General features: G+C 38.0%; 2 protein-coding genes across 8 annotated transcripts; one reads left to right on the top strand and one right to left on the bottom strand.

Annotated features, from left to right (window-relative positions):
* Positions 1-34,764: 34,764 nt before the first annotated feature.
* On the top strand, positions 34,765-161,246 carry LOC131683352 (uncharacterized). 7 transcript variants are annotated; one of them, XM_058965242.1, is made up of 7 exons: positions 34,765-34,975; positions 35,127-35,199; positions 35,257-35,381; positions 51,146-51,237; positions 118,255-118,468; positions 149,008-149,421; positions 160,427-160,955. In XM_058965242.1, exons 2-7 carry the CDS (start codon positions 35,147-35,149, stop codon positions 160,810-160,812), a joined length of 1,284 nt encoding a protein of 427 aa, XP_058821225.1. In that variant the 5' UTR covers positions 34,765-34,975; positions 35,127-35,146; the 3' UTR covers positions 160,813-160,955. The 7 variants fall into 7 exon arrangements, 6 of the variants coding, with proteins under 6 accessions (XP_058821225.1, XP_058821224.1, XP_058821223.1 ...); XM_058965241.1 differs by having other exon boundaries at positions 34,765-34,979; XR_009304513.1 differs by adding an exon at positions 160,976-161,246 and having other exon boundaries at positions 34,766-35,199; positions 160,427-160,914.
* A 31,540-nt stretch (positions 161,247-192,786) lies between these two features.
* LOC131683353 (phenoloxidase-activating factor 2-like) lies at positions 192,787-227,289 on the bottom strand. Its single transcript, XM_058965245.1, has 6 exons — positions 227,114-227,289; positions 219,372-219,518; positions 219,208-219,288; positions 219,013-219,137; positions 193,552-193,835; positions 192,787-193,492 (listed from the first exon to the last, which is right to left on the bottom strand). The coding sequence occupies exons 2-6, from the start codon at positions 219,493-219,495 to the stop codon at positions 192,898-192,900; spliced, it is 1,209 nt and encodes a 402-aa protein (XP_058821228.1). The 5' UTR covers positions 219,496-219,518; positions 227,114-227,289; the 3' UTR covers positions 192,787-192,897.
* Between the last annotated feature and the right edge of the window lie 32,580 nt (positions 227,290-259,869).

Here is a 259,869-nt window from a genome sequence, read left to right as displayed (position 1 = left end):
CTTTTTAGTTGATACATTTTAAGGTTTTAATATCGCAAAAGCTTTGAAAAATGACCAGTTTTTTGTCACACATTCTATTCTACTCTCCATATCGTTATTTGTGTGTATTGAAGATAAGTTTGAGTATTTCAATACTGTAAACTGAGCATTTAACAAAAATGTGCGCTGTTGGGGTAAGACCGACAGTTTTTGGGTGGGTAAGACCGACACGGTGTTTAGATGATTGGGTTCGTTTTTGATTCGATACAAACGACTGGGTATATTTGTTGTGTTCAATTATACTATTTGTTTATTTGTTTATTTGTGGAGCAGGGAAAAGCCCGCTGGAGTGAAGCTCATTTTCGCCTCTTCTCCAGTAGGCATAAAACCTTCTCATCTTTTCATTGTCAATAGGCAATATGCTAACCCTAATGACAAAAAAGCTAATTACTATATAATACACAGAATATAAATAATATGCAATGATAGAACATACAAGTAAGTTCAGTACTTATTAACTATGTCTAACACAAACTCGAAAAGTGAAACTTGCTTAAGTACTACTTACAACATAATACAAAAAATTTTATAAACGAAAGCAACTAAACTGTGGATATGACTTCAAAAAACTTTTTTTTTATGGTGGCTCGGGACAAATTAAAGTCGAAGGCATCAGAGAGTTGATTAAACATACGACTCATACAGGCTATGGGTTCGTTCTGACCATAATTAGTTCTAGCAACAGGAAGGCGGAAAAAAGTATGGGATCGCAAAACACGACGATGGATGTTGAAGTTCAGCTGTTGGAGTAATGCGGAGCAGTCGATATTACCTTGAATAATATCGGAGACAAACAAAGCCTTTGCGACATTGCGACGACAACTGAGCAGGTCTAGACCGATCAATTTACATCTGTCTTCGTATGCGGGCAAATTTATCGGGTCATTCCAGGGAAGATGGCGCAAGGCAAATCGTAAGAACTTGCGTTGAACGGACTCGATTCGGCTGATGCTGTTTTGATAGAATGGTGCCCAGACCACTGATGCATATTCTAATATCGAGCGTACTAGAGAGCAATAGAGTGACTTTAAACAGTGCACATTTCTGAAATTTTTGGCTGTATGAAAGATAAATCCAAGTGTTCTGGAAGCTTTTGATGTTACGTATGAAACATGGTCTCTAAATGTTAACTTTGAGTCAAGAATTACACCTAGATCTTTAACAGAAGTATCTCTCCGAAGATTATTGCCATAAAGTTCATAATTGAAAATAATCAATGAATGCTTACGAGTAAAGGATATTACGGAGCACTTAGATGCATTCAAGACCATCTGATTGTTGCTGCACCAATTAGCGAAGATTTCTAGATCGCATTGAAGAAGTCTTGCATCATCAAGACATTTTACGATGGTGAATAGCTTGAAGTCATCGGCATAGGAAAGCTTGACACATTTTAGTAAAAGGTGGACATCGTTCATGTATAACAGGAAGATTATGGGTCCCAGGTGGCTGCCCTGTGGAACTCCGGAGGTAGCAGCAAATGGTAGGGAAAGAGTATCTCCAATTTTAACGCTCATTTGACGGCCAAATAGGTATGAACGTAACCAATTAAGAAAAGGTCCATTAAAACCCAGCTGTTCGAGTTTGCCAACAGCTATACGGTGGTTAATCTTGTCGAAAGCTGCAGTAAGGTCTGTATAAATCGCGTCAACTTGATGTCTTTGTTGGAGTGCATGAGTTATGTATGATGTGTATGAAACTAAGTTGGTACTGGTAGATCGCTTAGGAATAAATCCATGTTGTTCTTCAGCTATTATGTTACGGCAGTTGTGAGTGACAAAATCCAGGACGATTGACTCGAATAGTTTGGATGTAGCGCACAAGGCTGCAATTCCGCGATAATTGCGCACGTCGCGTTTACATCCTTTTTTAAAAACCGGAAAAACGAAGGATCGCTTCCAACAGTCAGGAAAAATCCCTGATCGCAGAGAGTCGTTGAAAAGGCACGATAAGGGTGTAGCGAGACTTGCAGAACATTGTTTTAGAACAATCGCTGGGATCCCATCAGGACCGACGTTGCATGATTTTTTTAGCTTTCTACATGCAGTAATAACTGCATCAGAAGTGATACGAGGATGTTGATCGATGGGGAGCCCACATGGAACTCTTAGAACAGCAGTAGATATTTCTGAAGAGTTCAGTTTATCGTATGTAAAAACACTGCTGAATTGCTTACGAAATAAATCGCAAATATCTTTGGTAGATGAAGCTTCTTTTGCATCACGGATCATGACCGATGGTAAACCTGACTCCTTCCTTTGATTATTTATATAATCCCAAAAGGCCTTTGGATTGGACTTTAGGTGATTTTGAGTGCGTTGTTCGTGGATACGAGAGAGACGTTTGTTTAAACGTTTATATCTGTCGTTAGAAATAATGTAACGAATTTTCAATGGGCGCGTGCGAAATTTCGAGAATTTTTTCAAAGCAGATCTTTTGGCAGATTTTAAACGTTGCAGTGTTCTATTTGTCCAGGGTGGGGAGCAGGGAGTTTTTTTTAACTTTTTGGGTACGTACTGGTCTATAGCGTACAGTAGAACGTTCGATATGACGGTTGCAGATTCGTTGACATCTCTTCCATCGACAACATTGCTCCAAATGATGTTACTCAAGAATTGGTTCATGGCGAGGAAATTTGCATTTTTGTAATCATAATAGATAGACTCAGATATATCTCGAAAGACGATGGGCGAGCAATCGCGAATCGAAAGATGTAAAGGTTGATGATGGTGGCATTTCTTTACAAGCGGAGACGGTGCTTCAGAAATGGAACAGTCATTAATTAAGTCTAAACTAACAAAGCATAGGTCAAGTACACGGCCGTTACTGTTAACGATGTTGTTAATTTGTCCTAGTCCTAGTGCGGTGTTGTAACTGTCCAACAGTTCTGTTGCTAGGTGACTAACGGTGGAGAATGAGTTGTCAGGGAAGAGGTACTTAGCGGGACAGGAGACCCACTTAATACCTGGGAAGTTGAAATCGCCAAGTATTACCATATTATCACTAATTTTCATTTGTGAAGCGATCCATGTAACAGAGCTAAGATGTTCATTAAACAATATTACGTCGCTGGTACGATCCGGAGGAATATATATTACGCAAATGAATAACGTAGATTTTGAAAGCGTTAGAGCGACCCATATTTGTTCTACACATGAGCAATTAGGGGGAAAGAGTTGGCGTGATTTAAAGCGAGAACGCGTTGCAATAAGAACTCCGCCTCCATGGTTCCTGCTACTGTGAGAACTAGTTCGGTCGGACCGAAAAACGGTGTAAAGCGGGCCAAATATTTGGTGTGATAAAGTATTACCATTCAACCAGGTTTCAGTAAAGGCATAGATGTCATATGATGCATCGGAGCAGGCTAAGTAGTAATCAGTTATTCTCGTATTCATACCGCCAACATTTTGGTAATAAAATTCGAGTTGTTGGTTCAAACCAGTGATGTCTGAATTCCTCGTTCTCGTGGCAGTTGAAGTGGGTATGTTGGTGTGCGATGGGCTTGAAGGTTGTACTGATAGAGTTGATTGGGCAATGGGGTATTGAGTAGCAAAGGGGTTCTCGGCGATTGAATTGTTCGTGCTGGTAATCCATTGGTTATTTGTCGCATGGTATTGGAAAGACGTTGACTTGGTAGCAAATTCTCTTTCACCAACGGGGCGGTTTGAAAACGTTTGATCAAACTCCGATCTAAAAAAGGAGAGATAGTAATCCCGGGAGGCCAGAAATCCATTGAGGTGAGGAGTCCCTCGAGCATAGTAGGAACACTGATCTTAAAAGATACATAAGATAACGGTCGTTCCTGTTCACGATCTTGGCGTACTAGCCTAACACAGAAAATCAAGTTTGGGTCGCACCTGGATTTGCTTACTATATAGAGGATTAAATTATTAGCAGTTTCATTTGGCTGGAATCGAGTTACATAGAACCATTTTCTTGATATTGTGGGAGGTGCAACCGAGAGCGTTGGAATTGTTAATGTTTCAGAACGTTCAATTAAATTACAATTAGGAATACTTAAGCTTTGTATGGCAAACTGTGATCCGGGAACCGTGGGCTGCTGTAGAAATTGTTGACTGTGACGGTGGGGTTGATCATCGACGACAGCACGTACACTGGTGCCGGTGTTGAAACATACGGTTGCGTTAGCAGTATTTGCGTTGTGGGAAGCGGATGTGGAGCTGTTAGTGCGCATGGCAGCTGCGGCGGGAGCAAATGAACGCGCAGCATATGCTGGGGTGATCAGCGATGGAATGGTTTCGAAAACTGGAGCAATTGCAGGTGGTGCAGCGGCAGCAGATGGGCGAGGTGGTGCGGCAATAGCAGGTGCAGCAGTAGTATTTGCGATTGAAATAGGTGTAACAGTGGCATGGGAAGTGGCTATGGCGGTAGTGGGTGCAGCAAGACCAGCGACGGCAGTGGTCTTGGTATGAGAAGGCAAAACGATGATATTAGATGCATCATTTGATGCAATAGCAGCAGATGCAGTGGCAGTTGATATAGCAGCAGTTGATTTGGTAAAGCACACCGCAGTAGCAGTAGGTTCGATGGCAATGGGTGCAGCAGTAGCAATAACGTTAGTCGGCGGCGTAGTAGTAGTCGGTATGAGCTCGGAATTAGCAGCAGCAGATGCAATATCATCAATGGCGCAGGTGTCCACAGGTGCATCTATAAGAGGGACTGGTATAATATTGGAAAAATCAGACGTACCGATTGAAACATCAACTCTCCGTCGCTTATCTTCCCGTGGCCGTCGAGATGAGTTGAAACTTGAGGTACGGTCTCGTTTGTTTCCGCAGGAAGTATCGTCGCCAGGCATGAGTGAGTTGAAGATTTCGGAGAATGAGAAGTGCATCCGATTCAGCTCTTCCTCGAAGTTAACAGTAGCGTTGGGATGGGTGGGTTGGCTATGAGGCTGGTTGCAGTTACTGGGGCGTGGTGGTCCGTTGGAAAAATTGCGACACAAAGCACGAGTAGCATCGATTTGTAGGCCAACCAGTTTCATTATAGATGTTATACGGAGTAGAATGAGATCGAGTGTAGGGTTTTGTATTGGTTGATGCTGATGGATTCCAGAGCTACGGCACAACTGACAAAACCAAAAGGCTCCGGGACAATCGCGTACGGCTTTGTGCTGGTTGCTATTCAAACTAGCACACTGGAGGTGGAAGGATTTGCGACATTTTCCACACTCAACTTTGCCACTGCGAACGGTACCGGAGAAACAAGGGCTCGCATCACACTTTTTAGACATTGTTCTCCTTATGATGGCACCGGACAAACACTATTGGTTTCGTATAGTTGACGTTCACTACTGTGAATGAGCACGGGTATGCCGAATGCGAAAATAAAACAATGGTCGATAGCAGCAAACACGAGTGAATAGATTTCACCGAAATCCATATATTGACCAGAGTTGAAAAAAAACCGAAACTATGTCTAAGTTCGATACGGGATAAGCAATCGAATTTGCAAAAAAAAACAATCAGGGTTGCCAACTAGTACGCAAATTAGCACATGCTTGACACAAAAAATCCAAACAGTTTACACGACTATAATCATTCAAAATTGACGAACTCACATCAGTTTCCCGGAAATGATTGGGCCGATTTTCACAAACTTAGTCCCAACTATAGCTATAATATCCCCACAGATGTCTATAAAATTTCGCACGGATCGCTTATATAGGTCCGGAAATATAGACTAAACCGTCCGGTCACATATGAAATTCCCATATAAGCCGGAACTCAAAATTTTTTTTCAAAGGTGGGACCCCATGAAATTTCAGAAATCGAATTGGTATTTTTGATGCCAAACATCTTTAAAATGCATGAAACGTCGAGATTTTATCTCGAAAAATTTTTTTTTTATAAAAATCGACTTTTTGGGACTTAGCCGATTTCGCACCTTTTTGCCTTTCTCATGTAAAGAAAGGCTATGCAATCACTGTAAAAATCGACTTTTTAACCGAGGCCCGGAGGGCCGAATGTCAAACACCATTCGATTCAGTTCGTCGAGATCGGCAAATGTCTGTGTGTGTATGTATGTGTGTGTGTATGTGTGTGTGTATGTGTGTGTGTCATTTAAACTCACACAATTTTCTCAGAGATGGCTGAACCGATTTTCGCAAACTTAGTTTCATCTGAAAGGTATAACGCATAAGCTGCTATTGAATTTTTAGTTGATCCGACTTCCGGTTCTGGAGTTACGGGTTGAAGAGTGCGGTCACACAGCAAATTCCCATATAAACTGGTACCACCATGATGTTCAAATGATGTAAAACATATTAAAATTGATGTAACATTACTCTAGTTTGCGGGTCTGGATCACTAATGATCAATCAAAGCAGCTTTGACCACATTGGCCACCTATGACGGTTCATGACGCCCCCGGGGAACCCGCCAAGTTCCTAAGCTAATATCACACCCATTCCCCAACGAATTCTCTACCGATTTTTACAAACTTGATTTCAAATGAAAGATACAGTAATGCCATTGACTGCTGCTGAATTTCATTCGGTTCTGACTCTTGCTTCCGGAGTTACAGGGGTGTTAGTAAGGATACACTGAAATTTCCCATATAAATCGGTACAATCGTAATACCGCTAAAAACTATTGAAATGGTCACCAAATTACTTCTAATCGCAGATCTAGATCACTGATTGCCAATCAAACATTCTTTGAATATATTTTCCTCTATCGACGATTCCGGAATTCCGGGCATATTCCACAATTAAAGTCACATCGCTTCTTCAATGATGACTGAACCGATTTTCTCAAACCAAGTCTCAAATAGAAGGCAAAATATGCAGTTGAGTATTGCGTCGCCCCCCCCCCCGCCATGCCCTTACACCTCCCTCCTTCATCACTCCCCTTCCCTTGGACCACCCTCACGCCCGCATTTCCCTCATCCACCCCGTATACCGAAATAAGATGAAGGATTTCTGACGCATCCTCCACTCCCACTCTACTAACCCCCCATTCCCTACACGTTCAAACCCATCAACACCAACCTTTCCAAATTATAATCACATGAAGATAAGATTGAACTCATGCTTATTAAGCTAATTAAATATTATTCTTTTTCCTTTCTCATATAGAAGGGTTATGCAATTGCTCCAAAAACCGACTTTCTAACCGAGGCCCGGAGGGCCGAGTCTTATATAATATTCGACTCAGTTCGCCGAGATCGCAAAATATCTGAGTGTATGTATGTATGTATGTATGTATGTATGTATGTATGTATGTATGTATGTATTATGTATGTATGTATGTATGTATGTATGTATGTATGTATGTATGTATGTATGTATGTGTGTGTATGTGCGGATTTGTTAACCTAATATCCACATCGTTTTCTCGGAGATGGCTGAACCGATTTTTACAAACTAAGATTCAAATGAAAGGTATAATATTCCCATAGGTTGCTATTAAATTTCATTTTCAACCGACATCTTATTCCGGATTACGAGTTGAAGAGTATGGTTACAAAACAAAATTTGTTGATTTGTCCACATCGGTTTCTCGGAATTTTCTGAACCGATTTTGACAAACTTGATTTTAAATGAAAGGTCCATTAGCTGCTGTTCAATTTTGTGTGGATCCGAGTTCTGGTTCCTGAATTACAAGGTGATACGTACGATCACGCAGCAAATCCCGATTCTAACGAATTCTGCGATGAATGTAAAAAGGCGAATTTTTTTTCCAAAATGTAAACACAACTGTTGAATTTGTAGATCTCGGTCACCAACAGTCATTCAAAGTCTCTTTGGCCACACTGGCCACCATCGACGGATCCGGAAGCATCCAAATTCAGAATAACGGTTATATTGGTTTCTCGAAAATGACTAGACAGATTTGATCAACTTAGTCTCAAATGAAAGGTGTTACGTCCCCGGAAACTGATATTAAATTCCATCTCCATCCTACTTCCGGCTCCGGAGTTACGGGTTGTGGAGTGCGATCACATAGGAAACTCCGATTCAAACCGATACCGCGATGAATGCAAAAATGTGCTCTTATATGTACTTACCAAGTGTAATAAGAATGAAAGACATTTCCATAATGTTATATATTGTACGAACCAGCTATTAAATCATAGTTTGGAGAAATGAGAAAGGCACAATTGCACCTCTAGGTGGATTAAAACAGGTTTTTCAGTTCAATATTACCGTGGCTGTTTTTTCTTTTTCAAAATTTTAGAACTCGAATAATGATTTATTTTCCTGTATATAGTTGTCATGTGATGTATAATAATAAAATGTAATATATGCATTTAAAAGCTTTTAATGAATATAAACAACGCACACATTCTCGTGATTCATGATTGAGAAAGGCACAATTGCGCCGCTAGGTGGATTAAAATAGGTTTTTTGCATTTATTTCTCAATATTGTCTCAAGCCGACCAAAAAAATTAAGAATTAAATTGAACGTGATTCATAGTTATATTACAAAACGAAACGAAAAGTATAATCTAATATGAGATTTTGAAATGACATTCATGAAAAATTTTCATTGACCGTCGGATTGTTTATCAAAAGTGTTCCGAAAAATCACAACACGAACCGGATAGCTTACTACAAAGCGTGCGTCACTTCTAAGTGAATGAGTCCTAGTAACAGCGTATATAATCTGCTTGCAGAACAGCTCTTCCTCGTTAGAATGGCTTGTAAATGTAAATAATGGCAATAAAGCTCGAAAGAATGACTTGAGAAAACCCATACCATAACATAAACCATGCGTTAAACATTATTTATTCATAACACCAGGCATTCAATTGCTCTTCCTCTTGCTACGGGATGAAACTACAGAAAGCATGCGTTTGCATCACACATACTCATATACACATAATTGCATTTTATTACACATACACAATATATTTTTAATGGAAAAAATTAAACAAAAAGAAAGTTCAAAAGGGGGGTCGCTCTTGCCCCTTTGGGGTGTCGGTCTTACCCGCAGCGTTTTTAAAATGTCATTTTTCTCCATTTTTTGGCAACCAATAAAAAAATTATATTTTGTTAAGAACCACCTAAACAAGTATTATGCACAGAATATACAATTTTAGGAGCTTTGTGGAATTTTAGAAAAAATATTGCTAGTACTTGCCCCGCGTTCCCCTTTTTTGACAATGAATCACACAGTATATAGTGATGTGAAGAAAGACATTTAGACCATTAACATTTCTTTTGGAGAGTTCTGTCAGTTGAAAGTATTCTTGAAGAACACCACGCGGCTAGCTCACCTTTATTTTTGATCTCAGGGTCGGCTACCGTTCTCGGGAGGACTCTGTACTTACCGCTTTTAAACAATTTTTCAACTCAGGCGAATCAATATAGAAACCATCCAACAAAGAAAAAGGCTCTCGTAGGAACAAAAAGAAAAGGTTTACAATTTATTTTTGAACGGAGTTTTAGGCGCCTAATTATTAACGTTGGGGCCCTTCGCTGATCCGACACGTGGGTGGGAGAGAGGAGGAATTGAACGTACCTGAGCCCGTTTGGCGGGCCGTCGTTGCTGTCGATGCTGCTTGGCGAACGAGGCAGTGGTTTTGGCGTCAATACTAGCGTAGCGCCGGTACTTCCAGCGTGGGGAGAACTGATGCGCGTGGCCTTTTAGCAAACTGCGCACGCGTCCGAGATGTTACCGTCACTTGGTGCTTTCGTTGCTCCACAATGGAGTGGCGTACCGTTGTCTAACCCAGGAGTGATTCTCGTCGGCCGTGCTAGGGTGTGGCGGCGGACTTCGGCGGGCGTACCGTGGGTTGATAATTTCACGATGTAGTGGCGGGTTGCCGTCTTAATGGAAACGGACTTCCGAAAAATCGTAGCGGCCAACGGTGGGACACAAGCCGAATTTTGACCGGAAAATCACTTCGAGCGGACTCGTGATATCAGGTCTGTACTGATCTAGGTTGGAAACTTCTCGCAGGATTTTATACTTTGCGAACTATACCGTTTTATAATTTCACTGAACTTACTCGCCTTAAGCCTGCATCCAAACTGACCTACCTCACTCATTATCATTTCCCAAGAACCCTACGATATCCAATTCCTCTTATTCTCTCTCTCTCTCTCTCTCGTCCTTCTTATCTCTCTCTCCCTTAGCTTTTCCGGAAACAGTGGTTCTGCGGCTAAATTACTGGCACCTAACTCAACTCCACTGCGGTGCCAATCAGTCATGCAGCAACAGATTCGGCGTTAGTAAATTTTGCATTATATAGTTTGCCTATGATTAGTGCGGACTATTTTGCCGTCTTTTGCCGTTGCGGTTTTTCCGGTACAGTCAATAGCTTCAGATTGGTAACGGTTGCGGGATTATAGGTGCCTTGAGGAGTTATGACTGGTCCAGAGGGGAACACGTCTTAGGCCCAAACGCCTGGTCTGGACGTTCCGGGGTGGGTACGAAAGACCTCTTTTCAGCCCTCGAGCAATACAGGCAGAATTCCCAAATTTCCCCCAACCGCTATCATTTACAATGTTTTTTTTTCGCAAATTATCGACGCGTAATTATTGGTTTGAATTTTAATGAGGTTAGTGGTTAGTACGAAACAGCTAAAACTTAGATCGGTAACACAGTCGAACCAAATAGTGAAACAAATTCGTTAGTTAAACAGAGGGTGTGGTCCAACCAGTGAATCACGACTGTAGATATACTTGTTTGAATTTTTTAAACAGGTACTGGTGCCCATTTATTGAAATAATCCTGTAAATTTTCTTCCGTTGCTTTCGGGGTAGCTTTGAACAGCAAAATCTTTGTATCGGAAAAAGAAATAATGTTCATTAAATTTGAAGCAAATATCCACGTACCCTTCCATTTACGTTCGGTTTCTATGCGCCCATTTGCTGAGTACTATTAGAAATATCCTGTCATGCTCGGCCATTTATCCAGCCCTAGCTTGCAAGACAGAGGCAGTTTAGCCCATTTACCACACCCTTCTGAAATCCGTTACTTCCCAAGTAAACCAATAAGCACTAATATCTGCTTTTCATCTACATATAGGGCAGTCTTAAAAGGCCATATATTCTAATATAATGCTAGTATTATGCCAGTAAAAGTGAAATATAGTGAGTGCTATTACTGTGCATAGATTACCAGCCCAGTTTTGCAGTACCAACGCTAGTACATAGCACCAGTGTACAAATTTTTCGCAATGTGGTTTTGCAACGATTTTTTATGTTTCCTTTTCGGTATAATGAACAAAAAGGAAATATATAAAAATACTGTTTGGAATTGTCATTGAACCCCCTTTAATGAATTGTAAAGAATATCCTTATCGCATCAAAAATGAACTGAGTGGCTCGCGTGGACGTGTTTTGCTGATCCATTCTAATGGTGAAATTGTAACGGTGATTGAAGGGTTGAATCCCAGAAAAGTGATTGAGACGCCGGTTTAGTGTTCAGGGATTGCAGAAGTTGTGAAGTTCTGTGAATACTATCTGTTAATTTGGGCTGAGAATGATTTTCAAGTTGAATGAATTCATAAGAAAGCCAGAACAGACATATTTTACTCGGTAAATGTGCGTGTAAATTTGAAAAATTGTATACTGTGAGAGCCATAGTAGTGTAAGTTTATCGAGCCGGAAGGAGGAAATGGACGGTGCCAGTAGGCGAGTGCCGCGAGAGATATAAAGACCGTGCCGTGAGAGAAAAAAATAAGAATCTCTGGCGGCCAGCTGAAATCTTTGGTCAAACAAATGACAGAACTACAACGAAGAGTATAAAGATGAAATAAAATGCCATGAGATGGTAAGTATGTTCCAAGGCATTCTATTAATGGGCCGGAAATTTAATGTTAAAAAATGTATGAGTCGTCAATTTAATTGTATTTTGGTGTACAAGAGCTCTGATTCAGCCCTAATAAGCGTGCCTCAATGGGACCTTGAGAGATAGATGAGAGTGTGCTGGTTGCTAGTGATGGTGAAAAGGGGAAGCATCGAGGAAGTTAGTGTGTGTTATCAAACTTGCTAGCTGCGGCAGACAGATTGGGAAAATCGACCAAGTGGATTGCATCTATAAGGTATGTTCGATGAATGTGACAGTTGCAGGTTGTGGAAGAGTAGATGTTTTGTATTTGTTAGTTTGAAATGGACATCTTTGGATCTGAGAATGACCTTGTACTGGCCTGACCTTGTAAACACACGGGACCTTCAAGTGTCTCACTGATTGAAGCGCACACTGCGGACCAGTGTTGCCGTGTCTAGCCCTATATTGAAGCAAATTACAATAATGAGAGGGAAAAAACTGGAAACATAAACTAAGTTTCTTTTGTGTTTTTGGGCACGTTTGTTTTCTCAGCATTCGGGAATGTTGAGCTAAGGATAGATGCACTGATGCACGTTGACGGAGGTCCTGGCTTTGCTGTGGTTTTGCGATGGATTCTGAGGGCAATGGTACCGGTCTGTGCTTTCCCTCGGTGATCGGCGGTGTGAGCCGGAGGGAGTCTATCGAGATTGTTGTGAAAGTGGGTGCCTCTCTGAGAGTCTGTGCATGTAGAGGTGCTAGTCAGGACTAATTGCTGCATTCTTTGACATATTCGGTTGCTTGTTGCAGGAGTGAACGTGAGGAGCGTTTGAGCGGGGGCTTCCGTGTTAGAGAGCCGAGTGGCTCTATGCAGAGTGGAGGTTGAGGGTCGTACATCCTAAAGCACGATTCGGGCGATGCATTGGCTTCCATCGACGGCAACGTAGCGTCACCGTTTCGTCAGGATGGGTTGAATGCGTTTCTTGTGTGCCCGTTCACACGTGCCGTGCGTCGGGACGTGACTAGTCTTGACGTTCCGTACCGGTCACGGAAGCATGATGTGTCGTGTGAGTAGTGCTTGATAATGAGATACAGAGAGTTCTTGTGGAAGGTGTATGTGTTGGTTCTCGGGAGCGATTGCTTGCCCACGGAGTGGGGGACTGGTAGAGAGTGATTTGCGTGGTTTTGCATCGTTTGCTGTTTGGTGACTCGTGGGTGGGCGTCCGTAAGGGAGCGCTCGGTGTGTGGGGCCCTGACGAGAGGTGGTTTGGTGTGTATGTGTATTGAATCGGTGCGTCTTGTGTTCGCTAAATGATTCTGTGCAAGGGTTGCAAGGGTGACGGAATGAGTGTGTGTATCTGTTCTTGTTCTCTGTAGGGTGGGGTTATACTGAGCGTGAATGCTGTCTGTGAGCTGTGGCCCCTTGTTGCTTCCCATTCACAATTGTTCAATTCTTGAGCGTTTTTTCAAGGCGTCATGTCTGCGGTGAGTTGCTCTCTTTGTTTGCTTTCTCTTTCGATTTTTACGGCGTCACTATAACACTTTTCACTTATTTTACAGTACAGATCGAAAGACGGTGGTTTTAACTAGCATATTATGCAAAGAGCTGAGGGATAAATGTTAAAGTGACCGAATTATTAACAGAAGAGAGAGTGGACGGGGAGAGTGACTCATTGCGGATGTGACGTTTTGGAAGAACGCTGAAGAATTCTCGACAAACGACGAGTTCTCTTTGAGGGAGAATTTCGGACAGACCGTTGCTCATCAATCACAGATGTTTGTAGTGAAAAAAAGAGAAATGTTTTCTCTTTCATTAACTGCTGTATACTGTGTTTGGCCATTAGCGGTTTGTTCGGAATTTCCTTTCGGAAGGGTTTTGGCAGTTGGCTTTTGGGCCGTAGTCGTGTGTTTGTCGAGAATTGTTACGTGGCGAGAGAGTCGAGAGGTACGGTATTGGTTTGATAACTCGGTGATATGAGTAGTGGCTTATTTGACGACATGAACACCATCGCGGTTGCATGTGTATAAGAAGTGGGACCCGCACACAGCGATATTCCACCTGATTCAAATCATTGTCGGGGATTCCACCTAATGTAATATCATCCTTGTACAAAATGAATGCACATGGATTCGTCTATAGGATGCTTTTTCGTATCAAGTGAGTTCTTGTCGGTCGGTTTCGCGAACATTGATGCGGTTTCTTGGTTGAGAACGGACCCATTTGCTTTTGCCATCTTGTTGTTTTCCACCAGCTGGTGATGTGGTTGTTGTGTCATGCGATGTGTACGTGTATGAGCCGTAAAAGGGTATATGGCCATTGAGTATCATACAGATGCTGTAATGAGCTTCGAGCGGGTTGAGTGTGCAGCGCAAGCGTTCAGGCGCCAATCGTGGTACATGCTGGCTTGTCAACAGACGATGGAGAGATGGAGTGGGGGAGCATGTCCGTGACGTGTATGCATGGTTATTGTAAACAAGCATAGCATCCGTGTTCTGAAGATATATTGGTCAAAAATTTCTTTAATAATTTATTGTGTATGCCGTACATGGAATCTGTAACAATTATGAGAAGTTGAGTTTTGTTTAGTAATGTGGAACTCGTGAAAGTGTCAAATCGGTTATACATAAACGCCAAACATGCACTTTGGCCTCGCGGGCGGTCTATCGTAAGATGCAGTTCCAGCACATCATTGATATGTCCGGGTCCTTGCCTCTGCCAAATATCCAAAGACCAGGCACCTGAACTGGTTCTCCGCTTGTTTATTCACTCGAGAGGTGGCTCTCAGTGGGCGCCCAGCCGTAGGTTGGCCTACCTCCAGCGCCATGTCAGCAGCAGATAGCAAGGGAAGGAGAAAGAATCATCGCTGTCTGAGCCCCTCCGTACTCCTTAGTTAACCGGATCGTCATGTGCAATTCGCCCAGGTTAAAATGCAGCTTCAGTGCACCTTTCAGCTCGTTCACAGTTCTGATATCATCCTGGTCTCTACACATAATCACTGTCTACGGACTTAAGGCTTCAACTTCTGCCCTTTCACCCAGTGATGTGGTAATAATCTCTTGTATAGTTGGGGTCCTCCTTCAACTCGAGTATATGTATGTTATTGTGTATATGTGTGTATATATGTATACATGTATTACAATGCGTATATGTATGTAGGTATTTGTATATGTATGTGTGTATGTATATTTTTTATGTATACACGTGTGTATCTATGTATGTATATATGTGTATGTATACATGTGTGTATATGAACATATAAATGTTCAAAAAATGTTATACGCGGGATTGTTTTGTAGTGCACACATATAATGTATTAATGTGAAGAACTGATACTTCTGGATAGAAGTCAGATCTTCCTCCAATTACAGCCCCTTTGAGATCTCCAATTGAACAACTTACACGAGTCCAACAGGCAGTGACACTAGACTAAGAGAAACGAAAGCGCTGAGGAAAACACGGAGTCTGTCAGTTCTTTTTTATTATTTCCCCTTTTCTTTCTTAAATAAGCAGGAATTCAAGAAATGTGGATGGGATTCAAAGGAGACATAAATGGGAGATAGGAATGCAGGTAGAAAACTGCAGAAATGGTAAGTTTTCTAGTACACATGCATTATGTTATATATACAAATTGAACCAATATACTAAACAGAGGTACCTTGCCTCGTCCCTCACGCAAGTGAACAGTTTTTGCTGTCTAGGCTATATTGCATATGTTGGAATGAAATGAAATATGCATCATATAATCTTCAAGAGGTGCATAACGAATAAACCCACATCATTATAACAGCATTATATCGGTTTAATATTTGCAATATAGTGACACTAACTGCACATATAAAGCATTCATGCTTTAAAGATCCTTGTAGCATGTACGACTAATATCAGCTTTGTATACGTGTACAAAGCAAGCGAGAAATGCTATATTTCATCTGCACATGTATGCAATTATGATGCTAATATAGGGCTTGATTGAATTGTTAATGCTATAATTGAGTTTCAATGCAATATTAGTGCAAATGTATAGCCAATATTGTGCAATGGCTTAATGCTTATGATTACTTGGGTTGGGTAGATGCTTTAGGAAAATCATTATCATAAAAGAATTTATGCCTACAATATAAGCTATCATCATCGGGGGCTACTATACGTCAAAAATAGAATATTTTGTACATTACGCTCAAGAACTACGATCACGCAACTTCAAATTTGAAACTGTATTATGTTTCACATATGGCAGTAGTACCTCCAAAGACAGTGAAAAGAAATTTTGGAACATTGAACATGATATATAATTAACTAAAAATTGGTGCAAGAAGCCTCCAAAGGGAGGCTACTTTATGCCAAATAATTTTTTTTTCCAAAAATCATGTAAACTTCTTAATAATTATGGATTATGCTCGTTATTTATATGTAAATGTAAATGAACGTCGTGCTGTAACGTTTATATTTTTTGTTTGCCTTTTTCATTTGTGCCCGGAAATCCGAAACTCTTGTAAATACACCTAGGCCGACCTGACAAATTGGGTCCGCTGGGCAAATAAGAACCCAAGTGTTGGAGTAATCCCTTCTTACATTTTCCAACTTTATCTATCTTTGTTTGACATGTTATTTTTACTATTCTTTCTTACAATAAAAGAAAATCAAATTAACACTCAATAACAAAATTAACTCATAATTTTTTTATCGGTCTTATGCATCAATACGTCTAGTGGCGGATCCAGGGGAATAGTCTTGGGAGTCCGGACCCCTCCCGAAAAATCCGAAAAATTTCAACTTGTTGAGAAATTATAAATTAGTTTGCATTTTATAATAGTTTTAAACAGGAGCGGATCTAGAAATATTTTTCGGCAGGGGTCAGAAATTTCGGTTTTAAAAAGAACGTAGTACAATTTGTTCTATAAAATAACCTTATTTAATGAATATAAGTTTTGTTAGTGAAATTTGGTTTGGGATGATCTTGAGTTTTTTAATATGCCAATTTACGATGTTGACAATTAACGCTCAGTGAAATAGCGAGGAAAATCTTCCTCCTAAAAACGCTTTTCTCAAACTTCTGCAACTTTGTCAAATCTCAATGTTTCGTGATGAAAATTTGACAGCTTCATATGATATATTGACATTTTATACCACAAACCCAATTGATAGCTTGCTTCAAAGCAATGCAATTAAACGTCGTGCAAAAAAGTATTTTTTGAACATACAAAAATTTGGCATATTGTTGTTAAAATTTCTTCAGGCGCATATTTTTTTTCAATGCAGAAATATGATGTTACGTTTGAACTAACCACTTGGTACTACAATATAACTTGACGAGTATGCGTGCACTATTCTGCGTTTGCTCGAGAAAAATTATTTGTCGCAGATGAACGGTAGATGTGTTTTACACTATATAGTATATAAAATTGTCAAAACTTCGGAAATATCTTTAAATATAGAAATGTATTCGTCAAAACTGATTTTTGCATGAAAATATGAGTTCTAAGATAAGTATTTGCGTCACAGTACACACGGTTGCTGTTGAAATGCTCATTGGTCTTTTTGTGTTTCTAACCCAATTATACGAAGCTGTGAAACACCCCACACGTGACATTTCCATAATATCCTAATTTTTCCGTGTGTTTTAATGTCAGTTAAAAAAAATTCCCTACAGAAGCCCTTATTGTATACACAGCTATTTCTAACTAAAAACTGGTTAGCCGCCGAACCTCGGATACCCGCTTGCCTTTTTGAGGGTTAAAATCAGTATCCCTGTATATATTGTCAATGACTCTACAGAAATTCGCTTACATCAGCTATCCTTGTCGCTACTAAAGAATTCATGTCAAGGTTCGGAGAAGTGGATTCCGTCACAGCTGATGCTTGGAGAAGGTGGGCCCATATTATTGGCTCGAATCAAAACTCGTCGAAATGTCAATTGACGATAGGTTCATCCGGAATGTTCATTTGTGTTTACATTTTGCTAGCGTTGTCAAGTTTATTTTGTGTCCACCACTCAATGTGGCTACGCCACATCGCTTTTGCGTGTGCTGTCCGTGCGTGCTAGTAAACTAGGAATAGCCCCTATGTCTGAGTAAGCCGGGCAAACGAGTGGATCACAGCTTCGCTTGCTTCCGACGGCGGGTCGGTAGCCAACTCGCCTGGCGGATCCTCAGCGGCTTTGCGCCGCTTCGGTCCCTAGGCCTCGGCTAAGCCGCATCGAAATAGTACCCCTTAAACATTCAAACTAGAATCGGTTGTGTCACCGGAGCCGGAATACGAATTAGAACCAGCCAGCATTCCGGCTGAGCTTAACTGGGAAGTTTAGTAAAATTTAATCTGGAAATAAAAAATTTCTGGCAACGCTCCAGCACCCCGTTGAATTCTAACGATTTCACCACCTGGGCGCCAGGTTGACGATATGAAATGAACTTTGTTTACTCTCGACAAGTTTTGATTACTTTCGACAAGTTTTGATTCGAGCCAACAACATCCAGCCGGAGAAGGTTCTTCCCAGATGTTTCAAACGGTATTAGTGTGGTTAGAATGTGTCCGACCAAACCAATCTCTTCATACGTGATTATTTTATGCAGAATAACCGTAAATGGGACTTTTAATCAGAAAACGCTGGCCGCGCATCCAGAGCAGATTCTTACGTGCCAATTCTGCAAAAAGACACTACACCACTTAAAATCTTGTGCAGAAGTAGCAACACATAATCAACTTATGGTAAACCCCAAATAACTGCAAAACCTAATCTAATATCTAGGAATCTGATAGGAACAAGCATTCTCTAACAACTGTGCACGATGTCTCCTAGTCCACTACCAACACCACCAACAAAGAAGCGAACGCCGAAGAAGACGGATTCATAATAGCAACTCATAAGAACAATAAACAATCAAGAACATACGACAGTGAACAGGAAGAAATCAGTACCATTGATGAAATGGATGTGGACGTTACCGCTAGAGAAGGCGAACAACGTAGCTTCACCGCCGAGAAAGAAGATTTGGACACACAGCAGTATACTGCGTAATGATATTGGACTACGGTAGTGAGATGTTTTGCTTTCGTTTGGTTTTGTTTTCATTTTGTGAAAACATCCACGGCTCAGCTATGCTGACGCGTTGAGAAGTGTCAAATAAACACAAAACAAGAACATTTCCTCTTACACCTTACCTCTTCAATACACTAATCAGTTCACGGCGAATGCACATTTTAGGTCAACAATAACTGCCAGACCAACTGTTCCATTCTCATTGGTCTGCTTCTTTTTTAACAATAATAGATCAAGCGCAGCTTCACAAGAAAATTTTTTTCCGGAACCCTGATTGTTTATACAATAGTATACCAGCACAATCACTATCCCGTCTGGTCGTGATAAGTAAAAGTTAAAGTGGTCGTATAAGGCGGGACAGTCCCGGATTTTATGGTATTGTCCAGCATAGAAGGACATCCCCGAAAGCGTTCCGCATTGTCCAATACGCTAAATATTACAAAATATCACCACGCAAATGCAGCTTAACTGAAAATTTGTTTTGTAATTTTGCATAAAAATTCTTGATTTGTCGATACTATTATAATGAAAAATGTTTTCATTCATGTCATAGAAGTGCAAGCTATTTAATTTTATTAAACTTCACGAAAATAAGCATAGCTTTACAACAAATGTGAAAAATATCTAGCAAAAAGTATATTATCTTTGGTCTTCATTAGATTTTTAGAGCATGTTCCGCATTCGTCTCGAAAATATCTGGTTACTTTAGTAAAAGTAAAAGGCGATTTTTCATTGAAATTTACAGTAAAAACTTCAAGTTTTATTGTTTTTGCACTGCAATTTTATAAAAAATTCCAATCAAGTCGAATGTTTTGAACTTTGCAGCACATTGTTGCAAAATCATTGTACTGTCTGTAAAAATTATGGGTTAGTTATTGTACATTGCTGTTCAGGTGTCCCCTTAGAATTGTTAGCGGGGACAAGATCATTAACATGGACTTACTTCCCGGATCATGCAGCGTACGCCGAAAGACCGAATACCGACGGATAGTGCAGACGCTCGTGATCGCGAAAGATGAACGTATTATGAAATATACAAAACACTCTTTATTTTTTGTAAATTCTTCTTCACTTATATCTACAGTGCTGACAACAGTTGGCTGTCATTGTAATTCAGTGGCACAGGAAAAATATCGCTCATACCTACAACACCAACACTCCTCGTCGATAACTTCCTTGCGAATCTGCTGCTTCACCATTTTTTCTGTTTAGCTCCACGCAGTTTAAAAAATTATCCGGTGTTTGACATCCGGTCGGTGATTTCACTATTCCAGTCGGTGTCGCTAAAACCGGTAGTACCATAGAACTCTTCCTGTCTGACTGCAACACTAACTTGTAGTCATTCGTCTTCAACAGGTACGGACTACTCTATTGAGCTCCAAATTGACACACTTGCAGCCACGACAGGACGCGTGTTCACTGCCACGAACAAAAGTGCACCAACCAGGCTGTGGTAATCTTGATTATCCGTCAACTTCTTGGTGCTTATACGATTGTTGTAGTATGTATTCTGTTTGCGGTGACAAATAAACCCTAAAAAGATTGTTGTAGTAACCAGGATCTAGAGGTATCTTCGATCCCTTCGCGTCTGCAAGACCGAATCGGCTGGCAATGTTCCGAATAAACGTTTCTTGATCCAGTGCGAAATACCCTTTGTTGTCCTTCGTTATCCGAATACCTAGCAAGTGATTCACCGCTCCAAGAGACGACAACTTGATCTTCTTCAGTAACTCTTGTTCTACATTGATGATTTCCAATTCGTTAGTGCTCGCAACAATCATATCGTCTACGTATATCAACAGAATGATCACCTCTCCCTGCGACAAAGTCTTTGTATACAAGCAAGGGTCAGACTGTGCTTGGGCGAACCCGATATCAAACAAAATTCTGACAATTGTGTCGGCTTTGGCTGCTTGTTTCAGACCGTACAAACTACAATGTAATTTGCAGACTAGCTTCTCGCTTTCTCGAACCACAAATCCTTTTGGCTGTTTCATAAATATCACCTCTTGTAATTTCCCGTGTAAGTATGCACACTTCACGTCGACATGACGCACAATCATCCGCTTCTGTCCCGCTATTGTTAGAAGGGTCCTTAATGTCAACTGCGTAGCCACCGGTGCGAATAACACATCGTAATCGACGCCATACCGTTGCGAAAAGCCTTGAGAAACTTCGGGTTGTGAACTGTGCTACGTTACCTTCAACGTCCTCCTTTCTTTTGTATACCCATTTACATCCGATGGGCGAACGCCCCGCAGGCAACTCTACCAACGACCACGTTCTATTCTGCATTAAAGACTCGTACTTATCTTTCATGGCCGCTTGCCACAACGATTGCTTAGGACTGCCGTCACCGTCGGGACAACTGGATTCTTCACTAATCTCTCTACAGCCGACGTACTCTTCTCCCGAGTCACTTAACTCCTCCTCGCAGTTATGATTTCCTCGCCCCAATACCTTTTTGGAAGTCCCGCGTCCAGCAACATACAGGTGGTTATCTCCTGCAGTATACGGTTTTTTCCGTTAGGCCCCGCCATTTTTCTAGGGCGAGTACGCTGACGTAAACTGAGCTTCGATCCCTTTTAACTCATAAAACTCCTTCAGCTGTTCAGAATCTATTCTGCACGTGAGCCACGTACCGAATTTCTGTTTCAATAGGCAGACTACCGTGTACCGACTGAAGTCGTCAATAAGAGTCATAAGGTAACGGCAACACCCCAGAATTACGTTCACAACCAGTCCACAATTTCTAGGCAGTTTACCTTGAAGGCAGTGTTCACATACTAGCATTAATCAGCAATCCTGTACTACTAGTCCATCGCCAAGGTTTTTAGCGACAATCCGATCCAGCACCGCCGAGTCACGATGCCCAAAACGTTGGTGCCACGTATGCTGGCAGTTCTGCAAATGCTTCTTCTCACTGATGATTTTGGCCGTACCTGTCGCAAGACATACAGGTTGCCACACAAATCCGCAACTGCTGCCACCTTTTCTTCACGATCAACGATTTCACATTTCGACGCACCAAAATGCACAGTTAATCCCTTTTGTGTCAGCTTCCGAACGGAGAGTAGACCGCTGTAAAGATCGGGAATATACAAGACTTCTTTGACCAAAATCTGCTGTGCTGTACCGTCGACGCTAAGGCAATTTACATAACCTTCACCGATACCGACGAATTTTGTAGTAGATCCATCCGCCAGCACAACATTGATCTTCACATTTTTGTTGAGCTTCTCGAAGAACCTGTGGCTAGAGCATTCACTATCAACATACCAACGATCTTTTTGCTGGATGCCGCCAACAACGAAACACATCGGATTGTCTGTCTCAGCAATCTGCTTTGCTTTTGCTTACCGCCGCTTGCTTCTCCGTTCTTCCTCTGCTGCTGTAGCAGCCTGCAATCCCGACGGAAATGTCCGGATTTTCGACAATGGAAACAAACCTTTTCCTTCTTCTCAGGCCTCTGTTGCTTACCTCGCAATTGCATAGCCTTCTTCCCTGTGTGACACGACGCTGGTGCTCATCCAGCAGTTTTTGTTTCACCAATTCTATCGTTTGGTCAGCGTCCGAGCGGCTCTCCATCGCACTTTCAGTGAGTACTCAAGCACATGACAATCGGTCGAAAAGTTATTCTAAATCGAATAAGTGCTTTTCCATGTCAGCGCCATCAGCTATTTTCAGGCTACAAATTCTTCTTAAGAGAGACACTTGCGGCGTCATAGTCGTCTGATTCCACGCATCACGAGTCGTTTCGGCGTTTTTCACTAGGTTCAATTGTCGATCTTCTACAAACAGTACAATCGTTACCAACGCTTTCTCATCGGAATTATGCCAGGCTACACAGAAAAAAATATTTTCTGATTTTAAGTTTATTTTCATGCACATATTTGGAGCATTAACATAAATGTAAAATTAAGTTCCACCACAAATACACACGACTTGTCGTGCTTTCTTCAACAAATTTTATTATAATTTTACATGTGGATTGAAAATTACAGTTAGTTTAAACGGAAAACCAATGCACTTCAATGTATTTTTACTCGAATACTGCTGTGAAATGAAAGGCATGTAATATTACACGAATGAAAGTGTAAAATTGTATGCTGTTTGATTCTCCAATAGATTTTAACGTAATTTTCAATCAAATTTTGGATTCAATCGTTGTATATTTACATTGAGTGTCAAAAGTGCTCTCCCCGCAATACGGGCCGTCTATTCCCGATGCGGGGAAGAAAAAAGTGTTTTAACAACGTAAATAATAATAGTGGAGATCAAAAACTCAAAAAAAGTGTTTTTTCCCAGTGATAAATCTTTCTCAAAAAGTAAAAAAAATTTCGGCATCACTTGGTGAAAAAAGTGGCGATTCCAAATTATCAGCGCGTAACCCGTAGCTATCGCCCGATAGGTGTCGCACCAATTTCTTAGTTCCACATTCGGAAACCTGCAGGTCAGTTTTTCTTTTTCTTCCGACATTTTCCAAACCTCAGGACCACGTGCGTGGCCAGTGGAGTCTTCTGTATCTGCTGCATGCATACTGTTGTTGATAAATTGCGCTGTACTTGCAAACGTGAGAAAGAGAAAGGATTGCTCGGGCTGTTTGATGCGTGAGAAAGAAGCTGGAGATTTTGAGGATATCTGGAGGTTTGGAATGGGACGAAAAATGGATAAGCAAGTATCAGTCACTCGCGTAAGTAGGAGATGAGGAAGGAAATAGAAAAACTGGTATATTTTTCTACAGACATTCTAATTTATATATACAAAAATCAAATAAATACACTAAATACGCGTCGATTTCTTACCTCATGTAAGGAATCGAAAGTCTTATTGTACACTCAAGTTTTTTTTACGCGGTTTTTTTTGCGCGGTATTTTTTTACGCGGTTTTTTTTTACGCGGATTTTGAAATTTACGCGGTTTTCATTTACGCGGATTTTGAAATTTACGCGGTTTTCATTTACGCGGATTTTGAAATTTACGCGGTTTTCATTTACGCGGTTTTTGAAATTTACGCGGTTTTCATTTACGCGGATTTTGGAATTTACGCGGTATCCATCAATGAGGTTCCCTTTATCGCGGATTCTTAAATTTAAGTGGTCTTCATTTACGCGGATTTTGAAATTTACGCGGTTTTCATTTACGCGGATTTTGAAATTTACGCGGTTTTCATTTACGCGGATTTTGAAATTTACGCGGTTTTCATTTACGCGGATTTTGAAATTTACGCGGTTTTCATTTACGCGGATTTTGAAATTTACGCGGTTTTCATTTACGCGGTTTTCATTTACGCGGCTCGTATCCCCCGCGTAAAAAAAAACCTGAGTGTAATGTTATAATCCATTTGATACAAACATTACAGTAAGGCGGGGCTGGTTGATGGAACGATGACCTCGGAACATGTCTGGCACTGTACACGAAATGGGTCATCGGAAAGTCAATTGAGCTAACACCTACCTAAATCCTTGAACCAAGTTATTTGCATGGATATGTTAAAATACATGCAAACATCTTTTTTCTTACTATGTTGCGTTTCGGCTTCGCCTCTTCAGAAACCGACACTAACGTATTGTCGGAATAGATTAGCGCCGGCTTCACGCAAATCCCTTAAAACTAAAACACACTATGTGTTTCAATCAAACGACTGATCAAACGTGATGTCCCGTTCGAGCAGAAGTTCTGTTTATGCCGATGAGACACAAGTGAAGCCGAAACTTGTCTTGGCTTAGCAGGCCTGTGCGAAAGCACTATGCTATATTTCACCCTAAGGAGGAAAATTTGGTAAAAACCAAAATTTCTCACTAGGGTGAAAATTTGTTGGTAAAAACCAGTCTTTGTACAGGAGGGCACAAATCCTTATTTCATACTATGTTGCGTTTCGGCTTCGCCTCTTCAGAAACCGACACTAACGTATTGTCGGAATAGATTAGCGCCGGCTTGACGCAAATCCCTTAAAACTAAAACACACTATGTGTTTCAATCAAACGACTGATCAAACGTGATGTCCCGTTCGAGCAGAAGTTCTGTTTATGCCGACGAGACACAAGTGAAGCCGAAACTTGTCTTGGCTTAGCAGGCCTATGCGAAAGCACTATGCTATATTTCACCCTAAGGAGGAAAATTTGGTAAAAACCAAAATTTCTCACTAGGGTGAAAATTTGTTGGTAAAAACCAGTCTTTGTACAGGAGGGCACAAATCCTTATTTCATACTATGTTGCGTTTCGGCTTCGCCTCTTCAGAAACCGACACTAACGTATTGTCGGAATAGATTAGCGCCGCCGGCGTTAGTTACGTTAGTGTCGGTTTCTGAAGAGGCGAAGCCGAAACGCAACATAGTATGAAATAAGGATTTGTGCCCTCCTGTACAAAGACTGGTTTTTACCAACAAATTTTCACCCTAGTGAGAAATTTTGGTTTTTACCAAATTTTCCTCCTTAGGGTGAAATATAGCGTAGTGCTTTCGCATAGGCCTGCTAAGCCAAGACAAGTTTCGGCTTCACTTGTGTCTCATCGGCATAAACAGAACTTCTGCTCGAACGGGACATCACGTTTGATCAGTCGTTTGATTGAAACACATAGTGTGTTTTAGTTTTAAGGGATTTGCGTCAAGCCGGCGCTAATCTATTCCGACAATACGTTAGTGTCGGTTTCTGAAGAGGCGAAGCCGAAACGCAACATAGTATGAAATAAGGATTTGTGCCCTCCTGTACAAAGACTGGTTTTTACCAACAAATTTTCACCCTAGTGAGAAATTTTGGTTTTTACCAAATTTTCCTCCTTAGGGTGAAATATAGCATAGTGCTTTCGCATAGGCCTGCTAAGCCAAGACAAGTTTCGGCTTCACTTGTGTCTCATCGGCATAAACAGAACTTCTGCTCGAACGGGACATCACGTTTGATCAGTCGTTTGATTGAAACACATAGTGTGTTTTAGTTTTAAGGGATTTGCGTCAAGCCGGCGCTAATCTATTCCGACAATACGTTAGTGTCGGTTTCTGAAGAGGCGAAGCCGAAACGCAACATAGTATGAAATAAGGATTTGTGCCCTCCTGTACAAAGACTGGTTTTTACCAACAAATTTTCACCCTAGTGAGAAATTTTGGTTTTTACCAAATTTTCCTCCTTAGGGTGAAATATAGCATAGATCTTTTTTCTGTAAATCACTACCAGCTAGTGGGAGTTAGGATGGTTAACACACACACACAATCGTTGTATATTTACATTCGTATTGATTTACATGTCGTTTAAATTTCATTATTTTTTGGTGTGTACTTTTTGCGCTTCTGTTGCTTCTGCTGTCTACGGATCACTTGACACACTCTTCGCAATTTAAGTAACATCTCCATACGACACTTTCTTTCGTGACGTTGTGTGACCTGTGATTTCTTAGGTCACAATATCGTCGCTTTGGTCACTGAGCTCAGCTTGTATATATTTGTAAATATTGTTATTTTTTGTCGTATAAATAAATAACAGTGTACAGTTAATCTCGTGTATTTGACGACGCCTGTTCTTTGTTTATACTTTGAAAATATTGTTCGTAAATGTCTAAGTAGAATTTAAATGTCAAACCATTACTACTCCGTGCTTGCATGTTTGAGTCGCGTTTAAGTTCTGCTTAATAGCCCAGGTTGGTGTCAAATGTAGATTTTGTTATTTATTTGTTCAGAGATTTATTTATTTTTTGTCTATTTATTTATTTATTTATTTTTATATCTATTTATTTATATACTTATTTATTCATATATTTATTGATTTATATTTATTATTTATTTTGCTTGTTTATTTGTTATTCATTTTGTTATTATATTTTTTTGTCGTTATTATTGTTCAATATTTAAACAAAATCAAGGAAACAAGTACCGCACATTAAATATTCTTGATAGCTTTTGTACTAAAAATATTTCGTGACATCAATCAAAACGATAAATTTTTTGTAAATGTCAACCGTCATCGCTCTGTCATCTCATCATCACCGTCATCAAATGCGGGGTGGGATGCGAGGAGGTGCGGTGGGTATATTTTGGAAAACGGACAGGGCAAGGTAAAATCTACCGCGAAAAGGTAATGCGGTCTCTAATAGTTAATTGACCCGGAGGAGTGACGACCAACAGCAGCGAGTCATACGCCCATTGTGACCGTGCGTTTCTTCCGTAGTAAAGTTTGTGTCGATCCGTAGGATCTTGTTGACCGTTCAGAACATTCACACGATCGTTTGGTTCTGTTCGGTTGCTCGAGCGGGATAACTGTAGCTACCGGTTTTTTGTGAATTAACGACGTCCGACGCGAGTGCAGAAAAACGGTCAGTGATTGGCAAGCCAAAAACGCCATTGTGGACGCCTTTACCCAAGTACCGGTAGGGTAGGGTCCACTCGACCGAAAAACGTTAAAAATCCCGCTCGATTGATAGTTAGACACTCGTGTGTGAAAAGTGCGCGCAGTACCACTCCCCGGGTCCCGTAGTGAAACGCAGGCCTCCGCTACAAATAGGCCGAGTTGCTGCTTCTTCAGGAGTCCCCTGTCGCTATCGTCCGTACGTTACTGCACCACCGTCGAAGCCCGCGCCTCATCGAGCCAGCTGCAAGTCGACCAAAGTCATCACGATCGCAACGGTATCGACAGAAGAAAGTTTTCGTCGAATAAAAAGCAAGTAATAAATTTCTGGCGTAGCGAAATCAAAAAAATAGTAGTTGTAAATAAAAAGTGTATGGTCTGTATATACAAGTTGTGTCGTCCATTTTGTTTACAGTGCATTCCTTTAGGTACTTGTTTCCGCCGAAAATTAATTACGATTCGCTCAGTGACCATAGTGTGGAAGAAACGTCCGCCCAGTGTGAATTTCTCCAGGAGACCGTAGTGAAACGACCCTAATAGCTGGTGAGTACAGTGTGGCCCCACCACCACAACTAAACGTTACGAAACCGATACGTAACAGTTGCAATCAAGGAGTTTTTATTCTCAGGTGATACAATCCTCAAAAACACCGATCAGCCATGTTGGTTTTAGAAACGACAGCTAACAACATTGTTTACTATTTCTCTCCATATGTTTGCTTAGATTTCAGGCGGTAAACAAAGTTGTTCGTTGTCATTTTTCTTCCCCGCAGTGTGCTGCACGCTTACCTCACTCCTCACCTAGTTACTGCCAAAGACGCATCACCTTATAACTCTAAGCACCTTGGTTGCAATGATTTGACGAATCTTCATTCGACAAATATGTTATAACTTTATCAAATGAAAGTAGAAAAAGTTTCACGAAAGATTCAATCAACATTAACTGAATATACTGGAAGAGGATTGTTTTATGACCGATAATGTAACGTGACGTTACAACGCGTGAAAAATTAGAACTTTCAACGTATTTCAATAAAAGTCAAATCATCAAATTCTAAATATCTAAATATACAAAGCACGTCTTTATTGTATCGATAGCGTTACATGAAAGGGAAGGAAAGGTTTCACACTACTCTTCTCATTCTTTCTGTACAAATCCTGTCCTGAACCTGGTAATGGTATGGTTTTATGCTTTTGCAAGTACATACAGCCATAAATATAGACTTCCACAAACAATCATTATGGTATGATAGATGCTTCCCAATATATCGCTTAAATGATACAAACCAGTTTAAAAAGGTAAATAACATTACCAACATCTGTCAAATAAAATGCCTGACGTCACAGTGCAGTACACGGTTAAGCACTATTTACATCTATCCGATCCGATTCAGTGACGGTTCAGTACCGTGCATGGACGCCAATACAGAGATGCCAGATTTGCAGACAAGTCTGCAAATTCGCAGACTTTTAATTTAAGCTGCAGATTTTTCGATGACGCAGATATTTGCAGATTTTCTAGTTTGGTTGCAGATATTTGCAGATTTTTTAGTTTTATTGCAGATATTTGCAGATTTTTGAATATAGAGGCTTTTGGTTACACTAGCTTTCCTGACATTTTTTGTTCTTCCCAGACTTTTAAAATTATTATTGCAGACATTCGAAAAAAGTACCTGGCATCTCTGCGCCAATATTCTTTCATACAATCAAATGCGGACGTTCACACTTTTCCGGCACGGCACCGTCCCGGACAAGTGTGAATGCTCGCATTTGATGATATGAAAGAATATTGGCGTCCGTGCACGGTATTGAACCGTCGCTGAATCGGATCGGAAAGGTGTAAATTTGGCTTTAGAGCTACCAGAGTGTTCGGAATAGGGCGCTTGCATAGCGCATATGTATTGGAGAGTCGTTGGGCAGGCAAAAATGACAGTTGCATATAATGTATATGGAGCGGATAGATTGATTTATTTTAAATAATTAATTCACAATATTAAGAGCAAATATTAGAAAATGTAATGTATTATAGGAATCACAATTAAACATTCATTGCGTAACATAATGTTTTCTATCGTTTGAACCGGATACGCGGACAAAATAAGTAAAGTATTGCCTACGCTATGCTTCATACCCATTGATTTTTGCAGAAAAAAATGGTTTTTATTTCAAATTTGTGAAATATCTTGTGCATCGAGATTTTATGCATACAAAAAAGCTTCTAGACTTGAAAGGTTTTAAGGCCTATACGACTCAAGGGGGGGGGGGGGCTTAAGGGTTTCAGTATAAAGAAAACACTTTTTGCGATTTTTTTAGATATTTGAGTAAAGCGAATTAATCAAAACTTGTGCATTATAATATTTTATTTCATTAAAATGCTGTAATTTTTCTATGCAACAATATCAACAAGCGAGTCGGAGATGAAGCTTTTTGTAGAACGTCTTTAAAAAAACACGACTTGCAGTGTTAATTTCCATTCAAAGACTACTGAACCGATTTATTTCAATCTTTGCATATACATTCCCTTACGTTGAGTCTTCGAGATAATTTTTCAAAAGTTTTGTTCGATTCGCTTCAGTTAAATTTCTACAAAAAAATCGAAAAAAAGTGTTTTTTTCATACTGAAACCCTTTACCTGTACTCCCACCCCCTGATACAACTTTTAAACATGTTGAATTTGGCTTTCTTATCATAAATAGTAGGGTGAAATTTTATGCTATTTCAATGCATATTTGAAAAATGTAATTTGTAAAAAATATAAGTTTTATTTTTATAGGTGAAGAAATATGATATCTGAAGTGAGTGTCAGTAGATTCCACAGGAGCAAACCAAATGTTTCTTACGTTTACATGCTTGGGTTTGGAAAATTTGGTTTGATACCAAGTCGGTCTACTTCAGTGCATTTAGTATTGTACATTTCCCTACGATTGAACCGAGCAGTTCTGGACAATTATCCGCCAGCGAAAAGCGAAACCATACTTCCTCATCACTATTGTCCTTTTTGCAACCATCAACTACACACGTTCTAAACGCGAGTTTATATGTAAAAATCTTCAAATAATCCTTTGTGTTTATTGCCATATAATCACAGATTATTATTATGGAACTGGGTGGATTTTTGTTGAGAAGAATATCATTTTGCTTGAACTTTTAACTTGCTGCATGGAACGTAAACATGCAATGTGTGCCCAACAGATGCTTTGACTGTGTGTAGCAAGAGCCCTATAGGGCTATTTCTCGAGTACTTTTTCAAATGGACGTAAGTAACAATGAGAGATTCTCCTTGAGGTCTTTCTCTTCTGTTCATTACTCGGCCATTTCAACATTTACTACTCTACTCTTTGCATAATATTGTAGTAAAAACCGTCGGCTTTCGATATGTACTGGAAAATTAGTACAAAGTTTTGTAATGACGTCATAATAAACGAAAGAGAAAGTAAACAAAGAGAGGCTCTCAATGTTACTTACGTCCATTTGAAAAAGTACTCGAGATTTGAAGATTTTTACATATAAACTCGCGTTTAGAACGTGTGTAGTTGATGGTTGCAAAAAGGACAATCGTGATGAGGACGCATGGTTTCGCTTTTCGCTGGCGGATAATTGTCCAGAACTGCTCGGTTCAATCCAGGTATCTGCTACGCCGCCATGTTTTGCAAGCCAAGATCTAAAACGTCGTTTTAAGGTCGATCCACAATCAACGGAATCTATTCCATACGACACGGCTTATTGATGCTCGAATTCGTTTTATTATCGATGTATCATGGTGTAAAGTGTTTGTTTTACATCAACATAACGAAAACATCACTTTTCTTCCATTTATTGTCCAATATTTTAGCTCGATGACAAACATCTAAAGATCGAGTCATGCCGTATCGTTTTTATCTAGAGTGGATCGAGCTTGCAGCAAAACGAGCAGAGCAATCAGAACTGTCAGTGGGGCCCATAATTTGTGTGCCCGCAGAGATGTTGGCTCATGTCAGTTCAATATAAACGGGATAGGGATGCCATATACGTGGTTCAATCGTAGGGAAATGTACAATACTAAATGCACTGAAGTAGACCGACTTGGTATCAAACCAAATTTTCCAAACCCAAGCATGTAAACGTAAGAACGTTGCTCCTGTGGAATCTGCTGACACTTACATCAGATATTATATTTCTTCACCTATAAAAATAAAACTTATATTTTTTACAAATTACATTTTTCAAATATGCATTGAAATAGCATAAAATTTCACCCTACTATTTATGATAAGAAAGCCAAATTCAACATGTTTAAAAGTTGTATCAGGGGGTGGGAGTACAGGTAAAGGGTTTCAGTATGAAAAAACACTTTTTTGCGATTTTTTTAGAAATTTAACTGAAGCGAATCGAACAAAACTTTTGAAAAATTATCTCGAAGACTCAACGTAGGGGTTAGGTATTTTTTACATAGAATGTATATGCAAAGATTGAAATAAATCGGTTCAGTAGTCTTTGAATGGCAGTTAACACTGCAGGTCGTGTTTTTTCAAAGACGTTCTACAAAAAGCTCCACCTCCGACTAGCTTGTTGATATTTTTGCATAGAAAAATTACAGATTGTTAATGAAATGAAATATTATAATGTACAAGTTTTGATTAATTCGGTTCAAACGATAGAAAACATTATGATACGCAATGAATGTTTAATTGTGATTCCTATAATACATTACATTTTCTAATATTTGCTCTTAATATTGTGAATTAATTATTTAAAATAAATCAATCTATCCGCTCCATATACATTATATGCAACTGTCATTTTTGCCTGCCCAACGGCTCACCAATACATATGCGCTATGAAAGCGCCCTAATGGACTTCACCCAGCTGTTAATGTATTACCTCTAAGAGATGCCAGATTTGTTAACATATCTGCCAATATGCAGATTTATTTTTAATTACACAGAGTTTTGTCAGATTTTTATTTTGGTTTTTTTTTAAATAATGGCGCTCACTTGTATTGGTTTTAAACCACAAATTTATCTACTTCAGATTTTTCCGTGTAGAAATTGTTTATCGATTTTTATTCTGAGCACTTCAAATTAGAGCACTCTACACGGAAACGAAAAACTACCTAAAATTGAGTTCCTTTGACTCAATCTCGTGGTATCGTGGGGGAACTTAAAATTAGGTAAACCGTGTTGAAGGTAGTTTCCATTTAACCACGGCAAAAATTACAACTCATTGATAGGTTTTTTATACTCAAATTTAAGTTGAATTTACCTAATTTTGAGTTCACCCCAAACAACTCAAAAGTACCTTCCTCCACGGAAGACCTCGACTGAGTCGAATCTCTCTTTTTGTTTTTAACAACACTAATAAGTGCGAAAGCGACGCCCAACTCAAAAGTAAGTTAAAAGAACTTATTCTGCAGGTTGTTTTATTTAACCGTGTAGTTAGAGTGTAGCCAAGAGGCCATGACGTATCCAAACGAACATGAAATTTGACGTATTTCTATTGTGTATACGTCAAATTCCATGTTCGTTTGGATACGTCATGGTCTCTTGGCCACACTCTAACTAGAGTGCTCTACTTCAAATGCACTTTTTTTCTTTTCACAGCACACATCAATTGAGTTCTACAAGATGACGACACGAATGAACTCATAATGAATGAAGTTCATGTTTGACAATTCTCGGTGGTTTATTTACTTTGTCAGATGCGTGAGTGCGAGCGCAACGGGTGTTCATCTGTTACATTCGAACTCACGTAACTTCCATGTAAACAAACCACCGAGAATTGTCAAAAGAAGTTCATCCGGTTCGTTTTGTGGGGTTATATCAGTTGGTGTAAAACCTAATAACAGGCAGGGTGGCCAGATAGAATTCCTTAATATCGGTAGGGTCACTAAAAGTTTATCGGTAGTTATCGGTAGGCCGGGTTGCTGTGCCAAAACCGTAGTGTTGACATAGTGTAAAATACTGAAAACACAGATCTCAGACCAAATCCAACCCAAAAAATGAATGTTGAGTAGGATGTGTCCAAAATCAATAAAAATCGGTAGTTTTCGGTAGGGATAACAAAATATCGGTAATTTTGCCTTGGTCGTCTGTGAATCGGTAGGGAAGACCAAAATCGGTAGGACTACCGATAAATCGGTAGGTCTGGCCACCGATTTATCGGTAGGTTCGAAAATAGGTTTTCTGACATTTTTGGCATTTACCACCCGTATAAATAAATACCATTCCAGAAATCTTTAAACCCATTTCCAAACTATTCATACAATACTCTCCATATTGGGAATACTATAGATATATTCCACCATTATAATTGAACTATTATACACAGACAAACAAAATATTGGTAAAAATAAGAGTGTTCCGCTCTTAGCAAAAAACAACCAACGCCAACTATTAGGTTGAAAGTAAAACTTTTAAATTAATAAAGAATAATAATCAAAGTAAAAGTTTCAATTTTAAGCAAATGAAGAATAGTACTCAAAACAAAAGTTTTATTTTTAAACTAAGAGTATGTGTTGGTTGTTTTTTGCTCAGAGTGAAAAACTCTTATTTTTACCAACATTTTTTTTTCTGTGTGTACTACCACACTCCCAGTGAGCAAATTTTCTGGCACAGACCGCTCTGCTAGATTTCTATAAGTCTTGGTTTGGCAGCCCTGTCAGATTTCTACGCGTATCCTGTCGGGTTAGTTGAGCTAGGGCGAACTCGGTTTCGCTCGCGTTTTCTGGCAAATTTTGACAGGAACCGAGCAAAACCCTGGCATAACTCAGACATAAACTGTGCAAAAATCCTGGCAATTCCTACCTGGTAGAATTTAGCACCAATCGAGCAAAACCTCTGGCAAAGATGTGGCAGGAAGCGTACAGAGATCGTGGCCGTACATTCCCGGCTGGATTCTGGATAAAAGTGAGCAGCTTCGGTTGATTTAACCGCTTCTGTCAGAAACGGTTGTTGCATTTGAGCGAATTCGTTGCCAGAATTCTCGCACAAATCGCGCAAAATGCTCGCAGAAACTCTGCCAGCGTCAATTTCGCTTTGCTCAACTTTTGCTAACTTTCTGCTTGCCACGCTGACCGGGCTCATTTCAGTTACCATTTCCAATACCTTCCGTGTATCCTATATTGGAGATTTGCATACTGCATTGTACTTTTGCGCCGGAGGTTAATATTGGTCTGGTGGTCTTTTTTATACGTCTGTTTACGCTGCTTCAAAAACATGTAGCTTACAAATCCTCAAATCCTCGTCTAAAAATATTGCGGCTTAATCGGATATAGCGACAGTCCACTTAGTGTCAACGAAGCTCTCTTCAGAAAATAGCGTGTAACAATATGTTATGCATCGCTAGATATAAATTATGCATGCTATCATAATCTGTATAGTTCTTGAATGATGTGTTGTCAAAATGTATATGGAAAAAAGTATATTTTGGTATGTTGACAGTTCTTAACGACCTGGTTATGTTAGATAATATAACAGGCAATGGTTAATCTATTGTTGAACGGACCATATTGAAAATGGTTTTTCAACGTTTGATTCAATGGTTGGCATATGGTACACATTTATGCGGGCAGACAATTAAAATTTACACTGCAATTATTTGAAAAAAATGTATATCTGGCATCTCTGTCTATACAGTTGACAAGTTTGATTGACTTCCGCCATTGTTCCCATCTGTTAATATATCAACACTGCAATTTTCATTCGGTCTGAGCTTTAAAAACAAACCAGAAAATCGGTCATGGCTTTGTGTTGACGATTGTTGTGAATAATGTAATCTGTCTAAACTCAACAACAATGAAATCGTGCTACATCTACTGATTTGGTGCTGTGATACGTATTGTGCGGTCGTAGGTATATGCACTACAAATTGATTCAATGAGTTAGTGTGATACAACAGTCTCTTATCGTTTTGGTTCTTTTTATTTTGCAAAAGTTAAATGATCTGTGTTAAACGAGCTTGTTTATTTTCTCGCCATAAACATAAAACTATTCCGATAGTAAATCTGTCTAGCAGAGTGATGAGCGAAAAACCAGACACTATATTGAGTTCTTCCGACAACTGGTTCAATAAGTACATTGATATTAAAAACATAGACGACTTGATCACTTATGACATCCTATTTTAAAGATATGCTGCTGTCGAAGATGCTCCTGAGGGCGTGTTCAAAGGAGTTTCGGACCGGTTCAGTGGTATAACGGTTGACTCGAATCTAGAGACATGTCGGCCAGAAGAATTCTCATCTGTTCTACAAAGTAAGTGAACCGTCCAGATCTATAATAGCAAGTGATTCTGTACGTTAATTGATTGAATAACAAAATATCTTATTCTATAAGATTACTTCCACTACATTATGATGAAATGGTATAGATCGATTCGGATGCTACGTAAGCCTAGTTTACTGCTTCTCAAGCAGTTCTGGGTGAATAGATGGTCGAATTATGCAGTATTTGTATTATTAATATTGTTATATTTAATAGTAATAAAATATTGCTCCATTCCGGTAGGAATTACTAGAGAGCATTCTATCATACTGTATAATAAAAACTCCGTCGTCATAGTTTCCAATATCCACAATTTTCGGTAAACCACAAACAAGTATTATTTTTGTAATCTTTCCGCACATTAGAGAATTTGATAAGATTCGAAAACGTGTCGATGTGAAGCCTAATACCAAACTTTTAGAACAAATACTAAGACCTTTATCGGATGATAGAAAGATCAACTAGTTTTCCATAGGCTTTAAATTAATTTGAATCAAACATAGCATTACTGTCGTGAAATGAAGATTTTTATTTTATCATTTATGAGTGCATTAAAGAACAACTAATTTAATTCTTGCCCCCCCCCCCTTGTTCCATCGAGCAAAAGGCAAAGGTTGGAGGGTCTAAAATATGTATAATGAGCCAGTGTCATACAGTGTAAGGCGAATTGGACAGCTGAAGTTTATTTATCAGAAAACTGGAATGCAGCAAAGTATGGTGTGTGGCTATAGATCTATTCAACCTTCCAGGGTTAGTTACAGGCTATTAAGGTCCAACATGTTTAGTATCTAGTAGTTGTTGTACAGTAAGTGTTTAAATTGAAAATTATACTGCTTCAATCGACAGTGGCTAGAGTAGCACAAAAAATATTCAGCATAAACCTACAACAATTAGAAACCTATCCCGCCTTCTGAAGAAATATTTGATAACTTTGGTTCAAGAACCTTATTTCCAAAACGGAAACATCTATGTTGTAATGTTACTAAACCATGTCTTCGTTCGTTCCAACAAAAATGGCATGATTGCAATCCTCGTGAAATGCATCTTGCATCCATACTTACATATAGTGCCGTTGATTTATGTCTTATATCTGAGCTTACCACTCGCGAAATTTGTGCTGTCATAGTCAATCCGAGTAAAGGAAATGCTTTTAATCTCTTACTCACGGTTTAAATTCACTCCCATTGCATAGTGATGTTGAAATGGATTCAACCCATGAAAACACCATCACCATGGTCCGGAATAGGGTTGTGGTACCGGTAATACCGGTACCGAAAATCCCGGGAATACCAACCCATTTCTGGTACCGTAATACTATACAATTTTTTATGACAAATATGTTAACTCTGCAGGGGGATCTGTTTCAAAATATCGGTCTGCAAGATAACGTTTAATTATATTAATTTGCCTTCTAGATAAATCGTTGAGATAACACCTTTGTATGGGAATGAGGTGGGGCCATCATCATAATAATTCTAGAAGTTAAAGTTTTATTAGCGACATTCTGATTGGTTTCCATCATTCACTGGGTGCCGCTTAATAAGACTATCGTCTAAGTCATGTCTGTATTTGGTTTGCTCTTAAACTTTTATCTATAAAATAACGAACAGCGATTTAGTAGCCAACAGTTTTAGACTTGGTGAACTGCTTCAAATGGGACGATTTGCAATTATTGGTGATCGAAAAATTCAGCAAAACTCCATAGTTTACAGGAACGCAAGGAGCCTTGATATGCATTAGAGAATAGTACGCAAACGACATAAAGGTCGAAACCAATTTTCAGAAAAGCAAGAGAGGAAATGCGATTAACCTGCTCGGCTTTACTGCCATTCTCGCTTTGATTTACTGTTGTTAATAGGGTTTCATACATTTACCATCTGTTCAAGTCGACGAAAGTCTCACCACTTAGCAGTTATTGATTTCAAAGTGGCCTAGATTTCGAAAAAAGAAGGTGCCCTATACGAAAAATATCTTCTATGAAATGTGTCTTGCCATTCCGAAGCAATTAAAAACAATAAACATGTTTTGACATTAAAAATGTCTTACTCCATTATCTGGGGCTAGGTGTCATTCTAAAATCCAAACTATCTTCCATGTAACGAAACTATGTAAGGTTTGCACGCTTATAACTCCAATATTACTAGATGGATTTTAATCATTCATACACCAACCGATTCAGAAACACCTAACTTAAATATTGGTAATAATTTAATATCTCCCCAATAAAAGTAGACTTTTGGAAATTGGTAAAATTAAAAAGTTCACGAAAAACGGGAAAATTAGCATTCGTGAGGCAGATTTCAGCCGTCATTAGAGGGCACCTTAGTCGCTTAATCAAACACGAAAAGTCATAAATAGAAGCGACACATGTCCGTTTAAATCAGTTGTTGCTAATATCCCAACGTTGGCATTTGCACAAACTCGCACCTAAGTGACTAAACCAGTCAGATCTACGGAAATCTCCGTAGATCTACGGATTTGGAGGTTTTCTACGGATCTACGGATAATGATAGATAAAATCTACGGAAATGCATTTTTTTCTATGGAAATCTACGCATTTATCTCAATGTACTTTTGAAGAAGGTTGCCAATGATCGACAGTTTTTTTTCTATTGGAAAATTATCTTAACAAAATGGAGAATCCGCAAAAGCACGTTGTGCGATAATAAATACTAACGATCGACAATTCAACTCGAGAATATAGACCCTGCTTTATAAAACGCCTTCCAAAAGTTATACCGCATTTCGCTAATTAGTCGGGGAAATTATATGTAGTTCAAATCAATAAATCCAGTAAAGTCGCATTGAATAGAATTTAATTTATTGTCTCATCTGCAAATGATAAATTGTTTATTTTATAGAATTCAAGCAACGTTTTCTCCGCTCTGTTGATGAATCGATATCTTGGATCCAGATAACTGTTTTAATTCGTATATTTGGTTCGTGCACGCAGGCTGACAGCTGATTTGTCGATCGATTCGCGCTGGTTCAGGCAAAAGCAAAAAGGACACTGAGTATCGTGACAGTTGTCTTTGATAATTGGAAATATTGGTTGACCAACCTCGGCGCGGCCCGATGTAAATGTGAATATCTGTAGCACTTTTTAAGACGAAATGCTATTGAGAAGCACAACTGGAAATCCCGAATGGCAAAACGCGATCCAAAATCAGCTGGGTATTTCTCCAATGTCATTGATGTCAGGACCTTCTGAGAAACGAACGTCGCTTCTGACCATGTTCTGGTAGTGTGTTGAATTTGTACTTGACCAAACTAGAAGGCGAATGCTTACAGCGGTTATACGTAAAAAAGGTCGATATGGTCGTCCACATCGTACGAATGAGGGTACAACATAAATGAGGAAAGCTTTGCCATGAATGACGCGTGAAAGCGATCAACAACACGATAAGGAAAAACTTTTATTACTAAAGAAATTAGAGTTAGCTAAATCTTCCAGCAACCAACGTCACGTTAAAAGGGAATATGTGTATTGCCAGATATAACGTTAATCAACTTCAACATGTTCGAAATTTGGCTCTGGTGTGCATAGTTCGTGCCTCACTAGATCAATTTATCTACAGTAACAGCATGACACATCTTTATAAACAGGATTAAGTTAAGATTAAGGTCCCCGTCTACAAGGAGGGCGGTGCAATCGACGGAAGACTACATGATTTGTCTCCTGGTATACCTGACGGCGTTATCCGTAGATTCATGTCGAAAGACGATGAAGTTGTCTCCGATAAAGACGTGTTCAGGAATTCGTTCCCCATTTCCTACGCTGACCGGGTTGTGAGAATGCGGATAGAACACCCCATTCCTTTTTTCGTGACCCTGGAAAATGGAACCATCTGGCACATATAACCAACAAACTGTTAGGTTTCAATTCTACGAACAACTACGAAAAACAGTGGTATAAAATCTTTTGTTGCCCATTTCTGCTGCATTAACCGCAACCAGGATTCAGTTTCAACGCCTTATTCATTCTTTAATTTGCATCTTGACTGAAGTTTAAAGCAGAGTCTAAAGCCTTCAGCTCGGAGGGAATATTAATGCATTCACCTACCAAAACATTCACATGTTATATATGAGCTCTGTGGAATTAAAAGCAGAAGGTGGCATTTGTTACATTTTCGAGAAAAAGTGAATTGTGTAATCTATGAAGTGGAATTTGAATCGAAAATAACTGAATGAACGCGCTGCTTCAAACGAACTAAGGACGAGGCAAACAACTGCAATATTCCCTCCAGCGCGGCGGGCATACATTGAATTTTGCCATAACCAAAAAAAATCTCGACTTCAACTCCGAAAGCTAAAACGTAAGCAGTGGTCCAACTCGCAAAGACAGCTAAACCAGAATCTTATATTGAATCATCAACGATTACATCCAGTACTTTTATAGCAACAAATAGCACCGCCCAACAAGATGCAAATGGTAGATAAATATTCATGAAATTGCATCATGAAAAAAAAACGCTGCACAAAACAACACATCGGGATGTTTTCTCTTGAAAATGTGGGAAGAAGTAGTTTAGAAAGTATTTATTACACTGTATTTTTATCGCTGTCAGAACGACGCTGAATCCCTCTGGATAAAGACTCGTCACGTCAATCATTTGTTTACCATTTCATTCCAATCGAGCACGAAACCTGTCAGTGTCATTCTAATCGAGCAGAAGACTTTTTTTTTCAATTTGTTTATTTGATAAGGCACGTATGCGTTAGCTTAAAGGTGCGATTTTTTCATTGTTTTACATTTTGAATTTCTTAAAACTAGGGGGATACACATTTCAATATTATTTTGTTTTATATAATAAAACTAAAAAAAAAAAACTACAGCTAACTTATACATATAAAAGAGGGTATAATATAATATTCGTAAGATTTGGGGGACGGGTCATTTGTGTGTTCTTTGTATAGTAATTCACTTTATGATTTTTAGAAGGGAGATTGTAGAAAAAATAATTATTAACTAAGCGGAACATTTTACAAGCTTATTAACTAGAGATAACTAGAAAGAGTGGTTCAAGATTAAGGGGAATTAATTAGGACTATTTTAAAGTAGTGGTACTGTTGCGCATTTCTTAACGAGATTAAATATTGTTCAACTAAAACTAGAAGATAGGGGGGCACATAAATTTTGGGAAGATATTCAAGGGGAGAAGGGGGTGAAGTCATACATCTGTGTATCAGAGACATCGGAGGGTGGGTGGACAAGGCTGAAGGGGGGGGGGGGGGTGAGATATAAACTTTCAGTTTCCGGCATCACGAATTAACGGCCAGGATTACAGATTCGAATGGATTGATCAACTAACACTAGAAGATAGGGGGGCACATAAGTTTTGGGAAGATATTCAAGGGGAGAAGGGGGTGAAGACATACATCTGTGTATCAGAGACATGGAAGAGAGGGTGGACAAGACTGAACGGGGGGGGGGGATATAAACTTCAGTTTCCGGCATCAGGAATCAACGGCCAGGATTACAGATTCGAACGGATGTATCAAGTATTGGGACGCCGGGTGGTTTTCCCCGAGCCGGCAGGGGTTCCTCCAGACGATTTCGTAGTACGGCTCAGATACGGATCGGGAACACACCGCGCTGCGCGTGTGATGTTGTACTGTAGATCTCGTGTTGTTGGTTCATTCGACAGATGTTTTGTCTCGTCTTGGAGTCGTATCAAACCATCGTTGGGGTACGGTAGGCGGAAGAGGGCACTTCTGGGAATGATAAGAGAAAAGATAGGGGCATTTAAATTTGGATATTGATGGTTTTGAGGAACGTGTATATAAGGGACATGTAGAGAATATCGCGGCTTGCTAGTACATCTCGAACCGGGACATTGGGTGATCTTCCTCGGGCCCGAAGGGAATCGAATAGTTGAGATCTGGCAGAACAGTACTCGGCACATGCCCAGACAACATGTTCGATTTCGTGATAACCGTTGCCACAAGCGCAGATACCGCTATCCACGAGCCCAATACGCCGGAGATGTGCGTCCAGCGTGTAGTGATTGGACATGAGCCGAGACATCACGCGAATGAAATCCCGACCCACATCCATCCCTCTGAACCAAGGTTTCGTCGATACCTTAGGGATTATCGAATGTAGCCACCTTCCCAGTTCACCATTGCTCCATGATGTTTGCCAACTTTCGAGGGTTCTCTGATGAGTAACACTGAAAAATTCGCTGAAGCTAATTGGTCTTTCATATATGTCACCTTGCAAAGCGCCCGCCTTAGCTAAAGAGTCCGCTTCTTCATTACCTGGAATGGAGCAATGCGAGGGAACCCAAACTAAGGTAATCTTGTACGATCTTGCAGACAAAGCACGCAGGCGCTCCCAGATTTTCCCCAGAAAATATGGAATGTGCTTTCTAGGTTTCATTAAACGGAGAGCCTCGATTGAGCTGAGGCTATCCGAGACAATAAAGTAATGATCGGTGGGCAAAGTATCAATGATCCCAAGGGTATACTGAATAGCAGCAAGTTCTGCGACGTAAACTGAAGCAGGATCATTGAGTTTGAATGAGGCGGTGAGGTTTTGGTTGAATATACCGAAGCCAGTGGAGCCGTCGAGGCTTGACCCGTCGGTGTAAAACATCTTGTTGCAGTCGACTTCTCGAAATTTACTATGAAAGATGCTTGGGATCACTTGCGGGCGTATGTGATCCGGGATTCCACGAATCTCGTCTTTCATGGATGTGTCAAAGAAAACAGTTGAATCAGAAGCATGAAAGAGATTGACACGGTTGGGATAGTATGAAGAAGGATTGATATTTTGTGCCATGTAATCGAAGTACAAGGACATAAATCGGGTTTGAGAATTGAGCTCGATAAGCCTTTCGAAATTTGCAATTACTAACGGGTTCAAGATATCGCATCGGATGAGCAATCGATAGGAGAGTTCCCAAAATCGATTTTTCAGCGGAAGGACGCCCGCCAGCACTTCTAAACTCATCGTATGTGTCGAGTGCATACAACCCAAAGCAATACGCAAACAACAATATTGGATTCGCTCTAGTTTGATGAAATGTATGTTCGCAGCGGAGCGGAAACAGAAACTCCCGTACTCCATCACCGACAATATTGTTGTTTGGTACAGCCTGATCAGGTCTCCTGGGTGGGCACCCCACCATGTTCCGGCTATTGTACGGAGAAAGTTGATCCTTTGCTGGCACTTCTGTTTCAGATACCTAATGTGACATCCTCAGGTTCCTTTAGAGTCGAACCAGACCCCGAGATATTTGAAAGTTGAAACCTGAGCAATAGTTTGACCCATTAATTGAAGCTGTAGTTGCGCTGGTTCACGCTTCCTTGAAAATACGACTAGCTCAGTTTTCTCCGTGGAGAACTCGATACCTAGCTGGAGGGCCCAAGCAGACAACTTGTCCAAGGTATCTTGCAATGGTCCTTGCAGATCGACGGCTTTGGGACCTGTAATAGAGACCACACCGTCATCTGCAAGCTGCCTTAGCGTGCAGGAATTGACAAGACATTCGTCAATGTCATTCACGTAAAAGTTATAGAGAAGGGGGCTTAGACATGAGCCCTGGAGAAGACCCATGTAGCTAATTCGTGATGTCGATAAATCACCATGCGAAAAATTCATATGTTTTTCAGACAGCAAGTTTAGCAAAAAGTTGTTTAGAGTCGGTGAAAGACCATGCTGGTGCAGCTTCTCAGAAAGAATTTTGATAGAAACTGAGTCAAAAGCCCCCTTTATATCTAGGAAAACTGATGCCATCTGCTCTTTGCTAGCATAAGCCATTTGAATTTCTGTTGAGAGCAACGCAAGACAATCGTTCGTCCCTTTGCCTTTGCGGAAACCAAATTGTGTATCTGACAGTAAGCCATTTGCTTCAACCCAATTATCGAGGCGAAACAAGATCATTTTCTCGAACAACTTTCGGATACAGGACAGCATCGCAATCGGTCGATACGAGTTGTGGTCGGAGGCTGGTTTTCCTGGTTTTTGAATGGCAATGACCTTCACTTGCCTCCAGTCATGAGGGACAATATTACCCTCAAGAAACTTATTAAATAAATTCAACAAGCGTCTCTTGGCAGAGTCTGGCAGATTCTTTAACAAGTTAAATTTGATTCTGTCTGGCCCTGGGGCTTTATTGTTACATGATAAGAGAGCAAGTGAGAACTCCACCATCGAAAACGGTGTTTCGTTCGCGTTATTGTGAGGGGACGCGGCGCGGTAGATCTTCTGTGCCGGGGCGGAATCCGGACAAACCTTCTTGGCAAAATCGAATATCCAACGGTTTGAATATTCCACGCTCTCATTGGTACTGTTTCGGTTTCGTAAGCGCCGGGCCGTACTCCAAAGAGTGCTCATCGATGTTTCTCTCGTTAGTCCGTCGACGAACCGGCGCCAGTAGCTACGTTTTTTGGCTTTTATCAAACTCTTCATGCGCGTTTCCGCCATCGCGTACTGTCGGTAGCTAGCTGGCAGCCCGTCGTCCCGGAAGGTCTTATACGCAGCGGCCTTCTCCGCGTACACGTCTGAGCACTCTTTGTCCCACCATGGATTGGGAGGACGCCCGCGTGAATTCGCGTCTGGTACGCGTTTAGTCTGAGCTTGAATCGCGGTATCGAGAATCAAGCCAGCCAGGAACCCGTACTCTTCCTCCGGAGGAAGTTCTTGTGTCGATTCTACTTTTTCGGATATCGCGGACGCGTAGCTCTTCCAATCAATATTTCGTGTGAGGTCATACGAAACATTGATTGTATTCGGTGGCCCTGAACCGTTAGCAATATTAATTACGATTGGCAGATGGTCGCTGCCGTGGGGATCAGAGACTACCTTCCACATGCAATCTAACCGCAGCGATGTCGAGCAGAGGGACAGATCTAAGGCGCTCGGTCACGCTGGAGGGACAGGAATCCGTGTCATTTCACCCGTATTCAAAATAGTCATATTGAAGTTGTCGCAAAGCTCATGGAGTAGGGTAGATCGATTATCGTCATGAAGGCAACCCCATGCCGTGCCGTGGGAGTTAAAGTCACCTAAAACTAGCCTCGGTGCGGGGAGGAGTTCCGCAATATCGCAAAGCCGTCGGTGGCTAACTGAGGCTCTAGGGGGGATGTAGGTGGAAGCAATGCAAAGTTCTTTGCCTTTAATTCTGGTTTGGCAAGCGACAACTTCAATGCCTGGTGTCGAGGGGAGGTCGATCCGATTGAAAGAATAGCACTTTTTGATCCCCAAAAGTACTCCTCCGTAAGAGTCTTCTCGATCCAAGCGAATAATATTAAAATCGTGGAAGTGTAGGGTTATTTCTGAAGTGAGCCATGTCTCGCATAGGGCAAATGCATCGCATTTCAAATTATTTAGTAAGATTTTAAACGAATCGATTTTCGGGATAATGCTTCTGCAATTCCACTGTAGAACAGTGATTAAATCCTTGACCTCGTTCGATGAATTAGCCATCGAAGGATACAATCGCTGAAAGGAGGGGCCATTTCTCAGTGAACTGCATCAAGAATGTTTTTACTGCGGGGAGAAAGCTTATCAAGATACTTTTAAGGGGGTCAGAAATGTTTAACGCTGTAAGAATACGGTCCACAATGTCAGAGAAATTTATTAAGCCAGCACTGTTTTCTTTCTCTGGCTGAGATATGGGAACACTTGGGGTTTTTGATGTTCCTGGAAGTGCTGGGAACTCCTTTTCTGAGCTCAGGTTACTGAGACCGGGAGCGACTTGCTTCGGTTTTGCACCAGTACTTCCTTGAGTAGTTATTTTAGGGGGACCATGAAGAGACACCTTCTGGCCTTTACGACGAAGCTTGGAAGAGGAAATGTTCTTCCTTTTTCTACTACTTCTAGGCACAGCAGAAGATGTTCCCTCCTGGGGTTCATCACAGTCGCCTTCGTCAGTAGACAAGTTGGTAAAGATGTTCGTAGAGACAGGTGGCGTAGCTATCTTAAGCATTTCTGCAAAAGATCGCTTAGAGCGTCCCTGAAGGGAACGCTTAAGATTTTCCTCGCGCTGTTTGTACGCGGGACATGAAAGGAGATCATGTGGGTTTCCCCCACAGTAGAGGCACTTTTCGACACTCTACCACAGGAATCATCCGCATGATTCCCACCGCATTTCCCACAGCGGGCTTTATTGCTACAATGGGAGGCTGTGTGTCCCAATTGTTTGCAATTAGTACAGTTCATGACCCGCGGCACAAAGAAGCGAACAGGTAGACGAACCTTGTCAAAAAGGAGGTAATTGGGCAGGGCAGAGCCGGCGAAGGTCACCCGATAAGAGTCTGAGTTGACGTATGTTTTCTTCCCGTCAGCTGCGACTGATGCTGAATGCAAACGTTTGCATTCCAGTATCTTCACTGGCTTAAGCATGGGGTCTTTGAAACAGCCAGTCCCATATTTTAGCAGGTCCTCGCAATTCAGACTCGAATCGGAAACGACCCCACTGACTTCAACCCTGCTAGCTGGAATATACACCCTGTACTCCCTCGTAAAGGGCTCGTATCCAGCAATATCGTTTGCCTGAGTTGAACTGTTAACCACCACCCGAAGCTTATCAGGCCGAATTTTCGATATTTCTGTCACGGCCGAATACCGATCCGTCAGAACTCGAGAAATCTGCAACAGATTCAAACACTTTTTTTCTTTGGTCCGAAAGAAGATCACAAATGGCCCGGTGGCCGAGCTCGGATATACCTTGAGCCGGGGAGCCGATTTTATTTCGACGTCCATCTCACCTTGAGATGAACCGCCGTCAGGGGAAGTCATTTTTGCACGGGCCTATTGCCCAGTGCACGTTATTAAGACAACCAAGAAGGGGAAAAGGAAACTAATACTTAGCTTGTGTATGTAACGGTATCCAGACGGCTTACTAGAAGAACACTGTTTCACTTCACTGACCGGCTAACGGTACTCAGAAACAGAAACACAAAAGAAGGGAAAAAATACTGAAACCTCAACTAGGCGCAGAGTGTGTAAATAACCTTGAACGCGGATTAACACTATTTGTCGCTATAGAGTGTACGGACCGATGACAAAAGACTTCTATCTCGACTGAATGCTCGATAACGAATGAGCAGAAGACTTGTCAAATGTTGCAATCTGATTAATGAATTTTGGAAACTATTGTGACAGTGAGTTAAAATATTTGGAATAAATTTCTGAATCGAATCTCTAAGGCAAGATAAAACATATAACTTTTATCATTACGGTGCCTACTAAAAGCTGGTTTAACCATTGCAGCTATCCGTTATGATGTAATTTTCTGGTAAACCACAGAACCGAACCCATTCCGCATGAAGGTTGTAGTTTACCGGGAAGCGAAAAAAAACCAATATTTTTAAAACCGGCGGTAGTTTTATAGGTACAAAACTTCACACAGCACTTCATGATGAAAAAATTATCGACGTTGCAACTCTTCGGTAGCTGTAGTATACGAGTCAACAAAAGTTAACGCTGTGACAGTGGTGCTAGTTTGCAGAAAACCATTTTATTTAGTTGGGATAAGATAAGTACTTTTATACCCAAGGAAATGAACCAGAACTAAGACCCATCGAAAAATACAACAGGCACTACGGAAGCATCCCAAGGAGGTCAAAACTGAGGAAGACATGAAGAAAAAATGGGTTTCCGTACAGGAGAAGCTGCAGCTAGATGTTGTACAGAAACTAATGAGGGGAGTTAAGCATAATATGCGAGCGTAAGGTTGTGGTGTTGTAGTTGAATAAAATAAACATGCCAAAAACTTACTAATGGGTTATATTGCATTGTCTGAAAATTTGAAAAGAATCGGACAAACTAGGTAATTTTTTACAGCGTTTTTCCGTGGTGCAATTTGATGTGGGACATTTCGGAAGGTTTCACGACCGTAGTCAGCAAATCGAAGAAGCATACAAAGCCAACCGACCGTTTAATTCAAGGCAACTGCTGCGTTGTTAGCATGGACGAAGTGACGACCAAAGAAGCAGACTGAATGACCGTCAGGCATTGCTACAAATGCCCCCCACAATGTAAAAAAGCTCCGCGCGCAATAGTTAATTGCGCGCGAGGGAATTAATACTAGCCTATTGAAAAAATCTTTAACTTTATTTGTTGTAAATATATAAAAGGCAATGGCTCCGCATTGAATAGCGTTATATAAACGAACAATATAACAAAAATTAGGGATAGCACAATCACCAATAACTATTAAGAATAAGTGGCCAGATGGCAATAACAAAATCCTGTTCTAACATCTAAAAGTCGGGAGTGACAAGAAGTACGAAGCAATCCACTGCATGATCCTTAATATCGCATAACAATCCTCAATATCGCCTATGAATAACCTGTTCTGATTAAAAGACTGCGCCCGTTGGCTGAATCGGGTGACGGTGAATACCAAAACAGACGATTTACGACGGACCAGACGTTTACTCTGCGATATATCTTGGACAAATTTCGAAAATACGACAAGCGGACTCACCATCCGATTGTGAATTTCCAGGCAGCGTACGATTAAGTGAAACGAAACGAAAAGGGCAGATAACGATGGTTAAAAAAGAATAACCAGAGAGATATCTCACGTTAACCCATTATATCCTAGTGTATGAAATTTCATACGCAGAACTATCCATTGTTTAACGCGTATTTACTGCAGAATTTTGGCATCTAACTGCTTTATTATTGCACTAATAAGATCATTACACCTCATATTTCATTATGAAACAAGACAACTGCCATTTTCCATAATTTTGTTTACATTTTTGAAATTTGGCCCTACAGCATTTCGGCGTACCTCAAATTAGTATAAATATCAATATTTTCAAATCGCTTGGAATTTGTAGATCGGACAAGATCGGAAGAGATTTAATATTTTTTAGATAACCAGAATCTTGTTTTGTAATGTTGTTTCAGCAACATTGCCGGATCGTGCCGTATCATGTAACTTTTTTCACATTCAAATTGGGAATAAAATGTTAAAAAAAGGTTTTTTTTAAAGCTGGTCCAATATACAGCAACACTGTTTTATCAGTTATTTTTAAGCTGAGGTTATACAAATAGTTATGTTCAACTACGTTTGTTATAATATTGTCTTATTTAACACAGTCATCATCATATGAAAGCGATTTTGCTGGATACATAACAAAAAATTATTAAAAACCCCTTAAAATATCACTATTTTGCATCCATGCAAAAATTCTTTAGCAATTTTTGACATACTCTTTATTTTGCCACATTATGCAGTATGCTTTTAGGTATGTAAAAAAAATATAACTAATTTAAAAATCGAAAAAAAAATTATTTTGGTTATTGGCCAAGAATTTGTTCTAGTTACTCCTCTGTGCGGCGCTAATCTATTCCGACAATAAGTTAGCGTTGGTTTCTGATGAGGCGAAGCCGAAACGCAACACAGTATGAAATAAGGATTTGTGCCCTCCTGTACAAAGACTGGTTTTTACCAACAAATTTTCACCCTAGCGAGAAATTTTGGTTTTTACCAACTTTTTCTCCTTAGGGTGAAATATAGCATAGTGCTTTCGCATAGGCCTGCTAAGCCAAGACAAGTTTCGGTTTCACTGTGTCTCATCGGCATAAACAGAACTTCTGCTCGAACGGGACATCACGTTTGATCAGTCGTTCAATTGAAACACAAAGTGTGTTTTAGTTTTAAGGGATTTGCGTCAAGCCGGCGCTAATCTATTCCGACAATAAGTTAGTGTTGGTTTCTGATGAGGCGAAGCCGAAACGCAACACAGTATGAACTAAAAAAATACTTTTCATCCATTGTGAAATTTTTCAGCATTGCTAATTTTTAGGTTACAAATAGGCCTAAACAGTGCGTCTTAACTAAGTCGGTTGGATTGCTATTTTAAAAATGCTTTTTACTGCTGTTGTGTATTGAAAATGCTGCCTATTAGTAAGAAGCATTTGTAGAGTACTAAATATCAATTCATTAATGAATATAACTTTAAGTTGGAATTGAGTTTTGGCACACAATCGCTAAATGGGGTGAAAAACACTATTGAATACTTTACACTGACGTCACAAATGAATTCAAGTATTCATTTTTGACGGTTCGCTTGTTCTGTTTACATGGACTTAGAAAAAATCTTTGCGAATTGCTTCGAGCGAATCTAGTCGTCCACAAAAAATTTCTAAGTCCATGTAAACAGTACAAGTGAACTGTCAAGAAAAATGAGGTTAACTGTGTCCGTAAAGAACCTAATTGAGTTCTGCAAGATGACGACACGAATGAACTCTTGCTGAATGAAGTGAAGCTCATCTGTCACATTCGAACTCACGTAACTCCTATGTAAACAAACCACCGAGAATTGTCAAACGAAGTTCATTTTGTGGGGTTATGTCGGTTGGTAGGAGTCTTCGTATTATCTGCAGTTGACTGCAACGAAGCTTGAATATTTTCAATGATTACCTGAAAAAATGGAACATTCCCACTAATGCGTCAAAAACACAATTGATTGTGTTTCCGCCTAGAGCTTCTTCTCTTAAACCAAATCATAATCATATTAATAAATTTAATGGCTTGAATTTAACGTGGGCGGATCAAGCTAAATACTTGGGTTTGATTTATGATAAAAACTCACTTTTAAGGATCACATTGAAGAAATCCAAACAAAATGCAACAAATATATAAAATTTTTATACCCTCTTATAAACAGGAATTCTAGGCTCTGCCTAAAGAACAAACTATTAATTTGTAAACAAATATTTAGACCGGCAATGCTATATACAGTGCCAATCTGGGCAAGTTGTTGTGCTACTAGGAAGAAAACGCTTCGAAGGATTCAGAATAAAATTCTGAAAATGATTTTGAAGCATCCTCCCTGGTTTAGCACAAACGAGACCGGACACGCAAACATAGAAACATTAGAAATTATGACGAACAGTATTATAAGCAATTTCTGGCAAAAATGGTTGCAATCATCAATTGCAACGATTAGCTTAGAAGTTATATATATATATATATATATATATATATATATATATATATATATATATATATATATATATATATATATATATATATGTTTATATATATATATATATATATATATATATATATATATATATATATATATATATATATATATATATATATATATATATATATATATATATATATATATATATATATATATATATATATATATATATATATATATATATATATATATATATATATATATATATATATATATATATATATATATATATATATATATATATATATATATATATATATATATATATATTGGCATTGGTGAAATTGCAGATTTATTATTTTCACTTAGGGATTACAAAAAAAATAACAAATTTAAATATCAAAATGTAGATGTTTCACTGTTAGAATTCAATATTAATTCGTCAAAAGGGCGAAAGTGTTTTTTGTATACAAACTTGTTTCGCTCATTAGTCTGCTGCAGAGTGGAATTTCACGAAAAATATGCGTTAATGTAAACTTTTACCCTTCGTAGAAGTAATTTCAATTGTTTCTGCTGTATTGAAATTATAGTAAATTAAGAGAAACCATCGAAATAAAAGTTTGTTTACAAATCTTATTCGCCATTTTGCAAATTTAATATTGAATTTATAAAATAATTGAGATTATAACTTACAAAATTATTATACATACCTCTAAAAAATCTTATTGGTCATTTTTAACAAAATTTCACGTTCCTACGTTACCCCGAAATTCATGTTGTCATGTGTACCTTATTTATTTAATTTGTATTTAGTAAATAAAATTTAGACAAGCTACGTTCTTATTTGGTTTCAGGATCTCTTTCGCACTGGGTCTCAAGCAATAGACGAGGTGTTTGGTTCAAAATCAACTTAAACTGTAGTCACTGGGTGCCGGAATTAGCGAAGGTTTGTATTACACACGACGAAAACAACTTGATTGCAATGAGTTCATATTTGGCATATCGTAAAGTAGAGAGGACGAGCGAACTTTATGCAGGTCAGGATAAGACAAGAAAATAAGATTTGTTATTCCCAAGTACTATGATCAGATGAGACCTGTAAAACCTTAGGATAGCCGAAAGGCCCTTCCAACAAGGCAAACTTCTAGACGTTACCTAGGCCCTATTAGTGACAAAGTTATAGCGGCCTCTATTATGTTGCACTGAAATTCAATTTTAGTGCCATTTTCTTCAAATTCGTAAATTTATCACTTACTACTTGACGCTTGTTGGGAGCGCAAAAATTGTATTAAAAATTATTACCTTCAAAATAAAAAAATATTCTTGGAAAGGGAGTCGTAAAGATACGAGAAAACCTCATTATGAAGAATGGAGGAAAAATGAAGAGGATCGGTCGAATAGTTTTTTTTGGTGGTCGTGATCACCGAAAAACTCTTCAGAAAAACGATATCGGTTTCTATTTACCACTACTCTTGGTAGTCGATGCGCGTCCCAAAGCACTGTAACTTTCGATCTATGGCTCGGATCTTTACGAAGGGGGTAAGCTTTTTGAAAATAACAATTATTCGGCCGATATTTTGTTTATTCAGATATTTTATTTGACACGACAAGTGCGTTGAGCTTTGAGGTACCGGGGTATTTTCTTTTCAATTTCTTTAAAACTATGAATGTTACGATTTCGTATTTTCGTAAAACTAAGTTCAACAATATGAGAATTTCTTGACACTAGTGATACAAATGAAAATTTCTTTTGGCTAAGATGAATGGATTAAATTTATTTTAAACTAGAAAGACAATTTATTTTCTCTTTAATCTCAGGGAGACAGTCATTTGTAGCTAAATAATATAATAGGTGGACAGCGGAATAGTATATCAAGTGGGTTATCTGAGGGTGGATAACGCCAACAAGGAATGTAAAGCAGTCCAACTTGTATATTTACGGCATTCAAAAAATGGTAGGTCGACAACATGCAGGAGATGTCTTTGCTTGTCAATGTGTCACGAATGGAGTGTTGGATGGGCTTTCTCGGGCCAGTAGGGAATCTTCTGAATGGGACCTAGCACCACGATATTCACACGACCAAACAACGTACTTGATGTGTTGATAACCCTCGTCACAACGCAAACATTATTTTTAGTAAGCCCAAAACGAAAGAGATTAGCGTCGAATGTATAGTAATTGAACATGCATTTTGATCCCACTATAGATATGTGTAATGAAATATTCAATAATCAGGGCCGGTGAGCAACGTGAGTAGTAAAGGTAGTACTATCAACATGAAAATAATCGAGTTGGTAATTACCCACTCGAAACTATGGAACAAACCCAACATTTGAATTTTGCCATGTATGTGTCTCGGATGCACGTTTGAAATTTTCGAGGTATGACCAAGATTCCATTTGCACAAACGCGTCGCGAGTGATTTTTGTGAATGTAATGCAAGCGTATGTATAGGTAGATGGGGTAAAATACACCCCTAAGAAAATATAATCATAACTTAGATATATACCATCAATTGGGAGAATTTAATTAATGATATCATTTAGCCAACATTTTACTCTGAAATCACAATCGCTTTGCAAAATATTCAGGGACATGAAAAATATTCAATTTTTCAAAATCATTATAAATTGCTCTTTGAAAAATGGGCTGGGCAAAACGTACCTGTGCAGGGGTAAAATGCACCACAACAGCGGGGCACAATACATCAAAACAAATATCGAAATAGCTGGCTTTTAATGCAGAAGATGGCAAAAATTGCAGAATTCGAATTAACAGCCTAAGTGTACTCTACTTCACTTTGGTTATGTCTCTGACATTACCTACCCATTTTTTTCACCTCAGAAAAATCTCAACGACCTCGGCAGGAATTGAACCCAGACCAACTGGAATGAGTGGCGGTCACACTTACCACTCAACCACCGGTGCCGTCAATGAAACATTTCTCACTTTCCAATAACAAAATTCACTGTATGGAGGTATTCAATAATGTATTGATTTGGTAGTTGCAAAAATACAGGAATACGTAAATAATACTAAAATAAATTATAATTCCTCATTGAAGTATTAAGCAGGTATTGAAAAATGTCTCTTAAATACCGGCTTAATACCTCCATGAGGTATAATAATCAATTAATACCATGTTTTGGTATGAATACCAAAAAATAGTATACTCGGGCGGCTATTTTTCCTAGTTGTGTATGGGTATCAAATTTCCTGCGCTAATAAGCCCGCGTTCAAAAATAGTATCTTTGGTCATATCGACCATTTTAATCAATGCAGAATGTCCCCGAGGAAGTGGTTGAAAAATAATACACAACCAAACAAATGAAAAAGAGGGTATCACACTTCTTGATTCTACAGTTATTGTTTACTATGTAGTGGTTAAGAAAACTATCTTGCTATCATTGATACGATCCATGCAAAAATTCCTTCATTTGTGGCCAAAATCAAACATAATTCACGGTGTGTTTGGTAGAACGATTTTATTCGAAAAAAATCGGCATCGCTAAAACTTCAGCATGTGATAGAATGGGCTTTTCCCTTTCATTTGAAAGTAAAATTAAAATATTCTGTCGGGGGCTCCAGAACAACTTTTTATTTTAAAGTTTTTTTGTTTGAAAACTTAGGTTTTTCAATAAAACTGGTTCACATTTTTACCCCTAGGTAGTACTTTAGACATTTAAATATTACCAAAAGTGAGAATCTGATGGACAATTTCATTGTGTACAACTTTGTGAAAAACTACATCGCGATCTAAAATCGCCAGAGAAAGATATTAAATTTTTATTAAAGTTTCTAGATTCGTACGGGGCCTATTGGTTTGTAAAAAATGGACTGCCTTATTTTAACAGTGTGCTCATAAGAACCTGAATGCTAGCAAAGTCCCACCTTTAAGCGTAAAAACATAATTCCAGATTCCACCGTTTTATGCGCTCCAATGATATTTTAGGAGCTTGGAGATATATAGAAGAGTAGATAAAATTTGAACGAAATTAAGACTCTTTTGAAAGAGGCTGGGCAATGCAGCAAAATGAAACAGTTTTTTTTTCTCTCACAGATATATTTGTTTCTTCTTTTTTTCTTCACTCATTCTGGAGTATGCTTGATATAATCTTGAATCAACCTTTTTGCTCGTTAGCATCTTGTGGAATATATTTGGCCTAATTTTTAACTTTATATTTCATCAAACTCGATTAGATATTCAGTCATTTGATTTGATTTCGATTGAGAATCCTGATTGACAGTTTCATGAAGGATAGAAAAATAATTCGATGAGATTTATGTTCAAGTTTGTTAACTTTTGGGAATCGTTGTATATTGAACAGAAATCGCAATAGTAAATGAGAAATAAAGGTTTTGTCTATTGTACGAAGATAGCGATCTCAATATAATAGTAGATGTAGAAAGTATCACCTTTACCCGAAAGACGTGTTGCTTTTAACCCTTAAAGGCGCAAAGCAATATTTTTCAAATTTTCAGAAAATTGTCTAACAGTTTTAGTACGTTACTATGATAATTTTGAGATGGTTTTCGCAATGTTGTTTTAAAACAACATTGCGCATTTAAGGGTTAATGTCTTCAGATTCTGAACTGAACTGGCAGCTCTGTCTTCTTGATATGTTGTCTTTGCTCTTGCATAACCTTATCCTCTTCCTCTTATCCCATATTATGAGAGAAATCTTCAATAAACAGACTTGTATTATTACTTTGAGAATTTACTGAATGTATGGTCCAGCCTCAAATTGAACGCTGTAGGGGAATGTGTTCGGTTGTCGGCATACTTTTGTTTTTGGCTCACAACATTATGTACTCCAATTGAACAATATATATGAATAAGCATACCAATGGAAAGCTAGAGGCCTTAGCTAATAACTTATGAAAGAAATTAATTCATTCTGCCAACTTGATTTTTTTTTAAAATTTAGTAAAATGATAATTTTTCACCATTTTGAAAAATGTGGTCGGTTGTCGGCACTCTAAAAAAATTTACTAAAAATAAAAAAATATGAATGATAATCATCAAGATTCAAAGGAAAAAGGAAATTTATTCATTTAAACAACCAAAAAGGCATTATGAACATCATTCTTCATCATAACCACAATATGTGTATGTGAAAAACTAGTGCGAATATTACGCACTGTTAAGGCACTGACGGATCGCATTCACTGCAATTGAGTTAGTTTCAGGCAGTCCATTTTTTACCAAAGCTTCAGACAGATCAAATAGAGGTCAGCCAAATGAGGGGGGCTACAGGGTTAAAATCCTACCCCCCCCCCCCCCCCCCACACACACGCCAAATTGTCTGGTCGTGACAATCTGGTATATACAGTACTACCTAGCGGTGAAAACACGACCAGGTGGGCTTTCTTCATGTAAGTGTAAAACACTGAACCGGAAGTCGCCTTTCTGATTTTCAGAATGGTGCCAAAGATCGATCTCTGATATCTATTCGCAAAGCCCGTTCCAAAATACCCATATTGATTAGGTTATTGAGAGTATTTGCCATGGGGTGCCGACAACTTAATTTAGTAACCTTTTTGCAAACCGATCAAAAAAAATTGTGGCGAACATTTCGGTGCCATTCAATGCTGAATCACAAAATAGAATAAACTCACGTCGTAAATATTTAATGCGTACACTTTTTCGATCGATTTACTTCTTTCTATAACACTAAGCAAATCATCAAAAAAAACTTTTAAGTAGAGTTTCACTTGTTCAAAAAATATATTGGTTGTAGAACAGAACATTCGAGTCTGTTTGCTTCAGCAATCGGCACATAAAGATCGTGCTAATATATAACACACAAATAATATTTATCAGAATGTCCATGTCTGGTTTCTATCAAAAGCTACATAGGGTTGCCGACAACCGACCAGTGCCGGCAACCGAACACTTTCCCCTACAAAAACTAATATATTGATGGATTTTTTTGTTTTAGTGTTTCGGATTCTCCTCGTCAGTAACTAGCACCATCTGGGTGTATCTGAACTAGTACCCAAATTAGCACTAGCTAGACACTAAATTCCAAAAAGTCACACGTCTTGCGTGAACACTAAACCACTGGCTTATACTTGGGAGTTTTGCATAATTCCAGGCGTTTGGTACTTATACCAAAAGACAGTTTCCGTTCATATTCCTCGTCGGCAAACAGAACCTCTGTGCTTACTATCGAGACATCACTGGGTACTAGTTCAGATACATAGTCTAACTGGACACCCAGATGGTGCTAGTTACTGACGAGGAGAATCCGAAACACTAAAACAAAAAAAACCATCGATACATTAGTTTTTGTAGGGGAAAGTGTTCGGTTGCCGGCACTGGTCGGTTGTCGGCACCCCTATGTAGCTTTTGATAGAAACCAGACATGGACATTCTGATAAATATTATTTGTGTGTTATATATTAGCACGATCTTTATGTGCCGATTGCTGAAGCAAACAGACTCGAATATTCTGTTCTACAACCAATATATTTTTTGAACAAGTGAAACTCTACTTAAAAGTTTTTTTTTGATGATTTGCTTAGTGTTATAGAAAGAAGTAAATCGATCGAAAAAGTGTACGCATTAAATATTTACGACGTGAGTTTATTCTATTTTGTGATTCAGCATTGAATGGCACCGAAATGTTCGCCACAATTTTTTTTGATCGGTTTGCAAAAAGGTTACTAAATTAAGTTGTCGGCACCCCATGGCAAATACTCTCAATAACCTAATCAATATGCGTATTTTGGAACGGGCTTTGCGAATAGATATCAGAGATCGATCTTTGGCACCATTCTGAAAATCAGAAAGGCGACTTCCGGTTCAGTGTTTTACACTTACATGAAGAAAGCCCACCTGGTCGTGTTTTCACCGCTAGGTAGTACTGTATATACCAGATTGTCACGACCAGACAATTTGGCGTGTGTGTGGGGGGGGGGGGGGTAGGATTTTAACCCTGTAGCCCCCCTCATTTGGCTGACCTCTATTTGATCTGTCTGAAGCTTTGGTAAAAAATGGACTGCCTGAAACTAACTCAATTGCAGTGAATGCGATCCGTCAGTGCCTTAACAGTGCGTAATATTCGCACTAGTTTTTCACATACACATATTGTGGTTATGATGAAGAATGATGTTCATAATGCCTTTTTGGTTGTTTAAATGAATAAATTTCCTTTTTCCTTTGAATCTTGATGATTATCATTCATATTTTTTTATTTTTAGTAAATTTTTTTAGGGTGCCGACAACCGACCACATTTTTCAAAATGGTGAAAAATTATCATTTTACTAAATTTAAAAAAAAATTCAAGTTGGCAGAATGAATTAATTTCTTTCATAAGTTATTAGCTAAGGCCTCTAGCTTTCCATTGGTATGCTTATTCATATATATTGTTCAATTGGAGTACATAATGTTGTGAGCCAAAAACAAAAGTATGCCGACAACCGAACACATTCCCCTACAGCGTTCAATTTGAGGCTGGACCATACATTCAGTAAATTCTCAAAGTAATAATACAAGTCTGTTTATTGAAGATTTCTCTCATAATATGGGATAAGAGGAAGAGGATAAGGTTATGCAAGAGCAAAGACAACATATCAAGAAGACAGAGCTGCCAGTTCAGTTCAGAATCTGAAGACATTAACCCTTAAATGCGCAATGTTGTTTTAAAACAACATTGCGAAAACCATCTCAAAATTATCATAGTAACGTACTAAAACTGTTAGACAATTTTCTGAAAATTTGAAAAATATTGCTTTGCGCCTTTAAGGGTTAAAAGCAACACGTCTTTCGGGTAAAGGTGATACTTTCTACATCTACTATTATATTGAGATCGCTATCTTCGTACAATAGACAAAACCTTTATTTCTCATTTACTATTGCGATTTCTGTTCAATATACAACGATTCCCAAAAGTTAACAAACTTGAACATAAATCTCATCGAATTATTTTTCTATCCTTCATGAAACTGTCAATCAGGATTCTCAATCGAAATCAAATCAAATGACTGAATATCTAATCGAGTTTGATGAAATATAAAGTTAAAAATTAGGCCAAATATATTCCACAAGATGCTAACGAGCAAAAAGGTTGATTCAAGATTATATCAAGCATACTCCAGAATGAGTGAAGAAAAAAAGAAGAAACAAATATATCTGTGAGAGAAAAAAAAAACTGTTTCATTTTGCTGCATTGCCCAGCCTCTTTCAAAAGAGTCTTAATTTCGTTCAAATTTTATCTACTCTTCTATATATCTCCAAGCTCCTAAAATATCATTGGAGCGCATAAAACGGTGGAATCTGGAATTATGTTTTTACGCTTAAAGGTGGGACTTTGCTAGCATTCAGGTTCTTATGAGCACACTGTTAAAATAAGGCAGTCCATTTTTTACAAACCAATAGGCCCCGTACGAATCTAGAAACTTTAATAAAAATTTAATATCTTTCTCTGGCGATTTTAGATCGCGATGTAGTTTTTCACAAAGTTGTACACAATGAAATTGTCCATCAGATTCTCACTTTTGGTAATATTTAAATGTCTAAAGTACTACCTAGGGGTAAAAATGTGAACCAGTTTTATTGAAAAACCTAAGTTTTCAAACAAAAAAACTTTAAAATAAAAAGTTGTTCTGGAGCCCCCGACAGAATATTTTAATTTTACTTTCAAATGAAAGGGAAAAGCCCATTCTATCACATGCTGAAGTTTTAGCGATGCCGATTTTTTTCGAATAAAATCGTTCTACCAAACACACCGTGAATTATGTTTGATTTTGGCCACAAATGAAGGAATTTTTGCATGGATCGTATCAATGATAGCAAGATAGTTTTCTTAACCACTACATAGTAAACAATAACTGTAGAATCAAGAAGTGTGATACCCTCTTTTTCATTTGTTTGGTTGTGTATTATTTTTCAACCACTTCCTCGGGGACATTCTGCATTGATTAAAATGGTCGATATGACCAAAGATACTATTTTTGAACGCGGGCTTATTAGCGCAGGAAATTTGATACCCATACACAACTAGGAAAAATAGCCGCCCGAGTATACTATTTTTTGGTATTCATACCAAAACATGGTATTAATTGATTATTATACCTCATGGAGGTATTAAGCCGGTATTTAAGAGACATTTTTCAATACCTGCTTAATACTTCAATGAGGAATTATAATTTATTTTAGTATTATTTACGTATTCCTGTATTTTTGCAACTACCAAATCAATACATTATTGAATACCTCCATACAGTGAATTTTGTTATTGGAAAGTGAGAAATGTTTCATTGACGGCACCGGTGGTTGAGTGGTAAGTGTGACCGCCACTCATTCCAGTTGGTCTGGGTTCAATTCCTGCCGAGGTCGTTGAGATTTTTCTGAGGTGAAAAAAATGGGTAGGTAATGTCAGAGACATAACCAAAGTGAAGTAGAGTACACTTAGGCTGTTAATTCGAATTCTGCAATTTTTGCCATCTTCTGCATTAAAAGCCAGCTATTTCGATATTTGTTTTGATGTATTGTGCCCCGCTGTTGTGGTGCATTTTACCCCTGCACAGGTGCGTTTTGCCCTGCCCATTTTTCAAAGAGCAATTTATAATGATTTTGAAAAATTGAATATTTTTCATGTCCCTGAATATTTTGCAAAGCGATTGTGATTTCAGAGTAAAATGTTGGCTAAATGAAATCATTAATTAAATTCTCCCAATTGATGGTATATATCCAAGTTATGATTATATTTTCTTAGGGGTGTATTTTACCCCATCTATCTCCACATACGCTTGCATTACAGTCACATAAATCACTCGTGACGCGTTTGTGCAAATGGAATCTTGGTCATACCTCGAAAATTTCAAACGTGCATCCGAGACACATACATGGCAAAATTCAAATGTTGGGTTTGTTCTATAGTTTCGAGTGGATAATTACCAACTCGATTATTTTCAAGTTGATAGTACTACCTTTACTACTCACATTACTCACCGGCCCTGATTATTGAATATTTCATTACACATATGTATAGTGGGATCAAAATGCATTCGTCTTGCTGAATATTTTTAGAAATAGGCCACTTTAAAGTATGGCATGTACAAATAAAGTAAATTAAGGGCCAAATCGGATAACAAATAGTTTTTGGACTTACTGTAAATTGAACTTACTCTACAGTTAAGAGCCAGCGCTTCATCTGCGTGTGAAATGTCAGCATTAGAGAGTTAAGGCGAATGCCCTATAAATAATATGTTCAAACTTTCACCAAGCAGGTTTCTTAGCATGAAGTTTTCGCAATAACCCTGTAATTGCCACGTATGTTTATAACCAACAACGAATGTAGTGCCAGGCAGCGATGCCACATGTTTTTATGAAATTTCTGTAGAAGAATAATTAAAATGTCTGTAAATGTCTCTAGATGGTTGTATAAATCCTAGTTACTCTAGAATATTAATTTAAAAATAGTTTGAAATTAGAATGAAGGAATCACTCGTAGTCGAATACAGTTATTCTAGTACAATTTTTCTAAACACTATTACTCTTTAAAAAGTCTGTAGATTTCTAACTACGTCTGTAGGAGGCTATCAAAAGTCTGTAAAATTCCGACATGTCTATAAATCTGGTATCGCTGGTGCCAGGACATTACTTTTATGTTCATTTATATGAACATAAAATAAACCGGTCTTAATGTGGATGTACAAATCCCGTCATACATGCAGCAATTATACAATTGAACTGTGTTTATAGCAGCATATACATATTGATATGTAAAAAGTTGTCCCAGAGTGCCCCGAGTATCAAATCAACGGCAGAAACATATTATATCAGTATCCAATAAGCCACCATCATCTCCTTCACACAACACAACAAACAATGCTATTAAAATCGTCAATCGTACTATCGCTTACCAAAAAAAAAAATTAACCAAAATTTGGTTAATTTTTTTTTTTTTCATCATTTAATGATGAATTTATCTGAGCCCGCCACGCATAATTTAAAGAGCAAGAGAGCGGGGTCTTTCGCACTCAACTAGGGTGATGAGCCTATTTTGGCACCATTATGGAGAGGGTCGCACTATTTTTTGAACAACTTAAAAAGAAGCCATATTACCTATAACCTTTTTCAGAATAAAGTATCAATGTACTGTTTCTTAAACATCTGTATAATGCTTATTTGGCAGAATTGTCTCAATTTTCAGCATAAATGAAAATAAATGTTCTATTCTGTGCATCTATTCCCACCTGAACGTTCCAATTATCGCCTCATGGGTGTGCCGATTTCCACCTCATCGAAAAACAATCTAGTTGAAACGCAATGCCTCATATTTCATTTGCGTCGATTCTAACTAGGTGTCCAGATCATGGACGCCAACGCGTGATGTGTAAAACGAATTATTCTGCTTTTTTCAGCCGATCAAAACAAACGTAAACATTACGCACACGAAAGAAACTCATCAGCTGTTAGTAGAAGAGCGCCCAGAACTGCGCATGCAGGAAATAACCATGCGAAAGTTAACAACTGGAATATAAAGTTCACATCACACATTACTTCCTCCCGATCCAAATTGTATGTGCAGATGAAAATAAAATATCTGCGATCAACAATTAGTTGAATAACTTGAAATAATTGATTACTTATACCTGAAATTGCATAACATTATGTTTTCAAGTTCATGTTTTGGTTTGGCCGCACTGGTGATTCTTTTCTGTATGATGGATGCAAAAAGTTGGTTTTGATTGTGGTAGTGTATCAGCAAAACATGCCAATAATAGGAACCCCCGTATTTAGTTTTATCCTATTATAACACTAGGCCTATTCTAGTGTTTGACGAGTGCTTTTAAAGTGAAATAATCGTAAAAAGGTTCTCCAGCTAAAATAAAGGTATGTATCAGTGCAATATTTAATATATTTGTGCCGGAATAACGAGATATGAGGCGGTAAATGCTGGCTCGAAAGTGTTTATTTTGCTAAGCGCCGTTGCGTCCTGTTTCGGTTCACTACGCGAGTGAGGCGGATCAGCAAATATTTCAATAAGGTGATTTTGTTTTAATTAAAAGTTGGATTTAGTGGATAGTTCTGAATACGTATGTGCACAACAAATAAAGAAATTAACTTGAGCTTTTTTTGCACACCTGTTTTAGCCAAATCGATATTGTCATTATCTCATATGCTTGGTTCGAAACCAAGGGGTACGAAATAGGGTCACAATAGGCTCTACTGCCATAATAGGCACATCACCCTACTCCTTCGCACGCGCACACTTGCAATCCACGTATTGAACTCCTAAAAAAGAGCGTTCTGCTTTTTCTGCGATGTGTTCTGATCATTTTATGCACGCCACGCCTGTGCATCATTGGATGGAATGATGGCTGGTGACAGTCATTGAATATATTCCCACCGGAGTTTGAGCTGCAAACTGGCGAATTTTCGCTTATGTGCCGTTTTTATACCTGGCGAAGTTCAATGGATAAAAAAGAGGTAGTCCTAGCAACGCTCGCTGCTTGGTTGAATTGTACGGACCAATCAGCGCAGATAATTACCACCTTTACAAAATACATTATTTTCGTTATCTATAATAGACGTACATTTTACGGGATCAAATACAATATACGTGCACATATTTCCGATCAGATAGAGCAAAAATATAGCGATTTCGATCAGTACAACGGAAGTTAGTCGCGTTTGAATACTGGGAAAATATCTCAGCAGAAATTTTTGAAAAGGAACCCCCATATTGAAACGTTAGAAGTATTCTACTTCAAAATCTGTGGCCACGTCTTCCTTCGGAAGGGAAGGTTTATTCCCGGTCCATGAGTTGATGCATCGATATCTAGTCCAGATAGTGGAGTCACCTCTCTGGCGTCGGTAATAAAGGAGTAGAATCCAACTTATATACTTACTAACAAATATCCTCCTCCCGTGATACTTGTGGAGTGCGGTTCAGGAACATTTTACGTATACGATACAATCCAATGGTAACATGCAGTCGGACGGAATGGAAGACGACTCTAGGCGAGACGATCTAGTAGAGGCTTTAACGACGGAACTCAGTACACATTTCAATATCATTCGATGTGCTGCTCTCATGTTACAGCTAGCGTTAAATGATGTTGTTTGAAACACAGACCCTAACGTGAAATGCATCACTAACTTCGTAAAAAGTGTAAAAAAGATCAAATACAAAAGTTCCTTCGACGTCAACAAAGCATCGTATCCTCCGTTATGGTCACCCACCAGATGGAGTGGTAAATACGTTATGATAAGGAGCATCATTCAGCAGGAATCATTCTTCACTAGTCTAATCAAGCAATTTCCTGAACTTTGTAAGTGCCACTGTCTTTTGCATATCTAGATTAAAACATTTTTGCATCGTACACTTATACATACTTGTTATGCAAATTTCAGCCATGGACGAAGAAGATTGGGAGTACATGAAAGAGTATGAAGCTGCCTTTAAACCGTTGTACGTTACTACTAAACTTATGCAGCTCAACGATCAAACATTTTCGGATTTTACTTGCAATGGCTATTAGCTATCAAGGACATCAAAATACTCGCGAATAACAGATTTTCTGAACCGTTGCTGGAATCCCTGAATCGACGTATTGCCGTTTTGAAAGAAAATATGGCCTTCAAATCAGCTCTCTACTTAGACCCCCGGTTTAATTTTCTAAACTCAACAGTCTTTATACCAGAAGAAAAAAATAACGTGCAGGTAAATAGTAATCGTTCCAAAAGAAACAACGTGTTCAAATATATACAATTTTCATTTTTAGAATTATATAGTTGGTATCTGGGACCGGATACAATCTTTAAAACCATCAGAATCCTCACCAGTCGCTACAAGCAGTGATTCTAAGTGTACGGACTTCGACGATACAACCAATTTTTTAACCGAAATGTTCGGCGGATTGTTGGGTGCGTCTTCCTCAAAAGTTTCGTCGCCTTTACTACAGCAACTAAAAATGCTAGAAATAGAACCACGCCAGCCGCATGATTACAATGTTTGGAATCATTGGACCGCTCGCAAATCTTCTCATCCTCAACTTTATGCTGTAGCAATAGTGGTACTTGCTGCTCCCGCGAGCCAATTATCGGTAGAACGAGCTTTTAGTGCTTTTGTCTGATCTACGAACAGGAATCTCTGATGAGGTATTAGAAGACGTATTACTCATCACACTCAACAAATATTTTTTGAAAAGGTACTACCAACACTGTACGACTGGAAAAGTTGCAATGCAAAATAAAAATTTTAAGACATATCCATAGTTCAACCAAAGTTATCGCAGACTGACTACGCTATTTTTGAATGTATAATATGTATATAGTTATCCTAGTTATAAGCTTCAAAATCTTTTTTTTTTATTTTGAATTATCATTGCGCTTTAATTTATATGTACAAAATAAACAAAATGGATTCAAAACCAGCACGCTATTCATTGAACTAAAAAAGATTTAGCAGTCAAACTATCAGCAGCCAACATACCGGCGGGCTTTTTTCATTATTTCCGTGAGCTTTACTACAACTGATAGCACTGATAGACAGAAATAAACAAAAATGTACATTTTCCATTGGTTTCTTGCTTACTTCTTCATTCGTCTGGACAACAGCACGAGTTATTTGGCCGGAATGCTGAATAGCTGATAATATACTCAGATGAAGAATAATAATCCACGAACACTGCCTACACACCTAGAAAAAATAGTGTAAATTTACGTCTCCTGACCCTGACATATACGAGCATCAAAAATGACTTAGTTTTACGTTTGATTTTAATTTTACATGACGTTTAATTTCGTAAATCATGTAATTTTACTCTACATACAGCGTTTGTTCTGAATGGTAGGAAGTGTAATTTTATGTCATTGTGCATGTAAAGTATATGTTTCATGTAAAATTAAACGGAACACGGTAATGTTCCGTCATTTCGTAAATTACGGTTTGTTGAATTGTGTCATGTTTGCAATTACGTCAACGATAAAATTCAGATTTTTTTGGTGTGTAGAAACGGTAGAGATAGTTATGCGAACTATGTTTAAAATATATTTACTCAGCGAAGCTAATACTAGGGTTCGTCGCGGTGGGGATGTGGTCGGTAATTGGATTGTCCGCACCGCAACCGCAAAAAATAATAAAATCGCACCGCTTACCGCAACCGCACTTTATTTACCGCACCGCACCGCGCGGTAATGCGGTAAATTTTTTATATTTTTAAAAATAGTGTTGAAAAATTGTACATTTGTGTAGCCATTTCGTGTGAATAAAAATAACATTATATTATATATAAAATGTTATTCTTATTCATTTTAACTTTAAGAGACTCTTCAGAATGTAATGTTTATGAAAAAATCAACTTTTACATTTTCTATTAATAAAATTCCGTACATTTTAAGGCAAACATTATACATTCAAAAACGTTCTACTGCAGTAATAGGAAAACTTTATAGTTAATTTAAAAATGTGGTATAAAAATGTAATAAGAAATGAAGTTGCATATTTTTTCTTTAAATTTTCATATTTTCAATGTTTTTGACATATGAAAATGAAATGGATGATTTTCGCATTTACGTAGTAAACCACCTTTCATTCTTAAAGGAATTTCACCAAAAAAATATTAAAGTCGAAATACCAGTATTTCTATATAGTAGCGCATATATTCCAATACAGTGAAATAAAAACATTGTATTTCATCAATAAGAACGACGCCATATTTGACAAAAAAATTGTTCTATACATTACATCTAATCAGGAGTTCAGTCTCAACCGGTACAGAATTATTGAACATTAGAAAAACTGCAAAAATGTTTGATTTGTAGCATACAGCAGAAATGATTTTTAAAAATAGGGGGTTTTACGGACAAAATATCCCAAAACTCTAACTTCCGCATTCTTCAAGAAACAAATGTATTCTCATTCAAAAACTAAGATTGTTCCCTTTAAAAATGCATGAAGTGTACTTTTCTAAAGGCTAGTTCGAAAGTTCTAGCATTTAATGTATTTTCCACTAATATTTTCCCAAAGAGCCAATGGCAAAAAACTTCAATTGAAGTGAACGGGAGTCAAACTATGTGGTATATGGCAAAAAAGCTCCAAAAAGCTACAAATTTTGAATGAAAGTACGCGAAAAAAAGTTATGTAGCATACTTCTTGAGAAAGAGTCCAATAAAATGGACTGCAGAAAAATTCACATTGAATTTACACAGCAATCAAAGATAGAAATACAATCACTGATAACTGACATACAAGTCAAGTTTTCAATGTGTGTAAGAAAAATAACTGTCGTTTTCAAATGACAGCAGCAAGTAGATACTTGCCGCTAGTTTGCGCTACGATCGGTCAGCAGACTTCCAGCAATCGGTATAGGGACCTTGCGTGCAAGCTTGGATACGATGGTTATTCACGTATGCGAAATTGTGTACAATGGTGATTTGTAACATATTTTTATTCGAATGTTTTCACAGGTTTTCCAAAAAAATTGTTCTAGCTTATATGTCTGTTCTCTGTGATACAATGTTGATAAACGAATGATAGAATAATCATCCTAATTTGGACCCCTCCTTATTTTGGACGCTTTCATACATTTGTATCCTTTACTGACAATTACTCCAAATTCGTTTGGTTTGATGAAGATAATTATATTCTTTGGGTTGTGTTTAAGTCCCAGCATAATTAGTTCATCTCTAATTCCTTTAAATTAGTCAAAATTCACAGTTGAAAAATTGATATCGAAAACGGTTCATAATTCCACGATTTCCAACAGAAATCGAGAGAAGTGATGCACTTTTAAATTGGATGTAAGAGTAAAAATTTATTGTTTTTAAATGATCTAATAATTTTGTCTCTATTTGGATCATGCATTTTATGTATTTGAAATGGTTAGTTTGTGAAGTTTTACTTAGAAGTATAAAATAACTAGTCCAAAATATGTCGTAAAAATAATAGCGCCAAAATATTTCGGACACAGCTAGATTTTCTTTTATTATAGCAGTCTGTTTATCAATTTAGAATAACCAAAATTATCACTTTATCAATTATTTTTTGCGGCGCGGTTGCGGTAAAACCGCGCGGTAAAAGCTCTTTCCCGCACCGCATCTGCGGGAAAAGGTGTCTCACCGCACCGCAGATTTTGCGGTGCGGGTGCGGTAAATACCGCGCTGTTGCGGTAAATACCGCAACCGCGACGAACCCTATCTAACACATCCACACAGGACTGAATGCTGAATCAATTTGTTGTTTTGCATTTCGTCACTTTTTCTTGCACTGCCTGTGCCAACTGCGATTCAAAATTTTCTAGAACCGTTGACATGCTTGCGCGGAGAACAATGCAGCAGCGAAACGAATCGTCGGCGAACGCAGCAAAACACCATGCAGACGCTTTGCTTTCCGCGTCAGCATGTCAGCAGTTTAGATGTAGAAACGTGAGCTCTGTTCCAGTACACAAGCTTGGAGAGATTTGATTATACTCTTCTGCTATGTGTTTCATCAATCAGTAAGCAGTAGTATATATTAGGAACAATTTGTTTTGTGGGAAGTATTACATCGGTACAGTCGGTGTTACACTCATACCTTTGGTGTAACCAGTCTAGCTTTTTGCACTATATCGGTGTAGCACCAGGATTGCACTAACAGTTCTATAGCAGCTGGAACTCACGGTGTTACAGCATTCACATTTACTTTCTTTCTAGCACACTGCATAGTAAATTGGCGAAAGGAGGTTTCTTATGATTTAGAAATTCGATGGAGTCGATCTAGTTCCAAACACAATGTACAAATTGAATTTTTTATTTGGAACCGTTGTATATGCTGTACCTTCTATTATTTTTCATTCATACGGAATGATTTACAATATGATATATATCTACTTAGTGGAGAAAAAGTTGGGTAAAAATTACGTTCCTCTGCTGAGGAAAAACTTGTTTTAAACCACATTTACTAGCAAGGGGCACACAATCTAAAACTAAAGTTATGGAGATGCGATTCGAGGTCCTTACATAAGAATCCGACATTAACTTAGTGACAGGACTAAGCTAGCGCCGGATTCCGTCGCTAGCTTATTCCTATCATTAATTTGGTGTCGGATTCTGATGAGAGGAGCTCAAAATGTATTTCTATAACTAGTTTATGATTTGCAAGACTATGAGCAGTAGTATTTTATTATCATTTAATTTGGAAAGAAAAAATCAATAAATGGCAATCACGCTGAGAAAATAAACTGTAAACAGATAATATCAAAAAGGTGGTCAGGTAACGTAACATAATTAGATGAACTTGTGAATTGTCCATAAGACTTTTTTGCAATATCTACATTTTATTACACTTAAGTTTCATAGTTGGTAATAAATAGTGTAAATATATAATGAATTTGATGAATTAGTATTTAGAAAAACCTAATATTGTTTGATATTATCTCTTGATAAAAAAGCCAACCTTGATTAGCAAACATGCTTTTGAATGAAAAATTGACGATAACGACGATCATTTTTGTAATTGACTGTCTCAGTGAGATTTTGATCGAATTGAACCGAAGAAATATGAGAAAAAGTGTGAAATGAGAGAACAAATTTCGCAGTGGCACTCACATTATTTCAATAACAGTGTGTGTTGTCGTCACAGTGAGGGAACATGCATCGAAAGGGAGTCGATGATGAGTGCTTGCGTCCGTCTATGAGTGTTTTCTGTTTACAGTTACAGAAAGCAACCCTGGTCGGTGAAGCCAAGAAGCTGGACGGACTTCCTGAAGATCTCGTGTCTATTCACGTTCTCTTTATAACACCTTCTAACGCAACGTTGAACAGCAGGCACGATAGACCAGGACCTTGCCGTAACCCTATTCGAGATTCAAAGGGACTCGAGAGGGTCCCTGATACTCGAACAACGCCCCGCACATGGATCCATCGTCGCTTTGACTAATCGTGTTAGCTTATCCGGAAAACCGTACTCGTGCATTATCTGCCATAGCTGATCTCGATCGATTGTGTCATATTTACGCCGATTTGAAATCGATGAACAAATGATGTGCGGGCACATTATATTCGCGGCACTTCTGCAGAACCTGCCGAATCGCTAATATTTGGTCCGTAGTGGAGCGGGAACCCATGAATCCCGCTTGGTAGTGCCCCACGAACTCCCTTGCAAATGGTGACAATCGGCGGTAAAGAATTTGGGAGAGGATCTTGTAGGCGGCGCTAAGTAGTGTGATACCTGAATTTAGTATTCTGCAATTATTTTCTACTGCTCGGGTATCGCCAATATTTGGTTCATATGAGCACTTCGCTAAAAACTTCAGAAACTGATAGGAGTAAACAATTAAAACATCTGCATAGGGTAACGAGTGTATTTTGGACCACTTGACAAATATTGCTAAATTAACACTGAAATTATCATCCTAGAAAGCAACTCCCGTTATATTCTGAGTGAAAGCAGTGAGTTAAAAAATTTTAAATGTGTTTTCATATTTCAGTTAAATTGTTCCAAAATCACTAGGGGTGGCTTGGTTGTAACCAACTTCGAAGAGTTATTATTTCTAAAGTGTATGCATTTCAAACATGCAAATATCTTTATTATGCTTTAGGTTAAAAAAAACGGTCACATAGGGTAAAGTGCCTATTTTCACCATACTAAGCAGAGTGCCTCACTAATTCATTAATTTCTCGGTCTACAATCAATGGAATGCGTACAAATTGACATCAACAGCTTTGCTTCGTTGTTAAGAACCAATATAATTACACAAATGCGCTGAAAACAGTGAAATTCTCGTGTTTGAGCGCAACGAAAACTCGAATCGAGTGCGCCTATTGCTGCGCTACCATTTGACTCAATACGTTGAACAAAGATGGCAGACACTGCTCTAACCAACGGCTTCAAATGAGTAGGGTGATAATAGAAACATGGCGAAAATGGGCTCATCACCCTATAATAAAATTATTATTTTGGGTATGTCCAAAATCTTTTAGTCATGTCCAAAAGAAAACATATTATCACCATACTCTTAATTAGCTCTGGCACGTCTTTGCATATCTACTCTGCATGAAAAAAAAATTACTTTTTGTTCCCAGAAAAGCACTTCCTAGTCAATCATGTACAAATTCATCATACAAAGAAAGATATTTGAACATTTATGTTTTCAGATCGGTCCAAAATATGTTTGCAACAATGACCCAAAGGAAAAACGGTGGTCCAAAATATGCTTTGTTTACGGTCCAAATTAAGTTCGGGTGGCCCAAAATAATAAAATGCGCCTTAGCGATGTTTCATTTTTCTCAAGTATTTTGGTTTATTTACCTATTTAGAACACTACATGCCCAAATAAATGATAAGGCCGTACATATCAGCCAATAAAATGATCCAGATTACGTAGCAAAACAGAATTGTTTCAGATGTTTCTCTTATGACTTCCTAAAGCGGTCCAAAATGCCCTTGTTACTCTATTCCATGGCTACCGATGATCTAGAACTGATAAAATAAGATTGTTGATCCCAGTTATTATTTCAGGATAGAAGAATGTTGATCATTATGATTAGTTCAGGAAAGCTTATTTGATTATAACATTATCACAAGACCAGAATATTATCAACGAAGGGAGTTGAAACAAGGTGTTTCAACTCCCCTAGGTTGAGAAACAAAACTTTATTAACAATTGTCAATATATACAATGTATATTATACATTGCAAACGTGAAAAAGAACACATACAATCCATGAATGTCAACTATAAAACTTAATGATTATGATACTGTTATACTGTAATACCACTTAATAAACTGGCTATACTAACATGAAAACATTACTAAACCATACTTTAGTTTCTTTTTTGTAGTATGGCTACCATAAAAACTAGGGATGGGTAATGTCCGGAACAAAACCGCGGTGTTGGCATAGGACTATGGGCTGACGTATCATACCCACACTACTTTTACAGTAAACGGCAAGTTACGGCGGATAGCCTAGAACAAAGTTTCAATAGCCTACCGATCGCCAGCATCTAATTTAACCCGCCTAGCCGTCTTAACGTTTACTGGGTATTATTAAAATTCTGCTTGTATCTGCTTGTAATGGCGAATTCGCTTGAACCCGAAACTGAGCCAGGTTCTAACCCCAACCGCTGTCAGTTCATACATTTTGACAGTAGTTGGGGTTAGAAACTGACTCAGTTTCGCTTCAAACAAGAACCACATAAATTTGCTCATTAAGTTTAATTCACTGGGCTCTTGTACACTTCGCTGATGCCAAATTGCATGCAGCCAAGAACGATAAATCAGTGATAGTGATATATACCGAAACAAATCAAATACACCAGTAAAATATGCCACTAAGTTTTAGCAAAGCAATCGCGAATGAACTCTGAAAGTATTTACGATAAATTTACAACTATGATCAAAATAGAGCAAAAAGTCAACTTTTAGAAAGGGTGCTGCACTATTTTTTACGCGGCGAATTGGCATCAGACTCTTTAATTCCTTTCTAAGAATCAATATAATAATGAAAATCCATTCGTTTTCGAGCTCTCCATCGAGACAGAGGTTGTTTTTTCTAGTCCGTAGTGCTGTGTGAGGCGATAAAGAATAGTTTTAATCCGCATTCAAGGTTATTTTGCCAGTTCGGTTCGGTCCTCAGTCTTTTGTTCGCGTGTGAGGATTAAACAATAGCCAGCTGTATAAGCTGGATCGGTTCGTCGTTGGACACCAGTTTAAAGCTAAGTGGTTTTTGTCTTTTGTAACACATTTATTGCTTTCTTCCGTCTGCGCGGGCGCTGACCCCGTGCGTTGACGTTTTCTATGGTTCCCTCTCCGGATGGTCAAATGGAAGTTGAATCGGGTTCAACTTCTAAGGCTCCCCCCCGGCCCAAATGCTATCCAGAACTCTCAACTGGTCCATTTGTGGTCTTCTTTCGGCCCAAGACTAAATCACTGAATCTTCTTCAGATTTCTAGAGACCTGACGGAACGGTTCTCGGCTGTGACCGAAATTTCAAAGGTCCGCTCGGACAAGATAAGGGTGTTGCTAGCCAACTCAAAGCAGGCAAACGATATTGCTTGCTGTGAGCACTTTACGCGGGATTATAACGTGTATATTCCGGCTGTAAGAGTACAATCCGAAGGCGTCGTAACCGATGAGAGTTTGACGTGCGAGGATCTGCTGAAGTACGGGGTTGGCCGATTCAGAGACCGCTTACTTCAGCCAGTTAAAATACTTGAGTGCAAACGTTTGCACTCAGTAGTAGTTGCGGGGGATGGTTCAAAAACGTACCCCCAATCAAACTCTTATCGGGTGACCTTCGCTGGTACCGCTTTGCCAAATTTCGTCCTCTTGCACAAGGTTCGTCTGCCTGTGCGTCTGTTTGTGCCGCGGGTCATGAATTGCACAAAGTGTAAACAACAGGGTCACACAGCCACCCATTGTAGCAATTAGGCCCGCTGTGGAAAATGCGGGGAGAATCATCTAGATGATTCGTGCAGTAGGCAAGCCGAAAAGTGTCCTTACTGTGCGGAGAGTCTGCATGATATCTCGGCATGTCCCGCGTACAAACTACGTGGGGATAAACTGAAACGTTCCCTTGCGGGACGATCCAAACATTCTTTCGCAGAAATGTTAAAGAATGCTACGCCACCATGCCTCCTGACGAGGGCGAGGATGGTAACCCACAAGAGGGAACATCTACTAGGGTGCCTAGAATTTATAGGAAGAGGAGGAACACTTCCTCTCGTAAAGTTCCTTGTAAAGGCCAGAAGGTGTCCCTTGAGGGGGCTCCGAAAGTCACATCTATTGGAAGTGTTGCAACCAAACCGAAGCAATTAGCTCCTGGTCTCGGAGGATTAAGCTCAGAGAAGGAGTTCCCAGCACTTCCAGGAACATCAAAAATCCCAAGTGTTCCTTTGTTTCAGTTCGAGAGTAATCACAGCACTGGAATTATAAAACTCTCGGACATAGTGGACTGGATAATAAAAACTTTCAATATTACTGATCCTATTAAAAGTCTTATGTTAGCTTTTCTCCCTACAGTGAGAACATTTTTGAAGCAGTTGACTGCTAAATGGCCCCTCCTCTCAGCGATTGTATCCTTCGATGGCTAACTCATCGAACGAGGTCACGGATTTGATCACTGTTCTACAGTGGAATTGCAGAAGTATCATCCCGAAAATCGATTCCTTCAAAATTTTAATAAATAATTTGAGTTGCGATGCATTTGCATTATGTGAAACTTGGTTAACTTCCGACATAGAACTCAACTTCCACGACTTTAATATTATTCGCCTGGATCGAGACACCCCCTATGGAGGAGTGCTTTTGGGGATCAAAAAGTGCTATTCCTTCTACAGAATTAACCTTCCCTCGATAACAGGTATTGAAGTTGTCGCTTGTCAAGTAACAACCAAAGGCAAAAGCCTTTGCATAGCTTCCATATATATTCCCCCCAACACCGCGGTTGGGCACCGACGGCTACAAGACATCTTAGAATCCCTGCCAGCACCGCGACTAGTTTTAGGAGACTTTAACTCTCACGGTACAGCATGGGGTTGCCTCTATGATGATAACCGGTCTTCCTTAATTCAGGATCTTTGCGATAACTTCAATTTGACAATTTTAAACACGGGTGAAATGACACGGTTTCCTGCTCCTCCAGCGCGCCCGAGCGCCTTAGACTTGTCCCTTTGCTCAACATCGCTGCGGTTAAATTGCACGTGGAAGGTAATTCCTGATCCCCACGGCAGCGACCATCTGCCGATTGTAGTCTCAATCAATAACGGTTCAAGGCCATTGAAATCAATCAATATTTCGTATGACCTCACACGAAATATCGATTGGAAGAGCTATGCTGCCGCGATATCCGACAACATCGAATCTACCCAAGAACTTCCTCCGGAGGAAGAGTACAGCTTTTTGGCTGGCTTGATTCTCGACAGCGCGAATCAAGCTCAGACTAGGCCAGTACCCGGCGCGAACATACAGAAACGTTCTCCCAATCCCTGGTGGGATAAAGAGTGCTCAGACGTGTACGCAGAGAAGGCCGCCGCGTTTAAGACCTTCCGGAACGACGGGTTACCCGCCAGTTTTCGACAGTACGCGACGTTAGACAAGCGAATGAAGAGTTTGATGAAAGCCAAAAAACGCGATTATTGGCGCCGGTTCGTCGACGGATTAACGAGAGAAACATCGATGAGCACTCTTTGGGGAACAGCCCGACGTATGCGAAATCGAAACAGTACTAATGAGCGCGTGGAATATTCAAACCGTTGGATATTCGATTTCGCCAAGAAGGTTTGTCCGGATTCCGCCCCGGCACAGAAGATTTACCGCGCCGCGTCTCCTCACGATAGCGCGAACGAAACACCTTTTTCGATGGTGGAGTTCTCACTTGCTCTCTTGTCGTGTAACAATAAAGCTCCGGGGCCAGACAGAATCAAATTCAACTTGTTGAAGAATCTGCCTGACTCTGCCAAGAGACGCTTGTTGAACTTATTTAATAAGTTTCTCGAGGCTAACATTGTCCCACTCGATTGGAGACAAGTGAAGGTCATCGCCATCCAAAAACCAGGAAAACCAGCCTCCGACCACAATTCGTACCGTCCGATCGCAATGCTATCCTGTATCCGGAAGTTGTTCGAGAAAATGATCCTATCCCGCCTCGACAATTGGGTCGAAGCAAATGGCTTACTGTCAGATACACAATTTGGCTTTCGCAAAGGCAATGGGACGAACGATTGTCTTGCGTTGCTCTCAACTGAAATTCAAATGGTCTATGCTAGCAAAGAGCAGATGGCATCAGTGTTCCTAGATATTAAGGGGGCTTTTGATTCAGTTTCGATCAACATTCTTTCAGAGAAGCTGCACCAGCATGGTCTTTCAGCGACTTTAAACAACTTTTTACTAAACTTGTTGTCGGAAAAGCACATGCATTTTTCGCATGGTGACTTATCGACATCACGATTTAGCTACATGGGCCTTCCCCAGGGCTCATGTCTAAGCCCCCTTTTATACAATTTCTATGTCAACGACATTGATGAATGTCTTGACAATTCCTGCACGTTAAGGCAACTTGCAGACGATGGCGTGGTGTCTGTTACGGGACCCAAAGCTGTCGATCTACAAGGACCATTACAGAATACCCTGGACAATTTGTCTGCTTGGGCTATTAAGCTGGGTATCGAATTCTCCACGGAGAAAACTGAGCTAGTTGTATTTTCAAGGAAGCGTGAACCAGCACAACTACAGCTTCTATTAATGGGTCAAACTATCGCTCAGGTCTTCACAGTAAAATATCTAGGGGTCTGGTTCGACTCGAAAGGTACTTGGGGATGCCATATTCGGTATCTGAAACAGAAATGTCAACAAAGGATCAACTTTCTTCGTACAATAACCGGAACATGGTGGGGTGCCCACCCAGGAGACCTAATTAGGTTGTATCAAACAACGATACTGTCGGTAATGGAATACGGATGCTTCTGCTTTCGCTCCGCCGCGAACATACATTTCATCAAACTCGAAAGAATTCAGTATCGTTGTTTGCGTATCGCCTTAGGGTGCATGCAGTCGACCCATACGATGAGTCTCGAAGTGCTGTCGGGCGTTCTCCCGTTGAAAAATCGATTTTGGGAACTCTCATATCGATTGCTCATTCGATGCGATATCTTGAACCCGGTCGTGATTGAAAATTTCGAAAGGCTTGTTGAGCTCAATTCTCAGACCCGTTTCATGTCCCTGTACTTTGACTACATGGCGCAGAATATTAACCCTTCTTCTTACAATCCCAACCGTGTGCATTTCATAAATACTTCTGAATCTACTGTTTTCTTCGACACATCCATGAAAGACGAGATTAGTGGAATTCCGGACCACATACGCCCACAAGTGGTTCCAAACATTTTTTATAATAAATTCCAAGAAGTCGACTGTTCTAAGATGTTTTATACTGACGGATCAAACCTCGAAGGATCCACTGGCTTCGGTATTTTCAATCAAAAGTTCACCGCCTCCTACAAACTCAGTGACCCTGCTTCAGTTTACGCCGCAGAACTAGCTGCCATTCAGTATACCCTTGGAGTCATTGAAACATTACCCGCAGACCATTACTTCATCGTTTCGGATAGCCTCAGTTCCATTGACGCTATTCGCTCGATGAAACAAGGCAAGCACTCCTCGTATTTTTTGGGGAAAATACGGGAGCTACTGAGTGCTTTATCTGACAACTCTTTCCAGATTACCTTGGTATGGGTCCCTTCTCATTGCTCCATTCCGGGCAATGAGAAGGCAGACTCCTTAGCTAAGGTGGGTGCCTTAGAAGGAGACGTTTACGAAAGACCAATTTGCTTCAGCGAATTTTTCAGTATTACTCATCAGAGAACCCTCGAAAGTTGGCAAACTTCGTGGAGCAGTGGAGAGCTGGGAAGGTGGCTACATTCGATAATCCCTAAGGTATCGACGAAACCTTGGTTCAAGGGGATGGATGTGGGTCGTGACTTCATTCGTGTGATGTCCCGACTCATGGCAAACCATTACACGCTGGATGCACATCTCCGGCGTATTGGGCTCGTGGATAGTGGTATCTGCGCTTGTGGCGACGGCTATCACGACATCGAGCACATTGTCTGGGCGTGCACCGAGTACAGTTCCGCTAGGTCTCGGCTAATGGATACCCTGCGGGCCCGAGGAAGACCAACCAACGTCCCGGTTCGAGATGTGCTGGCAAGCCGCGACGTTCTCTATATGTCCCTTATATACACCTTTGTGAAAACCATCAATATACAAGTCTAACTGCCCCTTGTTATCTCCTTATCATTCTCAGAACGCTCTTCCACCTGTATCAAACCATCTGTATCGAATGAGCCAACAAACACGGGACCTACGGCACGAACATAACACGCTTAACTCGAAATGTAGCCGATCCACATCTGAGCCGTACTACGAAATCGTCTGGAAAAACCCCTGCCATCTTGAGGAGGACCACCCGGCGTCCCAGTACATGATTCCCCTGATGAAGGCCACCCGAGTTTGTAATCCATCCGTTGATCTCACGATGCCTGAAACTGAAATAATTTTCTCTCCCTGCCATCTTTGTCTACTCTCCCTCCCCTGACTCTTATACCCAGAAGTAACACCCCTACCCCCCCCCCCCCCCCCAATATCATCACGAAGCATTTAGCTCTTCTTGTCTCTTCTAGTTTTTACTATTATATTATATAATCTCGTTGAAATTGCCCAACTCTACTACCCACAAAAATAACTATAATTACGAATCTTTACAAAATTCAATCATGCCCTCTAGTTATGCCTAGTTTTAAGTTAGTCGTAAAAAATTGTCCCCCTTAATTAAACATTATTTGCTCCAATAATCTCACTGATAAAAATGTCAAACCATATTGCCACAAAAACTAAATGACCCCCCTAATCTTACGAAAACAATATTATCCCCTTGTGTAGATATATAAGATAGCTATAAAATCGCATTAGTTTCATTTTAAAAAAGATGGGTGGGTAATGTCGGAGACATAACCGGAGTGAAGTAGAATACACTTTAGGATGTTAATGCGAATGCTACAATTTTGACTATATTCTGATAGGTTATATTAAAACCAGCCATTTCGTTATTTCTAATGGAAATACCGAAATATCGGTACACCTACATCAAAACCTAAAATATTCCAACATATTTATCCTCATATGGTAACCCTGCAAAGAGCATTAAATGAGAGTGAATCAATTCATTTGGCAACAGTAGAGAATCGTATATACTTGTACCGTTATTTCGCTAATTCCATTAGAAATACCTTATTTTAATAAAACCTTTCAGAAATTAGTAAAAACTGCAGCAATCGTATTAACAACTTAAAACGTACGCTACTTCATTTCGGTAATGTCGTTGACATTACCTACCCATCTTTCTAATCTATAACAGAACAATTGTTTTGAAAACCTAATAATTGCATAACCTAAGACGATTTAAAGCTACACTTTTGCGAAATCTCAACAGAAAACAAAATTACGTGTTAGTCCAATGAGCTTTCTGTCCCGTTGTTGTTGTGAATCTTTAAAATTTTGAACATTTTTCAAAGCGTTATGATTGCGATTACAGGGGGAAATGTTGGTTGAATTATATTTATTAAATTCTCCCAATTAATGTTCTATAGACTATGATCATATTTCCTTAGGAGGCGCGTTTTACCCCATATTTTCATAAATAATAATATGCTCGAACCTTAACCAAGCAGGTATCTTAGAGTGGAGTTTTCACAATAATGGAGCTTTTCATTTGTGTAGCCGCGATATTCGCAAACAAAATAAGTAAAAAGCACATTGCGTCATTTAGCCACACACAAAATAAGCCGGCCTAATGTGGATACAATTATCTGTTTTCCGGACCGTTATTTAGCTGAGTTTAAAACATGATGATACGTAAAACTGTTTCTCAGTTTGCTCCGAGGACCAAGTACTATAAATTTCCCCTGGTAGTGCAAAAATAACTATAAACTCGTAAATAAACTTTCCGAAGTAACTCGTATCAAATCATGAACAGAAAATCATATTATCAGTATCCAATAAGCCAACACCATCTCCTTTACACAACGAAACAACCAGTACGCATTACGGCTTGCCGGAGGAAACAAACACACAGATAAATTCACCACGGTGCACACTGGAACGCGCGTCGGGGTGAATTTATCTGTACAAGCACCTGACGCCACATATAATTTAAGGAACAAGAGAGCGCGGTTCTCGCACCAAATCACCCCATCGTCAATCCATTTATTCAGCTCCTTAAAAAATCTAAGTGTTGTGTGCAAGACACGACCACGATGACATTAAAAATGCAGCCAGTTTTATGAGCAAGCAATATTATCCGTGGCCAAATTAAAACCCGTTAATTCCATCGATTGTTTCAGAACCACACACAGGCATGCTATTCTTCACTAGAGATAATAGTTGAATTTTTAAATTAAAATCGATAACCTATAGTGTGATAAATTCAAGTTCTAAAAAAGTTTTATTCAAATCCATGAAATGGGAACATAAATTAATGATGCTCACAAACAAAATCTTACATCTATCTTTAAATACCTGCTATCAAATCGTATGTTTGCAAGCACGAAAGAAAAATAACTGGTCATAAATCAAATTATTCGTAAACGAAGAAAGTATAACATATGCATCTTTACATATTCGGTGGTTTAATTAACACTAACTCTGAAATGTTTTATATTTGGGGTCCTAAAAAGAACGATGTTAAGGGAATCATTCAAATTAACTGTTTTGTATGTGGGGTCCTGAAAAGGACCAATGGTGGAATCCTGAAAAGGACTATTTGTGTGATACACAAACACGCGTGCTATGGAATGAAAAATACTAAACTAACTCAGGGCTTTTGGTTTAACAAAAATAACATGCAGAATGGAATAATTAGTCAGCTGCAAAAAAGGTTTGCCATCTCTTCCAGCCGCACGTTACTTACATCAGATAAATATTTCGAAATGAAAAGAAACAACCTTTCTCTTCAGCATCTAATATGAAATACTGATAACTTGAAACGTGACATCGGCTTTTATCACTTTCCCACTGATGATGGAAGGACTGCCTTCATGCAGAATAACGAAAAAATATTTTGCGGATTCTTTTTGGTACGGCTTTCGCTAGCTGGCTGTGTTGCCACATCCTCCAATTTTCTGAAACATTGCAGAATTTTGGATTATGTTTCCGAAAAACTATTTTTAATAAATCACAGGATCAACCTGGAAATGTACTTTAAGTAGCTGCACACTTTGGTATTGTTTCGGAAGGATAAATTTAAACAAATAACATATTGTTGCAAATTTCAGATTGTTAATATACGCGCAAGCAACAAATAACGAATTTAAACTGCGCAATTGGATTATCACTATCAATGATTGGAAAAATTCCAATTTGTTCTTTATTGTTTGTTATTGTTATAGCCCTTAAAAGGGCTTTTAATTTAACAATAATAACATGCAGAATGGAACAATTAGTCAGCTTCAACTGAGGTTTGCCAACTCTTCCAGCCGCGCGCTAGTTACACGGATCACCCCCAGCAGTGATCAAATGCAGCACTCATCGCAGCTAGGGACGTTTCTATATTTTCAATACTAGTACGGAATCGATACTTCTGTTTTCGATACTCGATGTTTTGGTGTCGATACTTCAAGCACGATACTTTACTGATATCGATACACTCTTTACGATATCGAAAAGAATCGAAGGAACCAGTAGTTGGAAGTATTCGATTCGGAATTCTGAACGATTTTGAAATGATTTCCGAGTGAAATGTAATTACCTATTCAGGCTGAACCGTTGCGGAATCGGTTGTTGTATTTGAGTTGCTAAATAACTGGAGCACCGATCGCATTTGTTAAAAAAAATCGATTCCGAACATTGCCCATTATTTGACAGTATTGTCTATCTTTTCTGACATTCAACGTCTGACAGAATCGTCGACGGATCAGACCAATAAAAGATATGTGTCGAAAGAATTTTTCTATTTGCAGGAGCAGAGCAAAACGTTGACTGGCAAAACCCACTGCTGAATTGCCAAACAACGGTTTGTAGATTACCTAATTCAGGAAAAGCTACTGTAAAAATTTGGAATCGAATGACGATACTTTCAAGTATCGATACTACGACTACGATTATACCGAAAGTATCAGTACCTGTATTCGATACCAGTATCGATTCTAAGTATCGATGTATTTTAATATCGAAACGTCCCTAATCGCAGCGCACTGTCAACATGCATGATTGCTACTACTGTTCTTTACGGCCCGATGTCTGAGGGGAGAATGAAGCCGCTCGCTCGAGCCGAGGAATGATATTCTTTAAATAGTCGATGATGACGCCATTCATAGAAGAGTAGCGTGCTGGGTGCTCAAATCTGTCGTACGAGACGCTACAGGCACGATGTTACTTGTCTGGCAAAAGAGCAACAACTGATTCAAACAGGCACGCACGCGGCACATTTATTTATAACTTTCGTGTTCGTTTGAATTACCAACCTGCTCCCTATGGACGGCTCTGCCGGGGATAGATTGACTGATGTATGGGAGTTTTCACGTTTTCGAGATCTGTTCATTTTTGCTTGTCGATAGTGTGATATTGAAATACAAAAATTGTCACGTCATTTCATGATTAGAATCATCAGCGTCTGGCGGCAATCATGGTATCTATTACCTACCATAGAAGAATGTGCTGACATGAAACGCAGCAGCTGCTACGCTTACAACGTCAGAACACAAACTAACGAATTTTTCTTGTGTTCTCTTTTTATACCCGTCACAGTTCTTTCGATGAAAAAGAGGCAGTCCCAGCAACGCTTGCTTTTTGAGCGAATTGTACCAACCAATCATGAATCAGATAATTACTACTTTCATAAAATCCATTATTTCCGCTATTTTTAGTAATTGTACATACTACCGAATTGGATACAAAATTGTTGTACATATTTCCAATCAGATAGCGTAATAATATTATTTTTTCATTCAGTACAAAGGCAGATATTCACGTTTAAAAAATCGGGTAAAATTCTGGCAGAAATTTTTGAAACGGGACCCCTATATTGAAACGTTAGAAGTATTCTACTTCAAAAATCAATATGTAATCACCTAGTTTTAAGCAATTTAAAATGTAAAACAAAACAAAATTGGCACCTTTAAGCTAACGCAACGTGCCTTATCAAATAAACGATTTGAATAAAAAAAAAATAATAATGAAAATGGCCTGAAAAGTTTTTTTTTAGATCAATAATGTTTTCTGAAGGTTTTATCAGTATTTCAAGACCTTTCCTCTGGTTTAGTACATTCAGTGATTAATCTTCCTAAAAGTGACATATAACTCTTATTTTTTTTAAATGTATAGATAATGAAATCATATGTTCTGCAATGTTGTAGGGCTACTTTTTGCATACAATTTTGCTTAAGAGTTCAAACCTGTATCTTCAATACTTTTAATGTTATAGTGCCTTGTTTGTGGATGATGTTAAGTGTTTTACTACCACCTATTGTAGCAGGACCACCGCCCATAGCACTGAGCAGTCCTAACACAACAATTTGATCAAGCATTACTCACTGACCCTAATCAGTATGTTACTGTATGAAGGGCCAAAAGGGAGTTGGGTGGTCGGTAAGCAACTATTCGCTTAGGGACCGTTCATAAACCACGTAGACCGAAATTTGAGAATTTTTAACCCCCCCCCCCCCTCCCCCCTAGTAGACCTTAGTAGACTTTTACCAAACCCCCCCCCCCCCCCCACGCCAAAAGTTTACGAAGACTTTTTATTTTTTTTTATTCGCGGGAAATGTGAAATTAGCAAGAAGCACATTATAATGTTCAATTAAAAATTAGCGTTCAAATTTATTTCAAGCTTTTTAAATATTAAAGAAAGGTTTTTACATTGGTTTTTTGTCTATAATTGATCAAATCAATTAATACCAATTCAAGGTGCTTTCCAACGTTTGTGTAGCGGAATACTTCTTTTCAAGGTTAGTAACTCAAGTATATGTAAAAAGATATATTGCTAGAACTAGTTCAAATTTTGGCCGAAGTGCTACACCAACAATGTAGAATTGCTAAACACTTTTTGAGCCTTATTGGTGCATTCAAAATTGTTAAATTATAAGAAACAATTACAAAATAATGCTGTAGGTGTGTACTATCATCCAGACTAAAATGATAAACCAAACATGCACACAAATTTCAATTTTCGTGAACAAATTTCAATATTTCTAAGATAATAAGACAATATAAATTGCCTTATTTGATTAAGGGAACGAAGCTATTTAAATCTTCCCAAAAATATATTTATTTTTGTTATGTAATAAATAGCCATCATCTGAGAATATTATCGTAAAGTATCAAAGTTTAACTCCGCATATTTTCGAAGATAAATATAGTAGAACCGGTTTGCACGGAGTTGCGTAGGGTCAAGACGTAAAATGTAACGGGTTTTTAATTATTTTGAAATCAGTGTAAATGACTGCAAGAGAAACTGATTAACTCGAGTAAACTCTTTGTTGTAGAATTTTAATTACACTACTGCTTTAACCACCGATATCAATAAACAAAAAAAAATAAAAAAAATTAATCCACTTATTCCTAGCTGAATAGACCAATACTTTGAATACAATTCTCCTTAGACACATTCCACGCACATGTATCGCTTACCTCATGAAAATAAATCTGCTAATATAAGTGAAAGTTGTTCTGAAATATGTTGGTATAGGTTTAAGGCTCCCAAATCGTAGATATGTAGAATTTTTTTTAAAAGAATTTTATGACGCTCGTCAATAAAAACCAGTAATACATTTAGGACTGGTTTTTAATAATTGAATAGATTTTCCCGTACCACACCGGTATGTTCGCAATAAAATTAATTTGGGGTAATCTTAAATTCCATTTTATTGTATACATGTTGTACAAAGATTTCATCTTTGGACGCAGATTTTCTGAGTGAATGGATTGCCGGATAAAAGGGGGCAAAATTGACCATTTTTGCGTTGTCCCCTAACGCAAAAATCATGTTTTTTTCAATTTTTCACGAAAACAATGCATGATATCTATGAAATATTTTCAGAAACTAAAAAAACTAAAACTCCTCAATACCTTTCTAAAAATGTGCTATTTGTATATAACAAACTTTAAAATCGTTCTTTCACAGGGGTGCACTGAAGTGTTGTCCCCTAACGCTTTCCGTTACAGTACGGTAAATCCTTCTGCAGAGATACTTTGGGAGCCTACAGAACAGGATATAGACATAAAAGATATAAGCAACCTATTGCAGAAATAGCGCAGCCATGCAGTGGTATGAATGGCCTAAGGGGTGGAAAGAGAGTTGGGGGGGGGGGGTTTGTGCCATTAAGGGGAAGGCCTACCTTATAATATCACAAAATAATCGAGTTTTTATTACATCTATCAATGGATAAACTATCTAAGGATAAATCAACAATTTCAGAACAGGGTTCAAAGATATGGAATGGAACGCAATATGCTAAACAAGTATGAGAGCGCACGGAAGAATTTGGTCATAGGGAATAACACTCACTTGTCCTCCTTAAATATTCTTTCAAATTGACAGGATAATTCTGTTCAACACTCGATCGGGGAGCAGAACGAAGAAAAAATGGCAAAAGTTTTGGGTCCCAGGAAACCCCTGGTGAAGAAATTTTTGAAAAAAAAACTGGAACCGGGCTTCACAGTTAAAAACCAAAGTTTGTATGGAGAACTAGGGCTGTTCAAGAGGCAAGATATCAATGAAAATGGTCATCATAAATTATCGCATAAAGTTTTACATAAAATGCTTATTACATCGAAAAAAGTAATCTATGCAAGTTTTTAGCTCAATCGGACATCATTAAGGGGGTGCGGCGTTTGAATATTGTTCTCATAATATAAGAAAAAAACCAAAAAAAAAATGGAACGGGACTTCACAGTTTATAATTATTGACCACTTGGAACAAACCACGGTTTGTCTTTTCGGAATTGATTTTCTTCTACATGAACCAAACATCGTAGTTTAACATAGCTTTTTAATGTTTTTATAGCACGTTAAAGTCAAAATTTTGTCGAGGATACTCCAGTTTTCCATCATTTAGATAATTCAATGACAAGCCGGCCAGCTGACACATAAGACCGCAATTGTGTGCAGATTTTTAACATTTTTTTGTACTGTAATATATCTAAATTTTCAAAAATCTGCGTCTTTCCCTTCTTTTCCAAAAATCGCAAAAATCGGCTGCATTTTGATTAATTTCCGCAATCGTAACTATTAAGTGTCTTCTTGCAGATCTATGAGTAGAAACGGTTGAACAAACGCCAGAGGTTGAACTGGAAGGGCGATATTCTATTTCGAAATCTTTACTTCAACCGTATTACTGGTTTTTCGCGACATTATATACAATATGTAATTATCATAACTGCTTGACTGAGTATAATTTTTTGACAGTCTTACCTTTGCTGAGTTGCTTCAGTGTCACATTTTTAACGCAACAAGAAAATAAATATTGAATCACCCTAATGACGTTTTTTGATCTACAGTTAATTTTATTTTTAATATTTTATAATGTCAAAAATAGTCAGCGCATTAAAATTGCTTGAAAAAACTTATTTGGTCAAATTGCTTGAAAAAACTTATTTGAGCGGGCCTCTATACGCTTGAGAGCGGGACCCTCTGGCACGCAAGTAGCCTACCTCAGGCTACTGAAAGCGGAAGCAAAACACGTTACCGTGAAAGGAAAACTGAAGATCGGCTGGTCAGTATGTCCAGTTAGCATACCCCAGCCGCCTTCAGTGGATAGGTGCTATCGGTGCCTTGAGTCTGGCCATAAGTCGTACGAATGCAAGGGAACAGACAGGAGCAAACTATGTCGTCGCTGCGGCGAGGAGGGGCATAAAGAGCGGGGCTGCACTAAGGCGCATAAATGCCTTATCTGCACCGCTAAGAAGCGTAACCATGCTATGGGTGGACCTTCGTGTCCCTTCGGCGAGGCCAGTAAGAAGAAGCCGTGAACGTCACACAGCTAAATCTTAACCATTGTGCAGCTGCCCAACAGCTGTTGTGGCAGTCGGTCTCGGAGTCGAGGACAGATGTCGCCCTCCTATCCGACCCGTGGTGTTGCGATTGCCAAGATCAATGGTGTGTTCTATTGTAGTTGCTACGCCTCACCAAGGTTGCCCATAGAACAGTTCAACCAGATGATCGACAGGCTCTCGTCGGATCTAGTGGGCCGGAAACCGGTAGTCATAGCGGGAGACTTTATCGCTTGGGCAGTAGAGTGGGGCAGCCGCTGTACAAATAGCAGGGGCCAAGCGCTACTGGAGGCGCTTGCGAAACTCGACGGTGTGTTAGCCAATCATTGCTCCGCTAGCACATTCCGTAGAAACGGAGTGGAGGCATGGATTGACGTAACGTTTGCCAGCCCGGGTCTGGTTCCAGGCATGAAATGGAGGGTAGACGAGGGCTACACCCATAACGATCTTTATTGGAATTTATTTCTAATTTGATCTATTTCTGTTGGTTCTGGCTCTAATTCTTGATCTGAAATATTTTGGTGTCTGAAAATCAGTTCGATTTATTGCCTCAACTTACCAAAACTACTTGAAACCACTTTTTTCAAACCATTAGAAAGTGGCGATGGTGGTCTACAATCACTTCTATACCGGGCCACACTGCGGTATGCGGTGTGGCCTGTTCTCAATCCATATTAATTTGATTTCTAAATATCATTTGTCAAATACACATGAAGATGAAACTAGAAATACATCTAGTTTGGCATTTCAAATCTTTGTTTTGAGTTATTCACATGTCTAGAGGTAATATACTTCGCTTTGTATTAGCTTCAACAAACACTTCGGTCGCGTTAGGGGACAACACTTAATATGCGACCGTTTGTGTTCATTTTGGTGTTGTCCCCTAACGCAGCGTTTGCAACGGTCGTGAAAATTTTTTCATGAAAGCTCGAAAATCTAAGTGTACAGTATTGTTCTGTGACTACCGATGATCAAATTCCTAGAACAAATGGATGCTCTAAAGTTTGAGATAGAGCAGGTTTTTTGATAAATACAAGTGTAGGTTGGAAAATCAATATTTTGATCTGTTGTCCCCTTACGCGACATTTTCACCTCTCAGAATGAAATGACAACCTGAAAAACATCGAACCCATAACATTAACGTTGTGTTAGAACTTTTAAAGTATTCAATTAAGTGTTTTGAGCGTACATCGAAGGATTTTTCAAACGGCGAGCTGTTAACAGTTGCATAATGCGTTCAAACGTTGTCCCCTAACGCTGGAATGTGTCTTTAAATCCCATTTATAATTAGTAATACGAGAATAACAAAAAATAAAAGTCTACGTAGACTTTTTAAAAGCCCCCCCCCTCCCCCCTCGTAGACAAACGTAGACTTTAGCCAGACCCCCCCGTCCCCCCTATGAGTCTACGTGGTTTATGAACGGCCCCTTACGCGTTCCACGGCACGGTGTTCCTAAAATCGTTATTAACAAAAAATGACCATAAATTTGTCATACGGCATTCGAAAGATACAGTATCGAAGCATCTTCTCAGTGAATTTCAAAATGATCCATCGAGGGATGCGGGAGAAATTGCAATTTGAAGTTTTATGACACGTTTCATAAGGCTACCAGCAAACACCCACGGGTTTGGTCCTATCTCTACAAACAATATTTTTTTTTGTCTACTTATTTAGTACATGGCATTCGAAAGATATAGTAATCAAATATATCCCCTGCAAGTTTGAAAATATTTCATTGACGGAATCGAAATTTATAACGGTTTGGATGTGGTATGCGGCCATAGATGGGTTTTCTACCAGACTTCAAGCGTGAATCCATGTTTGTCCATTGACTATTTAGATCGTTTATACGTGTCGCGGTTTTTTAAAGGAAAACCTGACCATTTAATTACATAAGTATAATGTACAAAAGGTGTTATTTATATGGTGCACTGAAAAAATATGAAAATAGGGTTGTCTACCAAACGTTAAATATAATGTGAAAACTAAAAAAATGAATAAAAGTTGGAATGTTTACTTCAAAAGGCCATATCTCAATGGTTTGTTGACCGAATCTAATTATTTTTTCATTATTGAACAGGTAGACGTTTCATTGTTAATTTACATTAAGAAGAATATAAAACAGAGTCATCTACATCAATAAATAGGCGATATAGTTGATCTCAACTATATGTATTATCATTATTTAGTAAATATTTTTGTTTTAAAAATAGCAACCTATTCATTTTTATATACTAGTTGATTGCAATTGCTGTATAAACATCTGAATGTCAAATTCTCATGATAAGTTCAATTCGACAATAAAACTGACAATAGTTAGAGATATGAGCAGATGAACTTGTACTAATAACATCCCCTTTCACCAGTTTTAACATCTGTCAACCCAACCAGGGATTGTACAAAATTTTCAACAAAAACCGTATCATAACATAAATTGATCTGAATCAGCAAATACCTTCATATTTTTTAAATTTATGGTTTTATTTTCCATCATTTGTAGTTAGCGTTCGTTGCATTCAACTAATGTATAGGTCATCGTTTTGAATACAAAGATATTCACTAAATAGTGATAATACATATAATTGAGGATAATAATGTTGTCCATTGTTTGAAGTAGGCAACTCTATTTTATATTCTTCTTATTGAAAATTAACGATGAAACGTCTACTTGTTCAATAATGAAAAAATAATTAGAATCGATCAACAAACCATTGAAATATGGCCTTTTGAAGTAAACATTGCGACTTTTATCCATTTTTTTAATTTACACATTATATTTAACGTTTGGTAGACAACCCTATTTTCATATTTTTTCAGTGTACCATATAAATAACACCTTTTGTACATTATATTTATGTAATTAAATGGTCAGGTTTTCCTTTAAAAACCGCGGCACGTATAAACGATCTAAATAGTCAATGGACAAACATGGATTCACGCTTGAAGTCTGGTAGAAAACCCATCTATGACCGCATACCACATGCAAACCGTTATAAATTTCGATTCCGTCAATGAAATATTTTCAAACTTGCAGGAGATATACTTGATTACTATATCTTTCGAATGCCATGTATTAAATAAGTAGACAAAAAAAATTTGTTTGTAGAGATAGGACCAAACCCGTGGGTGTTTACTGGTAGCCTTATGAAACGTGTCATAAAACTTCAAATTACAATTTCTCTCGAATCCCTCGATGGATCATTTTGAAATTCACTGAGAAGATGCTGGGATACTGTATCTTTCGAATGCCGTATGACAAATTTATGGTCATTTTTTTGTTAATAACGGTTTTAGGAACACCGTGCGGGAGTGTTCGAGAATCTCCTTCTAATAACAAGATCATATAAGTCAATCGTAATGCAAGCCATTGTAGTGGAAGGTAGCTCCAATAGGTGGGGAGAAGAGCCCGCCCAATCTCCACGAAATGTTAGCGACAGGAAGCTGGCTACTCCACTCTTCCTGTCCAAATCGCTTCAATCAGGTGCCCTGATGGTCCCTCCCGATTCCCATGCGTTTTATATATTTAGTTCTATGTGGTTATATAACGTAAAAATATGATTGCATATATGAGTACGTATCCCGATCAGAATGAAATAACAAGATTATAACAGAATGCAATTTTCGTAGCATATTGTGTTATAAATAAGGTCTCGTTAGTAGTTAAAATAACAGAAATTCATAACAAGTAACAAAGCTAGATTTAGCTTTGAAATCTTTTTGTTATGTGTTTCTGATCGGGTTACGTAGATGATAAAATATAATAGAATATAATAAAATATAGTATAATATAACACATATAATACAAGTTAATACTACGTTAACACTACAGAGCTAAAACACGTTATAATAATTAGCAACAAGAAAAATGTTATCAAGATAGCGGTAAAACTCGTAGTGTGAACGTAGTACAGTAATGTTTCGATTATATCACTATGCGTTTATATCAATACTCGTTTATATCACCCTCGATTATATCACGCTTTTTGAAAAACAGAAAAGGCACACTAAATTTGGATCCAGTTAAGCCACATTTAATATTTGTTTACAATTAATTTGCTTATTTACATGTAGGGTAATGAGCCTATTAGTGGGTTTCGGACTATTTCGTTGTAATCACTAGGATTGTCGAAATATCTTTTGATCGATTCCAATTTTTGTTTTAGAATCTTTGTAACTCATTTGCCGTGTCTTAAAACGGCTTGGTGTACCGGATAAAAAAATCGACTTCTTTTTTATTCGCTTAATTGTTAGTTATCCGCAGAAAAATCTAACAAAATAATGAGAAAAATAAAATACGCAAGATATGGTAGGTATGAGGAGATATGCATTTTCTCTTGTGTTGATGTGAATACTTTTCTTTTAGAAGGACAACATCAAGAATTGGAGATGTGACTATTTTTATGAATGTTGATACAACGAGGAATGAATCGTAGTCTCTTCGAATAAATTGTTCTAATAGTCAAGATATTTGCCAAAAACTTTAACGTGCCAGATTCCTTCAAGTTTAGTTTTGGGTAATTCAACAATTTTAAGAAAAGGTACGGAATACGTAAAGTGAAGCTGTGTGGAGATAAATTATCCGCTGATGCCATACCATTTGACCCAATGCGTTGAACAAAGATGGCAGACGCTGCTCTAACCAACGGCTTCAAATAGGTGGTGTGGTAATAGAAACATGGCAAAAATAGGCTCATTACCCTACTATGATTAATTCTTTTTGACTAACTTTAACTTTTACGACTTTTTATTTATAGAAACACATGGGTTAATGCTTAAATGTAATTTTTTGTTTTGTTTTGAATATATCACGCTTTAAATATATCACGCTAAAATACAGAACGACCGTGATATAATCGAAACATTACTGTATAACACAATAAAATATTTTATAATATAATATATAGTGAGTTCTCGATCGAAGCAGTTCGTTTTCTGGTGCTGTGCATAAAGTGAATAAGAATATATATTGTCAGTGAAGGTCAACCATTGTTTGAGGCAGTCTTTGTTCGCCGGTGCCTATTATTCTAGAGATCTCACGGGAGCTGACTGATAACTACCCGTCCGTAGCTCAGATAACACGTGTTCGAGCTAATAAGATACGCGTTATAGTAAATGACCTCGACCAGGCAAACCAGATTGCTCGCAGCGAACGTTTTACGAAGCAATTCAGGGTGTTTGTGCCTTGTAGGGCAGCGGAGATCGATGGGGTCGTCGCCGAACCGGGTCTGAAGTGCGAAGGCCTGTTGAAGTACGGGGTTGGCTGCTTTAAGGACCCTTCACTTCAACAGGTGAAGATTCTGGAATGCAAGCAATTGTATTCCGCAAAAACTGAAGATGATAAGACAACTTATTCTCCGTCAGACTCGGGGGAATCTAGGAAGAGGAGAAAACTAGCCTCCCCTAGACTGCCTCGCAAGGGTGCCAAGGTGTCCTCCTCAGAGAGTGTGTCAACTACATTTAATAAATCCAACGGAAGTGGTGCCCAAAAGCCGAAGCAAGTTGCTCCAGGACTTGGAAATTTTAATTCTAACAAGGAGTATCCACCACTTCCAGGGACACCTTTTTTCAAACAGACACTCAATCCAGTAATGGACTAATGAAATTTTCTGACATAGTGGACCTAATTTTCACAGCTTTCAATGTTACTGATCCTCTTAAAAGCATTCTAATTCGTTTTCTCCCTATAGTGCAAACATTTTTGAAGCAGTTGACTGCTAAATGGCCCCTCCGTGCAGCGATCGTATCCTTCGATGGCTAAGTCATCAAACGAGGTCACTGGTTTGATCACTGTCCTACAGTGTAATTGCAGAAGTATCCTCCCGAAAATCGATTCCTTCAAATTTTTACTAAACAGTTTAAAATGTGATGTTTTCACATTATGTGAAACTTGGTTAACTTCCGATATAAATTTCAACTTCCACGACTTTAATATAATCCGTCCGGATCGAGAAAACCCTTACGGAGGAGTACTTTTGGGGATCAAAAAGTGCTATTCTTTCAACCGAATTAACCTCCCTTCGACACCAGGCATTGAAATTGTCGCTTGTCAAGTTATAATCAAAGGTAAAGACCTTAGCATTGCTTCCATCTACATTTCTCTTAGAGCCTCGGTAGGGCACCGAACGCTTTGTAATATCACGGAATCCTTACCGGCACCGCGGCTAGTTCTGGGAGACTTTAACTCGCACGGTACGGTATGGGGCTGTCTTCATGATGATAATAGATCAACATTAATCCAAGATCTTTGCGACAATTTCAACATGACCATCTTAAACACGGGAGAAATGACGCGGATTCCTACACCACCAGCACGCGCGAGCGCGTTGGATTTATCGCTTTGCTCGACATCGCTACAGTTAGATTGCAGGTGGAAGGTGATCCCTGATCCTCACGGTAGCGATCATTTGCCTATCGTGATTTCAATTGCTAACGGGTAAAGACCATCGGAAACAATCAATGTCTCGTATGACCTCACACGGAACATTGATTGGAAGAGTTACGCGACCGCGATATCCGTTAAAATCGAATCTACTCAAGAACTTCCTCCGGAGGAAGAGTACAGGTTTTTGGCTGGCTTGATTCTCGATAGTGCGAATCAAGCTACTTTGGGTACCCAGCGCGAATACCCATGGACGGTCCCCCACACTGTGGTGGGATAAAGAGTGCTCAGAGCTGTACGCGGAAAAGTCCACTGCATATAAGGCCTTCCGGGAAGACGGGTTACCCGCTAGCTATCAACAGTACGCGTCGCTAGAAAGGCGAATGAAGAGTTTAACGAAAGCCAAAAAACGCAGTTATTGGCGCCGATTCGTCGACGGGTTAACGAGAGAAACAGCGATGAGCATTCTTTGGGGTACAGCTCGACGTATGCGTAACCGAAACAGTACCAACGAGAACGTGGAATATTCAAACCGTTGGATATTCGCCTTCGCCAAGAAGATCTGTCCGGACTCTGTCCCGGCACAGAAAACGTTCCGCGCCGCGTCTCCTCACGATACCACGAACGAAACACCGTTTTCGATGGTGGAGTTCTCACTTGCTCTCTCATCATGCAACAATAACGCCCCAGGGTTAGACAGAATCAAATTCAACTTGTTGAAGAATCTGCCTGACACTGCAAAAAGGCGCTGGTTGAATTTATTTAACAAGTTTCTTGAGGGTAACATTGTCCCTCATGACTGGAGGCAAGTGAAGGTCATCGCCATCCAAAAACCAGGAAAACCAGCCTCCGAGCACAACTCGTATCGGCCGATTGCAATGCTGTCCTGTATTCGGAAGTTGTTCGAGAAAATGATCTTGTTTCGTCTCGACAATTGGGTTGAAGCAAATGGCTTACTGTCAGATACACAATTTGGCTTCCGCAAAGGCAAAGGGACGAACGATTGCCTTGCATTGCTTTCTACAGAAATTCAAATGGCCTATGCTAACAAAGAGCAGATGGCATCAGTCTTCTTGGATATTAAGGGGGCTTTTGACTCAGTTTCTATCAACATTCTGTCAGAGAAGCTGCACCAGCATGGTTTTTCACCAATTTTTAAATAACTTTTTGCTAAACCTGTTGTCTGAAAAGCACATGCACTTTTCGCATGGCGATTTAACAACATTGCGATTTGGCTACATGGGTCTTCCCCAGGGCTCATGTCTAAGTCCCCTACTCTACAATTTTTACGTGAATGACATTGACGATTGTCTTGCCAATTCATGCACGCTAAGGCAACTTGCAGACGACGGGGTGGTCTCTGTTACAGGGCCCAAAGCTGCCGACTTGCAAAGACCATTACAAGATACCTTGGACAATTTGTCTGCTTAGGATCTTCAGCTGGGTATCGAGTTCTCCACGCAGAAAACTGAGTTGGTTGTTTTTTCTAGGAAGCGCGAGCCGGCGCAACTCCAGCTTCTATTAATGGGTGAAACGATCAATCAGGTCTTCACATTTAAATATCTCGGGGTCTGGTTCGACTCTAAAGGTACCTGGGGATGTCACATTAGGTATCTGAAACAGAAATGCCAACAAAGGATCAATTTTCTCCGGACAATAACTGGAACATGGTGGGGTGCCCACCCAGGAGACCTAATCAGGCTGTACCAAACATCGATATTGTCGGTGATACGGGTGTTTCTGTTTCCGCTCCGCTGCGAACATACACTTCATCAAACTGGAGAGAATCCAGTATCGTTGCTTGCGCATTGCCTTGGGTTGCATGCACTCGACCCATACGATGAGTCTCGTAGTGCTGGCGGGCGTTCTTCCGCTAAAAAATCGATTTAGGGAACTCACATATCGATTGCTCATCCGATGCGACATTCTGAACCCGTTGGTGATTGAAAACTTCGAGAGGCTCGTTGAGCTTAATTCTCAAACCCGATTTATGTCCTTGTACTTCGACTACATGGCACAGAGCATTAATCCTTCTTCATATACTCCCAACCGTGTTCGTTTCCTAGATACTTCTGATTCTACTGTATTATTCGACACATCCATGAAGGAAGAGATTTGTGGAATCCCGGATCATATACGCCCGTAAGTGATCCCCAATATATTTTATAATAAATTCCGAGAAGTCGACTGTGACAAAATGTTTTACACTGACGGATCAAATCTCGATGGGTCCACTGGCTTCGGTATCTTCAACAATACTATCACCCCTTCATTCAAGCTCAATGATCCCGGGCAATGAAAAGGCCGACTCATTAGCAAAGGTGGGTGCATTAAATGATGACATATACGAAAGACCAATCTGCTTCAACAAATTTTTTAGTATTTGTCGTCAGAGGACACTCAACAGTTGGCAAACCTCGTGGAGCAATGGTGAACTTGGACGATGGCTACATTCGATTATCCCAAAGGTATCAACGAAGCCTTGGTTCAGGGGGATGGATGTGGGTCGGGATTTTATTCGTGTAATGTCCCGACTTATGTCCAACCACTACACCTTAGATGCGCATTTGCGGCGTATTGGGCTTGCGGAGAGCAGTCTGTGCGCTTGTGACGAGGGCTATCACGGCATCGAGCACGTTGTCTGGGTATGCGCCGGGTATTTGGACGCCAGGTCTCAGTTAAAGAATTCCCTTCGGGCCCGAGGTAGACCACCCAATGTCCCAGTTCGAGATATGCTGGCAAATCGTGATTTTCCCTATATGTCCCTTATTTATACTTTCATAAAATCGATAAATATCCCAATTTAGCCCCTCTCTTTTTATTTCTCGTTTTTAGAAGTTTCTTCCTGCCTTGTGGAACCGCTCAGCTCCAGACTGCCACTATGTAACCGCCGTCGCCCTTACCACTACGGAATCTGAAGCGAGAGCGACTCGAGGTTCGATGACTTTTGAAGGATTCCCCGCGGGTCCGAAGAATACCATCCGCCAATCCGACCTACTAGACTGAGGCGCTAATTTGTTTCGCTGATCTCCCGTTTGCCCGAAAGTTGCAAGTTTTGCTCTTCTCTCCCAGTCACCATCTACGCCGTCTCTCCCCTGTCCTTGATACAACTACTTCTACACCGATTTTGGAAATGACCAAGCATAAGTCTCCGATAAAAAATCAAATTTGTATTCCGTATTCCTAGTTTTAAGATAGTTGTAATTTCTATTCTTTGTTAAAACTATTGTCCCCCATCTTGTAAATAGAATTGTATCCCTAGTTTTAAAACACCTGTAAAATTTTTCATAAATTTTTGTTCCCCCTTTTTTGTACCAAACTATATTGTTAGTTTTAAGATAACTGTAAATATTTCCTAAAAACGAAATGAATAAAAAAATAATATAATACAATACAATATAATATAATATAATATAATATAATATAATATAATATAATATAATATAATATAATATAATATAATATAATATAATATAATATAATATAATATAATATAATATAATATTATATAATATAATATAATATAATATAATATAATATAATATAATATAATATAATATAATATAATATAATATAATATAATATAATATAATATAATATAATATAATATAATATAATATAATATAATATAATATAATATAATATAATATAATATAATATAATATAATATAATATAATATAATATAATATAATATAATATAATATAATATAATATAATATAATATAATATAATATAATATAATATAATATAATATAATATAATATAATATAATATAATATAATATAATATAATATAATATAATATAATATAATATAATATAATATAATATAATATAATATAATATAATATAATATAATATAATATAATATAATATAATATAATATAATATAATATAATATAATATAATATAATATAATATAATATAATATAATATAATATAATATAATATAATATAATATAATATAATATAATATAATATAATATAATATAATATAATATAATATAATATAATATAATATAATATAATATAATATAATATAATATAATATAATATAATATAATATAATATAATATAATATAATATAATATAATATAATATAATATAATATAATATAATATAATATAATATAATATAATATAATATAATATAATATAATATAATATAATATAATATAATATAATATAATATAATATAATATAATATAATATAATATAATATAATATAATATAATATAATATAATATAATATAATATAATATAATATAATATAATATAATATAATATAATATAATATAATATAATATAATATAATATAATATAATATAATATAATATAATATAATATAATATAATATAATATAATATAATATAATATAATATAATATAATATAATATAATATAATATAATATAATATAATATAATATAATATAATATAATATAATATAATATGATATAATATAATATAATATAATATAGGGTGCGCGAGGTTAGGCATAAATACGTTAGGCATAATGGACGATTGGCATAATATACTTTAGGCATAATGGACGATTACAACTTACTTTAGGCATAATGTACGTTAGGCATAATGGACGATAGGCATAATTCACAAAAATCTAAAGTTCTCGCAAGGCTTTCTTTATTGTAGAGATTTTAACTTTACGCTCGTGTTTTCTATGACATTCCTTCGTAAAATTTTAACGAGAGACTGCAAAATAAAAAAAAATGATTTTTTTTACTTTTTCCGTGGGTGCGCTGGATGATCTCTTCATTTAAATTAACAGTTTTGGTTCAAGCACTTTTTAAGCCTATTAGATGTATTCAATATACAATATCCAAATATTCAGAAATAAAGCAAAATAATGAACAAACATTAAGCTTTAGAACCTATGGAAACTTGCAGTGTTGTGGACGGTATCAGCATTGGGCTACGAATGTTTGGTTTGGGACGATACCTTATTTGTTTCGGTAACTCGTCATAGTACACGAAAAAGCTCTCCCTTGTATCAGACAGTTTCCGTAGTTCTATCTTTGATGGCCTCAAGAATATAATCATTGAACTGAATAATATGGGAGATAATCAATATAGTAGCAGCAATACTCACATATTCTTTAAATGAATAATACAATGCATCATTCTTTCTTTCATGAGCTGTTCATCAAGGCATATATTTTCTTTTTGGACAATTGCACCATGTATGTATGTGAGTACTAATCTACTTCACTTCTGCATGTTCACACTGGAAATTCACTTAAACTGCGTTTCACGATTCATTGTCGCGTCACTTCAGGGTTATGTGTAAATCCGTAAGTTCTACAGCAGTGGTTTTCAACCTGTTTCATTCCATTCACCCCTTTCCGAATATTGTTCTCCACGATGTACCTCTTCCTGAAAATTGCTCACCATCATTACCCTGTCAGAAAAAAATTATTTTCAATTGGATGGAAACCATATTTTTCCAATTTAAAACCTGTTCCTGAGTGTTCTCAGTAAGAATCTTAATTATGGTCACACTGAATCAATATATAAAGACAAATATCCAATGGGATTGTAGGGGAGAGAGGTTAACAATGAAACACATTTTTTCTACAATTTAATTTTGATGATAATACTTGTTATTTGTGTAACCAAAAGTGATACATAGTGCCACTCTGTTGTTAACTAATACATATATTTTTTCCAGCTGGTAAAATTCACGGGAAATAAATTTTTTTGGATGGTAAACAGTCGGTGGTAAAATGTATAAGTGTGCCCTATGGGTAGGAACTATGAAACACGATGTCGTCTATAGTGAAATATTCTACTTATAAATTTTATTCTTTTGTTTTGACGAAGAGTGATCCTAACGCTTTGAATTAAAGTCATATTGAGGCGAAAATCGTTTGTTTACGAAAGAATCCACTATATCATCGCGTAACATCGAACCACCATATATGCATATTAGCTGCAATCCTGAAATAAGAGACAATTTCTACAAAACTTGCCCAAATTTACTAATTTTGCACTATATGAGTAGTATTTACTGTGGAAAATCGGAACCCATTCACATTTTGAGACAGACCACAAAAACAAAAAAAAAATCACTGTTCCCCATACGCCATCGTTCCACAGTTACCCAATGGGTCTATTCATGAAAATTGTGAAATTACACAGAACCATGAGAAGTTACCAAAAAACTTTGTTCGCGGCAAATTTTGAGCATAAAATTTGCTATAAACAGCAATAGACTAAACATTAATTCAATTAATGGTAACTCATAAAGGTGGAATAATGTTTTACATTGCAAATTTGCTCTGGCTATCACAAAACAAACAAATATCCATTAAAAGAGATAGAGTTGTCAGATCTCTTCCAAAATATAGCAACACGTGTAAAGAATTAGAAATCGTGAAATATAAGGGAATGAGGCGATTCTGATCATGCATTATGATTATATTGCGAATGTTTCACAGTTCCTGCTGATCCACTGTTACCCTCTCTCCCCTAAGGCTAACAGGTTAAAGTTAATCCCGCATAATCCACCCCCTACATTAGACTAATTTACTCCTGGGGGTGAATTCACCCCCGGTTGAAAACCCCTGTTCTATAGGATGTCAGATGTGGTTTACAGGAACCATGTGATGTCTTTCGAAAGGTGAAATTTATTCATTTACGCGAATAATCACTCAAAATCAAAGTGATTTATTTGTTGAGTGTAATTCTACAACATCAAAAAAAAAAATCAAATATACAGGCTCGTACCACCCGAGGCCATCATTGCCGAAAAATAAGTCCCCCTAAGTCAGTGGTTTTCAACCGGGGTGAATTCACTCCCAGGGGTAAATTAGTCTAATGTAGGGGTTGGATTATGCGGGATTAACTTTAACATGTTAGCCATACATTTCCATTGAATATTTGTCTTTATATATTGGTTCAGTGTGGCCAAAATTAAGATGCTTATTGAGAGTGCTCCGGAACAGGTTTCAAATTGAAAAAATATGGTTTCCAATCGAAAATAATTTTTTTCTGATAGGGTCATGATGGTGAGCAATTTTCTGGAAGAGGTACATCGTGGAGATCAATATTCGGAAAGGGGTCAATGGAACGAAAAAGGTTGAAAACCAAACCATAATATAATATAATATAATATAATATAATATAATATAATATAATATAATATAATATAATATAATATAATATAATATAATATAATATAATATAATATAATATAATATAATATAATATAATATAATATAATATAATATAATATAATATAATATAATATAATATAATATAATATAACATAATACGGAACGGGATGATTTGTTTGAAGAAGAGCGCGCCAAATTGTTTGCAACTGTTGGATAGAAATTTACTGGTCACGAACGACGAGCAATTTTCTTTCTTGATTCCCATTGGCCTTCCACTTCATTGTCCAGTTGCAACTTCAATGATGCTCTGATGCGCCCACAATATTGATAATGATGAAATAAATATATATAATGTACTATAAACAAGACTATGAAAGTGCGGGATACAATGAAAACGATGAACGAAGTATATATAATGATGAATCCTACAATCGAATGCCTACCTTGAATACAATAAAAAAGCAAAGGACCTTAGGTGTAACGAACATACAGAATTTAATAAAAACATAGTAGAATACTATGGTTTAATAGTTAATAATGCATGCTATAAACACAATGAATACTTAAGCATATAATTAGCGGTTGTATAACGACCAACTCAAAACTGCATTCGAGACAAGCTGGAAAACTAAATGGTTTATGTGAAAGACTATCTGATGCTTCAAAATCACAATATATAAAATATGTCCGGGAGTAAGCTACCGAAGAGAAACATTCCTAACCACACCACCATTTCAGATTATGTATTTAATGCAACAGACCCTTCGAAAATTAAAAATCTGTTGTCCAGTATTTCCTGAAATATTGGAAATTCAATTGAATTTGCATCTCCTATCCGTGAAACACATGGTGAAATCGCAACACCTCGTAGCATGTTATCTGAAATCCATTTGTCTTCCCTACCTTTACCTAAGACAAGAGGCGAAAACAGGCTTCTTGCTCTTCTCAATTTTCTCTACTCAGTCCTGTAGAAAAACCTAAGACAACATGCGCCCATTGTTGCCAGATTCATTTAGCATACCTTTCACTTTTGCTGAAAATAATTGTATTGCGAAGCACGCTACTAAACCAAGACTTCACGAAACCAATAGCATTAAAAATTAAATTGTATTTTTTTGAAGTTTCTGTAAACAATATATACAAAACTATATCATCATTCACGCCTTTTACTTAATTTTCATCAATTGTTATGGTTTATAAAAAGTATACAAAATAGATCCAGCATCACTGTTATTTAGTGTGTTCGCGACCCTTTTGTAAATATTATTAACTCTCTGGATTCACAAAACGACCAATTAGAAGTCGACACCATCTATTCAACTTACAATAGTGCACATACGCATACCTAAACGCAAATGCAAATAATCTGATTCGGGATTTCAGCAGCGCCTGAAAAAAAAATGAAAGGAAGCGCAACTGTCTTGTTCTTGCTTTTGATGTAAATCGGAATAATCCTATTAGGCAATCCATGAGACGTTTCTGATCAGCTGATTAATTCTTGTTTACTTCTTCTGGCGTTACTCCGAGGGGTGCGACGTCCAACAATATCGTTGATTCGATCCAACATCAAACGAATCGGACTAACGAAAGATGTTTATCGGACGAGTTTTTCTGTTCACAGGAGTAGGCTTGTTGACAGAACCCACCGCTGAATTGTCAAACAAACGTCGTGGTGGATTGCCTAATTGGAGTGTTTGCATAGAATGTTTCTGCAAGAATGAGAGCGAGAGAACGAAAACGAGCAGTAGTTGGGCATGGTTCTGTCTCCCTCTCCTCTGAAATTGACCGGAGGCATAATTCAATTGAAGGGTAAGATTTGTGAAATTGTCTCCAACGTAAGAACAGCTAGGGCAGTCAATTTTTCTGACTGTCATCTGGGAAAACAGAGTATTTAGAACAATCTCACCCGCATCCATAATAAAGCCGTCCTCTTCTTCAGTGGCATTCTCGGATGTGTGTTGACTATTCACAGCCACCGGTGCACACTTTTCACTGAAAATATTTCAACTAGAAGCTGGCTTCCGTGATCGGCAACACAATTTCTTTTTCACCGCTCGCTCTTTTATTTTCATACATTTTTTTATCAAAGCCATAAGATTTACTATATTACATAATCACAAACACTTCTGCGCTGCTTTTCACCACTCGCTACACTGAAACGGCAAATAAAACCATTAGACGTCAGGCTCGTCTGATTGTCCGAAGCGAACTGGTACCTTGTTTGTGGTTGACCCTTAAAATCATTTTTTAATATAACTTTTTTGGTATCGTACCTATGAATTTAGAATGTTCTACAAAGTTATTTGCGTCAATGCCACCCGCAACTCTTTAGAAGAACGTTTTGTTCTAGCTCTTCTATTTTTGAAGTTATTTAGCAATTTTTGAAAAAAAAATAGTTCTATTTCCAATAGCAATAACTTTTGAACGGGCAACCAAATATAGTTATAAACATAAGTACAATAAATAAACAAAAAAATCCAATTTATTTCATTTGTCTACTGTTGTCTCCGGAGCTGTAATGGACGGCTTAGGAAGTGCTTTTCGCCGCCTAGTATACATTTTCATTAAGTGGAATTGTTCATCTGTTCCTCGCTGGGTTCCCTTTTTACGTATGCGTGTGCAGGAAAGAAATTGAGAAAGAGAGAGAGAGAGAGAGAGAGAGAGAGAGAGAGAGAGAGAAATTGGAGAAGACCGCTACGCCCATAACTTATTCAAAATCGCGCAAAAATCGCCTTTAAAAGCAAATACTGTGTACTTGAGTTATGAGCACCCAGAGTTTTATTATAGTCACCAGAATGGAATACTTCATGCATTTTTTATATTTCTTATAGAAAATAAAAACCACATTTAAGTTAAATACATTGATTACAGTTTATTTAAAAATCTTTTCGCTGCTAGTGTCATCGTCAAAAACCATAAGCTGCACAGCTTCATCTGATAATACTCTTCAATAAACAAGAATACTAAATATATAAAGAAATTATGTTAAATTACCTTGCATTCCAATTGTACACATTTTGAAGAAAATCCCTTTAAATTAGTATCGCTTAAAACGTTTCGTATCATTGAATGTACGGAAAACGTGTACGGGCACTCTCCCACATACGTGGCCGTATCGAAGTTCGGGAATCTTCTAGTTTTGAGCGTTACCCTTAGTAACAGTCAAGGATTGCTACATCTCGGAGCTGTGTAACACTGATGTTACACATCAGTAGCGAAAAGTACTTCCTAAACCGTCCAGCACCGGAGATAACAGTAGACAAATGAAATAAATTGGATTTTGTAATTTAACTATTGTACTTATGTTTATAAATATATTTGGTTGCCCGTTTAAAAGTTATTGCTATTGGAAATAGAACTATTTTTTTCAAAAATTGCTAAATAACTTCAAAAATAGAAGAGCTAGAACAAAACTTTTTTTTAAAGAGTTGCGGGTGGCATTGACTCAAATAAATTTGTAAGTTCTAAATTCATAGGTACGATACCAAAAAAGTTATATTAAAAAAAATGATTTTAAGGGGTCATCCACAAACAAGGTACTATAACCACAACATCACAAGTATTGAAGATACAGATTTGAACTCTTAAGCAAAATTGTTTGCAAAATGTAGCTCTACAACATTGCAGAACATATGATTTCATGATCTATACATTTAAAAAAATAAGAAAAATATCTCACTTTTAGGGAGATTAATCATCGAATGTACTAAACCAGAGGAATGATCTTGAAATACTGATAATACTTTCAGAAGACATTATTGATCTAAACTTGCCCATTTTTGTGTAAATAAAATACGCGTGAATTTGGCAAAAAACCACAGTACAACGAAAACTCGAATCGAATGCTACCATTAAATATTGCACTATAATTGGTAGATGCTCTTTTAATAAACGGCTTCAAATTGATTGGATGATAATAGAAATAAAGCGAAAACAGGCTCACCACGCTATTTCGCTTTGAAATATGATTGAAACTTCAACGGCCAATTTCTTCACTGGATGAAAACCTAGGGGCAGATCACTCTAAGAATGTATAACAAATTTGCATCAAATTAGAAAAAAAATGCATTTAATTTCCATTTTTGCATCAGATTTGCACTCCCTCGCAGAAGAGTTTGTTTAACAAACGTCCTACGCTAATCCACTTTGTTCGACGTTTTGTTAAATGTTGTGCTAGTTTTTCTGCAAAATACATTATGAATTTCTATTTTGAGTGATCTGCCCCTAGATGAAAACCGGTTTTCGCTGAAAACCAGTTTTCAGGTTGCTGGTGATAAATTAGCCAAAACCGGCTTTAAACGAAAACAGGTTTTCATCCAGGTGAATAAATTGGCCGTAAGCTATTTCAAGAACAGGTCGATTAGCTAATAACGGCAAATTTACTTCATTGCCCCCTTCGATGCCTGCAACGTGATAAGAACCTTTTCCCCGATCTTGTGAAATGCTTTCGAGTCTCAACAAAACTGTTCAGAAAGAAAGCAGTATCTGGCAATCATAATTACGACATACACAGTTTTTTTTCATACGTTTATTTGACACGGCATTTGCAAAAGCTTTTTACGCCAGTTTCTTTTTTTACATAGCACGTTACAAAAATCCTTAAGACTAATTTTAACTATACTAGTAATTTGTCTAAAACTAACACTGAAATCACTTTATTGTTTGTTTTTTTCTTTACATTGCTGTATTTCATAATGATCTAGTATTTTCGGGTGTATTTATTTACTTTTTTTCTGTTATTGTCTAAATTTAAAAACTGAATATTCTATGACACTTTAATTGGTGAATGATAAGCCTTGGATGAGAGTATGAGGAGATGAATTTAATTAAATTTTGACAGACGCTGTTTTTAGAAAATGATAGATAAGTTCCATGTATAGAGGATCGCGATACGCCAGGATGTCTCTAACAGGAACATGGATTGGTCTTCCTCGGACTTGTAAAGAATCTACACCAGGACAGGACAGGTGCAGGACCAAACAACATGCTCAATGTCATGGTAACCCTCTCCACAAGCACAATGATTACCCTCAGCGAGCCCAATACGACGGAGATGCGCATCTAAAGTATAATGATTGGACATGAGCCTTGACATCACACGGATGAAGTCCCGACTTACATCCAATCCTTTGAACCGTGCCTTCGTTGATGCTTTAGGGATAATTGAGTGTAGCCATCGTCCCATATCTCCATTGTCCCAAGATGTTTGCCAACTAGCAAGTGTCCTCTGTCGAGAAGCGCTATAAAATTCATTGTAAGCGATGGGTCTTTCATATATTTCACCATCTAGTGCACCAATCTTGGCTAAATTATCAGCTTTCTCATTGCCCGCAATAGAGCAATGGGCGGGGAGCCATACTAGGGTAAATTTATAACATTTTCTTGTTAGGTTACTCAGAGATTCTCGTATATTCCCCAAAAAGAATGGATCGTGATTATCAATCCTCTTTGAGCGTAGAGCTGCAATTGTGCTGAGACTATCAGTGAGGATAAGGTAATGGTTCGGGGGTAAAGTATTAATTATTTGCAAACTATAGTGAACTGCTACTAGTTCCGCTATATAAACAGAGGCGGGTTCTGCAAGTTTGAGAGAAATTGAAAAATTATTGTTGAAAATACCGAAACCAGTGGCCTCACTGATTCGTGACCCATCAGTGTAAAACATTTTAAGGCAGTCTATGTGTTGATATTTACTTGTGAATATTTTAGGGATCTCCCGCGAGCGTAGATGATCCGGAATTCCACGAATCTCTGCTTGCATGGACGTGTCGAAGAATAAAGTGGATTCAGGAGTATCTAGTATATTGACGCATGTGGGAACATACCTAGCAGGCGTTATTTCTTGTGACATGTGATTGAAATACACTGTCATGAATCTGGTTTAGGGTTGAAGCTCGACAAGTCTTTCAAAATTTTCAATTACCAGTGGGTTCATAACATCACATCGAATAAGTAAACGAGAGGAGAGATCCCAGAATCGGTCTTTTAAAGGAAGAACTCCCGCTAGTACTTCAAGACTCATCGTATGGGTCGACTGCATGCAACCTAAGGCAATTCGTAAACAACGATACTGTATCCGTTCCAGTTTAATAATGTGCAGCTGAACGGAAACAGATGCATCCATATTCCATTACTGAAAGTATTGTTGTTTGATGCAATCTTATCATGTCACTTGGATGAGAACCCCACCATGATCCAGTTATTGTTCGCAGAAAATTTATCCTTTGTTGGCATTTCGTTATTAGATACCTAATGTGGCCTCCCCATGTGCCTTTAGAATCGAACCAAATTCCAAGGTATTTAAAAGTCAGGACTTGGGCTATCGTTCTACCAACTAACTGAAGCTGAAGCTGAGCTGGATCACGCTTCCTTGAGAAAACGACCAACTCTGTTTTCTCCGTAGAAAAATCGATGCCCAGCTTTAAAGCCCAAATTGATAAATTATCCAAGCTATCTTGCAATGGTTGTTGTAAGTTTATGGCTTTAGGTCCTGTGGCAGAAACCACCCCATCATCTGCAAGTTGTCTCAGAGTGCATGGGCTGACAATACAATTATCAATGTCATTCACGTAAAAATTATAGAGAAGGGGGCTTAGACAAGAGCCTTGTGGGAGGCCCATGTAACTTATTCTGAGTGTCGCCAAATCGCCATATGAAAAATGCATGTGCTTTTCTGACAATAAATTGTATAAATAATTATTTAATATCGGTGAAAGACCACATTGATGTAGCTTCTCCGAGAGAACATCAATGGAGACTGAGTCGAATGCTCCTTTTATGTCTAAGAACACAGACGCCATTTGTTCTTTTTTTGCGTAAGCGAGTTGGATTTCTGACGAAAGTAGCGCCAGGCAATCATTCGTTCCCTTTCCTCTCCGAAAACCAAACTGGGTATCTGAGAGCAAGCCGTTCGCCTCAACCCAATTGTCGAGACGTCGTAGGATAATTTTTTCCAACAATTTCCTGATGCAGGATAGCATTGCAATCGGTCGATACGAGTTATGATCGGAGGCTGGTTTTCCCGGTTTTGGAATGGCGATAACTCTCACTTGTCTCCATTCACGCGGGACAATATTCTGCTCAAGAAACTTGTTGAATAAATTCAGCATGCGTCTTTTTGCTAGGTCAGGCAGATTCTTCACCAAATTGAATTTAATTCTGTCTAGGCCCGGAGCATTATTGTTGCATGAGAGGAGTGCAATTGAAAATTCCATCTTTGTCAAAGGCGAATCTATGAAATCGTTACTTGTGGGAGCATCACGAATGATTTTCTGCGCAGGAGCAGAATCTGGACAAATTTTCTTGGCAAAATTAAATATCCAACGTTTCGAAAAATCTTTGCTTTCATTAGTCACGTTTCGATTCCTCATTCTTCTGGCTGTGTTCCAAAGAGTACTCATTGATGTTTCTCTTGACAAGCCATCAACGAAGCGTCTCCAATAACTAGACTTTTTGGCACGACGTATACTGTCAAATTTGTTTTGCAAAATGAAATAATTTTCAAAGTTCTCACGTATACCCCCTTTCTGTTTCATAATTTCTTTGTAGGCAACTTGTTTAGCTTCATATGCATCAGAGCACTCTTTGTCCCACCAAGGATGGGGGGGCCGTCTATTTTTTTTTTTTTTTTCAATTCGTTTATTTGATAAGGCAGGTTTGCGTTAGCTTAAAGGTGCCAATTTTGTTTTGTTTTACATTTTAAATTACTTAAAACTAGGGGCTTACATATTGATTTTTGAAATTAAACTAAGGCTAATTTATAGCTATACATATACACAAGGGGGTAGTATAATTTTCGTAAGATTAGAGGGGTCATTTAGTTTTTATGGCAATATGGTTTGACATTTTTAGCAATGAGATTATTGGAGCAAATAATGTTTAACTAAGGGGGAAAATTTTTACGACTATCTTAAAAGTAGAAATAATTAGAGGGCGTGATTAAATTTTGTAAAGATTCGGAGACATTAATTAGAGTTATTTTATGTGGTAGTAGAGTTGGGCATTTTCAACGAGATCATATAATATAATAGTTAAAACTAGAAAAGGCAAGAAGAGCTAAATGCTTCATGAAGATATTTGGGGGGGGGGGGAAGGGGTGTTACTTCTGTGTATAAGAGTCAGGGGAAGTAGGGTGGACAAACATGGCAGGGGGAGAACATTATTTCAGTTTCAGACTTCGGGAGATCAACGGATGGATTACAGAATCAGGGTGGTCTTCATCAGGAAGAATCATGTACTGGGACGCCGGGTGGTCGTTCTCGAGATGGCAGGGGTTTCTCCAGACGATTTCGTAGTGCGGCTCAGATGTTGATCGGCTACATTTCGAGTTGTGCGTGTGATGTTCGTGCTTTAGGTCCCGTGTTTGTTGGCTCATTCGACAGGGATGTTTTGTGTCGCCTTGGAGTCGCATCAAACCATCGTGGGTGTATGGTACAGGTGGAAGAGAGCGCTTCTGAGAATGATAAGGAAAAAGGGGCAGTTAAAGTTGGATATTGATGGTTTTTATGAAGGTGTATATAAGGGACATATAGAGGACATCGCGGCTTGCCAACACATCTCGAACCGGGACGTTGGGTGGTCTTCCTCGGGCCCGGAGGGTGTCCATAAGCCGAGACCTGGCGGAACTGTACTCGGTGCACGCCCAGACTATGTGCTCTATATCGTGATAACCGTCGCCACAAGCGCAGATACCACTCTCCACGAGCCCAATACGTCGGAGATGTGCATCCAGCGTGTAATGGTTCGCCATGAGTCGGGACATCACACGAATGAAGTCACGACCCACATCCATCCCCTTGAACCAAGGTTTCGTCGATACCTTAGGGACTATCGAATGTAGCCACCTTCCTAGCTCCCCATTGCTCCACGAGGTTTGCCAACTTTCGAGGGTTCTCTGATGAGTAATACTGAAAAATTCGTGGAAGCAAATTGGTCTTTCAAAAACGTCACCTTCAATGGCACCCACCTTAGCTAAGGAGTCCGCCTTCTCATTGCCCGGAATGGAGCAATGAGAAGGGACCCACACCAAGGTAATCTGGAAAGATTTGTCAGATAAAGCACTCAGTAGCTCCCGTATTTTCCCCAAAAAATACGAGGAATGCTTTCCATGTTTCATCGAGCGAATAGCGTCAATAGAACTCAGACTATCCGAGACGATGAAGTAATGGTCTGCGGGTAATGTGTCAATGACTCCAAGGGTATACTGAATAGCAGCTAGTTCTGCGGCGTAAACTGAAGCAGGGTCACTGAGTTTGTAGGAGGCGGTGAACTTTTGATTGAAAATACCGAAGCCAGTGGACCCTTCGAGGTTTGATCCGTCAGTATAAAACATCTTAGAACAGTCGACTTCTCGGAATTTATTATAAAAAATATTTGGAACCACTTGTGGGCGTATATGGTCCGGAATTCCAATAATCTCATCTTTCATGGATGTGTCGAAGAAAACAGTAGATTCAGAAGTATTTATGAAATGCACACGGTTGGGATTGTAAGAAAAAGGATTAATATTTTGTGCCATGTAGTCAAAGTACAGGGACATAAAACGGGTCTGAGAATTGAGCTCAACAAGCCTTTCGAAATTTTCAATCACCAACGGGTTCAAAATATCGCATCGAATGAGCAATCGATATGAGAGTTCCCAAAATCGATTTTTCAGCGGGAGAACGCCCGACAGCACTTCGAGACTCATCGTATGGGTCGACTGCATGCACCCTAAGGCGATACGCAACAACGATACTGAATTCTTTCGAGTTTGATGAAATGTATGTTCGCGGCGGATCGAAAGCAGAAGCATCCGTATTCCAGTACCGACAGTATCGTTGTTTGATACAACCTAATTAGGTCTCCTGGGTGGGCACCCCACCACGTTCCGGTTATTGTACGAAGAAAGTTGATCCTTTGCTGGCATTTCTGTTTCAGATACCGAATATGGCATCCCCAAGTACCTTTCGAGTCGAACCAGACCCCTAGATATTTTACTGTGAAGACCTGAGCTATAGTTTGACCCATTAATAGAAGCTGTAGTTGTGCTGGTTCACGCTTCCTAGAAAATACAACTAGCTCAGTTTTCTCCGTGGAGAATTCGATACCCAGCTTAATAGCCCATGCAGACAAATTGTCCAAGGTATTCTGTAATGGTCCTTGTAGATCGACAGCTTTGGGTCCCGTAACAGACACCACGCCATCGTCTGCAAGTTGTCTTAACGTGCAGGAATTGTCAAGACATTCATCAATGTCGTTGACGTAGAAATTGTATAACAGGGGGCTTAGACATGAGCCCTGGGGAAGGCCCATGTAGCTAAATCGTGATGTCGATAAGTCACCATGCGAAAAATGCATGTGCTTTTCCGACAACAAGTTTAGTAAAAAGTTGTTTAAAGTCGCTGAAAGACCATGCTGGTGCAGCTTCTCTGAAAGAATGTTGATAGAAACTGAATCAAAAGCCCCCTTTATATCTAGGAACACTGATGCCATCTGCTCTTTACTAGCATAGGCCATTTGAATTTCGGTTGAGAGCAACGCAAGACAATCATTCGTCCCTTTGCCTTTGCGAAAGCCAAATTGTGTATCTGACAGTAAGCCATTTGCTTCGACCCAATTGTCGAGGCGGGATAGGATCATTTTCTCGAACAACTTCCGGATACAAGATAGCATTGCGATCGGTCGATACGAATTGTGGTCGGAGGCTGGTTTTCCTGGTTTTTGGATGGCGATGACCTTCACTTGCCTCCAATCGTGTGGGACAATGTTAGCCTCAAGAAACTTATTAAATAAGTTCAACAAGCGTCTCTTGGCAGAGTCTGGCAGATTCTTCAACAAGTTGAATTTGATTCTGTCTGGCCCTGGAGCTTTATTGTTACACGACAAGAGAGCAAGTGAGAACTCCACCATCGAAAAAGGTGTTTCGTTCGCGTTATCGTGACGGGACGCGGCGCGGTAGATCTTCTGTGCCGGGGCGGAATCCGGACAAACCTTCTTGGCGAAATCGAATATCCAACGGTTTGAATATTCCACGCTCTCATTAGTACTGTTTCGATTTCGCATACGTCGGGCTGTTCCCCAAAGAGTGCTCATCGATGTTTCTCTCGTTAATCCGTCGACGAACCGGCGCCAATAACCGCGTTTTTTGGCTTTCATCAAACTCTTCATTCGCTTGTCTAACGTCGCGTACTGTCGAAAACTAGCGGGTAACCCGTCGTTCCGGAAGGTCTTAAACGAGGCGGCCTTCTCTGCGTACACGTCTGAGCACTCTTTGTCCCACCAGGGATTGGGAGAACGTTTTTGTATGTTCGCGCCGGGTATTGGCTTAGTCTGAGCTTGATTCGCGCTGTCGAGAATCAAGCCAGCCAAAAAGCTATACTCTTCCTCCGGAGGAAGTTCTTGAGTAGATTCGATGTTGTCGGATATCGCGGCAGCATAGCTCTTCCAATCGATATTTCGTGTGAGGTCATACGAAATATTGATTGTTTCCAATGGCCTTGAGCCGTTATTAATTGAGACTACGATCGGCAGATGGTCGCTACCGTGGGGATCAGGGATTACCTTCCACGCGCATTCTAACTTTAGCGAGGTCGAGCAAAGGGATAAATCTAATGCGCTTGGGCGCGCTGGTGGGGGAGGAATCCGTGTCATTTCACCCGTGTTTAGAATTGTCATGTTGAAGTTGTCGCAAATATTGTGAATTAAAGAGGAACGGTTATCATCATAAAGGCAACCCCATTCCGTACCGTGAGAGTTAAAGTCGCCTAAAACTAGTCGCGGTGCAGGCAGGGATTCTATGATGTCATGTAGCCGGCGATGCCCAATCGCGGTGTTGGGGGGAATATATATGGAAGCTATGCAAAGATCTTTGCCTTTGATTGTTACTTGACAAGCGACAACTTCAATACCTGTTATCGAGGGAAGGTTAATTCTGTAGAAGGAATAGCGCTTTTTGATCCCCAAAAGCACTCCTCCATAGGGGGTCTCTCGATCCAGGCGAATAATATTAAAGTCGTGGAAGTTGAGATCTATGTCGGAAGTTAACCAAGTTTCACATAATGCAAATGCATCGCAACTCAAATTATTTATTAAAATTTTGAAGGAATCGATTTTCGGGATGATACTTCTGCAATTCCACTGTAGAACAGTGATCAAATCCGTGACCTCGTTCGATGAGTTAGCCATCGAAGGATACAATCGCTGAGAGGAGGGGCCATTTAGCAGTCAACTGCTTCAAAAATGTTCTTACTGTAGGGAGAAAAGCTAACAACAGACTTTTAATAGGATCAGTTATATTGAAAGTTTTTATTATCCAGTCCACAATGTCCGAGAGTTTGATAATTCCAGTGCCGCGATTATTCTCGAACTGAAACAGAGGAACACTTGGGATTTTTGATGTTCCGGGAAGTGCTGGGAACTCCTTCTCTGAGCTTAATCCTCCGAGACCAGGAGCTAATTGCTTCGGTTTGGTTGCAACACTTCCAATAGATGTGACTTTCTGAGTCCCGTCAAGGGATACCTTCTGGCCTTTACAACGAACTTTAAGAGAGGAAATGTTCCTCCTCTTCCTATAACTTCTAGGCGCCCTAGTAGATGTTCCCTCTTGTGGGTCATCAGCCTCGCCCTCGTTAGGAGGCAAGTGAGCATAGATGTTTGTTGAGGTTGGTGGTGTAGCTTTCTTTAGCATTTCTGCAAAAGAACGTTCGGATCGTCCAGCAAGGGAACGTTTTAGTTTATCCCCGCGTAGTTTGTACGCGGGACATGCCGAGATATCATGCAGATTCTCTGCACAGTAAGGACACTTCTCAGCATTCTTACTGCACGAATCATCTAGATGATTCTCCCCGCATTTTCCACAGCGGGCCTTATTGCTACAATGGGTGGCTGTGTGACCCAATTGTTTACACTTTGTGCAATTCATGACCCGCGGCACAAACAGACGCACAGGCAGACGAACCTTGTGCAAGAGGACGTAATTTGGCAAAGCGGTACCAGCGAAGGTCAACCGATAAGAGTTTGATTGGGGGTACGTTTTTGAACCATCCCCCGCAACTACTACTGAGTGCAAACGCTTGCACTCGAGTATTTTCACTGGCTGAAGTAAGCGGTCTCTGAAACGGCCAACCCCGTACTGCAGCAGATCCTCGCATGTCAAACTGTCATCGGTGACAACGCCTTCAGACTGTACTTTCACAGCTGGAATATACACGTGATAGTCCTTCGTAAAGTGCTCGCAGCAAGCAATATCGTTTGCCTGCTTTGAGTTAGTCAGCACGACCCTCAGCCTGTCTGAGCGGACCTTTTTTATTTCGATCACAGCCGAGAACCGTTCCGTTAGGTCTTTTGAAATCTGTAATAGATTCAGCGATTTTGTTTTGGGCCGAAAGAAGACCACAAAGGGACCGGTCGAGAGCTCTGGATATTGTTTGGGTCGGGGGAGAGCCTTAGGAGTCGACTCGATCTCCATTTGGCCATCCGGGGAGGAAGCCATCGACACCGTCAACGCACGGGGTCAGCACCCGCGCAGACGGGAAAAAGCCGTAAAGGTATCAAAAAGGTAGATTTCACTTATCTGTATACTCGTTTCCCACGACGCACCAGTCCAGCTTAAATAGCTGGTTATTGTTCAATCCTCGCTTTACGAACAAAAGGTTGAGGAATGTGGCCTAACGGTTAACACACGCACAAAAGAAAATAAAAGTCCAAACCTCGAAGAGGCAGAGAATGGTAAAATAACCTTGAACGCGGATTACTGCACTGTTCTTTTTCCAACAGACCGAAAACAAAACACTTCTATCTCGATCGAGCGGTGCGTAGAGACTGGGGCCGTCTATTTATTGTCATTCCAGGATTGCATTTCGTTTGGGCTTGTTCTGCTGCTTCAATAATTAAACCCGCTAGGAATTCATATTCTTCGGTAGGGGGTAGCTCTTCTGTCGAAGCAAGAGAAGTGGAAATTAATGTTTCGTATGTTTTCCAATCAATATTTCGTGTTAAGTCGTAAGGAACATTGATTGAATTCGTAAGGCCTAACTCACTGTTAATTGAAACAACGATTGGCAAATGATCGCTACCGTGAGGATCAGGTACAACCTTCCACGTGCAATCTAACCGAAGTGATGTCGAGCACAGAGATAGATCTAATGCACTTGGACGTGCAGGAGGTCTGGGGATGCGTGTTGTTTCGCCAGTATTTAAAACTGTCATATTGAATTCGTCACAAACATTGTATATCAAAGAGGATCGATTATCATTGTAGAGGGAACCCCACAATACTCCGTGCGAGTTGAAGTCTCCCAGTATCAGACGCGGAGCAGCCATGGATTCCACTACCTCAAAAATTTGACGTTGTCCAATTTGAACTTTGGGAGGTATATATATATAGAAGCGATAGACATGTCTTTGCTTTTAATATTCGTTTGGACTGCTACAGCCTCAATGCCAGCAATCATGGGGATGGTAATTCTATAGAAAGAATAGCACTTTTTAATTCCTAGAAGCACTCCTCCATACGGGGTGTCTCGGTCTAGGCGAATAATGTTGAAATCATTTAAGTTGAAATTAATGTTTGAGGTAAGCCATGTTTCACATAGAGCAAAAGCATCGCATTTCAAATTATGCAGTAAAATTTTTAAGGAATCAATTTTTGGTATGATACTTCTGCAATTCCACTGTAAAACAGTGATGGAGTCTTTCACCTTAGGAGTTGAATTAACCATTGAAAGATATAATTGCTGCAAGGATGGGCCATTGAGCAATCAGCTGCTCTAAAAATGTTCTAATTGTGGGGAGGAAAGCAGAAAGTATACTCTTTAGTGGTTCAGAAATATTGAATGCTTTAAAAATCCAATCAACAATTTCAGAAAATTTCAATAATCCTACCCCCGGCTGAGGCTCAGAGGAAGTCGAAATTTTATTATTTCCAGTAATGGTGTTCTGTTTGGATTGTACGTTCCCAAAACCGGGCGGAATTGATTTCGGTTTCGAATCGGAATTTTTCGGTTTTGGGCGCAGTTTATCTATTGGTGGAGAAATTTTAAGGCCCTTGCTTGGCAGCTTGGGAAAAGAAGACTGTTTTCTTTTTCTGGAATTTCCGGGTAAAACAAATGATGTACCTTCGCACGCTCCGTCAGAGTCAGACTGTTCCGAAAATAGAGATGTGTAAGTGTTTTCTAAGAAGATGGGTTTAGGGGTAGCATTTTTCAACATTTCTGCATAGGAGCGCTTAGACCTCTCCTTCAAGGATCGTTTAATTTTATCCTCGCGCAATTTATAAATGGGGCATGCAGGGAGCTCATGCGAGTTTTCTCCGCACATTAAACATTTTTCTGAATTTTCATTGCATGTATCCTCTTGATGAGAACCCCCACATTTGCCACACCGTGCTTTATTGGAACAGTAAGTGGCTGTGTGGCCAAGCTGTTTACAATTAAGACAATTCATAACACGAGGGATAAAAAGGCGAACAGGGAGACGAATCTTATCGATAATGACATAGTTGGGCAACGCAGACCTAGCGAAAGTCACTCGAAACGAGTCAGACAGTCGATAAACTTTTTTATCTCCTTCGTGTGATACTGAATGCAATTGCTTGCATTCAAGTATCTTTACGTCTTTAAGTATAGTGTCTTTGAAACGACCAACCCCATGCTTAATTAAGTCATCAACAGTCAAACTCGATTCTGTGATGACCCCATCAATTTCAATTTCCTTTGAAGGAATATACGCTCTATACTCACGCGTAAAAAGCTCGCAAGAAGCAATTGCATTGGCTTGTTTGAGACTACCAACGACAATGCGTATTTTATCTTTATTAACTTTGACGATCTCTTTTACATCCGAGAATCGCGAAGTCAAATCTTTCGAAATTTGAGATATTTAGCGCCTTTACTTTACGCCTAATAAAAACAATCCATGGTCCCGTTGACGACTCTGGGTAAATTTTAATTCTAATCGGGTTTACGTTTTCAGCAGAAGGCTTAGGGGGAGGGTCTGTTACTCGTTCTCCCATCTCCTCATCCATTTTACCTAGCAAGAAAAACTATCACAAAAAGGAATAAAAAATATACCTGTTATACCGGTAGAACACACCTCATGTGTTACGTTGTAAACTCGGTGCCCGTTGTTTGACAATGTGACACTTGCTGTCCTTCTTCGTCGCGTTGCTTCTTCAGTAGAGAAATAGGCCTACCTGCAACACTTCAAAACTCTCCCCGGTTAAGCTTCTCGTCGGTATCACCACCACAAGCGCGCTCTCTCCGTTTCCACCACTGTGGTAGACAAATGTGGCTACCTGTCGCTTGCTGCGAAAATCCCACTGTCGATGCGGCACTTTTCGGTGCCACTTGTTTTCCTTATTCGTCGTACCACTTCTGCGGTAGACAAATAGAGCGTATGGGTCTACCTGTGACGCTTCCCCTCTCGTCGATTAGAATTGCTTGACGACACCAATACAATATATTTTTTCTGTGTGTACATCCACGATCACTGTCGATTTCTGCCACCGCGGTAGGCAAATTCGTCTAACCGCGGTTTGCTGTCAAAACACCACTTGTCGAGGATGCCGTTGACCACGCCTCCGACGTATAAACTGTCGACTCACACTTAACAAACTGGTCTCTCTCTCCCACAAAAACGCATACAGCGTCCGCACTCCGTCACTCTCTCGAGAACAAAACCTTCCACCTGGAGGCACAACCATCTCGGCCGGTTGCAAAAACTGTTATGACATACACAGTTGTTGAAGCAACGCAGAAGTCTATTCATCTGATCCATCCTGCAAAAGTACGTAGGCTGGTCTACTCAGCAAACATATGCAGAAAGATCGGTGTTGTCAAACATCGAGCCAAAAAGATCGGATGCAAAAAATCGATTTTTCCAAATCAAATTCCGAATGGTTTGACCGGGTAAGAGCTAAGAGAAGAGACGACAACAGGCTTCTTGCTCTTCTTAATTTTCTCGACTTGGCCCTGCCGTAAATCTGAAGACAAGCGTTCATCGTTGCCAGATTCCCTTTGAATGCTTCTTACATTGCCGAAAATAATTGTACCTAAAAGATCGCACCGCTACCAAGAATTTACAATGCTAGCTGCATTTAAAAATTAAATTAAATATTTGTTCATGTCTCTCTTAACAATACACGTAACTATATCTTCATTCAGGTCTTTTATTCAATTTGCACGAAATGTTGATGTGTATGAAAAATAGCCAGAATAGATTCAGCAGCACTGTTTTCCATCCCGATTGTAAATATAATGAACGCTCATGACTGGCAAAATGACCAATCAGAAGCTGGTTCAATATTGAGGTTAGGACTGGATCAAATTAGCTACGCGATTGTCTTCTCTTCTCTTAGCCTAAGAGAAGAGACGACAACAGGCTTCTTGCTCCAATGTACTGGATACTAAGGTGTGGTAATGCTCTGTTGCTTTCTCGCTCAATTTCTGTTCCTTTATTACGTAATAAAATTCAACTCCATATTTTTTCCATATATCTGCTGCCCACGTGCTTTACAGAGATCGAGCGAGAGAGCAATAGCATTGCCACACCTTAGTATCAACCTCATTGTTCTTGCTCTTCCTAATTTTCTCGACTTGGCCCTGTCGTAAATCTGAAGACAACAAGCGTTCATCGTTGCCAGATTCCCTTTGAATGTTTTTTACAATTGCCGAAAATAATTGTACCTCAAAGATCGCACCTCTACCAAGGATTTACAATGCTAGCTGCATTTAAAAATTAAATTAAATATTTATTCATGTCTCTCTTAACAATACACGTAACTATATCGTCATTTAGGTCTTTTATTCAATTTGCACAAAATGTTGATGTGTATGAAAAATAGCCAGAATAGATTCAGCAGCACTGTTTTCCATCCCGATTGTAAATATCATGACTGGCAAAATGACCAATCAGAAGCTGGTTCAATATTGAGGTTAGGACTGGATCTTGAATATTTCATTTTATACCACTGCAATTGTATATTGTATTGAACATAACACTCGGAGAGAATCGCGTCGACTAACAATCGGGCCATTACATGAAAATAAAAAGCTAGTACTTTCAGTATGTTATGATGTTGTTTGCTCCATTTTGGTCCTTAACGAATTATTTAAGGTGGAAGTTACCCCAAAAATATCGTAAAATAATATCTATATATGGAATATCTTTTTAAATTCAACAGAAAGGAAGTAACTACGTTCAGCAAAAATATGTGTTTCGATACCGCAAACAACTTTGTGGAAGATTCCAAGAAGATACGAGAATGTCGAAAAAAGGTATCATGAAAAAACTAATTTTAAGGGGTCTTCCATATAATATGTTCCATAACTCGTAAACTATTGAAGCTAGATATACGGTGTCTTCAGCAATTTCTTTTTAGTAACGTTTGCTGCAACTTTGTCAAAGACACAAAGTCTCTAGCTCAATTAGTTAGGAAAATAAATTTCGTATATCACTTAAAGGTGAATTGATCACTGAACGATATACTCCTGAGGATGCGCAATCATAAGAACAACAACTTCTCCGAACAAACTATACCTCTAAAGTCGGTTTAGACGCTATTAATTTTGAGCACGAAAACGACGTTTCAAAACACTGTGCTATGGAAGAGTCTGATGAATCGTCGTCCTTCCGTTAAGTAGATGGAGGCGGCCGGCAATGATGAATTCCTACTTACCATTTCCTAAACAACTCTTATTAGATAATCAGCAGTCAAACATAATGAAGTTAGTGTGCAATCAGCCAAAATCATCGTCACAACGCAACGCAACGTAAACAACGCCTTTGCTAATAACCATTGCCAAAGTATCAGCCTTCAAACAATCATAAACCAGATTCTGACCTGCTAGAGACGAACTAAGCTTGCCATTTTTCATAATTTCCCTGATATTTAGCGATAAACACATCACACTCAAGTTTTTCGTTGCTGCCAGGGTGCCATTTGTCATCTTGCATTTTTACTTATGCAATTGCATCTACTTTATTTCTAGAATCAGTTTAAATTCCATCATGCCAAGGATAACTTCGTCATGATGTATCGATGGTTGCCGAAGGATGAAGAAATGAATATACCGCCGTACGCACACACTATGGTTGGCGTGGGTGCTCTAGTCATCAATGAGCAGAAACAAATCTTAGTTGTCAGTGAAAGACATGCGTTGATAAAAGAATCCTGGAAACTTCCGGGCGGATACGTTGAACCAGGTAATTATGACCTTTTTCACTCATTGGCAGTAGACTGACTTCAAATATTGGTTCTAAACTACAATTTCCACACCATCTTGGATATCGAATCTAATATATATATATATATATATATATATATATATATATATATATATATATATATATATATATATATATATATATATATATATATATATATATATATATATATATATATATATATATATATATATATATATATATATATATATATATATATATATATATATATATATATATATATATATATATATATATATATATATATATATATATATATATATATATATATATATATATATATATATATATATATATATATATAATATATATATATATATATATATATATATATATATATATATATATATATATATATATATATATATATATATATATATATATATATATATATATATATATATATATATATATATATATATATATATATATATATATATATATATATATATATATATATATATATATATATATATATATATATATATATATATATATATATATATATATATATATATATATATATATATATATATATATATATATATATATATATATATATATATATATATATATATATATATATATATATATATATATATATATATTAGACCTCTCTACATTTTGAAAAAGTTTTGAAATATACATGGGTCAGCTCCAATTTTTGTTCTACGTGTGAATTTAAGAACTTTTGCCGAAAATGGCTTAATTTGGACATGATTTAGAGGTGTCTCCAGTCAAAAATCGTGTTTTCGATATGTTTCCATATGAAGATCACTTACACTCTGATTTAATAGACCCTGCATGCCCACAAATCATCAAAGGTTGTTCTTTAGACATATCTTAACATGTTTGAACAGGTGAACATTGCTCTAATCGCAATAGGAAATTTGTTAACTGGATTTTCTTATAGAAAAGTACATCGAAACCAAGGAAAATTAATATTTTTTCTTGGTTTTGATATACGTTTCTATAGAAAAATCCAGTTAACAAATTATCTATTGCGATTAGAGCTATGTTAACCTGTTAAAACATTTTAAGATATGTCTAAGGAACAACCTTTGATGATTTGTGGGCATGCAGGGTCTATTAAATCAGAGTGTAAGTGATCTTCATATGGAAACATATCGAAAACACGATTTTTGATTGGAGACACCCCTAAATCATGTCCAAATTAGCCATTTTTGGCGAAAGTTCTTAAATTCACACCTAGAACAAAACTTTGAGCTGACCCATGTATATTTCAAAACTTTTTCAAAATGTGGAGAGCTCTAATATATATATATATATATATATATATATATATATATATATATATATATATATATATATATATATATATATATATATATATATATATATATATATATATATATATATATATATATATATATATATATATATATATATATATATATATATATATATATATATATATATATATATATATATATATATATATATATATATATATATATATATATATATATATATATATATATATATATATATATATATATATATATATATATATATATATATATATATATATATATATATATATATATATATATATATATATATATATATATATAACTAATGATATTTAATTTCTACATCTAATTTTTAAAAAGGAATAAAGGCGTGTTTTCACCACAAATGTCCAACTCTGACTAAAGTTTATTTCCAAGTTAATTATAAATGAGCCTACCGCTATGCCTATCGCTTTTTTTTTTTTTTATTCATTTCGTTTATTTGATAGGCACAAATGCGTTAGCTTGGCGGTGCCAAATGCTTTTGTTTTTACATTTGGATATCTTAAAACTAGGAGGTTACAATGTTGAAATATTTTTTTTTACAAAGGAAAAGAAAGTTTACGGCTATCTTAAGACTAGAAATAAGATTCAATATACAAAAGAGGGCCAAAAGATTTTTTTATGAAAAAAATTAAAACAAGGGATTCACTTTGATATACAAGAGGGGGAGTAATAGTATTTTACGAAATATTTTACGGTTATCTTAAAACTAACAATATAGTTTAGTACACAAAAGGGGGGAACAAATATTTATGAGAAATTTCACAGAAATCTTAAAACTAGGGATTCAATTCTATTTACAAGATGGAGGACAAGAGTTTCAATAAAGAGTAAAAATTATAGCTATCTTAAAACTAGGAATACAGAATACTAATTTGAATTTTTTAACTAAAACTTATGCTTGGTCAAGATATTCAAAGGGTGGCTCATTTCCGCATCAGTGTAGCAGCAGTTGTATCAAGGACAGGGGAGAGACAGGGAAAGAAGAGCAAAACTTGCAACTTTCGCTCGAACGGCGGGGGGGGGGGGGGAGGGGGATCAGCGAATCAAATTTGCGCCTCAGTATAGTAAGTCGTCGAGTACCGGATTGGCGGAGGGTATTCTTCGGACCCGCGGGGAATCCTTCAAAAGTCATCGGACCTCGAGTCGCTCTCGCTTCAGTTTCCTTCTATGCAGGCGTAGTGGTAAGGACGATGGCGGTTACATAGTGGCACTCTGGAGCTGATCGGTTCCACAAGGCAGGATGAAACTCTAAAAACGAGAAATAAAAGAGAGGGGCTAAATTGGGATATTTATCGTTTTTATGAAGGTATAAATAAGGGACATATAGGGGAAATCACGAGTTGCCAGCATATCTCGGACTGGTACATTGGGTGGTCTACCTCGGGCCCGAAGGGATTCCTTTAACTGAGACCTGGCGTCACAATACCCGGCGCACACCCAGACAACGTGTTCGATGTCGTGATAGCCCTCGTCACAAGCGCACAGACTACTCTCCGCAAGCCCAATACGCCGCAAATGCGCATCCATGGTGTAGTGATTGGACATAAGTCGGGACATTACACGAATAAAATCCCGACCCACATCCATCCCCCCGAACCAAGGCTTCGTTGATATCTTTGGGATAATCGAATGTAGCCATCGTCCAAGTTCCCCATTGCTCCACGAGGTTTGCCAACTGTTGAGCGTCCTCTGACGACAAATACTAAAAAATTCGTTGAAGCAGATTGGTCTTTCGTATATGTCACCATTTAATGCGCCCACCTTTGCTAATGAGTCGGCCTTTTCATTGCCCGGGATAGAACAATGAGAGGGGACCCAAACAAAGGTAATCTGATAAGATTTTTCAGATAACGTACACAAGGACTCCTGTATCTTCCCCAGAAAATACGGTAATTGCTTTTTAGGCTTCATCGCACGAAGAGCCTCGATAGAGCTGAGGCTGTCCGAAACGATGAAGTAGTGATCTGTGGGCAGAGTGTCGATGATCCCAAGGGTGTACTGAATTGCAGCTAACTCTGCGACGTAAACTGAAGCGGGATCATTGAGCTTGAATGAAGCGGTGATAGTATTGTTGAAGATACCGAAGCCAGTGGACCCATCGAGATTTGATCCGTCAGTGTAAAACATTTTGTCGCAGTCGACTTCTCGGAATTTATTATAAAATATATTGGGGATCACCTGCGGGCGTATATGGTCCGGAATTCCACGAATCTCTTCCTTCATGGATGTGTCGAAGAATACAGTAGAATCAGAAGTATCTAGGAAACGGACACGGTTGGGATTGTACGAAGAAGGATTGATGCTCTGTGCCATGTAGTCGAAGTACAAGGACATAAAACGGGTTTGAGAATTAAGCTCGACGAGCCTCTCGAAGTTTTCAATTACCAACGGGTTCAGAATGTCGCATCGGATGAGCAATCGATATGAGAGTTCCCAAAATCGATTTTTTAGCGGAAGAACGCCCGCCATCACTTCGAGACTCATCGTATGGGTCGAGTGCATGCAACCCAAGGCAATGCGCAAGCAACGATACTGGATTCTCTCCAGCTTGATGAAGTGTATGTTCGCAGCGGAGCGGAAACAGAAACACCCGTACTCCATCACCGACAATATCGTTGTTTGGTACAACCTGATCAGGTCTCCTGGGTGAGCACCCCACCATGTTCCAGTTATTGTTCGGAGAAAATTGATCCTTTGTTGGCATTTCTGTTTCAGATACCTAATGTGACATCCCCAGGTACCTTTAGAGTCGAACCAGACCCCGAGATATTTAAATGTGAAAACCTGGTTGATCGTTGCACCCATTAATAAAAGCTGGAGTTGCGCCGGCTCACGCTTCCTAGAAAAAACAACCAACTCAGTTTTCTCCGTGGAGAACTCAATACCCAGCTGAAGAGCCCAAGCAGACAAATTGTCCAAGGTATTTTGTAATGGTCCTTGCAAGTCGGCAGCTTTGGGCCCTGTAACAGAGACCACCCCGTCGTCTGCAAGTTGCCTTAGCGTGCATGAATTGGCAAGACAATCGTCAATGTCATTCACGTAAAAATTGTAGAGCAGGGGACTTAGACATGAGCCCTGGGGAAGACCCATGTGGCTAAATCGCGATGTTGTTAAATCGCCATGCGAAAAGTGCATGTGCTTTTCAGACAACAGGTTTAGCAAAAAGTTATTTAAAATTGGTGAAAGACCATGCTGGTGCAGCTTCTCTGACAGAATGTTGATAGAAACTGAGTCAAAAGCCCCCTTAATATCCAAGAAGACTGATGCCATCTGCTCTCTGTTAGCATAGGCCATTTGGATTTCTGTAGAAAGCAACGCAAGGCAATCGTTCGTCCCTTTGCCTTTGCGGAAGCCAAATTGTGTATCTGACAGTAAGCCATTTGCTTCAACCCAATTGTCGAGGCGAAACATGATCATTTTCTCGAACAACTTCCGAATACAGGACAGCATTGCAATCGGCCGATACGAGTTGTGGTCGGAGGCTGGTTTTCCTGGTTTTTGGATGGCGATGACCTTCACTTGCCTCCATTCATAAGGGACAATGTTACCCTCAAGAAACTTGTTAAATAAATTCAACAGGCGCCTTTTTGCAGTGTCAGGCAGATTCTTCAGCAAGTTGAATTTGATTCTGTCTAACCCTGGGGCGTTATTGTTGCACGATAAGAGAGCAAGTGAGAACTCCACCATCGAAAACGGTGTTTCGTTCGCGGTATCGTGAGAAGACGCGGCGCGGTACGTTTTCTGTACCGGGACAGAGTCCGGACAGATCTTCTTGGCGAAAGCGAATATCCAACGGTTTGAATATTCCACGTTCTCGTTGGTACTATTATGATTACGCATACGTCGAGCCGTACCCCAAAGAGTGCTCATCGCTGTTTCTCTCGTTAACCCGTCGACGAACCGGCGCCAATAACTGCGTTTTTTGGCTTTCATTAGACTCTTCATTCGCCTTTCTAACGACGCGTACTGTTGATAGCTAGCGGGTAACCCGTCTTCCCGGAAGGCCTTATATGCAGTGGACTTTTCCGCGTACAGCTCTGAGCACTCTTTATCCCACCACAGGGTGGGAGACCGTCCATGGGTATTCGCGCTGGGTACTGGTTTAGTCTGAGCTTGATTCGCACTGTCGAGAATCAAGCCAGCCAAAAACCTGTACTCTTCCTCCGGAGGAAGTTCTTGAGTGGATTCGATTTTAACGGATATCGCGGTCGCGTAACTCTTCCAATCAATGTTCCGTGTGAGGTCATACGAGACATTGATTGTTTTCGATGGTCTTGAACCGTTAGCAATTGAAATCACGATAGGCAAATGATCGCTACCGTGGGGATCAGGGATCACCTTCCACATGCAATCTAACTTTAGCGATGTCGAGCAAAGCGATAAATCCAACGCGCTTGCGCGTGCTGGTGGTGTAGGAATCCGCGTCATTTCTCCCGTGTTTAAGATGGTCATGTTGAAATTATCGCAAAGATCTTGGATTAATGTTGATCTATTATCATCATGAAGACAGCCCCATACCGTACCGTGCGAGTTAAAGTCTCCCAGAACTAGCCGCGGTGCCGGTAAGGATTCCGTGATATTACAAAGCGTTCGGTGCCCTACCGAGGCTCTAGGAGGAATGTAGATGGAAGCAATGCAAAGGTCTTTACCTTTGATTAAAACTTGACAAGCGACAATTTCAATGCCTGGTGTCGAAGGGAGGTTAATTCGGTTGAAAGAATAGCACTTTTTGATCCCCAAAAGTACTCCTCCATAGGGGTTTTCTCGATCCAGACGAATTATATTAAAGTCGTGGAAGTTGAGATTTATATCGAAAGTTAACCAAGTTTCACATAATGCGAAAGCATCACATTTTAAACTATTTAGTAAAAATTTAAAGGAATCGATTTTCGGGAGGATACTTCTGCTGTTCCACTGTAGAACAGTGATCGAATCGGTGACCTCGTTCGATGACTTAGCCATCGAAGGATACGATCGCTGCAAGGAGGGGCCATTTAGTAGTCAATTGCTTCAAAAATGTTTGCACTATAGGGAGAAAACGTATCAGAAGGCTTTTAAGAGGATCAGTAACATTGAAAGCTGTGAAAATTAAGTCCACTATGTCAGAAAATTTCATTAGTCCGCTACTGGACTGAGTATCTGTTTGAAAAAAGGGGACACTTGGGGTTTTGGATGTCCCTGGAAGTGGTGGGTACTCCTTGTTAGAATTAATATTTCCAAGTCCTGGAGCAAATTGCTTCGGCTTTTGTGCATCACTTCCGTTGGATTTATTGGTTGTAGATGGCGCACTCTGAGTGGACGACACCTTGGCACCCTTACGGGGCAATGTAGGGGATGCTGGATTTCTCCTCTTCCTGGATTCCCCTGGGTTAACCAAAGATGTTCCCTCTCGTGGGTCGTCAGATTCTTGCTCAACGTTAGCCAAACCAGCATAGGGATTTTCGGACAGGACAGATGGCGAAGCATTCTTTAGCATTTCTGCATAAGAACGCCTTGAGCGTTCCTTAAGGGAGCGCTTAATTTTATCCCCGCGCTGCTTGTACGCAGGGCATGATTTAAGAGCATGTGAAGGGCCCCCGCAGCAAATACACTTTTCAGTTTCTTTGTCGCAAGAGTCATCCTCATGCTCTCCTTCGCATTTGCCGCATCGTTTCTTATTTCCACAATATGTGGCTGTGTGGCCCAACTGCTTGCAATTGCTGCAGCTCATGACCCGCGGTACAAACAGGCGAACTGGTAGGCGAACCCTGTCAAGGAGGATGTAGTTGGGAAGAGAGGACCCGGCGAATGTCACCCGAAGCGAGCCTGATAGAGAGTAGGTAGTCTTACCTCCCTCGGTGTTTGCGGTATACAATTGTTTGCATTCTAAGATCTTAATCTGTTCAAGAGAGGGGTCCTTAAAGCAGCCAACCCCGTGCTCCAACAGTTCTTCGCATTTCAGGCCCGGTTCGGACACTACCCCATCGATTTCACAGGCCACACAAGGCACGTACGCTTTAAATTCCCGCGTAAAGCGCTCACAGCAAGCAATCGCGTTTGCCTGCCCGAGATCATTCACTAGAACACGTATCTTGTTTGCCCGAACACGTGTTATCTGAGTTACGGCCGGGTAATTAGCAGTGAGATCTCGAGAAAGTTTTAAAATATTAACCGGTTTCTCTCCGGTCCGAAAATATACCACCCATGGCCCAGAGGAACCTTCTGGGTACTGCTTTATACGGGGAGTAATGCGAGTATTAGGGGGATCAGGGACTTCCATGATTACATCAGATGGTATTTCGCCCTCGGCCATTTAAGCACGAGGGCAGAGCGTTATATAAACGGGAATGTGTCTTATTATTTGATTACAAGGTAGAGTAAAAGTAGGGAAAAGGAAAGAAAGCAAACGAGGGAAAAAAATAAAGCAAAACTTATCTGCAAACAACGTCGATTGTTCCGCACCAGCGAAAACAATGTACTGGATTTACTGCCGGCACCAGAACGAACAAAGGATGACCTTGAATCACTGAATTTACACACCGAACACCACTGTGAAATATAACGATCCGTTCCGTTCAAAGGTTGGGAGACGTATGATGCCTATCGCTTTGCTTTGTAAGCTGTTTTGGATAAACTAAATGAAAATAAAATTTGGTCGCCGGGTTGCTATTACAAGGCGACAACTGCTGGTGCTCGCTGAGTCCGTGTGTCGTTTATTTGTTGTTTATCGGATGGTCGTTCTGCTGATGTATGGACTATGCACTATTCTGGGCCACTTGGTGTTGCCGGGTAAATGAATTGCTGATGCTAAGTTTGGTCGGATGTTGATTGAGTTGGTTTCCATGCTAACTGGCCACTTGCTATCGTCGTCGGGTTTGTTGTTGTTGTTGTCGTCACTATGGATGATGGCGATGATGATAATATGGATAAAGAATTGATGCCATGATGGGTTGAATGGGTCCTGGCGGGTTCGTTCTTAACTACTCCCCCTTTTGAAGACGAATCGTCCCGATTCGTGATTTTACTGTTCGTGGATGTTGTTATGAAAAGCGATATTTGTCTTCGTTTCTTGAAGATCCACAAAAGGCCTGTAACGAAACTAAGGAAAAGACAAATGCTCGACATACTAAGTGACGCGTATGTCTGAATTTTATGTTGTCTGGTTATTGTTTCGATATGATGCCTATTTTTGATATGGATTTCTTCAATGTTATCTTTGGTTTCCAGTGTTTGTTCATTGATATGTAGACCGTCCAATGGCATGATAAATGTAGGTTCTGATTTGGATACTTCGACATTGTTGTATTCAGTGTCGTTTATAAAGACGGAGCAGTTATGAAACTCTACCAAATACGTACCAGACAGGTTTCGACTCGTAAGTCCGCAATTTGACTCGATTTTCACGTCGTGGATATTTTTGATAATAATATGATCATCCATAATTCTTTTAATTTCTGTGGGTGAGTGGCTTTTTGTGAAAGTACAGTTTCCTGATAGTCCTCTTAGTAATTTAGAGAAGCACAAGTCTCTGGAGATGTCGATGAGGTTGTTGAGGCTACACAGCTTAGTCTTCTCGATGTGTTGGCATTTGTCCTTGATGAAGTATGTTTTGTTATCGTTTTGCAAAGCAACACTGGCTGGAAGTTTTAATATTCTGTTTGATAAAGGAATGGGTTCTAAAAGAAATTCTGTATAAGTGGAGTTTTCTATTCTTGGAATTGATACTACAAATATTATTTTAGAATTATTAAAGAAAGCAGATAAACCTAGAAAATTATAAATTTGATCGGTTCTGTCTATCCTAACATTTTGTTGTTCTAAAAGATTTGAAATTAATCCTAGCTCATCGACAGATAATATTTGTTTTGAAATGATATTTGTTTTTGCTAATTGTATTGATTCGGACAAATCTTCTAAATGGAATTTCAAATTGTCTAAATTATAATTGATCTTTATGACTTCTCTGAATATCTGGAAATTTCTGCTAGCTTCATTCTCTAATCTAGCTGATATAATATTATTTTTTATTTGCGTTTGTTGCTGGTTAAGTTGGTTTATTAAAAAGTTAATTCTATTCTGAAATTGTGAGTTAATTCTAATTTGTTCGTTATTTTCGTTGACGAGCATCCTATTATTATTTTGTAAACTATTGATTGATTTAGAAATGTGTACGAAATCGTTGTGGTCCATATTTCCTGTAATTTCTTTTATTCCAGTTCCGAGCAGGTTGAATAATCCTCTTCTCTGTCTTTGCCCTGGCTGAAGATTATTAAAAATGCTGTGAACATTTTTGAATTTAGCTTCTAGAATTTCAAACATGTCTGTAAAATTTGGAAAATGTCGTAATACTTGAATGTTTGTATGTAGTTTTCTGAAAATAGGTTCATAGTCATTCAATTCAACTATGTGAAACAGCTTGTGGTTTCCAAGTTTTATGAAACTGTAGCCAGTTTCGAGTGTGAGAAGGCCAGGGTTTTGCTGAAGGCTCAGGATTCGGATGGACTGTGGATAGGATAACCGGATACACAGGAACAGGATGAGTGTGATTGAAGTATTCGTCAGCATCTAAAAAGAAAGGTAAAAACAAATATTAGATTTTGCAGTAAATTATTTTCGTATTCGACGAAGATTTGCTTTGTGGAGTTTTCGTCTCTGGATATCTTGGTATGTTTGATTTCTGTCCAAACGAACTTGTATCTGTTGGTATCGGTCCTTGATTTTGGATTTCATTCCTTGAACCTTGTTGTAGACTGTTTCGCCGGGATCTAGGGTTGGTGGGACTTCGCGGGTGGTATTGTGATATTCGTTTTGCTTCTCTTGGGTCTTTTTCAATCTCAGCGCTGTTTCATCATATAGTTTATCTCTGTATTGTATAATGTTGTCCATATCCAGTGGTCTTTCTTCTCCGCTTTTTATTCCGTAGAAGACTTCTCGGGGCTTAAGTTGAGTCGCTGTGTGAATGCTATTATTATATAAAGTACAGGCTATTAGAAATCTTTCTTTATTTGGTAAGGTTCCATATTTGTGTTTATTTGAGTTAAAAATTTCAGTAATAGTAGAATGGAACCTTTCTACTATTCCGTTGACTTGGCTGTGATTTGAGGGGGTAAAATATTGTTGTATGTTTAGGTCGGCAAGCAATCCTCTTATTTCAATTGATTTTATCGAGGGTTCGTTATCGGATACTAACAATTTTGGACTACCGTACATTGTAATAAATTTTAGAATTGCTTTGCGGATATCTGAAATAGATTTGGATTTTATTGGAATTAGGGTGCCGAACCTTGAAAGTTTATCTACTGCGGAGAGAAATAGATTTGGTTGTGAGATGTAAATGTCTATGTGGACTATGTCAAGAGGTTGTTTTGGTTTTCTTTCGTATTTTGCCTTATTACATGCTTCGCATAGGATAATAAATTGTCTTATTTTACGTTTCATATTAGGGAAAAAGAATCTCCTTTTAATTTCTTCTGTATTTTCTCGAATTCCTCTGTGAGCAGAGTTATGCGTTTCTTCAATTATCAAATTCTGTTCTTCTATACTGGTCAAGTCGATTAGAATTTTCTGGGCAATGCAAATTTTGAATGTTTTACAACGACTGAAATAATTTTTATAAACAATTTGTAGGGATGGAATTACGCTTTCTGGGCATAATATGCAGTTGGATCTTTTTGGGTCCATGTATTCTTTTAGCAACCGGATCAAGAATGGGACTCCAAATGTGATTTTTGTAATTGTTCTACGATACATGCGGGGAAATATTTCTTCGTATGTTTCAGATTCATCAGGACCTAAATTCAACATTATCTGATTGTGAAAAAATTTATTGGTTTTTCGGTACATTGGATGAATTCGGAGTCATCCGTGTCGGCTGAATGTACCGTAGCATCGTCTGAGTCTGATTCGTTTTCGTTCATATTCAACTCGTATTGAATTCTTGATAAAGCATCGGCGACAACATTTTGTTTGCCAGGTCGATGTTTTATTTCAAAGTCGTATTCCAATAGCTGTAATCTCCATTTAACTAGTTTCGTGTTAGGAGTTTTAAGATTTAAGGCATATGTGAGGGGCTGATGATCAGTGAACAAAGTAAACCGTCTGCCAAAAAGATAAGGTCTGAAATATTGGGTTGCCCAAACTATGGCTAATAACACTTTTTCAATTGCTGAATATCGTTCTTCAGTTTTTGTTAGCGTTCGGGAAGCATACGCTACGAGTCTGTCTTGACCGATAGATCCCTGAGAAAGCACTGCTCCCAAAGCGAAGTTGCTGGCATCCGTAGTCAGTACGAACGGTTTTTGAAAGTCCGGGTACTGTAGGATGTCACTCTGAGTTAAAATGTTTTTGCAGATATTAAATGTTTTCATGAATTGTGGCGTGTGCTCTACTTGTTCACCTTTTCTTAATTGTGCCGTCAGAGGCTTAGTGATTTTTGCGAAGTCGCGAACGAATCGTCTATAATAACCCAAAATACCTAGAAAACCTCGAAGTTCTTTCTGGTTTTTTGGAATGGGCCAATTCTGGATGGCTTCAATTTTGCTAGGATTTGGCTTGACGCCCTCGTCTGTCACAATGTGACCTAGAAAAGCAACTTCCTTTTTTAGAAATTCGCTTTTATCTAACTGAATCTTAAGATTCACTTTTTCAAGCGCCATAAAAATTTTAGTTAGATTTTCAATGAGACACAGAGAAAATAATAATGTCATCCATATAAACTAGACAACATTTATTCACATTCACATTCACATAGCACATGGTCCATCACTCGCTGAAAAGTCGCTGGTGCGTTTTTCAGGCCAAAAGGCATACGTAAATATTCGTATAAACCGTTTTCTACAGAGAAAGCTGTTTTTTGAATGTCGTTTGGGTGGACTTCGATCTGGTGAAATCCAGATGCTAAATCCAACGTTGTAAAATATTGGCACTTATCAAGTTTGTCCAATATTTCTGTAATATTAGGCATTGGATACTTGTCGCCTACAGTTTTCTCATTGAGTTTCCTGTAGTCAACGACTAATCGCCACTTTTGTTGTCCTGATGCGTCTAGTTTCTTGGGAACAATCCAGATTGGAGAGCACCAAGGACATGTGCTTGGACGAATAATACCTTGAGCTAACATTTTCGATACTTGTTTTTGTACCTCTTCTTTATGACAGTAGGGATACCTATAGCTTTTTGAGTGGACAGGGAGATCATCTTTGGTTTCAATTTTGTGTTTGATAACGTTTGTAAAACTGAGATCATTTCCTTCCAGATAAAATATGTTGGGAAATTTAGAAATAAGGTTAAATAGCTTGCGTCTCTCTTCTATGTTTAAATGATCGATCCGAAGTTGGCTTTTTAGTCTTGGGTCTATTGACGTATTGTCAAATACAAGACCGGGTTCATGGTTTTGAATAGTCTGATCGGCTTCAAAATTATTTAATTCGGAAAAAATCAATCTGTTTGGGCTAATTTTGACTTGTACTTCGCTGCAATTTTTTAGAAGTACTGTAGTTTTGTTATTTTGCGCTGTATAAAGTCCTGGGAGAACCATCTGATGTTAAAGGAAGTGGATGTTCGACATAGAAATCGCCGTTGGTTACGTTTGTTTTGAGAGATATTGGTATTTCTTCATATGCATTAAGGTTAACATTGAAAGAGTCTGGGTACTTTCTAAGCATTTGTATCGAGAATTCTGGAAATTTTAAAACGTTCGATGCCGTCAATATTTCAGCTTTTAAGTTACTAAGAGCTTCATAGCCTATTAGGCCGTCGAAAAATGAATGAAATTTTAGCAAATGGAATGGCAAGGATTTCTGAAAAATATTTAAATTTGTAAATTTGTCGATCTGATGAGTTCCATTAATATTTTTCACTCTAGTTGGAGTGCAGCTAAAGACATCTTTAAATTCAACTATTTCGGGATTTATGTAGTTTTTGTTGGCTCCTGTGTCAATCAAAAACTTAAGTTCACCTAAATGAGTTTTAATTTGAACGTATGGAAGAAAATTGTTACTGTTTATGTGTTCGTGTCTTCGTCTAAGTCCGTCTGAAAATTTAAGTTGTCGGTCTCAGGTTCTGCTGTTTTGAATTCCACTGTTTCGACGTCTGCAATGTCAGGTGTTCTATTACTGATATCGTATTGATCGTTTGCATAGTAGTCATAGTAATCGTTGATATGTGGATTGAAAATTTCATCGTAGTAGTTATTTGGTTCAGTTCAATGTAATTCATGCAAATTCGGTCGATTCATGTAATTCACTTGTCTACTTCTTATCGAACGATCTATATCCATTGGGGTAGGTTTTGAGAGTTGCTGTGGTCCAGATTTAGCGAAGTGTGCTTGTGGTTGATTTGAATTATAAGGTTGACCTGAAGGTAATGTCCGTTGGAATTCGTTTTGTAGGAAGGGTTGTTGTGTTTGCGGCAGACTACTAGGTTGGGCAGGGAGTAATGCACGTTGGAAAGGTATTGGTTGGAAAGGTTGTTGGACTCGATGGAAATGGTTGGGGTGGGAAAAATTTGGTACACGTTGGAAAGGGTTTGTTTGGGCTGGAGTATGCATGAAAGGATTAGGTGAGGGATTGTTATGATGGAACATTGGTCTGTAGGGAGATGAGTTGGAATAATTATTTCTAACTTGGAATTTGTTGCGTACAGGTATAGGAGGTGGTGTTGGTTTTTGTTTGTGATAGTGGAAATTTCTTTCCTCTAAACACCTACGAAGCGCATCTTTAATTGATGTTGGACATTGTGATCTTATAATCTGTCCAATTGGTTCGTTTAGCCCAGCCAAGAAAACCTTTAAACCCATTTCTTGGTAGAACTGGTGTTTAGCTGTTCTAACTGCCATATTTTGTTCATTTAAATTTAACTGATTGATCATCGGTGAAAGTGAAAATTGGATTTCTTTGTAGAAATCTTCAATTTCAGTCTTTGCTTCAACTTGAAGAGATCTTTTGTCAAAGTGACCTCATCCCTTTTGTCGCTGTAATGTGTTATTAGATTAGCTTTAATGCAAGGCCAATCTGTTTCGGTACCATAAAATTCTAAAACGTTATCAGCTTCTCCGATGATCTTTGATCGTATGGCAAGAAGCCAAATAGTATAAGCGGGGGTGCCTGTAACCCTCTCGCTTTCAGGCATTAGGTCGTCCATTGACCTAATAAAAGAATGTAATTTGATCGGATTACCGTCAAAAGGAGGTAAGATCCGAAAAATCTGTGGGGTTTGCAAAGATTTTAAAGCGCTTTCCACTGGATTTTGAGGTGCGGCAGCAGCCAAATTATCTGCGTGAGCAGCAATTTGCTGTTGCGCTGCAAACGATTCTAATTCAATAATACGTTGGTCCCGTTGTTGCATGCTAATTAATTCACGCACTTGACTTTCTAGTTCGTGAACCTGATGTTGCATTAAGTCACGATTTTCGTCGAATCGTTGAGTCATTTTGTATGTAATTAATTAATTAAGGAAATGATGAATACACCTTGAATTCAAAAAAAAAAAAAAATCACTACCGTCGCGTTTTTGCTTAAATATTCACTTATAAAATATTAAATATTCACTCGTTTGCATTAATATTCGCTTGTTTGAATTAAATTCTAAATATTCACTTGCTAAAATAAAAAAATCTAATTGGTAAGCTTAAGAATACTCACAGTTTTGCTCCGATGTTCCCTCGGATTGGTCCGTTTGTTCGATAATCCTTCGAACTAATCTGGTGAAGCGTAGTGTGTTAAGGTTGACTGCTAGTGCTTCCTTTTCTCTCCGGTAAACCGCCGTTGATATGCTGGAATTCACTGCACTATTTATAACTCACTATGCGCCAGAACTTCCGACTGCGCCACTAATGATACTTAATTTCTACACCTAATTTTTAAAAAGGAATGTGTTTTCACCACAAATGTCCAACTCTGACTAAAGTTTATTTCCAAGTTAATTATAAATGAGCCTACCGCTATGCCTATCGCTTTGATTTGTAAGCTGTTTTGGATAAACTAAATGAAAATAAAATTTGGTCGCCGGGTTGCTATTGCAAGGCGACAACTGCTGGTGCTCGCTGAGTCCGTGTGTCGTTTATTTGTTGTTTATCGGATGGTCGTTCTGCTGATGTATGGACTATGCACTATTCTGGGCCACTTGGTGTTGCCGGGTAAATGAATTGCTGATGCTAAGTTTGGCCGGATGTTGATTGAGTTGGTTTCCATGCTAACTGGCCACTTGCTATCGTCGTCGGGTTTGTTGTTGTTGATGTCGTCACTATGGATGATGGCGATGATGATAATATGGATAAAGAATTGATGCCATGATGGGTTGAATGGGTCCTGGCGGGTTCGTTCTTAACTTATACATATAAATATATATAAATATATATATATATATATATATATATATATATATATATATATATATATATATATATATATATATATATATATATATATATATATATATATATATATATATATATATATATATATATATATATATATATATATATATATATATATATATATATATATATATATATATATATATATATATATATATATATATATATATATATATATATATATATATATATATATAAATATATATATATATATATATATACATATATATATATATATATATATAGATATATATATATATATATATATATATATATATATATATATATATATATATATATATATATATATATATATATATATATATATATATATATATATATATATATATATACATATTGGGTGTTTTAAAAAACTATGGTTATTATAAATTCAAAAATCACTGCACTTCACTCGAACGTTTCTAATACAAGACTGAATGCTGCTGCTCCTAACACGATCGATTTATTCGATCGTTCTGTCTAGTCTGCAATTTTACGTTGGCCACGTTGATCAGGGTCCGAATTGATGACGGTGCCGTTGTGTTGCCATGTGGTGGAAGTGCCTGTGCCATGTGGTAGAACTTGCTGATGCCGCGTGGCGTGTTCGGAGGCTTCCTTGTAATTCCTCCGGGGGGTAAAAAAGCGTGTCCTCACGCGTTGGTGAGTTCGTCTGTGTGTATGTGTATGTGAGTGGCTTTCGATTTTTCCTGCGGGACAGCTTGGTTAGAATCCTGTGGATTTCTTGTCTAAAATAGAGAAGGGCAAACGTTGTTAGGGTTAGGCTGAGCGCCGTTGAGATTGAGATTCCGTTTAGCAGGCTCCAGTTCCAAACATCATGATTGAACTGCTTCAGATGGATGTGATCCAGTACCTTCCGGTTTTCTAGACTCCTGTTGTCGAGAGTTGTTATATTGTGTGTTGGTACCAGTTGTTGTTTTATGACTAGGCCGTGCATGGCTCCTTGGAAGATTGATTGTTTAATGGTTATGTTTTGGAATACGAAAATTTCCGTTTTGAAATGTATTTTGCAGTTCCAGAAGGAAATGATGAAGTTGCCGTTCAACTTCCAATTGGCGGGACCACAATTTAATACTAGTTCGTTATTTTTTGCGCTGTTTATGAGAAGTGTGTTATCAGAAACGAGCTTAGGTATTGTTTCATTTTCTGTTTTTGTGTTACATTGACTGTTCACTCCCAAGATGATTGGCAGTCATCGTTGAATGGTTTGATGAATGTACTCCGTTGAACATAGTTGTGAGGTTGTGTAAAGATTTTCCCGATCTTCGATGATGAATTTTGGGTAGTCTGTAATGATCGAATTGTTATTGATTAGCGGGCGAATTTCTAGTACGATGGCTTCCCTTTCTTTTGGCACACCTAATATGTATAATAGTGTGTCCTTATTGAGAGCGATTTTGGGAGTTAGGTATGTCAGAGCTTGGTCCGGAATTTCGATTTTGACACCCTGTTCTTCTAACATTGTTTTCATAAGATGAATTTCCTTCAGGGATAAGACTTTCTTGTTTGGAATTGAAGCTTTTGCGAGAGTTACCGTTTCTAGTATGTTTTCTAGTATCTTGTTGACTGTTTCTATGTTGATTATTGTGTTTATGAGTTGGATTTCGTTTAAGATGAGGTTATTGTCGTTTGCTTTCTCTTTTAGTTTGTTAATAGTTTTTGTGACGTCCTGGATTCTTTTACCAAGTTGTGTGTTAATCCGTATCTGTTGATTATTTCCGTCGACTAGTTTATTGAGCGTGTCGTTTATCAGGTGAAGGTCTTGGGCGTCCGGGCTTCCTCCGATCTATTTCCATACTGTTCCTACAGTGTCCCATCTTTTTGGCGATGTGGCTTAATTTGCAAAAAACTATTGTAGAGTTCCTTAACTTTGTATTGAATTATGGTAGATAACTGGGAATTAGTTTTGCTGTACGCTATATTTATCAAGCTGTCTATTGTAGTCTCTATATCTGTCAAGTTTATGGGGTGTATAACGTTAATAACTCCTATCCGAATTTTACAATGGCCTTTCTCTAAAACCAATAACGGTTTTTTGTTAAGGTTGGTTAGTTCTAATTCTTGGCCTTTTATAATTGTCAAAATTGTTGTGAAAATTAAAGCGATATGAATTGGTGGGAATTGTCTCATTTTCCTGACGTTTCGTGTCGAGTAAAGAAGTTTGGAGGATTTTAATCTACGGTTTGGGATGGCTGAAACGAGAAATTTTAAAAGTTTTTAGTGTTTATATTCTTTTTTATAGTGGGTTCCTGAAAGAAAATGTGTTTTTTTAGTCTCCGTGTGGTTTGAGGCTCCTTTGGAATCTGAAAAAGGAAAGTGACAGGTATTATTAGGTGTTTAAACTAGTTGTTTTTTCCTAATCTTTTTAGTTTGTTTTTATTGCGCTTAACATTCCTATTAATCTTTATAGTTTTATCGTGGTTTTCTAAGAATTTTGTAGTTATGTATCTGGGGTCGACTTTCTTCCTAGTGCCCTTTTTAATATGAATGTCGCTGTTTACGTTAATATTTGGTGGTTCTTCCTTTCTGTGTTTGTATTTTTTCATATTGTTTTGTGCTTTTTCCAAATTGAGGATTATTTTATCGAACAATTTTTGGGCTGCTTTCGAAATTTCTGCCGGGTTCGTAATGTTTCTCTGATTGAACACTACTTCGTTGGGAGTAAACGAGGTAGCTGAATGAACTGTTTCGTTGTACAATGCGTTTACAACGGACATGATTTCTAGGGAGGATAGTTCAGGGTATTTGTGTTTATTGGTATTAAACATTTCTATTATAGTACTGTGAGTCTTTTCTATTTGCCCGTTCGATTCGGATGAGGATGCGAATTCAATATTAATTCCTAAGTTTGCCAGGAAACCTTTAAGCTGAATGCTGGTAAAGGTTGCCTCATGGTCGCACACAATAGTTTTTGGTAATCCGAAATTTCTGAAATAGGAAGTCAAGGCGTTTTGAATGTCCGCCGCGTTTCTTGTGGGTATTTCGATTAATTGTAAGTGCTTGGAAAATGCACATATGAATGTTAGGTAGTTACTTTTGTCCATACCAAAGATGTCCATGTGAACTCTCTGGAATGGAGATTTTTCGATTGGTCTTGGTGAAATTTTGATGTTGTATGGCTTTCGCTCATACTTGTGTTGCGCGTATATGGGGCAAGAATTGTTGAAGGTTCTTATTTTCTTTATCATGTTGGGGAAGTAGTATGATCTCTTTATTTGTTTTTCTATTTCTTGTATTCCGCGATGGGCCCTTTCGTGCTCTTTTTCCACGATTGCGTCTTGTCTTTGCTCCGACAGGACGTGTTCCACCATGTTTTGTGTGAGTACGAAGTGCATAGGCGTGCGCAGCCTTTTCCATTAGGGGGGGCTAACGGCTTAAAAACATTCAGTTATGTTGAACATCCATTATCAGGTAGATTTCTGGTAAAAGTTCGATTGCAAAACAGTTATTTTATTTTGTTATTGAATTATATATTGGACGGTACTTTTTGAAACACGTGTCAGAATGGAATATTCGATGTACGGCTCACTCTACTTCGTACCACAACGAATGCGGATTTTTCGAGAAAGTCCGTTACGATTCATACTGTTTGGGAGTAGGACTACATCCCTGGAGCCGCACTCACACGTCGAGTAACCAACCCCCTTGTGTTGGTATCTACTATCCCATTTGGCGGGAAACACGATCGTTTGGCGTCGGTCAGTGATAAGAGTGTGTCGATCATTGCTCTCTTTCCGATCGGTACCACGCTGATAGCGAGAGTTTTTGTCGGTTTACTACCCCGAGAGGCTAAAGCGACTAGTCAGTCCGGTCCACATCTCAAAGGAGGACGGTCAGGATGCTTTCAGGCGCATCTTAGTATTTTAATATGTTTTGTATTATTCGTTTGTATGTATTAAATTAAATTAAGTTTAAAATAAATAGTTTATTCCGTTATGTGGTGTGTAAATCGCGTGTGATTGTTTTACCGGAGGTCCTTAACTCCACATATCGATCCCGATAATCCCGGGCAACAAATTAAACAGAATAAGATCGTGGCAAAACACATGCCGTTCTGCCCGTTTGGATCTTCTCAATCCTAATCGATGTCGGGAGCCTAGCAACACCAATTGAGCTATCGAAGAGGGTTAGGCTGGTCCCCGACACATACCATATCCGTAGTTCCAATTTAATTTTTTTAAATTTGAAGTCATGAACTGTTGCTCTATTTTAAAATTATTGGTATCATAATGATGATATTTTTTATTTATGCGAAAAGCTTTATTTTTACGGTGGCTAAAACACGTTGTATTCTTAAATTTTTTTAGGGAAACATTTACAATTAATTTTGAAATTTTGTCGTAAGCTTGCTATTATAATCACGAACAACATTCCAAAATTGAAGATTGGTCTGTGATTTGGTTCACGAGATATCATGTTCACTGGAAACGATATCAAAATATTGGCGTTCAAGCACAAAAGCTGCAGTTTCAAGATTTTTCAATAAAAAATCATGTTTTTTGCAAGCGCATTAAAATGTACTATTTGATATTCTAAAAATTATGTTAATTAAATAGAAATGACTAGTGTAATAAGAAAGGCCATATCACACTGTTGGGCAGATACAATCAATTTTTTTAAGTGAATTTCGGATTCAGCGACCCAAAATTTACTAAAACCCACTAAATATGCATTGTGGGTTTTTGCGGTTTTCATTCGTCTCGAATGAAAATTTGAGTTTGATACGTGCATTTAATTTCTGCACAAGCTGCTGATCAACACCTCTGGCTGCTTTTTTCCAGTATCTGGTCATTGAATTAGCATCCTTAGCCATGTTTCAATTTTTTATATTTATGATAGATTTGGTTTGGGTGGAATACCGGGCAGTTTGCGGAGTTCATCCTATTCTCAAGGACGTTGACGTTGCGCATTCTTACTGTAGTAGCTACTCGCCAAATCTGGCAAAAATTTGGGAGGGACCTAATTAATCACTAGATGTTTTTAAGGCTATCGTAGGCTATCGTTTTTAAGGCTATCGTATAACTCGGTTCATATTGTAGGTTGTGATGAAAATCGGAGTCCTACGGCCATAACTGCAAATTTACTGCCAGATCATACCCTTTCAGATGCATTTATTTAATTTGTTCAGATCCTGACCATACATCTTTCAGACCCGCGATTTTGGCCATAACGTTTTGCTTTACGGTCCAGCTCGATTGCTTGATAGCCCTATACGAAAACGATGACACCGCTTCGACAACACACCTTCAGGACAGCAGACAAACATTACATGAAATCTGTTTGTACTGCACATATAAAGGTTTGGCCATTGTGATCATCATACTCGGGTTTTCATTTCCTTTGTGCAGAATTAATTCTCTATTTTTCCATCGCGTGGCAATTTATGAAAACATTAGTTTTTTTTCAAAATTTTTGCATTTCATTGCAAGCAAATTGCAGTCAAAAATTTACAGAACCGGTCACAAAAAGCATAACGATTCTACATTCGTAGAGTTTCAAATGTTTCTAACTTTGATTTTTTTCTAATTTTTAGAATCATGTTGGGAAAATTTTGTTAAAAAATTAGAGTTGATCTGAATATACGAGCTATTTCAATTTTAATAGGCCGCCTGCTATAAAGCTGCCTTGTTTTAAAACCAATTAAATTTTTCCGGAACATTCAAAACTCAAGAATGTTTCAATGAAATGTTTTACAACTGAACAAAAGGCAAAACATAAATAAAATCAATAAAAAAGTAATATGAACTGAGCTCGAAAGGTAGAAAAATTCATAAAAAATGCATTATGAGATATAAAAAAAAACAAAAATATAAAATTGAATTTGAGTAATCAGATCAAAATATTTACGAAATATATTGTTTCTCTTTCTATCCCATCAGGATTTGGTAATGGATTATGGCCCACTGATTTTTTTTTCACTATTGTTTTTTATGTTCAAAAAATAATTTTTATTTTACTTTAAAACTTTGTTAACTTCATTTTATGATATCAATTTTTTCAGTATGTGAATTCTGACCTAGATTTTCACCTAAAATTACTTTTTCAATTTAAAAAAAATCTATTTAAGGTGGGTGAATCTCTAATGGATTTATAAGAAAAATGATGACAAACACATGCAGCCAGCGATCATCAGTCGTTCCGGTCCTGTGTGTGGGAAGGGTGAAAGGGTCTTCCAACCTGCCGCAAATAGCAAGTATACATCTTTTTCGAACACTTCAAGCGCTGATGTATTGTTCGCTTCCAGTTTTTTGCCTTTTGCTCCGACATCTTGTTATCAGATGCCAACCATCTCTCTCGACGACGACGATAGTCGTATTTTGGGGCGCGACGCAGTTGTTTCGGGATGCCTCGAATCCCTCGCCACAGTCGACCAAGCGACCGTGAACCGTTCCGATACTGTTCGTGGGATTGACAAAAGGATCTTCCTACACGGTAACATGGCTTTGCTCTCTGCTGTGCCTGATCCGTCCTCCAACAACATCGAGGTTTACTACCAGAATGTTGGTGGCTTAAATTCATCAACGGACAGCTATTTGCTCGCGACCACGGGTTGCTGTTACGACGTTATCGCCTTGACCGAGACGTGGCTCGACAACCGTACTCTGTCTCGCCAGGTCTTTGGTTCAACATTCGATGTCTACCGCTGTGACCGCAATGCCCTCAACAGCCACAAGACATCAGGCGGTGGTGTGCTTATCGCCGTTCGCCGTGGTATAAAAGCCCGAGTGATCAACGATGACCGGTGGGCGAGCTCCGAGCAAGTGTGGATATCAGTGAAACTTGCCAATCGCAATCTGTTCCTGTGTGTTGTGTATTTTCCACCTGACAGAATTCGTGATTCCAGCCTGATCGATGTACATCTTTCCTCCGTTCCTTTTATCGCCTCGATCGCCGCCCCGTCTGATGATATTGTTATACTGGGCGACTTCAACTTACCTGGCTTGACGTGGTGCCAGGCAAGTAATGGTTTTCTACGGTTGGATATCGAAAAATCTGCGCTTATTAACAATGCCAGTTGTATTTTGGACAGCAACGCAACTCTTCGGCAAATTAATGATGTCACCAACGAGAATGGACGTACATTGGACCTCTGCTTTATAAGTGCCCGGGACTGCGCTCCGTTCTGCTGCACTGCACTGACTCCTTTAGTCAAGCAGGTGCGTCATCATACCCCACTACATCTTGTATTCGCTGGTAACATAGGAGTGAATTTTGAAGACGTCTCAAGCTCTATCGTCTACGATTTTTACAACGCTGACTACAACAGCATCGTTAGCACGCTGTTGGATATAAACTGGGGCGAAAATATTAACAATGACGACGCGAACGAAGCAGCGATGACGTTTTCTAGTATTCTTAACTATCTTATCGACCGCCATGTGCCAAAACGAATAATTAGTACCGATGAACACCCTCCCTGGCAACCAACCGTTCTTAGACGTTTAAAATCTGCCAAACGAGCTGCATTTAAAAAATTCTCGAAGCATAACACACTTGCATTACGAAATCACTACTTTCAACTCAACCACGAATACAAACAGCAAAGCAGACGCGCCTCTTTTAGACACCAGCGAAAAGTCGAGCGTCAACTGAAATCCAAGCCCAAGTCGTTTTGGAAGAATGTTAACGAGCAGCGAAAAGAGTCCGGTTTGCCATCTTGTATGTCGTTTAATGGAGTTTTAGGCACCGACACTAAGGAAATTTGCCAACTGTTCTCCGACAAATGTTCAAGCGTTTTTTCCAACGAGCACCTGCCACCACAACAAGTCGCTGCCGCCGCTAATTTAACTCCTTCTCTAGGACGAACCATCAACCGAATTTGTGTCGATAATGCTGCCATTCTTGCAGCAAATGCCAAACTGAAAGCATCTTGTTTCCGGGTCCAGATGGTGTTCCCTCGATTTTTGTCAAAAAGTGCATCAGCGGGCTTCTTGAACGACTTCGGCGAGTCTTTGAGCTATCACTCACTACTGGTACATTCACTTCCTGCTGGAAAGTACATTGCAGATGACCAACACGGTTTCATGCCTAAACGATCGACAACGACAAACCTGCTCTGGTTCACAACATATGTAATGGATGGATTCGCTGACGGATTGCAAACCGATGCTATTTACATGGATATATCTGCGGCCTTCGACAAAATCAACCATGATATCGAAATAGCGAAGCTGGACAAACTCGGCATTCATGGACAACTTCTGCGCTGGTTTCGTTCCTACCTCGATGGAAGGCAACTCCAAATCAGCATTAAGGAATGTCTATCTGCACCATTCTTCGCTACATTCGGCATCCCACAAGGAAGCCATCTCGGTCCAGTAATATTCCTCCTCTACTTTAATGACGTCAATTTCACATTACAAGGACCCCGCCTTTCTTTCGCCGACGACATGAAAATTTTTCAACAAATGCGGGATAAAACCGATGCCGAGCTTCTTCAGAGGGAACTGGACAGCTTTAGTACGTGGTGTGATCTAAACAGAATGGTTTTAAACCCGAGGAAATGCTCAATCGTTACGTTCACGCGGAAACGCCAACCGACTCAGTTTATCTACCATTTCTTCGGCTCGAGCATTCCAAGACACTCTCACATCAAAGATCTTGGAGTCATCATGGGTTCGGCACTAACGTTCAAACCACACACGTCATACATTGTGGATAAGGCATCACGACAGCTTGGGTTCATCTTCCGAATAGCGAAAAACTTCAGGGGCGTATATTGTCTTAAATCGTTGTACTGCGCGTTGGTCCGCTCAACGTTAGAATATTGTTCAGCTGTTTGGAATCCGCACTACCAGAACGGGATTGACAGAATCGAGACTGTCTAACGGACTCCAACGAATTTTTAACAGTGTGGCGACGGCCTTTGACTTCAACCGGACACGGAATGCGATAAAAGCGAAAATGTTGGCAATTTTGAATTGTAATTAGTTTAAGCAACCACCATTGGGGCCAAGGGGCCTGTTGGTGAAGGTAATAAACATAAACATAAACAAAAACTTCTGAATAACTTCTGAGCAGCTCCGAGGATCAAGTATAAAATGGAAAATTTTCTTTCTGTAGGAAAACATTTAATAACACTTTTCGAGGTTTTTTGTGTGTTCCAAAATGCGTTTAGAAAACATATTTAGGAAAGAAATCAATTTTTTTCGTAAACCTATGCTATTTATAGCGACTGGGTATTTGATGCGAACCATGGTTGAATGCATTAGACATTTCCAGGGAGCCACTTTACAGTCTCGCACCACACACATATTTTTCTCGATTGCATACCTCCGGTGACTGCAACGCTTTAACAAAAAGTCGACGACGCCTTATAGGCTGTCTACTAATCACTTTAACGAGTCTCCTGCGCTTTACATGCCCAAAACTGAATATCATTTTAAACTGTCTCTAACATGCTAGTCCATAATTATCAAGCCTTATGCACCCCTGTCGTGATCGTCCTTTTCAGCGGCTTTCAGCTCACTACACTGTTCTAGCATATAACCAGTGCGAGCAATAAGCTCTTAGTCTGATTTTTCTCATCTGTTGCTCGTTGGCAATCCACATCGAACCAGTTTCTTCGTGTGTTATCCGATAGTCATGTGACTGCTGAACTGATCACCTTATGAACTTGCTGCTACGTTGTGATCAGGCAGTCTCTTGTTGATCGTTCCCCAAAACCTTTTGTCCTAAAGGCGGAATTATATGCCTCATGCTTTCCATGAAATAAGATATTTAAACATATATTTTTGGTATTTACTATTAAACTAAGATTGCACCTGTAGCATGCTATAAAACTTCAATTGTTACTTGGGTAGGAACAGGCTTAGAAACTTCCGGACTATTTTTTATCTTCTGCTGGTAGGAGTCGTGCTTAGGCAGAGTTACTACGAATTGCTTAAATCTACCATGTTTCACGGCAACAGCAGAGTCTTCCCTCTTTACCATGAGAACCGACAACTTTCTGTATATTCCAAATCCTTTCATAACTAATTTTTTAAAACTTTTCCTACTTAGTAATTTCTAGCTAATTTACTGTCGTTAAAATGAAAAGTTGTTATCCAAATAAATCTATATAGTTCTTCTAAGATTATATTACTGTTAAGTTTTAGAAGAACGTTGAAAGTTTCTCCTGTTCTCGCTTTCCATGTAATACCTCCTGGAATCGCCATATATGCCTTTACCGACTGCATTAATCATTTGCAATAAAAAGTTTATAGTTTTTATTCAAAGCAAAAAATGAAATTGATCACCAACACTCTTGTATTTTTAAGCCGGTAACCGAATCTTTACTGCAGTTACCGCTTCCTCTCAGCAACCTTATCTTATTATCGATAGAGATTCCTGATTTCAACGAACTTGCGCCAACTAAGATAACATGGCTTGCTTACACAAAATGAGATATGCAGTAAGTTGCCATGTCTTTTCAAAATTATAATAAAACTAATTTTTTTTATTCCAGCGCATTAGGGGGGGGGCTACAGACCCCCCCCAGCCCCCCCCCCCCCCTTGCGCACGCCAATGACGAAGTGTGAGGGTGAACCTGAAAAGTGTTCTCGGTATACTTCTTGTAAGAGTTGTAGAGTGTCTTCGGGGGCGAGGATAGCGGTTTGCTTTCCATTATGATATTGTTTGATGGTGTTTGTTATCAAATCTTTGTTGAGATTGTCACTACAAATAGTGGTTCGGGAATGGTGAGGAAATATTGTCTCATGGATGGTTGTGTTGATTCTGGCGTGTTTAAAAATTATTTGATTTCTGTAGATGTTAATTGGTCATTCCGTAAAGTGTAGGAAGAAGTCTGAAGAGGTGTCTGCAGAGTGGACTGTGCTATCATCGGTTTTTTGTCATATTGATTTCTACTTTTCTACTCAAGGCGTCGGCGACGACGTTTGTTCTACCTGTCTTGTATTCTATGGTGTAGTCATAGTTTTCCAGCTCAAGCCTCCATTTCAGTATTTTGGTGTTTTTGTTCGAGGTTTTTATAAATGTTAGTGGTTTGTGGTCTGTCACTAGTGTGAACTTATGGCCGTATAGGTAAGGTTTAAATTTTTCGGTAGCCCAGGGCTTCTTTTTCAATAGTCGGGTAGTTAACTTCATGTTTATTCAGTGTTCTTGAAGCAAATGCTATCGGGTGGTCTTTGTTATCGTGTATTTGCGACAATACGGCACCTATTGCGTAATTAGAGGCGTCTGTTGTCAAAATAAAGGGTTTCTCGAAGTCGGGGTAAATTAATATGGGATCTGATGTTAGCATCTTTTTGCATTTGGCGAAGGCTTCAATGTATTCTGGGTCTTTTGTGTTGAGTATCATTCCTTTTTTTAGGTATTTTGTCATTGGTCTTGCTATTTTTGAAAAATCCATGATAAATTTCCTGTAGTAACTAAGCAGTCCTAGAAATTGTTTTATATGTTTTTCGTCCTGTGGTAGAGTCCACTTGAGAATGTCTTTGATTTTATCTCGGTTTGGCCTAACGCCTTTTTCTGTTATTATATGTCCTAGGAATTCACATTCTTTTCTTAAGAATTCGCTCTTATCCACCTGGATTTTCAAATTTGATAGGGTTAGTCTTTCGAGAACTTTTGCAAGATTTTCTAAATGGTGTTTCAAATTCCTGCCAAACACTATTATGTCGTCGCGGTATACGTAACAAACTCTTCCGACTAGGTCGCCTAGTACTGAGTTCATAGCTCGTTGAAATGTCGCCGGTGCGTTTTTTAATCCAAACGGCATTCGTAGAAATTCATAATGCCCTTGATCAGTGCTGAAAGCAGTTTTATTTCTTGAACTTTCGTCGAGTTCAATCTGGTGGAAACCTGATTTTAAATCTAGAGTGGTGAAGTATGTTGCTTTCCCCAAACTGTCGAGTATGTCTTCAATGTGTGGTATGGGGTGTTTGTCCTCGATCGTTTTATCGTTCAATTTACGATAGTCGATGACAACCCTGAATTTTCTTTTCCCAGATGCGTCCAATTTCTTGGGAACTACCCAAATTGGTGCGTTCCACGGAGATTCTGAGAGTGTTATGATGCCGTTTTCTAGCATATCGTTGACTTGTTCTTTTACGGTTTCTTTATGAGCAAGGGGGTATCTGTAGGTTTTGGTATAGACCGGGAGGTCGTCAGTTGTATTAATTTTATGTTTAATTTTCGTAGTTGCAGTTAGTTTTTCGTTTTCTTTAAGTATTACATCGCTATGATTCTTAAGGGTATCTAGTAGTCGTTCTCTTTCGAACTTGGAAAGGTGTTTTGTTCTGATTAGTTCGTCGAATGGGTGGGGTTCTAATTTTTTCATACTCGGTTTGTCTGAGAAGAAACTGCGTTTTTCGAAGTTGTTAACTTGTAATTTTAATTCCGGGAATGTGGTCTGTGAGATTGGTTTCTTGTTTGCTCGAATTACGACTGTGGTTCTATTATTTTTAGCTCTATAGATTCCGGGTTCGATGATAATGTTTTCATTTAATTTTGAAGGTTTAGTGACAAGCCAATCACCGTTTTTATCGGTGCTAAGGGTGAGAAAATGATTTTGTTCGATTCTCGTTGGTTCGATGTTGTATTTATGTACCGGGAATATTGTGTCGCACACTGTTAGTGTGAGATTCTGATAATTCAATACGGCGTTGAATTTTGAAAGGATTTCTGTGCTATAAGACCGTCGAACTCGGGGTGGAAATCTAATTCATATAGGGTAATTGGTGGTAATTTTTCACTTAGTACTTTACATTTACCCTTTTTGTGCACTATTCTATTACCTGTAATGTTTTTAGTGGTAGTTGGTTGGATTATTTGCCAGGCTTCACAATGTTCTTGTTGGATCCTGAATCAATTAAAAATTTAAAGGTTTGGCCCGTATTTTGTTTGGTGATTACGAGATATGGTAAAAAATTGTGTGACTTCAGTTGCTTTGTTACGACTCTGAGTTGAAATACAAAAAAAATTTTCTTCGGTTTCGCTTTGCTCACTTTCCGTATCTCCATCGGAAATTTCGTTATTATTTATTTGTTTGTTCAGTGTTAATTTGCTTCGAATTGGGAAATCGACGTCCATTGGCTCGATTTTAAATTTTTGTTGAGATGGTTCGAATTTGGGTTGATTGAACTTGTGCCGGTTTGGTTTGGCTTCGTCGAAATTGAAATTGAAAAAGAAGCCCTTGCCATAATCTGGGCTACCGAAAAATTTAAACCTTACCTATACGGCCATAAGTTCACACTAGTGACAGACCACAAACCACTAACATTTATAAAAACCTCGAACAAAAACACCAAAATACTGAAATGGAGGCTTGAGCTGGAAAACTATGACTACACCATAGAATACAAGACAGGTAGAACAAACGTCGTCGCCGACGCCTTGAGTAGAAAAGTAGAAATCAATATGACAGAAACCGATGATAGCACAGTCCACTCTGCAGACACCTCTTCAGACTTCTTCCTACACTTTACGGAATGACCAATTAACATCTACAGAAATCAAATAATTTTTAAACACGCCAGAATCAACACAACCATCCATGAGACAATATTTCCTCACCATTCCCGAACCATTATTTGTAGTGACAATCTCAACAAAGATTTGATAACAAACACCATCAAACGATACCATAATGGAAAGCAAACCGCTATCCTCGCTCCCGAAGACACTCTACAACTCTTACAAGAAGTATACCGAGAACACTTTTCAGGTTCACCCTCACACTTCGTACTCACACAAAACATGGTGGAACACGTCCTGTCGGAGCAAAGACAAGAAAAAAGAGCACGAAAGGGCCCATCGCGGAATACAAGAAATAGAAAAACAAATAAAGAGATCATACTACTTCCCCAACATGATAAAGAAAATAAGAACCTTCAACAATTCTTGCCCCATATGCGCGCAACACAAGTATGAGCGAAAGCCATACAACATCAAAATTTCACCAAGACCAATCGAAAAATCTCCATTCCAGAGAGCTCACATGGACATCTTTGGTATGGACAAAAGTAACTACCTAACATTCATATGTGCATTTTCCAAGCACTTACAATTAATCGAAATACCCACAAGAAACACGGCGGACATTCAAAACGCCTTGACTTCCTATTTCAGAAATTTCGGATTACCAAAAACTATTGTGTGCGACCATGAGGCAACCTTTACCAGCATTCAGCTTAAAGGTTTCCTGGCAAACTTAGGAATTAATATTGAATTCGCATCCTCATCCGAATCGAACGGGCAAATAGAAAAGACTCACAGTACTATAATAGAAATGTTTAATACCAATAAACACAAATACCCTGAACTATCCTCCCTAGAAATCATGTCCGTTGTAAACGCATTGTACAACGAAACAGTTCATTCAGCTACCTCGTTTACTCCCAACGAAGTAGTGTTCAATCAGAGAAACATTACGAACCCGGCAGAAATTTCGGAAGCAGCCCAAAAATTGTTCGATAAAATAATCCTCAATTTGGAAAAAGCACAAAACAATATGAAAAAATACAAACACAGAAAGGAAGAACCACCAAATATTAACGTAAACAGCGACATTCATATTAAAAAGGGCACTAGGATGAAAGTCGACCCCAGATACATAACTACAAAATTCTTAGAAAACCACGATAAAACTATAAAGATTAATAGGAATGTTAAGCGCAATAAAAACAAACTAAAAAGATTAGGAAAAAACAACTAGTTTAAACACCTAATAATACCTGTCACTTTCCTTTTTCAGATTCCAAAGGAGCCTCAAACCACACGGAGACTAAAAAAAACACATTTTCTTTCAGGAACCCACTATAAAAAAGAATATAAACACTAAAAACTTTTAAAATTTCTCGTTTCAGCCATCCCAAACCGTAGATTAAAATCCTCCAAACTTCTTTACTCGACACGAAACGTCAGGAAAATGAGACAATTCCCACCAATTCATATCGCTTTAATTTTCACAACAATTTTGACAATTATAAAAGGCCAAGAATTAAAACTAACCAACCTTAACAAAAAACCGTTATTGGTTTTAGAGAAAGGCCATTGTAAAATTCGGACAGGAGTTATTAACGTTATACACCCCATAAACTTGACAGATATAGAGACTACAATAGACAGCTTGATAAATATAGCGTACAGCAAAACTAATTCCCAGTTATCTACCATAATTCAATACAAAGTTAAGGAACTCTACAATAATTTCTTGCAAATTAAGCCACATCGCCAAAAAAGATGGGACACTGTAGGAACAGTATGGAATTCTGTCAAAGGCAATTGTAATTATATATATATATATATATATATATATATATATATATATATATATATATATATATATATATATATATATATATATATATATATATATATATATATATATATATATATATATATATATATATATATATATATATATATATATATATATATATATTACAAGGAAGCCTCCGAACACGCCACGCGGCATCAGCAAGTTCTACCACATGGCACGGGCACTTCCACCACATTTCCTCGAGTTTTCAACTTCGATCTTCAATTGCCTTTGACAGAAAGCTACGAATATTCAGATAATGTGTGCGTATGAAAGGTGTGAGCGTTGGGAAGAAATGCTAGTGCGGATGACAACATACAATCATGTTTTAGTAGTTTTAATTAGATTTTTATAGAGACCGCCTAGAGGCGGTGTTGGGAACTAGAGGGTTAAAGGGAGCAAAAAACAATTAAACAGCTGGCTGGAGACAGCAGAAAAAACCTTGAGTGTCTTTGAACCCTTAGTGAGTCCATCTATATTTCAAATGTACGTCACAGCAGTGTCAATTAAAATTGAAGGTGAAGCAAGGGACATCTTGTGTATAAACGGAAGCCCTACAACCTTCACTGAAATTAAGGAAATTCTAAACGTTTGCCTAGGCGATAAACAAGAATTATCCACATACAACTGCCAACTCTGGCATACAAAAATAGATGGTAATATTAATATCATCGTTTGCTTTTTTATATAGACGTTCGCTATGTAATATATCAACAGAAGAAATTTTTTTGTTTTTAAACTCTCCTGAACCAAAATTAATGATATCATTACAATCAATAGTTTCATCAAAAATTACTCCATCAATCTCAACGAGATCGCATGGAATATAAACACGATATATATTAGCAAAAAGTTTTGATGTGACTAATAAATTTGCCTCATCACAATCAGAAACAATAATTCTTAATTTGTTTAAGATTTGAGATTTTTTAAATTTCTTTTACCGATTTAAATTTTTTATAATTTTCGGCAGAAATAAGGAGAACATTTATAGGTGTCTCCTTTTTCCTGAAATATACCGAAAATGGACCTTTAGCTGATAGAGGATATTTTTGAAGTAGAATACTTCTAACGTTTCAATATAGGGGTCCCGTTTCAAAAATTTCTGCCAGAATTTTACCCGATTTTTTAAACGTGAATATCTGCCTTTGTACTGAATGAAAAAATAATATTATTACGCTATCTGATTGGAAATATGTACAACAATTTTGTATCCAATTCGGTAGTATGTACAATTACTAAAAATAGCGGAAATAATGGATTTTATGAAAGTAGTAATTATCTGATTCATGATTGGTTGGTACAATTCGCTCAAAAAGCAAGCGTTGCTGGGACTGCCTCTTTTTCATCGAAAGAACTGTGACGGGTATAAAAAGAGAACACAAGAAAAATTCGTTAGTTTGTGTTCTGACGTTGTAAGCGTAGCAGCTGCTGCGTTTCATGTCAGCACATTCTTCTATGGTAGGTAATAGATACCATGATTGCCGCCAGACGCTGATGATTCTAATCATGAAATGACGTGACAATTTTTGTATTTCAATATCACACTATCGACAAGCAAAAATGAACAGATCTCGAAAACGTGAAAACTCCCATACATCAGTCAATCTATCCCCGGCAGAGCCGTCCATAGGGAGCAGGTTGGTAATTCAAACGAACACGAAAGTTATAAATAAATGTGCCGCGTGCGTGCCTGTTTGAATCAGTTGTTGCTCTTTTGCCAGACAAGTAACATCGTGCCTGTAGCGTCTCGTACGACAGATTTGAGCACCCAGCACGCTACTCTTCTATGAATGGCGTCATCATCGACTATTTAAAGAATATCATTCCTCGGCTCGAGCGAGCGGCTTCATTCTCCCCTCAGACATCGGGCCGTAAAGAACAGTAGTAGCAATCATGCATGTTGACAGTGCGCTGCGATTAGGGACGTTTCGATATTAAAATACATCGATACTTAGAATCGATACTGGTATCGAATACAGGTACTGATACTTTCGGTATAATCGTAGTCGTAGTATCGATACTTGAAAGTATCGTCATTCGATTCCAAATTTTTACAGTAGCTTTTCCTGAATTAGGTAATCTACAAACCGTTGTTTGGCAATTCAGCAGTGGGTTTTGCCAGTCAACGTTTTGCTCTGCTCCTGCAAATAGAAAAATTCTTTCGACACATATCTTTTATTGGTCTGATCCGTCGACGATTCTGTCAGACGTTGAATGTCAGAAAAGATAGACAATACTGTCAAATAATGGGCAATGTTCGGAATCGATTTTTTTTAACAAATGCGATCGGTGCTCCAGTTATTTAGCAACTCAAATACAACAACCGATTCCGCAACGGTTCAGCCTGAATAGGTAATTACATTTCACTCGGAAATCATTTCAAAATCGTTCAGAATTCCGAATCGAATACTTCCAACTACTGGTTCCTTCGATTCTTTTCGATATCGTAAAGATTGTATCGATATCAGTAAAGTATCGTGCTTGAAGTATCGACACCAAAACATCGAGTATCGAAAACAGAAGTATCGATTCCGTACTAGTATTGAAAATATAGAAACGTCCCTAGCTGCGATGAGTGCTGCATTTGATCACTGCTGGGGGTGATCCGTGTACCTAGCGCGCGGCTGGAAGAGTTGGCAAACCTCAGTTGAAGCTGACTAATTGTTCCATTCTGCATGTTATTATTGTTAAATTAAAAGCCCTTTTAAGGGCTATAACAATAACAAACAATAAAGAACAAATTGGAATTTTTCCAATCATTGATAGTGATAATCCAATTGCGCAGTTTAAATTCGTTATTTGTTGCTTGCGCGTATATTAACAATCTGAAATTTGCAACAATATGTTATTTGTTTAAATTTATCCTTCCGAAACAATACCAAAGTGTGCAGCTACTTAAAGTACATTTCCAGGTTGATCCTGTGATTTATTAAAAATAGTTTTTCGGAAACATAATCCAAAATTCTGCAATGTTTCAGAAAATTGGAGGATGTGGCAACACAGCCAGCTAGCGAAAGCCGTACCAAAAAGAATCCGCAAATATTTTTTCGTTATTCTGCATGAAGGCAGTCCTTCCATCATCAGTGGGAAAGTGATAAAAGCCGATGTCACGTTTCAAGTTATCAATATTTCATATTAGATGCTGAAGAGAAAGGTTGTTTCTTTTCATTTCGAAATATTTATCTGATGTAAGTAACGTGCGGCTGGAAGAGATGGCAAACCTTTTTTGCAGCTGACTAATTATTCCATTCTGCATGTTATTTTTGTTAAACCAAAAGCCCTGAGTTAGTTTAGTATTTTTCATTCCATAGCACGCGTGTTTGTGTATCACACAAATAGTCCTTTTCAGGATTCCACCATTGGTCCTTTTCAGGACCCCACATACAAAATAGTTAATTTGAATGATTCCCTTAACATCGTTCTTTTTAGGACCCCAAATATAAAACATTTCAGAGTTAGTGTTAATTAAACCACCGAATATGTAAAGATGCATATGTTATACTTTCTTCGTTTACGAATAATTTGATTTATGACCAGTTATTTTTCTTTCGTGCTTGCAAACATACGATTTGATAGCAGGTATTTAAAGATAGATGTAAGATTTTGTTTGTGAGCATCATTAATTTATGTTCCCATTTCATGGATTTGAATAAAACTTTTTTAGAACTTGAATTTATCACACTATAGGTTATCGATTTTAATTTAAAAATTCAACTATTATCTCTAGTGAAGAATAGCATGCCTGTGTGTGGTTCTGAAACAATCGATGGAATTAACGGGTTTTAATTTGGCCACGGATAATATTGCTTGCTCATAAAACTGGCTGCATTTTTAATGTCATCGTGGTCGTGTCTTGCACACAACACTTAGATTTTTTAAGGAGCTGAATAAATGGATTGACGATGGGGTGATTTGGTGCGAGAACCGCGCTCTCTTGTTCCTTAAATTATATGTGGCGTCAGGTGCTTGTACAGATAAATTCACCCCGACGCGCGTTCCAGTGTGCACCGTGGTGAATTTATCTGTGTGTTTGTTTCCTCCGGCAAGCCGTAATGCGTACTGGTTGTTTCGTTGTGTAAAGGAGATGGTGTTGGCTTATTGGATACTGATAATATGATTTTCTGTTCATGATTTGATACGAGTTACTTCGGAAAGTTTATTTACGAGTTTATAGTTATTTTTGCACTACCAGGGGAAATTTATAGTACTTGGTCCTCGGAGCAAACTGAGAAACAGTTTTACGTATCATCATGTTTTAAACTCAGCTAAATAACGGTCCGGAAAACAGATAATTGTATCCACATTAGGCCGGCTTATTTTGTGTGTGGCTAAATGACGCAATGTGCTTTTTACTTATTTTGTTTGCGAATATCGCGGCTACACAAATGAAAAGCTCCATTATTGTGAAAACTCCACTCTAAGATACCTGCTTGGTTAAGGTTCGAGCATATTATTATTTATGAAAATATGGGGTAAAACGCGCCTCCTAAGGAAATATGATCATAGTCTATAGAACATTAATTGGGAGAATTTAATAAATATAATTCAACCAACATTTCCCCCTGTAATCGCAATCATAACGCTTTGAAAAATGTTCAAAATTTTAAAGATTCACAACAACAACGGGACAGAAAGCTCATTGGACTAACACGTAATTTTGTTTTCTGTTGAGATTTCGCAAAAGTGTAGCTTTAAATCGTCTTAGGTTATGCAATTATTAGGTTTTCAAAACAATTGTTCTGTTATAGATTAGAAAGATGGGTAGGTAATGTCAACGACATTACCGAAATGAAGTAGCATACGTTTTAAGTTGTTAATACGATTGCTGCAGTTTTTACTAATTTCTGAAAGGTTTTATTAAAATAAGGTATTTCTAATGGAATTAGCGAAATAACGGTACAAGTATATACGATTCTCTACTGTTGCCAAATGAATTGATTCACTCTCATTTAATGCTCTTTGCAGGGTTACCATATGAGGATAAATATGTTGGAATATTTTAGGTTTTGATGTAGGTGTACCGATATTTCGGTATTTCCATTAGAAATAACGAAATGGCTGGTTTTAATATAACCTATCAGAATATAGTCAAAATTGTAGCATTCGCATTAACATCCTAAAGTGTATTCTACTTCACTCCGGTTATGTCTCCGACATTACCCACCCATCTTTTTTATGAGTGGTTCTAAATTTTGACCATTAGGTAAATCATCTTGAGAATCAATAAGCTCAAGAGGATCACTCGGGTCACCGTCCATGTGAAAAATATTTAATGGATCGGAATAATTTTAAACACAACACAAAATTTAAAAAAACGCAATCAATAAAAATAAAAAATAGCAAAATAATACTTATCCTTTTCTTTTCCTAGAATGCTTCTTCTTAAAACTTCGAATACTGCTTGTCTGGTCCTGAAACTGTCTGACTTCCTTCCTTCAAGGAGAAAAATTCGGGTATTCACTCCTCTCGTTCTTCACTTCTTCTTATTCTTCTTCTTCTTTTTCCAGTCCTGGTCGGGAACCGCAATTCCTTCTTCCGAGGTACTATTAATTTTCTTCACTCTAAAATGAAGAAAAAATTAATAGGCAGCAAAGAAGTAAAAACACGTCACTTCTCTTCAAAGCTTGCTTCGATAAAAAAAGCGTTTGAGCATCTTAATGTAAACTATAAAATTGCTGTCATACCACCATTATTATTATTTTGGATGCTCTACACGACAACATTGACATTAGTTCGCGTAGTGCTTCTGATTTTCGATAACAGAGGGGGGTCGGGTTTACCCGACGGTCGGATTTTCCTATATATATATATATATATATATATATATATATATATATATATATATATATATATATATATATATATATATATATATATATATATATATATATATATATATATATATATATATATATATATATATATATATATATATATATATATATATATATATATATATATATATATATATATATATATATATATATATATATATATATATATATATATATATATATATATATATATATATATATATATATATATATATATATATATATATATATATATATATATATATATATATATATATATATATATATATATATATATATATATATATATATATATATATATATATATATATATATATATATATATATATATATATATATATATATATATATATATATATATATATATATATATATATATATACATATATATATATATATATATATATATATATATATATATATATATATATATATATATATATATATATATATATATATATATATATATATATATATATATATATATATATTCTTTCTTCGTTTACGAATAATTTGATTTATGACCAGTTATTTTTCTTTCGTGCTTGCAAACATACGATTTGATAGCAGGTATTTAAAGATAGATGTAAGATTTTGTTTGTGAGCATCATTAATTTATGTTCCCATTTCATGGATTTGAATAAAACTTTTTTAGAACTTGAATTTATCACACTATAGGTTATCGATTTTAATTTAAAAATTCAACTATTATCTCTAGTGAAGAATAGCATGCCTGTGTGTGGTTCTGAAACAATCGATGGAATTAACGGGTTTTAATTTGGCCACGGATAATATTGCTTGCTCATAAAACTGGCTGCATTTTTAATGTCATCGTGGTCGTGTCTTGCACACAACACTTAGTTTTTTTTCAGAGCTGAATAAATGGATTGACGATGGGGTGATTTGGTGCGAGAACCGCGCTCTCTTGTTCCTTAAATTACATGTGGCGTCAGGTGCTTGTACAGATAAATTCACCCCGACGCGCGTTCCAGTGTGCACCGTGGTGAATTTATCTGTGTGTTTGTTTCCTCCGGCAAGCCGTAATGCGTACTGGTTGTTTCGTTGTGTAAAGGAGATGGTGTTGGCTTATTGGATACTGATAATATGATTTTCTGTTCATGATTTGATACGAGTTACTTCGGAAAGTTTATTTACGAGTTTATAGTTATTTTTGCACTACCAGGGGAAATTTATAGTACTTGGTCCTCGGAGCAAACTGAGAAACAGTTTTACGTATCATCATGTTTTAAACTCAGCTAAATAACGGTCCGGAAAACAGATAATTGTATCCACATTAGGCCGGCTTATTTTGTGTGTGCCTAAATGATATATATATATATATATATATATATATATATATATATATATATATATATATATATATATATATATATATATATATATATATATATATATATATATATATATATATATATATATATATATATATATATATATATATATATACAGGGTGTTTGGTTCATGGTTAAGAACCTCTCGAGGGATGATTGACTGTCATATTTGGAGAAAAAAATCGCTCTGCGCATACCATGAAATCTCAACCGTTACTAAGTTAATGAACTTTTTGTGTTAAAAACTTAGTTGTCTTAAAATAGCTCTAACTTCAAAAAAATATACTTTGTATTTCAAATCTTTTAGATCCATTGGATAGGTGAGAAAATTTTCCACTGAAAAATGTCCTCAAATGTTTCAGCTAATGAGGTTAAGTAATCTTTTCACAGTAATTTATTTAAAATTTAACAATTTTGATCGATTTTTCGTTCACTTCGCGAAAATTTTAATAGTTAACATCACTATTTTAATAATTCAAATTGTTAGTCTTGAAAAGTTGTATAATTTGTTCTTTGACATGATACACTTATCTTGCCTTGTTTTCATGTGTTTGGGTTATTGAACTTGGATATTTTATCTCATATTCATTAATACTAGCTCTTATTGAAAAAGTATGGCACTTATTGTACCTTTTCTTATTTTTATTCGAAAGCCAGGAAAACTTTACAGAGAAAAATATATTAATACCTTTCAGTTAAGTGAATTTAGTATTCTTTTAAAAGTTAATTAGTATAAAGTTAGTGTTATTATTAGCATTTTCGTTATTTTCTTAAAATAGTAAATAATAAACTTCACCATTATTATTATGGAATTAATGCATCTCAGCAAGTTCTACAATTCTTCCTTTGACTCCATTCAATTATCTCTTTTAGTTTCGAAGCAAAATCATTTTTATCTTCTCGTTTTATATGCAAAAACAACGATTTCGAACCCACTGCATTTGTGATAAGGTCATGCTGTGTTAACTATTAAATTCTAGCGAAATGAAAAGCGATAGGACTAAAGTGTCAAATAACAAGTTGTAGAGAATATTAAGGGGCACCAAATGATAAATAGTGACGATAAATTTAGTTGATTAATAATTAGAATAATTACAAAAATCACCAAAACACGCAAATTTTGAGTTATTTTACTAGTAAAAAGTCATATAGTACACTTAATTAAAAAATATCTGTACATACATCGAAAGGAAATTTTCTCAGCTTTCCAATGAAGCCCTGATAATAGCGATAAAAAGCATATTTTTTAGATTAGAGTCTTTTAAGAACTTGCAAGTCAATTACAGGAAAAGTTTAGAAGTCAAATTACAGGGAAACGAGAAGGGATAGTAATATTATGTTGAAGAACAAATTATGAATCGTCCTCAATCCCAACTTTTGGATAATAGATATTTCTATAATCATAATTCATTATTTTGAGAAAATTAACAAAAACCTCAACAAAAACACTAACTTTTAACTACTTTGCAACTAAAAGGTAATTAAAACTATTATCTGAAAGATATGAGGATATTATTCAATAGAAAATTTTCTCACCTTTCCAATGGCACTAAAAGATTTAAAATACGAGGTATACTTTTTGAGTTAGAGGTGTTTTAAGATAAATAAGTTTTTTACACAAAAAGTTCAATAACTCTGTAACGGTTGAGATTTGATGGTATGTGTAGAACGATTTTTTGCTTCAAATATGGCCGTAAATCACCCCTCGAGAGATTCTTACTCATGAACCAAACACCCTATACAGGGTGTTTGGTTCATGGTTAAGAATCTCTAGGGGGGTGATAGACTGCCATATTTGGAGAAAAAAATTGTTCTACACATACCATCAAATCTCAACCGTTACAGAGTTATTGAACTTTTTGTGTAAAAAACTTATTTGTCTTAAAATACTTTTAACTTTAAAAGTATACTTTGTATTTTAAATATTTCAATTCTATTCGAAAGGTGAGAAAATTTCCAATTGAATAGTGTTCTCATATCTTTTAAGTAATTAGTTTTAATTACCTTTTAGCTGTAAAGTAGTTAAAAGTTAGTGTTTTTGAGGAGGTTTTTGCTAATTTTCTCGAAATAATGAAGTATGATTATAGCAATATTCATTATCCAAAAGTTGGGTTTTAGGACGATTCATAATTTGTTCTTGGACGTCATATTTCTATCTCTTCTCATTTCTTTGTAATTTCATTACTATACTTTTCCTGTAACCGACTTGCAAGTGCTTAAATGACTCTAATCTAAAAAATATGCTTTATATCGTTATTTACAAGATTTCATTGGAAAGCTGAGAAAATGTCCTATCAGTGTATGTACAAATGTCTTTTAGTTAAGTGTACTAAATAATTTTTTACTAAAGAAATAGCTCAAAATTTGTGTTTTTAGGAAAGTTTATTAATTATTCTAATTATTTATCAACAAAGATTATCGTTACTATTGTTCATTTGATGCCCCTTAATGTTCTCTATAACTTTTTATTTGACACTTTGTCTATATCTCTTTTCATTTTGCTGCTATTTAATAGTTAACACAGCATGAGCTCGCCACAAATGTAGTGGGTTTGAAATCGTTATTTTTGCATATGAAACGATGTGATAAAAACGATTTTGCGTCGCAACCAAAAGAGATAATTGAATGGAGTCAAAGAAAAAACTGTAGAACTTGCTGAGATGCATTATTTCCATGATAATAATGGTGATGTTTATTATTTACTATTTTAAGAAAATAACGAAAATGCTAATAATAGCACTAACTTTAAACTAATTTACTTTTAAAAGAATACTAAATTCACTTAACTGAAAGGTATTAACACATTTTTCACTGTAAAACTTTCCTGGCTTTCGAATAAAAGGAAAAAAGGTACAATAAGTGCCATAATTTTTCAATTAGAGCTGGTACTAGTGAAAAAGAGATAAAAATATCCAAGTTGAATAACCCAAAATCATGAAAATAAGAAAAGGTAAGTGTATCATGTCAAAGAACGAATTATGCAGCTCATCAAGACTAACAATTTGAATTATTAAAATGATGAGGTTAACTATTAGGATTTTCAAGAAATGAACGAAAAATCGTTTAAAATTGTTTAATTTTCAATAAATTACTTTGTAAAGGCTACTTAAACTCATTAGCTGAAACATGTGAGGGCATCACTCAATGCGAAATTTTCTCACCTTTCGAATGGAACTAAAACATTTAAAATACAAAGTATACTTTTAAAGTTAGAGGCATTTTAAGACAAATAAGTTTTTTACACGAAAAGTTCAATAACTCTGTAACGGTTGAGATTTGATGGTATGTGTAGAACAATTTTTTTCTCCAAATATGGCAGTCTATCACCCCCCAAGAGATTCTTAGCCATGAACCAAACACCCTATATATATATATATATATATATATATATATATATATATATATATATATATATATATATATATATATATATATATATATATATATATATATATATATATATATATATATATATATATATATATATATATATATATATATATATATATATATATATATATATATATATATATATATATATATATATATATATATATATATATATATATATATATATATATATATATATATATATATATATCTATATATATATATATATATATATATATATATATATATATATATATATATATATATATATATATATATATATATATATATATATATATATATATATATATATATATATATATATATATATATATATATATATATATATATATTTGCTAATCTCTGCAATTAATTATCTTTACAGATGAAAACTTCGTAGACGCAGCTATCCGCGAGGTTCTCGAGGAAACAAATGTTAAAACAAAATTCGAATCGTTAATTTCGATTCGTCATGCACATAATGCTGGTTTTGGCTGTTCCGATTTGTACATCGTGATGGCCCTAACTCCCGAAAGTATGGCAATAAAGAAATGTGATCGTGAAATAGCCAAATGTGAGTGGATGCATGTCGACGATTATTTGAACCACCCGAAAATACATGAAACCAATCGAAACTTTGTGCGTACTTACCTAAAGTATAAAGAGAAGGGATTGAGGTTTACTTGCAAAGATGAAATTCACCAAATATTAAAAAAACAGTACAATATTTATTCATTAGAGTATGATTATGATGAGTCCTCTAAACTATGATATTAAAAGTGAAGGAAGATACGTTTTGTAGAAATCTAGATTGTATAGGAAAAATTCAGCCTTTTGTTACAAATTATCCCAATAGTGGTTATATAATAAAAAGTTCGTAAGAAACAAGAGGGAAAGTTTTTGAACGTTAATAACTTTTATTGTTTCATTTCAGTTGGAAAATGGGCACCAATTTTATATTAAATTTAGAAGCATATGTAACTTCTTTAAACAACGCAACTAGGGTGGGATCATATTGGTTAATAAGTGATTGTTACCAAGTGGTGTTAATGAAGTGATCACTGAAAACTTTGGAATCAAATAAGGTGATCAATTTCGTGTATGCAACAAGCTACTTCATGCTTTCGGTAGAGAGTAAATTTAGGGGGTAGTGAGCCAAATCGGACCGCTGGCCAATTCGGGTCCTCAGCTATGCTAATAATATGAAAGGCATATATATATATATATATATATATATATATATATATATATATATATATATATATATATATATATATATATATATATATATATATATATATATATATATATATATATATATATATATATATATATATATATATATATATATATATATATATATATATATATATATATATTATATATATATATATATATATATATATATATATATATATATATATATATATATATATATATATATATATATATATATATATATATATATATATATATATATATATATATATATATATATATATATATATATATATATATATATATATATATATATATATATATATATATATATATATATATATATATATATATATATATATATATATATATATTTATTGCCTGTAAAGCGAGAAAATTATTATGTAGAATTTTTCGTTTCAAATTGTAACCCGTCAGGGTAACAATTTAGCGCTGGGTGGAAATATACCTATTTGTGCGTACTCTCTCCGTAGAGTGTATTGTTATTGCAACATAACTCACCGCTGCTCATTATGCTCGTTCATGTTTTTGATGTAAATTTCGTTTAAATAATAGTCCATGAACGTTGTTATTAGTCCAGATAGGTGTAGTAATTTTTGTTGTGTTTTTGTAAATAAATAGCATAGGGTTTAGTTAGGTTACCGCTCTCCTTTCGCTGCAAAACTGGTCTGACTATGCTGTGCTATAGCGATGACAGCTATGCAGCGGTGCGTTTTTTTTGGTGCTTGTTTTGGTCGAGTGCGGAAGGCGGCCATCGTGAAAAGGCAGATAGTGACGGACCACAGCCACGAACAGACGTTCGAAAAACCGTATTTCTTTTTTCGGGACAGTTTCCCGCCACCGTGATAAAAGTGCAGTGCGCGCGTGCGACGGCAAATTAAAGCCGTCAGTGTATCGGTTTGTGGTCCGGGCATTCGGAAAAGTCCTGGTGTGCGGTCGCCGAAACAGGAAGCTAAATACCAAGGAGCCACTCGCTTCCTCGGCTAACCAAAAAGGACCCAGGTAACACCAGTGCCGTTCTCACTGTGGAGGATTAGCCGAACGAGCCTAGCTCTCCTCCACAGTTAATCGTAAAGGAGAACGAAGCAGGGCGGACAAAAGTTCCCCCTGAGGTAGGTTACTGCGGAACCTACCTGGGCCATTCACGGGGAGTGAGTGGACCCGGCGATTATTCGCCCCGTCGCTAGGGAGGTTCCAACAAAAGAGCCTTGCTCACCTCCCTGGCTAATTGCAAAGGACCGCTGCCGGAGCAGCCAACGATACCAGCAGGAGAACTCGGCCGTTGGAGTTCCGGCCGGTCGGGAAAAACCGTCGCCTTCCCGCCGTCATCAGCAGCAGACCGTAAGGAACGACCAGCAGAGGAGAGTTTCGGGAGAATAAACGGTAAAGTTAGAATTTATTTGTTTTTTCCTCTTTTTTGTTTGTTATTGTACGAAAATCCGAAATTCCGGTAGGAGCACCTAGGCCGCCCTGAAAAGAAGGGTACGCCGGGCAAACAAGAACCCGAGTAGTGGGCAAACCCCTACTTACATTTGGCGCACAGCGCAAAACACACTGAAAAAAATATTTTCCTATTTTGGAAAATATTTTTTTCTTCCGGAGTGTGGGGTGCTTCTACTAAATCGAGGATTTTCGTAGAACAGTGGTGAGGTTTCTTCCGCAATATTTTTCCGCGGTCGTATATTTATTATTTATTTACATTTTTGGTATTATTTTTTGATTTTTGCATTTTCCTTTTTTGTCCGAATTTGTGGATTGCGTTGTTTGTGTTTGGTCTGCCGGACGAGTAGTTTGAAGGTTGTTGTCATTTATTCGGTTGCGGTGGCCAATCGCCTTGAATTCTCAACCCGGTTTGAGACATTTTTGGAGCAGCTTGATTTCCTGAAATTTTAAGGGAATCGTTAGTGGGCGAAAAATCAGAAATTTTACCGTACCAGTACTTACATGCTTTGTGTCTTGGTGATTTCTTCCAATATAGCGCAAGTTATGATGGCGTTGGAGAAATTCAACCAAGCGTGTGTGTTCATGCGCGTCGATCATTTACATTTCGATGAGCTGGATTTTGAGTTGCTATCTCGAAGCATTTTTATCTCTCCTGATTCGGATCTTTCGGGTGTCCAGCGGCAGCGGCGTCTTCGGGGAATTTTGTCGCATGAGCGGTCGTTTCGGAGGGAATTAGTTCGCAATTTCCGGGGTGACGTGGGTGAAGAAAAGGAGATCTGCCTTGGTAAATTACTAACAATCAAGGAAGATCTCCAGTACCGGTGCCCAAACAAGGAGATTTACCGAACACGGTTGCTTCATTTGGGGTCTAGGCTCCAGGTTATCCGAAATTATGCGGCAGGGGAGGTCAACCAGGAAATTTCGGGGTTGCTGGAGGAAGTTCTAGCAGTTTATGCCAGTCATTTCAGTGACGAACAGGCAGCACTTCCTCCCGACAACCAAGAAGGGGAGGATGGAGAAATTTTGGGAGATTTGCTGAGTACAGACGTACCTGCAATTCCACAGGGATCCAATCCTTCCGATAACCAAGGATCTCTTTCTAAACAGCTCGTAGGGGACGACCTGTTGCGTGTCTTGTGCGAGATGAGGGACGAGATTCGACAATTGCGACAGCAATCCGACGATAATAGAGCCCTAGCGTCTCAGGGGTCTGATGCTTTTTCAAAAGCTACTGAAACGCTAATGGGTGGGATTGCTTCACTGACAACTATTTCGTCAGTTTTAAGAAAGACGGTTCAAGAAGTTGTCTCACTTCGTGAATCCGTCAGTGAACTTCGGGCACTAGTACATCAGAAGGAAAGTGCTCCCGAGATGGATCCGCAGACCGATCTGCAAGATTTGCGTTTGATGGACGTACCCGATTCATTTGATGAACCAGAAATTCCTCGCCCAACACTGGCGCCCAGTCCCGATCAATTTGTGTTGAAGCGAGGATTCTCGGGTCAACAAAATATATGTCCATCACTTCCAATCGAGAAACCGAAACAGAATACCGAATTCACAGCCCCGTACCAAACTCAGAACCAGCCTCACGTTCCTGAATGGACCGAACAGCGGACGGGACCATCCTATCCGAACTTTTCAATATCCACCAACGCGGGAAACGGATCGATGGCAGCCCCAAGGAATTACTCGCGTAACCCGCAACGCGTCGCTGACTGGAAAATTCGGAAGTATGCTGGAACTGATGAAGGAACGGGACTAAATGAATTCTTGGACACCGTAGCGAGTTACGCTGCGTGTGAGCAAATGTGCGAAGACGAACTTTTCAATTCTGCGATGCATTTGTTCACTGGCACTGCTTTGACCTGGTATCAGGCTATGCGTGCGCAAAACCGGTTGTTTAACTGGAACCATCTTGTTTGCGAGCTCAAGGTAAATTTTGTTCATCCTGAACTTGATGCTACGCTCAAAATGAAGGCTCTCCAGCGCCGGCAGATGCGTAACGAATCTTTCCAGGAATATTTCCTGGAAATGGAGAAAATATTTCGTGCTATGACGGTTCCAATGGCACCGAGCGAAAAACTCGACGTGCTCAAGCGGAACCTGAAAGCCGACTATAAACAAATGCTTATCCTCAGGCCAGTGAACACGCTCTCAGAATTGATGAGTCTTGGTAAATCGATCGACGCCTCCAAGACGCCGATTTATCAGAAAGTTTTCGGTTCTTCTCGGGAAGTTGCTGCTTATTCTGATAATCCACCACAAAACAAACAAAAACAAAACAATCAAAACCAAAAGAGAGGTGGACAGAATAACGGCAACGCAAAATCCAAAACGTTTTGGAACAAGAATGCCCAACCGGCAGTTCTTGGTTCAAGCAAGCCTCCTGAAAACCAGAAAAAGAAACAGCAAGGGAATCAGGATGGAAAGAATCTCGAAGGAAACAATCAAAAACCCATAGAACCACCGCAGAAACCTATAATGTGTCTGGAGTATTTGGTGGAAAAGCATCGTCCTCCCGTACTCGGCGTCTGCTACAATTGTGGAGACAAAGGACACGAACATGAGGGATGTCGGAAACCAAAGCGGGTCTTCTGCATCGTGTGTGCGTTTAAAGGTTTTGATGTTTCTCGTTGCCCTTACTGCCTAAAAAACGGGATCAGAACCAACTGAAGTCGCAGTTGGCAGTAAAGCAGCGCTCCAAAGAACAACTAACAATCCATCCCCAGATTTACGACAGTTTTCGACCGGCTCGTGATGAGGACTATGATAATTCGTTGTCTGTCGAAACCATCGTCCTTGACGACCCGTTCGATAACCGTCCGTTTGCAATTGTCGCAGTGTACGGCAAATCCTTCAAAGCCTTGCTCGACAGTGGTAGTAACGCCACAATTATGACTAAAAAGCTATACCAAAAGTTTTCGAAAAGTCCCTTGAAAAGTTTGGAACGACCATTCGAACTACGTTCTGCAAATGGTCAATCCTTACCAATCATTGGACAAGCGTATCTCCCGTATACTTTTCAAAATTTGACAAAGGTCCTATGCACTCTTGTAGTAGAGCATCTGACCGTCAATTCCATTCTAGGTATGGACTTTTGGCGCGCCTTTGGGATTTCTCCTGAGAGACAAAACTGTGCTCTGTTGAACCCAGGTCAGGAATCAGAAGACGATGAAGAAGATGAAGTACCGCGTGAGTCGATACTCACTTCGGAACAGTTAGCGCGCGTAGAAGAAGTAAAGAAGTGTTTCCAGGCAGTAGAGCCCGGAAAGCTAAGCCCAACCTCATTCACAGAGCACAGGATTGTCATCAAAGATGAATTCCAAGGTGCGGCACCCGTTTGCCGATATCCTTATCACATGAGCCCAAAGAAACTGTCTAAGGTCTGGGAAGAAGTTGACCGATGGCGGTCTATGGGAATCATCGAGGAGTCTGATTCGGATTGGTCGCTTAATATTGTGGCGGTCACGAAACCAGACGACTCAATTCGCCTTTGTCTTGACGCTAGGCCTCTCAATGAGCGTACTGTACGAGATGCATACCCTCTGCCCCACCCTGGGCGAATATTGGGCGGCTTACCCAAGGCGAAGTACCTGTCTACCATAGACTTGAAGGAGGCCTTTCTCCAGGTACCCCTGGCTAAGGATAGTCGCAAATATACCGCTTTCAGTGTTCCCGGCTGGGGTATGTTCCAATTTACCCGTCTACCATTTGGTCTCGTCAACAGCCCCGCTACTCTGGCGCGACTGATGGACCAGGTTCTAGGACGAGGTAAATGGGAACCTTACGTTTTCGTCTACCTAGATGACATCATCGTGGTAAGCGAAACGTTCGAGCATCACATACAGTTGCTCAAAGCAGTGGCCGATTGTCTAGCAAGAGCCAATCTAACCATCAATTTGGAAAAATCCCGTTTTGGAGTCCCCGAACTAAAGTTTCTTGGTTATTTGTTGAATCGGGACGGACTCAAGGTCAATCCTGACAAAATTCAGCCGATTCTCGACTACGAGAGACCGGTTACCGTGACGAAACTTCGTCGTTTCCTCGGGATGTGCGGTTATTACCGCCGTTTCATTGATCGGTTCAGTGAGGTCACTGCTCCCTTGACCGATCTGCTCAAAACGAAAACCAAGAGCTTAGTTTGGAACTCCGAGGCAGAACTCGCGTTCCTTAAAATTAAGGAACTTCTAGTCACTCCTCCAGTTTTAGTCCCACCAGACTTCTCCAAAGAGTTTATCCTTCAGACAGACGCTAGTGACGTAGCAGTCGCTGCTGTTCTGGTGCAGGAGTATCCCGAGGGTGAGAAAGTAGTTGCTTACTTTTCGCACAAGCTGACCACTCCTCAAAGGAACTATCATGCAACTGAGAAGGAAGGTCTGGCGGTGATAATGGCGGTTGAACACTTTCGAGGTTACTTGGAAGGTTATCATTTTCGACTGGTCACTGATTCGTCAGCGATTACATGGATACTGAAGACTAAATGGAAAACCAGTTCACGTTTGAGTCGTTGGAGTTTAGAATTACAACTCTACGACATGTCTATTGAGCACCGGAAAGGCAAGGACAATGTCGTTCCAGATGCGTTATCCCGGGCCGTAGCAGCCGTTTCAGCTTTGTCCACCTCAGACTGGTACTGTTCCATGAAGTCAAAAGTTATCCAAAATCCTGACGACTATGCCGACTTCAAAGTAGAAAATGATCAACTTTTCAAGTATGTCAACTCGAAAGTTGTTCCGTGCGACTCGCGGTTCAGTTGGAAACTCGTCCCAGCACCCGAGTTCCGTCAAGATTTGATCCAACGTACCCACGAAAATTTGCTTCACGTGGGATACGATAAAACTATCCACGAAGTGCAGTTGCGATATTACTGGCCTCGTATGGGATCTGAAGTACGAAAGTTTATTCGAGAATGCGGGACGTGCAAGGAAATCAAAGCTCCTTTCGTCCCAGTCCAGCCCGAAATGGGTAAGTCGCGTGCGACTAATGCACCATGGCGAATGGTTTCTGTGGACTATATTGGTCCTCTTCCAAAAAGCAAACGTGGCAATCAACACTTGCTTGTCGTCCTCGACGTCTTCAGTAAGTACGTCATGTTAACCCCCGTTCGCAAAATCGCTAGTACGTCACTCTGTACGATACTGCGCGAACAGTGGTTCAATCGCCATGGCAGCCCGGAAATTCTGCTAAGCGACAATGCCTCCACTTTCACCTCGAAGGAGTTCAGTCAATTCATAAAAGAAACCAACGTCAAACATTGGCTGAACTCCCGCTATCATTCGCAGGCTAACCCAGTGGAGCGAACAAATCGCTCGATAAACACCGCAATCTGGGCATACGCTCGAACCGAGCAGCGCAACTGGGATGTCCACATCAGTGATGTGGAGCGCATCCTAAATACTACCGTTCATTCCTCCACTGGATTTAGTCCTCATTTCATTATACACGGGTGTGAAATGGCATCTGCCGATGACTTCAGCAGGATTTCCGGTGAGGGTGACCTAGAAACAAGACACCAACAGATAGACAAAATCCGGGAGATTGTGGTCAAAAATTTGGCAAAGGCTAGCGAGGGCATTCGACATCAGTACAACTTGCGTCATCGAAAGTTCTCCAAACCTTTTGAAACGGGACAAATGGTGTACCGTCGAAACATGAAGTTGTCGAATGCACTCGAGTCTTACAATGCTAAACTTGGACCACAATACTTACCGGCAAAAATTATCACCAAAAGGGGTGTATCCTCCTACGAGCTGGTGGATTTAGCAGGTAAAAACCTCGGAGTTTGGCCAGCAAATCTCCTTAAACCAGCATAAAAACTTTTCCTTGCCGTCTGTGGACTGACGGTATGCTTTTATATGAATTACTCACTTGGGAGTTTTCCAAAAGCAGCCGTCAGTTCCCGACGGTAACAACACGAACTTTAGTCCGAATAAAAAAAAAGAAACATTTCTCCGTCTTCTCTATTTTTATTGTGGAAGACCAACTCTGCCGCGGGAAGCTTCTTCATTAGCTTCATGCACTTATTTTGAGCCACACTCGCGCAGTGTGGTAAACAAACACTCGCTCGAAATATATGCTCCGGCCCCGGTGACGACTACGGTAGGGTGGAATACTCCACAAAAAAAACCACTAATCTTATACCGTACCGTTCTCCCGGGCACCGGACGCATCTAAACACACTACCTGCCGTGTTCGGCAAACAGAAACAAAGTTCTTTAGCGCCCCACTCACGCAGTGAGGTAATCAAATTATCTCACTTAATGTATGGTCGGGGACCCGTCTTGGCTACGGAAGGATAGAATTATCCACTTCAATAAACACAAATGTTACACCGTGGTCCCCGAACGCATCTAAATACACTTTCTGCCGTGTTTGGCAACATGAAAATTTTTCCAAAATCCCTCTTCGTGGGAAACACTCGCACCTACGGGTGCACTAAATCCTGTTATTTTCCCTTGTTTGGGACACAAAAAAAGCTTATTCACTTATCCCTTCTTCGATAGGGACACAAATAAATACACGCGTCTAATTCCCGACCGCAATAAATACCGAAGACTCGCGGAAACGGTATAAAATCGCGAATAAAAACAGTGCGAACGCCGATTTCGCGAACTGTTTTGTTTTTATTTACGATTTTGATGATTCATTCTTCATATCGAATGGATCATCGATTTGACACTTTCCCCGATGTTCGCATCAATGCTCTGCATCATGCAGGTGTAGCCCGATTTGGATCAGAGTAGTGTGAGTGGAAGAGCGAATGGGGTAAAACGATACCGCGTCTTCGATTTCGAATCAAATAATGAAGTTTTATTTCGCATAATTTTGGGTTTGTGGTTAAACCTGGGATGGTTCGTTTGATTCCAGCGGGAATCATTTTGATATTTTAAAATTATGCGAAAGACATTCTTTGGTCCCTCTCAAACGTTTCTTTTCCAATGTACGAAGCGTTTCGAGGCGAAAAGGGACGAATATACAAAATTTTTTGTCCGGAATGTCTGTGAGTGGGAGAAACGATGACGTGTTAAGCGGTATGGTATGTGTGGATGTATGAGTGCAGAATCATATTGAAGGAATGAATGCATGTGTGAATGATAAGATAAAATTGTTTTGGGGTTAATTCGAAGTGCTTATCGGATTGGGAATGATCGAGTAGGCCAGTGATTGAGGATGAATGAATGGGATAATTGTATGAATGTTTTTGGATAGAAACCCCAACACAAGCGTGTAGTACTGGTACCGTAAGAACACGAGGCATTTCTGGACAGTCGAGGAAAAAAAAACGAACAAAATAATGCCGACAACCGTTCCCCTGCAAGTTGGAAGATTGAAAATTGTCAATGTCACTTGCAGAATTTTAGGAATATCGAGTTGTTACCGATCTTGTTTTCGGATTGGATTTAGGGTTCAACCCATAACCGAGTAATGACGATGACTAACAACCTCTCGCTTCGCGTATGCTGTCAGTATTATCGGACCAAACATAGGCAAACTTTTCACCAATGAGGACATCCGGTCGATTATTTTTTTTTATGAATTTTGATAAATTGCGGAAGAAATAATTAGGTGTAGTTAGTTTTTCTTTGTTTATTTATTTATTTATTCATTGCGTATTATTATTGTATCGGTGTTAGGTGTTAGGTTAGAAAAAAATTGTTGCCAATTTTTTTCCACCCGGTGTGGGCGAGATTGTAACCCGTCAGGGTAACAATTTAGCGCTGGGTGGAAATATACCTATTTGTGCGTACTCTCTCCGTAGAGTGTATTGTTATTGCAACATAACTCACCGCTGCTCATTATGCTCGTTCATGTTTTTGATGTAAATTTCGTTTAAATAATAGTCCATGAACGTTGTTATTAGTCCAGATAGGTGTAGTAATTTTTGTTGTGTTTTTGTAAATAAATAGCATAGGGTTTAGTTAGGTTACCGCTCTCCTTTCGCTGCAAAACTGGTCTGACTATGCTGTGCTATAGCGATGACAGCTATGCGGCGGTGCGTTTTTTTTGGTGCTTGTTTTGGTCGAGTGCGGAAGGCGGCCATCGTGAAAAGGCAGATAGTGACGGACCACAGCCACGAACAGACGTTCGAAAAACCGTATTTCTTTTTTCGGGACAGTTTCCCGCCACCGTGATAAAAGTGCAGTGCGCGCGTGCGACGGCAAATTAAAGCCGTCAGTGTATCGGTTTGTGGTCCGGGCATTCGGAAAAGTCCTGGTGTGCGGTCGCCGAAACAGGAAGCTAAATACCAAGGAGCCACTCGCTTCCTCGGCTAACCAAAAAGGACCCAGGTAACACCAGTGCCGTTCTCACTGTGGAGGATTAGCCGAACGAGCCTAGCTCTCCTCCACAGTTAATCGTAAAGGAGAACGAAGCAGGGCGGACAAAGGTTCCCCCTGAGGTAGGTTACTGCGGAACCTACCTGGGCCATTCACGGGGAGTGAGTGGACCCGGCGATTATTCGCCCCGTCGCTAGGGAGGTTCCAACAAAAGAGCCTTGCTCACCTCCCTGGCTAATTGCAAAGGACCGCTGCCGGAGCAGCCAACGATACCAGCAGGAGAACTCGGCCGTTGGAGTTCCGGCCGGTCGGGAAAAACCGTCGCCTTCCCGCCGTCATCAGCAGCAGACCGTAAGGAACGACCAGCAGAGGAGAGTTTCGGGAGAATAAACGGTAAAGTTAGAATTTATTTGTTTTTTCCTCTTTTTTGTTTGTTATTGTACGAAAATCCGAAATTCCGGTAGGAGCACCTAGGCCGCCCTGAAAAGAAGGGTACGCCGGGCAAACAAGAACCCGAGTAGTGGGCAAACCCCTACTTACAAAATAAAGTAATAAGGGAGATCGTAACCGTTATTTCCGACGTGTTATTTTATTTTAGCAAAATTTTGTTCTAACGCTATATTCACGATGCTACTCTAATCTTAATCCGTGCTTCATGGCCGGAGACACTCTTGCTGACATATAGTGACAGATATTAGCACGGCTTACTCAATTAACCTACCTTCAGTTTACGGGGCACTCTATAGCCGTTCCAGTTACAGCTCCACAGGGATGTGGTGAACACCAGTTGAACTTCAAAATAATGGGATTCTTTCCCGCTCCAGTCTCGTTTCAATTTCAATTTGCTCAACGTATATTATTGTACACAAAAAATGCACAAAAATAATTCTGTTACAATTCGATCCCAAGTCCTTTAGATCACATGTTTCGGATGATATCATCTGGACTATAATTCCGCTTTACACCAACGGTATAACTAGTGACCACAACAAATACGTCAAGGTTCACTTGATTGAAGGTTCAGCACGCCGGGTAGCCAGAGACAGTACTATTTTCATAACTTTCAAGTCAACGAAACTTTAATTTTGCAATAACTCATAAACCAGTTGTCGTAGCTATGAACTGTCTTTAGAAGCAGTTGTTCTACTTGACTGAATCTTTGGAATGTAGCATACAATATATTTTTCAGGGGCACATATTTATGAATTTAATGAAAATGTATTATTTTCTCATAGTAAACTCCATACAAACTTAGAATCATTTGTGCTAAAACAAGCTCCAACAGATTTGATGCAGATTTAGCGTAGGAGTTCGTTGAGGAATTACGATTTTTTCTAACTTGGTTCTGCGGTATTCAATTTTTTTCATACATGCTCGTGCCACCCTACTGTATATCTCGACCACAGTCATACAGAAAAATGTGGCAACCTTTGTAATTTTTCATCATGTTGAAATTTTTGACAGTTACGGCAACGCTTTTTCGCACAGGAACTTCGTTCGTATCGTTCGTGTGCGGATACGAACGTAAACAAGAATACCATTTTCGAACTCGTTCGAAAGTATTCATTCGTACGAATGACGGATACGGAAGTAAACAAGAATGATGTCCCGATTAGTTATCCATATACGAATTCACCGTGGAAATGTGAACTCAGTGTTGCACTTATTGAACAGCCACCTCTCGATTTTCCGAAGTTTAACGTGCCCCCAGTTTCGTTAACATATGACAAGAGCATACCGCCATCACGCAACGTTTATACTCACATTCCTCCAGCATTCAAAGACATTACCAAGCATAAGCTAGATGAATTACATTAGGCGGGCATTAATAAGAAAGTAACAGAGAATATGGATAGATCATTTTGCTCGACGATATTAGTAGTCCCCAAAGGAAAAAAAAGATGGGTGGGTAATGTCGGAGACATAACTGGAGTGAAGTCGGCTAACCAAAAAGGACCCAGGTAACACCAGTGCCGTTCTCACTGTGGAGGATTAGCCGAACGAGCCTAGCTCTCCTCCACAGTTAATCGTAAAGGAGAACGAAGCAGGGCGGACAAAGGTTCCCCCTGAGGTAGGTTACTGCGGAACCTACCTGGGCCATTCACGGGGAGTGAGTGGACCCGGCGATTATTCGCCCCGTCGCTAGGGAGGTTCCAACAAAAGAGCCTTGCTCACCTCCCTGGCTAATTGCAAAGGACCGCTGCCGGAGCAGCCAACGATACCAGCAGGAGAACTCGGCCGTTGGAGTTCCGGCCGGTCGGGAAAAACCGTCGCCTTCCCGCCGTCATCAGCAGCAGACCGTAAGGAACGACCAGCAGAGGAGAGTTTCGGGAGAATAAACGGTAAAGTTAGAATTTATTTGTTTTTTCCTCTTTTTTGTTTGTTATTGTACGAAAATCCGAAATTCCGGTAGGAGCACCTAGGCCGCCCTGAAAAGAAGGGTACGCCGGGCAAACAAGAACCCGAGTAGTGGGCAAACCCCTACTTACAAAATAAAGTAATAAGGGAGATCGTAACCGTTATTTCCGACGTGTTATTTTATTTTAGCAAAATTTTGTTCTAACGCTATATTCACGATGCTACTCTAATCTTAATCCGTGCTTCATGGCCGGAGACACTCTTGCTGACATATAGTGACAGATATTAGCACGGCTTACTCAATTAACCTACCTTCAGTTTACGGGGCACTCTATAGCCGTTCCAGTTACAGCTCCACAGGGATGTGGTGAACACCAGTTGAACTTCAAAATAATGGGATTCTTTCCCGCTCCAGTCTCGTTTCAATTTCAATTTGCTCAACGTATATTATTGTACACAAAAAATGCACAAAAATAATTCTGTTACAATTCGATCCCAAGTCCTTTAGATCACATGTTTCGGATGATATCATCTGGACTATAATTCCGCTTTACACCAACGGTATAACTAGTGACCACAACAAATACGTCAAGGTTCACTTGATTGAAGGTTCAGCACGCCGGGTAGCCAGAGACAGTACTATTTTCATAACTTTCAAGTCAACGAAACTTTAATTTTGCAATAACTCATAAACCAGTTGTCGTAGCTATGAACTGTCTTTAGAAGCAGTTGTTCTACTTGACTGAATCTTTGGAATGTAGCATACAATATATTTTTCAGGGGCACATATTTATGAATTTAATGAAAATGTATTATTTTCTCATAGTAAACTCCATACAAACTTAGAATCATTTGTGCTAAAACAAGCTCCAACAGATTTGATGCAGATTTAGCGTAGGAGTTCGTTGAGGAATTACGATTTTTTCTAACTTGGTTCTGCGGTATTCAATTTTTTTCATACATGCTCGTGCCACCCTACTGTATATCTCGACCACAGTCATACAGAAAAATGTGGCAACCTTTGTAATTTTTCATCATGTTGAAATTTTTGACAGTTACGGCAACGCTTTTTCGCACAGGAACTTCGTTCGTATCGTTCGTGTGCGGATACGAACGTAAACAAGAATACCATTTTCGAACTCGTTCGAAAGTATTCATTCGTACGAATGACGGATACGGAAGTAAACAAGAATGATGTCCCGATTAGTTATCCATATACGAATTCACCGTGGAAATGTGAACTCAGTGTTGCACTTATTGAACAGCCACCTCTCGATTTTCCGAAGTTTAACGTGCCCCCAGTTTCGTTAACATATGACAAGAGCATACCGCCATCACGCAACGTTTATACTCACATTCCTCCAGCATTCAAAGACATTACCAAGCATAAGCTAGATGAATTACATTAGGCGGGCATTAATAAGAAAGTAACAGAGAATATGGATAGATCATTTTGCTCGACGATATTAGTAGTCCCCAAAGGAAAAAAAAGATGGGTGGGTAATGTCGGAGACATAACTGGAGTGAAGTAGAATACACTTTAGGATGTTAATGCGAATGCTACAATTTTGACTATATTCTGATAGGTTATATTAAAACCAGCCATTTCGTTATTTCTAATGGAAATACCGAAATATCGGTACACGTACATCAAAACCTAAAATATTCCAACATATTTATCCTCATATGGTAACCCTGCAAAGAGCATTAAATGAGAGTGAATCAATTCATTTGGCAACAGTAGAGAATCGTATATACTTGTACCGTTATTTCGCTAATTCCATTAGAAATACCTTATTTTAAAAAAACCTTTCAGAAATTAGTAAAAACTGCAGCAATCGTATTAACAACTTAAAACGTATGCTACTTCATTTCGGTAATGTCGTTGACATTACCTACCCATCTTTCTAATCTAAAACAGAACAATTGTTTTGAAAACCTAATAGTTGCATAACCTAAGACGATTTAAAGCTACACTTTTGCGAAATCTCAACAGAAAACAAAATTACGTGTTAGTCCAATGAGCTTTCTGTCCCGTTGTTGTTGTGAATCTTTAAAATTTTGAACATTTTTCAAAGCGTTATGATTGCGATTACAGGGGGAAATGTTGGTTGAATTATATTTATTAAATTCTCCCAATTAATGTTCTATAGCTGAACTATGATTCACGGGGAGTGAGTGGACCCGGCGATTATTCGCCCCGTCGCTAGGGAGGTTCCAACAAAAGAGCCTTGCTCACCTCCCTGGCTAATTGCAAAGGACCGCTGCCGGAGCAGCCAACGATACCAGCAGGAGAACTCGGCCGTTGGAGTTCCGGCCGGTCGGGAAAAACCGTCGCCTTCCCGCCGTCATCAGCAGCAGACCGTAAGGAACGACCAGCAGAGGAGAGTTTCGGGAGAATAAACGGTAAAGTTAGAATTTATTTGTTTTTTCCTCTTTTTTGTTTGTTATTGTACGAAAATCCGAAATTCCGGTAGGAGCACCTAGGCCGCCCTGAAAAGAAGGGTACGCCGGGCAAACAAGAACCCGAGTAGTGGGCAAACCCCTACTTACAAAATAAAGTAATAAGGGAGATCGTAACCGCTTTTCCGACGTGTTATTTTATTTTAGCAAAATTTTGTTCTAACGCTATATTCACGATGCTACTCTAATCTTAATCCGTGCTTCATGGCCGGAGACACTCTTGCTGACATATAGTGACAGATATTAGCACGGCTTACTCAATTAACCTACCTTCAGTTTACGGGGCACTCTATAGCCGTTCCAGTTACAGCTCCACAGGGATGTGGTGAACACCAGTTGAACTTCAAAATAATGGGATTCTTTCCCGCTCCAGTCTCGTTTCAATTTCAATTTGCTCAACGTATATTATTGTACACAAAAAATGCACAAAAATAATTCTGTTACAATTCGATCCCAAGTCCTTTAGATCACATGTTTCGGATGATATCATCTGGACTATAATTCCGCTTTACACCAACGGTATAACTAGTGACCACAACAAATACGTCAAGGTTCACTTGATTGAAGGTTCAGCACGCCGGGTAGCCAGAGACAGTACTATTTTCATAACTTTCAAGTCAACGAAACTTTAATTTTGCAATAACTCATAAACCAGTTGTCGTAGCTATGAACTGTCTTTAGAAGCAGTTGTTCTACTTGACTGAATCTTTGGAATGTAGCATACAATATATTTTTCAGGGGCACATATTTATGAATTTAATGAAAATGTATTATTTTCTCATAGTAAACTCCATACAAACTTAGAATCATTTGTGCTAAAACAAGCTCCAACAGATTTGATGCAGATTTAGCGTAGGAGTTCGTTGAGGAATTACGATTTTTTCTAACTTGGTTCTGCGGTATTCAATTTTTTTCATACATGCTCGTGCCACCCTACTGTATATCTCGACCACAGTCATACAGAAAAATGTGGCAACCTTTGTAATTTTTCATCATGTTGAAATTTTTGACAGTTACGGCAACGCTTTTTCGCACAGGAACTTCGTTCGTATCGTTCGTGTGCGGATACGAACGTAAACAAGAATACCATTTTCGAACTCGTTCGAAAGTATTCATTCGTACGAATGACGGATACGGAAGTAAACAAGAATGATGTCCCGATTAGTTATCCATATACGAATTCACCGTGGAAATGTGAACTCAGTGTTGCACTTATTGAACAGCCACCTCTCGATTTTCCGAAGTTTAACGTGCCCCCAGTTTCGTTAACATATGACAAGAGCATACCGCCATCACGCAACGTTTATACTCACATTCCTCCAGCATTCAAAGACATTACCAAGCATAAGCTAGATGAATTACATTAGGCGGGCATTAATAAGAAAGTAACAGAGAATATGGATAGATCATTTTGCTCGACGATATTAGTAGTCCCCAAAGGAAAAAAAAGATGGGTGGGTAATGTCGGAGACATAACTGGAGTGAAGTAGAATACACTTTAGGATGTTAATGCGAATGCTACAATTTTGACTATATTCTGATAGGTTATATTAAAACCAGCCATTTCGTTATTTCTAATGGAAATACCGAAATATCGGTACACGTACATCAAAACCTAAAATATTCCAACATATTTATCCTCATATGGTAACCCTGCAAAGAGCATTAAATGAGAGTGAATCAATTCATTTGGCAACAGTAGAGAATCGTATATACTTGTACCGTTATTTCGCTAATTCCATTAGAAATACCTTATTTTAAAAAAACCTTTCAGAAATTAGTAAAAACTGCAGCAATCGTATTAACAACTTAAAACGTATGCTACTTCATTTCGGTAATGTCGTTGACATTACCTACCCATCTTTCTAATCTAAAACAGAACAATTGTTTTGAAAACCTAATAGTTGCATAACCTAAGACGATTTAAAGCTACACTTTTGCGAAATCTCAACAGAAAACAAAATTACGTGTTAGTCCAATGAGCTTTCTGTCCCGTTGTTGTTGTGAATCTTTAAAATTTTGAACATTTTTCAAAGCGTTATGATTGCGATTACAGGGGGAAATGTTGGTTGAATTATATTTATTAAATTCTCCCAATTAATGTTCTATAGCTGAACTATGATCATATTTCCTTAGGAGGCGCGTTTTACCCCATATTTTCATAAATAATAATATGCTCGAACCTTAACCAAGCAGGTATCTTAGAGTGGAGTTTTCACAATAATGGAGCTTTTCATTTGTGTAGCCGCGATATTCGCAAACAAAATAAGTAAAAAGCACATTGCGTCATTTAGCCACACACAAAATAAGCCGGCCTAATGTGGATATAATTATCTGTTTTCCGGACCGTTATTTAGCTGAGTTTAAAACATGATGATACGTAAAACTGTTTCTCAGTTTGCTCCGAGGACCAAGTACTATAAATTTCCCCTGGTAGAGCAAAAATAACTATAAACTCGTAAATAAACTTTCCGAAGTAACTCGTATCAAATCATGAACAGAAAATCATATTATCAGTATCCAATAAGCCAACACCATCTCCTTTACACAACGAAACAACCAGTACGCATTACGGCTTGCCGGAGGAAACAAACACACAGATAAATTCACCACGGTGCACACTGGAACGCGCGTCGGGGTGAATTTATCTGTACAAGCACCTGACGCCACATATAATTTAAGGAACAAGAGAGCGCGGTTCTCGCACCAAATCACCCCATCGTCAATCCATTTATTCAGCTCCTTAAAAAATCTAAGTGTTGTGTGCAAGACACGACTACGATGACATTAAAAATGCAGCCAGTTTTATGAGCAAGCAATATTATCCGTGGCCAAATTAAAACCCGTTAATTCCATCGATTGTTTCAGAACCACACACAGGCATGCTATTCTTCACTAGAGATAATAGTTGAATTTTTAAATTAAAATCGATAACCTATAGTGTGATAAATTCAAGTTCTAAAAAAGTTTTATTCAAATCCATGAAATGGGAACATAAATTAATGATGCTCACAAACAAAATCTTACATCTATCTTTAAATACCTGCTATCAAATCATATGTTTGCAAGCACGAAAGAAAAATAACTGGTCATAAATCAAATTATTCGTAAACGAAGAAAGTATAACATATGCATCTTTACATATTCGGTGGTTTAATTAACACTAACTCTGAAATGTTTTATATTTGGGGTCCTAAAAAGAACGATTTTAAGGGAATCATTCAAATTAACTGTTTTGTATGTGGGGTCCTGAAAAGGACCAATGGTGGGTGGAATCCTGAAAAGGACTATTTGTGTGATACACAAACACGCGTGCTATGGAATGAAAAATACTAAACTAACTCAGGGCTTTTGGTTTAACAAAAATAACATGCAGAATGGAATAATTAGTCAGCTGCAAAAAAGGTTTGCCATCTCTTCCAGCCGCACGTTACTTACATCAGATAAATATTTCGAAATGAAAAGAAACAACCTTTCTCTTCAGCATCTAATATGAAATATTGATAACTTGAAACGTGACATCGGCTTTTATCACTTTCCCACTGATGATGGAAGGACTGCCTTCATGCAGAATAACGAAAAAATATTTGCGGATTCTTTTTGGTACGGCTTTCGCTAGCTGGCTGTGTTGCCACATCCTCCAATTTTCTGAAACATTGCAGAATTTTGGATTATGTTTCCGAAAAACTATTTTTAATAAATCACAGGATCAACCTGGAAATGTACTTTAAGTAGCTGCACACTTTGGTATTGTTTCGGAAGGATAAATTTAAACAAATAACATATTGTTGCAAATTTCAGATTGTTAATATACGCGCAAGCAACAAATAACGAATTTAAACTGCGCAATTGGATTATCACTATCAATGATTGGAAAAATTCCAATTTGTTCTTTATTGTTTGTTATTGTTATAGCCCTTAAAAGGGCTTTTAATTTAACAATAATAACATGCAGAATGGAACAATTAGTCAGCTTCAACTGAGGTTTGCCAACTCTTCCAGCCGCGCGCTAGTTACACGGATCACCCCCAGCAGTGATCAAATGCAGCACTCATCGCAGCTAGGGACGTTTCTATATTTTCAATACTAGTACGGAATCAATACTTCTGTTTTCGATACTCGATGTTTTGGTGTCGATACTTCAAGCACGATACTTTACTGATATCGATACAATCTTTACGATATCGAAAAGAATCGAAGGAACCAGTAGTTGGAAGTATTCGATTCGGAATTCTGAACGATTTCCGAGTGAAATGTAATTACCTATTCAGGCTGAACCGTTGCGGAATCGGTTGTTGTATTTGAGTTGCTAAATAACTGGAGCACCGATCGCATTTGTTAAAAAAAATCGATTCCGAACATTGCCCATTATTTGACAGTATTGTCTATCTTTTCTGACATTCAACGTCTGACAGAATCGTCGACGGATCAGACCAATAAAAGATATGTGTCGAAAGAATTTTTCTATTTGCAGGAGCAGAGCAAAACGTTGACTGGCAAAACCCACTGCTGAATTGCCAAACAACGGTTTGTAGATTACCTAATTCAGGAAAAGCTACTGTAAAAATTTGGAATCGAATGATGATACTTTCAAGTATCGATACTACGACTACGATTATACCGAAAGTATCAGTACCTGTATTCGATACCAGTATCGATTCTAAGTATCGATGTATTTTAATATCGAAACGTCCCTAATCGCAGCGCACTGTCAACATGCATGATTGCTACTACTGTTCTTTACGGCCCGATGTCTGAGGGGAGAATGAAGCCGCTCGCTCGAGCCGAGGAATGATATTCTTTAAATAGTCGATGATGACGCCATTCATAGAAGAGTAGCGTGCTGGGTGCTCAAATCTGTCGTACGAGACGCTACAGGCACGATGTTACTTGTCTGGCAAAAGAGCAACAACTGATTCAAACAGGCACGCACGCGGCACATTTATTTATAACTTTCGTGTTCGTTTGAATTACCAACCTGCTCCCTATGGACGGCTCTGCCGGGGATAGATTGACTGATGTATGGGAGTTTTCACGTTTTCGAGATCTGTTCATTTTTGCTTGTCGATAGTGTGATATTGAAATACAAAAATTGTCACGTCATTTCATGATTAGAATCATCAGCGTCTGGCGGCAATCATGGTATCTATTACCTACCATAGAAGAATGTGCTGACATGAAACGCAGCAGCTGCTACGCTTACAACGTCAGAACACAAACTAACGAATTTTTCTTGTGTTCTCTTTTTATACCCGTCACAGTTCTTTCGATGAAAAAGAGGCAGTCCCAGCAACGCTTGCTTTTTGAGCGAATTGTACCAACCAATCATGAATCAGATAATTACTACTTTCATAAAATCCATTATTTCCGCTATTTTTAGTAATTGTACATACTACCGAATTGGATACAAAATTGTTGTACATATTTCCAATCAGATAGCGTAATAATATTATTTTTTCATTCAGTACAAAGGCAGATATTCACGTTTAAAAAATCGGGTAAAATTCTGGCAGAAATTTTTGAAACGGGACCCCTATATTGAAACGTTAGAAGTATTCTACTTCAAAAAATTATATTTGCGAAACTTATCCATATATATTTCGATAACAATCAACTAAAAACTAAATAAATTAAAACAATTCTTATATTTTACCAAAGTTGGTTTTATGAAACTTATTTGTAGCAGAATTAAAAATATTTTTTCTCAGTGTATATTCTTATTTGACAGTTTGCGCTCGACCAGCCAGTCGAAATCTAGTACCGCAATCTAATGCTGATTTCGTTTTTAGAGCCGAGTCGCTCTAGGTTCGCTCTGAGCTGTCACTTTTGTATGAATTTTGTAAATATTAGAGCGAACCTAGGGCGACTCTGATCTAAAACCGAAATCAGCATAACAAGCTCGAACGCTTGGTCGAATGCGATACGTAATGCCGCAATTGAGTCGAAACGATTTCAAAACGTTTCGAATCGAGTCACTCGAATCGAGATGCGGAATGCCACCCCAGTTTGTGTTGAAACGTGCTACTAGCAGAAGCCATCATTTTCATTTCTGATGGATGTAAGATAGCATACATACACGAAAAAAAATCAATTTCAAATCATCTGAAGCTCGTTCCTGATTGGTTCCCGCTAATTTCATGAACCCAGCCGCCAATCTAGTCAGAAAGAATTGTCATTTCAGTCGGTTTCAGCAAGTCCACTTGTCAGATGTCAACACTGGGAGAGAAGGTGATTATTATGGTTCATCTCCGTGGATTAATTTGTGCAGTTCCGTGTTAGAAAGCAGGAACAATTGGAACAAAAATCTCCCACCCGGAGAATATTTTCTTCTGCAAACAAATTAGCCCTTTCAGCGCTATCATTCCCTTAGAAAGAATTAAATTTGAAAATCTTCTTTCGCCATCAATCAACTATTAATGTGATTACGACTAACGTTTCAAAATAGAAGCCCAAAAAACCGAAGATCGCGTTTTGAAAGTTTGTAACTTTCATTGTACTTAACGAAAATACACAATGTTTAAACCAATCAGTCAGAAAAATAATCAGGAATCTTGTATAAGATTTGTACTTATGTATAACTTGCATGAATAAAGAAAAAAATAAAGGGTTGTGTACAAGACACGGCCACAATAACATTAAAAATGCGATTATTTTTGCGAGCCAGCCATATTATTCCTTGATACATCCTGTAATGCCATCGACTTATTTAGGACTACACACAAAAGGTAACAAATCGTATCCTCCACGGAATCTACTACACAATTGTTTGGATTATTTTCCAACAAATCGCGCAAAAATCTGTTTGTTCCGTACAGCACCGTGCAAATAATTGACGTTGGAAAACAAATCGGCAACTTCAGTTGCCAAAGAAACGGTCGAAGCATTTTTCCGTCAATGTCACTTTTCTTATTCAAATTTTTGTAGGTATTTTCTTGCTTCCGTCCAATTGGTCAGTTTATTTGTTTTATCGCACATTTTTCGGATATAATTATAGAAAATAACTAACACGATAAGAGGGAAGTTATTTTCCAAAGCACGAAATGGAAATTTCATTTCTAATTATTCTGTGAGCGATTTTGTGGTCCTAATAAGGACCGTTTGTTGTGAATATTATATCGCCGTTTCCTTGCAAAAACAATGCGACTGTACACGTCTAGCGATGGAGGCAATTTTTTGATCGCCTTTGTTAGCTCCTGCTAACGGGGAGTATTCCTTCCAGGAGCTAACGAAGCGGGTCGCCGGCGACAAGCGAACTGATTTCAACGATAATCAAATGCAAACTGAAAACATTTTCCTATAGACGAATTACCTATCTCAGATGTGGTTCATTGTCAAAAAGGCGGCGCTAACAAGTAAACCACCAATCAAAGCACGGCTAATTAATGCTGGACTAATAAAATCTACTTGTGAAGAATTCAAGAAAACTTATTGAAAAGGTCCTATGTGCAAATAACACGGTCGCACCTGCGTTTGCTGCTTAACTCTTTGCATAATATGCTAGTCGAAATGATGTTCTTCCAATATGTACTGGAACATTATTGGAAAGATTAACGGTAAAGCCGTGATAATCGAAAGAGAAAGTAAACAAAGAGAGGCTCTCTTTTGCACATAGGTCCATTTCAAAAAGTAGGCAAGAATTATTAGTGTAAATTTTCAGTTAATGCTATTTTTCATGCTTCTAGCCTGAACAGCGCTCACCTATTCAAATTGTGATAATAATTAACGGATTTTTCTCATCGGCAAACATATTATTGATTACACTTTTCAGTTCCAATAAAAAAGACGAGCATGTAATGTCTGACAACCGAAGTGATATGGTCCTTCAATTAAAAATTCTTGCAATATAATTTATTGCTCCTGAAAAGGACCACTGGTTTGTTTTATCGTGGGAGGAAAATACCGTTCACTTCCTATAGCGGCGAATTTCTCACAGGGTGACAGTTCCTGTTCCGTAGCATTTGGCTCCTCCACGTCACCAGCGGTTGAGGTACTTTCGCGGATGGTTCTGTTTGGTACGGGCTATGACGCGGAAATTACTGCTATTCTGGTGTACAACGAATGATGAGAAAACCGACCGACCAATATTTACGCGCGAATCGCACTACTATTACTCTCTTGCTCGCTCGTTTTCGTGCCATGCACTTTTTCATTCCTTTCTGCTACTAATACTAGCATAACCTAAACGAATACGCGTCTTTCCCCCACCATCCATTTAGTGGGCAATGTTGCCAAACGCATTTTCAGCTTTTCATCAATAAAATTTCAACAATATTTTCAAAGAATGTTGCAGAATCGAAAAGAAGAAATATAGTTGACGATGGAAAACAATTCCCAATTTTAATTTTTTTAATTTCTTAACCATTATTATCATGACGACAGCTTTTTCGATGTCTAGAAGAGCAACTCCAGTGGAATAGCCCTCTGAGATATTTGCCTTTATCATGTTAGTTACTCTCACAAGTTGATGAGTAGTTGAATAATGTCCAATACGAAATTCAAACTGCTCAGGAAGAAAAATAGAATTCTCATTGATATGTGACATCATTCTAGTTAGGATGATTTTTTCAAATAATTTACTAATAGAAGAGAGTAAACTAATTGGTCGATAGCTAGATGCTTCTGCTGGGTTTTTATCTGGCTTCAAAATAGGAATAATCTTGGCATTTTTCCATCTTTCAGGGAAGTATGCTAATTCAAAACATTTGTTGAATATTTTGACCAAGTATCTCATGGTGATTTCGGGAAGGTTTTTAAGAAGAATGTTGAAAATTCCATCATAACCTGGAGCTTTCATATTTTTTAACTTTTTCATGATGGATTTGATCTCATCATAGTTTGTTTCAACAATATCGTCTAGAGACAATACTTGATTTGAAACGTTTTCATATTTTTGCAAGACTTCGGTTTCAATAGGACTCACAACGTTAAGATTAAAATTATGGACGCTTTCAAACTGCTGAGCAAGTTTTTGAGGTTTTTCTTCGTTTGTAGGAAGTATGTGGGTATCTTCCTTCAAAGCTGGAATTGGTTTCTGAGGTTTCTTAAGAACCTTAGAAAGTTTCCAGAAAGGTTTAGAATTTGGCTTGATTTGTTCAACCTCTTTCGCGAAATTTTCATTTCTTAAGAGTGTGAATCTATGCTTAATTTCCTTTTGTAGATCCTGATAGATACATTTCATAGCAGGATCACGAGAACGTTGATATTGACGTCTTCGAACATTCTTCAAGCGAATCAGAAGTTGAAGATCGTCGTCAGTAATAGGAGTATTAAATTTTTTCTGTGTTGTTGGTATTGATAAATTTCTAGCATCAACTATAGATATACTTAAATTTTGTAATGCCGTATCAATGTCAGCTTTATTTTGTAAATCAAGGTCATGATTAAAATTATTATCAATATAAGTTTTGTACCTTTCCCGATCTGCTTTGTGATAATTGAACATTGAGCTAATGGGATTGGAAACAGCTTCTTGAGAAAGTGAAAAAGTTACTGGAAGATGATCAGAATCAAAGTCAGCATATGTAATCAATTCGCTAAAAAGGTGACTTTGATCTGTCAAAAACAAATCAATTGTTGATGGATTCCTTACAGACGAATAGCACGTAAGACCATTCGGGAACAACATTGAATAATAACCAGCAGAGCAAACATTAAAAAGTAGGTTACCGTTGGAATTGCTTTGAGCATTATTCCAGGCTCGGTGTTTGGCATTAAATTCACCGATTATGAAGAATTTCGACCGATTTCTTGTAAGTTTTTGTAAGTCTCCTTTCAAGAAATTAATTTGATCGCAAGTGCACTGAAAAGGCAAATAGGCTGCAGCAATAAAAATGATACCAAGATCAGTTTCAACTTCGATACCCAAACTCTCGATCACCTTGGTGTCAAGAGACGGCGTAACGGAATGTTTGATCCTGCGATTAACCGCTATAGCGATTTCTCCGCCGAATCCAAAAATTCGATCAAATCGATGAATAACATAATTAGAGTTACTCTTCAATTTGATATTTGGTTTTAAAAAAGTTTCGGTCACAACGGCTATATGCACATTATGTATACTCAAGAAGTTGAAAAAATCGTCTTCGCACGTTTTTAATGAACGAGCATTCCAATTTAATAAATTTAAATTATTATTTAAAGTCATTGTTAAACTTTAATTTCATTACAATTTTGTTAACAAATTCCCAACCCGCTTGAAAAGCTTCAAACATGGAGGTAGAATTTAACATGGCAATCATCATAGGTAACATTGAGTCCTGAAGGTATTTTAATTTTTCTTCCGTTACGCTACCTAGATCCATTGGACTAAAGGAAGCGTTGGGTGCAAACGGGCTTGTAGGCGTGGTAACAGTAGCCGTTATTTTGGCCTTGTTACCTGCCACTGAAGCATAAGATGACACACCATTGTAGGGTGGTGTGACGGAGGTAGAAGAAGTTGTTAATCTATTTTGAATCGGACTTACACGTTTGGACGTGTTTTCTTGAAGTGTACCTGAAGAAGTAGGTACATTTTTTATTTGTTGTTTTTGTTGTCTAGAACGAGAATTTATAATTTTTTCTCGAACTGGACAACCCCAGAAATTCGATTACAATTAGCGCATTTGAAACTTTTTGTGGTTTTTTTCACCAGACAAGTATCTTCAGTGTGCGATTTATCACCACAGATCATACATTTGGAATCCAAATGACAATTTTTTGTGCCGTGCCCAAAACCTTGGCATCTACGACACTGGGTCAGATTTTGAATTCTGCCCCCATGTCGTCTATAATGTTCCCACTTTACTCGCACGTGGAACATAAAACGTGCTTTTTCAAATACTTTCAAATTATTAACCTCATAACGGTTAAAATGAATTAAATAAAGCTCCTGGATAATTCCAGAGCGTACTGGTGTGTTATCGCCGCTAGCCTTTCTCTTCATAAGAATAACTTGTGAAGGAGAAAAGCCAAGTAAATTTTTCAATTCGTTGGATATTTCATCCAAACTTTGGCCTTGTGGTAGCCCTTTCAAGACAGCCTTGAATGGTCTATCTGTCTTGAAATCATATGAATAAAATTTATATAACTTCTCCGTAAGATACTGGAGTAGTCGTTTGTGGCCAATCAATTCCTCCGCTGTAACTCGACATTCTCCTCTTCGGCCAATCTGAAAAGAGGCTTTCGCGTCCGCAAGGAACGTCGAAAGCTCAGTTCGAAAGGCTTTGAAGTCGGAGATCATCACTGTTATAGGCGGAGGTGATTGCGTTTTCTTCTCATTGGCAGTATGTGAAAATTAGAAATTTCATCAGCTTCTAATTTGGATAAAACATCGAATGAGTTGCTGCAGTCAATTGAATTTTAGGGTGGAGAAGATACCCTTTTCCGTTTAGCTTTAATTTTTGGCACGCGGCCTTTCTGGGAGGACCCAGGCATGTTGGAAGCTTTAGGCTGAATTGTTCTTAAAAAATGTTTTAGTCTTGAAAAAGACTGATTGAGTACAAAAGGTAGGTAGTCTTGAGAAAGACTAATTGTCGAAAAATATAGGTAGTCTTGAGAAAGACTGATCGAGCGAAAATATAGGTAGCCTTGAGAAAGACTGTTGCTGTTGAAAAACTCAAGGTAAACCAGGAGCTATCAAGATTTGTGACCGGTTCGAACGAAGGTTCAATGACGAAGAGCTACATGCAATAAGATTGGCTGTTGAAACCGGAGTTTGGCAGAACGGTTTCCGTAAATTCGAATGTCATGCTAAGGAACTTCAGCATTGCGGCAACGAGCGATTACTTCTGCTCAACAAGGCCATGTTGGAGCAGCCTCTACGAAACGAATTCAGCGTGAACATTTTTGGTGGTCAGAAATGTCGAAAGCGATAGAATTTTACATACAAAGCTGTGAAACTTGTCTACGAATGTCCAAGAAAAATCCACCAATTCCATTATGTAGCAGAGAATTGCCACGAGGACCATGGGAGATTTTACAAATCGACTTTTTCACGGATAAGGAGTTTTGTTATAGAGAATTTCTTGTAACAGTCGATACCTATTCCAGATACTCAAACCACAGACTAACAGACATAACACTATGAGGGAATTCCCACAAAAAACATCGATCCGGCAATTTTCCCAGAACACTAGCTCCACCTTTTATTCACAGTCCCAAACACTCATTTGCTGGTTACCCCTCTGGTTTGGGAACAATTTTTCACTAGTTGTCTATTCCCCATATGCTTGTTCATATGTCAGTGGCGCCATAATTTCAAATGTGGCCACAGTCCCAACTACAAACATATTTAAAATGACCGTTAAAGCGGGCGAATCATCGTTTTCGAGTGTTATGTCTGTTAGTCGGTGCTTAAACGTTATCGAAAAGAAGTGCATGGATGCTGATACTACGAATGATTAACAAAGTTTTTGCAATATGGGGTTATCCTCTTACTATACATCAATTCCTCTAATCCCGCAGTCCAATGGGGATGTAGAGCGTCAGAACGAAGGAATAAAAAAGCACTAGCGGCTTCCAAATTAGACAACATTAATTGGAGGATGGCATTATAAAAACATATTCACGTGCTTTCGGCAGCGATACTGCTAGTCAAGTGAACAGACCCAAGAGACAACTAAGGGACCGTACACTAATTACGTAAGGCATTTTTAGAACATTCCAACCTCCCCTCCCCCCAGATAAGAATTCGTAAGATTTTGACGAACTCCCCCTCCCCCCTACATAAGATCTTATCATGATTTTCGTAATTAAAAATCATATTGTTAATTCATTAAATAAGAAAAAACGATACTTATAGAATTATTTCAAGAAAATTCATGACAAAATTTAACTGCATTCATCTGTAGTAATTTTATTTGCATCCTAGTAGAATAACTATTGGAGGATATTTATTAAAGCCAATTTGGTCCATATAATCTGCTTCGCTATATTCCACTTCCTTTGAATCTATTTTCTTCCCAAGCAACACTTGCAACATGTAATGGCCGCGGTTTGTTGCCTAACCATAAACTTTTGCTGGTGCGCTTTTTTAGTTGCTAAATCAGTTGAATAATGATTTATGTACGCCTTCTTTCAACGAATTTTGTTGTAGAAACTGCTAGTCAACAAGCGGTGCTGCTTGGGTTGTGATGCAGAGCTCAAAAGAATTTATAACCTGCTCTGGCTTGAATTTATTCTGAGCTCCAACTGTGACGATTATCGTACGCATAGCTCCGACATCTTCGAATTTTCTTGAAGTAAAATACAGTTCACGCTCTGGAAATATTCGGCCCACAAGATCTGTCACAATCGCATGACAGAACATTTTCCGAATACCTTGATGTAACTGCTCTAATACCATCGACAATTAAGACGCTCCTCACGATGGCAACAATAAACAAAATTACATAATTAATTTAACAATCATATCCTGCAGTTGCAAAACACTTCAATTCCAGGTCCACTCTTCCTTGGCCATGATGTACAATATTTGCTAATTTTGTTTGATATAGAAAATGTTCATGGCACAAATAATAAATAATTCTTGTGTGAAGAATATTTTTCTTATTGATTTCATTTTCATACTTTTTTATGATATTACGTAAGAAAGAACAAACTCTCCCTCCCCCTCAGATAAGAATTGGTAAGATATTTTGAAACTCCCCCTCCCCCCATATGCCCTTACGTAATTAGTGTATGGCCCCTAAAGATTCCGAAAAATTTTGATAACATGCATTTCTATAGTATTTTTGTATAGAGTAGGGGTGGAATGAGATGTAGATGTAGATATATAATAAATTAGCAATTAAAGAATAAATGTCATACCTAATCGTATAAAAACATTATCTGTGAACAAAAAAAGAAATTCCCCCCATATACATAATCACAAGTATAACAAAAGAGAGAGAAGAGAGAGAGAGAGAGAGATAGAGAGAGAGAAGTTGCATTACTCTTCGCTTTGCTTCCATCTCTGGACGAGAACTTTATCTTTAGGGCCCCTTACACGAGGCGCTAGTAATGTCATTACTGAGCAGTAATGTCACTTTTAATGATCGTGTAAGGTGAGTAATGACGGAATTCCCATACAATTCTAGTAATGACACTACTTAGTAATGACACTTTTATTGCGCGTGTAAGGGTCCCTTTTCTGCCACAAGAAGAATAAAACAATCTTTTGCTACCTGTTAGAATAATAAGAATAATATAAATAGCGCATCATCGACTAGAAGCTCATTCTTGCGGATACTTTCTAAAGCGACAGATGGGATCCAAAATGGAAAGGACACTGCGAGCAAGCAGCCTGGGCGAATGCAGTCAGCCACGGACGGCAATCAGGACACTGTGAGCGAGCAGCCTGGGCAGATGCATTCAGCCACGGGCGGCAGTTAGGGCACTGCGCGCAAGCAGCCTGCGCGGATAGTGCCACTCAAGATTTACTCTCGGGGCGCAACGAACAAGCTACTCCGGGGAAGTCGGTCAGCTACTGAGGGCTGTCAGGACAATACGTGCAAGCAGCCTGAGTGGATACGCCCAGCAACAGAGGGCAGTCAGATGCGGTCATCCCTAGAGGACTCTCGAGGCACTGCGAGCAAGCAGCGTCCACGGGCGGCGCTCGGGATGTGACAAACCAGTTACCGAAACGGTTGCACTTGGAATCGAATTCTCAGCTCGACCTGAGTGTTTTGGATGACACACAGGGGCAGTCAAGTTTGGTTCACTACAGTAAGGGGCGTTCATGAACGGTGTGTAACAACAGAGGTATATTCGGCCCCTCGTAATAACAAGTGTCGGACTATTAATCTTTCCCTTTCCTGCTGCGATCTATGTTCGGGCATAGCCGGCGTCTATATTGATCAATAAACAACTTGGGATTAGCAAAAGTTGTACATAGAAGATTAATTTGTTATCCCGACATAATTCATTGATTCTATGCGCAATTTCAGCTATTCCAGAATTCAGATTAATAACGTAATGCAAATTGGGGGTGGTCGCACAAGGATTTTTAGGCAACAACAAAAAATAAGCTTTTTACGGTTAGGGAAAACCGAGAATATTTGAAACAGAGGAAAGTTGAAATAGTGCCCATTACTAGCGAAACAATAGCGTTTGGGATTCATCAATAATGCTTTGTTGTATTTATATTGTGCCCACAAATTCTCCAATACACACCAACGATGTGAAATGAGTGGTATATTGCAATATAGGGTTGCTGTGCCCCAATTGAGCGACCGAAAATAAAAGGATAGCAAGGATAGAATATGCTTCGTAAAACACGTTCCAAATTCATTAGAATATAAAAATCGGAAATAAACTTCAAGCGTAAAAATTCTTCAGAATAAGAATCGCTTAAAAATGCTCACCCGCGAAACTCGGTAAGAATGCCTCCAGTATAAAAACCGGTTAAAAATAAATAAATCTTACGCAGGAGCATCTGTATATCGTGATTTTCATGATTAAAAGTCGGCTAACAAAAGCTTCTTTGTAAGAATCGGAGATATTTTCTTCCGGTTTTTATACTGAAGGTTTTTTTATCCGACTCTTGCAGAGGAAAGTCCCAGTCCGATTTTTATGCTTATGGGTTTTCCAAGCCAGTTTTTTAATAGATCTGCTTCTTAAGAACGATGCAATGATGTTGATACCTATTCAAGCGCAATTCAATCAGTGTAAGCCAAGTTATCAGCGAAATAGTGTAGCACTGTGACTAATAAGATGAATAAGGGCTCGTCTACCGTATTTATTATAAATTGTGGATCAAACTCTACTTTTCGACCAAGGAGAGTTGAAACACCTTGTTTCAAGTCTCCTCGATGATTAACTTCTAGTCTTATGTAACATTAACGTTACTGAGCTAATAGTAATTACAAAGATTCTTCTTTCCTGAATTAGGAACAGTGATCAACATACTCAGTTTATTAGTTCTAGGTCATTTATAGCCACGGAATGTGCATTAGTTCTACAAGTTCTTTACTCCTTTCAGCTTCTGAAGCTTTGAGCAAATCACTGGTCATATCAACTATTTTAATCAATGTAGAATATCCTAGTGGAAGTGATTGAAAAATAATACATAACCAAATAAATGAAAAATTGGCATCAAATTTCTTGTTTCTACAATTATACTTAACTAATGGTTAGGTGAAGTATCTTACTATTATTACTGTTAGAATCAGTACAGAAATTCTTGCATTTGTGGCTAAAATCTAACAATAATTTTCAAAAAAAAGTGTTAATTTAAACCTAGATCTACACTGTGAAAAATAATGATAAGAATGCATGTCGTTTTAAAGAATTATCTTAGTGTGAATGAATAAAAATGACGCAATTGTACCATTTGGTGCCATAGGAAACATTTTGATTACAATTAAAATAATTGGTTACTTGGTTACTGCTGTTCCCACTTACCTCGGTAGGAGGAGAGTTGAAACAAAAGAACATTGTTTCAAAAATCAATATATTGATGCTGTGTTATTGATTTGTACTATTTATTTTGACGTAATTTGATAAAGCATAAACAGAAGTATGAAATTTAAAAACGAGCAATCATCGAATGACAGTTTTTGTTAATTTATCTAATACAAACAAAAAAACTGTTTCAACCCCCTCGGTCAACCCTCCTTTCTTACTATTAATTTTGTTTCGTTCTTTCTCATTTGTTTCTTTATATCTTTATTCAACGCATTAGCTCAAATGGTTAGTGCGATAATTGGAGCATTCGATTCGAGTTTTCATTGCGCGCAAACAGAAGTGTTTTATCATTCTCAGGACACTTTTATCATAAAATATGTTCTTGGGAATAGGATACTTATGCCAATTTATGCGTATTTCATCGATTGAAGTCTGCGTAATTAATAGAATAGTGCGGCAACGTCCCTAATGGGGCTAAAACTAAGCTTTTCCCTCTCAACAACTCTATGAAATGTTGAATAACAGAGAATATAAATTTTCACTCAATAAAATAATTAACATAAAAAAACGTCATCAAGATTGCATTAAAAACAGTTTAATTATGTGGGATTTTTTATCATTCATTATCTAGGTATTAATAATTAAATACAATTGATTATAAAATATAGTACAGATTTGCTAATACAATACAGATTGATTCATTCTCCAATTTTCAATTAGAAATGACTGTACTCATAATCCACGGTACGAAAGAAGCCACATTAACATAAACACCAGGTATATTTGTAGTTCCACAACCGATACCCCAGGCTACTAGTCCCACTACAAAGTACCGACCACCTAATGCACAGACAAGTGGTGAGCCACCATCTCCAGTGCATGCGTCCTTTCCAGTTTCACCACCTGCGCACATAAAACTTGTAGAATCCAACTGAAAGGAAGGCCCCAAACGAGTAGTTCTTAAGGCCGCTTCACAATCAATAGTAGATCGAACTGGCACATCAACTTCTTTTTGGATAGCTTGGTAAGCTCCATTTACAAAATCATTTTTGCCCCATCCCGAAATCCAGCAGCGATTACCAACGAAAGAGGTGGCTGGCAAGCAGGCAGTTGTAATGGTTGGCGTCGTACCTAAGTTAACTGCTGATGAAAGTCTCAGCATTGCAATATCGTTTTTCAAGTTTGAAGAAGTATAACTTGGGTGAATGAAAATTTTAACAACGTTAAATTCTTGCGCCGGAATTGGTTCTGAGGCTGCCGAAGCATCCCATTCTCCCATTCGTACTCTCAATGGTCTGGAACCTGATCTGGAAATGAAATTTTCGGATAAAGTCAACACCGTAGAATATATAACTGATAATCTTACAGATATTCACTAACTCGATGAGCAACGGTAATAACGTTCAACGCATCTACTAGTGCTCCTGAACCAACATAGATATCTCCTGGACCAAGAAGAACCGCTTGCCATGGGTACTCGCCGTAGCTTGCTTGTCCTGGCCCAGGTTGTCTAGCAGAGGCAACTGGGGGGAATTGTAGACCACACTGATAACCACCGGGCATACAGCACCGTTCCAATCCGGCCACACACGTGGCAGGTGTCACTATATTTGGTGTTATTACTGATGACGCATTAGTAGAAACCGCCGACTGGAATATGCGAAATAAGATTATCATGAATCATGAAGATATATATTTCAAATTTTCATTAAGTCATATGCCATTTTTAACCTTTTCCGATGCCGCAAACATACGCATTTTTGTGATTTTTTTGTAAGTAAAATGCTAAATAAACATTATCTTATGAACTTTCTGTTTTTCACATATCGCTTTTGGTCTTAAATAAGATTATGGTAATTTCGGGAAAGATGCCGCGTCGGGTGAGATGCAGCACTCTCTATATCTTGCATATAGGGTCACTTTTATACGGTAATATAATATTGTGAGTTGTGTCTTTTGAAGAATTACAACACTGGAGGTGTAAAATAATCCATATTATTAACTCATGAATATTTTATTAATGATTATGTGCGTACAGTTGCATCACGGAGTGCCGAAAATTTTTCAGCAACGTATTAAAATTTCGTTTTTTTTTTAAATTGCTCGATTTTTTTTTGGTAGATCATGTATCGGTTGAATAGCTAGGACTTTTTAGAAGGCACTCTGATCATGGGCACGGTCATCCATAATTTCAGAGGAAAATGTCGTCGTGCGGCATATCCCCATACAAGCCTCATCAAAATTGCGGGTGAGATACCGCACTCGATGGCGGAGGATACGTAGCTAAATTGTATTTTTTCACCTTGGAACGTCATTAAATGATCATTTGCGTCAGATAAAGGTTCTTAGATATATCTTCAAATTAACGGACCTAACACAGCGACATATAGGATTATGAGTCTATTTATCTATATCTTTAAACAGACGATATATATATAGATATATATATATATATATATATATATATATATATATATATATATATATATATATATATATATATATATATATATATATATATATATATATATATATATATATATATATATATATATATATATATATATATATATATATATATATATATATATATATATATATATATATATATATATATATATATATATATATATATATATATATATATATATATATAAAATACTGCCCCCAGTACAGCCACCAGACGCGAGCGGTACAGCTTCTCTTCCCTTATTTTAACCTTTTTAATATTTTTAATCTATTCAATATTTTTAATCACAAACGACGACAATGAATGCGGTTCGTTTACGCCACGACCGGCATTAACGCTTTCGTGAGCGGGCCTCTCCCTTTGACTATGCAGAGAAAAGTGTACAAAGCGAGAGAACAAACTTTACTACGCCACACTCTCACCGAGCAGTCGGAGTACAGTAGCAAAACAAAAATGTATTCTACTGCTGTACGGGAAAATGTACTCGGTTTGGCTACCGTTCTGGCAAGAGCTGTAGTGATGCGTCACTGTAGCGGGCTGTACGGCTTGTGCAAATGTAAATATACCGTAAAATGTAGTTTACCGGTACCTTTGGCATCCCTGGTTGGGAGAAACAACCAAAAACTGTTTTAAGGAACCCCTACCAGCACATAGATATATATATATATATATATATATATATATATATATATATATATATATATATATATATATATATATATATATATATATATATATATATATATATATATATATATATATATATATATATATATATATATATATATATATATATATATATATATATATATATATATATATATATATATATATATATATATATATATATATATATATATATATATATATATATATATATATATATATATATATATATATATATATATATATATATATATATATATATATATATATATATATATCGCTCGTACAAACATATAAATAAATAGTACTCTTAATTAAGTTAGTCCAACTAAACCGTTTCACAAAGTTGCGAAAGAAAAATATTTTTAAAATGTTGAATAAAAAAATGTTTCTAGAAATGGTAGTAGAAAAGTGAAGGTGATAGCCGATTTATAGGTGTAATCAAACTTCATGATACTCAGCTGAAGACACCTAATCACAAAAACATCAACAAGAGCTAAACATATTTTTGCTCATCATTTTTCAGTATGAGACCACGGTGCGGCGTCTCACCCGCACATGCGGCATCTCTCCGGCAATGACCTTTTTTAATGTTCGTGGAAACTTGATGAATTTTTTTTTCATGACAGAAACCATTTCAATTTTTTTTAGAAACTTGTCGCAATTGATAAAAATAATTTCATGAAATTTTGAATGGTTTACTTTAATGCAGGATCGATGTTTGGAAATGTGCGGCATCTCTCCCCAAATTACCCTACACTAGTTTACAAGAAAAAAAAGTTGCGAAAAAATTGTTTTCTAAACTAATTTTGGGTCGCTGAACACGAAAATCATACTCAATTTCTTTTTCAAAGAAGCGTTTCTGCGTTTTTTTTGTTCAAGAAACGTCTTCGCACCTTTTTTTACTTTTGGTCTGATTTTCTATCACAAAAAACTATTTCTCTAAATTTTCATAATCTATTGTGACAGGTAAATTACTCATACGAATTTTATATCTATTGCTGCACCTGATGGAATCAGGGTTTTGTCTTGGTCATCTCTCTTCGCCATAAAGGAAAACTGATTATATGCCTTTGGAAAAACAATTATTTTCAAGGTTTGAAAAACATGTTCAAAATGTACAATGTCACGAAAAGTCATCAAAAAGCATTGTTCAATTGTTTCAATGATTTAACTTCTTCGAATAACTTCTATATCTGTGATCAAACAAACATCGCTACTTTATTTTCTCCTGTTAACAATTTTGGCAGCTTTTTTATATATCCTACTGTCACACAGAAAGTTCTACTGATGCTCAAGAATTACCAGCGGATATCAACAGACGTGGTCCGAATCGTGAAAACAGTTACCGTCCAATCTCGCTTTATTATCAGAACACGCGTGGAATCCGGACTAAGACAAATAAGTTACTATTGAATATTTCTCAGTGCGATTATGACGTTATTGCCTTTACTGAAACTTGGCTGAATAACGACGTTTCAAACTCTGAGCTAGCTCTGAACTATACTATTTACCGTTGTGATAGAAACCCCCAAACCAGCCAGCACAGACGAGGAGGGAGGGGGGTCCTGATAGCAGTAAAAACGGCCTTCAGAGCACTGCTATTTGTATTGCTGACTGTGATCAATTGGAGCAAATTATCGTTCGCATCTCATCACCAAACTTTGATATGGTAGTGTGCTGTATATATCTGCCGCCCAACAGTGAGCCCCTGTTGTATGAGCAACATGCAATATGTGTGAAAAAATTAATTGATCTTGCGGGTGATCGTGGTGTGGTTTTGACTGTTGGGGATTATAATCTCCCTCAATTACGCTGGATGTCGGATGAAAATTTGCTACCGGTAAATGCTTCGTCTGAACAGGAAATATCCCTGGTTGAGTCGGTTATGGCCAACGAAATGTCTCAAAAAAACGATCTCGAAAACGTAAACTGACTTAGCGTTCATTAGTGACACTGATTGCGTTGAATTGTGTGAGCCACCGTTACCATTGCTGAAGATCGACCAACATCACCGGCCTTTTATCTTTCTATTCGAGCTTGACGTTGTTAAGCAAAACGTTCCTGGTATTGTTGTTGATTTCCTTGGCTTTGATTTAGCCCGCTGTGATTCCGAGAGGCTCAACACATTATTCGCCGAAGTTCATTGGGAGGAATTTCTTGTTGGTTGCAGTATTAATGAAGCTGTGACAAATATGTATGACAAAATGAATGCTATATTTCGTGATGTTGTTCCCGTGAAGCGACCTCGTCGTCCGCGTGGTAAAAAGCAGCCTTGGTGGAATAACGAGCTACAGAATCTACGGAACCGTCTTCGCAAGGTTAGGAAACGGTACTTTCGCTGGAGAGATGATCGGCACAAATCTGAGCTGCATGCCATTGAGAGCGAATATAACTCTTTGCTTGCGCATTGCTTTCGTTGCTATATTCATCGCACGGAGGAGAACCTGAAGTAGGACCCCAATTCAATTTGGTCATTTGTAAGAAGCCGTAAGCAGTCGTCCGGAATTCCACAACGTGTTAGTTACAACGCAATTACAGCCGAGTCCCCGATTGAATCGACAAATCTATTCTCATCCTTTTTTCAAAGCGTTTATTTTTTTTACAAGGGAGAAGACTGTTTTCGTACTAACCCAGTACACGTGCTATTGGTAGATGTCCAAGCTACCACACGGGGTGTACTGGGGGCGAGTCGGGATCGAATGGTGACGCTGCCATTAATACCGACTTAACTCCATTGGGCTCCGCCATCGTCCCCCCCAGGAACTACCTCTCGGTATTACTTCTGGGGGGATGGCTGTACTTAATGTACTCATTCACTCTCGCTCACGCGTTCATACGTCCTGTATGAGGCTTACTTGGGTGCTCTTTCTATCGCACCTTGATTCACTCTCTAACACTCCACATGAGGCTGACCTTCGTGCTCACCTTTTTCGTTCCTTGCGAGGCTGACTTGTGTGCTCACCTTACTCATTCCTTGCTAGGCTGACTTTTGTGCACGCCTGGCTGCTAGGCTGACTTGGATGCTCACCCTATCACCTGGTTCACTCTCGATCGTGCCACTCTATTATACCCCTGTCACTCCCCCTGGCATCCCATGTGGGACATTTTTCTTAGGCCCCACTTCTGACATACCATGCGAGGCTGACTTGTGTGCTCACCTTTTTCATTCCTTGCTAGGCTTACTTTTGTGCTAGCCTCTACCATACCATGTGAGGCTGACTTTTGTGCTCACCCTTAACATACCGTGTGAGAATGAGTTGAATGCTCACCCTTTCACTCCGCGGCCACGCCACGAGGCATCGATAGCTAAGTCCCAACATACTACGCTACGACCCTCCCATCTTGGCATGAAGCAGTCCACTTATACGCCTATACACTCGCTCTTCTGCCTTGCTTCAGGGTGGCTGGGTTTACTCCTTACGCGGTTGCCAGTCGCTGCGCCAAACCTGCCTCAGCATGAACAGACCATTCACTCCCTTTTTTACGCTCGGCCTTTTTCGCTCCAACTAACCAATCACTAGTTAGCCGTGCCCGTCGTCTGTTGCTCGGTTCGCCAAATTACCCTCAGCCTACAGGCAATCTGGGTGGTAGCAGCCGAGACTGCGTCCTACTTCTCCACCGATTGACACATCCGCCGAATAAGAGTATCAGGGGTTGTGTCCCAGCCACAGACGTCAAGCATTGCTCTTCTTTCGACGTCGAACCGAGGACATACGAACAGTATGTGTTCGGCAGTTTCGTCCACACCTGGGCAGTCCGGGCAGGCTGGGACCTCCGCGTGCCCGAACCTGTGGAGGTACTGTCGGAAACAGCCATGGCCTGCCAGTAACCTACGTCTACTGGCGCACACCTTTGAGCTGTTCGACATCATCCTCGATAGTGCCGCAACAGCAGTCGACGCTCTCTTGCATGTATAGTCGACATGACTGCCGAAGGTCAGCTTGTCGTCTATAATGACTCCGAGAGACTTCAGGCTCCGCTGTGAGGTGATCACGACTTCTCCCACATGGATAACTGAATGTTGTGCCGACTTGCGGTTGTTAACGATAACTACCTCCGTCTTATGCTGAGCGAGCTCCAGACCTCTCGCGCTCATCCATTCCTCCACCGTGTTTATCGCGTGTTCTGCAGTTAGTTCTACCTCGGGGATTGACTCCCCGTAGACCTCCAAGGTTACGTCGTCGACAAAGCCGACGATCTTGACCCTAGGAGAGAACTTCAGTCTCAAAACCCCGTCATACATGAGGTTCCATAGCACCGGGCCTAGGATCGAGCCCTGCGGGACTCCGGCGGTGATCGGAACCCTTTTCTGACCGGCATCGGTCTCGTATAGCAGTACGCGGTTCTGGAAGTAGCTGTCCAGGATCCGCTACAGACCCACCGGTAGGCTAAGCCGGTGTAATGAGAGCGCGATGGCATCCCTGCTTGCGCTGTTGAATGCGTTCTTCACGTCCAGTGTCACTAACGCACAGTATCGAATGCCTCGCCTTTTCGTTGGATCGCTATCTCGGCAGTCTTTATCACTGAGTTGAGAGCGTCCACTGTGGACTTACCTTTCCGAAAGCCAAACTGGTTGCTTGACAGGCCGTCCGTACCTTCTGTGTACGGGGTTAGCCTGTTGAGGATAATCCTCTCAAGCAATTTGCCAGTCGTGTCGATCAGACAGATTGATCTGTACGCCGATGGGTCGCCTGGCGGCTCCCGGGCTTCGGCAACAGCACCAATTTCTGCCTTTTCCATCTATCGGGGAAACGGCACTCGTCAAGGAATCTCTGCATAGCTAGCCTGAACATGTTCGGGTTCGCTATGATCGCTGCCTTGAGAGCGCAGTTTGGAACTCCATCCGGCCCTGGAGCTTTCTTCATTGCTAGGGATTTAGCCACTGCGAGTAGTTCTTCATTCGTCACCGGAGCCACCGTTTCGGCCGTGCCCGCACTGTCTCGTAGTGCAGGTGGCCAGAGGCTTGTGGCTCGAGACGGGAAGAGTACTTCGATAATCGTCGTCAACCGGTCCGGAGACCGTTCTGGGGGTGAAGAGACCCCTTTGGTCTTGGCCATCACGATCCTGTAGGCGTCACCCCACGGATTCGCGTTGGCACTCTCACACAGGTTGTCGAAAAACGCTCTCTTGCTGCTTTAAATGGCCTTGTCAAGGGCCAATTTTGCAGCTCGAAGCACTTCACAGCGGTTCTCTCTTGCATCCGCGGTGCGAGCTCTTTGCATCCTACGTCTAGCTCTGAGGCAGGCTGATCGTAGAGCTGCAATCTCGGCACTCCACCAGTATACCGGGCATCTACCGTTTCCGGGCAGGGTTTTTCTCGGCTTGTCGCGTCGCACGCGCGTGATAGAACAGCTACCAGCGCATCCCCGCTTAGACTGTCGGTGTTGGCCTCCAGTCCCAGGGCCGCGGTGAAAGCTTCGCTGTCGAAGTGATTGAACTTCCACCCGCGTACCTGAGAGTGATCTCCCGCCCTCGGATGCTGCACACCATAATTGATCCTAAAGCGGATTGCTAAATGATCGCTATGGGTGTAGCTTTCGTCTACCCTCCATTCCATGCCTCGAACCAGACTCGGGCTGGCAAATGTTACGTCAATCCATGCCTCCACCCCGTTTCTACGGAATGTACTAGCGGAGCCATTGTTAGCTAGCACAGTATCGAGTTTCGCAAGCGCCTCCATTAGCGCTTTTCCCCTGCTATTTGTACAGCGGCTGCCCCACTCCACGCCCAAGCGTTAAAGTCTCCCGCTATGACTACCGGTTTCCAGCCCACTAGGTCTGACGAGAGCCTGTCGATCATCTGGTTGAACTGTTCTATGGGCCACCTTGGTGGAGCGTAGCAGCTGCAATAGAACACACCATTGATCTTGGCAATCGCAACACCCGCGGCGGAGGAGTGTATTACCTCTTGAACCGAGAACCGTCCCGTTGTACAGATTGCCACCATTCCAGACCCGTCCGACACCCAATTGCCGTTGCCGGCAGGGATGTTGTACGGGTCTGATAGGAGGGCGACATCTGTCCTCGACTCCGAGACCGACTGCCACAGCAGCTGTTGGGCTGCTGCACAATGGTTAAGATTTAGCTGTGTAACGTTCACGGCTTCTTCTTATTTGCCTCGCCGAAGGGACACGAAGGTCCGCCCATAGCATGATTACGGACTCGCTTCTTAGCGCTGCAGATAAGGCACTTGTGCGCCTTAGTGTAACCCTGCTCCTTATGCCCCTCCTCACCGCAGCGACGACATAGTTTGCTCCTGTCTGTGCCCTTGCACTCGTAAGATTTATGGCTGGACTCAAGGCACCGATAGCACCTATCCACTGAAGGCGGCTGGGGTATGCTAATTAGGCATACCGACCAGCCGATCTTCAGTTTACCTTTCACGGTAACCTTTTTGGCATCCGCCTTCAGTAGCCTGAGGTAGGCTACTTGGGTGCCGGAGGGGCCCCCTCTAAAACGCACAGAGGCCCGCTCAATTGTCACGTCGCATTGCTCCTTGACGGCTGCGACGACATCGTCTGCGGTCGTGAACTCGTCCAGATGCTTGCACTGGAGAGTCATTTCCGCCCCTAACGACCTGACCTGGGCGCCTTCACCCAGGACCTCTTGGGCCTAGGCCTTGTACACTGCACTAGATTGTGCGCCTCGCTTCAGCACCAGAAGCATTTCGCCTGTGTTGGTGCGTCTCATGCTGCGCACGTCTTTCCCGAGGGCCGAGAGGCTTTCGGCCGCCCTCATCGACTTTAGGACGTCGGCGTATTTGTCCTTGTCGGTTTTTAACCACAAGGCCTTCCCCTTGTCCTTGGCCTTCTTCGCGGGCCGCGGTACATCCGGTGTCGGTGCCGGCTTCTTCTTGGTAACCAGCGTCCAGGGGTTTACGCCCCCTGCCCCGGTTGCACCGAGTTGCTGGTACCTTCTCTCTGCCCAGCGGGGGCATTCTCGCCCCGGTTTATCTCGACCAAACGGCGTTTGGCCATGACGGTTACACGCCGTGTGATGTTGGTTTTTTCACCCTCGCCTGGTGATCTCCTAGGGCGCTTAGCGTTCGACGCCGTCTTGCGCTTGCCCTTGCCTTTGCCCTTAGAGGGGAACTCAGCCGCCGCTTCGAGCGACATGGCTGCTCCATAGAAGGGGAAGGGGAGAGCCCCTGTCTGGGTACCTATGTCGGCCTTCTCTCTCCCTCCCTCTTGGAGGCCACTGTCTGGGTTCCTCTTTCGGATTTTTCCCGACATTCCACCCTCTTGGCGTAAGCCTGCTGTTCCTGTCTTGCGACACGAACAGCCTTCCGAAGCATCAGCAGGCTCTGTTTCAGCTCCTTGTTAATATTTTGTTTCGCGCTAGTGAACTCGATTATTGCATCGAGCTGCTCCACCATTTTGCGCATCGCGGATAGTGGCCCGTCCAGCGCGTTGGTAGGGCTATTTTCTACCACTGCTGGGGGGTCACTGGTGCTATCGGATACAGCACTCGTCGCTCCACTACTCTCCCCAAGGGGGGGAGACCTCGTCAAACCACCTCTAGCAAAGGGGTTCGGCACCTCCGTTTGTTTATTATTTTTATTTTTATTCACCTTATTCATGTTGATTCCCACGAGTTGCGCGAGAAAGAAAGATCCGCCACGCCAGAGCTCTGCAGTAACGTGGTAAGGGACGCTTACTGTGGGGGTTGCCCAGGTACACCACAGGCTCCGTTAACGATCGAGCATCTTTTTCCCCATCGATCACTCATCCCTCGGCACGGGTCGCTTCACGCCTTGGAATGGGAGTTATGACCTATCTTGCTTTACGTGGCCTCGGCCCAGATCATCACAACCATCCTCCTTTACCTTTGCTTTGGACCTGTAGCTCTGGTTCTCAATAGTTCCAGGTACGTATGTTATTACAGACATGCTACTATTGAGATCCGTCATTCGCTAGCGGAGTTATAGAAGTAATAACCGATCACCTTTGTCTGAAGCATATTTGAATAGTCTGCCGTTGTTCGATTTGAATATGTCGCTATTCAATTTCTCGCCGCGTGATGTGGAGCTGAAGTTGCAGTCTATTGATGGTTCTAAGTTCTCATTTGCGAGTGGCAGCATGGATTTGTGAAAAAACGTTCGACGAGTACTAATCTTATGGCGTACGTTTCGTCACTTAATAGCGCGCTTGGAAAACGTCAGCAGGTTGATGCCGTTTACGTTGACTTTGCAAAAGAGTTCGATAGGGTGCCTCATTTGTTAATCGTGGCTAAATTTGAGCGCATGGGACCGAGCGTAAAGCATTTGTGCGCATAGATGAAACGAGATCATCTCCGTTTGTGATAGAGTCGGTGTGCCTCAGGGAAGTCATTTGGGCCCGCTACTGTTTATTTTATTCGTAAACGATTTATGCTCCGCTATACAGTCTCCCAAGTATATGTTTGCTGATAATCTGAAATTTTTCCGTGTAATTACGTCGGCAGTCGATTGCTGTGCTATTCAAGCCGATAATGATATGCTGCTAAATTGGTGTACTCATAACGGGATGGAAGTAAATGTGCAAAAGTGCAATGTGATATCGTTCTGTCGAAACAGGCACGTCCTGACAGTTGTATTTGTATAAAAAAAAGTCCAACTGACAATTTGTCTAAATGAACTAAACTAAACTAAGTTAAACTAAACACAATTAAACTAGTGACAATACACGACGACGAAACTGCGAAGATTTCATGACGAAGTCGAAAATTTCAGCAAACTCGTTGAAGCGACGACTTATTGCTAAAATTGGACTATTGGCAGCGTAGTCAGTGCTGCGCAGAATGCAGCAGGGCTCGTGGGCGAAGAGAACGGGTAGGCGCGTAGAGGCTAATTTGCGCTAGTAGCTCCGGATCATCATATTCAGCCAGCAGAATCTTTGACACGAAAGTAGCCTGCGCTGCATGTCTGCGTTAAAGTATTAAGTCCTCAAAGACGACAACGGTCCTCGTATGGTGGCAGTTTAACGGATCGTTCCACGGCACTCCACGTAACGCATATCGTATGAATTTACGCTGGACTGCTTCGATCCTAAGGCTCCACGTTGCTTGATAGGGGCATCAAACAACGTTTGCAAATTACAACTGCGGGCGCACCAATGAGCAATAAAGAGCCTTAAAACACAGAGGATCCTGAAATTCACTGGAAATTTTGAAAATAAATCCCAGTAATCGATTGGCTTTGTCGATGGACGCAGACACGTGATGAGTATATGTTAGCTTTTCATCAAGAATGACTCCTAGATCCTTCACGTGGTCAACGCGTTGCAGCTGAGTTCCTGCGATGTTATAGTTGAAGGTAAGCATATTTCTCGTTCGAAAATAGCTGATGACAAAACATTTTGCAACACTAAGGATCATCATGTTTCTTACACACCAGCTATAAAAGTTGTCGATAAGATGCTGTAGCTCACGGCAATCGGCTTCATTTCGTATAACAAGAAAAAAAATTTAAGTCGTCGGCAAAAAACAGCTTTCCTCCACGCCTTAGAACGAAAACTGCATCGTTCACGAACAGTGAAAAAAGCAGTGGACCCAGCGTACTACCTTGAGGAACTCCGGAAGTGTTGATAAAGGATTCTGAAACAATATCGCCAATTTGAACAACGACTTCACGGTGTACAAGGTAGGATCGAAGCCAATGGCAGAATCTAGTAGAACACCCTAGCTTATCAAGCTTTGTTATCAGTATCTCATGATTAACTCTATCAAAAGCTGCCTTTAGATCAGTGTAAATAGTATCCACCTGCAGTTTCTTAGACAATTGTTCCGTGCAAAATGACGTGAAGCAGACGAGATTCGTCTTGACCGAACGTCCGGGGAAAAATCCATGCTGGGATGTACTGATGTAGTGTCGACAAGCAGAGAATAACGCTTCATTGATGATTGATTCAAATACTTTAGATTCGACTCCAAGCGAAGTGACTCCGCGGTAGCTCTCCATGTTGCATCTGTCACCCTTCTTGAATACCGGGAACATTACTGAGCGTTTCCAATCCTCAGGAAACGTTTGGGTCAAGAAAAAAGGCGACTAGTGTTCACGCTTATTTTAAATGTACAATGAATCTTGTGTTCCATAAAAGGATGTTATAAATGGGTCAGCAGCAACAATGTTTATTATACGTATTCTAGATTTTTGCGTCAGTTAGTATGTTAGACCGTAATTATAACGCACGGATTCATTGCACGTAATATCAACAGCAAAACAAAGTATTAGGTATCTGCTAGTATCTGTCGGAATCTCTGTCAATCTCTATGAAATTTTCGTATTTTCAAGTAACAAGTAAGGTGTTTCCTCAAGTTTAAACAAGCGATTTTTGTGTGATAAATTATTCCTCATTATAACTATCTTGAATGGGGTGTTTTATCATAAAGGTACTAGGAAAGGAACAATGAAAAGTTCCAATCGCAAGATTAGAAATTTGCTGAAAAAACAGTTGAAAAAAAAATTGCGTTGAATTTTGAGCTCCTTTGCACATATAGTTGAGCTAATCTATCTATATATATAAAAGTCATTGTTTGTATGCTATTAGTTTGTGTGCTATTAGTTGGAGATTATCTGCCCACCAGATGGCGCTTTGGAACAAATTGTGTTTTTCTCCTATTTAGTTGAAAATCGCAGCAACGCGCGATGGGTATTAGCTAGTGTATCTATAGTTGCATGTCCCATAGGAGCTGTAATTAGCAATGGCTACGTTAATGATACATGGTAGTGGTAATGGTACAAGAAGTTTCACATACATAAATTGGTTAATAAACAATCTTAACATTTTTTTTATCATTTTTGGGATTAAAAGCTTTCGTTTAATAAATTGACATCGCCCATAGAACTTTTCATCGATTTTTTAGCAGAATTTTCACTCAAATATTCTAGTTCTTTGCACACATACCAAAGATACGTTGAACGATATTTGCAATTGAAATTCAAGGGCAGTTCATAAGCCACCTAGAACAACTTTCAACATTCTGCTTTTATTGCACTATATTATTATTCTAACTAATGCTATCGTTGTAATGCAGTACAAGTGTAGATTTTCAAAAAAAATATATTAGAATTAGAACGAAATATTTTTTTGTATCGCTACGTCGCTCGAGAATAGCCAAAAAAGCGTAAAATATTTGGCTTTTACTGACCCAAGCATGACTAAAATGCGACTCACTCCTAAAGTGCAGAACTAATAAACTATTACGTACTTACTTTGTTAGCATTACTAGAGCATTCGAAATTGATAAATTTTGAGAAGAAAATGGAATATGTTGAGGATAATTAGTATTGTCTGATACAATATTATTAAATATCCATAAAAACTTATTTCATCATGAATAAAATCCTATAGTTCTGTTTATCAGAAAATTTGAATCACCTAATTGGACTAAGAATAAAAATGACGGAAGTGTACTCGATTCGAAGTGTATGCATGAATACATACAGGTGAATTGATTAATATATGTATAGAATACGAAGTTTACGTTAATTTTTGGCATAAACGTAGATCATATTCCTTTTTCGGATCGAAATGAAAACAAAAGCACATCCTCACGTCACGAAATCAACTATAGGTTCAAGGTTTACACAAGAAGATTTTTATTCGGTGAGGTCATAAACATCCTCTGATACATAAACTTAATATTATAAGTTTTACAAATTATAAAATCACGGTAAACAGATAAACGTTCCTTGAAACAATTAAGTATGTACTGCAAAGACGGTGTATTTGCCATTTTGAACTTCTTTGCTATACTCGTACCCGAACATGTTGGGTTTTAATTTTAATTCTCTCTCTTGTTATTCCATCGGTTGGATATTCGAGAGAAAACCAACTAATTTATTTAAATGATGGCACAGAAGAAAAATGCCGTGAAAAGATTCCAGAACTAAATAATGAGGGGTTACACCACTATAGAGCACGAAAAATAGGCATATTTCGGGAATTTATCTTGACGCAATAATTTGATGAATCGAGATCTTGTTTAACTTTCCGGCAGTGCATGCTGCTCTGAAAATCTAGCGAAATCGTCTTAAAGCATCAGCGGCTGCTCGTTCAGTGGGCCATAAGCGCGACTTCCGGAGGGTTAATGATATATATATATATATATATATATATATATATATATATATATATATATATATATATATATATATATATATATATATATATATATATATATATATATATATATATATATATATATATATATATATATATATATATATATATATATATATATATATATATATATATATATATATATATATATATATATATATATATATATATATATATATATATATATATATATATATATATATATATATATATATATATATATATATATATATATATATATATATATATATATATATATATATATATATATATATATAACATAAGTAATGAATAGCAAAAAAATGATTTATTCGAGTAATTTCATCACAAGATGGCGGCTGTGCAGCACTTTCCCGTCGGGGAGTTTTTTTGGAAGGGGTCCACGGCCGGAACTCCATGTCCCGTAATTTTTTATCCAGAGCCAAAAACCAAAGCTTTTTAAACTTCTTAGAACGACAGCAAGCGGCGTACGTAAGATTTTTTCTATGTCTTGATTTTTCGCGAAATGGTATATTTTTTAGTCGAAAAACGCTGAAAATGTGTTAAAAATCGACACAAAATTGCTTATTAAAAATTATGCAATAAAAAAATTAAATCCCACGTACATCGTTGGAGAAAGTAATCTTGAACATGCTGTAAAAATTTTAGGCTGATCAATAATCATTTGTTCGAGTTACATTTCCGGCCAGATCAAAAAAAATATTTCGAGAAAAACACGGTTAACGTTTTCTATATACTCGGGGTATACATAAGAGGCGTTGCGAAAAATTTGAATATTTATTTATTGTTTTCGCGATTCATTTTTTGGAATATCATTTTCAGCATCCTAAAGCACCAATAAACAAAATTCAACCAATAAATAAAAATTAAATGTTTTAACAAATCTATAGTGCTGTAAACCCTTGAAAGCACTATACCGGTCAAATAGAAGCGCTTCTAAATTGGCACGTCATTATTTTTAATAACGCGCTACAGAAAAAAAAAACATGTAACAATGTGAATTCTAGTGAAATTTATCTTGTTTTATGTGGACTTTATCTCGGAAAAGTTGGACATCGGATAAGCCTCTTCTCACGTGAGTGAGAGAGAATTACAATGCCTGCGTATGATAATAATCGAAAACGTGTGTAATACCAGGACATTACATGTAATGGATCACTTTACTTTTCGGCGTCGCCAAATTCGCAATCAAAATAAGTTAAATTACCATTGAGTTATTCAGTCGAACAAAAAATAGGCCGGTCCTAATGTGGATGTACAAATCCCGTCTTTCATCTTTTATACGATTAATCTGATATTACAGATCATTATAAAACTTTGTTTATACCAGCCGTAAAATGTTTTCCTTGTTTGCCCCTAGGCTCGAATACTTCAGGTTTCCACGGTAGTGTAACAACACTCTATAAACTCGTAAGCTTTACCAAGCAACTTGTATGAAATCTCCAGTAGAAAATCATATAAGCTTGAAATAAGCCACCACCATCCACACAACACAACGCAACAACCTGTGCAAATCAAACCAATTTCACCCGCACTGCCGCTTGTAAGACGAAAACAAACCAAAGATCACACGCCAGTGAATACACGCCAGTGAATACACCACAGCGACTCTGGGGCGCGCGCGGTGGCGAATTTATCTGAGCGCGCCACAGAGAATTTCAAGAGCTCTTCTCCACACTCTAGATCGTTCCAGTGTTGGGTGTATGAAAATTTACCTCTGCCATCAACATGCGCTTACACATATCAAATACGGTGGTGTATATGAACGAAAGAGAAGCGCTCTCGTTTTGCTTGCCAGAGTGTGGGGAGTAATTTCAATTTCTCTTTACTGCACAGAGGATAGGGACATCACTGTCATTATTTAGTGAATATTTTTGTAATAAAAATAGCGGCCTATCCATTTTTATATACTAGTTTATTGCAATTGTGTATAAACATCTGAATGTCAAATTCTCATGCTAAGTTCAATTCGACAATAACACGCAAAAGAATTATGCATGTTTGATTCTATAAATTATTTCTTCATTTTTAATCGATAAAAATTCTTAATTGTGAACCAAGGAATTTATTAAACCAAACTTAATTTTTTGGTTAGATCATCCAAAATATCTTTTGAATCAATCTTACAAGTTTTGTAGCTGTGCTTTTCGAAGATCGACAAAATTATTGTTTGTTCCAAACAAATCAGTGATTCTAACAAATGCATGCAGCTAATTGATTCAAAAGGACTGAATGCATTACATCAACAGTCCTTGTTGAATTGAAACAAATAAAAAATAAAAGTTGCTACGAAGAAGAAAACTTTTTCCACGTGCGTCAATGCTGGAGAAATTCGCTATTTTCAAATCAGGGAATTCAGATTTCGGTAAATTCTTATAGTGCTCAGATTTTCCGGACTCGAAGGGCGCAAGTGCAGCTTGAAAATAATCATGATGTCGCACAAAGGTTAGTGAATAAATTAAGTCGAATGCACACGGTGCGTTTTATGGTGCCTTCTTCTATTCCAGGACTCAAACAAAACACCCTGTGTGGCTTAAAAACGATAATCGCAGAACTGAAAACACGTCACCGCACCAGAGATAAATAATACCCGTTCGAGATGGCAGTTTCCTGTACTACACCATCTCTGGCCCAACAGGAAGACACAGCGTATTCGTGCGCCTTCTGCAATCTTTTTGGAAAAGCCAAGACTCTGAAGCACTACATTATAGCGCATATCTGGAATAAACCACGCGCACGGCCAAAGGTACTACATAAAGGGACGGTGATTGGAATCGTATGCGCTGCATGTAATAAAATTTCATTTCATTCCAAGCAAACCTACTCCGGAACAGGTTTGGAATCCCTTATGGATTCTCGCTCAAATGCAACAAACGGTTGAGTCGGAATCGGTTGTTGCCTTTGAGCTGGAACTCATAATGAATCCATTCAGAATTCCTAACCGATCCCGGAATGGGTTTGACTGGGCCATACTGCATCCATTCAGGATTCGGAAGCGGTTCCAGAATGATTTGACTGCGTAAAATTAATGCGTTTATAGCCTGTTTTTAGAGAAAGGCCAATAAGTCAATGGCAAGTATTTACTTTGTGAGGTTCATTTGTACTGATGTTATCTGTTGTCAGCGAGTAATGGTTTGTTCTAAATTTGTCACCATGACAGTTGGCCTTTGGTTCCTATTAAAGAATAGGCATATTTTATATACAATAAAATTGGTTTTGCTTCAATATTTGCTATGCATTGATTCAAATATTTGTTATGTTTAAAACAATAAAAGATATTATTTGATTTAACAAAAATGTTTTTTGTTTTGAACATTTGACATGCATTGATCCAAATATTTTATTAGGTTTATTCAACAAAATGAGCTCATTGATTCAACAAAGTTTTTTGTTGTTTCGATTGTTGTTATGATAAAATCAATAAAAAATTTTGTTGGTCCAACTATTTTGCGTGTTTGATCCAATAAATTCTTCAGAATTATTTCAACAATTGTTTTATTTATATAAACATGTATTTTTATTGAACACAGAACAACTTGGTAAATTTATTATTTCAACCCTCATATTATTTGACATTAAAAATTATTTTTCTGCGTGAATACTAACAATAGTTAGAGATATGAGCAGATGAACTTGTACTAATAACATCCCCTTTGACCAGTTTTAACATCTGTCAACCCAGCCAGCGAATCACGATTGTACAAAATTTCCAAAAAAAAACCGTATCATAACATAAATTTATCTGAATCAGCAAATACCTTCATATTTTTGAATAAATGTATTGAGTTTATGGTTTGGTTTTTCCATGATTTGTAGTTTGCGTTCGTTGCGTTCAACTAATGTATAGAAATAGTTAGATCGTCGTTTTGAATATAAAGATATTCAATAAATAATGATAATACATATAGTTGAGATCAATTATATTGTCTATTTATTGATGTAGATAACTCTATTTTATATTCTTCTGAATGAAAATTAACGATGAAACGTCTACCTATTCAAAAATGAAAAAATAATTAGAAACGGTCAACAAACCATTGAGGTATGGCCTCTTGAAGTAAACATTCCAACTTTTATCCATTTTTTTTAATTTACACATTATATTTAACGTTTGGTAGACAACCCTATTTTCATATTTTTTCAGTGCACCATATAAATAACACCTTTTGTACATTATATTTATGAAATTAAATGGTAAGGTTTTCCTTTAAAAACCGCAACACGTATAAACGATCTAAATAGTCAATGGACAAACATGGATTCGCGCTTGAAGTCTGGTAGCAAACCCATCTATGACCGCATACCACATCCAAACCGTTATAAATTTCGATTCCGTCAATGAAATATTTTCAAACTTGCAGGAGATATACTTGATTACTATATCTTTCGAATGCCATGTACTAAATAAGTAGACAAATATGAAACGTGTCATAAAACTTCAAATCGCAATTTCTCTCAAATCTCTCGATGGATCATTTTGAAATTCACTGAGAAGATGCTTGGATACTGTATCTTTCGAATGCCGTATGACAAACGTCATACGTCATGGTCATTTTTTGTTAATAACGGTTTTAGGAACACCGTGAGTACTGCATAGGCTTTAGCAGTTACTGCATTGAAGTGTTCGATGAAACGTAGCTTGCGGTCAAGTATAACACTAAGGTCCTTGATTGAAGAAATTCGTTCTACTGGGGCAGCGCTCACTGCATACTCAAACGTAATTGGCGAAAGTATTCGTGTGAATGTGATTATGTAGCATTTCTGAATGTTTATAGTCATTCCGTTTCTATCACACCAACTCATGATCCTATCTATGTCCACCTGAAGTGCACAACAATCTACCAAAGTTGTTATGATGCGATAAATTTTCAAATCATCTGCGTACATCACCTTACACGATGTCAATTCGCTGCAAATGTCATTCACAAAGAGCACGAAGAGAAGAGGTCCAAGGTGATTATCAGGGGATGCTGAAAACACCCCGCCAACAAGGAAATGAATTCTAGTACACACTGGTAAATTGCGTGCGCAGGATTCGATGACCACGAGTTGCAATTTTATTTCAATATATTTGTAACAAATATGTTGAAAAGATCCACGACTTTGTTAACCATCTAAAACTCGCCTCATTGTATCTATCCGCCAACAACACCTTCAGAAGCTCCAGCAAAATCACGTTTGAGCATCAGCGGCTGCTCATTTTGGGAGCCATTCACGTGAATGCCGGGGGTTAAGCTCGCGCGTCAAGCGAATGGACAATTTGAAAAGGATTTTTAGCACCGTTTTGAACGATTCTGAAGTAGGAGCTTTTTGGCGGCTTTTCGTGACGTTGTGCATGGTTTTTTGAAAATATTCAATCCAACACAAACAACAATGTTCAAGTGGAAAGTTTCCACCGAAAGTGTGATTGGGTGGAAATTACAAAGATAATTCATAATATCCACATTTTTCAACCAATTTCAGTGATCTGAAGTTTAAAATTCGTGTGAATAATTTATCTGTCACATTAGATTCTAAAACACAATAAGATCGTAATGAAAAAATTAACTAAAAAGTGGAATTCAGCTTTTCTTCTGATATTGGTCATAGTAATGAATTTCCATGTGATTTACACATATATATTTCTGGGAAGGGAAAATCAGTACCTTTTGAACTGTAGGGGAGACCAGGGCTGGATGGCTGAGTTTTGCTTTCGAATTTATGTACTCATTCTGGTTAGACTTTTTGAAAACCGTCATGAAGATACAACCCTCTGTAATTTTTTTCATTCATGAAAAAAATCAGGGAAAAAGTTATTAGCAAACAAATGCGGAAAGAAAAATCGGCCAACCAACCCCAGGGCTGGGATAGGTTGGCCGAGTTTGGTAAAATAAGTTAAACACGTCAAATGAATCAGTGGAAAACTTTTAATTAAAAAAATATCGTTTTTTTCGTATATAGGTAAGGAAAATAAAATCCACTCTTCACTTTTTAGCCTTTTTACCCTTTTTGGACTTACCTTTGGCAGTTTTAGTGAACTTTTCACCAGCTCTCGCTGATTTTGTTCCTCCGCCAGCATACGCTTACGTTTGATTTCATTTTCTGCTTCTCCAATACTGCTTTTATTGGGGAATCGGTCAAAATTTGAGACGATAGGCGTTTACGACCTTGCCACTTCTTCGAATCAGATCGTGCACTCGCCTTGGGAAGAGGTCTGACGTCTTCAGAGAGGCTTACATCTGCAGCAGATTCTATGCTAATGGCATTTAATTCATAAAATATAGGAATCAACTTTTAATAAACAATTTCCGACTTTTAATGATTCTAATCTCTTATTTCTATTTGGTAATATTTTAAATTATTTTTATTACTTATTTCTCGTGTATATTATTCCTTATAATAATCAATATTAGCATAATATCAAATTTTGATTTTGAAAGTTTGGCATTTCACAAATATCAAAGTGCACATTAATCTACAATAAATTTACAACTCGGCCAACCAGCCCCGCACAGAACTCGACCTACCTACCCTATATTTTCGAGAACAATCACGATTTCCACAAACAAATATAAGGTTACACTGGTAACCGTTATACCATTTTATTGGGTTTTGAATACCCTTTCCAGCAGTACAAAGTTATTGGAAATCGGATGTAAATTGATTCGTGTTAATTATTTTTCAGAAACAAAAATTTACTCACCAGTGCAGAAAAAAGAACAAACGTGCTCCTGTACAAACGACATCACCAAAACTCCTGAAATTACGTCGGTACATTGGTGACCTAATACCCGACCAAAATCACTATAGATGTCGCTGCTGCGCATAGTAGCTTTTTCATAAAAGGCACTCGGCCAACCCTATGTAGATTTTGCCCATCAAATAATTTTTTCATAAAATATAGACAAAAAGTAAAAGAGTACGCAAAAACACGTTTTTAATCTCGAAATCAAAATTTCGGACCCACTCCGAAATATTTTTCTGGATCCGCTCCTGCCCTAGCGTACAGAAATGAATCACGCTTAGCGAAAAACTAACCGCGATGATCATATTCTTAAAATTCTGCTTGTATCTCTTTCAAATGGCTAAATTTTTCGCATTAAGTTCGATTCACCGGGCTCAGCGAAATTTTCTTGGGGATCCCGTTCGTTAGTCTATTCAGTAAAACAATTTTATTACCGAGTTCTCCGCATTGAATACAGGTCAATAATTTCATATGATTTCAACAAGCAGACAATGTACTTGTATGACAGGTGGGAGTATTTTGAAGTGGTTTTAGTGGAGGTAACAACATAAAATCGTGTATTGGACATTTTACAATGATTTTCCTTAACCCCGCAAAACCACGGGGTTGGCAGCAGAGGGTTAAGTTGTTTGGAAGAGATGACAGTTATTATATGATAACTAAAAATATAAAATTGTCCTATAAATTGCAAAGTTATTGCCGTGTTAACCTGAAAATTTGTTATTTCATTCATATAGGATCAATCATTAAAATTGTAACTTTATGCTTTGCAAGATTTGAAATAACTTCGAAGTGTGGTCACGACACCCCTGTTTTGTCATATACATTACCAACCCATCTTTTTCCATTTTGCATTCGTCCTAGTAAGGACGGTTTGTAGATAACTATGTTGATACAAGACGAGAATCTTTTGGAACAATTCAAACCTTGCCGACGATTGTTTTTACTGCGTACACAAATATGATCATTCCCCTTTCACAGCTCACATCGAATGAGCACGCTTTGCATCAAGGCGTTCCTATTTATTAACTCTTCGATGCAGATGAAAGGCCATCCTTTTGTGCGATAAATATAAATATTTTTTCATCATTCGTTTTGGTGTAGCTTTCGCTTAGTGGTAGAGTTGCCACATTCTTGGAAGGATTTGCAAAAACCTGTTATTAAGGTTCAAAATGTACGTAACGCTTCCGCTAATATGCACTACTATCGCTTTCTCGCTCGTTCTCGTGCCGTGCATGCCTTTCTAATGGCATAACCAAAACGAATATACCGGCTTTCCCCCACCAACTGCTCTCGTCAAGCAACCTAATACGAATAATCATAGGAACAAACATTTAGGGGACCTATATTTAAAACTTTTCCTCATTTTATTGTTCGGTTAGTGCACCATATTGACGGCTCTGTGCGGGATGGGCTGAAAATTTTCACTTTTCCGAGTCTGCTACTGCTTTTTTGAGAGACACCCTAAGTTATGATATGGAACTCACTATAAAATGAAAACGGTTTGAGATACAAAGTTAGTATCTTCAACAAAGTTGCTCAGAATTGATTGTTCTAGAATATTGCAGAAGAAAGTATCATTCTCTCTGAACTATAATTTAAAATAATGTCTACAACTTTGACATTTTAAGAGCCATCCTAAAACCGTTTCAGCCAAAAGATGCAGTTTGTCACGCACAATACATGTTTCCAAGACACCAAATCTCTTAACCTAAAGATGAATGCGTTAACAATTGTTTCCCGCTAATTTCGCTTCCTGAACCACTGTGCATTGATATAACTAATCAGTAAAACAAGATCTATCCTAAAAATGGAATTAAGCATATTAGAAAGGTTCGATAACACTGCACGAAAACGTTATCTCATTTTTATAACTTATGACATTAAAAATAAACCCTAACATGTGATTTTCAGATAGATTAAGCAATATTTTTGGTTTTGTCCGACTTTTGTTCGAAGAACCGACACTATGCGCCGGCTAGAGGTAAGATGCTACTTGCTGACAGGGTGGCCAGACCTACCGATTTATCGGTAGTCCTACCGATTTTGGTCTTCCCTACCGATTCCCAGACGACCAAGGCAAAACTACCGATATTTTGTTATTCCTACCGAAAACTACCGATTTTTATTGATTTTGGACACATCCTACTCAACATTAATTTTTTGGGTTGGATATGGTCAGAGATCTGTGTTGTCAGTATTTTAAAATTCTATGTCAATACTACGTTTTTGGGACAACAACCCGGCCTACCGATAACTACCGATAAACTTTTAGTGACCCTACCGATATTAAGGAATTCTATCTGGCCACCCTGCTTGCTGATGACATTTCAAAACAACGGTTTTATTTCTTACACACATTGATAACTTTACTTGGATGTCAGTTCTTAGTGATAGAATGTATTGAAGAAAAAAATTAAAGATTTGGTTACGTGCTAGAGGAAGAGATAAAGAAATTTGTGACAATTTGTTACATGGGGAGGGGACAGTAAATTTTGGGTAACTTTTACATTACCTTATTTATGAAAATCATAAACTGTTGCATTTGTCCGGATCTAGAGGTAGCCCCATTAAAACAACGTTGTGACGGAATAAACAATAAATTGAATGTTTCTCCTATTGTAACCTGATCTACTTTTAAAACAAAGTATATCCGGACCTTTTTCAATGTGCTAGTGACTGAATAAGACTGAATCAGCGCAACTTCAGCAACTTTATTATTCATTACATAAATTGTTTCTGATCAGCTGATTTTTTTTGATTATCTCTACTGACGTTTCTTAGTTGGACAAATCTCAGCTTGATGTCGAAAAAATCGTCGATGCATACCAACATCAAATGAATAAGACTAACGAAGATGGTTCGGCGGATGGATTATATTCACAGGAGGAAAGAATGAGTAACCAATCCCAGTCAAAAAGGGCAAGTTGCTGGCTAACGGGGGGCTATTTGCCAACTCGGATGCGCTAATTGCCCTTCAATTTGCCAGCAAATTGCTGGCAATTGGGTCATTAAGCTATATATAGTTTTCCGTTCCATTCGATAAATTTTAAGTCCAATATACATAATATAACATTATTTCCAAAAAAATTTCGTTGTAATACGTAAAAACGATTTTTTTTTGTTTTTTTAAATAAATCTTATGTAAAATTGGCAACCATACATAGGAAAACTGCGGTTGTTTACATCTGGCCTATCAGAACAACACCCAAAATGATAAAAAACTATATGCAATGGATGGTGTTTATGTCAAATAAAAATAACCCTCCGGGAAAACCGAGACAACATGCCCTAATTTTTTCTGACGGGGCATTATTTGTCGTGAAATTCGATATGTCAAATCCTTCCTATAGTGTCAAATTCAGACTGTCAACATATTTCTTTTTTTTAAATTTTAATATTATTTTCACGTTTCCTGAGTTGGAAAAAAAACATTGTTGCAATCACGAAAATCAGCTTTATCGATGTAAGTAATAAAAAACGACTTTTTTTCTCATTTAATGACCCAAACAGGGGGCTATTTCAAATGCAACATTTGGGCGATTTGCCGCCGTAATTTTTTTGCCGCCCAACCCGCCCTTTAATCGCCCCCAAATCGCCCACGGAACGCGCCATTTAATCGCTCCTAATGACCCAATATAAAAATTACAAATAATTCTTATTTTCGGATTCAATATCTACTCACATATACTTACCAGTATACTAGGTAATCACTACCAAACCATAGGAAGAATCAATGGCGAAATTAGTATTGCACACTAAAACTTATGAAAATCTGACGTTCATTAATACTTTAGGTCAGAGATCTTGTTCTACTATACTTACACACGATTCCACAATTTCCTACGTTCGTTGACTAAATGAAGTGCACTAGACAAACAAAGTAGAAGTGAGAACACGCCAATTGTTCAACAAACAATTTTAAGCTTATAAGCCAAACATGAACCGCCATGTTAGAAAAACGCGAAAAACAACCAAGTCCATTTCAGCCGCCAGAAAATTTGTCTAAGTATTGAAATTGCCTTTAAATCGCATTCGCAAATTGCATTTGTTCCTAGGGGCAATTAGCACAGGCGAGTTGAGTCAAACGTCAAATTTTTTAAATCGCCTGACCATGTTCGTCCGCATTTTTTTAACAGGGATACCACTGAGAACTGACATACAAGTCAAGTTTTCAATGTGTGTAAGAAATAAAACTGAAATGTCACTAGCAAGTAGCAACTTGCCACTAGCCCTAGGGGCAGATCACTCTAAGAATGTATAACAAATTTGCATCAAATTAGAAAAAATGCAATTAATTTCCATTTTAACATCAGCTTTGCACTCCCTCGCAGAAAAGTTTGTTTAACAAACGTCCTACGCTGATCCACTTTGTTCGACGTTTTGTTAAATGTAGGGCTAGTTTTTCTGTAGGGTTTTGACGTCTTACACGCAACGCAAACAACATTGCACGCAACGCAAAAACATTGCACGCAGCGCAAAATACATTATGAATTTCTATTTTGATGGAAATAAATGCATTTAATTTCGCTGATTTTTAAAAATGCATCACAAGTGATCTGCCCCTAGCACTAGCCGGTGCTACGATCGGTAAGCAAACACTAAATGGGTGTTTTGCGTGCAAACGATTCTAAACGAGATCCATGCAGGTTACAGGTTCGTAGTATGCGATGGTGATTTCAACGTATTTTCATTTAAATGCTTAAACAGGTTTTTTTTGTCTTAGCTTATGTGTCTGTTCTCTGCTAATACGGCGAAAACAATTGAGCAAAGTAGATGCAGTGTCAAAATCAACTGGCAATCAAAATAAGCATCTCATGGAATACCTAATGCAATATTATATTGTTCCTTGGGAAATACTCACTGTTACTATTCGAACGTCTAACATGCCTGAGCCGTCGGTAGTTGCGGGTGTTGAGTTACATCTCCCCGTCGGTACACATATGCACGTTTGCGCCACACCACTTGTGGTGATTGTTCCAGTGATACCTTCGGAAATAAATTAAACATTATGTGTAATAGCAATGCAATATAGTAATATTAAGATTATTTTATTTACCAGTTTGCAACGGAACAGTACCAGTAAGAATACCAGTTATAATTCCTGTGCTAACATTCGTCGTCTGTTGTCGAGTCAACTCTGGTAAAAACAGTTAATTATCGAACGAAACACAAGTAACAAACAATATTTCAAATATCGTGAAAAAATTTCCCTAAACTTACCATTTGAATTACCACCAACTCCATCGGGGAAGTTAAATTTTTGAGCTGCAACTATAACCCTCAACCATGCAGTACTGGACGAGAAAACCAGTGTGGTGGCTACTAGCAGCGTGTAACGCTGCATTTTCAGCGAACTTTCGATATACACTGAAGATAATAGACCACACATGATTGCGATTACGATGCATGTTGACATGAATAGCAATGTAAGCATTGATATGCAATCATACTAATGAAAATACATTTATGAACGAGTTTATGAATGCTGTTGATCATCACGGTTGAAACACGTTGTGCGATAGGGTGTATGTTTTTTGGCATTGAAAATGTCTTAAGGCCCCCGTCGGGCAATCCGCCATTTTTCGTGTTTTTTTGCGGTTTTTTATTTTATTTTCAAAGAAAATGACAAAATATGGAAAAAAGAAAAAAATTGTTTCGTACTGCATAAAACTGAAAATTTTAAAACAAGAACTTACTGTCCCAGCAGTAGTTTAAGCTGGTGGTCTTTTTAGATAAAAATTCATGCCATATCTTAAGCGTTGCTGTTCCCTGCTGTAAATCGCGTAAGCGCGTTTTAAATTATACATCGTTTGTGTATACCAATTTAACCCTCAAAAAGGCAACCGGGTCCCAGAGGCCCGGCACGTTACAATTTTTTTGTTACAAAAAAATGTGTATGCAGTATAAGCTTGGGCATGGAAATTTTGATAAGTAGCTTTGAAATCTATAACAAAAATAAAGAATTGTGAAATTTTCATCGATGGAGTGATGCGCAGCTATGTTTGAATTTTTTATATGCACAAAAAGGCAAGCCGGGCCTGGCAGGCCCGGTGTGCAGGCAACATTTACTAGGAATACCACGGGTTTTATACATTAATATTTATCCAACATTTTGAAGAGTTCATCTTCATATTAGCAGGATTTTTTTCATGTTTTGATTGATTTTATCTTTTTACATTTTCTTATAAGAAAAAAATCTTGAAAGTTTGAGCGAATTCTATACATTTCTTTTATAAGAAATGTAAAAATAGCATACGATAGTGACGTGTGTCATATTTTTTGGGTAAATACTTTTATGTCACCCACTGTGGTCTACTTGACAATTATTTGGATACAACATAACCTAACTTTGTCGTTATTGTCTATTCTTTGTGTTATAGTTGTCGTAATTATTCAAATTGTAGGATCTAAAAGCAACAAAAAATTTAAATGGCTATAAAACGATATGCCCATGTTTTCAATCGTCTCAAAGAATCTGAAATAATGGAAGAAATTCGAGCAAATTCAACAGCAGACGATGCCGAAGCTGATATGCTAAGCGAGGAAGAAGATGCGAATGATATTGCTTCCGACAATGAATCTGATGCAGACTGGGAAGAAGAATCTAAATATGTACTCCGGTTATGCATCAGAAGAAATTAATAGCAACCCAGAAACATTTATTGGTCGTGTTCAAACGAAATGGAGCTCAGAACCAATCGACAGTCGACGTGATCTTCCGAGTACTCACCTTTTGGAAAAAAAATTAACTTTTTTACATCCATCGCCTTATACACTGAAATCGGGATTTGCTGCGTGTTCGTACTCATCATCCTGTAATTACGGAACCGGAAGTCGGATCAATTAGAAATTCAACAGGAACCAATGGGAATGCTGTACGTTTCATTTGAAACCAAGTGTGTAAAAATCGGTAAAGAATTCGCTGAGAAATAGGTATGACATTATTTTAGGAACTTGGTAAGTTCCCCCGGGGCATCAAGAACCGCCATAGCTGGCCAATGTGGTCGAAGTGCCTTCGGTGGGTCATTAATGATCTAGACATGCAAAGCCAAGTAATGTTGCACATATTTTTATATATATTGCATCATTTGGACATCATGGTGGTATCAGTTTCTATGGAAATTTGCAGTGTGATTGTACTCTTCAACACGTAACTCCAGAACCGAAAGTCGGATCAATAAAAAAATCAATAGCGACCGATGGGATGGCTGCACCTTTCATTTGAGACTAAATTTGTACAAATCGGTCCAGCCACCTTAGAGAAAAATCGGTGAGATTGTTTGGCACATACATACATCCATATATACATACATACACGCACACATACAGACATTTTACGACCTCGACGAACTGAGTCGAATGGTATAAGAGATTTGGCCCGCGCGGGTCTCGGTTAAAAAGTCGAAATTTCGACCGATTGCATAACCTTTCTATATGAGAACGGCAAAAAGGAGCTTAAATTTAGACGGGCCTGAGAGGCCCGGCTTGCCCTTTAATGTTAGGATTTTAGCTTGCCTTCACAAGGGTTAAATTTTACAATAATCTGTTTTAAATTATTAAACAAACCGCTGTACTGGGGATGTAACTGTCAGTTCTAGTTTCACATTAAAACATCTATATAACATAAAACGCTACAGAATATGCAGTTCATTGTTTTAGTTGCAAACTAGAATCGGTTTAATAATACTATGTTCACACTACAGTGTTATAACACGTTATAATAATTAGTAACAAGAACAATGTTACCAAGATAGCGTCAAAACCCGTTTTAACTGGCAGTGCGAACGTTGTATAACACTGTAATTTATCAAATAATTTCATTTGTTCGGCCATGATAATCGATGAAGAACTACTTCACCTAACTTCCTGAGTTTTGGATTTTCAAGGTCGGTCCTGAACTATGTATGACCAGGATCTGACCAAATTCCACGGATGCATCTAAAAGATCGATGAAACGTATGTCAAATTTAACTTTAAACAACTGTTGGGAGAAAAATTTTATATTGTACAAAATCACAGAGATGTTGCCGAGTAAAATAAACCTGTTTTTGAAGACAAGTTTGCCGGTCAGCTGATTATCTGGCAAGAAATCTTTAGTTATGGGCGTAAGATTCCGGTTTCTATCACAATCAACAATGTGAACCGAGTGAGATATTAACGAATGTCTGAACTGATTCATTAGATCACATCGGACCCTACCAAACAGGTTTGGCAAGTAGCCACTAGAGTAAAAATGCGCAACAGCTTACCGTGATAATGACGACATCGGCCATGTGAATGAGATAAACTCTCGGAACTAAACTGCTCGGAACTCAATCGACATATATATATATATATATATATATATATATATATATATATATATATATATATATATATATATATATATATATATATATATATATATATATATATATATATATATATATATATATATATATATATATATATATATATATATATATATATATATATATATATATATATATATATATATATATATATATATATATATATATATATATATATATATATATATATATATATATATATATATATATATATATATATATATATATATATATATATATATATATATATATATATATATATATATATATATATATATATATATATATATATATATATATATATATATATATATATATATATATATATATATATATATATATATATATATATATATATATATATATATATATATATATATATATATATATATATATATATATATATATATACTCATTGTTCGAAAGTCGAACTAAAAAAATGACAAAATTAACACCAAAGGGCGCAAGACTGACATTTCACCAAGAGCGCCAGAAGGTCACGCCTCGGCTCTGGCTGTGAACCATTACTAAATTTTCATCACTTTTTAATTCATATGTATTTCATGGAAAGTATTTTTTCAAAATTTTGAAAACAGAATAGTAATTGGTCACACGGGAAAAATGCGTTCATAAATTCATGAAACCAAGATCACGATTTCCTAAACGGAAGGATTTACGGAAACCATGACCAAATTCCGGAATAATAAATCTCGTATTCATGAAACTATTTGTGTTTTCAATAAACTAGTTCGCGTCGGATATATACATGGCGTTACATTCGAATATTTGGTAGGATTACTGTAGATATGTTTAATTTTTGTTGTGATCTTTGTTCATAATTTGGGAATACACAGCCGACGCTCATGATGTCAGGAGCTTAACCGCGATTTTTGTGATTTCTCATTAAGTTACCGTGAGTTTTTTTTTATTTTTCATTAAGTTCATGAGTTTGCTATCGGATTTTCTGTCAGAGTAGTGTAATTTATGTTCATGATTGCAGGATTAGTCGCGATTTTCGTAATTTATTTGAACGTTATCTTGAAATTTTATTCTAGAGCTTACTTTCTAATTTGACGCGTGGAGTGATGTAACTCATGTTCATGGCATCAGCAGTTTTATTATGATATTCGTAATTTCTCTACATCTTATCACGATCTGTTATATTTTGTTATATTGTCGGTTTTTGTTCCCAGAGTATCGTGACAATATGAACAGAAACATAAAAGTTTGACTAATTAGCGGGATCATGTTCTATGAAGTACATCACGAACATTATTTGTGGCTTTATAATGTATTTTTGGTACTCAGCGCAGTTTTCATTTTCTATCGAGACACTGAATGACTGAACCTTATCAAATGAATAACGATGTTCTAGGTCCTAATAGTTTTATTATAACTAGCGCTCGTGCCTCTTTCTGGTCGCTAGCAGCCAGACGTATGACATTTCATGTAATAGTGCATATTATTCTGAGAATAATACTCTAAATTTTGAGGGATTCCATGAGAAACCGGCCGACCGCAAAATATGACCATAGTCGATTCGAACGAAACTTTGCAGGTGTGTTCGGTTTATGAATCTCCATGATATTCTCTGGCAATTGGAATATTTTGATACAAGAGCAATTTTTCAAAAGGGGGTAAACGTTTCTACGTGCATGAATTTCAAAATTTTGTTGTTCGATTACTGTATTTTATACAGCAAAACTATCGGAGAACGAGTTACAGGGAATGAATACTTCTGTCCGAAAAAATATACACTGAAAAAAATGTTGTGTCATTTTTCAAAAAAACAAAAATTTATTTTAAAACTGAAAATTGCGAAAAAACCATTTTTTTAATTTTTTATATTTTGTCAACAAAAACCTAAAGAGAAAAGAAACATTTTGAATGTAATCGCATGATGGAGAACTTATCGGTAAAAAAGTTTTTCTAACAATAACTTTATACATGTTTTTAAATTTCATGTTAATTGGCATACAAAATTGTAATTTTATTACAGAATATAATTTTAAACATTATTTAAAATCAAAATGCATTTAACAAAAATCTTCCAAAATTTCCAAATAGTTTTCGAGATATTTGAAATTTTGCTCCATCAAAAACAATTAATTCGAGTAATTATGCTCTTTTTTAAAAGTTATTCGCGTTACCCCATCATAAAATGTCAACAATCTAATGTTTATCGTTTTAAAGACGTAAAAGCAACTTTTTAGTGTATTTGGATCATGGAGAAACTTTCAATAAAAAAGTTTTCCTAACAACAACTTTTGACATATTTTTATAATTCATACTATTTGCAGTTAAAAATAAAATTTTATTTTTGAATATGATTCTAAACGCCATTTTAAATCGAAATGCTTATAACAAAAATTTTCTGAAATGTATTAGTTCTCGAGATATTTTAACTTTTGTTTTAACAACACAATTATTTTGTTTTATTACGACCTTTTCATAAGTTATTCGCGTTTCTCCATCAACAATAATAGGTTTTTCAAAAGGCCCATAAACTTTACTGCAACTTTCCCTTTGACATCAAGGCGATATTGTAAACCATTTGAAAGTTACATGAAAGCAACCAAAATATTATTCAACCACAGAGACTGATGATTAAACTTTGAAGTTGAATCATATTATGGTTGTTCTCTTGTAACTATTAAATGCTTTACAATATCGCCCTGATGTCAAAGGAAAAGTTGCAGGAAAGTTTATGGGCCTTTTGAAAAACCTATTATTGATGATGGAGAAACGAGAATAACTTATGAAAAGGTCGTTATTAAACAAAATAATTGTGTTGTTAAAACAAAAGTTAAAATATCTGGAGAACTAATACATTTCAGAAAATTTTTGTTATGAACATTTCGATTGAAAATGGCGTTTAGAATCATATTCAAAAAGAAAAGAAGATTTTTGTTAAATGCATTTTGATTTTAAATGAAGCTTAGAATTATATTCCGTAATAAAATTACAGTTTTGTATGTCAATTAGTAGTAAATTTAAAAACATGTATAAAGTTATTGTTAGAAAAACTTTTTTACCGATAAGTTCTCCATCATGCAATCACATTCAAAATATTTCTTTTCTCTTTAGGTTTTTGTCGACAAAATAAAAAATTTAAAAAGATGGGTTTTTTCGCAATTTAAATTTTTAAAATAAATTTTTATTTTTTTTTTGAAATGACAAAATTTTTTTCAGTGTATATTTTTTCGGACAGAAGTATTCATTCCCTGTTACTCGCTCTCCGATAGTTTTGCTGTATAAAATACAGTAATCGAACAAAAAAATTTTGAAATTCATGCACGTGGAAACCTTTACGCCCTTTTGAAAAGTTGCTCTTGAGGCAAAATAATCTTATTACCTGTGGAAAATGTTTAGTCTTCCACGCCGGTGAAACGTGTAAAGTTTCATCGGAATCGAAGATGGTCGGTCACGATTTTAAAGATTTTCGGACGGATCTTCGTGGAATTTCTCTTTTGTGAAATAGTTCCCGTGGAAATTTCATGGACATGTTGCATGAAATTGAAAATGATTAGGACTATCCTCGAAATATCACAAACACGCAAGATAGATCGCAGGTCAAGTACTAGGAATCATGACCTAGTTCATGAACCCATGCATAATAGTTCATGATTTAGTGATCTATTTCACGTGCACGAATGGTAGGTCGTGGCTATTGTACTAGGAATCATGAACCAGTTCACGAATACATGCATAGTATTCCATGATCTCGTGAAATATTTAACGAAAGCGAATGGTAAATCTTGACTAGTATACTAAGGATCAAGAACCAGTTCACGAATACATGAACAATATTCTATGATTTCGTGACATATTTCACGGCCACGAATGGAAAGTCGTGACTATTATGCTAGGAACCATGTACCAGTATACGAATACATTAATAATATTTGATGATTTTGTGAACTATTTCTCGAGCACGGATATTGGATCGTGACTAATGTATGAATCATGAATGAGTTCACGAGGATTATATAGATTTATGAATAAACTTTCGAGTCTCGTGAAATAATTCACGAGAGAGTATCCAGTATCTTGATTTTGTGTTCTAATGTTTCTAAATCTATGAATAACATCATAAGTCAACCTTTGGTTTTATGAATAATGTTCATAAAGTTGTGTACTAGCTCACGTATGGAAAATCGACTTTGTAATGAAATGGCCGAAAACTTGTCTAAAGTTCACAAAACAAAAACAAATATTTCCACTAATTAAAGCGTTACGCGGGCATTACTTAAGGGAAATTGAACATAATTATAAAACACATGATTTTTGTTCATGGTCCTGTTTTCTTAATATAAAAATGTGATTGTTCCAAAATTCATGGCACTGTATTTATGATTTCCGGAACAATTTTTTTTCGTGCAGTTTTACAAAGCCTACAACCAAGCTGCTCAATAATATTTAAATGATCGTCTTAATTATAATATAGTTAGGCGGATCCAACTGAACATGTCAAATGCCGGAGGCAATTGAAAATGCGGTGCCATGATTTTGAATCAGGAATATTATAGCAGACTATTATAGAAACTATAATGATAATCTGTTTTCAAATTAATGAGATCTCCAACCACACACGTCATTTTGCACTTACACCTTAAGAGATACACTACACATGCATTCACTTCATAACAGAAAATCTAATATTATTGATAATTATATATGAATGGCTTTATGATTCATGCATCTAACGTTGCAACACACGGCAATGCACGAATTAGTACTTCTTTGACGGTATCACCGATCATATAACATAAACTGTTCACAGTTCGAACTCGTCACAACGAATGAAAGTTGCTTCGATTGTGTAAATTGTTTATATTTAGACTGGTGAAACAAAGTATACGAAAAACTTTGAATAGTTCATAACATTAAGCCATCGTTCTATCAACGTAGACCTTGTGATGTCAAAATAAAACCTTGGTTAATTCTAGAATAATATCCGGTTATTGAATACAAAGCCAAAATGGTATGGTTTGTACGTGAATCAACTAAATCAACATGTGCATGGAGATTAGTTCAAATTGCACACAATGTGAAAAGGCGTAAAAAATGTTATTCAATATATGAACAATGAGATCCGACAGAACGTTGGTTTATATAAGTACCATCATTAACGAACGATTTTCTTGGGTAAACCATTGATTGGGTACGTCCGGATGTTAGAAACAGATTCAGATTCATCTGATGATGCTTTCGATTGAGGTTAACATTTTGCAGATATAATAAGGATGACGTTTCGGAACAAAAATATTACAACTTTCCAAATTAAGTCGTAAATCTATTATTGAATGAAACCAAACTTTAAAATTGCTAATGCACTTTAGTTCTTAGCAGATATGGTTATTAGAACAATTGGCTGCGTTCCCATGAGGCAACGAAATCAATTACAGAAGGAATGTCTGAAAGGAAGGCACGAACCCTTCAATTCGATACAGTATCACAAAACGTTTTAAAGTAGTCGACCTGTATGTAAATTGAAATAAATTCCAACCCATTTTTCCGCTCTATACATTGTCTACAAATTGTGTCTACAAATCATGTTCCATTACGATAGATTTAATAAATAAGTTAGTATAAGCGAATTTAGGAAAAAAATTGTGAGCAAGCATTTTTGATATGCATAAACTCAAACAACTCACTTTTGTAAGAAAACGGGATATTGCCCGTTTTGTCTGTAGATAGACTTTCGCGCACATTTTGAAAGCAGCATTATAAATATAGAGTACTTGACAATCTGTAACTGCATTAGTGTGTTCAACGATTTGTTTTCATCCACCTGTCACAGGTAGAGAAAAACAAATCGGAAATGTCTTTTCAATCGGATTATTTTCACGATGGAACCTGACCAACCGATATTGTTCGCGTTCGGAATAAGTTTTACACCAACGTGGTGGATTTTAACCTAGAGCACTCTAGTTATGGCGATTTCGCTTGAACCTGAAACTGAGTCAGGTTCTAACCCCAACCGCTGTCAGTTCATACATTTTGACAGCAGTTGGGGTTAGGAACTGACTCAGTTTCGCCTCAAACAAAAACCACATAGAGTGTGGCCAAGAGGCCATGACGTATCCAAACGAACATGAAATTTGACGTATTCACAATAGAAATACGTCAGATTTCTGCTCGTTTGGACACGTCAAACGCGTCTTGGTCGCACTCTAACTAGAGTGCTCTATTTTAACCTCATTATGATTACTTCAGACTACAGACACTTTATATAACAGACTTGCGGAGAGAAAAACAGTAAAACTAGCAACCATGAATGTAAACTGGCATCACGAATGCTCCCATAAACTTTGCATGGGCTTCCTCTTGTACTTTCCCTCTCAAAACCCTCATGCTCGTTTGGCTTCACTTTTTGACAGTCCGTTTGGCTGTAATTTTTGACGCTTCGCTAGTCTGTGTATAAAGTGTCTGTACTTTACACAAGGTTTTTCAAACGTTTAATTTGGTTGACAGTTTTAAGGCCTATTTATACCCTCGGTGAAAATGAACGTGAACTCGATGCGCACCAAATTGTTTTTTTCCAATATCTCACTTATTAGTACATAGAAATTGATAAAACTGGAACTAAACGATAGTACATTAATATACTTAGCGAATCCATGCACAATTATTCGATGTAATTGAATCAATGCAATAATATTCATATTCCCCGATAATTTTAAATATTCCACGGTGAAATATGTTCGCAGTGGATAATTTACTTGTTCACCGGGAGTGTAAACGCGACGATAAGCGGAATTGATGCGGAGTGGTGAATATAAATGTCATCGCTGTTCACGGTGAACGTTCACCTTCGAATACCGGTGAACAAGTGACAAATCCACTGCGAACATATTTCACCGTGAAATATTTAAAATGATCAGGGAATAGGAATATTATTGCACTGATTCAATTTTATCGTATGATTGTGCATGGATTCGGTAAGTATATTAATGTACTATCGTTTAGATCCAGTTTATCAATTTCTATGCAGTAATTAATGAGATATTGGAAAAAACAATTTGGTGCGCATCGAGTTCACGTTCATTTTCACTGAGGGTGTAAATAGGCCTGGAGAACTGAAGGAAAACAAACCAAAACTATAGCAAATTTCTTCTCCAGAATGACTCATTCCCTAAGTTAGAATATTGCGCAATTTTTTAGATCTTTTCCGCATAGATTAGTTCAGTATAAGTCCCGGCGTGTTGTCGCGAAATTTGAACATCAATAGTCCAAATCCAAAATTCTGATTTTGTATGGCAAAACAGGACAGCGCTGTGTTCCGATCGCCCTAGCTAGTAAACGGCAGCTCAGATCCACACCAAAATGCTTCATTCCCTAATTGAGACATTGGGGAATCCGATAGAGTGAATATCACATCGATATATTGTTCCGAATTCAAGATTTGTTGTCGCGAAATTTTGTAATCAAAAGTAAAAATCTCTGCGGACATTGGCAACCATTATTTCAACAGATTTTGTTGCGAGCACCATGCGTGAATTGCGATAAATTGGTTAAAGAAGTAATCAACCACAGCAAGTCATGCTTTTTATCGCTTATTTTAGTCATAACAATGCACGTGTATTTTTGATTGTATGCAACTAGTAGAAGGTGAGATATGGCATCCATCACTGACTTGAGAAACATTGATAAAATATTAAAATTTGGTTTGACCAATTGCACAGAATTAATTTTGGTGTGCATATTATGTCAGATGTCATGCGTGCTACATTGCGCAGTTGTTTGTGTCGCATTGTTATGTAGTTGCTGTGCATATGACTAACTTTAGGAGTAATTTCTCGACATGAATGATAAATAAGAAGTCATTTAGGATTTTATCTGCGTTTACATAGAATAGTTTTATGAGTAAGCAAGATTGTTATTGTACTTTATGTTGTACATATCAGTAAATATTAAATGATAGCTGTCATTGCTAATGACATTCATTCAAGAACTATTTGAAAAATTCGAAAGTGATTATGATGAATTCGTTATGCTAATACTGCAGTGCGGTGAAATAAGTAAAAATAAAAAGCAGGAACAAAACAAAACTATTTATAATATTATGTATCTATTATCACTAGCATATACATTGTACATTGGCCACTTCTGTCAAGCATTTTGAAAAGATCTGAAGTAGCTAGGGAATAATTAGCTGAAGTAGCTAATGTTGAATATTTTTTTAGAGATTTCCAAGAAGTAGAAATGGTAACCGACTGCAATTTTTTTGAGTTTTAGAAATTTGTGAAATTTATTGATGCAGGGTGTTGATGACGCATTGCTTCGTAAATTTTTGATAAGGGAAGTTATGAATCGATCTGACAGACATCAGCACAATCGGCTCTATCTATTACATACCCGCATGCCCCTACTAACTATTACATTGACTTACGGCAAGAACATCGAGAAAAGCCGGAGGGTTGTGCGTTCATCATGCTTACGCATTCCAAAGCGGCATGGCAGTAGTAGATTGGTCGGCCGAAGTACGAATGTTGGTCCTTCGTAATGGTTTTATTTTTTCATTGCAAATCAGACTATTTTTCATCTCTGGTTTCATATAGAAATAAGATGATTGTATCCTATTGCTCATAGCAGTGCGGTAAAATATCAATTTCAAACGAAAATATTCGTTTCAAATGAAACTGCGAGTCTTTCACTGTACGCATACCACCACTATATCAGTTGAGTTCAGCTGCCGTCTTCGTTTGAGTCACTGAGAGTTCACTGTCAATTGAATAACAGGTTCTGGTCATTTGACGTTTTTACCTGATTAGTTTCTATTGAAAACCAACCTCACATTAACACGGTCTCAGCTAATGGAAGTGAGCCATTCCAATGAACCACTCACAAATCAATATGAATGAACACTCACTGACATGAAAATAACTCCGACCAAGATAATAAATACGGGGATATTGCCCGTTTTGTCTGTAGATAGACTTTCGCGCACATTTTGAAAGCAGCATTATAAATATAGAGTACTTGACAATCTGTAACTGCATTAGTGTGTTCAACGATTTGTTTTCATCCACCTGTCACAGGTAGAGAAAAACAAATCGGAAATGTCTTTTCAATCGGATTATTTTCACGATGGAACCTGACCAACCGATATTGTTCGCGTTCGGAATAAGTTTTACACCAACGTGGTGGATTTTAACCTAGAGCACTCTAGTTATGGCGATTTCGCTTGAACCTGAAACTGAGTCAGGTTCTAACCCCAACCGCTGTCAGTTCATACATTTTGACAGCAGTTGGGGTTAGGAACTGACTCAGTTTCGCCTCAAACAAAAACCACATAGAGTGTGGCCAAGAGGCCATGACGTATCCAAATGAACATGAAATTTGACGTATTCACAATAGAAATACGTCAGATTTCTGCTCGTTTGGACACGTCAAACGCGTCTTGGTCGCACTCTAACTAGAGTGCTCTATTTTAACCTCATTATGATTACTTTAGACTACAGACACTTTATATAACAGACTTGCGGAGAGAAAAACAGTAAAACTAGCAACCATGAATGTAAACTGGCATCACGAATGCTCCCATAAACTTCGCATGGGCTTCCTCTTGTACTTTCCCTCTCAAAACCCTCATGCTCGTTTGGCTTCACTTTTTGACAGTCCGTTTGGCTGTAATTTTTGACGCTTCGCTAGTCTGTGTATAAAGTGTCTGTACTTTACACAAGGTTTTTCAAACGTTTAATTTGGTTGACAGTTTTAAGGCCTATTTATACCCTCGGTGAAAATGAACGTGAACTCGATGCGCACCAAATTGTTTTTTTCCAATATCTCACTTATTAGTACATAGAAATTGATAAAACTGGAACTAAACGATAGTACATTAATGCGAATCCATGCACAATTATTCGATGTAATTGAATCAATGCAATAATATTCATATTCCCCGATAATTTTAAATATTCCACGGTGAAATATGTTCGCAGTGGATAATTTACTTGTTCACCGGGAGTGTAAACGCGACGATAAGCGGGATTGATGCGGAGTGGTGAATATAAATGTCATCGCTGTTCACGGTGAACGTTCACCTTCGAATACCGGTGACAGAGATGCCAGATTTGCAGACAAGTCTGCAAATTCGCAGACTTTTAATTTAAGCTGCAGATTTTTTCGATGACGCAGATATTTGCAGATTTTCTAGTTTGGTTGCAGATATTTGCAGATTTTTTAGTTTTGTTGCAGATATTTGCAGATTTTTGAATATAAAGGCTTTTAGTTACACTAGCTTTCCTGACATTTTTTGTTCTTCCCAGACTTTTAAAATTATTACTGCAGACATTTGAAAAAAGTACCTGGCATCTCTGACCGGTGAACAAGTGACAAATCCACTGCGAACATATTTCACCGTGAAATATTTAAAATGATCAGGGAATAGGAATATTATTGCACTGATTCAATTTTATCGTATGATTGTGCATGGATTCGGTAAGTATATTAATGTACTATCGTTTAGATCCAGTTTATCAATTTCTATGCAGTAATTAATGAGATATTGGAAAAAAACAATTTGGTGCGCATCGAGTTCACGTTCATTTTCACTGAGGGTGTAAATAGGCCTGGAGAACTGAAGGAAAACAAACCAAAACTATAGCAAATTTCTTCTCCAGAATGACTCATTCCCTAAGTTAGAATATTGCGCAATTTTTTAGATCTTTTCCGCATAGATTAGTTCAGTATAAGTCCCGGCGTGTTGTCGCGAAATTTGAACATCAATAGTCCAAATCCAAAATTCTGATTTTGTATGGCAAAACAGGACAGCGCTGTGTTCCGATCGCCCTAGCTAGTAAACGGCAGCTCAGATCCACACCAAAATGCTTCATTCCCTAATTGAGACATTGGGGAATCCGATAGAGTGAATATCACATCGATATATTGTTCCGAATTCAAGATTTGTTGTCGCGAAATTTTGTAATCAAAAGTAAAAATCTCTGCGGACATTGGCAACCATTATTTCAACAGATTTTGTTGCGAGCACCATGCGTGAATTGCGATAAATTGGTTAAAGAAGTAATCAACCACAGCAAGTCATGCTTTTTATCGCTTATTTTAGTCATAACAATGCACGTGTATTTTTGATTGTATGCAACTAGTAGAAGGTGAGATATGGCATCCATCACTGACTTGAGAAACATTGATAAAATATTAAAATTTGGTTTGACCAATTGCACAGAATTAATTTTGGTGTGCATATTATGTCAGATGTCATGCGTGCTACATTGCGCAGTTGTTTGTGTCGCATTGTTATGTAGTTGCTGTGCATATGACTAACTTTAGGAGTAATTTCTCGACATGAATGATAAATAAGAAGTCATTTAGGATTTTATCTGCGTTTACATAGAATAGTTTTATGAGTAAGCAAGATTGTTATTGTACTTTATGTTGTACATATCAGTAAATATTAAATGATAGCTGTCATTGCTAATGACATTCATTCAAGAACTATTTGAAAAATTCGAAAGTGATTAGATGAATTCGTTATGCTAATACTGCAGTGCGGTGAAATAAGTAAAAATAAAAAGCAGGAACAAAACAAAACTATTTATAATATTATGTATCTATTATCACTAGCATATACATTGTACATTGGCCACTTCTGTCAAGCATTTTGAAATGATCTGAAGTAGCTAGGGAATAATTAGCTGAAGTAGCTAATGTTGAATATTTTTTTAGAGATTTCCAAGAAGTAGAAATGGTAACCGACTGCAATTTTTTTGAGTTTTAGAAATTTGTGAAATTTATTGATGCAGGGTGTTGATGACGCATTGCTTCGTAAATTTTTGATAATGGAAGTTATGAATCGATCTGACAGACATCAGCACAATCGGCTCTATCTATTACATACCCGCATGCCCCTACTAACTATTACATTGACTTACGGCAAGAACATCGAGAAAAGCCGGAGGGTTGTGCGTTCATCATGCTTACGCATTCCAAAGCGGCATGGCAGTAGTAGATTGGTCGGCCGAAGTACGAATGTTGGTCCTTCGTAATGGTTTTATTTTTTCATTGCAAATCAGACTATTTTTCATCTCTGGTTTCATATAGAAATAAGATGATTGTATCCTATTGCTCATAGCAGTGCGGTAAAATATCAATTTCAAACGAAAATATTCGTTTCAAATGAAACTGCGAGTCTTTCACTGTACGCATACCACCACTATATCAGTTGAGTTCAGCTGCCGTCTTCGTTTGAGTCACTGAGAGTTCACTGTCAATTGAATAACAGGTTCTGGTCATTTGACGTTTTTACCTGATTAGTTTCTATTGAAAACCAACCTCACATTAACACGGTCTCAGCTAATGGAAGTGAGCCATTCCAATGAACCACTCACAAATCAATATGAATGAACACTCACTGACATGAAAATAACTCCGACCAAGATAATAAATACATACAGGGTAAAGGCTATGATAAGACGAGGCAACTCAAGACGGATACAGGTAGGAACATTTTTTCTCTGTATGAGTGAGGTTGTCATTTTTTTCGATGAAGCTAATAAATCAGGAGGATATGAAAGAAAAAAATAAACAAATGACCTAATGGGCTTTTCTGTAAATATAATTTTTGTTTTGGTTTGGTAATAATTATTTTTTTTTGGTACCTGCGAGATAAAAAGTGTCCCTAAGTAATCGAATCGGAAGTTCCGAGGTGAAACCGCCTTTTCTCTCTTTTCATCGTGCGCCAAAGAATCGGGATACTCGTCCAGATGTTTATGTTTACTCCCTGGTCATGTTGAATTTTACAAGTAAAAACCAAATACACTCAAAAATGACAAATGTTCCTAACCTTTCTTTCTCTTCATCTTGGAGCAGTTGTCTCTGTATTTTTAGTTTTCTTGCCTTTCTTGTACCTTGCTGAAGAATTGTTGACAGATGAGTGTATGCTAAGAGAAGAGAAGACAATCGCGTAGCCAATTTGATCTAGTCCTAACCTCAATATTGAACCAGCTTCTGATTGGTCGTTTTGCCATAATATTTTCAACCGGGATGAAAAACGGTGCTGCTGAATTTATTTTGGCTACTTTTCATTCCCATGAACATTTCATGCAAATTGAATAAATACCCTGAATGACGATATAACCACAGACTAACAGACATAACACTATGAGGGAATTCCCTCAAAAAACATCGATCCGACAATTTTCCCAGAACACTAGCTCCACCTTTTATTCACAGTCCCAAACACTCATTTACTGCTGGGTTACCCCTCAGGTTTGGGAATAATTTTTCACTAGTGGTCTATCCCCCATATGCTTGTTCATATGTCAATGGCGCCATAATTTCAAATGTGGCCACAGTCCCAACTACAAATATATTTAAAATGACCGTTAAAGCGGGCGAAGCTTTGTTTTTGAGTGTTATGTCTGTTAGTCTGTGATATAACTACGTGTAAAGTTAAGAGAGACACGAATAAACATAAAATTCAATTTTTAAATGCAGCTAGTATTGTGAATTTTTGACAGAGCTTGATATTTGAGGTACAATTATTTTCAGCAATTGTGAAAAACTTGCAAATGGAATCTGGCAACGATGGATGCTTGTTGTCTTTGGAATTACGACAGGGCCTGGTAGATAAAATTACCCACTGAGACGTCCAAAAAATTGTTTCAAAATCGTTCAACAAGGGTCCAACGATGGACGTTCGTTGAACGGTTATTTGGACGTTGTCCAAATTGGTCCAACGAACGTCCTTCATTGGACGATTTTGAAACCAACCGTTCTTAGAGGGTAAGAAGAGCAAGAAGCCTGTTGTCGTCTCTTCTCTTAGAGTGTATGCAGCTAGCAAGGTTGGCAGTGCAGCCAATTTCTTTGTCATATTTAGATATGTTACTATAATACACATAATAATGACCGTTTTATTGACTCACATTTCGGCAAAATGTATCTAGAACTAATCAATCCAACATTTTTATCACATACTACATGTTTCAAGCAAATTTGGCCAGCATAACAGCCGATTCATCATTAATTTTAAAATCAGAATTGAGGGCTACATGGATACCATTTAAAAAGAACTGAGGTCATTTTGAAATCCAAAATGGCGGCCTTTAGTTACCAAGATACAGTGAAAACAACTATCAATATGGGTATCATTTAAAGTAGTTATAAAATACCGGAATTTTTTAATTTAGGCTATTTTGAAAACAAAGATGGCGGTCTCCGGTAACCATCAAAGTGAAAACCATAGTCAATACATATCTATATCGCTTTTGCAAGGCTGGTCAGTAGATGACGGAAACTGATGATTGAGGATATTTTGCAATCAGTCCAATATGACGACTTTTAGTTACTTCAAATCAAACCCACCTTCGATATAATCTGTTTATAGCATTCATATCGAGCAAAATCTTTTCGAATTCTTTCTGAAAGAGAACATCGACTATTCTCGTGTCTGTAGACTGTGCTCGTTATGTGCTCCTATAGAACCAGTGTGGAAGTATTTTATCCCTTTACCATGTCATCGGAATTGTGTACAGGAAAATATTGGTAGAGGTCGAAAGAAAATAGCTGAATTGCAGATTTCATTTCAGCAATGAATTTGACAGCTTCGTACAATTATGGTAGCATACTGCGGCTATCATATTTCTTTTTCAAAATTTCGCAGATTTCAGGCGAAAAATAATGAATCTAGTAATAACAGCTTATTGGAATTGGTTGCAATGAAAAACGTTATTTGGTAGCAAGTTCATCTCTATTATATTTTTGTTGCAAATTTGATTCTGATGGATAGGCTGTTATGTTGGCCAAATTTGCTAGAAATATGTAGTATGTGATAAAAATGTTGGATTGATAAGTACCAGATATATGTTGGCAAAATGTGTGTTAAAAAAACGGTCATTATTATGTGTATTATAGCAACATATCTAAATATGACAAAGAAATTGGCTGCACTGCCAACCTCCCTAGCTGCATACACTCAATTGTCATCTGGCACAAGAAAGGCAAGAAAACCAAAAATACGAAGCCAGTTGTCTCTTCTTGTCTTAGGTTTAACCGGATCTCATTTGACTGGTGCTCACTGGGTAAATTGAAAGCGGATCTATTCATTTGAGAGGATCAAACGAAGGAGGTTGACTATGAATTGCGACTCATTTGAAAGCGACGGTGAGTGAAGAGCCATGACCCGAGCTTCAGATCAACAGCAACTGATGCGTTAAATGAATATGAACACTACCGTAGACGACTGATTGACTGCGTTCATTCAGTTTCAATTGAATGAAATGAAATTTTACTGCACTGGCTCATAGCCTTTTATTCACCCTACCTATTTGATGACATTTGTTAGAGCAGTTCGGTTCAACGCGGAACAAATTTTTGAATCAAACATGATTAAATATCTTACATTTTTGCGCCAGTTTTATTATGGCGCTTTCGTTTCCACCTGGCGATACATAGACATAGATGCAAAAAAGAGATAGACAGATTACACCCTGGTTTGAGTCAGTGTAAGATCGACTACACCGGTGCAGTGCACTGTCAATAACGAAACTGCCATTAGATTTATGCTATGTATACATTTCACCGAAAATGTGCTATAAATCATCATCAAACTATATGCCCGCCGTTCGTAACGCTAGCTAATTTTAGATTTCTACTTGTTGCTGTTATGTTAAACGACAGTTATATTTCTTACACTTATTGAAAACATTAGTCCTTAGTATAACTTATACTAATCAAAAAGTCTGGGTTTTTTCCGAACAATGCTCGAATGCATTGCGCATTTCCAGCAGTGTTGCTAAAAGAGCGAGAAGCCAACACATCCTCCTCGTTCGCCTGCGAGCGCGAGACTCACACTGTATGCTCCTTGCTCCCTACTGCTGCACACACGTTTTCGAAGAACTCTCAAATATGTGACAGTCAGCACGAGCGGCAAATACGTTTGATTCATGTAGCGGACCCTACACGAGACAAGAATATTGTCAATAAAAATATTGACAAGACTGCTTCAATCCGTCAATCCCATTTGATTTCTACATGATCAATATTTTCAAGATAGCCTTACACGATCAATATATTGATCAATAATCGATTTATTGACAATATTTCTACACGTGTAGGGTCCGCTTGTGAGTTATCTGCCTTCGCTATAAGCTCGTGTGTCACTCGCACTGTTGTCGGCTCGCTATATATCAGCTCTAACGAAGAGTGGGTTCCCATGATGGGACTCCTCAGCTGCGAATTTTTGCTGCATGCCACCCACTCCCGTGTGCTAAGCACTCTTTACAGCTCTGAAGATGTTTATTAGAACAGCACGTATACACTCTTTTAGCAACTGGGAGCGCTCGTAAAGGAGCGAAGGGATCAGGTACGGCATTCTGATGAAATCCTAAAACAGCGCAAGCAAAAGCTAACTAAACTAACAGTGCGCGCGTTCGCATTAAATTGTCATTGCATACAAACGTTATCTGTCTACACAAATTTATGCCGGTCGTATTTAAAGAACAAATTAAATATATTGTTTTTCATATTTTTTTTAAAAATATGTAATCAAATTATAAGTGCGATGTCTTAAATAAAACTTGTCTTTTAAGGGGTGTCTACTATAAAGTGCTCAAACTGAAAGTAATTTTGTTATACGATTTTGATGGCAAGGTGACAATGGACCTCTCGTTAAGGTTTATGTATGCATTCATTATGTATGAAAAATTTTCAGTCAGGCAAAGCCACACATACGAGCTTTCGAAGAGTAGATGTTGAACCCTTTCCATGTCGAGGAGTGCCGCGGCGGACATGATAACTCTTGATACAATTGTCTGAAATAGGAAATTCAGTAAAAAATTTTTAAACATTGACTTGTAGTTACTCGATGAACCAAAAAAAAATATAGAACAGTTGGAATTTCGGGAAATGGCATAAGATAAACCGAAAAATAAAATTCGTTCACTTTTCTTCAAAATAACGAAGAAGATTATTGTATTCCACTTTCCCTTAGTTCATCGACTGACTACACATATTATGCATTCGCATAAAAACTGTTGTTTGCGTCAAGAAGAATCAGTATTACCGAAAACAATGTTGTTCAGTCATGTTCAAATCTCCATTAGTACAAATTTATAAAACTTTTTCTATATATTTGTTGAAATGATCTAAATCCAAGATAATGTCTATGAATAAGAGAAGCAAGTGAATCACGATAGTAGGAATTAGTTCAGAGATATTTCGTTTCTTTAGTCATTTTGATTTTCATTTAAATTCAGCATCTTCAAAATTTTCATTTTCAAAATTCCACCAAGACGCTCAAAGAGAAACGATTTTCATTTAAAGTTTGATTTTATTAATTACCTTAACTATTCTTTACAATTTGACTATTGATTCGATAATTTATCATCCCACATCCATGCTTTTCGTCAAATTTAAATATTGAATCATCCTTTATACTATTCAATTACCGTTGAAAATAACTTTTTTTATACTTAATTCGGCAAATCAACCCATTCGGGAAAATACCAGTCGGCAAAACAAACCCGGACCCTAGTTAATTCGTTATCTGGGAAAAACCAGCGTGAGAAGTTGACGAGCAAGTAAAAATTACTATTTCAATACTAGTATTGCTTGTGGCACAAAAACTCGACTCGAACCGTATCACGCACTTAACATTCTACTAATAAATTTATCTCATAGACTGGTTAGTTCGGCTGGCCTGTCTATGAGAGTATCATCTCTATAACTTCAAATACATGTGTTTTGGCAGCTCGCAGTTTTCAGTAGCAGCTTTATTACTCACACTTTTAAAGTGCAGCGTTCAGCTTAGTGGAAAGTGCGCAAAATCATTCACTGGAGATTTCTTCTAACATAGTCTACTGGCTGTATCAATTTAGGACTGTGAACGAATGCTTTAGAGTATATAACGCACGCTGTACTTTTCTTACAGCTGATAGATTTGCTCTGAGTCCGTCGTAATTTGGAGGACAGATAGCGTATGTTGGAATTGGTCACGAAATTTTCAACAAATTAAGTGCTTATGTTTAGAAATTCACTTTATGACGGTAGTCGATCTCCTACATACATATTCTCTAGAAGCCAATGTTTGTTAATGGATTTGAATTTTTGTAGTGAACCGCATTAAATGCGTTTATCTCGAAACCATGTATTTAATCCGAATATCAAGCACAGGTCTTGATCCGATTCATTTAATGCAAAATGTACAAGGAATGGTCATAGATGTATACTACCCATGATTGCATATTTGTTCCGTTTTCTATGGGATTTCCTATCTTTATGGGACTGACTTGCGATCATAGGCTATATAAGTCATAAAGAATCTTATAAATCTTGTGAAATGAAACAGGCCGCGGATTTGAAGTTCAAAGATGATGTCGTGCAGGGGTCGACGCGAGCCGCCATTTTGAATTTTGGAATGATAAAAAAAATCAACCAATTCAGAAATTATACACTGAAATTATAAATTCGTAAATGGAAAAAATGATCGTGCAATGCACGATTTCATTCGTCATGTTCTGCATCGAAGTATTTTCGTGCATTGTAAATAGTAGATTTCGGTCATTTCATTCACAAATTTTCATTTTTTTCGCATTTTGCATATTAAGTGTACATTGTACGATATCGAAATTATTTTTCGTGAATGAAACGAAATGGTGTTATTTAAAAAAAGGTTTGTTTGTATTACTAACAATTTCGTTGTTTGCACGATTTTTTTTCGTTCATCTTAGAAAAGTTATCGTGTTCAATTATAAATAATTTCTTTTTATTCGATCTTTTAAGATCGATATTTGTATACCAATTTTTTTTTTTAATTAAAGGGATCGATCTGGCAAAATGAATTTTATTTCAAACAGCTCACCACTAAAATTTTCAATTTTTTTTTATGAAAATTAGGTTCACTTTTGGAGTAGCTATTAAATTCGATATTTTACGAAAATTATCTGCACAAAACAAATTCTTAGCGATTTATGCATATATTCATTCAGTGACATAACGTGAAGGCACATAATTCCGCGCACCTAAGGCATGAGTAAAGCTAAATTCGTTATGAAAAATCAATCCAAATTGTTAGAGTTATGCAATAAGTCCCACATGCTAGCAATTTTATTATGTTACTATGGAAAATTATAACAACAGGAGAATTTAAAATTATTACAATTACAAAATTACAAAAATAAAAGATGTGTTGTTGCACCAAATTCCGCGCATCATATATTGCACTGATTGAAATTCCGCGCACAGGTGCTTCAAATTCCGCGCAGAACATTATTTAGTAGGATTCCAACGAAAGTGGAACCTCATCTAAATCTATAGGATTTTTATTAACGTATTGTAGAATACGAAAAACTACCTGAATAGAATTTTTACTCAATTTTAGGGTATCATTTGAATAAGGTTTACTTAGGTAACTGCGGTGAATATAATTTCCATTGAACCACAGTAAAGAATCTATCGTTTGAATTGTTTCTTTTTGCTATGTGCTCGAATTGTGGATTAATTCATTACATTTACATCATTAGTTTTACATTGGATTGGTTTTTACACTGCAGTTCCCTTTCTTTCTGTTCTTCGTCAAAAGTTTTTGTACTTGCTCGTTTTTATCTGTTCTGTAGCTTTTTATTCAATCTCACTTCTCTTTTTTCTTTGTAAATTTATTTCAACATTTTTTTCTTCCTTGTAACCTCATCGAAATATTGCTGATAGACTAGTCGCAACAAACGATAATTATCCTTTCATATTGTATTGGAATTTACGTTTGCTGGTTTGTGACAAGTTTTATCAAAGGATTTTGCGATGTTACCGGTTCAGCAGGTTCTGTAATCAAATTTCTTCCAGTAACCGTTGGAAGCAGAAGTTTTGGAAGATTCGTACTAAACCAAAAACATAAAAGAGTATGGGTCAGGTACATGTACTCTTTTATCGCCCTGGTTTAGTTCGAATCTTTCATAACTCCGGCTCAATGTTTGAAGACAGGTTTGGTACTCTTCCAGACATGTTTGAATGTCGCTGAAAGAAACCTTTTATCCATTACCTTCTCGGAGTTTTCGCAGCTCTTTAGATGAAATGTTAAGCCAGACTGGACTATGTGACAAAATATTGATTTCGAGAAAAACGAGTTTAAATTTTGAATACGTTATACTTTATTTTTTGCCATGATTCTTGTTTATGGTTACATATTTCCAATCTGGCAAAAGTTGAATGTAGCTGAAGAAATTCTTTATCCAGTATTTTCATTATCTCATTTTTTCAAGTTTTGCGACCTAGTCCGGTCTGACTTAACACCGACCAAATGTCCTTGCCGGACCATAAGCAATGGTTTTTGACGTTTTCTAGAGTGTATTATATGTTTTTCTTGTTGGTTGAAACTACAATTTTTATGAGCGGAATTGGGTTCGCCTAAATTTAGTGCACCTTTTTCCGCGCACTGTAATTTCACTGTAATACCCTAGATAATACCTATTTATAAATGTGCTGGCCATTTTGGTCTTATGAATTGTAATTCAACACACTCTTTTTATTTTGTTGTTTACAAGTTTCCTTTCGCTATACCAGTGTCATATCAACCTCAATCAGAGCTTGGAAAATGAATCAGCTGAAAAAGAACGAACACTCTTCATTCGTTCTGCGCTTCACGAACATACACCCTATTGAACCATTCACCACTGAGCTGCGGAGTTGACGGCTTTGGTTCACCTCCACCGAGGCTGGTGAATCATTGCTGTTCTATAGTGTAGGTATATGAGCATAGCGTAATAGTACCCGTTGCTCATTCTCTCTCCCATTCGAAGAGATATCAACTGCTATGCATCATTCGTTCTCCATAGTAAGCTGTACATAGGCACCCAGATTCTCTTTGCTTGCTGGGTGCGAATGTAGGTACGAAAAATGATGCCGCCCAGCTGCCCCGGAGAACAGCGCCCATAACGAGAATTGTTTGTTGTCTTTTATTATTTTTATTCGAGATAGGTACATGTTCTGTGCGCTTTTCATATGCAATATTTTTTAGTTTTGTCTTCAACCTATTGAATCTGTCGAATTGTGAAAATACAAATAGGGTTAAGGGAACATGGGGAGACTTTACCAAGCACGACATTCAACAATTATTAATAACGTGTTCCATTTGGTACTTAATTTTTTTTATATTTTTATATTTGTTTCGATCCCATCAGCTAATTTTGCATCTTCTTCATTTCGTTTTTCATCTTGCTCCCTTACGCTTATATTTAAAACTTTAAACGCGATTATCACGATATTTGCGGTGACTACGAGTGCCGAAAGAGTTTGCAACGGATTTCAAAACTTTATTTTTGCTTGTTCGTAATTTAACTGCCGTGTCCTTGAACGATTTCATTTTTTCGTCAAAATTTCCATATTAATGTTATGGATTTGTTAATAATTTTTTTCAGGTGAAAATGGTGTATTTTTGAAAAAATCGTTCTCGTTTCCAAAAAGAAGAGAATTTTTTTTCAATCAATTGTTCAAGGACACCACAGATAGATACACTAATGATTTTTTATGGCTGATTTTGTGACACGTGAACCTGCAATGTAATCAGTACAGTTAATCCAAAAAAGCAATGCATTAAAAAAAATCAAAGCTCATGAAATACAATCGTTTTATATTTTTAACTAGTACTAAGAACCTCAACAATATGGGAAGAAAAGATAACAGCATGTTATATGCCATTGTTTTTTGTTCTGATATTTTAAAATTCTCTTGGTCAAGCTCCCCAAGCCTTGGTCAAGGCTCCAGCGGTGGGTAAACTTGACCAGAAAAAACGATCACAGAAAAGCTTTTGTAACTTTTGAAAAAGTAAATTATCAATTCTGAAAATAATCATTAATACGCAGAATACTTTTGCATATTACATTTCAACGAGTTTTGAAAGACATTCAATTATTAAACCAAAAACAATTTGTCTTATGGAATACAATATATTTTTAAATATTCATAAGCCAGTCGTTGTTCAAGTTCAACTCAGGGTTTTTTTTAGTATTACACAGAACTAGAAAAATCGTAAAAATTTACGTGTTCTGCTCCTGACATATACGAGCATCAAAAATGTTTTAGATTTAATTTTAATTTCACATGACTATGAAGTTCGTAAATCATGTTTGATTTAAATGTCAAATAAATGAATGCAATTTGTTAAATTGTGTCATGTTTTTATTAACCAGTTGACAAATTTTGAATGATAGGATAGTAATGTTGATGGAATAGGAAAAAATATAGTGTGATTTTTTCCATTTAAACAAAATTTGAAAACATTTTTGGTTGCCTGGTTGCAATAAAAATCTCGGGTAACTTAGAATAAAGGCATTAAAGTCAACTGTTAAGATTCATTTGGAGGATATTCCGAATAAAACTTTATTCGCCAAGCTCGGAATAATTGCAGCGAACTAATCTGTTCAGATCACTAAAGCCTTAAAGCGGGATACTAATTTCTTCCCAAAGATTAAAAGGCATGTGTAATTTTGCTATTCCTGCTCAACTTTAGACGAAGCTCGAAATAATTTTTTGATTATTAAATATTCCACAATATGCCGTACATTTTAAACACTCCGTTAGTAGGTATCCAATTTAATCAGGAGTCATAAATCCTGCTCATCGAATTTGTGGTTAATATTATATTTGTTAACATTTAACCTGTCTGTACAACATTTAGGAAAAGAATGTAGTACATCATAGTTTGAAACATATATTGTCCTTGTTAAATGCGAATAACTTATAACCAAGCTTATAACCACTTCGTTTTGGTTCACGATTATAAAATTCCAAATATTCATAAGCTAGAGATACAATGTTAGAAAAAAATGAACCTATATGTGTTGGGCTGAATCATCTGAGGAACCAACATCCAAAAAACTGATAAATGCATATCGATGTTTGAATATCCACGATTTCCCTAAATTTATAATGCATCGTGAACACAAGTTCAAATTTTTTCCCCTCAAACCTCAGCAGAATCAAATAAGCGGTACCTGTTGCCTAATGTCCTCTCGACAAGCCATATGTTCTTAACTGACGTAGCGAAAGACGCTGAAAACCGCTAATATGGCCAGAAGAATTTTATATTCAGATTCAGCATTACACAATGAATCTGAATGATTCAACAGCTTGTATGTTCTTGAACCAATTTCACTAAATAATCAACCAAGCAAAGAGGAACCACTATTCAAGAGAGAAGAGAATACTGATATCCTCTCTCTCAATGATACTCACAACTGTTCATCATTATAATGATACGTGCTTATGCAAGCGTGTGTGGATATATTCGTTCCTGTTTCTGTTTACTCGTGTTGTTGCTTCGGTATCCATAGCGACAATTCATTCGGTTGGGGTGAAGGCAAGCGTTTTACTGAACTGTATTGTGGTTCGTTCGGATTGAATTTGAATGAATGGTGAAAGCTCTGACCTCAATCCATACGATATATCAGCTTCCATCAACGTTAATGTCCGTCAACGCCACGTCATCGTTCCATCAAGTTAAGTTGAATGCGTCTCTCGTTCACTCTTTCCGTACGTCAAAGCATTCCGTGCTGTTGATATTGTATGTGAATACCTCCATTTAACTGCATATAACTAATTTTGACGTTCCCTGACGTGCTGTACCGGTGATGAAAGCCAGACGTATTGTGCAATTCGATCTTCAAACAGCCGCGGCTTGGACTTTGTACATAAAATATCCGAATAAATTCATTTGCAGCATTCTTGGTCTACCAACGAAGAACGAAATGCGAGACGGGAATAGCGCTGGCGACTGCAAGAGTGCGAGTGCAGGCGATTCCTTTAAGAGTGCGTGTGGATACGAGTGGGTTAAAGAGCGCGAGTGGCTACGAGTGGGAGTACGGACGAGTGGGAGCATGGGCGAGTGGGAGCTTAGGCGAGTGAGAGCATGGACGAGTGGTAGCAGCAGTAGGAGTGAGCGCCAGTGGGTGGGTGCGAACGAAAGAGTGGGTTTCAATATGTGCAATTTGAGTGGCTTTTGGCCGACTGGAACTCGCAGAAATTCTACCCGGCTGGGGAGCGAACGAAAGAAAAGCATGTATGGAGAACACTCGGATACGAGTGTTGGGCGCAATGAGAACACGCGAATGAGAAATATAAGAGTTATTTTTACGAGTTCAGCAACACTGATTTCCAGGTCTTGTGTCACCACTCCCTGCATTCCTGCTTGCACACGCGACCTCCTGGAGACAGTGAGTTCAGGAATGAATGGTAGGAAGCTTCAACACTCCAACGCTTACATCAAACTCAGTCGGGCACGGAACCAGTGGAGCACCATGGCACACTCTACAGTATCTTTGCCTTTACCCTTTCAAGCGGGGCTCTGACGTATTTTTTTCTTGTTTATTTGACACGGCTCAAAGCATTAGCATAACTGAGCCGTGGGTCTTTTATGATTTTTACAATATGTAAAAAATAAAAATTGATTTTCACTAAGGCTATCCACCGAGTCTTGTTCACGCAGCTTGCTGCTGCGTGTTGAGATCCTCTTTCTAGGCGGTGAAACAACTTCATTGTCTATCATAACTAGAGTCATTCAGTTCGCTTTCTCTCGCGTTTTCGTTCACGTCCATGTCGTCATCGGTACTACATTCAAGTTGCTCACGGTCGGTTTTGCTTATTTGTTATTTGTGCTTACGGGTCGCTGTTGTAGATCGGTCTGCATCGGCATCTGATTCATTTTTGGTGGTGTTGGTTGTCGGTTTGGAAGCATCTGGTATGATCGTCGTAATTTCACTGTTCGTAACGGTAGTTGGTTTAGTGGTCCTGGACCATATCGTTGAGTTAGTGTTTGTTTATGCGCGGTCCGCAGTCGTTGGTTTATCAACCGGTTGTGGTTTAGCATACGACGACTGTGTACTGCTCTTGATCGTAGCATATGGACTTTCTTTAGCAGCCTCCAAGCAAGGTTTTTCGTGGTGTAGCGGTTGATCACAGAACTGGTACGTAGGAATCAGCCCTGAGTACGTGACCAATATTCGCTGATTAAATGTAACACCTTGTGTTTTGCCATAAATGATCAGATATGAGGGGATAGGTTTTGTCGGCCGCATTCTCACCACAAGCACTCCGTTGCGGAGACCTGGGAAGGAGTTCCTCAATGTGTCTTCCGAAATGGTTTCCAATTCACCGTATTTTGGAATGTGTTGTTTGATAACAGCAGGATTAGTACGCGGAGCCAAGTCATGCATTTTAACTTCAATAGTGTCACGGTCTACGTATGTTGGGATGCTGTATAAAATATCATTAAATTCGACAACGTGCTTCAAGTTGTTCTGTGTAGCAAATGATTCTGCTTGTTTTTTTGTTTTGGAACGTAATCAGTACCTCATGGCGTAGATGATGTAATTGCACAGTATTGACTTCTGATATGTTGAGCTTCATGTTCAACAATTGCTCCACGTCATGGGTCGCTGGTCTTAGGACATTTCGAAAAGTCAACAGCAACATAGTTCGGCCGAACCGGGTTATAAATTGGCTTGGCATTGTCACTCATTGTTTGTTCACGTTTCACACACTAGATAGTAGTTATCGAATTTTGTTTTTGCAACTAGACAATGCAGCGTACGGGTAAAATTTGATTGCCTGTCCTGCTATAGAGGTATTCCACGAAGATCCGTCCGAAAATCTCTAAAATCGCGACCGACCATCTTAGATTCCGATAAAACTTTACAGGTTTAACCGGCATGGAAGACTAATTATTTTCCACAGTCAATAAGATTATTTTGACTCAAGCGCAATTTTTAAAAGGGCGTAGACGTTTATACGTGCAACAATTTCAAAAAATTTTTGTTCGATTACACAATTTTATACAGTAAAACTATCTGAGAACGAGTTACAGAGAATGAATACTTCTGCACGAAAAAAACATACGCTGAAAAATTTTTTGTGTCAGTTTTCACAAAAACAAAAATTCATGATAAAATTTCAAATTGCAAAAAAACCCATTTTTTCTATTTTTTTATATTTTGTCAACAAAACCTAAAGAGAAAAGAAACATTTTGAATGTGATTTCATGATGGAGAAATTATCATCAAACAAGTTTTTATAACAATAACTTTATACATGTTTTTAAATTACATTCTAATTGACATACAAAACTGTAATTTTATTACAGAATATAATTCTGAATATCACTTTATATCAAAATGCATTTAACAAATATCTTGCAAAATGCGATAGTTTTCGAGATATTTGCAATTTTGCTCCAACAAGAACAATTAATTCATGTAATTAAGTCCTTTTTAAAAGTTATTCGCGTTACCCCATCATAAATCGTGAAAAGTCCAATGTTTATCATTTTACAGACATAAAAGAAGCTCTTTTAGTGTATTTGGATCATGGAGAAACTTTAAATAAAAAATTTTTCCTAACAAAAACTTTTGACAAATTTTCATAATTCATACTATTTGCAGTCAAAACTAGAATTTTATTTTAGAATATGATTCCAAACGCCATTTTAAATCGAAATGTGCATAACAAAAATTTTCTGAAATGTAGCATTCTCGAGATATTTTAAATTTTGTTTTAACAACCCAATTATTTTGTTTTATACGACCTTTTCAGAAGTTATTCGCGTTTCTCCATCCACAGCAATTAGTTTTTCGTAAGGCCAATAACATTTCTTGTAACTGATTTAGTGATGAGTGACGGTGCCCAGCAAAAAGCAACCCAGATGCGGCCGAACTGTGTTGCTGTTGATTTTTCAAAATGCCCCGTAAGACCAGCCCTTGGGGAAGTGGAACAGTTATTAAAAGTGCAGATGGAACTCAATCTGGCTGAAGTGAAAACCCTTCAAATGCATCATATCAAACATTGCGTGCTGATTTCGTTCAACAACATTAACCAAGCTGAGTCATTCGCCTCACGAAACAACATGCAGCACACCGCCGAATGCGGCAATGTTAAATATAGCATTCCCGTATACATCGAGAACGGCGCTGTAGAAGTTCGGGTCCATGATTTGGCTACGCGTACCCCTGACGGCGCGATTAAAAAATGATTGCAAAAATACGGAGAAGTAGACACCGTTACACATGATACATGGAGGAATTTTTTTCCGGGCATCCCTAACGGTGTTCGTGTGGTGAGAATGCGTATGACCAAGCCAATTCCCTCTTACTTAAGCTTCACAGTGTTAGGAAGGGACGATGCTCTCATTCAACAGACATCACTAGTCACGTACCCAGGGCAAATTCCTACGTGCCAGTTCTGCACAAAGAAGCTGCACCTCGGAAAACCTTGCGTAGAAACTGTTAAGGAAAACTCAAATCCAACTGAAATCAGCACACAACCATCTTACGCTAAACCACTAACAGCTGCAAAACCAACATCTGTGGATCAAGCACCAACAACCAGCAACAACAACAACGAAACGAATGCCGATAACGAACATACTAAAACGACCCTTAAGAGTAAAACACAAACTGAAACACTGGCAATATTTCGCCCCCTAGAAAAAGGATCTCAACACGCAGCAGGAAGCTGCGGCTGAACGAGACCAAAAATTTAATGAAGCTGTTTTTTTTATTTATTGTAAAAAAACAAACAATCGGCCTCGTCGAGCTACCGCATTTGGGCCTAAATACATTTATCAATTATAAAAAAAAATATCAGGATCCCATTCCGACAATTTTTCAAAAGTCCTCATGATGTTTACAACAACAGGTTATCAATGTACGGATCAAATAATTCTTATTGTAATATTGCATTAAATCAGTCAGCATCAATAAATTTCTTACTTCAATGCAATAATCTGTTTTTGAGTGGGAAGGGGGTGTATGGTGTTAAACCCCAAAGCCTTCTCTTGGCTACGCCGTTGCTTGGAGTTATTTATTTCGCTTTTTATTTTCCGATATGTTTCAGATCGATCCGATGGTTCTAAGTTAGAAAAATTGCAGTCAGAAAGTTCGCGCATATGAAAATTTTTACACTGATAAGTTATCAAGTTCCTTCCAGACAACTTGGAATTGTTCGGTGATTATTTCTAGCGGTTGTAGATAGAAGAATGAAATACAAAATTCGTTTTATCGAAATAATGTTTGGCTTATTTAAATGGATTATTCCTATATTGAACAATAAATAGTCGACAAAGGGTAATCCACAAATAACAAGCCATATCTGTTAAAGTATTCAAAATAGGTATTTCATGTCTTTAGTAAAGTTATTCGCAAAAGTAAGAACTACAAATTTGCTGAAGACATCATTTCAATACAATCACTTCCAAGAAAATTTATGAAAATATCTCACTCGTAGGGGGATTAATCAGCAAAAGCACAATACCAAAAGAAAGGGCATATTACCTCTATTAAATTCTCCGAAGATACTATAGACCTAAAATAGGCCGTTTTGGCGTTAATAATAGATTACATGTTTTTGGTCATATTTCTGGCAATGGGAAATGATAAAAAAATTTGTCCGTATTTAATGTTAAATATCTCTTTTGATAATAGTACGATTTCAACCATATTTAGCTTGTGCACGTATATTGTATTTGATCCCGTAAAATGTACGTCTATTATAGATAACGAAAATAATGTAATTTGTAAAGGTGGTAATTATCTGCGCTGATTGGTCCGTACAATTCAACCAAGCAGCGAGCGTTGTTAGGACTGCCTCTTTTTTAACAAATGAACTTCGCCAGGTATAAAAACGGCACATAAGAGAAAATTCGTCAGTTTGCTTTCTGACCTCGTAGTAGCTGCTACGTTTTGTGTCAGCTCAAACTCTTCGGTTGGAATATATTCAATGACTGCCGCCAGGCATCATTCCACCCAATGATGCACAGGCGTGGCGTGCATACCATGATCAGCGCACATCGCAGAAAAAGCAGAACGCGAAAGGGTGCTTGAATGCGAAAGACCCCGCTCTCTTGCTCTTTAAATTATGCGTGGCGGGCTCAAATAAATTCATCATTTGGTTAATTTTCTTTTGGCAAGCGGTGGTATGATTTACGATGACGATTTTAAGGTTGGACAAAGAAAGGGTAAATTAAAAAAAAGCAGTTTTTTCCAGACCGTATGTCAGATCTTTATAAAAATCAATCAGCAGTACTGTAACAACATTCTACATACCCTGATTGATTTTTATGAAAATCTGACATACGGTGTGGAAAAAAACTGCTTTTTTCGTTTGCGAATTTCGCGCATTCTCTATCCAACCTTAATAGCATTGGTTGTTGTGTTGTGTGAAAGAGATGATGTTGGCTTATTGGATACTGATATAATATGTTTCTATCGTTGATTTGATACTCGGGGCAAACTGGGATAACTTTTTCCATATCATCTATGTATATGCTGTTATAAACACAGTTTAATTGTATAACTGCTGCATGAATGACGGGATTTACAGACATGTCGGAATTCTACGGACTTTTGATAGCCTCCTACAGACGTAGCAAGAAATCTACAGACTTTTTGTATTTAGCAAAATTGTACTAGAATAACTGTATTCGACTACGAGTGATTCCTTCATTAATAGTATTCTAATTTCAATCTATTTTTAAATTAATATTCCAGTGTAACTAGGATTTACACAACCATCTAGAGACATTTACAGACATTATAATTATTCTTCTGCAGACATTTCATAAAAAAAAGCATCTGGCATCGCTGCCTGGTACTACATTCGTTGTGGGTTATTATCATACGTGGCAATTGCAGGGTTATTGTGAAAACTCCACGCTAAGAAACCTGTTTGGTGAAGGTTTGAACATGTATATGTATTATGTATAGGGTATTCGTCTTAACTCTCTAATGCTGACATTCCACGCGCAAATGCCCTTCTGCTGGCTCTTAACTGTAAAGTAAGTACAATTTACAGTTGTTGTTGTGTTGTTGTGTAGCACGGTGATATTCGTAGATTGCACACTAACGATTATCATGTTGCCTATAGGTAGCTCAACTCATCTTGCTTGTGAGATAAATGATCGGGAATGAATTTTATCTCTTATGAGTTCAGTAAACCAATAGCATGAGAATCGTTATTGCCGGCCACGACCATCTTCACCGATACTTAGGATAGGGTAGGAAATGTTGATGTAATACCTACTTAAGGAATGCCCCCGACTCAGCGACGCTTCCATGGGTATTACGGAGTTGGATTGAAGGACAGGTACAGGTCTAGAATTCGCCACAAGCAGGCAATGCGACCACAAAATGAATATGTTTTATGCGGTGGGATGGTTAATCTCCGAGTACACATATACTCAGAGCAAAAAGATATTTAGTTATGATTTTTCTTGCATTTAAACTCTGGATAGCCGGCCATCAAGAGTGATTTAGTTTTTCTCTAAACTACAGCAATTTGAACTCCAAACAGCCGGCCGTAGGAGTATTGCTAAAAGCGCGAGCTAGTCTGATATAAATATTCGTTTGAGAATTGGGTAGTAGGACCACAAGTCATGAGTATTTTAATATGCACTTTCAAATAAAGCCACAACTTAGTCTATCCTCATATCGAGTCATAGCCACCACGGGCTGCACCTACCTCCGACCTCTAAGGCAAAGTTTTGCCGGACCACCGATCGCGATCTACTTTCAAATATCCAGTGTATGCACATACATATGAAAAGACGCATGTATACATGCCTACATACACACTCATGCACACATTCACACACATATATTCGCACGCACACACATATTTGCACATATACATATATACCCATATGCGTTTAACAGCGCCAGATGAGAGGCCATCGCTGCAGCGCTGTACAGAATTGGGGTCCTCGATCTATGCCCGCTCCTGAAGAGCTATTAATTGTATAAAGGCACGTGAACTTTCACCTTGTTTCTATACACGACATTCAAAGAACTGTAAAATACAACGAAAAGCGACTACTTTTTCTGACTCATGAGTTTTTTTATGGCAGGATCCATGTAGTTAAAGTCTTCGTAATATAGGTAATATAACAATAATAGCACGCGTCGTTATGCTAACCGGAGTGTATCCTGCGAGGTATAAAATAAGTATAACCGATGTGTCTGAACCGAGTGTATGTCGGACACACAACCGACGACACACGCGTGTTTTATTTCTCACCCTACCACTAGAAATAGAAACAAAACTAGAGACAAGAAGAACGACAAGAAACCAATTTGCCAATTAAATGTGAGCGTAAAGGGACCGCCCGTGTCGTGCCACTCCGCTACTGACCAGTGTTTGGTACTTCTAAAATGATGCGTCAAAAACTTGTATGCATGTATAACAGGAGCGGATCCAGAAAGAAATTTCGGGAGGGGTCCGAAATTTCGATTTTAAAATGAACATTGTACAATTCGTAATATGTAATAATCTTATTTATTGAATATCAGTTTTGTTGGTCAACTTTGGTTTGGAATGATTTTTAGTTTGAAACTAATATAAAATTGAAACTCATTTAAAATTTCTCAACAAGTAAAATAATTTCGGAGGGGGTCCGGACCCCCAGGATCCTCCCCCTGGATCCGCCACTGATGTATAAAAAAACTATATAAATCCTCCGAACTATTTTCCAACAAACAACTCCGAACTATCTTCTAACTCCGAACTAACAAAGCATGAATTGTTGAGAAATATTTAAGAGAAGCTTGCTGCGTGGAGAATATAGTAATATTGGCTGAAAATTTTTAGAAAATGATGATTATGCATAGTGTAGTTGTTACTCGCATTGCCCCTATGATGTAATCCAATATCAACAATAACGCTAATAATAAGCATCGAAATTATGCCCATAACAATTATCTCAATCAGAACAAATTAAACTCAAGTGTGTATTACATCGAGGTTGTACGCGTGACGGTGCCTTGACGCATTAGATTTTGTTGAAACCTGTCATACCCGCACTGAACTAATTAAATCATATCTCGACAAACTACGACGCAAAAGCCAACCGCCAACCCCCCCCCCCCCCCCCCCCCCCGAAGGGGAACCCCGGAGAAACCATTGCCGATCCCGTTTCTAGACCGGAGTCGTTCTAGATTCGCTCTAATATTTACAAAATCCATATAAAATGACAGCTCCCAGCGAACCCAGAGCGACTCCGATCCGAAAACAAAACAAGCATATTACTGCTTGAATTCAGTTCCCATCAGTTTATGCAAGAGAAAACTTTTCTCTTTTGTTTACTTTTAATATCTGCGATTAGCGAGCAACGGCTCGTCCGGAATCCCCATTCAAAGCGAATTTCGACAGTCGGCCCCCACACCGCTATCATATGTTTGTCGAGTAAATCCACCCGGTACTCACCGGCTCCAATGACACAATCGATTCTAATTTGAATCGGTTGTCACTGTAGCCGGATATTAACTAGAGGCAGCCAGTATTTCCTAGTAGCCTTTACAGGGCAACGAAAAGTGCCATAGTAGTGTTTTGTTTTCACATTGATCTTGTGATTAACCACCGACAAGAATAGTTTTTGTATACTTACAATCTTGTTAAATTGTATCAGAGAAACATTTTCGTTGGTCATAGCCATCCGGTCCCATTAAATGAAAATAATACATCCCGATTAGCTGATGCCTATGAGAACTTTAATCGTATTGTGTTTTTTGTAGTTAGAAAATACATTAGCCTTAGCCTTCATTTGCTTAGTATTAGGACATTACATATTCACTTCAAAGCAATCTATAATTATCGTTACATTATCTTCATATTTTGCTTTGGCATATGCCTTTTTAGAACGGCTCTCTCTGGAAATCTAATCAACCCCTTCATAAATGGATAAATACTGTGTAACGTTTCATAAATGTAGCTACTTATGGTTGATGGGTTCATATTGTAAATATAACTCAGTGTTGCGAATGGCTAGTTCAATCTTAATTTTCGTAATGTAAGTATAAATATTGCTTCCTCGTTAATTCCTTGAAGACACGGTATATCTCTAGACAATATTTCGAACAAATGTTTCAAGGTTTTACCACTGCTAAGACCTGTAAAATATCTACATTTTTGTCGTCATTGAGAAAAGACGAAATACTGAACCGTGTTGCTTCTCTACTAATATTTATATTCAGTTTTAAATTAACGATTACTTTTTCGAGATCTTTTATATGTAGCTGCAACTTGATAGCTTCTTTCCTAGTTTTATCTGATTCTCCAATTAGCGATGGCGTTGTTTAAGTACATGTGTCTGTCACAAATTTGGACGATAAATCCTGATCGCCCAAAGAATTTTTCTGTATTACACCACAGAGAACAGACGTCCATCTTCAGCATTCAACTTGTGTAAAATCTCTAACGGTTTCAAAGGTAGTTGGGATATCCAAACCAGGTGCGCTACTGTCGTCATGTTTTTAGTGGCTGAGTTCGACAGAATTGACAACGGTTATTCCTCTACCCAGTCAAATTAGTCCGGAACCGGTTCGGAATTCCAACATGAATTCCAGCTCAAATGCATCAACCGATAGAGTCGGAATCGGTTGTTTTCTTTGAGCAAGATTTCATACTGAATCCATTCAGGATTTCGAACCGGTTCCGGAATGGATTTGACGGATAGTTGGGATAGGTTGGTGTGGCGGAGCTAGTGTTTATCGTATATTAATTCAAATGTTTGCACACGTTTTTTAAATATTTTTGTTCGATCATGTATGTTGTTCTGTTGATTGCACTGTTGAGAAAAGTGGTGATATGGTCAATACGTTTTTATTAATGACTAGAGTATCAGAAATCATTGTACTTTATATAGGATTATAGGATTCATTAAATGTAAAAATATTGCAGTAAAAAATATCCACGACGCCATTATTGGATTAAACTAAAACCGCCATAATATCTTGTTAAAACTAATTGTTCTTGCTCAAGAGTAATAGGAGTTTTTCAAGATCGTGATAAATTCATTTTTATTTATGATACACTTGAAGAAGAGCTGTTTGACTTGAATAAAACTAATAGGAATTTTTCAAGACAGAACGGTTAGATGGAAGATCGCCATAAATCGAGTCTATTTAGCATTGAAAATGTCAATGTTGAAATAAAAATGCCTATGAATAATTATTATGGTAGTTACAATTCCATCTAAAAATTGTTGATTTATTTCAACGACGCATGTTAAATAGATCTATATGAACAACTAACGACATATCGCTATATGTACAGCACCTACACAGATTTGCAAAGTTAAATGAATATTTTATAATCATCGAGCTGGCTGTTTATACATGAATGAGGTACATGTCATGACTTCTCCGTTGGAATACGTTACATGCCCCGTCAGTCGTTAAAGTTTGTTTATTATAGAACGCTCTTATGCAAGAGTATTTTTACTTCGTTTAAAGCTTTAGGAAGGTTTTATGGTAGCATTCTTAAGATATATTATGCTTCAACAAGAATGCCATAAAACTATCTTTTGGTTTGAATGAGGTTGGAAAGCGATGTCTTAAGAAGAGGCACAAGAGTCTCTTAAAATTGCTCATAAGACTAATTACACTTACGAAAAATGTAGTTTTATGGATATTTCTTCAAGAGTTCTTGAAGCACTCTTAAACCCTGTCAAGCATATAAAGCCAAATACCCTTTTCATAAGCATTGTTAAAACCAGATACACTATGAAATGCCTTCATAAGTAGTAACAAAAATTAAATAAAACTTAAACTTAAATAAAACCAATTAGCATTTGGATTGTTATTTGGGCAGTTAACAGTAATTATCAAAATATTGTTGCAAATGGTCTAGCCTCGTCATAACTCCCGTAAACTTTAGACAGTTCGTGGCCGGATGATAACTTGAAAAATGAGTTCTGTGAGCGTTTAGACAAGACCTACGCTGCCGCTAGAAGCATAACCGTTCCATCTGCTATGGGGATCCCTATTGTGTAATTATTCGTAGAGCGGCAGCATGGAGAGTGCCGAAAAGGCATCGCGTCATAACGTCCGAGGTCATAACGTCCGAAGGGTGGTGTGTTATAACGTCCGGGACATTATGACGCAGCCTGATGCGAAAACGGATGTGCGTCATTTTCGGATCTTATGACGCACCCCTTGTGCGCCGTAATATCCCTGACGTTATAACGAACAATCGATTTCGGATCTTATGTCGCAGTCGATACCCTGGACAATGTGACGCACTTATAGGTTCGGATATTGTGACGCATAAGAACTGCGTCATAATGTCCCAGGTCATATCGCCCCAAAATAATGTGCGTCATAGCGTCCGGGACATTGTGACGCACGGTGGTGCGTCATAAGATCCTAAAATAAATATACGTCATAAAGTCCGCTATAGGGATCTTTAATTTGGAAAAATTGTGCCAGTTTATCATATGTATTGATAGCGGGTGTCCTTACGAGTACACTCATATCATTCTTAAAGCTTAATTATTCTTGTATGATTTTTAAATTTAAAAAAAAAACAAATTAAATTCAACCAGCAAACTGACAGTTGTCCGACTAAATGACGTATCTGCAAATATCTCGTTCACCTCATTGTTAACCGGGACAGCACCCCACACAGCATGATCTGATACTTTTTCAATCCGCTAGCAGGCTGCCATCCCAAGTTTCATCTGAAAACTATGGTAGATCTGATAAGGCAACCTATGGAGTTGTGCAAGTCGCATGGGTTTGGATGTGTTATTGTCCTAAAAGGAAACAAACTAAAAAATGTTTTTTAGTTTTTGTTTGAAAAAGGACTGAGATATTAACTCACGGTACTAATCTGCATCAGAATATGCCTTAACCCGCACACTCCTAAAGATCCCTATCATTCTAGTGTCACAACACCCGAAAGTAGTCCTGGGTCACAGTGTCCGGGATCTTATGACGCACACTGATACTAGGATGTTAGACTAACTGCACCGGAGCGTGGGTAATAGCGATTTGCTAACCGCCATCATAACACGACACCGCACCGGCGGTTCGTAAACAGGTTGGGAAATGGAAACTTATCGTTTCGGTTTATAGCGAGTGCGTATATTTGATAACTTCTTCCAACTGACGGCAACGTTGCTATTCGTAGAAAGGAAGCAAAGCAAAGGAAAATGTAAAAAATAGGGTCTCGCGATGATTGAATTAAATAACACTTATTTAAAGTTTACTGAAATTACAACAGAATTATTGAAATTAAAAGTTTATTGTGGTTTTAATGAAAATATATTTTCAAACCTTGATTCACACCAATTATTTTGTCGTTTGATGCAATGAACAGTATTTGTTTGAATTCAATAGCACATATTTATGATCATGCTGTATATTTACTGCGTGAAAGTAAAAATGAGTGCATCGAAGCAACTTGGATTGAACTGGTAGATATAGCATTATGTCAAGCTGTCATGATGTGTCCCAGGATCAGATTGATGGGTCAAATCAAAAAACCAAAAATCTGCATAGAATGTATGAGGAAACGCTGCGAACAAATGGAACTGTGGAAAGTAAGATTCAAAAAGAAAGGCAATGCGTGAATTTTTCTTGTGCAAAAGTCTTTAATTCAGGTCCAATAGTAAGTGGAAGATAACGACGATAATTGTTTGCCACACACTCTGCAGCGCTTGGTTCAGAAAAGAATACCTAAAAAGAACTTGGACGGACACAGATCACACCTGTTACATCATCACCATCTAGTTTCAGGCGGTGGTTCATCATATTTTCGGGGGATAATATGATGTTGTGTATAGTGAAATGTATGAACGTGAATGCACTACCCTAATAATGTTGACTAAAAGCCATTTTTTTTATTGTACCAAAACAGTAGTTTAACAATAATTTATACTATAGTCTAATATGACATTACAATACAAAATCAATAAATTTGAACCTTTCTCCATAAAATTTCAAAATTCACTAATTTTGTGAAAAAGGAGATGGCGGGGTTGGACGGTAGTACTTAACATTATAAAAATTGATATTTTAATACATTCAAACATTTCTTATATTGCTCATAGAAACAGTAATACGAAATGTTAATTAACTAATTTATTGTTGGACAATAAAATTGATTGTTGCAAGAAATTTTATTACAAATTTACTAGAAGAATTCCACGTCGAACAATGTAGAAATATTCTATGATTCAAGGATAATTACTTTTGTTAATTCGTTTCAATAGTTTTTGACTTACTCCGAGAATTTTATCCAAACTGTTGATACATGGATGTGGATTCGACGACCAATTTGGTAAGCAGCAAACGTCACGTTCAAAAATGTTCGAACGTTCGACTGTTTAATCTTCCTATGAATATGACCTGTGTCAGGCCATGATAAACGCCGGAGGATCCTTTGGCTCGGTCTATGTACAGACAAACAGACCTAACAGACTGATTTGAGAAGTACATCGACCATATTCAAAGGAGCACATCTGAACATTACATTATGCTACCTACTGTCGCTTCAGCTCATCGCATCGCAAAAAGCGATGCATTTAACAGGCGAAGCTCTAGTAGAATTCCAAATTGTTTGCGTTAAAAGTGTTTATCATATTAAACTCT

This window comes from Topomyia yanbarensis, chromosome 2, assembly GCF_030247195.1.
Source record: "Topomyia yanbarensis strain Yona2022 chromosome 2, ASM3024719v1, whole genome shotgun sequence".
Lineage (NCBI taxonomy): Eukaryota > Metazoa > Arthropoda > Insecta > Diptera > Culicidae > Topomyia > Topomyia yanbarensis.
The sequence above is the reverse complement of the archived record's forward strand: the minus strand, read 5'-3'. Positions and strand labels throughout refer to the sequence as shown.

Coding starts and splice junctions, on each gene's coding strand:
- LOC131683352 (XM_058965240.1), top strand. CDS start 35,066: ATGATCTGTGTTAAACGAGCTTGTTTATTTTCTCGCCATAAACATAAA. Junction 35,200..35,256: donor TCCGACAACTGGTTCAATAA/GTACATTGATAT, acceptor CCTATTTTAAAG/ATATGCTGCTGTCGAAGATG. Junction 35,382..51,145: donor ATTCTCATCTGTTCTACAAA/GTAAGTGAACCG, acceptor ATTTGGTTTCAG/GATCTCTTTCGCACTGGGTC.
- LOC131683353 (XM_058965245.1), bottom strand. CDS start 219,495: ATGCAGCGTTACACGCTGCTAGTAGCCACCACACTGGTTTTCTCGTCC. Junction 193,836..219,012: donor TAGACGTTCGAATAGTAACA/GTGAGTATTTCC, acceptor CGCATATTCCAG/TCGGCGGTTTCTACTAATGC. Junction 193,493..193,551: donor CATCGAGTTAGTGAATATCT/GTAAGATTATCA, acceptor TTTCATTTCCAG/ATCAGGTTCCAGACCATTGA.